This window comes from Watersipora subatra, chromosome 8 (assembly GCF_963576615.1).
Source record: "Watersipora subatra chromosome 8, tzWatSuba1.1, whole genome shotgun sequence".
In the NCBI taxonomy this organism is placed as follows: domain Eukaryota; kingdom Metazoa; phylum Bryozoa; class Gymnolaemata; order Cheilostomatida; family Watersiporidae; genus Watersipora; species Watersipora subatra.
Window position 1 is genome coordinate 51,738,770 of NC_088715.1, and position 288,358 is coordinate 52,027,127.

At 34.5% G+C, this 288,358-nt stretch overlaps 11 protein-coding genes across 13 annotated transcripts; 6 read left to right on the plus strand and 5 right to left on the minus strand.

The window, feature by feature from the left end:
- Positions 1-27,244: 27,244 nt before the first annotated feature.
- Positions 27,245-33,373, plus strand: LOC137402698 (uncharacterized). The gene has a single exon (XM_068089204.1). It carries the CDS (start codon positions 27,245-27,247, stop codon positions 33,371-33,373), a length of 6,129 nt encoding a protein of 2,042 aa, XP_067945305.1.
- A 12,520-nt stretch (positions 33,374-45,893) lies between these two features.
- On the minus strand, positions 45,894-49,533 carry LOC137402700 (uncharacterized). The gene is made up of 4 exons (XM_068089205.1): positions 49,453-49,533; positions 48,860-49,355; positions 48,123-48,206; positions 45,894-46,012 (listed from the first exon to the last, which is right to left on the minus strand). The coding sequence occupies exons 1-4, from the start codon at positions 49,531-49,533 to the stop codon at positions 45,894-45,896; spliced, it is 780 nt and encodes a 259-aa protein (XP_067945306.1).
- A 12,219-nt stretch (positions 49,534-61,752) lies between these two features.
- LOC137402701 (uncharacterized) lies at positions 61,753-62,151 on the minus strand. Its single transcript, XM_068089206.1, has one exon. The coding sequence runs from the start codon at positions 62,149-62,151 to the stop codon at positions 61,753-61,755; it is 399 nt and encodes a 132-aa protein (XP_067945307.1).
- Positions 62,152-63,953: 1,802 nt separating this feature from the next.
- Positions 63,954-102,356, minus strand: LOC137402139 (arginine--tRNA ligase, cytoplasmic-like). Its single transcript, XM_068088610.1, has 16 exons — positions 102,221-102,356; positions 100,066-100,215; positions 98,526-98,732; positions 90,343-90,432; positions 88,726-88,904; positions 84,065-84,248; positions 82,906-83,035; positions 79,806-79,910; positions 76,292-76,470; positions 73,302-73,411; positions 71,852-71,957; positions 70,615-70,728; positions 68,681-68,739; positions 66,319-66,442; positions 65,715-65,838; positions 63,954-64,162 (listed from the first exon to the last, which is right to left on the minus strand). The coding sequence occupies exons 1-16, from the start codon at positions 102,272-102,274 to the stop codon at positions 64,053-64,055; spliced, it is 2,025 nt and encodes a 674-aa protein (XP_067944711.1). The 5' UTR covers positions 102,275-102,356; the 3' UTR covers positions 63,954-64,052.
- A 4,967-nt stretch (positions 102,357-107,323) lies between these two features.
- On the plus strand, positions 107,324-168,491 carry LOC137402163 (zinc finger protein 358-like). 3 transcript variants are annotated; one of them, XM_068088643.1, is made up of 11 exons: positions 107,324-107,416; positions 118,115-118,262; positions 129,113-129,181; positions 139,184-139,243; positions 139,641-139,706; positions 143,987-144,058; positions 145,860-145,934; positions 150,084-150,128; positions 161,077-161,121; positions 165,371-165,430; positions 166,711-168,491. In XM_068088643.1, the coding sequence occupies exons 1-11, from the start codon at positions 107,351-107,353 to the stop codon at positions 167,361-167,363; spliced, it is 1,359 nt and encodes a 452-aa protein (XP_067944744.1). In that variant the 5' UTR covers positions 107,324-107,350; the 3' UTR covers positions 167,364-168,491. The 3 variants fall into 3 exon arrangements, with proteins under 3 accessions (XP_067944744.1, XP_067944745.1, XP_067944743.1); XM_068088644.1 differs by lacking the exons at positions 161,077-161,121; positions 165,371-165,430; positions 166,711-168,491 and adding an exon at positions 158,889-160,125; XM_068088642.1 differs by lacking the exons at positions 161,077-161,121; positions 165,371-165,430; positions 166,711-168,491 and adding an exon at positions 156,910-158,511.
- A 107-nt stretch (positions 168,492-168,598) lies between these two features.
- LOC137402702 (collagen alpha chain-like) lies at positions 168,599-174,447 on the minus strand. The gene is made up of 6 exons (XM_068089207.1): positions 174,301-174,447; positions 171,329-171,478; positions 170,788-170,856; positions 170,524-170,595; positions 168,895-170,433; positions 168,599-168,673 (listed from the first exon to the last, which is right to left on the minus strand). The coding sequence occupies exons 1-6, from the start codon at positions 174,445-174,447 to the stop codon at positions 168,599-168,601; spliced, it is 2,052 nt and encodes a 683-aa protein (XP_067945308.1).
- A 6,271-nt stretch (positions 174,448-180,718) lies between these two features.
- Positions 180,719-182,038, plus strand: LOC137402703 (intermembrane lipid transfer protein VPS13A-like). The gene is made up of 2 exons (XM_068089209.1): positions 180,719-180,992; positions 181,944-182,038. The coding sequence occupies exons 1-2, from the start codon at positions 180,719-180,721 to the stop codon at positions 182,036-182,038; spliced, it is 369 nt and encodes a 122-aa protein (XP_067945310.1).
- Positions 182,039-182,225: 187 nt separating this feature from the next.
- LOC137402704 (collagen alpha chain-like) lies at positions 182,226-187,263 on the minus strand. Its single transcript, XM_068089210.1, has 7 exons — positions 187,138-187,263; positions 186,809-186,871; positions 184,970-185,119; positions 184,420-184,488; positions 184,151-184,222; positions 182,522-184,060; positions 182,226-182,300 (listed from the first exon to the last, which is right to left on the minus strand). The coding sequence occupies exons 1-7, from the start codon at positions 187,261-187,263 to the stop codon at positions 182,226-182,228; spliced, it is 2,094 nt and encodes a 697-aa protein (XP_067945311.1).
- Positions 187,264-197,658: 10,395 nt separating this feature from the next.
- On the plus strand, positions 197,659-212,159 carry LOC137402705 (collagen alpha chain-like). Its single transcript, XM_068089211.1, has 6 exons — positions 197,659-197,817; positions 199,824-199,895; positions 201,157-201,219; positions 201,328-202,866; positions 203,091-203,146; positions 212,003-212,159. The coding sequence occupies exons 1-6, from the start codon at positions 197,659-197,661 to the stop codon at positions 212,157-212,159; spliced, it is 2,046 nt and encodes a 681-aa protein (XP_067945312.1).
- Positions 212,160-241,258: 29,099 nt separating this feature from the next.
- Positions 241,259-259,260, plus strand: LOC137402706 (metalloendopeptidase OMA1, mitochondrial-like). The gene is made up of 7 exons (XM_068089212.1): positions 241,259-241,360; positions 246,708-246,878; positions 249,507-249,611; positions 252,025-252,150; positions 254,081-254,152; positions 255,073-255,252; positions 259,120-259,260. Exons 1-7 carry the CDS (start codon positions 241,259-241,261, stop codon positions 259,258-259,260), a joined length of 897 nt encoding a protein of 298 aa, XP_067945313.1.
- Positions 259,261-262,869: 3,609 nt separating this feature from the next.
- Positions 262,870-278,195, plus strand: LOC137402707 (metalloendopeptidase OMA1, mitochondrial-like). Its single transcript, XM_068089213.1, has 8 exons — positions 262,870-263,054; positions 267,591-267,780; positions 269,535-269,708; positions 270,656-270,763; positions 270,900-271,025; positions 271,668-271,742; positions 275,708-275,851; positions 278,091-278,195. The coding sequence occupies exons 1-8, from the start codon at positions 262,870-262,872 to the stop codon at positions 278,193-278,195; spliced, it is 1,107 nt and encodes a 368-aa protein (XP_067945314.1).
- The last annotated feature ends 10,163 nt before the right edge of the window (positions 278,196-288,358 follow it).

Below are 288,358 nucleotides of genomic sequence, written 5' to 3' on the forward strand. Positions count from 1 at the left end.
ATTATCGAGAGTTATTCCCCTTTCTGCTGAATGTATGACACTTTATTCCAAGTCTGAAACTAAACATACTGTGACTATCCGCGTGTGGGATTTGGCACAGGAGCATTTGTGATTGGATGCCCATCCTAACACCAATGGTTCTTCTATGATTTGAACCACTAACCTACTGATTATATGCCAGCGCACTAACCACTAAACCACAGCTGCTTTGATATGTAACAATTATATTAAAAGTTATGATGTAACCTACTACTCATTCAGAATTAACATTTGATTAGAGCTGGTGTTTTCACACCCCTAAAAATAATACTGTTTCGGCTGCTTGTTTTTTTGTACAAGTAGACTCATACTAATATGCTTGAACTTTAGGAAGCACTTTTTGAGCAGTTTGTTTCTTTTCTAGCGGATGGTCAGTTTTCAAGTTATTAATAAAAAGGGCACAACTCTTAATTTCATACTCTATCAGTTTGTGGTAATCTGAGAGAGCGTCATGAGCTTCAAGGGTAGTTTGCGCATTGCATGGCACTAAATATTAATATTTATATATTATATCATAATATAGTATATTATAAAATTATTTATGTTATTATAGTATAAATAATATTATATATACTTATTATATCATAATTATAATATTTATATATTATTATATATCTATATATAAAATATTAACCTTTTTGCAGGTGATACGACATTAATGTCATTTTGCGATAGTGATCCTAGTGCGACATTAATGTCGATATCGTACGACTATGTATTAAGACTTACTATTGGTCTGTGTTCATTTTTCTATTCAATTAAATATTTTCTAAAGTAAAGGAACACACACGAGGACTTGAATAACTACATCTTAGACATGTATCTTTTTATTTCAACTTGTTTTGGGCAATCGTTATCGAACGCCCTTTCTATGTTTTTTTTTACTCAGTAAGATACTAAGCCTTTTTATCCCGAATTGATATTTATGCATTACGATCGTTGTCGATGCCCTTTCTATGTGCCTTTTTTACTTAGTAAGATCCAAGCATTGATTTGTTGTGAACACAAAAACATTTTATATATTAATCATGGCTTCATCTTCCCAACGACCTGCTAGATCAACTCAAAGGGCCCAGTTTGTTTTGGTAGATTATATAGCTGATGACTTAGACAATGACTCAAATTTTTCTGATGTCAATCTGATGATAGACAGTATGGACTATAGACCACAAATAGACTGTATGGACTATGGATATGTGCTATGGACTAAGTCCAAACTGTGGCTAATATACATAACAAAGTGTGGTTCTACTTGTAAAATGCTTTATTTGTAATATAAATACAGAATATATTTTATTCAACAATATAACATTATTGCAACAACAATCAAATTTTTCAATTTTTTTTAAAATTTACATGTGTAAGGGTAGTTTAAATAGCTCAAACAGGCACAAAGGGTGTAAAACTGTTTGTAAAATGCCTTGTTATATGATACAAACCTATCATACAACCATAGTGTAGCAAAAAAGTATCATTTCAATAAAATTTCAAAATTTTCATTTTTTTTTTCAAATTAATTTACCCAGGGCGATTAGAAATAGGCTAAAGAACTCACCTGCAAAAGGGTTAATATTTATATATTATTATATATTTATATATAAATTATTAATATTTCATTAGGAAACAGAAGTCAAACAGACTAGTGATATAGCTTAACCTAAGCTCTCCTATTAGTGTACAATGCCCCACATGTACATACTATACCCATTGTCGCTAATGTATAGCAGCTCTGTACAGATTTCACTCTATCTAGACATTGTTAGTCTAACTTTGGCTCCTCTAAAATCAATTAAACTTCTACTATCATTCAAAATTAGTGACCAACTAGCCGAGGATAATTTTAGCTAAAACTTGGGACAATTTACTAGACTGATTTCACTTAGTAAAAATTTCACTTCAGTAAAAAAAGATTTTTTATGATTAGATTACACAAAAATTTAATAATTTGATGTTTTATCTTGGCTTCCTTTTTGGTTCGGTTCTATACATAGAATATATACATATCTTGTTACTGTTTTGAATTAAGAATAAAATATTGTGCTCATTGACCTACAAATCAATGTTTTTTTTAAACCACAAAAAGTAAACAAACAAATAATACAAGTAAAGATTAAGTATTAATTAATAATAGAAAATTGTACGATGGCAAATGAAAAGCAGCAGCAGCAACTTGCAACTAACCATAACTTGGCAAAACAAGACAATTATAAAATAGTCTATATGTTGTATATATGTATCTCAGAAATAGTAGATTACTAACTTGAAGATTTTTCAAAGGGAAGATAAATTCTAAATACAAGCAAGAACTTCAAAAGGATATTCTCTTAGAAACAAAAAATCATTAAATTAAAGAAGACCAAATATATTTATATATTTTTAAATTTATTTAAATATATATTTTAATATAGTTAAATAACTTGCAAAGGATCAAAATTGGTTAAAAGTAAACAATTATTGGTACCTAAAAACTACAGATAATGGAAAATAAAAAAATAATAAACCATAAAGAACATAAAGAACTTCCTAAAAAACTGACAATAAAGTAACCTGCAAGAGCAGACAACTTAAAAAAAAAACAAATACAAATACAAAATATATTGCAAATAGTAAATGCATTTAAGAGCCCTTCATAAAAGGAATTGAGTCCTGGGTTCATGAAGATTGTAGATTAAAGTCAGAAAAACCAGTAAAAAAGTAGATAGTAGGCAAAGTAAGAGAGTGATGACAACATAAGACGCTGCCAAAGAAATATGGGAGTAGCTGACCCAGTGAGGTAACAAGACATACAGGATACAAAACTAGAACCGCGAGGAATGAGCATTTTTAGCTTGTTTACCAGATGATTCATTCAATTTACCCACAACTAGAAAGTATTGTTTTAACTATCCAACATTGTGATTTGTTTTGTCAAAAATGAGAATTTATTTTGACAGTAATTTGGCCTACTTGAATTACTTTGTAGCAGGAATTGTCTTCACATGCATTCCATTGAGTTGCTTTGGACAACTACAATCACTGCTTGACGTACTTATACTATGTTTATTTACTGATGAAGCAATTGTTGCTTTTCATCGCTAACAAGGTAACTTTAACTGGAACTTTGAGTGCTTCACAGGAAGACTTCTAGCTGTTTACAGGAAATGTGTAATACTTGAATTATCTTTACTCAAAATTAGAGCAGGAAGTTATACTTGCTTTTTGACAGACTGAACAAAGCTACCAGACATATTCAGCGTGTTATTTGTTATTAGAACTAGTAGTACTCTCTCAGTTCAGTGTGTTATGGGTGATTGTCAGGTATGTTGATAAAGCACAGATAATAAGTAGCTCCACGACTATTCTAGAAGTGGTTGATTGCAGCAGTTGTTGGAAAGCTGGTCTACCAAGCTGAATGTCGTGAGTTTAAATCCTGTGGGATGCCATATTTTTTCTTAACCTTTAGCAGCTTCTTCGGACAGATAGACAAGGCTCTTATTATAGTAATGATTATTGCATGCAATAATTAATGCATGTGGTATGCATTAATTATTGCATTCATTAATTATTGCATGTAATAATTAATGTATGCATCATTTATTGCATGCAATAATTAATGCATGTGGTATGCATTAATTATTGCATGCATTAATTAGTGCATACAATAATTAATGCATGCATTAATTATTGCATGCAATAATTAATGCATGTGGTATGCATTAAATCCTAAAAAAACTAAAAGTAAAGTAAGGTAAAAATTAAATCCTGTGGTATGCAATCCAACTACAATGCACTCCACTTATGCTACAGTTTGGTGCATTCCTTCCTACTCTTTCAGTTCCTCCATTGTGAGCTCTTGTTCGTGCTCCCAGAGTGATTCTTTGATGTCCTCATAATCCACCTTTACTTCGTTTTTTTCTAACAAAACATGTATTTCCGGGTCACCTTCACTTGCCGTCTTCTCATTGGTCAATACTTCATGTAGGCTCAGTACTCTTCAAGGTACCTGAAGTGTATGTCCAGTCATTTTTTTAGCCTTCCATATTTTGCATTTCTTTCATAATTAAAAATAAAAAACTTTTTAACAAAAAATTTTGTAACCTCAGAGTTGTGTATGAGGAAATCTTTATAAGTAGAAGCGTCACTGTTTCCCTCCAATCTTAGCACCCTTTCATCTTGTCTGTAAATAAGGCTTTTGGTTTGTTTACGCAATTAAAAATTGATCCTCACACCTATCACCATTTTGTTGAAATCTTGTATAAGAGTGAGCAAAAAAGTTGTTTCACATGGAACTTGAACTCGGACTCTCCGGGTTGCAGACCAGCATACTAATCACCATATTGCTCAGCTGCTCTACTTATTCATGGGATAAGTATACACATACTTATTACTCATGATGATCTCTCACAGCACATGGTGCACTGGACTGACAAAGATACTATTAATCATATATATATATACATATATATGAGCTATCGCTTAACCTGCAAAAGCTAACATTCATTAAGGTGGCACATACGAACTACGTTGATGCTTTAACAAGGAAACTTTAGTAGCACCTGCTGAACAGTGTCAAATATAATCTATTGATAACAGTTGTCATTGATCAAGATTCCTTACTACATATATAACTGGTCAACACTTAATCAGAGTTTTATGGCATCTACCTAAAAACCTGAACGGTTTAACTGTTTTAGTCACCTGAACGGTTTAACTGTTTTAGTCACCATACAATGATGAAGGGGACAAGACAAGAACATTTGGTGGTTACATAACCTTTGCAGTTTGGCATGGAGGGAGCTCCATGACGTGGGTGTGAGTATGGAAACTTTGTGCTCTTCTCTTTATTTTGTAATTAAGTCAATGTAGATTTAGGCCATGGAAACCAGCAGTGCAAATAAACTTGATGCCCCTGCCAGAAAGTTTAGCCACTGTTTACACAATCTTTTAACCTTTAACCAATCACAATTAACCGTGTAACCATTATCTTGGCTAACTGCTAGGAGAGACAATACCTCAACCCCTCCTGGTGTTTGGGATCTCAATAAGAAGTATATAGACCCATTGAAGCAGCGGAAGTAGTGAATGAAAGCTGTTCCAATTTCCAAGGTCTCACTGCTAGCATTCAGTACACCTCACAGTTATGTCACAGCATCAACGGGTACTTCACGGCACTGCTGTATATCTGGGTTTAGCAGAGTATTATCGATATTCAATGTAATTCTAATATCTAATTTTATAAATATCATGTTAGTTTGTTTATAGCTCTGTGTTGTAACATCTTATTAACACTTCATAACAACATTGATAAGTTACTTTAGGTATATTGGGTAAACTGGAATATACTTTGATATAGTTAGATTTAATACTCGCACAACTTACTGGAGCTCAGTTGTCTGTAAGATAGTCCAAAATGCATCAGAAGTGTTTGTTCAAGACTTGCTTTTTATACTTTTGGGGCATTAGAGGTACTCTCTGCTCAATCGCTCTATCTCTCTCCCTCTCTCTCACTCTCTCCCTCTTTCTCACTTTCTCTCCCTCTCTCTCCCTCTCTCTCCCTCTCTCTCCCTCTCTCTCCCTCTCTCTCTCTCCCTCTCTCTCCCTCTACCTCCCTCTCCCTCCTCTCCCTCCCTCTCCCTCCCTCTCCCTCTCCCTCCCTCCCTCTCCCTTCCTCTCCCTCCCTCTCCCTCCCTCCCTCTCCCTCTCCCTCCCTCTCCCTCCCTCTCCCTCCCTCTCTCTCTCCCTCCCTCTCCCTCCCTCTCCCTTCCTCTCCCTCTCCCTCTCTTTCCCTCCCTCTCCCTCTCCCTCTTCCTCCCTCTCCCTCCCTCTCCCTCCCTCTCCCTCTCCCTCTCCCTCTCCCTCTCCTTCTCCCTCTCCCTCTCCCTCTCTCCCTCTCTCCTTCCATCTCTCGCTCTTTGTAGCCGTTCTAATGATTTTTAGGAATTTATTTCCCGGCTAGAAAGAACTTATAAAACTGAAGTAAGTATTTTTAGCTATTGGTTGTACATTACAAGGCTTTCTACGTTTGAAGTTGTGCACCTGAATCAGTTAGAACTCATACCAAATGTGCAAAAACATTTTATAGATTTTTGAATGCTACTATTATGGCGTATCAAGGAAACATATTATAATGTTGTTAAAGTAGTAGAAGTCCATTTGGTTAATGTTCAATTTCAGTAGTTTTAAGACGTATTTGAAATTTTTAACAACCATTTTTGCTTCACCCTACGCTTGGATCTATTTGAATTAATTGAGCATTTCAATAATTCATTGCCTACAGGAAAAAGGTGCAGTTTCTAGTGAGACAGTCTTAAAAAATGTTTGCATGAAATATCATTATTCTGATACGTCCTCAAGTATATGGGTAATTCTGGAGAATATCTGTCTGCCTTGCAGTCTTAGTAGCATGTCACTGTTGTTTTTCAAAGCTCTGCATTTACGTCAATGTGTTATAGTTCATTACAAATGTCTTCAAACAGTGATGTTACATAATACTTATGACCTAGCAGATGGCAAAATCTAGTGAGAAATGTTGAGACACAGCAGCTGCTGCCAATTGGCAATTGCCCTTCTTTTCCCCATAACCACATGACACCATTTAATCACACAGCTTAGTGTAAGGGAGCAAAAACTAGTGAGGGTCACACAAATGTACTTTAGTCTAAATGTCTTACCCAATCTAGAATTACCTAATTTAGGCTCTCCTTGTTACCTGTTCATTTCCTTGTGCTTGAAGCATCATCTATCTCAAAGGGAATACGACGTGAAATATCGCTTCCATAATCTCAGAAACCATCGAGTATTTAAAACATTTAGGAAGAGTAAATTGAACAGTTCAATTGTTAGACCTTGAAATTAAAACTGTTACTTGTCAAAAAACTCTTATGTTAAAAAACATTTGCTAACCGGCGACATATAGAGATCAGGTGGCTCTTTGTGATCATGTACAGGCAATATGTTCAGACATGTAATCTAACATTGTTCAGTTTGAGACCCAGATATACAGTAGTTGTGTACTCCTTTGAAAGAAAAAAGTAAATAGCGTCATGAGTAAGTATTCACTATGTTTCCATGAAACACAAGTTTGAGCCGATCCGCAAAAGATCCGCATTATGGGCACGACAAAAATGATCAAGTTAAGCAAGATTTGCTATTCGCAAATCCTTATCAAATGTTCCATGCTTGAACATGATGGAAACGGCTGGAATGGAATGGATATAACATAGCATTTATACATACAATGTACATGTACATGTAGTTCAACTAAATAAGAGTGTCGCACAGTCCTGCGCTTTAGTATTATAATAAATAATATCGAACAAAAATATAATAGGAGAGACAAATTTAAATATTAAAGAGTGACTATAACAATTTATTGAGTACTACTACAGTTACATGTATGTAGCTATCTACTGTTACAGATACATGTATGTAGCTATCTACTGTTACAGTTACCATGCCATTTTGGCTGACCAACATTTTGGAAAAACTTTGTTGATGACCTAATATCTATATTTATTAGAAAATTCAATTTTGTCATTGATTATGTTTGTGGTGTGTGGTGCGTGGTATGTGACGTGTGGCATGTGGTGTTTGGTGGGTATGTGTGTGCGTGCGTGTGTGTGCGACTGTGCGTGAACTTATGCATGCACTTATGTGTGCGCATGCATTCGCGTACGTGTGCGTGTGTTAGAGAGAGCGTTCATGCGTGCGTGTGCGCGCCTGTGCATGTGCGCACCAGTGTGCGTGTGGGTGTGTGCATTAGTGTGTCTGCCAGTCTGTATAAAAATTTTGTCTTTCCACACATTTCCGCCAATTTTGTTCAAACTTTACAGACATGCTTTGTGTCTTTTACCCGGTCCAAAAGTATTTGGTTTTAGTTTTCATTTGGTTCCCGAGAATCAGCCTCTTAAGCACCTGCCTGCTGACGTTCTGATTAAACGTGAAAGAAATCTCGGGCAGCGTTTTGTTTACTGATAGTTTCAAATACAATATAATTATTGGCGTATTATTATTTGACCTGATTTACCAGATCTCATTCTTGTAAGAGACATTAACTCAAAAGGATTTTAGGCATAGCTTTTTAGCATAAGCAGTAGTGACCGACTGGTTAGCGTTTCTCTATTCTTGTTTAGTAGGCTTGTGTGTAGAGGTAAACAATTCCAGAGGCCAAAATAAACTTTTTAATGTGCTTCTTGCAATGGAAAGAGTACACAAATGCAAACATCGCTCAATCGCTTAATTGGAAAACATTTATCTTTCTATCTATACTATACTTTTTAAATCGGAATGCTCCAATGATCATAGATCAATCAGTTCGGTTATCAACTTGTGACAAGCCCATACAGAAGGATTAACATGCTTTGTACCACTACTAAAAAGGTTAAAACTGAGTTGCTATCATAAATGCTAAAAGGTTTTTTAAAAGCATGACATCATTAAAAGTTAGTTGCATTATAGTACAACCACTCTATATATATTTCTCAAAGTAAGTCGTATGTGTATTTGTAGGTTTGATTGTCTGGCTATAGCGATTATTTTAGCACTACGCCCACACGTTACAAACACCCGGTTAGGAAATTGCGATCTATGGCGTTATCATATTTGATATATCATAACCACACGCTAATTATTTTAGCAAAGCGACCACACATTACGAAGCTGCGAGGAAGAAATATTTTGGGACTTATGTATATGCAGCCCGATGCTTCTTCGTCTTTATTTCGTTAGGGCTAATTTGGTCAGCCGTACGATATCGACAATAACTTTTCTACGAACTTAAAATTTGGCGAATTGTGTACCGATTATATGTGTACGTTATTAAGAGATTCAGTTGCTCGCAATGGCGAGTTCAGCGTTATTTGTTGCGGTAAAACGGTTTCGCAAACATAAAATCATTCAATGATAAAATTTCAGTTAAATGACATATTTATTGATGCAATGCACCCACAGGTCATCACGCCCTCATAAAACACGATGCTTTTCGCCAAATGTATCAACAAAAATTTCTCTCTCGAAATAAATACTTGGCGACTGTTGTAGTGCTTTTCATTTGGTCAAAACGATTTTTGTTTTCGCACTTTGTATTAATTGTATCATTACCAAATAATATATTTCGTAGTTTACATACTTGCTATTTATTTCACATCTTCATTTAGTTCTCTACTTATTTATTCCAGCTGCTCAGAATACTTTTTTCCAGCTACAGTATGTTTTTTGGATTCTGATTTGGTACCTTGCGTTCCACAATCATCAAATAGAAATAAATATTTTGTTCGTTTAAACAATCTTTTTTTACGTTGTTTCTTTTATTTCAAATTAAAACGTCTTTTTTGTATGTTCCTATCAGGGCTCACTTTGTGTATTAGCTTTTACATCTTTCATTTTAAACCTAACCAATTAGTAATTCGTAATAAATTTCACATTTTACAACAAACATTTGGAAGATTACTGTAAGATTATCAGTTAGATTATCTGTGAGATTTGCTGTAAAACTTATCGTGTAAGATTACAAGTATCAGTTATTCCTCACTCTCTTATATTTACACAAATTTACATACATTGAGAAATGTATATATAGATAGATTTACATTCTCTTATTACATTTATAAACTTTGTATATTTTTTGAAGTTTATAATATAAGGCTTTAAAGTTTGTTGCATAATCTTTTTTATTTCAACTTGCATTTTTTAAACATAATTGGAGTATAACGTCGTATTTAAAGTTTAAACATTATACATTTTCCTATCACTGTTTTCTTATCATATTACTTAGTTTCCAATCTTTATTATTAATATTAATTTTTCATTCAACCATTTTTGGCAGACACTGTTCTAATAAAATTTCAACAACAAAATACTACCATATTCTGTCATATTTTTTATCAATCTGTTAAATACATGTATTCTCAGAAGTTACACATTGTCTAATGCATCCAAAGAAAAGAACCTTTTCTACACAAAATCATTTTCTTATGATATAAAGTTTGAAAGATACGGTTGTTTGAAAAAGTTTGAAATTAATTAATTAATCTATTAATTTATTTAGACTACACAAAACACTTCTCTCATGAAATGTAGTTTAAAAGTTAGGATGGCAAATGTTGTTATATATGTTAAATACGAATCAATTTTCTGTCCAATGACTTTTTTATTACCCGAGCAACGACGCGTAGCACAACTAGTTACACTATATAATAAATAATTCCTAACAACTTTAATATTTAGTAAAACGGTTCTAGTACAGTTTTTAAATAACAGACTGCCATAATGCTATTGTTAGTACAGACACTGTTTAAAGTAGTTATTTTTTACTTGAGCCAGCAAAGTTTCTTAAAAGTTATATTTTTATATTTGCCCTTTTCACTGCCATTTGCGAGTTTACGAAATTTGCTGTGGCTGCATAGTAACTGAATATTAAGGATTCGTAACAACCTAACCAATGACCATTAATATTTATAAGGCATTAAAGTGATGCCCCAATATTTCTCTAAAAAATAAGGCCATATTTGCGAAGCATGTTATAATCTTTGACCTGAAAATTTTGTGTCAAAAATGAACATTTTTTTCTGAAGATCAAACTTTTTAGTTGTAATATCGCTTCCGCGAGCAACTCAAGTAATAAAAACAGACTAGCTTTTGTTGATGATATTATAGCTAATTTAAACTCAGGCGTAATTAAATACTCAGATAATAAAAATGACAGCGCTGACTCTGACAGCGTCGAATGAAATCATTTGCAAGAGTAAGGAACATTGTAGAGGATCGTTATAGCTTCATAGCAATTGTAGCTTTACATAGCTTTAGAAACGCACATACTTAAAATACAATGAATTGTTTTGCATAGCTCTGTTTGTTAACATGTTGGAATCATATGTAAAAAATGTTCTATATACATGCAGGGTTGAAATTGAAAATTTGTATACATACCATGCAGTAAAATCAGCAATTTTCATTTTCAAAATGGCTGGCAGTAGGCCGAAAGCTAAAGCATCTCGAAATGTTGATAAATGCATGTTTTGAATGTCAAAGATATAATAGAAATAATAAAAAGAAAAGGAAAACAGCAAAGCAGGTAGCCTTTGGTTTATTTTTACCATCAAAATAAATAATAAAATAATAAAATGCGTAGCAATGTTTTTAAAAACTGCTAATTAGGAATGAAAAAAAGATTGAAAAAAAAAAAAAAAGTAGTTCTGGAAAAAAATCTGGAAAAAAGTTCAAAAACCCATCATAAAGTGACCTCACTTGTAACACAGTCAATTTATTTGAACTTTGTTGCCTTCACTATACTTGGCCTAGACTGAAAATAAAAAGTTATCTCGCCACACTATAGTAAACATAAAGTAAAATAAATAAATAAATAAAATAAAATAAACCTTTAGCTATTTGAATTCTGACAACATCAACTCTGTATTCTAAAAGTTCTGATTTACTATCATTGATGAATTGTTATATTTTCATACATGTACTAATATACTTGAAGGTTTAATGGTGTCCTAATAGTATCTTAAAATATTGTAATTTTATCGTAAATGATCACAAATTTTAATAAACATATGATAAATTTACAGCTTTCATAAAGGGTCATTTGCATGTTCATATCAAGTCAGCTGACGTCCTCCATTTGGTAGGTTCCTGCAGTAGAAGTTGATTTGGAAGAAAGCCCCAAGTCGCAACCATCTGTTCATAAATCTTGGCTCAAGCATTTAATGCAATCAGCAGAATTGTGCAGAAATTTTTTTGAAAATATGCAACGAATCTTGCAGTATCTTGAGGCAGTGTTATGATAGCTATTAGGTCAAGGCTGGCTTTACTCCACAAGCAATAAGATCTTAATGAGTCAATCTTTAAGGTTTTACCTAAAAATTTCATTGGTCCAATGTTTACCAATTTTTGTCACGCTATGATGATATTTTCACCAATTCTTCAACATGTTGATTTTTTGAAAAGTTGGTGTCATTGAAAATGGCTTATCTGTTCACAAAATTAGTAATTTTAACAGAACAAACCTTTATGATCAAATAGTTTACACTAGTTGGAAAATTGCCTTTAACAGCAACTAGTATTAAATGATCAGGTCTTAGGTCAGGCTATCTAAACCTGCTACCAGTAATACATGTGATCTGTTACCAACTATGCATCAGGCAACTAGACCTTTAACCACCATACAAAAGGGGCCGGTGATGTGGACACACTTACAAAACCATAAACAGCATCTATAAAAGCACTGCGCTATGCCAGTGATGCACGGTGGCAGCATTTAGAGAGAGAGAGAGAGAGAGGGGATAAACAAACTTAACTATCGGTCAGGATGGAAATGCTAGCATGTTTCGGTGCAGCAATTTGCATTAAACATTTGAAAAATCCCCAGTAACACCATTTTGCAGCTAGTTTATATTAAAAAATAATTAAATACAACTTTAGTTACAAGTAGAATTGGGCAAGATAGTTTTGCTGCAGAAAGGAAAGAGTTAGTTTTTTAATTCCTTTAAGCATTACTTATGACTAGCTGGTGTACTAAATGTTTATAAAAGGGAGCAAAGGTTAGGAAAATTCCATCATCTAATCTCTCAGTCAGCCTTGTAAGACATGAACATACGTGATTTCAAGGTAAACATATACATTGGTAAACAACAAAACTACGTAATGTCATTTTGATTTCCAAAGCTCATTTTACTCATAATTGCATAAGTGTCATCAACAAACTCAGCTACTCTGTTAATGGCTGTCAAATTCCCAAACAAACAATAAAGTTTGTCCAAAGTACAATGTCCCCCTCTGAAAACATCAATATCAATCAGCCTAGTGCGACTTCAAGGTACAGACTTCTAGCAGTGCAGTATCTGACAAAGTGATGATCTTATTGAAGGAACGAATGCCATTTTTGACCGATGAAAGCAAAAAAAAACTTCTTTCATGATAGCGACATAGGTTAATTAATTCTTTAGCCGGTTAAAAAAGTGGTTCTCCTTTAGCAAGTTTTACGGTGGCACACGCAAAAAGTAAAGCTTACTTATTGGTTGTTTTGTTTTATTATTTCCACTAACTAAGAGAATAAACAGAGAATAAAATGACAGGTATAATTGAGAGTCATTTTTACTATTTTTTAGTAAATTAGAGATTGGCCGGTGTAATAACTAACCGCACAAGTGTTCCATAGAGTGGCAAGATGATTGATTCATTCTGGTGTTTTAGTGTTGGCCTAGCAGCTAAAAGTTTTGAGTTCGAATCCCATTTAAAGCAAGTTTTTGAGTTAACCACTGATTGTGGTTTTGGATGCCCAGAGAAGACACTTATTATAGTAAATCCTAGTTTGGTGCGTAAGATCATGTGTAATAAGTATGCGCACAATTATTATTAGATGTAGAAAGGTGGGTGAGTGGTGTGGTGGTAGCTCGCTTGTCTTTGATTCTGAATATGAAGGTTCGATCCCCGTGTGGTGTAATCTTTTTTCCTAAAGCTCTTAGCATGCCTTTTAACAGAGGGATGAATGATTTTGACTCTTATTATAGTAACAATTGAGAGAACAACTCTTGATAGATAACCAATTTTACTATCAACTTCTTCTGACAAACAGCGTATGACTATCAAGTTTTTCTTTTGTATGTAAACAAACAAACCTTCTCTAAGCATCATTTCTAGAACTGCAGCTAATATTCAAAACTAAAGTCTACATCTGTACTCATTATTAATGAATTTACACAATATTTTGGTAGGTTTCATTAAGAAGTAATATTATTTTTCTATCATTTGCGATTATTTTTATTTTTGAGGTGATCTAAGGATTATTTCTAAAGGAAAATCATTAAAAATAGGTTTTATCAAGAAAGAGATGTATTTTTCTATCATTTACAATTGTTTTCATGCCTGAAGTGATTTGATTGCCAGGATTTTTCTAGAGTAAAATCGATAAAAGTTGATCACAATTAAAACGGTCAGAACAAAATACTTGCAATATGATGTCACTAGTTGTTATCGTTGGTTTAGCAACTAGTCTCGGTCTCAATTATAGGCACTTTATTAGCAATTATAGACATATTAATCACACTTTTGAGTGATCTGAGCATTTTATATGCCATGAAGTTATATTGATTTTAATCTTAAAACACCCTGGCAATCAGATATAGTTTTTTTTAAACAAAAACTTTCTGCACGAATTTTGAACAAAGTTAAATAAGTTTTGTAGTGTTATAAATTGTACTTGCACATGTTTTACATTTGCTCAGTGCTAATTTTTATACTTTTTACCCTACTTGCTGCTAGAATTAGCTCCTGCAACTACACGCTGTAGCAATTCTTTCTCTAGCAGTCTAAGGAAATGCTAATGTAAAAATTGAAATCACTGGGTTTATGATTTAGATGGTGCATATATATTTGTTAAAAAAGACGAAAAATTATGTGCTTGATTTGAGGATTCTGAAAAGTTTTTTAAGCAGTATTATAACAGTAAAGGGTATAGAATGAAAACTAATAAGCAATTTTATTAGAAGTGTATTAGAATAACAAAAGGTTTCTGTTAAATTTAATATGCTAGCCATATAACCTCATTAAACAAGTCTTGTGACATCTAAAAAACTTATTTAATTTTAATTCAAAGAAGAATTTGCTAGATAATATCTTTAATAATTTTCATACATACAATAAATGAACTTTTCGTTTTAATATTGATCGTCAATTTTTTAGTTTGAAACTGTTTTTAAAGCTCTGATAAAAAATTTTAAGGAACATTTAAAGTCAGCTCATCGCTGTGGCAGATGTTACTATCAGTTTTTAAATTCAGCAAAACTACTTTTCTGCTACAGGGTGCTGTAGTCAGAGTATGAATATGCAGATTTTGCCTTTGTAGCCTTTGGGCTGGTTAACCACAGAGTCTGTCTGCACTAAGGCAGACAGGGTATCTGGTACACAAAGTATAGAATTATTTTATGACTTGAAATTATTTTAAGGCATTGTAATGGTGACAGTAGAGGACACAGCCTTTTGGGATTTTCATTTGTCTGCCAGGAATTAGGCAGGGGTTTTGAATATTGATGCTTCGAAGTTTGAAGCACTGATCACTCATAGCCAACTGAATATGTTTAGTGTAACAAAATCAAAAATCTTGCAGAAAGTAAATATATAATTGGAAACAGAGAAATATAAAAAACAGAAATGAATGAATCATCAACACATTTACGCCCTATTAGTATGGAAAAATCCCTTAAGTTCCTAGCACTGAAAATACTGTAACTCAATAAAGATCAATGCTAAAGTCAAACTTTTTATTGATCGGTCTGCTTTAATATAGATAAGCCTAAATTAAATAAATTAGATTAAAATAAAATAAAAATAAATAAAATTACAAATAAAATAAATTACTTGGCTTCATCAAGAGTGATGCCCTTACATGATCCAAACATATTGATCATGTTTGCAGCAAGATTTTATCGCACACGTTTCTTGTGTGGCAATGCATACGATTCATAAACGGAAAGACAGCACTGTTGTTTTACTTTTAATTTGTGCATTGTCATTATATTTCCCCTTCTCATTATATTAACAGCAGATAATCATATTTCTCTTACAAACATCTATTCTAAGACTTGCCCACTACGGAAATAGTATTCTAGCTCACCACACTTCCACTAATCACATCACAAATTCTTTGAACATAGTATTGCCTTATCCAAAACTTACTCATTTCTGCATTTGTGATTTGTGATATATTTTCATCAACAAAATTAGTTAAACAAAAGAAAAAAAGCTGGAGGAGTGATGAAGCCCATAATGAGCAAAAGCATAGCTAGTCGCAATAGCATAGCTAGTCGTGGTGTTGGGCTTGTCGTCATCGGTTTTATTCACATGTTAAAAGATACAACCTGAGTTCTCTCTTGAAACTGGCCAACTTCTCTATGCTTTTAATAGACTTAGGGAGTTGATTCCAAAAAATAGCCTGTTGGAAATCCACCCTGCGATGGCCTGCACAAGAAGAAGATTGTGGGAGATTTAGACAGGAATTTGAGAATCGGGTTTGCTATATTGTGCGAAGGATGTAATTACAATAAAATTCTTGATGGGCTAAAAGTATAATGTGGTATGAATATAGTGAACTGAAAGGTAGTGTTGCAGGTTTTGATTACAGGTTACAGATTTGTGTTACAGGTTTCAAATTCTCGTAAACTATGCCTAGAATATTTGTGTTCACATTTCCACACATATGAAAAACACTGTTTTCTATTCTATAACACCAGCATACTACATTCACCATCGAACAAAACAGTATGTGAACTCTCTGTTACTACAACCTTTAATTCACTATCTCGGCTCTTCCGCAATAATATTAAATTACCAACCTTTAAAAATACGTTTGTTCAACTCACTCAGTAATTCCTGATTTTTATCATTTCATTTTCTTTTTCTTCCTTTTGGCATGTAATAAAAAACATAATTTTGTTGATGATTATCAATGCCAATAAAAAGTTATACATACATAGAGTTATATATACATAAAGTTATATATACATATAGTTATAAATACATAGAGTTATATATACATACAGTTATACATTAATAGAGTTATATATACATAGAGTTATACATACATAGAGTTATACATACATAGAGTTATATATACATATAGTTATACATTAATAGAGTTATACATACATAGAGTTATACATACATACATACATACATAAGTTATATATACATAGAGTTATACATACACAGAGTTATACATACATAGAGTTATACATTCATAGCGTTATACATACATAGAGTTATTCATACATAGAGTTATATATACCTAAAGTTATACATTCATAGAGTTATACATACATAGAGTTATACATACATAGAGTTATACATACATAGAGTTATAGATACATATAGTTATAAATACATAGGCTTATACATACATAGAGTTATACATACATAGAGTTATACATTCATAGAGTTATACATACATAGAGTTATACATACATAGAGTTATACATACATAGAGTTATAGATACATATAGTTATACATACATAGAGTTATACATACATAGAGTTATACATACATAGAGTTATATATACATATAGTTATACATTCATAGAGTTATACATACATAGAGTTATACATACATAGAGTTATAAATACAAGAAGTAAAGAAAAGCCAAATGTTTCAATATACTGTATAACTTAAGGAGAAACAATAAAAAGTAAAAAATACTGTACGTATGCATTGTCGAATGATTACAAAATGGCTAGTCCTATTTACATGTACTTTCGGTATTCTTGTCCAAACTATTTTCTTAAAATCTTGAAATTTGTCACTAAAATATTAAATAAGACTTCAATACCTACTACTAAAACAGTAAATAAGGCTTTAATTTGTAAAAGAGAAAAAAAATAAAAATACCATCCTGCTGAATGACGAGGAAATCGCTTGACCGATTCAACAAGTTCGTTCATTGACAGGCTTTTCGGAACAAATTACTATCATTACATAATGACCACCTGTACATCCCAGTTGTTTCAAGTCAACATTTTGTGATGATTACAAATCTTCCTATACATTTTGAAAATGTTCATGAAGTATGGTAGGCTATTTGATTGAACTTGAGCAAGTATAAAACAAACCCAATCTGTAGTGTTATCTGTTACCGTTAGAGCAATAATATTTGTGTCATTGTTTAACGTTAAAGTAATGAGTTGTGAAATGTCTAATATGAGCAGCTTGTAAGAAAATAGTCTGACAGAAAATCAAATCCATAACCGAACTTTATATTGCCTGAGTTCATATCAAGCAAAGAGTTCAGTTTTGTTATTGTCCCATTCTCTTTTACGTTTGGTTTAGGACTAAGAAAACACCAGGTTAGGCTGGTTTCCTGCCAACACATAGAAAATGGAGCCAGTTCTGCATAATCATCGCAGTGAACAGACTTAGTAGTACAAACAAACCTGTTTCCCGCTGCCAACAGCGGCAAAAAGGTTGAGCACTTGCCAATAACTACCAAAGGGCTAAAAGTTCAGCATTGACAGCAAAGAGAAAATATTACAACTATGAATTTTTATATCATTCATGTCTGTATGTATCTAGACGAGCTACCTTTTGTAAAACATTCTTAGAGCAGCTGACAATGTCTAGAGTTGTTTTTACTATAATAAGAGCCGTGTTCAATTGTCCATCCAGCTTATGGCTTAAAGTTAGGATAAAAGATTGCTTAGTATGGGGTTTGAACTCGTGACATTTAGCACCTTTACACCTCATAATATTCACAGCACACTCGGCTGTAAGCACACTAGTAATATATAACAGCAGTTAGAGATTAAATATAATGATGAACTTTTTTAGATAGATTCCCACTAATTCTTCAACTTAGTGTATCCATCTAACTAAAATTTGTATTGCACACTGAATAGCCTGACAAGACATCTTGATATATGACTAAGGGTTGTTTTATTCCAAGTTGATTGGTCAGGTCTGTTGTCACACTCTATGGCAAAGGCAATCCAAACCATTGGCCTCAGCTAAAAAATTTTATTTAGGTGCCCATCCATTCTGCTATTTTTAGATAAATATATAATATTGCATGCAGTTCCATAAAGCAATCAGTTATTTGTACAATGAACAATGCTGCTTCAATAGACTTTTAAAGAACAGCAAAAAAACTTCCAGTAGTTCAACTATTGTCTGCTGACACGGAGTAGAAAATTATAGTTTGCCAGAGACCATGAACTAGAACAACTAAAAATTTATAGAAGTCACTGACCTCTCTTGTTACGACGAACCACATATTTTTCAGCACCAAAATGTGTTTTTAATATACGAGAGGCTATTTGAAGTTTATTTTCTGAAGCTAATAGTTATTCAAATGTCTGTCAGAAGAGACTAGATATATGTGAATGTCTTCAACCACTCATTCTTATCATAACCACATAGATCAATGGAAGCTCTATAAACAAGCATGAAACTAACCACCTTAAATTCCTTGAGTTATTATTATGCCATGTTATTGGCATTCTGAAGGTTATATAAGCTAAGCATGGCAGCAGGTTTTAGTAGGCTTTTGCTATTGGTTCACCTCAAACTTTATTGTATAAACAAAGTGGTTGGTTACTTTTGCTCTTGTTGCAAGGTCTTACGGTTGAATGTATCTTAAGAACTTTACTTCTATGTAGTTCAAAGCTCACTTATTCAGTCACAATAAACTCAAACTGTACAATAACAAACTAAAAAGTTCAAACTGCTTTGTTGAAACTAAAGAAATAGATTCACTACAATTACATAAACATTTATTATTTGAGTAAAACTGTGAGTCAGGATTTTACAGCAATTTTTATATTACCTCAAAGTTGCAAATGTTTGCTGCCGTAAAAAAAATGTAGTGACATTAAGAGGTGGCAGAGCCACTCTGACGAACAAAATATTATTATGTTTTGTGTTGTTTTCTGATAATAATCTATTGCTAGTTTTGCGTATAGCCACAGAGCAAACCTCTCATCTAATTCATTGTTATATCATGTCAAATCGTATTTTACAAATTAGTCATAAACAATGGCTATGTGCAAACTGTTGCATGGTATCATTGCTGCATTTTTGTTTTCACTAACAAAAATATTAATAAATTCCTATTTTTTCTGCTATTTTTAGGTTCTGCTTTATCTCACATCATTTTGACTAGTTTTAAAAAAATAATTATAACCCAGCTTTTCAAAAGACGAAGATGATTCATATTATTTGATTCATTATTTAATTAATATAGTAAAGAGTTTATATGCAACGGGCGTTTTTATTTCTCTCCTGTAAAGGCTGTTAGAGGTTCATGCCTGGTGCTGCACAATTTTACATAAAAATCACATCTAAAAATATGTTATTTCATATCGTAGGCCTAACAAACTAATAGTGTCATTGTATTAATATTTTTGTGTTTTCATGAAAGAAATAAACCGTGCCTAAATTCATCTGTACAAAACGCTAATCAGGTAGTGCAACTACGTATATTATGTTATAAGATCTCACATTAAGTTACTTTGTATCAGCTTAAAATTGGCTAGACGAACTTTACACAAGCCCAGTGCTATGGATAATTATATTATAATTCATTATATTACATCATATAATATAACATTACAGAATTTTATATTATATATATGTTATTATATTATATATTATATTATAGAACATTATATCACAATCTATCAGATAGCAGCTACTGCTTGGATTGCTGGATGAAGAATTCTTCCGTGAGACAGACGCGCTGAAAACCAAACGATAAACTAATCAATTTTTGATTAACACTAATCACTAATGAGATTTTTATTATATTTAGGCCTACTCAAAATATTTTAACTTAATTTTTATGTCAATTTATTTATAATGTTTGTTTATATATTTAGCAATAATTCAATTTTTACTATAATAAGAGCCATGTTCATCCATCTTTCCAAAGCCATCTTAACAGCGCTAGGTAAAAAGATTGAACTACCCTAGAATCGAACTCTGATCTTCAGATTCCCAGCCAAGTTTTGCTACCAGATGCACCAATCAGTTACCTTCGTGCAGCACCGAACAATTATGCACATACTTATTACCCCTGATGGTCTCTCACAGTGCACCAGACTGTCAGTATACTAGTATATATAAACTTATAATGTTCACTTCAATGTTTATGTTTTAGCGCAGCCAATGCCTGCAACACTTATGTATTTCTAATGAAAAAGAGGTTCCTTATAGTTCTCTAGAAGAAATCTTGTCACATTTAGGTACTCGTTCGTTCATCCTTCAGCAACATAAATTTGACGATTCGAAGCCTTTCAACTTCTCTGCATCGCTTTGCTAGTCACTCACATTTGTTGGGCAATCGTGGTGCAGCTTTTCCCAAATTCAATGACTAACAAACATGAACTATCCTCCAGTTAAAGTTAAGGTAAGAATGGTTAATCTTAAACATTTTCTATCGCCTATAAAAACTTTACACAAGCCCAGTTCTATTTTCTATATCTTTTTCTCTACCAGCCCAGCTTTCTTGCTCCACATATTTCTACAAGCGTAAACATCTAGAGCGGAGTAAAAAGGTTACCACTATTTTCAAGGAACTTATTGGTGTTGAATTCCTTTACAGGTAGAGATGACAAGCTCAGCATGAAGTAGCAATAGAGGAAATAATTGGCAATTTTCCTGCTTTGGGTTGAGCAGTACCAAGATCAAAGAACCATAAAATGAGGCTATTTGGAAGCCTTTAGACTGCGTAGCATGGATGTGTAATAAATACCCTGGCATCATGGTTTGTTATCATAATAAACCATTTTCGCCTTCTTCCACCTTGGTTACGTTGGCTACATGTCAACCAAACTGTATTTCGTTTGGCAGGAGGCATTTTGGATTACGTGCACAGGATACTAAATGGGCTTATAGAATGCTAAAGCACTTTTGATGCATAAATGATCTTGAGTTTATCATTTGTAAAGTTTTTACCGATGCCTTTGAACCAAACATGCTGCCTGAGAATAGCACCTGCTATAACTGTCATCGGAGCAAAATTTGCAGCTAAATCTTGCTCTTCCAATTGAAAAATTCAGATCAACTAATCAAGATGCTCATTAGCATAATTCTAAGTTGGTTTATGACCAAATGATCTTATCAAATTTGTCCAACTCAAGCATGCGATGGATAGGATACACCAAAACTCGGTAATCCACTGGTTTTTCTAAAAGGTTTGTAAAGCATTAAAGCATATTGCAATTTAATGCATTGTAACATGGCTCTTATCATAGCAAAGATCACCATCATTATTACTATTGCTGTCAATGATAATATTACTATTACTATAACTATTGCTATTCATATTTCTATTCCTGTTGTTGTTTCTGCTGTTATCACAGTTTCTGTTGACTTCGTCATCCCCAACACCATCACTATTTTCCACCACCATTACTATATTATTATAAATGCTGACAATTATTAAGAAAACAGAAGAAAAGAGAAAGAGTAAAACAAAGAAGAAAAACACAAAACACAAAGACGCATTTAATACATTAAATTTTAATGCTCCTCCATAGTGACAGATTTCTGAGCGTTTTTTATGACTAAGATTTTAAATTAAATATAATCGCTGTATGAATTTGGGTCTCATTAACAATTTATTTTTTTCACCAAACAATATTAATTATTTTTATTACAAAAAACTAATAGCTTGTTGTATTTGAGATAAAAACATTTCTGCATGTGATTATTCTATGATATGGCTTATATATCACATAATTTTTGCTAAGTTATCTACTGGCCTGAGCAACAAACCTTTTGCTTTAGCCGGTTTTTTGGCTCGGGTTTAGTATAAAAGGAAGCTGTTGTGAGTATTTCAAAATAAAAAGGAAGGTATCTGTTTTGAAGTTGTCATTGCAGTGAAAGGACAACTACAAAATCTCTTATATACATGCCTGCAAAAACCTTTTTAATTATGTTGAGCATCTAATTTAAAATACCTTCATAAAACATCAAATATTATGTAAATTCAGTTTAATAAATCACGTAATTGAGGTTTGACTATTTAAGTTTGAAAGGAAACCCATGCATAACCGTATACATTAGTTATCTCATAGTTTTCTATACTAAAAATGAAAAAAATTAAAGGATTGTTTGGGTAAATTAGAGAAACATTATTAAATATAATTTTTGTTTATATTACTTGTTAATTTGTTTGTTTGTATTTTCATCAAAGAATAAAAAAAAACATAATAGAAAAATCAATCTATATTTAATGATGAAGGCTCACGTGCACAATAGCGTAGCTAGTCGAGGTGCAGAGCCCGGGTAGACAGTCAACAAAAACAAAAGTTCATTTACTGCAAAAAGCTATGTCTGAGAGTCAAGGAGCCATTGTTTCAGAGTAGTTCAAAAAACAGTGTGATTATCAATCCGACCGGCAGTTCGTTCCAGGCAGCCGCCAGCTGGTAAGCACAACGTCTGTGGCCAACAGCGGAGGTCGAAGGTGGCAAAGGAAGAGAAATAAGAATATCATGTGGTAAAAAAAGTCAAAATTTGCATTAATGTTTCTATTTTTCAGAACAGGTCTAAAGGTCACAATCTATAAAAAGTAATGCAACTCCAATACTCAGTTGTCTTTTCAGCTCTTCTGCATCTGAAAGGTTTAATAACACTTTAATATAACTAGATAAACTTTATTCCCTGAATTCATTTAAATTTTATTTCAAGAAAATATATTTTTTTCTTATGAACCTGACTGTTTGTTTTTGATGACCCGCAAAAACTCTGATGCACTCTTTTTTAGTACGAAATTTATATTTTCTTTTTTTGACTACTAGTTGAAATATACATAAGGTTTGACTATGTGATCTACTTCAAGAATCGTCTTTCTTTTTTTGAAGGTAGGTACTCCAAAAGTGAAATAGTTTGCACGTGACAGGGTTTGAAATTTTATTTGTTAGCCCACAGATTATGTGCTAACAAGTGCTTAATATTAGTCCTGTAAAAGACTTTGTATTAAAATATATTATAATTTTTTTATGATATTTTTGTTAACCTCTCATTGAGTTATATTTCAATAACTAGGCAAATATGTAAATAAACACAACTTATAATAATTACCAACTAAAAAACCGTATGAAGTAATGTTACTATTCATAGTTTATTTTATATATTTGGAAAGCATTTATTTTTTTGCAAGCAGCAACCATTTATTAAAACCTTCTTCTACTGTGTTTTGACCTATTTACACCATACAATAGAGCTTCATAGACACAAGAGCAAACAACTCTTACAAACTGTACCTGAGTTAAGCGGTTGTTGCTCTGTGTATGTGGTATTCACATTGGTTCTAGGAGACAACCCCTCAGACAACCCAAACAGTCTGGTGATAAGGATGTTTGTTCATTTTACTATATGTTCATTGACCTCGTTTTATGATGTCGGAAAATATATAGGCCATTTTCTCTGCTGCCCATTCTTTCTTAGGTAGTTGTAAAATTTAGCTTGTTTCATACCTTCTTTACTAAAGAATCCATTGGTCTTTACAATTTTCCCAAATAAAGAGTTTTAAAGATCAATGAAGAAAGCCAGTTATGTAGCCTTAGATTAATAGCAATATTAATTAGCCAATGGCTTAACCTACAATATACCCGTTTCTATTAATAGCACCTATTCAAACAAGAACAATGTCAACTATTAAATTTCAAGGTCTTTTTGTTCAGCCAAAAAGTTTTTTTTCTCAAAATCAAGGAAAAAATTAAGGATTTAGAAGTCTTTTTATAGTACCATTTTAGTAAAAAAAGTTTCGTTACATCCCCACTTGGTGTTTAGCTATTATCTGTTAGTATGTAAGAATAAACCAGTGAAACAAAAAGCATAAAACAAATAAAATTAAAATTTCTACTGTAATTTGTTACAAATTGATCGTTTAGCATATTTTTCCAGTTATGTAAAATATGAAGTTTGTTAGTTGAAACTAGATTGATATTTTTAAATTATGTTGAATAGCGCTGCTTCCAGTTTTAGACTATACCCCATTTAGCACTTTTATCCCCTTTTAATAAATCAACTCTCACCTCTATAAAAGGAAATTCAAAACAAAAATACTGAAGATACATATTCATGATAGTCTAACATTTGCATTCCATTTTTCAAAACCAAAATAATACAGTAAGGAAAGTTATTTTTATAAGTAAGCATGCCAAAATAGTCGAACATATTTTTGTGATTTGATGTCTTGAAGCATAAGCCAATTAACGCACAGTTGCCAAGTTTGATGATCATTGCGCAAGTTTTAGAAAAAGACTACTTAGAGACATCATTCCTTCAATAAATTATGGAAGTTTCCTGAATGTAAAAGAATGAGTGGGTACATACAGGTAGGTGTGACACACCAGATAGAGCAGAGCAAGCACTTGCTAACGCATTTCACCTAATTTTAGTGGCTCTTACTAGTTCAAGTACTGCACCGTTCTGGTTAATACATGTTGATGTATTATGTAATGTGCAATTTATGCATTAGTAACTTTGTTAAACTCCGTAAACACAATTACAAGGATTAGAAGTTTTAAATCCTTTTATTGGAAGATTGCTAGCTTAAGCCATAACTAAACCCACCAATTAGAGATGTTCTTTGTGTTGGCACCTCAGTCGGTTGGCGCCTCGGCTCTCTTCTGCCAATTAAGTAACTGACAGGGAAATGACATGTTGGTGCTAAACTAAAACTTTGGTTTTCATTGGTATAGAAGTCTAGCAAATCTGCAAGTAACAGTTTGGGGTTCAATTTTCGAAAATGCCACCGGTGTTGATGGGAATGGCACCCAACCTTAGGTTACTTTTTGCAACTAAACATGTATCTAGTCATCAAGAATTTTGGATTCAGACATTGTGAAGGAAATATTTGACCTGAGATGGCTCCACAGACGTCATGCCTTTGTCCTCATTTTTTATTGCTGCCAGTGGGTGGTCAAGCCAACCCCTGACCTTTGTGGCGTGGCGTGTCCGGTCCCAATTGATTCATAGATATGGCCGGATGTAACACACACCAATAAAATTTAGAGAAAACACCATGTCACAACACCGTACAACCAGATCAGCAGTTTTTGCTCTTTCTTAGTTAGTTTACTGTTTGCCTTCATGCAATCAACATATCAATATTTTGCTTCGATCATATTTCATTACTCTATATTCAGCTTATATTCAACAATGTGCCTGACATTGGAGGCAAAAGGTCAGTCAACTGCATATGCATATTTCTATACTTTCTTGAATATTATTGTTATTATTTGGCTTAAATCATACATTCATTCATGTTTTATTATTGTGCTAATTATATCATGTAATTGCATTTAATTCTATCAAGGTTAACTTGTAGTTTTATCTTAATATCGTCTATTACAGACTTCACGGCAGATGCTGAGGTTAGATACATATAGTAATAAAGTTACACAACTAAAGCATCACCAGTAGAAGCCTTATTCTCTTCTAGTCAGCACAGTTGTTGCCGCTTTTTATAAGTGAAGTTTTAAGAACTTCACAGTGAAGTCTTATCCAAAGAGAAGAGGACAACTTCGTCACCCAATATAGGACATCTTCGTCACCCACCAAAGGACAACTTCGTCACCCAACAAAGGACATCTTCGTCACCCACTATAGGACATCTTCGTCACCCACTATAGGACATCTTCGTCACCCACCAAAGGACAACTTCGTCACCCAACAAAGGACATCTCCGTCACCCACTATAGGACATCTTCGTCACCCACCAAAGGACAACTTCGTCACCCAACAAAGGACATCTTCGTCACCCACTATAGGACATCTTCGTCACCCACCATAGGACATCTCCGTCACCCACTATAGGACATCTTCGTCACCCACCAATTGACAACTTCGTCACCCAACAAAGGACATCTTCGTCACCCACTATAGGACATCTTCGTCACCCACCATAGGACATCTTCGTCACCCACCAAAGGACATCATCGTCACCCAAAGCAGGACATTGTCATTTAGCAATAGGACAATCTCTTCATTCACTAAACGAAATTACTCTTACCGTACGATACACACGTAGTCAATGAACCGTAACTATCGTTATTTACATGCAAGCAAGCTGGAATCGAGGACCACAGGATTGGAAGCTAAGTAATTGATTATTAGCATTCCTTTACAACAAAACAGTGTGAGTTGTCTAACCTTGCCTCATTACAGCATTTACATAAATACTTGCATGTTGACTTCATTTTGGAATTGGATATCTGCTTTGACCTTTTGTTATATCATTTGCTACTTATGTAAGCTGAGCTGGTTGTACAATTGTGACACTCTAGAAAAACGCTCACCTTTAGTCTTCGGTGTGTGCATACATTTTGTCATATCGGTGGTCCAGTTTGGGACTGGTTGGCTGCGCCGGTAAACGTTAGAAAGGTTCAGTTTGGCCCTTCTGCTGGCAGCAGTTTTTATAGAGACCCAGGGTCATCGCTCATGTACGTATACGCGTAGGTTAATTTTCCATTAAGTAGGATAGCTTTTAATCAGACGACAATAGTGCATTAGGCATTGTTCACTGGTCACTCATTAGCCCATCAGTTGGTTAAGATATGAGATATAGCTCTGTTTGACTAAAACAAGCTCACAATAGCGTGTATCATACACATTTGTTTACAACCACCTTTGCAGGAAGTAGACAGTGCTAGTTATTGAGTTATTGAAGTTTGGCTGTAATAGTACAGCATTCTTATCTAATAGCAATTAGGCAGTGCTAATCAGCTAAAATGTCTGGTAATGGTCTTGATTCAGATCAACTCAGTGAGCCAAGCCAAAACACTGAGCAAATTGATGACTCTGGTCAAAGTGAAATATTAGTTGCTGTCGTTAGTCAAAGCGAATTGTTAGATGAAAATCCAGAAAGCGCTAGTGATGCTGCAGATAGTATAGTAGGCGCTGACCAGCAACGACGCTCGCAGCGCGAAACAAAGCTGTCTTTAAAAGCCAGGGAAAATAGATGTTTAGAATTGTCGCACTCACTCCTTCAAAACATGAGTGAACAACTACACAAAAATGAAGAGTTTTTGAGACATGCTGACAGTCAGCTTTATCAAACTGTTGAAGCTTTTCTCACAGATTTAGATAAAAACACAGCAGTTATTCACTCCCAATTTAATGAACTACAGAAAGTATCAGAAGTTCAACCTGATGTAAATGTAACAGCGCTCTATGAACAGTACAGGGCTGATGTAAGCATTATGTTTGAGTACGGTGCTAGGAGAAGGGAGGAGGAAATGCACGATAGAGAGGAAGAAAGAAGAGTACAGGAATTAGAACAAGCCGTAGAAGAATCAAGAAGGAAGTTAGAAGAGGATATGAAGGTAATGACAGCCATGATGGAAGCCCGTAGAGCACGCATGCAAACCTTGTTGCAACAGCAGACAACTTCCCCAGTAGATATGCGACGCTTTAGCTCACCTAGCATCCACACTTCAACACAATCAGCACATGCAGTGACTGCACAAGTACAACAAGCAAGCACAGTGTCCACACATGCAGCGCCTGCACAAGTACAACAAGCAAGTACAGTGTCCACACTTGCAGCGCCCCCACATGTACGATCAACACTCGCAGCTTCTACACGAGAACTACAAACAAGTACAGTACCCACATCTGCAGCATCTCCACCGGTAGAATTAGCACATGCAGCACTCATGCCCACAGTATCAACACATGTACAGCAAACACATACATGGCCCACACACGTTCAACCAACACAGACAGTGTCTGCATATGCGGCACCTTTACATGCACCACAGGCAGGTGCACCTATAATCTCAACACCGAGTGCTCAGGCATTCATACCCAAAACACCATCACTTGTGACAAAACCATATCCTTATGTTCCCAACGGCTCACCTTATCAAAGTTCAATGACAGAATCACACCCGGCTGAAGTAGCCAAAGCAATAACAGATCACATGCACATATCACTGATTGCCCCACCTGAGCCTGGAGTATTCACAGGTGACCCACTACAATACGCGGACTGGCGTGTAGCCTACAATTATCTAATTGGTGCAAGGGCTGGATCGCCAATAGAGAAGCTCCATAGGCTCAGAAAATACGTCGACGGTGAAGCTAAAGAAACAATAAGTGGATACTTCCGCCTACAGACGGAAGATGCCTACCAAGAAGCCTTGCAAACCTTGGATGAGGAGTTTGGAAGGCCCGATCTTGTAGAAGACGGCTTTCGTGACAAACTAGAAAGCTGGCCTAAAATTGGCAAGTTCGACAAGGACGCTCTGAAAAAGTACTCTATATTTCTAAAACAGTGTGTAGCAGCACAGTCATCCCTCAACAATCTGAAGGTCTTGAGCGACAAAAGAGAAAACAAAAAGTTTATCAAATGCTTGCCCGAATGGGTTGCTAACCGTTGGCTGACAATCGTAACAGAAGAAGAAGAAAAGCAAGGCTTCCCGCCTTTCTCCAGATACGCATCCTTCGTAGCTTTTCAAGCCAAAGTAAGTAACAACTCCTTGCGAGAATCTGGAGAATCTGCAAACCACAAAGGAAAGAATGACTCGGCAGACGCCTATCACCATAAAACGCGACAAGGTCAGAGAAGCTCAGAAGGTGCCTCAAAAGGCAAAAGGCAATTCGGTGAAGCTCCAGCCAAAACAAGCCAAATCAACGCGCATCAAACTAGCACTCAAGCCGCCACAAATTGTTTGTATTGCAAAAAAGGAAGACACAAAACTACCGAGTGCCGATCACTTACCAAACTACCGTACAAGGATAAGTGTAGCTTTGTTACTGAAAATAAACTATGCTTCCGATGTTTAAACTCGGGTCACCACAAGAAAGAATGTAAAAGTAATGTGACATGTAACACATGCAACAACACTCATCCAACAGCCTTTCATTTCATTCCCCGAGACAAGTCCACAGCTGAAAATGACACAAAAGGTTCAAGCGCAGACAAGAAAGATGATTCGAATGAGAGAACTGATGGCAAACCCAAGGCACTAAATGCCAATGCAATAAAGCAACAGTCACAGAAGCTCCTTAGTATGATTGTGCCCGTCTTTGTTACACATAACAACAAACAAGAGCTAGTATACGCGCTGTTAGATAGCCAGTCAGATGCCAGTTTCATCAGCAAAGATATAGCCGAGAAAATAACTCCCACTTATACCCAAGAAGACGTGACGATTCGCACACTAAATGGAGAGACGACAAAAAAACTGAAGCGCTATAATTTACTGTTGAAAGGCTTTGGAGCTGCCAACCTTGAACAGCTAAAGATATCAGCTTATGAGCAGGATGATATACCATGCAATACGGCACAGATTCCAAACAGGAACCATGTACGAAATATGCCACACCTTCGGTCAATAGAAAGAAATCTACCTCCAAAGCTTGACATTCCTGTTGCACTACTTATTGGCACTGATTGCTCACAGGCACTCATGCCGAGAGAAACAATCTCAGGCGCCGATGGCCTACCCTTTGCAATCAAAACATTGTTCGGCTGGACGCTATGTGGTCAAGTCTCCGAGTGCAATCATGTTCAGCATGTGCACACCACAGCTCTCTGCAAAGAAGAACACAATCTGTCCAGGATGTCACAAAATGATATGAAGTTTTTAGAGTTGTTAAATGATGGCCTGACAAAATTGGAAAACGGATCTGTTAGTCTGCCATTGCCCTTTAAGGAAGAACCACAGCTTCCCAATAATAAGATACAAGCTGAAAGACGATTTGAACAGTTGCTAAAACGTTTCAGAAAGGACGAGGCATACAAAGCAGAATACTGCACCTTCATGAAAGAGTTGATCTCCAACAACCATGCTGAGTTAGCACCCAGCAACACCAAAGATAAGGAAACATGGTACATTCCTCATTTCGGAGTGTACCATCCCAAGAAGAAAAAACTGCGCATCGTTTTCGACGCTAGCGCAAAACATATGGGCAAGTCGCTTAATGAGTTATTGCTGACTGGTCCCGATCAGATGAACAACTTAGTTGGAATCTTACTAAGGTTTCGCCAGAATACCATAGCACTGTCATGTGACGTGCAGAAAATGTTCCATAACTTCATCGTAGCACCAGAACACCGCGATTTCTTGCGGTTTCTGTGGAGAGATGACGCTACAGAACAGATCGTGGAATATAGGATGACACGTCACTTGTTTGGAGCTACCTCTTCACCAGGAGTAGCTACCTTTGCACTCCGAAAAATTGCCTCTGAACACAAAGAAGACAAACCAGAAGCCTGGAAGTTTATTACTGAAAACTTCTATGTTGACGACGGCATCATGAGCACCGAAGCAATCGAAGACGCCATAAAGCTTGTAAAGGACACGATAGAGGTATGTAGCAGTGCCAACCTAAGACTACACAAATTTGTCAGCAACAGTCGAAAACTATTAAACACAATCCCTATTTCTGAGAGAGCAAGCGAGGTACAAGGATTAGACCTCCTGAAAGACAAGCTGCCAACAGAAAGGACACTAGGCCTTGAGTGGTGCTCCAACAGCGACACCATCATGTTTAAAAATAGCATGACCACTAAGCCTTTCACTAAAAGAGGAATACTTTCGGTCATTTCGCAACTATATGACCCACTTGGACTACTGGCTCCCTTCACATTGCTCGGCAAAAACATCATGCAAAAGGCCTGTCAAAGCTCAGTTGAGTGGGATGAAGAAGTTCCCTCTGATATTAAGACCGAGTGGATGACCTGGATGGAATCGCTCTCCGACTTGGAAAAGCTAAAGATTAGCAGGTGTATAAAACCACCTGAATTTGGTGAAATAGCTCGCACAGAACTCCATCACTTCTGCGATGGCAGTCTGTCTGGCTACGGAGCTTGTTCATATGTAAGGTTCACCAACAAACAACAACAGGTACATGTAGCATTGCTCATTGCAAAATCCAGAGTTGTGCCGCTGAAGTCTACAATGACTGTGCCTCGTCTAGAGCTGCAGGCCGCAGTTGAGGCAGCACACTTGAGCAATGTGCTCCGATCAGAGCTACAGATGGACGTTAATGCAGAGTTCTTCTGGTCAGATTCCCAAATCACACTAGGAAGAATAAAGAATAGCAATGCACGCTACCACATGTTCGTAGCCAACCGAGTAAAGGAGATACGCAGTCTGTCTCGCCCCGATCAATGGTTCTTCATCGCAGGATCAATGAACCCTGCTGACATAGTTTCTCGAGGATCCCGTGTGAAAGATTTACAGCAATTTAGGTGGTGGGAAGGTCCTGAGTTTCTGCAAACTTCGAACATTACACCCCTGTCTGGAGATCAAACAGATTATCAACAAGTTGCAGATGAAGACCCTGAACTAAAGCATGTCAAAACAGCTCTGCAATGCCAGTCTAAAGAAATGAAAGTTGCAGAAAACATCTTCAGCAAGTTCAGCTCCTGGAAAAGCCTCGTTCGAGCCATAGCAAACTGTAAAAAAATGATATCGAATAAATGTTGGAAGAAGCCTATACTCACTGTGGATGACCTAAAAGAAACCGAGAAAGTCATCATAAAAATGGCACAACTTGAAGCCTATGAGCAAGACATCAAACACATCAACAAAGGAACTACCTGGAAACAGAGCAGCATTGCCAAACTGAATCCATATCTAGACCCCGACCAACTACTGCGTATCGGTGGGAGGGTAAAAAATTCAACTGCCCTAAGTCTTCCAGAAAGACACCCACTCATAATACCCAAGAACACTCACATAGCCAAGCTTTTAGTAAGATATTACCATCAAAAAGTATATCATCAAGGGAGAACAACAACCCTCGGAGCTCTAAGAGGAGCTGGTTATTGGGTCATTCGAGGAAATAAGCTAGTCAAGGACGCCATATACGAATGCGTGGTCTGTAAGAGACTTAGAGGAAAGACCGCAGACCAGCAGATGGGTGACCTGCCCAAAGAAAGAACAGAACCTGGATACCCATTTACTCACGTTGGAATCGACTGCTTTGGGCCCTACACGGTGAAAGACAGGAGAACAGAAGCAAAACGATGGGGTCTTATTTTCGTTTGCCTATATTCTAAGGGCATACACATTGAGCTTCTAGAACAAATGTCCACCGACGCCTTCTTGAACGCTTTGAGGTGCTTTATGTGCATACGAGGTCCAGTGAGTACTATATACTGCGACCAAGGCACTAATTTCATAGGCGCCAGAAATGAACTAGAGAAACAGCTGGAATGTATCAGCCAAGAAGCTAGAAATAAGGTCAAAGATGACATGATCAAATTCAAGTTCAACGCTCCCTCTGCTAGTCACACAGGAGGCCTATGGGAGCGGAGCATTAAAACTGTCAAGGCTGTGCTAAATGGTATGACACAAACCTTCAAAGGAAGATTAGACACCCCCAGCCTTCGAACCGCCTTCTATGAAGCGATGTATACGGTCAATAGTCGACCACTGGCAACCGACAATTTAACCAACCCATCAGAAACATTTATCACTCCAAATCACCTTTTGACAGCCAAACCTCAAACCTTATCAACTGCGCCAGGAGACTTTGACAACCAAGAAATCTATGGCAGAAAACAATGGCGGAAGGTACAGCAATTCGCAAACATATTTTGGGAACAATGGAAGGTAGACTATCTTTGCACACTAGACACTCGCCAAAAATGGCAAAGCAAGTGCCAGAATTTAGTCGAAGGTGACATTGTTTTGCTGACCGATGACAACACTCCCAGGAATCAATGGCGGACAGGGGTGATCGAGGAAACTTTCCCAGGGAAAGATAATCTAGTGAGGCGTGTAAAGATTCGTCTCACGAATAGGATGCTAGATAGGAAGGGGAAACAAATGGAGGCAGCTTCTGTACTGGAAAGGCCAGTTCAAAAACTGGTGCTTCTCCTCCCTGCAAAACGTGACTAGTTGTGAGCAGTGGTGCACATGGTAATATAGATAGTCTATTATAGCATATAGTAGTAGTTTAGTAGCTATAATATTTCAACTGTAGCAGTAGTACAATATTCTTACAACTTTTCGATCTGGTTAATTTTGCCAAAATTAAGGTGGGAGTGTGAAGGAAATATTTGACCTGAGATGGCTCCACAGACGTCATGCCTTTGTCCTCATTTTTTATTGCTGCCAGTGGGTGGTCAAGCCAACCCCTGACCTTTGTGGCGTGGCGTGTCCGGTCCCAATTGATTCATAGATATGGCCGGATGTAACACACACCAATAAAATTTAGAGAAAACACCATGTCACAACACCGTACAACCAGATCAGCAGTTTTTGCTCTTTCTTAGTTAGTTTACTGTTTGCCTTCATGCAATCAACATATCAATATTTTGCTTCGATCATATTTCATTACTCTATATTCAGCTTATATTCAACAATGTGCCTGACATTGGAGGCAAAAGGTCAGTCAACTGCATATGCATATTTCTATACTTTCTTGAATATTATTGTTATTATTTGGCTTAAATCATACATTCATTCATGTTTTATTATTGTGCTAATTATATCATGTAATTGCATTTAATTCTATCAAGGTTAACTTGTAGTTTTATCTTAATATCGTCTATTACAGACTTCACGGCAGATGCTGAGGTTAGATACATATAGTAATAAAGTTACACAACTAAAGCATCACCAGTAGAAGCCTTATTCTCTTCTAGTCAGCACAGTTGTTGCCGCTTTTTATAAGTGAAGTTTTAAGAACTTCACAGACATGTCCAGCCAATATCGCAGATACAATCACTAATGCTGCATGCTACGAACTTTTGAGCTTGTACTGCCTGCATAACCCTGCATATCAGAATGCCATAAATTGTAGTTTTGATGGTAGGAATGAAGAGGACATATTTACATGATACGCAGGAGTGGTCGCACAACTCCTAAATGTTTGTAGCTGACGAGTTTACATGCTATAAAGAAATTGTCGCACAACTCAGCGTTTTTATATTAGCCTGTTGTGCTTTTAACCACGGCAGAGCCCATGTTTTATATCGTGGCTGATACGATAAAAATGCGTCTAAGATCAAATGTCAATTTGAAAATGCGTGAGCAATTTTTCTTTCAAATTCGGTATTAATATTTCTAAAACACTCGCGTTGAAAACATATCTGCGTGGGAATGCTGTAAGGATGTCACCAATGAAGATGATGAAAATCTAATCTTTGATCGCAAAGATTTATGCAATAATACGAATATTGATGTTTACATCATGCGCAGTACTTTGTTGTTAATATGTTTTCAAAAATATCCCCTTGAATCGGAGGTTTGAATCGACTCGAAGAATTAAATACGCAACGCTTGAAGCCATTTACAATCTTTGAAAAAGAAAAATACAACAACAAGTCATAGCATGTAACACTAGTGTATGCTGGTGCAACAATGCTCGTAAAAACACATGCAAACTCTCTGCTTGCGGTACGCTAAGCGGACATCATATTTGACCTTCGAGGGATTTGTCACTCACAAAAACTGATGCCTCAGGGAGAGAGTTGAGGTTGCAGAGGTCATACTCAACTAGTCCCTTTTGATATAAACACATTTCATACAGAAACACTCTTTAAATAACCACAGATAAAGCTTTAAACAAAGACTTACACATCTAAAATATATACTAACTTGTAACCTAGATGGTAAGACTTCTAGCATAATTGTAATGCTCAGAAACCCCTCAAGATCAGTTCTTTAGATAATTGAATTATCTATCAAGGTAGTTTATTCGCCTTGTTAGGACAGTTATTAGGCTGATACAATAATATATATTGTATTACATTATTATTTTTCATATAATATGTAACAAAAATATTACATCATATTACATCATTGCATAATAATATAATATATATATTATATTATAATGCAATGATGTAATATGATGTGTAGATATAGATATATATGTGTGATATAGATATGTAATATACATGTATATACATGTATACATGTACATTACATGTATATATATGTAATATACATGTATATAGTATAATGTGATATATATATATAAATATATATATAAATATATATATATATATATATATATATATATATATATATATATATATATATATATATATATATATATATATATATATTTGGCTGACATCTAAATAAAACATGAATAAGCAAAAAAGGCTGCAATAGTGCGTCATAACAAAGCCATTATTTTTCTTAATTCTTTGGATTTTTTGTATAATTTGCTTTGTAATATTTTATTTATAGCAGTAAAGAATTTATTTCATTATTTTAAAGAAATACTAGGAATTGTTGACAAGCAATGCATTTGTGAACTCAAAAATCTGCAAATTATTATTTTTGTTGATTTTTTCGCAAGTAAGTTGATTTAATTTTGTTCAACCAGATAAAGATTTTAAAGATCAAAGATGTGATCATTTGGAATTCTAATAGAATTTCATCAAAAATATAGATATTTTTCTACCATTTGAGATATTGTTTCTTGTTTAAGTGATCTGACAGCCAGGATGTTTCAAAATTAAAGTCAAAAAAACTTGGTAGCAGTTAAAAGCGCTTGAAGTCACAGCTTTTTATTATTGTGGTTTTTATTTAAATTACTTCGATAGTCCATGTTGTACTTTAACTAATGTACCTTCTCAATCTAGTCACAAACCACCTGACACTCTATAGAATTTGTACATACTTTATATTCTTTGGTAGCTACTTTAGTATCCAATTTGTAATTGATGAGTTACTATTACACTGAAATAAAATTAACTTTGGTTCTCAATATTTTTTCAATTATTTTTAACAAGTTTACAAACAATTGCATCTAATATCTTGCAGTGCTGGTATATTATGGCCAAAACATACTGTAACAAATTGTTAGGCCTTGCAAGACAACTCTGCTATGAACTTGTAGCAAACATCAATTGCTAGTGTAATATTTTGCCTGTGAATTATCCACAAATCAATTTTAATATAATAATATCAATATGTTGTCCTGTGTAATATAAATACATGTGTATATTTTTAGAATTTATTTTTAATAATTTCAGGTTTAAAACCATTATTATTCTAAGTGACGTGGTACTTTTTTAAAGCATTTGCGTTGTTATTACAAGTGAAGCCAATTTATTTTTTTAAATGTTAGCAATACACCGGATATAAACATTTATGCTGATCAACGTGAATTTGTCGAAACAGCATGACGAAGGCAGCAACAAACTTAATACAAAATGTTTCTAAGAAATGTTGGCTGTTCAAAATGTTGTAGATTATGTATCATCTTCAACCTCTTTTCCAAACAGGCTCATAGAATTATAGTGGTATTAATTTGTGCGCATTTCACTGTTTCCTACTTTTAATAGAATGTTGAATTGGTAATTAAAAGAGTGTATTATTTATATGTAATAGAATATGTTTTATTTACTAACCTTCTGCCAGATATAGATCATTTTATTGTTACATTTATGGATGTTAAAGTTTCATTGCAAAATGTGCTCGCTGCCGTCAACTAGCAAATCACAACGAAGCAACTAGTATAAACATCCAACTACTTTAATACATGTGAATTTATGAGCATTCAGTAATGAAATCAGCTCCAACATATTCACTCTTTATTTACTAGTGAGTTGTAAAATTTGTAATGTACATTTTCTGTTGTAGTGTTTCTAATGTACATACAGCTTTTGGGGAGTATGACACCTTTAGATTTGCAAATATTCAGTCAAAACAATTCCTTTATTCTAAATGCGAATGTTATGCAATGCTCTATTATCTATTTTGAGAAGTTAATGATGATACAGCTAACAGTGTTTACTCAAAGGTAATAAGTTTTAAAACCTAGAAAACATATTCTCTTATCATTAAGGCTAACGAGTGTGCGTTCTTGTAAAACTGTTTTTGATGTAAGTGGTTGCCATATAAAATACGTACAAGGATATTAACATGCAAATAACATGGTGCTAAACCGATCAGGTGGTAGTTTATGGAGTTTCCTTTCTCGGCTCAAAGAGCTAAACTTTATCTTAAAGTTACTTAAATATTTAGTATGGCCATAATGTATTAATAAATTAGTTCTGGTGTCAAACAATTGCTTTACTGTTTGTAAAACTATATATTTTGGCTAATAGTATAAACATTATAATTTTAATTGTAGCTAACCAAAGCAATGTCAACATTCGATTAGCTTTAGAAGATGTTGGTAATCTTAATTGTTTTATTTCCCTTCCTTTCCTTTCTTCCTTCTCTGCCTTCATTTTCTTTTCCCCCTTTTTGTTCTGTTTTGCAATATCTTTCTCTCTCTCTCTCTGACTCCTCTCCCTCCCTAAAAATTTATTAATTATGAAATAGAATTTTCCCGGTCAATAGTGCCGTATTTAATTCGTGTTGGTTTTTGAAAGTTCTGTTCTGGTATCTGTGGTAATCTGTAAGTTTATTTGCAAGCTACACTATAGTTAAGCTAGCTATATTGGCTAGACATCCCTTGACTATCTAATAACTGAGCAATTAGCAAAATTTTAAAATTGTAGTTAGGTTAAGCCTGGTTCCTATAGACACTGTCAGAACCGGTGGCCGGATCACATGGCTATCGGCAGTAAAACATGAACCTGCGTGCAGAGTACAGCCGGTAGTTGCAGCCATTAGTTGCCGGTAGAGTTTAACATTGTTCAACTTTTGCAAGGAGTTGCAAACAAAACCTTTACCGAAATACACTCTACGAGTGAAGGAAAGCACTTTTGAGCAGCCATTTTTATGTCATAATCAGCGACTCAGCTTTATGTGAACATAAGCCACATCGGCCACATAAGCCACACTTGCGCAAGGTTACTGCCGGGTTCTCGCAGCCAATATGGATACTGGGCTTTAGTTTTGTTTACAAAAAAAAAACTTCTGAAATATCAAAAAGGTTCAACTACGTGTAGGATTTAGCCATAATTACTTTTATTCTAAGTAAATCATGGAAACGAAATAAGCAAGGAAAAACACAAAAGCTATTAGCTTTGTCTAGAACATAATAATCTGCTTACAGCTTGAGTAACTATTACATAACAGAACTTTATATGGCAATATTATTGATTGCACGGGTTTATAATCTTCATAGAATCAAATAGTGCATAACCTCATTGGGTTATAATTTAGTGTTACAAAACCTCTTCCAACAAAAAGTGACTAGGACACAGGCTGGCTTTCAGAAGAAGATAAGGTTTTTCATAATATCATATAAGTGTTGCAAGATGTAAGGGCTATTGTTATTTTTACTGTTGCAATGATGGAATGGCCAATTAACAATATTCCAGACTGTCTATCTCTAAGCTTCCCAAGAGAGTTGTTTTTCATTGGTGGCAAGGCCTGAAATTATGTAATATGAGTGAAACGAGCAGACAAATTTTGATAATTTTTATTCTGAAAAGATCAGCAAGTATCAGTATATCCATACAAATAATATAATATAATGAAATAACAGTATTACTTGGCAAGAAAAAATCAGAGTTCAACAAGAAAATTTGTAAACATGTTTGCGGTTGAAAAATGTGTAAAAAGTGTATGATTTGGGTATACTCTTTTTCAATGTAATATTAAACATTGCCTTTTTAGCAGGATGATATTTATAATAAATTTTAAATTAAAAAAAGTTTAACTGAGTGGGGCAATTTATATTATCAGCAATGGAATTTCCTCTGATGAAAAAGCAATTTTTAGATTTGGTTAAAAACTAGGGATAAATTGCGATGTTCGAAATTTTTGTTAATTTTCAAACAGAGTGCCCACAGGTGGGTGCTTAAGAGGCTAGTTCTTACAAACCAGATCGATTTTCGAAACCAAATATTTTTGGCAGCCTACCAAAAGCCAAGAATCGCAGAAATGACCAAAAAATGTGAAAATTCATAGTGTTTATGCTGATAATACCCATACATAGGCAAAGTAGGATTTATTTTAGTTATTAGAATAGTTAATTACATTAATTAATTAATATAATTAATTAAAGTTTTGAAGTTTTTTATTTATTTGCAGATGAGTAGTTTTCCATGTAGTTTCAGTATAAAAAATTCTTACTGGAATGAGCAGACAAAACTAATACAAATCAAATAAATACTTGACAAATTAAAACTATATTCAAAATAAAATATATTTTATATATAAATAAACTAAATCAAAACAATTCAGATTAATTTAATTTTACAAGCTTACCAAATTGCTATAATCTCAAAGTTAATACATGCTGCATTGCTTGGACCATGACATTGCTTGATATGCATATGGAGAAACACAACAATCATTCTCGATTTGTAAAATTTGACCTGTCGAGGAAAGACAACTTTCGGTCAATAGAATTTTGCACAAAACATCCAGGAATTACATCAGATGTCTATAAAGCTTTAGTAACTGAGGTAACCAAATAATATAATAAATAGTTCACTGTTGTTACTATATTTAGCTCTCCCTACAAGTGAATAAACCTGGTTGATGGAATTTGAAGGAAAAGAGCCAATCAGCTTCTCCAAGAAACTAAGACAGTAAAAGGTTTAGAATATTATGTAATAAATACTGATTGAAGCTGTGCACAAATCCTTTTGTAGACTGGGGTAGTAAAGGAGTAATTATATAGGCCATTGTTTCCTTCTGATTCTATTATCAGTTGGGACTCCTATACTGATAACGCTGGTCCACGTGTCTGGGTTGGTGTTCTACTGCACCATTTATGTCCCTTGGACTCAAAGTGGCTGTGAGAATCTGACAGCAATCTTATGCATCAAAACCTTGTGACATAAGACTCATTGACTTGTGTTCACAAGTTGTCACTATTAGCTAGGTTTTTGCAGAATGCCTAAGTAGCTGTAATCAACTAAAACAGAGGTTGTTTTAGGACTTCTTATATCCTTGGTGATACCTTGGTGGCAATCTTGTGCCACTTTCACTTTTTCATTCAGTATATTATTTTTGAAAAGTATAGACTGTGGCTTGATTGCATGAGTTCAACAATTGTTTAACTTTTCCAAATTCTGAGAGTTGCAGCCACAGCCGGCTGTTAACGGCGGTACTCAAAGGGTGTATTGCCATTTCATGGTGATAGGCAGGCAAACCTGTTGCTGGGCCTAGTGCCTTTTTTGGAACCAGCTTTTATCACTGACCACACTTTTTTGTGCTGTGGCAAGTTATCAAAACCAACAAGCCTTTAATAAAATATTTTAAAATTACATTGAATAGAAAAGGGCAAACAATCAAAATGCGGCAATGTCATTTTTTTCAAAAATAGAGCTAAACCAAAACTTTACAAATATCTTTTTCTAAACTATTGGAAGGTCATTTTGTAAATAATAAAAACCTAACTAAAAAACACTTTATATTTCAGTGGCATACAGCAGCAGGTGATTAAAAGGCTGTTAAAAATCTAATAACTTTGCTGCAGCATTTTTCCATGTTTTCAAATGATTTGTAATATTGATTTTTACAGTTTTGTTTTCTTTAATATTTTTCCTGATGAACAAAATGAAATTTTTTTAATAATAACTGTTACTTCCTGGTAACATCAGCCATTTTACAGAAATTTTCTAGTTACAATAACAGCTTTCACTGTTTTCTGCTCTGATCTATATTTCTATAATATTTATGCCTTGCTTGACTATAATAAGTGAAGTTTGATGCTCTTAAACTTCTGGTACTCCTGGTACTCCTGGTACTCCTGGTAAAGATTTCTTATAGAGACCCCAATACAAAAATGTCAGCCTATTCATATATAGTTAGTAAATTTCTTAAATATTATGAGTGTCTAAGGAGGGCAATATTTATCAGTTTTTAAATTAGGCTATTATCAACATTTTCATAAGTGTTCAATTGAGCAATATTTATTCATCTCAAAGCATAAATATATCATTTTGTTCTTAAAGATTTTGCCAAGAAAAATGTACAAACCCAGCACTTCCTAACATATGAATATTATTATTATACTTGTTTACTTTAGCACTTTCTTTATTATGAAATAAACATTTTTAATGCAACAACATTCTTAATTTTAATTTTCAAGCCCAAGATTTAACATATAGAAAATTCATCTGTTTTGGCTGACTTGCCAGGCAAAACAAGCAAATATATTTTATGCTTCAATGAATCAAAAACCAAAAAATTCATACATCAAACAATTTTAATTTGTTTATTGAACTTTTTGAAAGCAATTTGTTTTAATTAAGCAACACAAATAACAAAAATAAATGAATAAAAATTTAAATAAATCTTCATTTACTTTAAAGATTATTCTTACAATTTTAAACATTTCATAAAATTCTGCAGAAAACAAAGAGCAACCTTGACATTGTCTCCCCTTAACGCGTGCAGAAAGCTTGCCATTGTGATGTAATCGCTTGTAGACATACCAAATATTTCACTAATTGTAACTCTTCCATTATTGTCACAATAATTGCTTTGGTTATGATAAGCTCATGTTTAAACATAGAGACTTCTACTTTAGGTGCAAGTTAGTAGACACTAAACTATTTAAGTCTCTCCTTTGACCAGAACAAAGCCAACACAGTTTCAAGTCCTGTCCAAAGCATATAAATACGGAGTTGAAGGCGAGGTTTGTCATTCGAGTTGGTTCATGCAGCAGAGAACATATCTTATCTAGTTATCAGTCAGTCTTGGTAGACGAAGAGATGTAAGTATATCTAATTTTATTTACGGAATATTATTTTATTGTTACTTGTTATTGAGATCTTTAATATGCAGAGTTCTCAAAATATTTTCAAAAGTAATTTTACTCACTGAAACATTAACTTTATTGTAGAAAAATAAAGCCTTTACGTAAAGCTCAAATTGTTTCATTTGCTTTGAAACCTGCTTTGAGTGTTAAATTTTAGTCAGTTATTTTGTTCTTGATTGTTCAATCAAGTTGTGTTAAAAACTTTAAACTATGTTTTCAGAATTGGTGTTAACTTTGCAATTAATTTTTTTTATTGAATCTTGTTATATTTGCACTTATAGCATTATACCATATGAGCTGATAAACTAATAACTAGTATATAACTATAACTATTAAATCTTGTTATATTCACATGAGATTCATTAGGTAAGCATTATACAATATGAGTTCATACCCTAGCAACTAGTTTTTGTACTAGTAAAATGGCTCTTGTCTTGTTTCTTTGGTTTAAAAAGACAAACAGCCTGATTGTTAAACAAAAGTTAACAACCTGTTCATAAAACAAAGTTCCTCACAATTCTAAGAAAACTTTGTTAGGCAGTTTCGAAGAGTTTGTTCTGAGAGTTTTTATTGTTACGTTATTTTACATGTCACCCTCTAAAATTAATCTTATTTAGCAAATAATAATATTATATTTTGGTCTCTTTTACAGAATGTTGCTATCTTTAAAATAAACCATAAATAATTTTAACTCGACTAAAAGGTAGTAGGCCTCTTTGCAGTTGTGGCATTGCAAAAAGCTGTTTTATGAAAATATTTTGTGGCATTTACTGGAAAAAACAACGCAAAAGAAATATTGACTTAGAACTTTATTGCTTGCTTATTTATAAGACAACTGAAAACACGAGTATTGGAAAATCTATAAAACAAATTAATAAAATGATTATCAGTATATAATAATATCATTATTGGCAATGGTCTGACTGTTGGCACAAAAATTTGCTCTTGCTTTGATGAGCTAAGCTTGAATTTCTGTTTTGAAACATGTTCATTGCTTAGATAGCCAACATCATCTTTATAGCTTACTTTATAAACTTTAAATATAATTTTGTAAACAATATTCTAGTTATTCTAACAACGGATACTTTTTATTGCATCGAGTAAATACTACAATTAATGTCATAATGACAACCACGCTGTATATTGAAGCTCAGTTACAACTTGGAAATGTTAAAATGCTTGTAATCCAACCAATAGCAAGTGAGTGTCGGGGTTCTTTATACAATTTAAAAACATTTTGATGAATAAATCGTCAGATTTAAAATTTATCATTAAAAATCACTATCTCTAATTTTTAATGTACATTTCCAAAGTATGACTCATAGTCAAAGCTAACTCATAAGTTTTATGTATATAGGGCCAAAGGTACAGAAGTCATGATGCTTCTTGTTGTTGGACTGCTGATGATAAAGATGAAGGCATGTCTTGGTGAAGAAAATACAACTACTGCAGTTGGTTCTCTTTCTAACCAAGTTTCAAATGCAACAACTACGGCAAGTATTATTGTGATGACCACAACCATGAGTCCCAGTCAAACAAGAATGGCAACTACCCAAAAAATGGATGATGCAATGGCTGCCCGTAAGAAACGGCACATTATTGCAATCACTCGAAGAGAAGAAAGGATGGCAACCATGCAAAATGCTGATGAAATAGCAACCGTACGAAAAGCAGATGATATGACAACTACCCACATTTATGTAGCAGATGACAAAACGACCACCCGGATGGCAGATAACAATCACTAAGACGGCAGATGACATGAAAACCACCCAAATGGCAGATGAAATGACAACAACCTTCTAAAAAGCAAATCAACTTACATCCACTCGAAAAGCAAGTAAAACAGTCGCAACCCAGAAGGCAAACCAGCGGTCCATGACTTTGAGTAAATGCATTATTTGCTATTCAAATAAAAAAAGGTTTTACCTGTACAGCAAAAATACTGACAGTAAGTTGGTCGGCAACTGCTAAAAAAAAAGTTGACATTAACTGACTAAAGAGGTGAACAAACCAATCATTTTTATGGCAACTTTCACAAATAGCATGTCTAAAATACTCAATGCAACAATAATCTTTAGGAAGCAGCTCGCTGAAAATTGTTTAAAAAGCAACTGTTTGAATTGTTCAAGTGTGTCACCTTTGTCTTTATGGCTTTTTGGTGCAACCATTGCTGTGTTTCGTATATCTCTGTGGTATTTCACTGTATGCTTTTACCTTTGCAGGGTTTTTATGATATGCTTTTTATCTCTGTGGTATTTTACCATATTTTGTGCATATCTGCGGTGTTTTATTGTACTTTGAATAATTCTGTGTTGTTACATTGTATGTTTTATATTTCTTTAGCAGTATCTTGTGTATCTGTGTGGTATTGCTCTGTGTGTTATATCAATTTGTGTTGCTGTATATTATACTGGCAAATGTGTGTGTTTCGATGTTTAGATAAAACAAATATAAGACCAAAGTATTCCCTAAGCTTCCTTCCAAATTGCTACAACAGTACAATTTAAATGAAAAACTTTTGGTAGAAAAACATCTCTTGTAGATATGAGCTATAGCTGTCAAAGTCTTGCTCCATTTGCAAAAAAATACACAGTACTTAATTCAGTCACTTGGTTATAGGTAACCATAAAGAGCCAGATACAACGGCAAAGTTTTCAAACTAAGCGAAAAACGGAAATTTTGCTTGCTCAAAACTTTAAAGCGATAAAATATGGCTTTTTAAAAACATTTTGCTGACAGTACGCACAAAATTGTTTTTCATAATTAGCAAGACTATACTATATAACCATTATTGTTATGCCCTTGAGTATTAGTCATTCCTAAAAATATTGAATACTTTCAAGCAATAATATTGCAACATTCACATAGTCCGGTGTTTAATGGAGCAAGAGAATTGCCTAACTGATTTTTCATTGGTAAATAAGCAATTCCTAATTTTTTTCCTGCCATTCTGTAAATTAAAAAGGGAGACTTTACCACAAAAAACAAGCAATCGGTAATAATATTGAACCATTATGTAATTTGTGAGAAATGCCAAAAATTTTGTTCATGGTTTTGCAGTCATACACTAATGAGCAGCTAATATGTGCCAGATTTTAGGTCATGCATAAACTTTCTGGCATTACCCATAAAAGTAGAACCATTTCACTGACTCATGAGTAAAAATTGAATTTTGAAGTTGGGCCCACGTGCTTTTACAGGAGCTAATAACTCTATGTAAGTACTGCAATCTATCAGACAAGTTCTTGTCAGACACTGTTTCTTGTTTGACACATGGTTAATACTCTTATTGACACTTTGCACTTGACCTCTTATCATAAATATCATGCAAAGCTAAGACTTCAACTTATAATGTCTTATGAGACACACACCTGTGGTATTAATACACATGAAACAGTTTCTAATGAGTCATTGTTTCAACAGCTTTTGAACAGTTTTACTGATTTGAGTTTTCTATTATTAGTAAAAGTAACAGTGATAAGATTTAAAAAAAAACAATTTAAATGTTTAACTTTGCTTGACTCTTCATGAGAAAAGCTAAAGAACAACACCGTATTGTAAACGTGATCATATGCATAAAGCTTGTATTACATAAAAAAGCACAACCACTTTAAATTAGTACACAATATTCTAAAAAAGTGCTGTCTATAATTTGGTAGTTTGGTGTTTTTTTTATTTGTCTTACGCTCGCTGCCTGTTTGACATCACGTGTTCTTTGCAAATGTAAAGAGTATGTGTTAGAATTAGGCTTAGGATAAAGCTTCAGAGAGACAGCCACATCTACCCTTCATGTTCTTGGTCAGTTACGGCTCCAACAGAGAAACACCTTTTGTTAAATGTATCCACCTCTTTCATCATCTTCTGCAAGTCTAACGCAATCTGTGTAAGTCTTTGTATGTCTGAAAAATTTCAGAACAATTGTCTCTCATAGTCAACTAATTAAATACTACCAACACGCGTCTGCATGTTGAAAGTATTTAATTAGATGACATCGGGAGTCAAAAACATCCATAAACCACAGAATTTTTATTTCTATTTTATTGCATTGTTGATAAGCATTTAGTTATTTTTGTTTAAACAAACATATTAAATTTAATCGCTTTACTTTTTTACATTGAAAAAATTTATTGATTAAATTAGCAATTTATGGTGAAAAATTAAAGTAGGAAAACATTTCAGTGAGTTTTTCAGAACAATAATCTTAAAGAATGGATGAAATTATTACTAAGCTTCCAAGTTATTCAGATGGAATGGCTATCATTGGAACACTAGCTTCAAATACCTTAAACAGAACGTAGAGTTCTCTAGTGGGATACAAGTGGCAAAATATTGAAAATATACATGCTTCTATTGTTGGAAGAGGTAAGCAATTTTTCAGTTTTAGGCATAAATATATAAATTGAAGTCATATTCCACATGCTGTTTTCAGTAATATTTCACCGATATGGTAATCACTTAATCGACTATCTGCAAAGAGAACAGTGAAAAGTTTTTCGCGAATCACAGAAAATGGTTAATCAGAAACAAATTTGGTTACTCCAGCCTAAAATATTACAACATTTAGAAAGATTTTAGTCCACGATTGTAGCTGTTGCATTATCGCAACTGTGTGTAAAAAAATATTGTGTGACCCTTCACTTATCGACACCAGAAATACCAGCACTCTCAAGTGTTATATATATGCAATAATATACATATATAATAATTACAATATGTACAATATTATACCAAATAGCCTAATCTATATTTCTCAAAGTATGTTTTATGTCTGTATGTCATATGTCTGCCTGCATTCCAGCTATAGATATTAAAATCTTGGAATAAAGAACCTGTACCGAAGAAGATTTGATGTCGGACCCTACCGTTCGTTTGCAGGTCCGACGCCTTACCCAATTGAGATTGAGTTGTCAGCTCCCCGATATAAGCTGCTATATGGGAGCACATACCCAACTGCTTTGCATACCACGCAGGGTGATTGCGTAAATAAGTGATTGTCATTTGACAACTTACAAAAAATTTTCCATTGGCAATCTGCTACTAATAGCAAGTGGCAGACAAATCAGCGTAGTCTGAGAGGTGTTCAATGCAAACCTTGACTCAGAAGTGGAACACGACTTTTGTGTCAGGACAGACAGGAAAGCATGGTGTAAGTGACTACCATATTGATGATGCACGACAGACAAAAGACTGCAGACATACAGAGACGGTTTATTATACCCTATTCTATTTTAGTTCTGAATGTGTCTAGTCTAAGGTATCGTCGTAAGGTCATAGGAAGTTTGTATAGGTTTTCATTCTCTTTGTTTTGTAAAAACTTTACTATATTTCGCTCACTTACAATGCATACCAACAAGATAGCTAAAATTTAAACTAACCAAAGACAAAGAAGATCTCATCAACAAACATTATTCAAGTAGGCAGATTTTCAGTGCTCAACAAAATATACTATCCCTTCGTACCATCATCATATTCTCACATACAAGCCATGCGTACTGATTAGTTAAAGTTGTCTTCCCTACTAGGGTGATAACTGTGAACTCGAGTTCTAAAACTGATGAACCCTGTGTATCGACTCTCCCTCCTGCCTAAATTGGTGTGACTGCACCACAAAAAATCTTGCCCACAAATTGCAAAATAGAATTATAAGTTCTATTAAGTATTGCTTAATGTTGTATTTATGTTTAAAGGACTCACTGTTGTAAATATTGTTTTACTTTATTTTGACATTGTAAATATTATGGATCAATTTATGTAATCATCCTAGCCGGTGCTACATATGCTTGTTCATTGACAATACAAACTATTAAATTCTCCACATCGCATTACACTCACTTGTTGGATACTACACTGATATTGTTGTTTACCTCCGTGAACATAGCACACACCTTTCATGGACTGTTATGACAAAGCTTTGAGGCAATTCCAATATTTTCTCACCACAAACTATAAACACAAACTTTAGAAATTTTATTCCTTTTTCAGCAGCATTTTTCACCCGCTAGGTTTTACCTTGGGCTTGCTGTGCCATAACAGTGTCTTGAACTCTGAGGTGTGTTTTCAGCTTGTCAATTTTCTGCTTTGACTTTGAAAGCTCTAAAATGTATACCAATTCGTTTAAGCCTAAGCTATCAGAAAGACCACTGTTGTTCAAGAGCTTTAATAGTTTCACAGCAATTGACCACGTTACTTTCACAATAACAAGTCATGAGCATGTTCGTTGAAGGCAAGTGTATTTAGTACATGCGAAGACGCATTCTTCTGCTTCCAATCAGATATATCATACCATATTTATATGAAAAAGCTAACGCAGCAGAAAAGCGCTCTAATTACAAAGGAGATTTTTCTATGAGTTCAAAGGTTAGATGATCAGAGCAGTTGGTAGAGTGTTGGGTTGCCCACACAAATGTCATGAGTTTGACACCTAATCAATATAATAATTTTTAAGTATTTTAATCACTGCCTATATTTTTTTTGAGGACATTCTTTCAAGCGAGATTGCAAGATCCGAGTTTAATAAACTCATAGATATACTTGGTCAGCTGATCTAGCAAAGTATTGGCAAGAAAAATATTGAAGCAGCAGAGACTTTGAAGGTTGCCATTAACACCTGCTACAAGCTGCCACACTTTCAACAAAGCACTTGTTTAGGGCTATTACTGAAATAACTCCTACAAGTTGGTTTTCATGAACTAAAGATACTTTAATGAAAGCTTTAAGTATTTAATTTCATTATTATTATTGCTCACCGTGGCTCATCCAAGCTTGATAGCCATAGCTGAGATCACATAGCAAAGATATAGCACCAAACTTTTCATTTTTCTTGTTTATAATTTTTAATAACTCCTCCTGCTGGTCTGTATCCACAGAGGCCAGCAATATCTGTAATGTGTTTTCATTTTTCCGGTTAGCCGCAACGTGCAGAGCGGTATCGCCATCAGAATCCTGAATCTTTAAAAGGCTAAACCTTTTAGATGATGGAAGATTACTTAGCAAAACCAAGGCGATGCCAGTATGACCTTTGTAAGCAGCATTATGCAGAGCAGTGCTGTCGTTGGCAGCTGACTTTTGCAGTATCTTATACTGCTGCATAAAGGTGAGTCCCGTCAGCATACGGGTCATGCTGTCAATATCTTTTCTTGTGGCAGCTCGGTGAATTGGAGTAAACCCATAATTTCCTTCACCGTTCATCAGCGCTTCGTATCTCACAGTAAGTGAGCTTTCGGCAAACGTTTTCTTGAGTTGCTAAACCTCATCAGTTAAAATGTACTCAACCAAAAGAGAAGAAAGTGATGTACTTTTCTCTTCCATTATGAAAACTCTGGTGCAAAAGTCTACTAACCGGAATGTCTTTTATGACCCACTTAGTGTTGTCTAAGCTGTTCAGCGAATGTGACCTATTGTCTTTTTTGGTTGAAGTCATTCGTTATGCATTATGGGATTGTTAAACGTTTTGGCCATTGAAGTGCGAATAGTGAATGAACAATATCCGAGCATAAAAGTTCTATTAATGTATTCCAGCCAATGAAAACAATAGGGATATCTATGGTATCAAAGCAATGGTACTACTAGACTACTAGAGAGCTAGACTACTAGACTGTAAGACCACTAGATTACTAGGCCACTAGTCCACTAGACCGCTAGATTACTAGACCACTAGACTACTAGACAACTAGACTACTAAATTATTAGACCACTAGGCCACTAGACTACTAGATCAATAGTCCACTACACCACTAGACTACTAGACCACTAGTCTACTTGACTCCTAGACTACTAGGCCACTAGACCGCTGGACTACTAGACCACTAGACAACTAACGTACTAGACCACTAGACTACTAGACCACTAGACTACTAGAATACTATACCACTACATTACTAGGCCACTAGTCCACTATTATACCACTAGATTACTAGACTACTAAACCACTAGATTACTAGATTACTAGACCACTAGACTACTAGACCACTAAACTACCAGACTACTAGAATACAAGACCACTACATTACTAGGCCACTAGTTCACTATACCGCTAGACTACTAGAAGCCTAGACTACTATACCACTAGATTATCAGGCCTGATACAGGCAGATTGACTCTCGTGGACTAATCATGTTGACGCTATTTGTAATACGGTCACGAAGCCATTGAATCTGCTCCAGTTTTGCGGACCATACATAAACTCAAAATCTGCCATTGCATTTTATTATCAGTTTATATTTGCCATATTATTTATGGTATACACATTTATTATAATCTAGCTCCTAGATATGTCACAGAGGACTTATTTTTGTTGCAAAAAAGAGCATTTCGACTAATTGCAAATCTGCATCATATTCCAGCATATATTGTTCCAACGAATGGTCTTTCAAAATCTTTGCGTCTTCTTACTCTGCCTATGCTAAATGTTTAGTTTAGTTCAAGGTTTCAAGATTTTTCATGGTTTGTGGCCTTGTTTCTAACATGACAATTACAGGTTCTCAACTCATTTCAACTAACGTGATATGAACAAATTGCATACAACCACTGTTAATTATGTTGAAAACATAATTGCCATCTGCTTTCCGATCAGCGATTGCAACGATCTTCCACCTAAGATCTGTTCTCTTAGCAGAGAAAGGCATTTTAAACACTCATTGTCAAACTATTCATTCCATTTTAGTGGCTAACTGTTTCCCTTGTTCTCCTTTTTTTGTTTTGTTATTGTTGAATGTCATAATTCAAAAACCTTTCTATTTGAAGTGAAGCTATTGCTAAAAATGTAATATATATATATATATCATAACAAAAAGCTACTAAACACGGAAAAGAAGAAAGACAACACCAGCGATAGAACCTGCAACTGCAGAAAGCCAGAAGAATGCCAACTAGAAGGAAGGTGTCTAACCAAAAACCTAATATACCAGGCAATAGTTACAGATGACCAGCAAAACAACCAAACATTTATTGGGCTGTGTGACACCACTTTCAAGGCTAGATTCACCAATCATAAGGCATCATTCAACAATGACAAAAAAAGACAGGCAACAATGCTCAGTAATTATATTTGGGAGCTGAAAAGGAGCAACACAGGGTACACCATCAAATGGAATGCAGTAAAGCAAGCGAAAGCATATGACAACACCTCAGAAATATGCAGACTATGTTTGTTAGAAAAATATTATATAATTATGCATCCAGATAAGGCCAGTCTAAATAAGAGACAAGATCTCATTTCTACATGTCGCGTGATAGAAAATTCTTATTATCCAGTAATATAACCTAGCCATATACTTAACAACATGGCTTTCATATAATTATGTTTTAATCCTATAGTGGGGTTGTTCAAGGTACATCTTACCTGCTTGTCACTAGTAAATGAGTTTTATCTGAGAATTGTACATTTTACTATGTATATGAAACTAATAGTAATAAAGTTTTTTTAGTCAACTATCACTTCGCTACATATATATATATATATATATATATATATATATATGTATGTATATATACAATACAGAGTCGCTAATCATGGCAGCCCAGGAGCAAGTGCTCCCAACAAGGCAACTCCAAATGAAAATCTATCACACTAGAGACGATCCTAGATGCAGACTGTGCAAACATGCACCTGAGACCATCCAACACATCATCAGTGGATGCAAGCAGCTAGCAGGGAACGCATACACTGAGCGGCATAATCATGTCGCAGGTGTTGTGTATAGAAGTCTATGTGATGAGTATGGCCTTAATAAACCACAACACTGGTGGGAAGCTCCTGGTAAAGTCAATGAAAATGACCGCGCTAAGATCCTCTGGGACTTCTACATCCAAACTGACAAGCATGTCCTAGCAAACCAACCAGATATAGTGGTGGTAGACAAGGAGAACAAGAGGGCTACTATAATAGATATAGCAGTACCCAATGACTACAATATAGCCAGCATAGAAAAAGAAAAGGTAGAGAAATATCTCCCTCTTAGAGAAGAAATTGAAAAATGCTGGAATGTAAGAACAACTGTAATCCCAGTAGTCATTGGGGCACTGGGCGCAATAACACCGGCGCATAAAATGTGGCTTGCCCAAATACCAACAACAATCAACTCAGGTGAGTTGCAGAAAAGTGCGCTATTGGGAACAGCTAAAATCTTGAGGCGAGTGCTCAAACTCCCAGGTCTCTGGTAGGAGACCCGAATTAGAGCAGAATTTACCACCCATACGGGGTATCCGGGGTGAGGAAACAATTTTATATATATATATATATATATATATATATATATATATATATATATTTAGCGATCTGCTGAGCCTTGGACTGAGCTGTCTTAAAAAAGGGTAGCTCCACTGCCTTGTCTTAAGGCCTTGATGGTTTTTTTTTGTGACTCTTTACACAAAATACAACTTTAATAGATACTGAAATATTGCCACCTTAATCAAGCTGTAGAAGAATCTTTCCATTTACAGTATTTCTGAGAAATCAACGGTTTCTGATTAAAAGTTCAGTTTAGTAACTTTCTGACCTGCAAGGTCAAGCTTAAGTTGTTTCATTTGTTACCAGGGTTTACTATCTCATAGCATTTAAAATATGGTGACTTAACTTCAATCAGAATACAAAAGGTAGAAATGAATTATGCTAAACAATAGCTGCAATAACAAATTTTAACTAATATAATAATTAACTACAGAATTAATTAAAGTTTGAAGTTTTTCACATAATTGCAGAGGAGGAATTTTATGTAGGTTTTCAGTATAAAAAGTTACCTATTAGTGTGAGAAGACAAAACTAAAATACATCAGATGAATACATGACAAACTAAAACTATATTTCAAAATAATATATTTTAATAATAATTTTAATAATAATTTTACAAATAAACTAAATTTGTATCTAGTCGCACCCATCAGGCCCAAAGACTTGGTGGTCAGGTTAGTCGCTGACTGCTCGACCCATGTGACAAGTTGTATCAGTTTTTATGGTTATCCGATAGCGGGCATAATCACCTGACCTGACCCAGTCAAGCCAGGTAATTATGCCTGCTACCGGATAACCCACCAGTGGCAGGTCTGTGGTGGGCCAGGCCATTCAGTGTGATGTGACACACACAGCCACAAGAGCGATATTAAACAAGAGGGATTAACAAACCTTTCTTCTCGTCAATAACCGCAACAGGAGAGCGATTCGGTATGTCTTGGCCTGTCCTTGCCACTGATAACCCTTACCACTGGCAAGTGTGTGTTACTAGTACAGCAAAAGCTAGTAGCACATTAAACCATTTTGTAAGCAGTTCTCATGAAATGGTCTATTGAAAATCTACTCTGAAATGAAATATGAAGAAGCTGGATATGGACAGGAGTGGTTGCCAAAAAAGAGCTATGAATGAAAATGGTCGAAGATGTTTGATCAGACCAAAATGCAAAATTCACTGTCGCATCGACAGGCTGCTATGATGATGAGGATGAAACTAAATTCAAAATAATTCAGATTAATCTAATTTTACAAGCCTACCAAACTGCTATAATTTCAAAGCTTATACATGTTGCATTGCTTGGACCATGTGCATTGTTTGCTATGCATCTGGAGAGACGTTGCAATCATTTACGAATTGTAAAATTTGACTTGTCAAGGAAAGACAACTTCTGGTCAATAGAAATTTGCACAAAGCATCCAGGAATTACATCAGATGTCTATAAAGCTTTAGTAACTGAGGTAACCAAATGATATAATAAATAGTTTCCTGTTGTTACTATATTTAGCTCTCCCTACAAGTGAATAAACCTGGTTGATAGAATTTGAAGGAAAAGAGCCAATCAGCTTCTCCAAGAAACTAAGACAGTAAAAGGTTTAGAATGTTATGTAATAGATAGTGATTGAAGCTGTGAACAAATCCTTTTGTAGACTGGTGTAGTAAAGGGATAATTATATAGGCCATTGTTTCCTTCTGATTCTATTATCAGTTGGGACACCTATACTGATAATGCTGGTCCACATAGTCCGGGTTGGTGTTCTACTGCACTATATATGTCTCTTTGACTCAAAGTGGCTATGAGAATCTGACAGCAATTTTGTACATCAAAACCTTAGGGCATAGGACTCATATATTTGTGTTCGCAGGGAGTTGTGTCATTATTAGCTAAGTTTCTGCGGTGTGTCCAAATAACTGTGCTCCATTAAAAACAGAAGTAGTTTGAGGACTTCTTATATCGGGGGTGATACCTTAGTGGCAATCTTGTGCCATTTTAACTTTTTCATTCATTATATCATTTTTGAAAAGTTTTTACTGCGGCTTGGTTGCAAGATTTCAATAATTGTTTAACTTTTGCAAGTCACGAGAGATGCAGACAAAGGTGGGTGTTCATGGCGGTACTCAAAAAATATGTTGCCATTTCATGGTGACAGACCAGAAAACCTGTCGCTGGTGCTAGTGCCATTTTTTGGAACCAGCTTTTAGCACTGACTACACTAATTGTGCTTTGGCAAGTTATCGAAATCAACAAGCCTTTTAATAATATATTTCAAAATTACATTGAATAGAAAATGGCAAACATTTAAAATGCAGCAGTTTCCTATTTTTTTCAAAGATTGAGTTTCAACCAGGACTTTACAAATATCTTTTCTAAACTATTTGAAAGTTTTTTTGTAAATGACCTAAACTTAACTAGAGAAAGCACTTTATAGCTCAGTGACATATTGCAGCACTTGATTAAAAGCCTGCTAAAAATTTAACAGGCTTACAGCAAATATCAAATGTTTTGCAAATGGTTTATATTTTATAACATTGATTTTTTTATTTATGAAGTATGCTTTGTAAGGTTGTTTTTTTAAATATTTATTCTGGTGAGTAGACAGTTTTTCTAATAGTAACTACTACTTACTTGAAGGATCAACCTCATTTACTTAATTTTACGAGTTACATTATCAGTTTTTACTGTTTTCTGCTCTGGTCTATATTTCCATACGCTTGTGCTTGACTATAATAAGTGAAGTTTGATGCTCTAAAACTCCTGGTACTCCTGGTAAAGATTTCTTATAGAGAAATACAGAAATGGCAGCCTATCCATATATAACTAATTATTTTCTTAAATTTTAGGCGTGTCTAAAGAGAGCAATAATTAACAGTTTTTTTTATAATATTATCAACATTTTTATAAGTTTCCAGTAGAGTAGTTTTTAATTTATTTAATTCGTCTCAAGGCAAAAGTATATCCTTTTATTCTTAGAGATTTTGCAAAGGAAAAAACGTACAAACGCAGCATTTCCTATCATATGAATATTATCATTATCTTCATTTAGTTTAGCGTGCACTTTGTTATGAAATAAAAATTTCTTATGAAAGCAACATTTTAAATTTTAATTCAAGCCCTAGATTTTAACATATATAAAATCTGTTTTGGCTGACTTGCCAGGCAAAACAAGCAAATATATTTTATGCTTCTAATAAATAAAAACCGAAAGATTTATACATAAAACAATTTTAATTTGTTTATTGGTAACAAAAATAAATGAATAAAAATTTAAATAAACCTTCATTTAGTTTAAAGATTATTCTTACAACTTTAAACATCTCATAAAATTCTGCAGAAAACAAAGAGCAACCTTGACATTGTCTCCCCTTAACGCGTGCAGAAAGCTTGCCATTGTGATGTAATCGCTTGTAGACATACCAAATATTTTACTAATTGTAACTCTTTCCTTATTGTCACAATAATTGCTTTGGTTATGATAAGCTCATGTTTAAACATAGAGACCTCTACTTTAGGTGCAAGTTAGTAATCACTGAAGTATTTAAGTCTCTCCTTTGACCAGAACAAAGCCAACATAGTTTCAAGTGCTGTCCAAAGCATATAAATACTGAGGTGAAAGTGAGGTTTTTCATTCGAGTCGGCTCATGCAGCAGAGAACATATCTCATTTATTTATCAGTTAGTCTTGGTAGACAAAGAGATGTAAGTATATCTAATATTATTTATGGCATTTGTTATCATTGAGCTTTTTAATAATATTTTCGTCAGAGTTAAGTTTGTTCTTGATAGTTAAATCAAGTTGTGTTAAAAACTTTAAAACATGTTTTTAGGTTTGATGTTCCTTTTGCAATTAGATTTGATTTTTATTAAATCTTGTAATATTGGCATTAAACTTATTAAGTAATTATCATATCATACGAGTTCATACCCCAGCAACTATTTTTTGTACTAATAAAATGACTCTTATCTTGTTTTTATGGTTTAAAAAGACAAACAGCCCGGTTGTTAAACAAAAATTAATAACCTGTTAATAAAACAAAGTTCATCACAGTATCAAAAAAAACTTTGTTTGACAGTTTCTGAAAGTTTTATTGTTACATTTTTTCTCATGTCCACTCCGAAGTTAATCTTATTTACAACATAATAATATTATATTTTATCTCTTTCATAGTAGAATGTTGCTAGTTCCTTGAAAAACCATAAAAAATTTGTTTAACTCAATAAAAAAGTGGTACACCTCGGTTTTATGACAATAATTAGCAGCATTTACTGGGAAAAAACAACGCAAAAGAAATATTGACTTAGAATTTTATTGCTTGTTTATTTATAAGACAATTGAAAACACAAGTATTTATTTATTTTATTGCTTGTTTTGATGAGCTAAGCTTGAATTTCTGTTCTGAATCATGTTCATTGCTTAGATAGCCAACATCATCTTTAGAGCTTACTTTATAAACTTTAAATATAATTTTGTAAACAATACTCTAGTTATTTTAACAACGGATTTTTTATTGCATAGAGTAAATACTACAATTCATAATGACAACCAAACTGTATATTGAAGTTTAGTTACAACTTAGAAATGCTAAAATGCTTGTAATCCAAAAAGTTGCAAATGATTGTCGGGGTTCTTTATACAATTTAAAAACATTTTGATGAAAAAGTTATCAGATTATGAAAATTCTATAAAAATTTTTAATGTACATTTCCAAGGTATGCCTCATAGTCAAAGCTAACCTGTTTTATGTTTATAGGGCCAAAGGTACAGAAATCATGATGCTTCTTGTTGTTGGACTGCTGATGATAAAGTTGAAGGCATGTCTTGGTGAAGAAAATACAACTGCTGCAGTTGGTACTCTTTCTACCCAAGTTTCCAATGCAACAACTACGGCAAGTCTTATTGTGATGACCACAACCATGAGTCCCAGTCAGGCAAGAATGGCAACTACCCAAAAAATGGATGATGCAATGGCTGCCCGTAAGAAACGGCACATAATCGCAATCACTCGGAGAGAAGAGAGGATGGCAACCATGCAAAATGCTGATGAAATATCAACCGTACGAAGAGCAGATGATATGACAACCACTCACATAGCAGATGACAAGACGACCACCCAGATGGCAGATGATAAGACAGCCACTCACATAGCGGATGACAGGACGACCACCTACATAGCAGATGACAAGACAACCACCCAAATGGCAGATCAAATGACAACAACCCTCTAAAAAGCAAATCAACTTACGTACATCCACTCGGAAAGCAAAAGAAAAGATCCCAGCTCACAAGGCAAGCCAGCGGTCAATGGACATTATTAAAGTAAATGCATTAATTGCTATTAAAATAGAAGTTTTGCAGCGACAATACTTAGACAGCAAGAATACTGACACTAAGTTGGTTGGCAATTGCTCAAAGAAAAGTTTTCAACTAACCTAAGAGGTGAACAAACCAGTCATTTTTATGGCAACTTTCACAAATAGCATGTCTAAAATACTCGGCACAACAATAAATTTTAGGAAGCAGCTCGCTGCAAAATGTTTAGGCGGTTGAGTTCTTCAAGCGTGTCGCCATTGTTTTTACGGCTTTTTAGTGCAACCAGTGCTGTGTTTTGTATACTTCTGTGGTAATTCGTTGTATGCTTTTACCTTTGCAGTGTTTTTATGATATGCTTTTATCTCTCTGGTATTTTACCAAATTTTATATAGGGCCTATATCGCTTTATTGTACTTTGAATATATCTGTGTTGTCATATTGTATGTTTTATACTTCTTTATCACTATCTTGTATATCTGTGTGGTATTGCTCTGTATGTTGTATTAATTTGTGTTGTTGTATATTATACCGGCACATGTTTGTGTTTGTTCCGATGTCTGGCTAGAATAAATATAAAACTAAACTGTAGGCATTCTCTATGCTTCCTTCCAAATTGCTACAAAATTTTAACTCAATGAAAAATTTCAATCCTGTATGTAGGCTATAACTTTTGCACCATTTGCAAAAAATGTGCTTAGTTCAGTCATTTGGTTATAGGTAATCGTAAAGAACCAGATGCAATAACAAAAAAGTGCTCAAAGATAAAGCGAAAAAAGGAAATCTTGCTAGCTCAAAACTTAACAAAAGGTAGAATAGAGCTTTTTAAAAAAATCTTTGCTGACAGTACACAAAAAATTATTTTTAATAATTAAAAAGGCTAGATCTAAAACCATTTTTTTTGCTCCTTTCTATTCATCCCTGAGAATTTGGAATACTTTCAAGTAATAATACTGCAACATTCACATAGCTCCGTGTTTAATGGAACAAAAAAGTTGCTTAAATAAGTTTTCATTGGTGAATAAGCAATCCAAAATTTATTTTCTCGCTATTCTGTAGATTAAAAAGGAAGACTTCACTGCAAAAAACATGCAAACAATAATAATATTGAGCCATTATGTAATTTGTGATAAATGTCAAAAATTTTGTACATTGCATTGCTGTCACACACCAATGAGCAGCTAATATGTGCCAGATTTTAGGTCGTACATAGATCTGCTGGCATTAGACATGCAAGTAGAACCATTTCATTGACCAGAAAATAAAAAGTAAATACTGAAGTTGTGCCCACGTGCTTTCACAGGAGCTAATAGCTCCATGTATGTAATGCAATGCATCGGTATGTGTAGCCTGTTCTTGTTAGATAGTCTGACACATAGTATATATACTCTCAGTGACTCACACACACTTTGCACATTGTCTCCTATCATGAACTGTCCTATCAGTTACTGACCAACATGTCTGCTTTAAAGCTCTGTCAAGGCTGAGAGGAGTTTAACTATGTTCCATGAAATTGAGTTGCACCACAAAGTGCTAAAGCATTGTTGCTGTCACGATGTGCTCCAGTTTTTCACTGCAGCAAAATGTTAAAACCGTGGTGAGGAATATTAAAAGAACATGAGCAAGCCAGTTAACTTTTCTATAAAATAAACTCCGACAATTTAGCAATTTAATATCTTCAAATCAAGTCTCAGGCAGCACTTACTTGATCAACTCGATAATCATTGTGACTTGCCGTAACCGATAATAATCATAATTGCCGTAACCATAAGCGTTGCCGCCATGACTAGCTATACTATTGCACACATAGTTCCTCATTGCACCTTCTTTGTCTTCCATTTCTAACTGTTAGGTCCTTTTTTTAATGACATAAAAAAGTAGTGACTGTTTTATTAATGAATGTTTTAGGTCAGCGTTTCTAAAAATCTTAGGGGTTTAAATAATCTATTAACTCTAATACCTGTCAGCAAGCGTGAAACTTTAACGTTGTGCCAAGTTTTTTATATTGGTGTTCAAAAGAAACTGTGCGTTGTTCTTTGTCGAAGAAACTTTGTTCGCTGAACCAATTTCCCAAACCTATTTATAATTTTTTGTTCTCACCTTTGTTACTAGTAAACAAACAGCTTATATGATTTATTACATGTAACCAAATTTAAAGTTTTGTCAAGATACAGATTATCCTATTAAATAATGTGTAGGAATTATTATTTGATAGAATATCGAGTCCTACACATTCAGATCAGATTAGATGCAGCTTCTTGAACCAATGCAATAAAACTAATTACGCATTACGTATCATCAGATTTCACAAGGTATTTTTTATTTCTAAACTCAGCGAGAGAAACTTCGATAAGCAACACAGAAGTCATAATCTGTTTTAATTGAAGAGTTATAGTTGATGAAGAATGGGCTGGAGTCTCATCAAAAGCTGTGTTTTATCTTAATATCTAACTTTGGTGAATGATAGATCATAGGACAGATACCGCTCTTATTATAGTGAAGATATGTTTTTTTTACTTTATTTCAGTACCATAAAATTTTTCTTGATTGATTTTTCTTTGCAAAATAATCCTTGCTGGCTATAAAAAAATGATGTGAATTGAAATTAAATGTGTGCGGTTTAGTTGACCTGTCGTAAAATTACTGTAATTATGGACCATAATCCGAGTAAAAGAGATAAGAATAAGGAGAAAAGTTGTTAATTCAAGTCAATAATACTAAGGTCATTAAATTATAACGCTAAGTCTAACTTTTTTCATTTTGAGAGGCCAAAGGAGTGAGTTGCGAAGATCTTAGAACAGTTCAAGCAACTTATATGCATTTTACTGCTCATACGACGTAAAATCCCTATAATGTAAATGTTCCCAGAATGGAATACTTAAGTTATAGGACTGTAATTGGTTGGCTGTAGATTGATATCGCATGGCAGTTCCTTGTGCTGTCTGTATCAAGCTGACAGCCTTCACTTCTAAACTGCTTCAGAACTGAAGAAGTTGGCAGCAAAGATGGTAAAGTGGACGCCTTCAACCAAAGGTCCTTCTCTATTGAGACAAATCTGATCATGAGCATGTAACCGATTATACAAATACGGAGCTTAAAACAAGAGAAGACAACTATGCAACTTAGCTGATGTGAGAGTTGAATATCTACAGTCGTGGCCAAAAGTATTAACACCCCCAACATTTTTTCATATTAATTTAGTTATTGCGCTATTACAAGGGCCCTGGCCCACATAAATCATATAATCTATATATGAAAATGGTCCGCAGAAGATTCTCCATCTCTCTAAAGCATGTTACAGAAGAATAGTTATTCATGGATGGGTACACAGGCTCTTATACATGACTGAGTCAAATCACAACAGTTTAGGACTTTATTTTATTTGTGGAATACAATTAGTGTATGTGATTAAACACTCTCAATTGGTCCCAGAAGTCTCAACAAACTCTATGTAATGAGTTGGCCCTGTAAAAAGGCTTCGGGGTTGATATTGCCATCCATTTTTTGTTTGCCATCCTTTACTCTCTATCACCACCCAGCATGCCTTGGCATGCTGTTGACCAAGTTCTCCATCCTCTCTGTAGTGACGAGTCCGTTCCATGCCTTGACAATACCTCTATCAATGTGGCTTTTGTGGTTGGCTTAGCTTTGGTACCCAGTAACTTTTTCTGATGCCATAAATTCTCTATGGGATTGAAATCGGAGCACTGTGCAGGCCAGCTCAACACCTTCACACTGTGGGTGTCGAACCACTCTTTACACCGTTTGGCAGTGTGACAAGGGTCATTGTCCTGCTGAAAAGTCCACTCTTCATCTTTGTACAGGTCCCTGGCAGATTTCAACAGCTTGTCTTCCATCACTTTGAGGTACTTTTCAGTGTTCATTCTTCCTTCACACGCGTGAATTTTTTCTGCACCACGAGCCGAAAAGCATCCCCAGATCATCACTGTCCGAGGGTGTTTCACTGTTGGCAACACACACACTGTGGTTTGTAGGCTTTTTCAACAGATCTCCTGACATATTGACATATTCCAGCAATATTTTGAAGCTCAAAATCAGACTCTTCACTGAATATAACATTGCTCCATTGCTCTAGACTCCACGATTTGTGCTACTTGGCCACCTCCAAACAATGTTTTTTGTGGACACTGGTGAGCATCGATTTTCTCCTTGGTGTCAATCCATACTTCTGTAAGATTCTTCTTGCCGTTCTTGGTGCAATAGATGTACCAGTTGACCCTTTAAGATCCTTTACCAGAGTTGTACTTCCTTTGAACCAGTCCTGGCGGTTCTTTCTGACCAATATGCGTTCATCTCGGGTAGCTGCAGCCTGTGGTCTCCCTGGCTTGCTGTGATCTATTAGTGTGTCATCCTCCTTATATCTTTTTATGGTGCACCTCACAGTTGAAATGTTATTCTCAGTCTGTTTTGCAATAGCTGTGTAGCCTAGTTCTCGCTCATGGAGGTGAATAATCACAGTTCGATCAGTCTCCTGAAGGTGTTTAGTCATTTTCGCATTTGAAAATTTGTATGAAAATATCCAAAATGCACGCTGGATTTTATACTATTCAAAACCTTTCAAATCTTTTAAAGATCCACTCAGTGATTACACTATGTCTAGGAATTTATGTAATGCATTGCTTTATTGCTTTGTGTAAAGCATAGCGCATTTGTCTGGAAACTGAACTTGGAGATAAAAGTCAAAATTTGAATGAAAATATAGGGCCCGTCTCCAAAAGTTTGAACAGGGTTAATCTTTACCCAATTAACAATATTTCATGTTCATCAGAAAGAGTAGACTTTAAGCTTTAATTTGATGTACACTTTTCATGTTTTAAGCTGATAATAGGATAAGTAACGATTAATTGAAGTTGAGCTAGTTTGGCATTTCACAGCCAAAGAACGGAAAGAGGGGTGTTAATACTTTTGGCCACGACTGTATATTAATAAATCCTACTTTGTCATTGTGTCTGTCTGTGTAAACACTTTTGTGAAAAAATGTGATCTTACGATTTGTGAATTTGTAAATAATTACAGACTTTTACAGCAAATAATGTAGAACACAAAAATGCAAGCCTTTTTGTTACAGTAGAGTTTAGTATGGTGGTATTGTGAGTAATCAACCATGACTATATACATGTATAACTATATGAATAATTATGAATATATATAGATATGCATAAAAATTTATATATATACATATACGATTATATACATAAATATATGCATACAAATATATATTAAATAAATATAAATAAGCATATACAAATATATATAGTTATATATAAATGCATACAAATTCATGTATGACTATACATAAATATATACAAATACGTATACAGTTACATGTATACACATAAATACATACAAATTTATATATGTAAATATATATTATATATATACAGTATATACAACTATACATATAAATGTATATCTATATCAATATAAGTGTTTGTTTGTTGGTTTGTCATATGTCCAGTTATGACGATAAAATACAGACAAAAAGCCGCTTCGCACTATTATTGAACTCAGAAACTCCGGTTTTGCATATAGGCACGTTAACCACTATGTCATCTTGCTATAGTATAGAACAATTGTGGGCATACTTATTACACCTGGCAGTCTTTAATGGCGATCGGTTGAAACACAAGCTCTTCAGCTAGCCCACTTGAACTAGAAAAAGGGAAATACGAGCCTAGACTTCCCCAAAATGCTAGAAATATTAAATATTTATAGCATAAACTCAATTAAACTTACAGCACACATAAAGAAATTAAAAACAAAGTTAGAATGATGAATTTTGTATATGTTGATTAAAAATGAGGCTTCTGTGCAAAAAACTTATTTTATTACCTGCGCAATGTCAGGCATTCAGCTAGTATCTCATATTTGATAGCCTGTCGTGATTAAGGAAGGCATGACTATAGCAAATGTGAGTAAAACTCACACTAGACATGTTAAAATTCTAAGCTCGGCAGCACAGTTTTGCTTATTTGCATATATGAGCAGAAATTGGATTTCTGAAAATTATAAACAAAAGACATTTAACTAACAGGTTTCCTGAGTGCTCCATTTCATTTATACAAGCTGATTATGGTGGCTGACCGCTTGTTAAAGGAACACTAAAACCACCAGTACCAAATATGTGGCAGCCAATTTTCATTCAACCAATGAACATTCCTGAAGCCTCACAATTCACTGATTTGTTAGTATCACAAATCTTCTGTTTCCTTTCTTATGCAGATAAATTCAACAAAGGAATGGCCTTGAGGTCAGGCTCATGTTAAACAAAAGAACTCATTTGATGCCCTCATGTTATGGTTTTTATTTCACCAGAGTATTCCACAATGTGTCAATCATGCAATTGATAATCCCCAAGCAAATGTTTCTGACCACTAAATAAGGGTGAGGCTACATCCTTGACACTGGCTGCAGTCCAAGTATACTGAATGATTTGGCCATTACATTGGCAGTGGCCTCACAAAGGAGTAATCTCCCTATGTTCAAACTCAATATCGCACCTACAATCAGATAAGAATTAGTAAACAACTATGTGAACTGAAATAATAAACAGTTTATTTTTCTACAGTGCTTTGAGTACATGTGCTTAGCTAAAAAGATTCATCGCAAGCCAGAACAGTAGAGAAAACGACTCCTTGTATAACCTATGTAAACATACTTTCAGACATCGTGGAGTGTACACATTACAAGATGAAGAAAAAATATTTATCAGTTTAGTCTAAAAAGTATTCATAAAATTGGAGTTATCTTACACATATCCCTTTCAACGACATGTGACCATATTGCAATTATTCCATCAAAGAGCCAAGATTGACTCCATTAGCACATTTGCACATTTGTAGCATACACCAAATGCATTTGGTATTATGCAAGCTTTATATTTCCATAGATTAACAGTTCAAAATATTTATAAAAATCTCCGGCTAAAGTCATGCTGAAGCCACAAACACGTCTATCCTCCGTCAATGGATTCGATCCGACTCCATTATTGCTTACTCTCGTGCACACCAATCAAAACCGATCACCATTCTCCAAAAATTTTGACAGAAATATAATAGGAATCTGAATGCCTCATGTGTACGTGATAACGTGACATCTACACTTACTCTGTCTGTAAGCATCATATTTACGGCCTTGAACCAAGCGTCTGTTAACCAAGCGTCCTTTATCAAAATTTTAAACCTTAGTCTAACGCTATTTATGATAGTTTACAACCACAAACACTTTTGCTTTTAAATGGAAGCCTCTGAATAAATCGCTGGTCTTTTACTCTCTGTCCCTGTCTACACATTTGATGGTTGAAAGAGTCTAAACTGTTTGTATACATGTGTGAAAAAATAAATGACAAAATGGCTAGCATGATCTGAAGAGACAAGATACTGATAGACAGAAAGGAGAGCATTAATACTACAGAACTCGCAGCCATTTGATTAATAGTGAGTAAAGTAACAAAAAATAGCACTAACATCTGGACTACTAGCTTGTTACGAGCAGATATCTTTTTGTTTTGCCATGCAATGTTACAGTAAGATTTCCCGCAATATTCTCAATAAATTAGCCAAATATCATTCTGAAGCTTAGAAAGAACAAGCACAGAAATTCTAGTAGATTTTATCAGAAAGTATCGGTAGTTTTTTTTATCATTTGTGATTGTTTTTAATGTTTGAGCTGATCTGACTGCCAGGATATTTCAAAATTAAAATCACAAAAACTTGATAGTAGTGAAAATGCTCAAAAGAAAAATATGTGCAAAATAACGCCACTCGTTGAAGCGTCTCTATTCTGTCCATCTCTTTGTGACAATAGACATTATAATCACACTTTTGCTTGATCCGAGCGATTTAACCATGATGAAGTCTTTTCAATTTTAATCTAGACACATCCTGGCTGTCAGACCACCTCGAACATCAAAGAAAATCACAAATGATAGAAAAATACCAATACTTTCTGATAAAATCTACGAGAATTTTGTGCAAGTTTGTCTTTGAAATACAATAGAGACATACAAAAGCTGTTCACACTGAAAGCTCCAACTTTGAGGCACTGACTCACCGGTAGTCCTATCCTTTTCCACGCAGTAGCAGTTGTCATAAAACTCTGTGTAGGCTCGTGACAGGTCATACAGGTACTCACACAGGTAGTGGATACACAAATCTGCTGTCATCTGAGAAATGACCTGTGAGACAAGGTGAGTACTTGTTGACTAGTAGAGGCCCAACCAGTATAAAAGCTCCCTATGAGCTCTGACGTTGCAATCCGGGATAAAAACCCTCAAAGGGTTTAGAGTACACAGAATATTCTTGTATTATAATTCCATGAACTAACCTCTTTCAAAAAACTTTTGTCAAATTGTGAATACTTTTACAAAAAGAAAAAAGCATCAAGAAAGACGAAAAACAAAACTTGTTCGCTGAAACTTAACCTAAATACTGTTCTTACCAACACAGCGAAGCCTCACTTATATCTCTCACCAGCTATTAACATTTCAATTTAAAACAAAACTTGTTCACTGAAACTTAACCTAAATACTGTTCTTACCAACACAGCGAAGCCTCACTTATATCTCTCACCAGCTATTAACATTTCAATTTGAAATGCAACATTGGCCACAGATTGTTGTAATGGTGTCAATGGAAAATTTATTTATTACGCTTACCTCAGGAAATCGAAGAATGAACTTGGCCAATTTCCACTCCGCGTCATGCGCTATCGAAGGGGTGGATGTTCTAGCAGCCTCTGCCATTGCCTCTTCACTTACGTTTGCCAATCGGGCTATTGATCTGCATATTAACAATATAAAAAATTGGATACATATATGACAGAATGATATTAGGAAGGGTGGATATAAATCAAATAGAGTGATACTAGAAAGGAAGGGATGTATATGGATCACATAGAGTGATACTAGGAAAGGATAGATACAGATAAGATAGAGTGATACTAGGAAGGGATAGATACAGATCACATAGAGTTATACTAGGAAGGGATAGATACAGATCACATAGAGTGATACTAAGAAGGGTGGATACAGATCACATAGAGTGATACTAGGAAGGGTGGATACAGATCACATAAAGTGATACTAGGAAGGGTGGATGCAGATCACATAGAGCGATACTAGAAAGGGTGGATACAGATCACATAGAGTGATACTAGGAAGGATAGATACAGATCCCATAGAGTGATACTAGGAAGGGATAAATACAGATCACATAGAGTGATACTAGGAAAGGATAGATACAGATCACATAGAGTGATACTAGGAAGGGATAAATACAGATCACAAAGAGTGATACTAGGAAAGGATAGATACAGATCACACAGAGTGATACTAGGAAAGGATAGATACAGATCACACAGAGTGATACTAGGAAAGGATAGATACAGATCACATAGAGTGATACTAGGAAGGGATAAATACAGATCACAAAGAGTGATACTAGGAAAGGATAGATACAGATCACACAGAGTGATACTAGGAAAGAATGGATACAGATGATATAGAGTGATACTAGGAAGGGTCGCTTACAGATACCAACAAAATATGCTAGACAAGCTAGAGGCAAGTGTATTACTATACAAGTACATATGTTCATGGAATGTTTCGACAGTAGTTATAACTCATAATTCCTTGAATAATTTTCAGTCGAAAGCTCTGAACACATGCGTTTATCTTAAAGATTTTTCTTGTCACAAAATGGCTTCTGTTTAAAGGTGTGTGATAGAAGCAGTGATCTGAATCATCAGTCTTTTTCTCCTGAAATAATACTCAAATTTCTTAACTCATTCAATTCCAGACCTAATTACTGCTAACTACACAGTTGCAGGCTTTAACACAACACTTAAAATATGTGTCTAAAAAGCTGGAAGCTACTATATTCATATGTTAACTAAACAAAAATATTTGACATTTTGATATTTCAGTAGATTTTTGAGATAATCGAGATGAACAACAATAAGTTCTGCTGACTTTAAAGGGTGAAGCAAAGGTGAGCCAAGACGGTAACCACAGCTGTAACAAACTGGGTCCTACGAGATAGTGTCAATCTTCACTGATTAGTATTGATTCGCTGATACATTCTTATCAAAAACAGCCATAAAGCACAACAGTCATGACTGAAACTACAAAACAAAACTTCAGCAAAACACTGTGAAAACCGAGTTCTGTCAATAGACATTACAACAATGTTCATGTGAGGTCAACAAAAGACCAATAACAAACATTTTTAGCTCATCAAATACCAGTTCACCAATTCAACTCTGTTCACCTTAGCTTAGCAAAACAATAGTAAAAACTAAATCATTTACATAAAAAAAAACTTTCCAAAATTCAAAAAACGTTATGCTAAACGCAGGGTTAAACTCTGGTGATTTGCCAGAACAATTGCACTTTATTTACACTAATGGTTAAGGGTACTATTTTACTTCAACTAAACAGCTGTTGGTTAAGTAGAGGTGGGTTGTTATTTGCATGTCGTGGCTAAAGAAACTCAGCAAGGAAAAATGAATTCCGATAATCGGATATGCGACAACAGGCAAAATTATATCAAAATATCAAATATGCAAAACAACAAAATATATCAATCACTGATTAAGTTAATTTATGGGTAAATGGCTCCGAATGAGCTGTCATCTGCCCTCAATTGTTTTGTAAATGTACAGCCTTTGCTTCATTAAGACGATGATAAAAGCAGTTTGCATCTTAATCCAACTGATTCATGAATTAGGGCCTTCATATTGGAACAAAGCATAAACGTTCATAACAATAGATGCTGCTACAGTGCTAGCTGCTGCGCCACTAGACTACTACCAATGTCAAGACTCCGCTGATACGAGTCACCTGAACCCATATGAGTATTAAAAATGTTTTGGAAACGACCGCCAAACCGCTATTTAATCCTGTAAATATACCTGTAGTAAACCACACAGTTAATATTCGCGCACCAGCATAGATACTCTCAGAGCTTGCAAAAGAGAACAACTCCTAACTATGTCAATAAAATAACTACGTAGCCCACCTAATCCGAGTATAAGTATAGAGAAGGTAAGCTGCTGTGTTTCCCTTGTCATCCAACATCTGAAACACACACAAGAACGTATAGTGGCAACTATAAGTGACAAAGATAACATGATTTTACTCAAATTTAAAAAGTGCCGTCTTAAAAAGGTTTTTGCAGGTAAGCAAGAGAAAACAGATGAGACAGAAGGAACTGGCACATCCTACCATTAAGATAACTTGTAAGGTTTCTATCTTACAAGGACTTACTTGTAAGTCCTTGTAAAATAAGAAACTTTTCACTCATTAAATATATCAAAAACATGTTCTAGAAGCTAACCTGACATTCCTTAGATATATGATTTATTTCACTGACAATGTATAGGTGTTTCATGTGGAAAGCACACCCATATTTCATTACATGTGTGTTACCCTTTAAGACATGATACACATAATGCCAAAAATGCTTAGATCAACCTAAGTTCTGAGTTCAGTCTAAGGAAGGCAGCAAGAGAACACGGAACTTTACGCAACCAAACAAAGTTTTTTTTTAAAATAATTCATAATAATGTTTAAACTGCTTTATATGGGAAGTCCTCATATTTTAGTATTAAGTACAATCAGCAAGTTTAACCTCAACTTGTCTATATTTGAGGCTGTTCACTCTTACACCTCATCTATACAGCACAATGTGTTACTTAGAGGTTGACTTGCAACAAAATTCACATTACAGTTATTTGATATGAAAAGATTCACCATGTCTTACTCTGTTTTGTTGTAGGTGCAAAATATGTGGAAAGGTGGTTACAAGCTCTTAAAAGCTCAAAAATGAACAAAAAATCGCAGCCACACGAGACCGCCGTAGTTTGGATTCTCTTTCCAAAACGGCTCAAATGTGACATAGTTGTGAGAGATGGTTTCTGTTTACACTTTCATGCAACCTTATTCGTCGAAATATTTTCACAAATATGCTTCACGCATTCAATAAAACCATGTCTATTGTTCTTACGCGTCTGTTTTATCATCATCGTAATGCTGTCACTTTTAGCAGTGATATCCTATAACTTACCGTAAAAATTCGTTTAATTTTTTAACCTTACCCCGAAGGAGTACATATCATTGTCTGATAATCATGACGAGCCTGTTGGTCACCTGTGATAATCGAAAAGTGCTGCAAAAATTATTTTCGAAGTATTGGGTCACATGATCAGATTACGACTTGCCGATTAGACCAAACCGAAACAAAACTGTAAAGTAGCGAGCATCTATATTTGATACGGGGTCTTCGGTAAAACCCGAAGTGTTTGTCATAAACTAGTGCTACGCTAAGTTCTATATTGAGCTTTTTATTGGCCTTTCAATTCACGTGAGAACATCACGTGACAAGACAATAACCAAATTTCATGGCTACGTCATCGAAATAAAAAGATTCCAATCTACAGCGGCTTTTCGTTTTTGAGCTTTTAAGAGCTTGTAATCACATTCCACATATTATGCACCTACAACACAGCAGAGTAAGACATGGTGAATCTTTTGATACCAAATAACTGTAATGTGAATGTTATTGCAAGTCAACCTTTAACTCTATAATTAGATATGTTTACAGGTTTGCATAGCTCTATAAACTTATGGATGACTGTACAATGATAGGATGAAAATCTATGTATGTATCTATGTATGTATCTATGTGCCTATATACGTATAAATTTTTACAGGCATTAGTGATCATCAGCGAAATGATGATTATTGTTACACACCAAAGGAAAAAGAGACTATGATATGTAAGTTTTCTCAAAGCTTCAGCTCCAAACCCAATAATATACAAATTCTTAGAAGTGTCCAGTAACTTGGTTCCATTGTAATAGCACTGTATTTTTGTTCATTAATAACAAGACCAATAACAAAGGCCCTGCTGCCTCGTAAGACACAGTTAACCAAACAGAGACAATAGCATACCTTGTCAAAAGAGAAAACATAGTCATTGGTTCGGTTGTGACTAAGGTCAGCGTACTTAATACATCCGTATGCGACAGCATCTCTGGCAGCAACAAGCTCCTCTGGTGTCAACTCCTGGAATGCAAGAAAAGATCGTGTGAACGACAAAGGTGAATTGCAAGACAGTCACCTTCACCAATCGCCCTAGTTGTGCAAACCATGTTTGTTAGTTTTACTTATTACTGTAATAATGCTCAATTGCAGTTGGCCGATTTAGAGCGACAACTTGATGCAGGTTGTTGACAGCTACTAACAAGTTGTAGAGATGAGTGTGCAGCAGAAACTGAAAATTGACAACATGTGAGATGCATATTTTAACTCTATTGCAACCAAATTATTTTTTATTACTGGAACATAATTAAATGTTCCATAAAACCTAATATTATATAATGGTGCACATAAGTTGTAACAACTTTTTAACCACAAAGTCTACGAAAAGAATTGAATACCAAAATGATCGGTGTGTTACATTGGATGATGCCATAAAAACATGTCTACAAATGTGTTGCAGAATGCATTTAGACTCTTTTTCAGCTCCTTCCCTTACTACCGTGAGTAACAGTTTGAGCGTGCTCCGAATTGAAAGAGTAATCACTACTATTATGGGTTATTACTATTATCATTAGAAGTAGAATAATCACTGTCACTAGTATTCTATAGATAATCATCACAAGTCTATTGACGCAAAATTTGTAAAACCTCGGCAGCTGTAATGCGTCTGACACGGCTGGTTATTGCGAAACGAAAATGGCGTTTCAAAAAGTGAAACCCAACTTAGTGTTAGCTATAAACATGTTTTCCATAGGCATAGCCAGCAGATTGTTTGCTTTCGTTCAAGTACAGACACAATAGGTTTATTAATTTTCTACTCTCCAGCCAGAAACGCTTTCTAAGCCATATGATAACACTGCCGAGCTGCACTATGCAGTTCGTGGTACGTAATGAGCTAAAATCGAGCATTGACCACAGAAGTTTTAAAAACCAAGCTTTCAAGCAGTATCACCATTCCAATTTTTTATAAAATAATTCTATTAAAATTATCAATATAACTATATAAATCATTAACTGTATCTGCTTGATTTTATCTCATTACAATTTACACACTTGCACACTAAACAAGAAAGTTACTGACCTCATATTGCTACAGAAACAAAGTACTGTCAGTTTTAAAAATAGCATTAATGAGTCAATAGCTGACCTTGTCGCGACCTTTGTCCTTTAACTTCTGTTCACTCCTTCTGCAGCCTTCATCCAGCAGGTCAACTAGTCTAACCGTCTCCCCTGAACGAGTCTTAAACTTCTTTCTATATAGCAGACAACAGAGCGGTTGCACTGCATATTCAAGAGAGTTCAGTAATAAAAAGCACCTGCATTGCACTTCACCAAACTTCCATAACAAGTGGCACCTGCACTGCACGGTCAAAAGTTAATAAGAACCTTTTGCACTACATAATTACAACACTTTTGAACAACGAATGTCAGCATCGCGTACTCGCAAGACTTGATCAGAAGACTGGTTACACACACTGCGGAAATGCAGAGCCAACGTGTAGTGTATATATTTGCTATACATATATCAGTGTAGATATTATATATACACACTGACGTTACTAAAGGATGAGTCATGTTGATGGGCCAATGAGAGTTCACCTTACTTGTAGGAAAAATTCGACATCCTTTACGGATTTTCCAATACCGTTGCTTAAGTACTGTCAAGATATTTGTATAGTAGCATGTATATTCAACAATTTGTGATAGGAATAGCTTTTTTGCAGTTACTTGCATTGCTATATTTTGCTCTAAAAACTAACATAATACATTAATAATAAAAACAACAAAATGCAAAAATACTCAAATTTTATTACGTGGATTAAACTATAACTAAAGATGATTTTAACATTTAATTACTAAAAAAATTATAAAATTCATCGTGAACAGTTCCAATTTATATTAGAGGCTTTTGTATGTTACAAAGAAAAATATTTATGTCAGCTTGTAGGTCGATGTTTCTGTGAAACCCTATTGTCATTCAAGAAAGAGTCAACCATTGATGTAAATAGTATTAATTGGGAATTAATAAAATTGAATCGAGATCAAAGTAATAAACTATTTTAGCCAATTACAGATGCGTTGGTTTTGTCTTTATGGACATACACCGCCATGATCATTTCAAAACGACCCATCAACAGTGGGCAAACAAAGCTTTGGCAAAGTATTCTCATTTCCAATGCATTGCCAACGCGTTGCCATTGGCTACGCAAACAACGTATTTCATATGTGTAGCCAGGCCTTTAAAAAAGAGTGCCTACACTATATATTCATAAGACCAGGATACTAAAATCGCATAAACTATTTAGTTGCAAGTGAGGAAAGAGTGCACCTGTTAGTCAGTTCTAAACCCTTGAGTGAGAAGAGAGAATGCATCTACAGTATATTGCCTGGTCAAAAATCTTAAACTAAGAGGAGCACCTGCATACATAGTCAAAATGAAACAAGAACCTGCACATGTAGTCAAAATACAACAAGCACCTGCACATGTAGTCAACTCAGCAATAATCTGACTTATCTTTGGCAAGACAACAGAATTAATGTAGAAATCCACACAGCATGGATGGTTAATAGTGACTCACTAAAGATTAGGTACTTACTTATCTTCTCCAAGGACAACTCCAAAGCCGACATGCTGCACACGTTTCTCTGCGGGTGAGTACCAGTTGACATGCCTCGCTGCAGCGTAGAGCAGCTCGAGGTGGGTAGCCTGTGAGATATACCACCAGCAAGTGTATATTACAGAGGACAGCCTTATCACACTACAGTGTATCAAGACCAATTATTTGATCTCTGAATCACATGTTCTATTATTTATGGATAAGTGTTACCAACCCTACAATCTGGTATGTTAGAGTGAACTTGCTTATAGCAGACATTTAAATAGGTTCATGTATAATAACAAACCAGCATGTATGGCTACCAAAACTGCTTCAGCTTTTAAGAGTGTACAAGTAAAGAAAGAGCCATCATTAACGCTTTTAATATAAAATTGTTTTTATCGCGGGTTCCTACAGAAGTGTTACCATAAATTCTCGTGTATAAGCCAAAGCCAAACCTGTGAATCTAAGATTTTTTTACACCATAACTGTCACGAACAACTTTCATTGTTTTCTGTGGGTAAATCAGACACGCTGATTCTGATTTTGTACTCAAAATAAAGATTGGTCCACTAACTTTCAAAGTCATGAAGGCTTTTTACAGCATTTCAATATCGGTCTCGCAAACGACACAATCGACACAACAAGCTCCACCCATAAATATGTGACGTAGCCTAGCTTTTTATGGGATGGAAGTTGGAGATGTTGAGTCCGATCTAAAATTATAGAGATGGATGTCTTACAACCAATTATTATCTAAATTCAGCCTTCAAAATAACATCAGTCTTTTCTGAAAGGTAAATAAGCTATTTACCATTGCTTGTAACAGGATGTTTAATAGGCTGATCGTCGAGAAAAATGAGCTCAAAAAAGTGCGATTTTATCACAAGCTAGCGTTGTTATCACGCTTTTTTGAGCTTATTTTTCTCGACGTTCAGCCTATTAAACATCCTGTAGCAAGCTATGAGCTGCATTATTTTGAAGGGCGAATTTAGCTAATAATAGGTTTTAAGACACCCATCTCTATTATTCTAAATCGGACTAAACATCCCCAAATTCCGTTCCTAAACAGCTAGCATACATCACATATTTATGGGCAAAGCTTGTTGTGCCGATTGTGTTGTTTGCGAGACCAATATTGAAACGCTGTAAAAAGCCTTCATGACTTTGAAAGTTAGTGGACTAATCTTTATTTTGAGTACAAAATCGGAATAAGCGTAGCGTGTCTGATTTACTCAGCAAAGAAAATGATGTAAAGCGTACATGGCAGCTATGGTTCAAGAATTTGGAGTGTGGCTCATACACACCGACTAAAAATTATACCTGCAAAGCTTTCACTACGTTCAGGGTCAAGGTAGCCACAAGAGAAACTTGACGCTACATATAATAAAATGATATAAATATATAAAAGAATTAAATAAAATATTAATAAATTTAGATAAGTTTTTTCCTAATAATAATAATCGTTATTACAAATTGAATTAACTGTAAAGATGCGCAAATGCCAAAAATAATTTATTCAACAGTAAGAAGCTAGGAAATATCGAGTACTTGTGCTTATGTAAGGTCATTAATGAGGTCATTACTGATGGTCATTGTCATGCAACGCCTCTAGAACTGGATTCCATTCGTTGGCTTGCTTTTCGTTGATGGAAAACTTCGGTTGATAATTTCCATAGCTAAATTCCCATCTTTAAATTTAAACGCGGCTTCGTAATTCGCCCTTCTCGATGACATGTGTTATAAAATGTGCTAATCGATTTGGTCATTTTCAACTGTAGAGTAATTTGCTTAAGACGTAACGTAAAGAACAGTGAGGTCACTAGGTCAATAGGGTGTATTCTGCAGCATGTTGTATTTCTGAGAACTCTGCATCCTAGCCTCAAAACGCTATAGAAAAGTGACCTGTCTACTATTTCAGTCCGCATAACTGTTGACTCGCTTATCTGATAGCAGGTGCGATATTGAATGTGAACATGGCAAAATCACTCCTTTGTGAGGCGCCTGCTAATGTAATGGCCAAATCATTCAGTATACTTGGACTGCAGCCAGTGTCAAGGATGTAGCCTTAACCCTATTTAGTAGTCAGAAACTGTCGTAACCTTTGCTTGGGGAATATCAATTGCATGATTGACACATTGTGGAATACTCAGGTGAAATAAAAACCATAACATGAGGGCATCAAATGAAGTCTTTTGTTTAACACGAGCCTGAGCTCAGGGCCATTCATTTGTTGAATTTAACTGCATGAGATGGGAAACAGAAACTGTGATACTAGCAAATCAGTGAATTTTGAGGCTTTAGATATGTTCATTGGTTGAATGGAACCCAGCTATCACTTATTTGATACTGGTGGTTGTAGTGTCCCTTTAACTAGTAGTCAGCAACCATAATCAGCTTTTGTAATTAAAATGGATCATCCAAGAAATAGATAGGATATCTTTTGTTTATTATTTGCTTGTATATGCAAATGAGCAAAACAGTGCTGCCGAAATTAGGATTTGAACATGTCTAGTGTCAAATACCGGTAAAACAGGTAGCTCACACTAGACATGTTCCAGGTTCAAATATGAGATACTAGGTGAATGCTTGGTGTTACACCGGTAATAAAATGGAATATAGGCAAATAAGCAAACTGCGCATCTGAAATTAGAATTTGAACATGTCTAGTGTCAAATACCGGTAAAACAGGTATCTCACACTAGACATGTTCCAGGTTCAAATATGAGATACTAGGTGGATGCCCGGTGTTGCACCGGTAATAAAATGGAATATAGGCAAATAAGCAAAACTGTGCATCTGAAATTAGAATTTGAACATGTCTCATATGAAATACTGGTTTTACCCACATTTGTTATATAGTCATGCCCTGGCCCTCATATAAGCTCGACATGTTATCAAATACAAGATACACGTATATAAACTTTTACTAAGATTACTAAGCTTGTCCAAATATATGACTCATCACCAAAGTCACAGTCATAACTTACTTGACCAGCATCGACTACGTATATCAGCCAATCACCCTTCTCCTCATCCAGCCTGTATTTGATGGCTGCCATATCCGACGTGTCATAGGTGAAACCTCCATCAGACTTCACCAATGTCATCGGTATAGGCTGACCAGGCACAAACATGAGTGTCCTTCCATCTTCTTCGGTCAGGTAGCCTATTACACAGATCTAATATGTAACAGATATATTAAAGATGGCTATTTTAAACACATGACCATATGATATATTTTTATCTAAACTCTGCAGACCATTTAACTATAAAGTTACCAAACTGTTGTAGAATATGCAAGCATACAATGATAGACAGATTAGATGGACTATTTTGTAGTGTTTCGAAATGTCTTAAAACGTAGAAAATAATAGAATGTATTGAAGATAAGCTTACACAAAATTTTAGTAGATTTTATCAGAAAGTATCAGTATTTTTCCATCATTTGCGAGTTTGTTTGATGTTTGAGGTGATCTGACTGCCAGGATGTTGTCAGTATAGAATCGACAAAACTTAACCACAGTTAAAATCCTCCGATCAAGCGAAAGTGTGATTATGACGTCTATAGTTGCAAAGAGACCAACAGAATAGAGACGCATAATGCTGCCACTTAGACGCAATACCCGATATCAACTATAGCAACGATAACAACTAGTGACATCATACTGCACTTATGTTCTTTCTGAGCATTTATACAGCGATCAAGTTTTGTCGATTTTAATCTTGAAGCATCCTGGCAGTCAGATCACCTCAAACACCAAAAGCAATCGCAAATTATAGAAAAATATCGATACTTTCTGATAAAATCTACTAAAATTTTGTGTAGGTTGATCATTGAACAAGAATCGCAGATGAGACATTTAAGGTGCAGAATGAAACCGAGCCACTTGGAGCAGCCGCTGCAACATTCACATTTTAAACTAACTTTTAAATTTTAAACTAACTAAATTTTAAACACTTTAGGTGAAACTGGGGATAAAAGATAACTCAAGACTGCAAGGTTATAACTAGAGATGACCCGATACTAACTAAATTCACTAGCCGATTCAGATACCGATCCAATATAGCAATTCTGATTTTGAAAAATAATGCGATTCAGATCTTTTGCGTTGCTGAATAATGCGATCTTTTGCGATATAATTGTTCACTTTATTATAAAAAATACAAATATTAATGTATTTAGTTGTTTGTATTTATTTATGGAAAAAAAGATTTTAAAGGCTATAGACAGGAATTAAATAGTGTGCCAGGTCCGAAGATCATTAGGTAAGAGTAAGGAACTTGCAGCTGATGATCTTTATTAGTGTAGCAGGCTAAAATACTGTTTCCTACTAAATAGTTGATCTGCAAAAAGTATCTGAAGTTTCCCGATTTTTTAAGAAAAGATCGGCCGATTCCGATACCAAAACCGAGGCAACTCTAGTTATAACTTTGGGGTTGGCCATGATTTCCTACCGCACTAAGTCGTACAACAAAATGGCCTAAACATTACATTTTCAGTATCCTTGTATCTTGTTATTCCGAAATCAGCATCACGAATTTAAAGGTTGATATAAGAAGTTGGAATAAGATCGAATAAACCCTAATCAATTAGGATTAATTTAATCTTAATTTAATTAAATCTAAGATATCAATTCGATCTCAAGTAATCCGTCACAATTAGAATTTCCGACCATTTTTTGTTCGAATCAATGTTCCTTGACTGTTGAAGTCCAATTTAACACAATCCATCAGCAGCATTTCTAGTAAAATTAGAGCGTCACCTCATTTATTATGGCCGCAGCTCTTTATAATCATTAGTTTTGGATCTTAAATGGCTAGGCATTTCCTTAATTTTGCTAGCACTAAGCGATTGAGTTGCTAAATGATTCCTTTCAGACGATTTCTTTACGAAGAGGTTGCCAAAGTTTATTCAAACAAAATGAGATATGAAAATGCACTAGTCTAAATTTGTAACCGCTACCTAAAAAACCAGTTAGTTGATACGTTAAATGCTATAAATAAATACGCACAGCGACTGTAAGCAAGAGTGTGGAGAAAATTTCTAAACTTTTTATATATTGAAATTTTACAATTTAAATGGGTGAACCACTAGGTCTGAATCATCAATGACAGGAACTGATGCCTATAATCAGTTAAGTACTGTAAAACCTCTAATTGAACGCCACCTCGATTTGAACACCACCTCTATTTGACCGCCACCATGAGAGAATGGTTAAAAAATAGAGCGCCACCCTCTGTTCGAACGCCACTTTGACAATCTTCCATCTTTATGAGCCCATATTATCGAAGGATCAGTAGAAAAGTGTCCACAAAATCGTATTGCTTATGAATCAATAATAATCAATTTTCTTGTTGTTTAACTCTAAAGCTTTCAGCTTTTTTTCGTTAAAACTTTGAAAGCGCCGCCATGAACACAATTAATAACTGTCTGAAGCTATTAGTAGTTCCTTGTTTAACGTAGTCTTGATATTTTGAAGTACATGTATATAAAAACAGTTTGCATTTACGATGGTACAAGGTTACGTTTAGCGAGCAAAACTTTTACACGTTGCATTTGTGCCAAGTGCAACGAGTAAAAGTTTTGCTCTGCCAAAAAATTTTTTGGACGCTAATATTGACTAGTTATGCAGTGCAGAAGAAGAATTGAGGTCAGAAGACATTGTGGAAGGTATTGGATAACCAGAAGATGTTCATTCCATCGAAAGCAACAATCAGAACGCAGCTATCTGAGCAAACAATGAAAATATTTGTTTTAAAAACGTCAATTTTTGTTTCTGCAGGTAATATAAGTGTGGTTCGCTTATGTCACTTGTCCAGGAATATATCTCTGTAACAATTGATAAATCATCATTATATAACTTACAAATATGCAAATTTATAGCATTTTATTTAATAGTATCATTGGTCTAATCTGATCTTACAATTGATTGACGCTCGTAACTCTTCTTCTATTGCACATGAAAAGCTAGTTTTAGCTGCAAACTGTAGCAAACATAACGATGAGTGCTATGATATTTTATGCAACATTGGTCAATGTAGATATAAAATAAAAATATGTCTAAATATGTAAAAGAATGATATAAAACAAAAATCTATAACAAAATAAAAATTGAAAGCTCGAACAAATTGTAAAGCAGGACACAGGCTATAAATAATATCATCGTGATTAATTGCAAGCAATAGGCATCAACTGGTAGAAATATTTATCAGTTTTTCAATGCATATTTATTAAGACATCTATAAAAAGTTGGAGGTAAGTTGGTAGATTAATCGCATCCAAATGGTGTCTGAAAAAAGAGGGCAAAGTTTCGCTACGCCCGTAAAAGGGCTAAATTTATCATCCCAAAAAATCTGATGAGCCATTTGAAAAATACGACGCCAACCTCTAATTGAACGCCGCCTTCAATTGACCGCCATTATAAAGGAAGGGTTGACAAATAGAGCGCCATGACATTCAATTAAAGGAATTACGGTAACTGAGCTAATAGCGGTTCTTACCTCCCCTTGTCAGCTCATCAACCACTGGCTGCATACGACTCTGGTAAAACGACTCCCCTTTCTCTTCCAAACTGATGTGCAGCCTGTCATATATCTTCTGAAACTCTGTGAACATACTATGCTATGTAAGAGGGGCAACTCCTTTTACAAAGGAAAACAACTTGCAAAAAGATTTGACAGCAAACTTGTTCATGCTGCAAATGCAATGAGTTGTGACAGGCTTGTCTATATTACACTTCTTCCGTTATATTATACTTTTATGTTATATATTATACAATATATATATATTACTATTTATATTACATTATATGTTATATAACATTATTATAAAATATATAATATACATTATTGTATATCATATGATATAATTCTTCCGTTATACTTCTTATATTTCCTTCGATCAAATAGCAGCTTCCTGATATTTAAGTACAAACAAAGATATGGTGTACGAGGTCTGATCCGAAAGTTCCCGAAGCGGGGTTGTATACACTTGCATATTCGCACGATGGAAAAACCCATGGCAGCGTTTGCTGGGAAACACCTCCGGAGTGTTGTCACAAAATTTCAGGTTGCTTTGACAATGCATTCTCATGTGAGCCGATGATATGTCAAGGTCTGTCAGGTGCTTCCGTCAATTTAAAAATTTTTTATCGTCATGTCTAATAAACCAGAACAGCGTATTTGAATTAAATTTTGTGTGAATCTAGGGAAAACAAGGATATTATGACCTTCAAAATAAAGTTTTGATCATTCCTGAAATCTTCCTTAAAATCATTGCAAGCGTGCATCCTGAGCTCTTTTTGGTCATCAGTTAGCAAGCGTGGCACGAACTTTGTTGTGACTCGTCTCATGTTTAAATCGTCAGTTAAAACAATTTTCAACAGTTCCAAAACCAAGTCCAGTCTCTCCAGATATCTCTTTAATGGTTAAACGTCAATCTGCCATGACTACTGATCTCACACAGTCGGATGATGAGCAGGTTCTTGCCAACACTGGTCTGCCAGACCTCTCGTCATCTTCAGTGCTGTCTTTACTTACACAAAATTGTTTGTACCACTCAAAAATTTGTGTTTTCTTTAAAGCAGCATCTCCAAAAGCAATAGTTAACATTTCAACTGTCTGAGTACTTGTTTTCCCTAATTTCACACAAAATTTAATGCAAATACGCTGTTTCGATTGATTAGACATGATAATAAATTTGTTGAAAAATCGACAGAAGCACCTGACAGACTTTGACATATCGTCGGCTCACATGAGAACGCGTTGTCATAACAACCTGAAATTTTGTGACGTCACTCCGGAGGCGCTTCCAGCAAACGCTGCAATGGGTTTTTCCATCGTGCGAATATGCAAGTGTATACAACTCCATTCCGGGAGCTTTTGGATCAGACCTGGTATATCCTGTCCTAAATTAGAGAAGTAATTAATTTTGTAGGCTACTAACCAGCAGCAGAATGATAACACACAATTTAATTTACGAATCACTCTACTACTTTACTTGCCACGAAGATGCTTTAGCAATTAGCTTAATGAGTTTATGAATAACAGCAGTTATGTCCTCTTGCAATCAGCTGACACAAAAACAGACTAAGTAGAAGTAACTTTCATAAGTGAATCACTCTACCACTTTATTTGCCACGAAGTTGCTCTGGCAATTAGCATAATGAGTTTATGAATAACAGCAGTTATGTCCTCTTGCAATCAGCTGACACAGAAGCAGACTGAGTGGAAGTAGCTTTCATAAGTGATATTTAAAAGCTTTTTTGTCGTTCAAATTTAGTAGATAGCTCTGGTATATCAAAAGGTCATCCCTAGAAATGAAGAGTCAACCACAGTGAGCTATACCATGTGCTACATCATTATTGCTATATATATAGCAGCAACTGAAAGACACATCCACCTCAAGTAAAATACGCTGCGTTTAAAGGTCTCAGACAGCCGACAAGAACAGCACATTTTATGATTGTACTTAGCCAGACACAGAATATATAGTTCTACCATGAAAGTAATCAGAAATACAGCTAGTCACCCATAGCATGCATAGACTAGTAGTGATATCGCCTTATAAACATCCACTTTCAACCAACATGGACTAGAGCAGAAAAGTAATCCTATACTCTAGCGTGTAACACACTGAAGTCTTTCTCCAACAATGGAGTGCTAATACAGGTTGTTCAAAAAGCCAAGAAAGACACTAGTAAATATTTGTACCCTTTAAATGGTGTTTGTAAAATATGTTGCAATGACCATAGTAACTGTAGCCGTAGTAACTGTAGCCGTAGTAACTGTAGCCGTAGTAACTGTAGCCGTAGTAACTGTAGCCGTAGTAACTGTAGCCGTAGTAACTGTAGCCGTAGTAACTGTAGCCGTAGTAACTGTAGCCATAGTAACTGTAGCCATAACAACTGTAGCCATAGTAACTGTAAGACAAGTAACTGATACAAAGCCAACAGAAATAACTTTCTATGTATCAGTAGAATTAGTGGCAGCGCAATAGGCTTAACTTTAAGATGAAAAATTTTTTTTGTAGATTTCATCGAAAATATTCTTATTTTTGTTAAAATTGAGCAAATTTTATTTCTGATTTTTTATTGGAAACTTTTTTAATTTTAGTAGATAGCTCTGCCAGGATGTTTTCAAGATTAAAATCGATAAAACTTGAACGAGATTAAAACGCTAAGTTCAGTGATTATATCGCCTTATAAACATCTGCTACCAACCAACGTCAACCAGATCAGAGAAGCCAACCTATACATAGCATGTTACACAACGAGGTCTTCTCCAATAGCGGAGCACTAATTCACGCTGTTCAAACGCCAACCAACATATTAGCAAAATATTTGTGTCCTTCAAACAGTGTTTTTTGAATATATAGCATCAGTCATAGTAACTGCAAAAAATACAAAATCCAGTAGCCAATAATCTTCTTGGCATCAGTAAAACGTCTGGCAGCACAATCAGATTAACTTTTTGCGTTGCTGCCTACACTTTATTCCCACAATTTTGCTTCATTAGGAACTGTTTACAATCGATAGCTTCATCATTACAATCGTCAACCATCGCTGAAATGGGAAAGAAATCTCTTAGAAACATTAATTACCTTGCCTTGAAACATCACAGATAAGCTGCCAGCCTTTGATGTGATCATTCTCTCCAGACTGGAGCTTCACAACTGCCTCATAAGCTCTAGCCTTGAACGCTTCATCTGCATCAAACCTTTTCTTCGACTCCTATGAACATAACAGAACCTTGCAATCTCTATTTTAAAAACCCATTTTGTCATTATGCGTCTGTTCGTCCGCACAAATGCTATGCGTTCCACAATTTTTAACTGATTTTCTCCAAACTTCACATGCATGTGCTACGTGCCTTCCACCAGGTCAACAAAAATATTTGATTTCAAACTCAGTCTGGTTCCTAAGAACCAGCCTCTCAAACACTTACCTGCTGTCTATCTGATCCAGGGGTTCCCAACCAAGGGGGAATTTCCACCTTGGGGGGAATTTTAAACATACAGGGGGAACAGAGAGGTGTTTTGACTTCTTAGATTTTTTGTTTCTATCCTGTAGTGTAAGTTTGAATGTCTTCCTTTAACAATTTCCATTTTCCGCCATAAGCAATGCTAGTCAACTGTATTAAGTCTAAAGCTTGTGATCAACTTATGGTACAAGATGATCTGCGCAGTGTCATGTCCAAAACAAACCTCGCATTGAAGTGCAGTGCCCGAATGAGCAGCAACAGAAATCTCAATAATTACCCAGTTACATGTTTTATAAAAATATTTTGTTATGTTGTTTGTACATGTACAATAAAGTCTGATCATAATTTGTATTGGCTGTTGTTTTTAGCCATGTAGTATATGTGGGGGAATTCAAATTTTTGAACAGATCTAGGGGGAACAGAGTAAAAAAGTTTGGGAACCTCTGATGTGATCGGAAATGAAAAAAATTTTCGGCATCACCGCGCTGAAGGCTAGTACACAAGGAAACTGCGATAAACACAGATCGCAAACCGTATCTTCTGATGATAACATCCTATGAGTATATTTCACAAACACCAATACTATTTTCCATCTCAGATGCTACCGTTAATTTTATTGACCAAAAAATAGATACATTTGAGTGAGAGTACTATCACCCCTACCTGTAGTTGGCAATGTTGCGAAGGCCTCTTCATCAATGTATCTATTTTTATTTAGGTCAATAAAAAGGAGCGACATCTGACATGCCTCACCTAACACATTAATGATAAAAGGCTACCTTATAGAATGCCTGAAGATCAGCTATCGGGGGAGAAACTGTCGTGTAGTCTGGGAACATGTCTTGGAGGTGAGCAATAAGCATTCCGAACTGTGTGCCCCAGTCGCCTACATGATTAACTCTCACTACCTCATGGCCTAAGAACTCACATAAGTTACACAAGCTGTCACCTATGATCGTTGACCTGAAAACCAAAGTAAATAACAGCACTAGTGAGTTAGATCATAAGAAATTTAGTAAAAACAGACTAAATTGATCCAAATGCCCATAAAAAGACTTCGAATATCAAAGAGGCAGCCACGCTACACGTGTTAAGGAAACTGCCCGGTCTCCTTTACCCTCCACAAGAGAGTCAGGCAATAACACAGAGTGTTTAACTCAAATGAAATATCTATTTAAATAAATAAATATATGTCAGCATACATGTAAGATTGGCAATAAACCAAATTCAGAGAGTGTGGGCATACATCTCTGCCTTAGCGATCGTTTCGTGCTGCTTTTATATCTTTCCTCTTTTAGGCTCCGCCCCTTTTTCTTTGTTCCGCGTTCAGTTTTCTATTACGGTCTTTTCGGTAGCCCTAGCGTGCCTCACAGTGGCCAAGCCTTCTTCTGTGTCCGGAGGAAGAAGGCTTGGCCCTGTAACCGTGGCGGCCAGGAGGTCAATCGCTACTACAGCCCTGGTCACGCCGCTTTGCCGTAACACATGTAAACCCAAATGTTATAATGCTGTACATTATGGTAGGAAAGAGTGAAGAGCTGTTTTTGTGCCAAAGAGAGATAGTTTAATTATCGATTAACTGGTTGACAGAAACAAGCCATGACTTACGATCGTCTTTACTAACAGTTTTTTTACTAACGATGCAAAAATCTACAAAAAGCAAATATATTTGTTTTATATTAAAAGTCGTTAAAATGAAATTAAATTTATCAAGACATTTCAATTTTGTAACGAGACGAAAAAATATACATGTATATCAGTTTTGAGAACGACTGCTTTTCACATTTTCTTCAACAAATGCCTCAAGCAGTTTGGTCAACTATAAAACTATTTACAAAGAATATTTATTTACAAAAGCTATATACCAAGAGATATATTATATGGAGTGAATATCCATCTACAATAATGACCATAAATGACATTGAGCGAGCAACTTCGAATTTGTTTTCTACTTTTTACGTTATTGAGTCAAGCTTATTGAGAAATATAGTTAAGAAGTAAATAACAAAGAATACTAAAACTAAGTATACAAAACTATATTTAAAGTAAGTTAAAGTAAGATACATCACCTATTCTACTACCAGACCAGTGTCATTAAACCTACACTTCCTTTCTCATGCCACTAAACCAAAGTAACAATGAAAATCTCTTTGCCGACTATTACTTTATTAACTAATTATTTTTACGTATGATTTAGGTCTTTTATATAGTTTAATATAATGAATTTGTTTTCATGTTACACGGTATAAATATAAAGATATTCACTTCAATGTTCAACGACTTTGGCATATAAAGTTAATATCAGAACTGATTAACATCGCATGTCGAGGTTTGACTGTAGTTGCTATCTATAGATCTCCATCATGTCAGATTTCAAGGAATCTTGGAATAGTACAGATTGAGGAATGTTATTAAGTTCATTTTTTATTGAACGTTTTATTGCATGAAAGGACATGGTGTCTAAACATGAATAATATTTTACTAAATGGGAATATAATATATTAATAAATATTATACTATAAAAACTAATCGCTAAAAAACCGTGCTTTAAAAAACTTGATTCAAATGTAATGTAAAAATCTCCTATACGAACGCTTGTAAAAAACCATCTACGCCTCGAAAAGATCTAAAATTAAGCTATAAGCTATAATAAAAACACTCTGCCAAGAATCACATTTGGTATATAAACATGCCTTGCAAAGTATAGACCTGCAAGTTTTGGAGTCGTTGTTTCTCATTGTAATTTCAAAATAATCTTTCTTTCAACGAAATCTGTTGTCTAATTGAATGCTCACAAGAATGCTGATCATTTGTCCTCAAAATTTATTTGGTTTCACAATGACCAAAATAAGTTGTTCACAAATTTTTGCGAATGTTTTTAGTTTCTAATGACAAACAAATTTATGATCGCTCCATTTGTTCAGCTATTTACAATATCTTATCTACATCGAAGACTATCTAATATATATGCACGAATTATAAGCTTTACTAAATGGGTCACTAAAAGATTAAGCATAAATCATAAGCCATCTAGTTATCCAAGAGTAACCTAAGGCTATAATAAATGGAGTTATCCAAGAGTAACCTAAGGCTATAATAAATGGAGTTATCCAAGAGTAACCTAAGGCTATAATAAATGGTAAGAAAAACACCGTGACCTCGATTGAGTGTCTACTAACAGTTCTGCCTGATTCACAAACAGACACAACTCATAGCCAATACTTGATGTATAAATCTGCTGCGGCTAAAAAGACTGATGCTACTAAATGACACCATGCATTGACAAATAAAATGATGAATAAAAAGTGGCGATGAATACGACGACAATCAGCACAGCATGAAAATAATTTGGGCTCCAAAAACTAAGTAAACTATGAAAAAAAATTGAATTTCAATAGATTTAATTACCTAAAGAATAATCTGAAAGGTTTCATGGCCAGTTTTAATTTACATGAGTGACCTTTGTATATCTATTACGAGTGACAATATATTTATATATACATGTATATATAAATATATACACATAAAATATATAAAAAAAAATACACATATTTATGTAAAGTTGTTTCATCATACTACCTAAAGAATTCCATATAACATAAAGCGCCATGTCAGGAAAAGTTCTCAATTTTGATGTGAATAACGAGCAATTCCCATAGCCTTGAAAATATAATTTTTGCACTTTGAAGAGAGAACAACGCACAATATGAAGACAATTGCAAGATACATTAAGAAAAAAATTGAAAAGAACTGTCAAAAGCAAATCGCATGGATAGTATTTTAAAGGCACCATCTACTTATGATGGTGCCGGCTGATCAGAAGTGGCGAAAAACGATGATCAATAAAAAATGGAAATAAAAAAAATTTGCAAAACATGGAATACAAAAATTGAAAATGTAAAAAAATATTTTAGTTTATGCGTTATCTGTTCTTAAAACTAAGTTTAGTTTTTTTTGAAGGGCTAAAGGGGTGAGCTTGGAACAATCTGGGAATGGAATAGGCAATTTACATGTATTTTATGCTTCATATAACATAAAAACTCTGTAACATAAACGTTCTTAAAACGAATTATTTTTTTTGTCATAGGGGTGTCGACTGTGTAAATCTTTGTGTATGTAGCTGCTGTGAAAAATAAATTTCAAATGAAATTAGCTGGCGCAGTAAAGGAATAAAAAAGAATGGAGATTATGCTCTTTCGAATAAACTATTTTGTCAAATTCAAAAGCGTTGGTTTCTACCAAAGTAGACCAACATGTTTGTTTTGATACGACACGCCAACAATTCGTCGCCTACTCGTTATTAGCGTGTTAGCTACGCGTATGATGTTTTTATTGCTGCTTCCTGCGACCCTTAAGGGCACATTCAGACTATGATTACAACACAGGGTTTTTGCAATTAAATATCATGTGAAATCACCGTACAAATGGGAGTTCAAAATAACCTATAGCTGAAACCACCTAGTTCTGATAAGAGATTGTCTTGATGTAAGCGTTAGCCAATAAAATTATTCTTAAAATTCCAATGATTACAACAAACAAAGTGCCAAATAAAAAAATATTGTCCATCTGCCATATGTTGATTTTTAAATATATGCACAAGTACAATAGCCAGCCCTGCAGCACTAACAAACAAACAATGACTAGCTACTGAGAAACCAAAACAGTCTGTTATCGGTTACAGGTTGGGGAAATCACTTCAACTCAGCGTGAATAGACAGCTTACAATCACCACAGACACAGTTGATACAAAGTGTGATCGGCTGACAGCACATTGAGTTTATGTCACATTATACCTACACAGTAGGCACCACAAGGTAAATATTCCAATCTGAGAAAGTTCACATATAGGGATTTTATATTAAACAATGCGTAAAATACATATAGACAACTTAATTCATTCCAAGATCTTCCCAAACTCCCCATTTTGGGCCTTCGAAAGGAAGAAAACTTGACCTAACTTTTTTAATTTAATGACTGAACAGTAACTGTAGTGTTATTGGTTTGTACTGACATTTCCCTTTTGTTCTTATAGTTTGTAGTCCAAGTTTACGGTAATTTTACGTTATGTAGAGGGAAGCTCACACCTTCAATGCCAGTTTAAAGTGATTTTTTCACTTTTACCCCATAGCAAGTTCTAGTCTGCAAAGAAAAAATTTGTATTTGGTTATAAAAAAAAGATACCAAAGAGAAACAACGATATTTTTCAGGCTAACTATGGGAGTCTCGTTATTCAAATCGAATTTAAAAACGTGCATCAACATGACGCTTTACGTTATATGGAATTTCTTTATGTAACTTGAAGCAAAAACTTTACATAAATTCTTTACATTCAGTTGAATTAACGTAAAAGGAGTTTTATGCTATAAGGGGCGCCCACTGTAATGAAAAACTACAGAGAAAATGCTCAACTGCCAAGGAATGCTTAGGCGACCATGACACCTACCTGAGATGCCCTACATGCATCTCTTTAGCAATGTTGGGAGATGAGAAATCAACTACTACTTTCTTTTTCCGACCCAAATACGGAGGCTTCACTCCTTCTACGAGTATCTTCTGAAGTTCGGCTGAGACAAAGTTCCTCTTGAGAAATATGTTGATGAAACCTGGGCCAGCAATCTCCATCTGTCACCATATAGAACAGACTACACAGTAAAATACCTTTCCCTGTAGGAGCTATTAAATGGGGAACTAGACTGATAAATATCTTGTAATACTATTTACTCGGCTGCCACGTCTAACAAACAATGTTTATCTTCTCTCATATACTTCATGGAAGGTAAACGAATTCAAAAAGGCTAGGGCTAATTAAAGTCACAAGAAAAGTTGCTTTCTCACGACAGAGTAAATAACTTGAAGTGAGCAGACAACTCTGATATGGGAGCAAAGTGACTACTATGAATTTGACTAAATGGTTGTTTTTAGGTTCAGGAAAATCAAAAAATAAGCCAATTGATTTTTATATAGCATCAACCTATAACAAATCGATGACAAACCATACATTCTATCTGTTTCAGAATGAACTAATGGAAGCCGCGTACATAGCCTCCAAAAAGTGTTTGAATGGACTATATTGACGCAGAGAACTGTAACACCTTCCACAAACAACACCTAAAGCATGAGCTCCTGACAGGTGGTATTATAAACCTCTGCTGAATACATAGCTTGAGCTCTCTCAATTGCCAGGCTTAGCAACACGCTATCATAAATGTATCACACTATTTATTTTCATGCATTTCCTGGTTTCAGCAGTAGCTAGTATTTAATCGTTACTTTTTCCACCTTTCCTTCAGAGAGATACAGTCAACCCTTGTTAAAACAGATCCTGTTAGTCTGGATATCAGATATAAGACGAGAAAATTTGGGCATAGCAGCTGCAATTAAGCGAAGTTAGGTTCAAACAATTGATAATTTGTTTGGTTTACAACTGGTTTATAATGAATTAAAAAAGATTTAAAGATTATTAAATGTAAGAAACATTTGTCTATTAAATACATTTACATAAATAATTCGCAAGAGTAAAATACGTTTTTCAATCATATCATTTGTGTGTTATTCAACTTTTATGATTATGAAATATAATTTTATATGACTTATAGATATGTTAGAAAACCACAACATAAGTTTGAAAGGTTAACTTAACTTCAGTAAAACAAACAAAGTCGCAATATTTTGCACGGATGAAAGTTTCTGCAAATAATTTGGTGTTACAGGAGTTGTCTCACCTTTACAGCCATTTTTAAAAATTCCGGCAACTTGGAAATTATTTTTTCTCAGGCTATATATTTTAAAGTATATGCAGTACAATATAGTGCACAGTATATAATGTAATATATATATATATATATATATATATATATATATATAGGCCTTATTAATGCTATTTTCTCTGTATAAATAAACTATATGTAGCCTCATCGATTAAACTGGACAATCAAGCTAAACCAAACCTATTAGCCTCTTTTTAATGAGGGTCGACTGTACATACCAAGAGGAAGTGACAATTTAAAAGAATATCCTTTTCACAATACTCTAAAATTCTCACCATGAGCCAGATACTCACCCGGTCAATCAACTGATTCTCAGGAGTGGCTTGAACGATGCGTGAGGCGATATCTCTCGGACTCGAAGCCTTTCCAATTGATTTCAAAAGCTAGAACATAACAAATATGAAAACACACATTAGGCAAGGACAGTCCACTACAACTTACTATAAGCTCTACATACACATTTTTGGAACGGGAGATAAAATTCAAGCAAATATTTGCCTCCACATAGAAAGTAATTTCCAAATTGTGAGCTGAAATTTGGCCAAAATATTAGTTTTATACATAAAAACATAGAAAAGCTGGTAGGAATGAAAGCAAAAGGTAAAACTTGGTGAAAACTAATTAAAGTTATATTCTGTGATGTATATTGTGTTCTATCATTATATATAATTTATATAATGATATAACACACATACAATCGTCAGTCAAACATGGATAACTCGCCCTCGGATAGCTCAAACACATGGTTAACTCGAACGGTTTCTTTGGTCCGTTCCCACGTAATGATAAATTGCTATAGATAACTCGACCTCAACTTTGTTAACTCGAACAGTTTTTTGCCCAACGGCTACCGAGACGATTGTTATCGCTTTAGAAAATCACTTTATTCCAAGTCATAGAGGTAAACCTCAACTTTTCGTAAATCATAGGCGTCGTTATTACCAACGTCGGCAAAATATTTTTGTCAACGACTTTTCTAAAGGTTTGGTGAATTTTGATTTTTACCAAACATCCGCTTAGCGATCGCCTTTCGGAAGCATGGAAATGTGCGGTGACCTTCGCATAAACTTCAAGAAAAATCAGCAAAATTGATTTCGGTTAAAACGCTCAAAAGAAAAATGTGTCTTTTCTTCTGAGCATTTAAACAACGATCAAGTTTTGCCAATTTTAATCTAAAAAACGTCCTGGCAATAACATCACCTTAAACAACAAAACAATCTCAAGTGATAGAAAAATCTTTATACTTTTTGATAAAATAGTTTTAAACTTTACATTAGAAGCATTTAATTTGAAGCAAGCCATTTATGCTTTTGATTTCTAATATAGTTTGTATAGGTGCATGTATCTACTAATAAATAAATAAATACATGGACTTGTGACAGTGCTCTGAGAACTTGAACGCTCTGATAACTCGAACACTTTCGCTAGGTCCCGTGAAGTTCAAGTTATCCATGTTTGACTGTATAAATGAATATCAATATATTTTATATATGATATTCATATAATCATATACAGTCAAACATGGATAACTCAAACTTCACGGGGCCCAGCCAAAGTGTTCGAGTTATCAGAGCGCTGCCACAAGTGCATGTATTTATCAGTAGATACATGCACATATACAACCTATTTATAAATCAAAAGCATAGAATGTTTGTTGCAAGTTAAAGGAACGGACCGAACAAATCCGTTCGAGTTAACAACGTGTTCGAGCTATCTGTGGGCGACTTATCCATGTTTGCCTGTATATATATATAATATATATTCATATATATTATATATGAAATATCATATATCTATATACATTGTATATGTACACCTCAAAGTTTGTCGTATGTATGTGTGTCCTTCGGTATGTTTGGCTACAGCTATTAAAAATTTTGGAATTAAAAGCTCACATTTTGCAGGATTTGAACTCAAGAAACACGCAACTAAAGGTTAGTTATCCAATTGTCTAACCACGAGTCTACGAAGACTCTTACGATTCATAGCTCTCACTATATACTGTAAACACCCTTTTCTCGATTGCGCGCGCTAAATAACACATTGATTAAAACTCTGTTAACTCTATAAAACGTGATGCCTTTTCGTGAACTTCTATTTCTGGTTTTTAGTAAGGTTCAATTGCTAAATCACGGTCAAGACATTTCATGCAGACAATTGTATTATTTCCGTAGGAAGAACCTCGACATTCTCTCTTCATTCGGTCAGACAAAGACAATATGATATACCATTTTTACATTTATATCAGTATTGAGAGGTACTAGTATCGTTGTACTCAAAGTTTTGATGGATAGCTAAAGATGGAACAGTAACGTTCTTTTATATACACACACACTTCTATGCACGAATTGTTATTATTAATTCAACATATTCAGGATTTTCATTTTGTTTTCTCAGTTCGTATTAATTGTATCATTCCCAAATCATATTTTATTGTAACCGTAGCAAAACAGACTCAATTTAGCTAATACTTGCTAATTATTTCACATTTACATTTAAATACCTTTATAGTTTTATTTTGTTTCTTAATTTATTTAAACTGCACAAAAACACTTTTCTCATGTTAGAGAGTTTGAAAGCTTGAGTGGTAGCTGTTGTTATACGTTAAATAAAAACAAATTTTCTGTGCAAATACTTTTATTACCCGGGCAGTCATCTAGGTATGATATATATATATGAATACCACATATATGTTATATTCATGCATACTATATATGAAATATCATATATATATATTATATGATATTCGTTATATCAATTATATCCCGTGCATGTCCATCATTCACTCAATCACTGAGCCTAAGCAATGCCAAGTCTACACACCTGGTCATGTATGTCGATGATAAAGCGACAACAAGCCTCATTTTACTTATCACTATTTTATTAATTTAGTTTTGAATAACTTGAGTTTTTAAACTTTTAGATTTTCACAGTTTTATATAATGTATTGGTTTTAATTGTTTCACGTATACATACATAAAAATCATCATAGTTTCAACATAAAACTGTTTCAACATACAAAGACGTTTCAACATGCAAAGACGTTTGAAGATGGATTAACCTCTTATTGAGGCTCAAGTGTATCAATGAGGCACATGATTATTAAAGAATGGTGTATTTTACTATAATAACATTTCCACGCCCTTTTTGTTTTATTCTTTTTTGTGTCAGTTCAAATCATCTTTTTATGTTGAAAACTTTGGTCTCACTATCACTGAAAAGTGCATAACACTTAATTTATGATGTCCAATCAAAGACTTAGAAATATACATTACACTAAATTACATTGTACAGCGTACAATGTAATGCTTTTTCTGCAACAACAAACAGATTGAATTTGGATGAAAATGAATGAAACAAAATATGCAACCAAAATGATTTTATATTAATATAACATAATAAATAGCAGCATTACAATTTATAATTAAGATAATGATTTACTGAACTAATTAATTCTCATTACAGGCTAACAAATAGCATCTACAGATGTTAAGCAGGCTAAATAATGGTGATAAAGATTTTGGTTTTTTGGTTTTGAAGATTCTTCATAGCAAATATCGCATATGATAAATATAACATTTCATGACAAGCACAGTGCACCCTCAGGATGCGATTTTGATCTGTTCCGGGATTGGCATTGCATGGTGAAAAAATACTATGTAAAGGTATAGAAACCATAGTAATTATATAGTGCAAACATCCTCTGGTAAACATCGTCAAAACTTTTTATAAGTGCCGTACATTAAAAATTAGTAACACAATAGTATGTCAACCTTATTAACTATAGTTACCTACTGTAACTTTATTGTATTTAGTGGTTATGATCTGCAATAAGATGTATCGTTATAACGTATCGCAGAGAGTTCTTACCTTCAAGACAGACATATTAGTAGAGCAGGAACATAAACTTATCTTTCAGCCTATTCCTTCGGAGGGTTTGCTACTCAAACTAAGATGTTTTATAGTCAGAAATTTATGCTGAATTCAATTATAATGTTTCTACACCTATGTGTTTGCCCATTTCTGAGCTAGAAAGCATTTTCGAAATGGGAGGGGGCAACTCCAAGTTTGGTTGGAAAACCTTACATATCAGACAAAGAAAACTATTTTATAATCTCAAAAATTAATAAATGCTTTTATTTGAGATTAAGTAAGTCAATTCTCAGCATTCCTTAACCCATGCCAAAGACGCAGCAAGACCGCTTGTTTCACTGTCTTGATTAGTCTGTGAATGAAACCCTAGTCAGAGTGGCTAAACTACAATATGAGACAGCCAAACAGTATTCAAACAGATGGTTGATATTGGAAGAAGAGAGCATTCAATGTGAAATTGCTCAAAAAGTGCTAATCATTGAGAACTTCGATGAGAGTTCAGACTTCTTGTCATTATGCCTGTTATAAAAAGTATTGTAACAAACTCGTTATGGAAAGAGCTGAGAAAAGACATGAGAAGAGACAGAAAGAATGTGATACAGCAGAAGAGGTGAGATCAGATATTTATAGCTTTACAAATTCATGATGATTACTCCATGATGATGGTACATTGGTGGGAGAAAAAGAAAACATTTTCATTTTGGTCTGCACATTTTGTGAGCAGCAAAACTAACTCTTTGCAGTTTACATGACTTATTATAGTCTACAATTTGGACATAAATTTATAGATAAATTACATGTATGATCTTGCCTTGGTTTTTTGCATATGACCACACAAACTGCGCTAGATACTGCATGCTGTACTATGCAGAGATGACTAATCTGAAAGTATGGCGTAGCAAGGTGTATGAGGCTCTTATGACAAAGGGGTATTTTACTTATCAATCACGACATCACTGTCCATTCAGCTCTATCGCTTGTGATCAATCTATTGAGCAAACAATTAAAAGAGACTCAAAGTATCATGGTGGAATCATAGAGTTTAACAGGAATCATTGGCCTCTCAATGCTGGACTCTATCTCACCCAGAATGAACAGCTGTACATACAGACATGAAGAAGATGCTAGTACCTGGTGATTCGGATGCAGCAAGTTATGAGATGCGTGAAAAGGCATGGAAGGCTGATGAGGAAATGAGGGAAATCGTGAAAGACTCATAACAGCAAGAATAAATCCGTTTGCGTTTCAAACCACCAAGCTAGTACATATTACCAGTGGTGAAAAAGTCTCCATTGAAGTGAAGCAGGATCTTGAAATGGCAAATGTGATAGGAGAGAAACAGCTTTCAGAATTTGTCCAGAGGAGGTTAAGCACCCAAGAGATTGATTTCAATGCATCCATCAAGTCAAACAAGCTCAAAACCTTCCCCACATTACCATCAGCTAAGAAAAATTCAAAAGAAAAAGTCCTAGCGTGTTCGCACAGACTGTTTGAGAATTTGTTAGTGATCAGCCAACAGCGTAACTTGGATTTGAGAAAAGTGTTATCGTTCTCTCTTGGCAACATCAGCTGGTCCCTGGCTAACTCTGATGGCTCTATATTGAAGACTGCCAAGTCAGCTCTGATGGCTGCTGTTGAGGAAGATGCTGATGATCAACCTTCAATCTATGTTAACCAGGATCAGCTACTAGTCTTTGACGCTGTTGTGATTAATGCTATGGTCGAAATTCAGACCCTGAAAGCTCCTCCAACTTTTGGCATGGTTGCAAGTCAGCTTTTGCAATGGATAGTAATATATATATATATTATATATATGTAGATATGCAAACGTATATCACACATGTCGTGTGGATTTTGTTTGTGACACATACCCTGATATCAGCATTAAAGGAGGTGAGAGAAGTCATAGAAGTGTGGAAGGAAGGCAGAAGGTTGCTGTGTTTAGTCCGAACTTCTGAATTTTCAGCAGATGGCTCAAACAAGACTGCTTTAGTGACATTTTTAAAGGATACATGGAGGAAGTCAACTGTGAAGCAGAAACTAGATCTTGTAACAGCTTTTTCTCAAGAATGCCACATGATCAGCTATGACCTTGATAGACCAATCGCTGTAAACCAAATAGATAGTTTGACACCAGACCACGAGGAAGCAGATACGCGCATGTTATCACATATCGCAAAGATAATGGAAGATAAATTGAGCTCAAAAGTTCTAGTCAAGTGCCAGGACACAGATGTTTTCCTAAGCTGTCTATTTCTAGTGAATGAGCTGCCATCACAAAAACTCATTTACTGCTATGGTAAGAAGCAGTTGAGATATGTAAACAGGCTGTCTGTCTACTGTCCTCACATCCGAACGATGCAAAGCACTGCATGCTCGGGCTCCATGCTCTAAGTGGATATGACAGTGTAAGCGCATTCTATTCCAACGGGAAAATAACTTTCTTCAAGCTGCTAAAGAACAACCTTGAATTCTGTAACACACTGAAATCATTGGGAACAGATTTTGAAGTTGATGGTGCAATAAGATAATCTATTGAGACATTCATATGCAGATTATATGGTGAAGAGACAAATTCATCAATGAAGCAAGGTATAAGATCTTCTGCTCACCGTCTCGCACATCACAACCAAACCTATCACCCACACTATATGAGTTAAATCTCCATATATCTAAGGCTGCCTATCAGGCCGCGATATGGAGAAGAGCCAAGCAAATCATCATCAATGTCCCATCCCCCAGCAACATGGATGGTTTATGGAAGATGGAGAGCTTAAAGCTAGATGGATAACACAACAACCAGCACCTCCTGATGTGCTCGTGGACATGTTTTGTCGATGCAAAACTGGGTGCCAGTCTCGTCGCTGTCAGTGCAACAATACAGATCTCAAGTGTACGGACATGTGCAGAAGCAGCTGCTGTAGCAACAGAAGTAATGAGGATGAAGATGAAAGTAGTGATGCAGAAGACTCAGATGACTGTGAAATAGAACGCTAGTATTTGAGTGGTATTGTAACATCATATCATATTTGATTAGAATACATATGTGTCACACCGTATAATAGACTGACTAATTGCGATTTCACTTGCATAATAAAGTAAACGGTTCAACATAATAAGCATTAATAATGAATATATGTATACTAAAATGTTATATATACATGGTCTGAGTATTTAAAAATATTTTTAATTTTGTTTTGCAGATCTGTAATGATATATAAGTTGCGGAATAACAAGGACAAACTGTAAAGCTGCCACAATATCAACCAAACTGAGAACACATAATATTATATAATACAATTCTAATATTATAATATTTGAAGGATAAATATTTTAATGTTATCAGAATTGATTCCAACTTAGGTTATTGCTAATTATTTAGTATTTATATGCCATTTTCATTACTACATTGTTGGTAGAAGCACATGAAACATTACAGATATTTATTTAATTTAAATAAATATAATATATATAATATAATATAAATACAATATATTTAACTTAAATTAATATAATATATTAATTAAATTGCTCAAAAATGAACAATCTGAGAGGTGTAGAAACCAGATATTTGAAATCAGCTCAAAATTCTGATCTACATGTAGATGCCACTCTTATCACATAGCCCACCTCCAAAAGGAATAAATCACTTTTTTTGACAGCTTTTTGATGCCCTCCTGCTCTACTATATGTATAACATAAACTTTGAATCCACCTTAAATAGATTTAGCTACCTAAACACACATACTTAAAGCTATGCTTCAGCACGTATTTTTAACTATTTTACTGAATTTTCCCTATTTATCGCTAAAATTTTGTCACTTATCAGTTTCTGTTTTTGATTTCACTATAAGTTTCAGAGAACCTGTTTAAAGCTCTTTTCAACCTAATTCGGCAAGAAAGCTCGAATATTATAGCTTTCGTAATGACCTATATTTTTGTTAGAATGTTAAGTGAAGTTGCCTGACCACCGACCTATTAAAAGAGATCGCAACTCCAACTTTTCCACTGGTTTCAAAGGAAAAATATTGTTTTACACACAAGAATTGCTTAACTCAAAGAAATTGGTCATAATGTCTCATTCAGGCGTTGTGAAAGTATTTTAGGCAAACAGCATTTTAGCGTCTTTGTTATTTTGACATATGTAATAAGCACATGTACTGCCAAAGTTGAACTCGGTCGAAAATTTTGTTGACTTCGTATGGTGAAAAAAAGTCGCACGGCGAGGTAAAAAATCGTCATGTTCCACTCTGTGAGGCGGAAAAAACTGTATATCAGGGTAAGCATATCCTAAGGGTGCACTGTATCACATTTCATGAAAAGTATCACACTTCATGAAAAATGTCACATCCCATGAAAAATACCAAATCATGCTAAAAATGTAAAACTAGCAGAATGTAAGCAAAATCTATTAATGAAAAATGTATTTATAACAGACACTCGGAACCAGCCATATCATTTCTATATGTTAATCCCGGGCTCGGTAAACACTGGCCAAGGATGGTTCAAGATGCTATCTCAACCGCATACCCAGATCTTTTAGGTTCATACTGATAAACTGATTCACACTCACTATATGCTGATTCTCGCAGATTCAACTTACCTGTGCGAGACTGAGAGCATTATTGCACTGATAGTCACCAAACTTTGGGTTAGTTGCTATGGAAACCAACGCTTTTGGTGACTTTCCTTCGAGCTCCGGAAAAGCTCTTGCTATAGCTTTGGTGAAGAGATCGGTGAATGTGCTAATAAAGTCAGTCATGAAATCATTGTGTAGTTTCTCCCCTTGTTTTTCAGCAGCCTCTATAGCCTGAATGTAATGAAATGCATATATATTAGTCAATATTCACATGTAACAGCATTGCTAGCAAATATTTTTCTGCTCAGGATAAAATCTTTGCGGAGACTAAATCTCACTATCGCTAATATAAATACAGTAAAAGTTCCTATAGTATAAACCTCCTATAACATATATTCCTCTTACTGTCATGCATTCATGTAGAGTTTTTGCTTTATACTACATAAAAAAACTCCTATAATGTGAAGCACTAAGTTGATGCAAGTTCTCAAATTTGATTTGAATAAGGAGAGTTCTACAGTTAGCCTTAAAATATCGTTTTCTTGCCACACTTGGGAGATAAAACGACGTATAGGGTATCTCTATTATATACACTGGTACCATCGTAGAATAGCGCTCCGTGAGAGATCGTCAGCTGTGCGGATGAAAGACAGTAGGTGCACAATTATTCAGAAATACTTGAAAGGGGTCGAATAGTGCAGTTGTGAGAGTGTCTACCATCTGAATGTCACAAATTAGAGTTTCATTGAAACCAATCTTTTATCATAACATCTAGCCCTAGCTTCGGAAAAGTGGACAGACATCTACGACAAAAGGATTGTTTTGTAGAAAACAATCCTTTTTCTTTTACTTAATAGTACGTTTTGGTGTTGTTTTGATACTATAATAAAAAAATTGCAAACAAAAGCATCTTTTTCAAAAATTCATAGCAAAAGTTTCGTGTTTATAATGATAAAATTGTCTATAAGAATGGCTGACAACGACAAAATGACGTCACGAAAAAAACGAAGGATAAAAACAGTTAAACTGGCAGCACAGAGACTGATCAATAAAGAAGATGTTGTTGTATTCCTCTGGCAACTAGATGCCCAATTCAGATGCTCCTACAAGTAAACCTTCGAAATAAACAGTGATGATTGTGAACAATCTATATGAATCTTGGTGTTTGTCTGTCGCCTGTCTAGTTATAAAAATGTTTTAGAAATGAAAAATCCGCTTCGCACTAGATTTGAACTTGGAACCTCCAGACAGACATACTATCCACTATGCCACACGACCTATTTGCGATACAATGGATTAAATATGCACATAATCATTACTTCAATTAAAATACACAACTTAGGAATGTACTATTGTCACTACTAGCCAAGCTTATTAGCTACTAGATGCATTAGAAATCATTACGGGATCATTATGTAATGATTATTAAGCTGACTTCAAACATGGCTTTTTTATAATAAAGATTTAGATTAGCTTAAGTTACTAGCTTAAGTTACTCAAATTCATTGTAGCTAGTTATCAGCTAGTTATTCCAAAACCAACAAAACGCAAGACCAAGTGATACCCTCGTCAGAATGTTGATTCTGTATTTGAGCTTAGCATTCTGAGTTCTCATTGCCTCCAGCTCAGCTGTCACCAGCTGGTTAGGAATCTCTGTTTCTCCGCCATTTTCAAGCAAAGTCAACTCCTCTTCGATGCGACGTATCTCAGCCTCCTGGAGAGATCAGTCAAAATGGGATAACATCAGAAGTTAAGAAGCTTTTAAAATCTTGAAAAAACAAGATATTCAACGCTTTTCTGCTCAAACATTTACATGATGAATGTGGCAAGATTAAGTTGTTACAAGCTGGTTAAGGAATAAAAGAATTTTGAATATAAAACAAATATTAAACTATAAATAAATAAAACCAATATAATATCCCAGCTGAAATTTTATCATATGTTAAATATGATGTGAGATCTGAGCATCAATAGCTGATACAATAATTGTTTATAATTTTATTTGTTTATATTTAATTTATTTGATTATATTTAATTTGTTTATCTTACAATAATAGTTTATATAATAGTTTAACTCGTGGTAGAAAAAAAACATGCAAACAAACTATCAAAAAGAAATTTGTTGTACTCATATAGCAAAACATTTAACCCTGCTCAGATAAGCAATCGCGTTGGACTGCAAATGCTGATTTAACAAACTTTAAGATCACATCCAACCTCCTCTGAAGAAATAATACTGCAGTGTGTTATGATGGTGTAAAGAAATGTTGCATAGAAAACTGAAACATGTTTTGATGGGAATGAATGTTGCATCATCTGCAGTGAATTGTAAAGCAAATCTTGATGTCATCGAAAAGAATATCTGCCGAGTAATTATTTTATTATTTTGCCAGCTACACTTAATCATGGTCTAGCTTGGCAATATTTCTTGTTGTAAAAAACTGATCATACGACGGCAAAATCAAAATTAGTTAAAGCTTACATTTGAACAATAACGTGTGAACGGCTGATGAGTACAAGAAGGGCCTACCATGAAAAAGCAAAACTTTACATGCTCAATTTACCCAATGAATATACATTTAGAAAAACGATGTAAAATAGCTATGTAAAAAAACGATGTAAAAAAATAGTAAAATAACTATGTTGACCTTGCACACATATGTGAATGGACCATTAAAATATCTATGGTAAAACCGGAAGGTATGAAAATACGTAAAACAGAAGGACAATGAGGATAGGGTGAAAAGGAATTTGCCTAATTGATCTGGAAACCCTGCATGATCGACAGCAATCTTGAACTACGATGCTTTGTAGCAGGTAACTGAGCAGTACCACCAGTTGTTAGGATAAAATAATTACAACCCGAGTACTAAGCCTAACTATGTTCAATTAAACACTAAATGCTGACAAAATGATGGACATATAAAATTCAATTATACTGAGAACTAAAGCATCTACATTTTTTCTTTTACATCTCGTTCTTTTTTGTCTGTAGCCAGTAAGTGAAAAAATAAAATTTTATTTTGAGCAAAAATGCACACTCCACAGTTAGTCCATCAAGCAGTGTTCTTATACATCAAAAATTCTAGTCAAATTTATAGCAGACTTGTAGAGTAGTATTCGTGATGGGATTAAAGAGAAAATGGTAATCAGATCGATGGCTGCTTTAGAAAATTTTAGAATTGTATTATTGGGCCACAATTTTTTCAATGTGCATTTATTCTAATCTGTTAGGTCAACTATTTTAGGCTAGACATTTTTGCCCCAGCTTCATTATATCAATGTTTTAACAATTTTGACAGACCTGATCACAGAGCAAGTCACCAACCCTAATACATAGCAACCCCAAAATCTGCAAAAGGTTCATAAACATTAACACTGGTATTCTATTAATAAAAACTCTCAAAACTTTAACCATTGCTAAATTCTAAAGCCTTTTTTATAAATACGAATACCAAATGACCAGTAACTGCAACTGAATTGGCGTAGCACAATCTTTCAGGTACTCCTAAACTAAAAATAAATACAGTAAGCAATAACCATATTTATGAAATCAAGGAGTGCAGACAAACGCCGGCGTACGATATTTGGTAACTAAACAAAATAAAAAATATATAGGCCTATAGTAAACTGCAAGATTTTTTCAAATAAATATTTGCAGAATGGGGAACTAATGGTGAACAGTCAGAACATGTTTTTGAACAACTGCTATTACATACAGCTTTGTCAGCCCGAGAAGAAAAGGCTTGAATTTCATCATCGGTGATATCCATTTTACAATTGCCAGTTAATTGAATTGACACGCGCACTCGATGGATCGACTCAATGTATTTGTAAATTTCCGGTTAAGTTAGCTTCAAAGCCGGAAAACTATTTTATAGTATATTTATTAATACTTAGCAAGCTACTAAACGTATGCGCTGCAGCTATAGTTTGACTCGCTGAGATTATGACTACTTTAGAAAAAGATTGTCCAATAAAATGATTCGACTATGTAAAACAACCAATAATAACTGACTATGCAATTTGTCACATCAAGTAGGTTTTGTCAGCGATAGTTTAGCTCCCAGAAACTCGCTAAATTGCTTTGACAGATTGTATTATACATGTACTGGTATTTTTCGACAATGTATCATAATGTATCAAATATTCTTGCTTATTCCAATATTCTTGGAAATATTTCTGCTAAGTTTGTCATTCGCTGGTTTGCGTAGTACATAGAAGTTGTAGTGTGTCGGTTTAATGTTAGCGATAGATGTCACGACAAAGACATTACGTTCGATCACATATTGTTTGAAAGTTTGTGATGTGTGCGCTTCAACCTCTATTCATATTTTTTATGCACTTTATCTACTTAATAGCGCCTAAAGTTTAAATTGCTAGCTTTCTTTCAATGATAACCATGACGCATAAAATGTTCCACTTAAGCAACGTTTATGCCCTGCGTTTTTCAAAAGGATTTGTTATTAGCTAAAAAATTGATAGGCCTAACATCAGCGTTTTGAGATGGTATGGCGGTAAGGATATTATAGGTTGGAAATTTAACTTCAGTTCTACACCTGCAGTGAATTTCAAAGTTTTTAAAAATTATCCTTCTACTTAATCAAATAAATTTTGCATTATATGTGTTTGATAATTCGAAAATCATAGCAAGAATATTGAACTGCTCAGTAAACTCTTTAAAATATGGCAGTTTTGAAAATAACCACCATACATTTTTATTCCTATTTACATATATCGGCGGATAATGTTTTTCAGATATTATGTTTGTATTGATTTAAGCTCAGTGAATATTAGTAAGTCATTAACTAGTTTTCTCACTTACTGCTTTTGCCACATTGACGATATGCACTGGTTTATAACAAGTCTTATAGGCTCCTTTTTAGATTTTAAGTTTTGTCAAGACATCTACAATTATTGTTCACTCGTATATACACTGCTGTTAAATAGTTTAAAACAATTTTTGGTTATGCATTTTTGGTGCATTTTGCTTTAGGTAGGCTAGTTAGCGGACAGTTTGCTTTTGTCATGTTGTTGCCATATTGGATTTGGAAACTTTTTGCAATATTTCATCTACTGTACTGAACTAATATGTGGAATATTTGAAAGTACAATTTTAACATTTATAATGGTCAAATTTTTAATTGTCATTTTCTGAATTGTTTACAACTTAGTAAATTGAATGAAGCACCAAAATGTTATAGTATACAATATTGCACACGTTCAATAACTGATAAATATCTAATCCAGCATGTTTTGCAAACTTCAGTGCTTTTAGGAAGATAAATATCTCAAAACAAATATTGTAGAGTATTATGTGCTTAGAGAGAATAGCTTATAAGTACAACATTTGACAAGAAAACTGTATTTAAAGGTTATTTAAAGGTTAAAGCCGAGCTATGTGAATAGACTGGTTAAAGCATAACTGCCAAGACCAGCTTTCGTTGTTTTTTAATAGGTAAATCAGACACGTTGATTCTGGCTGATTTTGTACTCAAAATAAAGCTTGGTCCACTAACTTTCAAAGTCATTTTTGTTTTTGAAGGATTTTGTACAGCGATTCACTATCGGTGTCGTAAACGACACAATCGACGCAATCGACACAACAATCCCCGCCATAAATATGTGACGTAGCCTAGTTTTTTAGGGACAGAAGTTGGGGATGTTTAGTGCGATTTAGAATTATAGAGATGGGTGTCTTAAAACCAATTATTCTCTAATTTCAGCTCTCAAAATAATCTCAGTTTTTTCTGAAAGGTAAATAAGCTATTTACTATTGTTTGTTACAGGATGTTTAATAGGCTGAACGCCGAGAAAAATGAGCTCGAAACAAGCGCGGTTTTATCACAAGCTGGCGTTGTTATCGCGCTTTTTTGAGCTCATTTTTTTGGCGTTCAGTTTATTAAACATCCTGTAACAAGCTACAAGCAATGTTAAATAGCTTATCTACTTTCCACAAAAGACTGAGATTGTTTTGACGGCTGAATTTAGAGAACAATGGGTTTTAAGACGCTCATCTCTATAATTATAGATTGGAATAAACATCTCCAACTGTCATCCCTAAAAAGCTAGGCTACATCACCTATTTGTGGACGGGGCTTTTTGTGTCAATCGTGTCGTTTGTGACAATGATATTGAATCGCTGTAAACTAAGCTTCAAAAACAAAAATGGAGTGGACCAATCAATGATTTACAAAACTAAAAACAATGAAAGCTGTTTGTGGCTGTTATTCTTTAAGTATATTTGTTTCGCATTAGAGTTTCTATAATAAAGCTTGCATTTATTGTGCATAGTCCATCCATATTTGAGTACAAAATATCACCTCTCAAGATTTTCAAGGCACGTAAAGAACTCCCTGCATGCTTTGCAAAATTTTATATTACAAAAACACAACGATTCGTTTTGACAAAAGCTGATGTCTCCTTCACCAACAACACTCACTACCTACTATCCTTTAATAACTTCCATATAAATAGAATGCTCGGCGATATTCATTTGGATTACACTAGTTGTTATCTATCATGAATTTTTTGTACTTTTTGATGACTGAATGACAAGTAACACTGAAATCTAGTGTCACAAATGAGAAACCTATTATCTTTTCTTTGTGAATAAATTGTTTTTATCAGTGGAATAACTATTTTAGCAGAAGCGCTTGTACACTGATTGTAGTATGACTTAGCAATTCCGGCGGGGTTCTCCTACCGTATACCTGGGAGCTTAGTACCCGCCTAAAGATCATAGCTTTTCATAGTAATGCGCATTACTGCGACTGGTTAGCATTGAACCCCTTGGGTATTTGTGCATGCTACCTTGTGCAGATGTTACTGCATCCATTACCTCTATTTTTTTATAATACTGTTGTTTTTACCTCTTAGCATTTTTTATCTCATTACTTATTCAGGTCTGCTTTTCCTAATGTTTTTTTTATGTGCTTTAGGCATCCAATTTCTGTCATCTATATCTTGCAGAATTCCATTTTTTTCTTACACTACAACAATATCTAGTCAAATTGCCAAGACATTCTAAAGTTTTAAAGCATGTGAGCATGATCATCCATGCTAACCCCATGATTGTTGTGGTTGTTTCATGCCATACTCATTTCACAAGACAGTATACGCGCCTCTGGGCGCATGAGTATATTGCTCCATGTTGTGAGTTACTGTTACCCTTTTGGATTTATCTATGAGCATTCACTTATTCAGATGGTTTCCAGAATTATTGTGTCATCTTTTAATTGCTTAGTTCAACTTGATGTTATTGGTTTGGCAGACAAATCACTATTAGCTATTAAATGGCAACTTCAAATAAGTATTGCTACTTGCAAAAGCCACAACAGAAAATTTTTATATTCCTTTAGACTTGCTCTAAAGTCAGTTTATGCATTTGCATTGAAATCCTAAAATCTGACTCATGTGAATGAATTCTTGCAAGATTGTCAAGAATACACTAACTTTTTGAATGTTCTTAGATTTCATGTGGCAATAAACTACTTTTTTCACCAAATACTATGAATTAATAGTAAGAAAAGATGAGATTTTTAGTCAGTTTTATTTACACGTTTTACATGTACATTGTAAGTCTTTGCACTGGTATTATTCAATTTTTCAATATACATGTATTTATTTTTATTCATGTATTTTTTCATATTTGGCGTTGTGTGAGGTAGTGGCTTGTTACGCCGTGGTGTTGGTGATTATCCCAGCTAGAGTCATTTTATCATTTACAGCACCGATACATAACCTTTTTTAAAGGTTGATTTGCAATAAAAATTTGCATTACAGTTATTTGATATCAAAAGGTTCGCCATGTCTTACTCTGCTGTGTTGTAGGTGCATAATATGTGGAAATGTGATTACTAGCTTTTAAAAGCTCAAAAACGAACAGTTAATCGCAACCATCACAAACTCTGCCGTTGGCTAGAATCCCTCTCAAAACGTCTCCAATTGGGCATAATTGAACATGATGCGCTTTTGTTTACACTTTCATGCAACCTAAATCGTCAATATATTTTCACAAATATACTTCACACATTCAATAAAACTATGTCTATTGTCCTTACGCCTCTATTTCATAATCATTGTAATGCTGTCACTTTGAGCATATATATCTCAAAACCTAGCCTAAAAGTCAGTTTAATTTTTTAACCATAGCTTGAGGGGGTGCATATCATCCTCTGATAAATATGAGGAGCCTGTTGGTCATCTGTGATGGTCGAAAAATGTTGCAGAAACTGTTCTCGCCATTTGGCGGGGAAGTATGGGTTACATGATCAGATTACGACAAGATAATTAGTTTAAGCTGAAACGAAATCATAAATTAGCGAGCATCTGTATTTGATAAGGGCTTTTCGGTGGAACTCGAAGTGTTTGTCAAAAAATTAGTGCTACAAAAAGTATTAAAATTGAGCCTTTTATTGGTCTTTCATTTCATGTTATCACATGTCAAAACAATAACCCTGACGAGTTGCCTACGTCATTAAACTAAAGGGATTCCAACCTGCGGCCATTTTTTTAACTGTTCATTTTTTAGCTTTTAAGAGCTTGTAATAACATTTCCACATATTTTGAACCTACAACACAGCAGAGTAGGACATGGTGAACTTTTGATACCAAATCACTGTAATGTAAATTTTCTTGTAAGTCAACCTTTAAAGATAATTTGACATGTTGTAGGCAAGACTTATTCATGTCTCCATGGTAAATTAGACTTTACATCATGCATCTCTTGTCTGTGTCCACCTCAGAAGCTATTCATTATTAGGGAGTATCGTGAGGTAGTGTATCAAAAAGCAGTGTATAAATGCTCCTGTCTGTTTCCAGAGAGCGAGTGACACACAGAGTTCACCATGTCTGCGAGGATGCCAACAAAAATGCAACCCAGGCGTAACCCTCTTCTCACCATGGCCAGATATGTATGTTTATAGCTTTAATATTTCGGTCATTTTTTACTTATTGGTGCTTTATAGCTACTGTTTTTAGTCTTTCAAAGCTGTATCATTTTTTGTATTTCTTTTTTACATTACTTCTTTATTAATCTTCTCTTCATTTGTTTCTCTGTGTTTTACCTCTCCTTTTTTCATTCCCTCCTCTCTTGTTATGCTTCCTTTTCTTATAGCTTCATCTTTGACTTGAAATCTTACCGGGCTAACCTTTTGCATTTTCCCGTTTTTCGGCCTTTCGCTTTGTCATTCTATTAGTATTATCGCATCATCTTGTTGTATCTACTGTTTGGAGAGGTTGCCCTTCACATACATGCCTGCACACACACATATGCACAACCCAGGGAATTTTATTTCTACCCTTCGTCACGGATGGCTGCCAGTGGGAATGTAGCCATCAGTATTATGGTTATGTCAATCGTACTGCTGGCTCACACTGTTCTCTACTACATACCTATCAAACCCAATAAAATTGATTCTCTTGATTTCCCCAAAAACCGATGCGCACTGGTGAAATAGCAAACAAATGTTTGTTATTGCAGCATGTTTATGGACATTAGGAGTGCTGGACATTCATGTCAGTCATTTTATTTATCCTGATGATTGCTAGCGAGAATGCATGAAAATGAAATACAAATTGGGGCTTAAGGGATGTAGTAGTATGCTTTTTTTAAGAAATGAACTCGCTCTAAAATGAATTCATAATTCAAATTCAGACTATACATGTCCAGAGTTTTTAATATAAGTTGTAATACCGCTATTTGAATGCCGCCTTTATTTGAATGCCACCTCTATTTGAATGCCACCGTTATTTGAATGCCACCTCTATTTAAATGCCATTATGGGAGAAAGGTTGAAGAATAGAGAGCCACCCTATAATTGAATGCAAATTCTATTCGACCGCCACTATTTGACATTCTTAATCTTTAGGAACCCATAATGGCAGGTGTTCAGTAGAAAAGTGTCCACCAAACCATACAAATAATGATTCCTGTATATCAATAACAATTAATCTGTTTATCGTTGCTGTTCGTATTTAAGTCCGTTTTTTTAATTCCAAATCGTCAAATTTTTTTCATTAAAACTTTGAATGCAAAGCCATAGAAATACTTAATAATTGTACCAGGCTAATAGTTCCTTGTTTAACGCGGTTTTGATACATTGATGATGAGAAGAAAGTTTTAGCATTCTCGAGGGAGTTTGTACTGCTGTCTTTTTGAGGCTAACTTTTTGAGGCTGTTTTGATTATAAGGGTTTCTCTTCAGTTTTGCTAGAGGTGTATATTCTAAATGGCATCATGTATGAGTTTTTGCTCTGCTAAAAAATTGTTTGGTTGCTAATATCGACTAGCTCAGCTGTGCAAAAGAGAAATTGAGGTAAGAAGACACTGTGAAAGGTATTCAACAGCCAGAAAAATATGGAATGCTTCTAAACGAAAACAACAATCAGAATACAACTGGTCGAGCAAATGATGCTAAAATTTTGGTTTCAAAATATTAATTTTTGTTTCCAAATGCATTATAAATATGGCTTATTTATGCCAGTTTCTCTTAAATGTATATTCGTAGCATTTGATAGATTAGTATTATATAACTTGGAAAATTGCAGATTTGTAGCATATTATTTGATAGCATCATTTCAGTTATTGGAACTCAGTTTACAATGGCTTACAATGATCAATCGTCGTAACTCCTTTTCTATGGCACATAAAAAACCAGTTTTGGCTGCAAACTATAGCCGACATATCAATGAGTGCAATGAGCTTTTATGCAACCTTGTTAAATATAGTTATAAAATGAAAATATGCCTTCAAATCTAAACTGACACTTACATAAAAAATTTGAAAGCTCCAACAAATTGCAATGCAGACTATAAGATCATTCTAGGTTAATTGCAAGCAGTATATATTAACTGATAGAGATATGTATAACCTTCCCCAGCATATTTATTTCAAGATCTACAACATGTTGAAAATAAGTTAGCAAATCTCTTGTATCCAAAAATGTTAATGTCGCTCCGCCAGAATAAGAGTGCAATCGCTCCGCCGGAATAAGAGTGCAAAATATAGGCGACATTCGATTCGCCCGTGAAATGGTTAATATTATCTTCTCAAAATTGTGATCAGGTGTTTGAAAAATACAATGCCACCCTGTATTTGAACGTCACCTCTAATGAAGCACTGCTATAGGGGAAGGGTTGAAAAATAGAGCTTCATGACGTTCAAATAAAAGTTTTACGGTACAATATTTTGAGATATCTCCTAAAACATACAATTTATATTGCAAATGTTTTAACAGATGTTCATAAATGTCAAGGACAAAATGTTTCTTAATTTTGTAAAACATTCTCATGTGGTAAAGCCTTCTCTTCAATTCGGATGCCCGCAGTAGAATTTCATTGTCTCTAATTTTGCTTTCAATATGCCTCTGCATTTAGGGGTAGCATCATTTTTCTGCTTGACTTTTGTTGTAATAGGTATCACCATGCGCAAGTTTGAGCTTAGCAGTTTTTAGATTAAAGTTGGGTAATAGTTGATGAAATTTGCCTGAGTTATTCTAGTTGGTTTAACAAAAAGCCACAACTTGCATTTTGTCCTGTGAGCCATGCTTCATTATTGTCATTCTAGTTTCATTTGCCTATTAACGGTAAGCAATATACAGTAGACGCTTCTACAACATAAATAATCTGTTCTGAGAATGTTTACGTTATAGAGATTTTATGCTATACGATTGCTAAAATACATAATAGCGGCATAATCCATTCCAAGATCGTCCCAAACTCACCTCTTTGACTCTTAAAAAAAAAACTCAAACTTAATTTAGTGATTGTGCAGTAACTGTGGTATTATTGGTTTATGTCAACACTGTTTCTGTTTTTTACATCACTTTCACTGGTTTAGGATGAAAGATTACGATAGTTTTACGTTAAGGGCAGCTCACACCTTTGACGTCAATTTAAATTATTTTTCCACTTTTTCTTAGGTGATGCTGTCTATCATGCAAAAAAAGTAAAAATTATTGTATGCCTAAAATAATGTAAAACAAAAATATATGTTTTCGCGTTGTAAGAGCAGTGTCTGTCCATCCATTTTCCAAAACAAGGGTTAGAGGTAAGGTTAAAAGATTGCTTTCAACACGACTCCCTAGACATGTCATTCAGCTTGGTAGACTGACACTCTAACATCTGCACCGATTGAAACCCTTGAGAGGTTTCTGAATGGTCTTGGACAATCGGTCTAACGACGATTGGTTTAATTCCAGTTAGTCCAAAGCTAGTTCGACTAAAATCAACTCGTCTAATGATAAGATTGGTCCAACGACGCGTTCGCTATGATATGATTGATCTAATAAACCAGCTACAGAAGGAACAAACATTTGTTGAAGAGCAGCTTGAATTCATTGAATCTAACACTATACTCAAGGCAAAATACATTGAACATAAGTAGAGAATCTTCACTGTCTTTAGCGAGAAACGCAATAGTGAGATTGTACTAGTATTTTATTAGTATAATATGCACCATTGTCTCTAGCAAATGTGGCAGCACAGAAAACGATGCTTCTAAAGCTAACTAACAGACTCATTATTCAAATAAATTTGAGAACCTGCTCTGACTTGACTATATATATGACTCATATTGACTTAGATATTGACTTACATTATATGGAATTTTTTTAAGTAATATGAAGCAAAAACTTGACAAAGATCCTTTACGTTAAGTAGAATTTATGTTAAAAAAGGTTCAAGTTATAGGGGCATATACCGCACAAAAGGAACGAAAGGAGGTTCTATGGTGTTTTTCATTGAGAGGAATGTTGGCGGATATTGTCATATTCGTTGATTGGCTCATAACCAGGAAAGATTTTTGCAGTCTGCTGGAAGTTTGTGCTGTAAACCAACCAGAAAAGGTTATAAACTAATTCACATTTTGGTCGTGAATTAATGCGATTTTCATTGTTCAAGCTTGTTAATATATTGGACTTGGATCAGCCAAAAATCTGGCACAAGGTTTGACCGATTTGATTTAGTCACAGTAGTAACCTAGCAACCAATGGTTAGCAAGCGATAATGCGACCAGTCGTTTGACATTTATTCTCTAGGCTTATGTCGTAGAGCTCGAGAAGTAGCTTATATCTTTAGATATTTAGGTCATTGTATCACATATTCTAATACTGCTGGCACATTTCATGTACCTCAATCCATTATTTCGGTTTAAAGGTCAAGTCTTATTATTATTATTATTATTATTATCAAGGTCAAGTCGTGCCCTTTCCAAGTAGTGGGTTACGACTTAACACTAAATTTGTGGATCACCAGCTCTCCACAAAATTAGTCAAACATATGGACTATGCGAAAAATCATTTATGCAACTTAATTCTCATTGTAAACAGCATAGGTTGGAGATAAGCATGCTTTAGTCTGATATTTGGATGCAAATCGAAAGGGCGAGTAGCAGTTTTATATTTAAAATTTATGGCACACACCGCACATGATCCTCAGATTAATTAAGATTGTTGAAGTTTTGCTTTGAGTGTAACTGTGGGCTCTCTCGTATGTCGGAGTGTTGTCCCAATTCTACAGAATACAATGTTCTGTTATATCAGTAGTTTCACACAAAGTTATTAAATTTTTTATATCATCATTCTGCATTACTTTGTGCCACTCACAACCTTTTATACTTATCTCTCAATTTGTTTAAGTCTTGCTATTTCATGCCTCGTTAGCCAATAGAAATTATCCTGAGCATTTTTTTAGTATTTTTAAGCTGCGAGTCTTGATCTTATATTTTATTTTATATTTTAGTTATTTGCGAATGCATCTTCAGTAGATTTTATTGTTTTATGCCAATTTTGTTACTCTGACCCTAACACTGATCAAATCATAACATTTTGTTTGAGCGTAACAGTAAATCATGTCAAGAACTGCCTCAATATTCTAGAAAAGAATACCAAATTGTAAGTTTTTGGATGGGGTTTCACCGAGTTAGCTAGTTTTTAGTCCGACATTAAATGGGAAATATAATTGCAGCATCAATAGCCATTCATAACAGGTTTCTACTCATCTTCAGTGTATATCATTGCCAATAACATAAAACCTGATGTAGCTCTCGCGAAATAATATAGGACATTGGAAAAAATAAGAGTTTCACCTGTTTTTACCAATGCTGTTTTACATTAGAGAAAACAATGATGTGCACCATTGGTTTTCTTACATGGATATATGTTTTGTTGGGTACTTGCTCAGGAGCAGTCTACCTGGTGACTCATTCATGGAGTGGCCCCGAAAAAAGTTTTCACATGGAGCTCCCCAATTTGGGGTGCGACAGAAGGAGGATTGCATATTTGTAGTCATTCTGTACTACAGCCGTATTCGTATTGTTCCTATGGGTCTCGTTTTTACCCATCGCAATAGCCTGCTGTCCCAGGCCAATCCTAGATACCATGAATTTGTTAGGATGGATTGACTTTAAATATCAATGCAGCTATAGGCTCGGTCATCTATTATTCTAATGAAATAACTATGATGACTAATGTCAAACTGAATAGTATACATGTAGGTTAAGTTTCGTGCTCTCTTACATTGGAATACTTATTAAAGTCTGAACTTCTGCTTCTAGCTATATAGGTCAACTTTTTTTAGACTTATAAATACTTAGAATACTTTGCATGTAGTTCATTTTTATGCCAGCCTCTGTGTGCTGATGGTGACTGCCGCAATGGCTTCAACATGCTAAACTTTTCCAATTTGTTAATATCACTCACGAGTCAGCCGAGGCACTCGTCTGTTTATTGAACTGTGACAGCTGGTCCAACCGTTTCGATATAAGCTACATGACAACCGTGTTTTGTATATTAATCAGTTCATTGTGAGAGTTAACCGAAGTGGTTGGTTATAATCATTTCGACCCATTTTCATTCATTTCCACAGCAAGCTAGTTACGTTCACAGTGGGTATTTAAATAAGAAAGACAACAGAGCTTCACACGGACAGCTATTGTGGACAACAAATATTCTCACTCGTAAAATGAATACAAAAGTCATTAAAGATAAATTGAAACAGTTTATGAAACAATTCAAATAACTTTTTTGGGACTTGAAGGTGCTACAGTAACTGATACAAGGCATACTCTAGGCACGTTAACTAGCAATTCTTGCAAGGTGTGAGTCAATAATAAATTTCGAGTGAGAAATTTGGATTGCCCGGAGCTGTGGTTATTATTGAGATGGCTTTAGTGCTTGCCTATTTTCTGGCGTAATGACATTGTATTATTATTTTTGTCTTATGATTTCTCTCATCGAAGTTTCGTTTGCCCGGTCAACAGGAATCGCAAACAAAATTACTGTTCACTTATCTGCTTTATAAACTAGAGAGCAAAAGTGTGTTATATTTTATTGCGTATACCCGTGTGCTTGGGTTACGCTGCTCAAGCGCAAGGCAGATGGAATTCACCTCAAAATAGACACAAAAAGTTTTTTACGTAGTATACTCCGATCTAACGCACATCGACCTCCTCCGCATCTATCCTCTATCCTGCCCTCTTTTAATTCTTGTTTTTACCACTTTTCCCATATCTCTCTCTGTCCCCCCCACCCCCCACTTTTTTCCACACTCACCCGCTTTTTTACCCTTTAGACATCTTTCATTGTTGTGACTACACACCATGGTTAATAAACGATACACTATGTTGATCAATGAGAATCACCTTCATTCGATTCGTGTGAAGCCCGCAATAGCCTTGCTGGATTTTTCCGATAAGTTTACTTCAATATCACCAGGATATTAGTTCTCTAGTCAACATTATCCAATATTTGTGATAGCTATAATGTGTGTAGAGCTATTTCTATTCCCATATTTTACTCAAAATTGCTACTCGCTAACAAAGAAAACAGCGAAGAGCAAGAATGTTCAAAACCGAATACCGAAAGAACTATCTGGATTTTTTCATGAACAATTTTAATTTGTAATAGTAATGGTCATGTAGCAGTTACAAAAAGAATATCATTATCGATTCTCATAGTCGTTTGTGTGAAGTCATAGTGGGGTCGTCGTTCCAAAGCCAATTGTGGACGCAGCTAGCACTAGTTAAAGTGAATAAAATTGACTCGACATTGCTAGGGTAAACTATTTCGGCCAATCATGGTTGTGTCGGTTCGATTTTTCCCAATGTGTTCATTTTCGACTGACGATTTGACAATATGTAACCAGGCTTTACAATGATATGAGGCTAAGTCTGTTAGTTATTGATTGCTCTGCATGCGCGGTCCATGAGCTGGTCTCTCTCTGTCTGTTGAGCCTTCACTAAGTAAGCGGCGTGTGATTCTTGTAGCAATTGGGTGCAACCTCTGTTTAACCGTGATTGTTACATAACATCACCGATGATTCACTACGTTTCCATGACGCCCTCAAGTTTGCGTCAGCCGCAAGATGGAAAGAGTAATGATCTGCAAATTAAGCAAATTTTGCTGAATTGTGAAAATGTTTCACGCTTGCGAAAGATGGAAACAGCTCTTGCAAACGATGTGCACAAAAATGCCACTCCAGCTATTCCATTTTAAACGTTTTCTACACTTCTGTCATTATTTCGATTTGAGCAATTTCGAATGTGTCGCTATGATCTGTAGCATATAATTCCTCTTTTTTTAAACAAAATGCTCATGGTAATCCGCATCATGCGAATGACCATTGAAATACCTATTGCCTGGTAACTCAGCATTAGCACACAACTCCAAATCTGCATTATCCGCGTCATGGAAAGGTAATAAATATAACATCAAACCGAAACTTCGATTTTTTTTGTTGGCTTACTAGGCAGTCAATGTTAAGCGGCGATGCTAACACTCACGTCTAGAGCCGATGCAGATACTGATGTCTAGTGTCAATGCGAACATCGATGTTTAGCGTCCATGTGGACACTGATGTATGGAGTCATTGCTGAAACTGAAATGTTTGCCCTGTGATCTTGATGCTGTTTGTTTGGGGACATTTTGCACTGTATATTTTTCTTTGGAAAATTCATAAGAAAAACCCAAAAACTAGCAAATAAATAGCTGCTCAAGCGCTATTGTTACCTAAAAATGTTGATGATCCATGTTACAATGTAAATATCCCGTCGATACTTCAACTACGGTACGTACAAATTCAGCAGTGATGCCATGACCTTGACACAACTGAAGCATATTCTCATTGGTCAAACCATTTGTCCATACAACGCGTCTTTAGCTGTATCGCCGTGTGTGACCACAGCAAATATGTGAACTACGCATCAACGATGGATCTTATCGGTGCGATTAGTCAGGTCTGTAGGCTTGTATTTGCTCACAAATACCCTGCATACATTCGAAGAAGCAGCTCAAGGCACAATCAATAAATTTCCATCTGGCGATTCCATAAAGCAACATACTTTATGTTCGCCGAGTGAGCTTATCATTGAAGCCTCTTTCTATGAAATGAAGTTTCCTGCAATGAACAGATAAAGATTCCCATTACAAGTACATACCGTAAAACCTTTGTTCGAATGACATGGCGCTATATTTTTCAAACCTTCCCTTATCGGGGTGCTTTATTAGAGGTGACGTTCTAATAAAGGGTGGCGTTGTATTTTCCAAACCCCCCATCAGTGTTGAGAAGATAATTTAACCCGTTCATGGGTGGATCGAATGTCGCCTACATTTTGCACTCTCCTTCGGGCGGAGCAACATTGCTTCCTTATTGTTGCTTATGTTTGGAACCATTTCATATTCTTCGAGCTGGTCAATACTTTTCATGATGTCTTCTGACCTTAACCCGTCTTCTGCATAGTGGAGCTAGTTGATATTAGCGTCCACACGATTTCTTAGCAGATCAAAAATTTTACGATATGCCACTTTTAATAGAAGCTTTTACCGCAAATAAATAGAAACAGCATGTAATCAAAAGTCTCAAAATGTTAGCCTCAGAATACGTAGTAGCACATTTTCTATCGTAAATGTGAAAACCTTTTCACATACATCAATGTATTAAAATCAGGTTAAACAGAGAACTGTTATTAGCCTGATACAATTACTAATTAATTCTATGGTGTTGCAATCAAAGTTTTTAACGGAAAAACTGAATAACTTGGAAACAAACAGAAACAACGAATGAATCAATTATTATTGATGTCATCCAGTCAATATTAATATGGGTTTATAGACACTTTTCTGCTTATCATTTGCCATTATGGATTTGTAAAGATTAAGACTGTCAAGTAGTATCAGTCAAATATAAGTGGCGTTTCAACCTCTCTCCCATAGTGGTGCTCAAATAGAGGTACCGTTCAAATACAGGTGGTTTTCAACTACCGGCTTTGCGGAATGGATGAGATAGAAATACTAATCACTAAACCACTTCGTAAGTTGCCAGTTAAGTCTAGCAGGGTTTCTTACTACCCTTTTACATGGATGTTTCTTCACGTGCATCTGACAAGTTAACTGACAGCCATTTTGCTAATCTATCTGCACAAATGGCAAACTTTCAGGAAAAAAAATCCGCTAGTTGTAATTTTTCACATGTACGCCAAGGTGCGTGGTGTGAAAAAGAGAGAAAAAGGGCGTTAGAAGTTGCATTACATATCCTGAGCTTTTCATATATTTCAGTAATAGCAATATCACACAGTTGCGGCTTTGAGTGAAAGTTACAATCATTACTAGCAACACTGCTAGATATATAAAAATATATTAGTCTCAAGGACCAATAACAATATTAACGAATGTGTCTCTCACAATGTGCTGAGATAACGCAGTGTTGATTGATTCATGTATCGAGGTAGCGAAGTGTTGGATAAATTCGTCTTTCAGTGTTCCAGGCTCGCGAAGTGCCGATAAATGCAAATAAACAAATGGCTTAAGATTGTCTCATGATGTCTTTGTCCTCGGCATGTAGAGCTGAAGGAGAAGAAAATATAGCTTTTGTGCTGGTATATCACACAGCATCGTGTCACTAATTTGTGTTCAGTAAAGCCTGGTTTCCATATGACGGCGCAAGGCGCGCAACAAGATGCACGACGTCGTGCGTGGGTCAGTTGTGATGTGGAAACGTCAACACACTACGATCGCGCAAAAGGCGTACGCTGATCGCAAGGATCCAACAGAATGGATCCTTGTGACTGGGGCGCGCGATGATGCATCCCACAATACACCGCTCGACTTTTTCAACCTATCCCACAATTCAAACGGAGAGCTGATTTCGGACGAAATCTGTCTCCCGTACGAAAGAGTAAGTCTGGTTTTCATATGACAGCGCAAGGTCGCAACGGAGGGCTGTTTTCCGAAGAAATCAGTATCTCAAAGTAAGGAAATTACTGACCCTGTCCAATGCAAGCATGGCGCCTACGCATGCTATGGAAACACTGCATCGCAGCCCAAGAAATGCATTGCGCACGATCATTGGGCCGCACATGATCATTGCGCTATCATATGGAAACCAGGCTTAAATGTGTGCTCATTAAGGCTGGTTCGCATTATACCGCTGTATGACGACGTTTTCTTTTCGGCGTTCATCGTTGATTATGTGAGTCGTAAACCGATGACATCGACGAAGCACCGCAGGTACGTCGGGAAAGTTTGCAGCTGTTAAACCTTCCAGATATTTCGCCGAGCATCGGCGACTGCCTTTTTAATGTGAACCATGTAAAGATTCATCAGATATTTCTTGTAGATGTCGGATGCTGGTGCTGACGGCTATACCGGTTTGACTCTTCTTTACCATCAGACGACCACACAACTCATCATCCAGTGGACTGGCACAGATATCAGCCAGTCGGAGAAGCTTGCCGCTGAACAGAATCTCTTAAAACTTCTCAAAGGTATAATAGTTGTGTATAGTTATCATTTTCAGTTTGAAAAATTGTTGCATTATACTTGCGAAAACAAATAGGATCATTTTCAATTTAATGTGATATTGTGTGTTTACATTATTTGCGTAGGTAGTAGTGCTATTATATTAGCATAAATAATTTATTTCGAGAATGTTTCCGCTGTAAGGATTTTACGTTATATGAGCTATAAAGTACATCTAAATTGCCTAATCTACGCTAAGATCGTCTCAAACTCGCCCCGTTGACCATTCAAGAAGGAAAAAAACTAAACAACTTTTGAATTTTAGTAACTGTACATTAACCATAGTATTATTGGTTTGTGTTAACTTTTCTTTTTTTACCACTTTGACTTGGTTTAGAGTCCACGGTTATAGCAATTTTAGCAATAGTACACATTTTCAATGTCAATTTAAATTGATTTTTTAATTTTTGTCTGTAAGGCGTATTCTATGGTGCTTCGAAAAAAAAAAAAAAGATATTGTGTATTTCCAAAATACAGTGAAACAATGCACCTTTAATAAAATAATCTCGGTGTTTGTTCGTTCATGCAATTGTCCGAAATCAAGGTTAGAAGTTAGGATACAAGATAGCGTTCAACGAGACTCCAACTCGTGACATTTCGCTTAATAGACTGATATTCTAACACCTGCACCAATCAATCACCTTTAGGTATTTCTGAATAATTGTATACATACTTATTATCTGTGCTTTATCGGCACACCTGACGATCTCTCATGACAAACTAGACTACCAGGGTACTAGTATATATAATAGAGATCTCTCATGGCAAACTAGACTACCAGGGTACTAGTATATATAATAGAGATCTCTCATAACAAACTAGACTATCGGGGTACTAGTATATATAATAGAGATCTCTCACCACAAACTAGACTACCGGGGTACTAGTATATATAATAGAGATCTCTCATGGCAAACTAGACTACCAGGGTACTAGTATATAGAGTATAGAGATCTCTCACGACAAACTAGTCTACCAGGGTACTAGTATATATAATAGAGATCTCTCATGACAAACTAGACTACCAGGGTACTAGTACATATAGTATAGAAAACACGATATATATCGTTTTCTCTCCCAAGTGCGGCAAAGAAGAAAATAATATTTGTTGGCAAGTTATTAGACTCTCATTCTTCAAATCGAGTTTGGGAACTTGTACAGACTTGACTGTTTACTTTATATGGAATTTCTTACGTAATACAAAGCAGAAACTACATGAATTCTTTTCGTTAAGTAGAATTTACGTTACGAGGAGGTTCAAGTTACTGAAGTGTCAAGCGTAATTATATCGCCGTAAATCTTGTTATGGCTTTCTGGCGTGGTATTTGTTATCGACTGTGAAACTCACACCGATACTAGTAGGGCTAATAAAACATCTGCTGTTGCACACACTCATCTGGTTGTCAACAGCAACCTCTTTATTTATAAGGCTTCACCCATTGCTGATAAGGGTCTATCACCAACGGATCAGTAGGGTTCCGCTGGTCGCTGCTGCCAAGATATATGAGATGTTGGTATGTAGGTAAATGGGAACAAGAGAAAAATTATGTCCTTTTCAGCTCATCATTATTTCAAAATCATTTTTAACAAAGTCGGAAAACCCTAATAAATGCATAGTTTTCATGCTAGTTTAATGTCGACATATTGCGTACTGCTTTCGGCATGCAATCATTTAGCTAGCTTGGCTTTGACAAGGCTTTAACATTGCCAGGTAATTTTAATATCGAATCATCATTATCCGCTTAAATACGACTATTCTGGTTCTGGTTTGTGCATTATTCTTGAAGCATTTTATTTTCCACCGAAAGTCGATTGCATACATCGTAGTGCTAGTTCCATGTTTAGGGTATACATGTATGTGCAGGACCGTTGTAGAACTAATTATTGTATTATCTTTTGCATCTCTTTGAATTGTCATCAATTCAATTTCTCTTATCGATGTGCTTTGTTTAGATAGTTTTTGGGTTAAGTTTGAAGGTTTTAGGCTTTATCTAACATTTCGTTGGGCAGGTAAACTAATTTTGGGAATTGCTACATTTCTGTTTTGATTTCTTTGGTTGGTACATGACAGTTACAGGTTTTCATCTTATTTTAACTTACATGATATGAACAAATTGCATACAACTACTACCAATTATTTTAAATATATCATCGCCAGCTGCCTTGACAATCTTCCACCTAATATACGTTCTCTTAGCAGAGAAAGGCATTTTAAACACTTTATGTCAGACTATTTATTCAATTTTAATGGCTAACTGTTGCTTTTTCCCCCTTTTTTTGTTTTACTATTGTTGCATGGCCTAATTTAAAAAAAAATTTCTATTTGAAATGAAATTATTGATATATATATATATATATATATAATGATGCCTTGATCTTTATCACATGATGGTAGCTGGCTCAAATCATCTGGCTTTCGAACGGACAGTCTCACTGTTGCCTACACGTCTGGTGGAAGTTTGGTTTTCGTGGCTTTAGGTAGCATCGGTTTGTTTTATTGAATTACTGCTTACGGAATTCTCGTTTTACGACAAATCTGTTCAGTGTGTGCTAACAGTGTTTTATTGGGTTCGTTCAAGAGTAATAACCAAGTCGGTCAGATATCGTAGAGAGGCGGGTTTAATTCTAGTTTATGGATAACCGTTGGATGAGTGAAAGCTGGTCATGTAACCTATTCCACGATAGACATTTGCGATATTTTTCAATGTATCCGTTTAGCGTATGCTTAGCGAATCCTAATACATTCTTAAGGCTGGTACATATTGTATCGCTGTATATCGGCATCCCACGCTGCATCGGTGACAACATCGTTCACCGCAACCCTATCTGCCCATACATTAGCTCATAGTACGCAGCATAGAGTTCTCATTAATTAAGGCGTGCCGTAATGTATCATGAAAGAAAATATGGATTAAGCGACCTGCGACAGCCAACCACATTTGCCAAAGTGGTACACATTGCGCAGAATTGCGAAATATTAGGAAAGTTTGATAGCCGCAATGTTTTCCAACATATCTGTATTGCCGCACTGATGCCATCGGTCTACGTACACGTAGTTCACGAATAATGAGGGGGGGGGACAACTCTGACACGCCGCAATACACTGTATACCAGTTTTTAGTTGCTTGGCAAGTAATTTTCTAGTTTACGCATTTGTCCAACATTCCTTGTAATAACTGTGATATTGTGTAAGGAGGCTGAACACAGTAACTGATGCTTGCATAGGGGATGTTAGTTTCTAGTTGGCTTAGTTTGACATCATTTTGGGACTTGCAAGTTAGATGAAGCAAAGAATCGTCTAATGGTCGGATTGAGTTTTAGTAGCTCAGCTGCAGCTATTTGTGTCATTTGGTCAACGATAGCCGTAAGTGGCCCGCAATTGGCATATGATTGGTTGAATATAGAGCGGTTGACCGTCGGTTGTTGTCAGAAAGGGGAGCAATGAAAACTAACATGTAAGTTCAACTGTCCCACGAGCTGCAGTAACATTTTCCTATTAACTCCCTGTAGGCTTTCCTAGTAATCAAAGGTTTCGCATCCATGAGTCGTAGTTGGTTGTTTGTATGTTCGGTTCAATCGCTAACCGCAGGAGATCTAATCAACCACTTTGTAATTAGCTCAGTCGCCTGCGTTTGAATCAAGATGGGGCAAAGCTATAGAGCCACAAGTCATCTTACCTAATATATCAGCCTTCTCTCCAAGTGCTTCAGTTATGCAAATCGTCTGTTTGACCCGCGACTCTCATATTCACCTGACTCGATGCTGTCAACACTGATCAGCCCCATGAATTGTGTTCAAAAGTACAGGTTACCCACTAGTTGTAAGAGCATGTTCATTATGAGCATAGCGCAAATGCTGTTTTGTAAGTTTACACACAAAAAATATAGTTCTCTCTTAGCAATAACTCACTGCAATTTTACTGTCAGATAATGTACTTAGCTCAGTTCTCACTCCACCGTGAACAGCCAGCGGTGTGCCTGTGGTCAGGTACCCGAGGAGGCTGTATGTTCTAAGACCCCACGATACCGGCGGTGATCAAGCAATCAAAAAATTGTCTGCTCCTAAACAACGTATCTTTTACTCATGGCGTTAGATACAACGTGTGTTTCCGGGTCAAGGGCGTATTAATTCCTTTACCATAGTCGTAAATAGGTATAAATCAGAAAAGCGAAATTACGGAAATCGTAAGCACGAAGCATTCTGGGTGCCCGGGCTGCTTGTGCACGGTTCTCACGATGCCTGGCGATATCCTGCAAACTATGCTGGGGACCGTAGAAAAGTTCAACTCGCTGAGCTTTGCCGACGGCCACCGCCAGCAGGAAAATTGCTGCCTACCAGCAAGTTCTCAGCAACCGGTGGTTGTGCTACAGGCACTCATTATGGTATGGTGAGAACTGGGCTAAATGCAAGGCCACTATTGCAAATGAAAATTATCTATGCTGTCTCAAGACTGGTCACACTGTATGACAGCATGTCGATATTAATCACACAATAGTTCAGTGGTTGTCTGTGATAACGTGGTTCACACTAGCATAAACCCACCAACACTTACATCAGTGAATACTCCCCGCCATAGCGTTCTCATTATATGATGTGATCGCGGATAACATGAAATACTAGTCTCGCAGCAAATGGCATGGAAGAAAATATAGATGAAGCAATCCGTGATACCAATCACCATCGCTGAAGTGGTACACACAGCACAGGCTGTTGTGGAGGCACGGCGAACTATCAGGAAAGTTGACAGCTGCAATCTTTCCCGACGTATTCACGTTGATCGACAATGGCTTCGGTTTATAGTGCACATAGTCGACGAATAATCGGCGAGAGAACAACTCCTACTTTCAGTGTACAAGAGGACAAAGCCAAAATACAGCGATCTAGTGTAAACCAGTCTTCAGTGTTGTTTGTGAAGTTGTTTTGCGACTCATTGCCTCTGAATTGTTTACAATGCACGATGTCATTAACTTGGTCTGCCTGAAGCCGGCAACTGTTTTGATACCGGAGACAGCTGGTTAAATGCTGCTCTAATAATGACATTTTAGGCACATGTTTGTATAAATATTCACTAGTGACTTGAACGAACTGTCAACCAACTTGTCAAACGCTAGGTATAGTTGTAAAATATAAAACAATGTAAATCATTAGCACATTAACAACGTTAACATGTTGTAACAATTATTAACAATATAAACCATAGTGCCAACTATTAACAATATAAACATCTTGTAACAATTATTAACAATAAATATAAACCATATTAACAATTATTAACAGTATCCACCATACTAGAAATTCCCCTGTCATACAGCCCACGGCCAAAGTGATATTGGAAAAAAGAAAGGGTACTGATGGTTGAGAAATGCAATATTAGCAGTCAAATGGCACTGCAGTGCAATAGGATAACTGCAATGGTAGCTGTAATGTACTGGGTGTGGGTGTTATTATATACAACAAACAGCAATAATGAAAGGAAAAGATTATATGTTTATATCTCTCCCCCAGCAATAGGAGAAATGCAATATTGGCCAATATTAGAAGTAAAATGCACTGATATTATTAGAATAACCAATATTATTAATATAGTAATAATATAAAACCAATGCACAATTTTGTTTACATTTCAAAACGTCATAGCTAACAACATCAAGAAATTGTGACATTTATATAGATTTTTAGAAAATCTATTTAAAAAAGTGTTTGGTCATGACAAACAGCAATAATGAAAGGAAAAGATTATATGTTTATACCTCTCCCCCTGCAATAGGAGAAATGCAATATTAGAAGTAAAATGCACTGACATTATTAGAATAACCCATATTATTAATACAGTAATAATAGAAAACCAATGCACAATTTTGTTTACATTTCAAAACGTCATAGCTAACATTATCAAGAAGTATCAAGAAGAATATCCAAACATATAATTAAATATTGTAATAATCTCATAAGAATCGTTAGAAAAAAATATCATCGTCATTTCCTTTACTTTCACTGTTTTGGACATCAGTTAGAATACCAAAGTACTCAAAAGTTTCCAAAATGTCAGTTACTTTGAAATTGGCAAAAATGAAACGATTTCTGTACTTCTACGTTAATTACAGAAACCGTCGCCAGTTCGACAATGCTATAGACTGGTAAAATGTGCACGTTATTTTTTTCGTAAAATGTGTAAGACTTAATTGTTCTCTTTTCTGTCGCTCTGCGTTTCGTTTGCCGGTCTTAATGTTGATAAAAGTAAGGCTTGGCCAGTTTTAATAGCCATTTTCTGCCAAATTAATCTGTCTATTTATGTATAATCCGATCAGATGGGTTAGTTTTAAAATTTTGTGGTAACCTTTCAAAGACTTGGTAACATGTTTAAATGGGTTTGTATGTGTTTTGTATCGTTATTATACTTTAACGAATCTGCAAAAAAATGGTTAAATTTGTTGATGAGATTTCGATGCAAGGGTTTCGACGTTGTTGATGAATAATTTTCGGAAGTTGTGTGCACATGCATTTATCATAAAAACTCTCAAACATTCGCTCTGCTCATTTGTTCGTGGGATTAACAATTATTAACAATATAAACCATATTAACAATTATTAACAGTATAAACCATATTAACAATTATGAGTAATATAAACCATATTGACAATTGTTAACAATATACACCATATTAACAATTATTAACAATAAAAACAAATGCCAAGTCCCAAGCTTCAACACAATTTGTTTAGTCCTTTTCTTTGTGCTGAATTAGATTCTACCCATGCTTCTGTTCTGTCTCATGTTTTGCCATCAACAATTTAGATCTTGGGCAACCACAAACAGTACCAAACAACTAGTACCAAATGTACCCTGGTCGCGGTCAATCAAAAACCTGATTTTTTTTCCCAATAAGCATTCCGCCACAAGCTTAAGGCCTGTGCGCACTATCGCTCAAATCAACTATAGCTCAAATCAACGTTTATCTGTGCGATGAACTGCAACGATTAGCTATTTTTCGTCATCACCAAAGATCAGGTGTACACACTATGAGTGATTAGCTGTAGGTGATCGCTAACCAACAGCCAATTAAAAATTACCAAATCGCATTGGTGATATCAGGGATCCTTTTGTTATCTTCCAATTATCTGATTATGCAATTCATCAGGAGCGTAGTTATTTGCCATGCTTGCGAATATGAATTGACATCAATTTTAACAACTGTTGAAATTAGATCCGATGTGGTCAACAAACAGCTAATCAAGAGGCTAACAGTTGGGATCATTGGTGTCAAAGTTCAACATTTTGAAAGTCCATCGCGTCGTCGCTAGCAACAATTACGTTGGCCGCTCATCGAAAAAGGACGTCGTAGTAGCCCATCGTTGCGATCAATCGCACAGCTAATAGTCAATTTGAGCAATAGTGTTCACGAGCCTTCAGACTTTGCCTAGCATATGTTTAACAACAAAATATAGCAATGTTCAGAGTTGGAATTTGTAACATGATTTTTTTTTTAATTGAATGAATAACCACTAGAATAAGGATAATGTTTCTTCATCTACAAAATAAGAAAAACTCATTTTATTATTTTTATTCTGATGGCATCTCATTGTAAAGTAGGTTTTTCAATCAACCTTTACTGTTGCTGTTTAACCTCACAGACATCATACTTATAGTTCTTACACATAATTTGAAAAACTCTCTGCTTGGTCACTGTAGGCCTCCGAAACTGCTACAATTAATTCATTCGCTACAGCACGCCACTTTAGTGTCATCGTATATTCTGTACGGGACACCACTTTAGAAGCCGTTTCATACGTCATTAGGAAAAATGTTATTGACGTATACTGGGAGTAGACCTATAATTTCTTTTTGTTACAAAAAATAAACACAACAGCATTTCATCTGACCAATTATTACACTCGTTTCAAAACTGGAAATACGACAAAAAACATTGTTTGATTCGTTATTTTTATTTTCAAGATAGTTGCCAATCGTGAATCAAGTGCATCTCAACTTTTTGCCGAAGACGTCGCAAATATTTTATCTCATCACAACTCGGGAGTCTTCATTTAGCAGTGAAAGTGGTATTCAGATGGTGGCCGTGATTTTGTTGTAACTAATGTTATTAGGGAAAGTAGAATGGAGAGAAATACATCACTGCAAATTTCTATTTTTTTAATCTCGATTTAAAAAAGTATGAAAATCTTGTTGCCACTTATTAATGCTAGTCTATCTTGTATGAATAAAATGAACTGATCAGTCTCACTTTCATTTCGTTGTACATGATGTAATTGGATCAATACTTTTCAACTCATGGTTAAAAAGTTGGCGCATGTTTGTACTAGTGAAGTTTCAACATTTGATTACGGCACGGCTAAAAAATACACAAAAAAAGCTACCTAAGTTTTTTGCTAAATGTACATATAAGTCTTTCGATGAAAAACCATGTTCATTTCATATGTTCAGCCACGCATGTCCAAATCGAGGCACGGAAGAATCGTACCATCATAATGCCACCAGCCTGATCATAGTTCAAGTAGTCCGCTAAATTCTGTGCACGCAGGAAATGTAGTGTTTAGATTAGGATGTGTGCGTAGATGTTCACCAGTTAAGGACTGGTGAGGAACCACATAGTTAGTTCAGCAGTAGCCTCATTGTTACACTTACGTGACGTTCTTCTTCCCTAACCTAGATTAATGGACCTGTCATGGGATTATTGCTGCAGTAATATTTCACTTTAAAATGAACCTTTCATGTCTGGTCTAGTGAATAATATTGAATATTGATGCTTAGAAGAATTCTATAAATATTATTTGGACAGCATCGCTGCTTATTTTTAACATTGAATCAATGCAATTATCTAAATGTTTTTAATTATGTGTAAATAAATTATGTGTTTATAATATTTGCTTACAGCAAGTCATTTTAAAGATATTTTCTGTAAAAGGGTTTTACCAATCATAAATAACTTCATTAATTTCAGTTCTCCACGACACTGTTTGAATCTCGTCAACAGTGCATACATAGGTTGGTACATACAATAGTGCCGTATGTCGGAGCTATTCTCTGGGCGATTATTCGTCGATTATGTGCACCGTAAACCAATATTATCGCTAAGGCAGCACAGATATGTTGGGAAAGATCGCAGCTATCAAACATTTTTGATAGTTTTATGAGCATCTACCACAACCTATGCAATGTGCACCACTTTGGTGATGTTGATTGGCCATTACAGATCGCTTGATTTATATTTTCATGACAGTTGCTGCGGGACTAGTATATCATTGTGAACTGCATTGCATAATGATGTTATGTCATGGACTATTTGCTGATATGAACGTGGATGGGTTTGTGATAATGCGAATATTGCTGTCAAGGTCGTCAAGGTCGATCACTAGAGTATCATGTGATGAATGCTGACGTATGGCAATTCACAGTCATACTTCGACTTACGAGCTTAATGCGTTCTGAGACTGAGCTCGTATGTCAATTTACTCTCATGTTGGTGCAATTTGTTTATATATAGAACAATTAAATATATATTGATTGGTTTCCATGCTCTAAAAAAATTTAAATAAAACACTCAAAACAAGATATTGTAACAGAAAGAACATGTTGGTTATTGTCCTAACCTACCACATACTTTCCAAAAGCAACAAATAAAAATAATGCAAGGAAATGTGATTAATTAAGCTGTAACATTAAATACATACAAGAGTAGCTAACGCTAGCATTTGCCAGGGAGGGAGAGATAAGTTGTCCTTCATTACAACAGTTGACTTTGATAAATTTGGATTTCATCAAAGTCTTTAAAAAAAGACAAACTTAGAAGCAAACCTAAAAGCAAACTTTCATTTTTAACTTACTGTAATTAAAATTTCTTTGGTGTTCATAGTTTTAAGTTTCTCGCTAGTTAGCTAATTTTTCCTTTGTTTCGCTCTCATGACCAGCCGGCCGTTTTAAGAGAAACCTATCTAAAGACGATTGCCTTTGTCGCACTTTCAACATGTTGCAATTAGGACGAACACAGGTGTCGTCACAAAGGGTTAATGCATGACCACTAGCCAACTTGTCCGAACGTCTATTTTTTATAGTCTTGATAGATAGCACCAGCCTTTTCACATAGCATCGCTTCAGTTATGCTGCCACTGTCCAATTGTTTGTCTTTTATCCAAAGCCTGAGCAGTCTCCCATCAGCGGTCGTGGAGATCGCCGCGCCGTTTAGAAACTATGGTTATTCCTTTTACAAACTGAATGCCCCGAATATAATCCTTGTGTTTGATAATTGTCGATGTATTTCTGTCATATTGCTGGGCTGGCTCAATCACGCATACACATTTCGCATATTTTTCAATATTTTTCCGTTTAATATTTATTGTTGTCATTCGCTCTTTCTTTGCATTATCTTTCATTTTACTGGCAAACTTTCGGTTGACGCACAGTACTTTTAATTCACGTAATTCTGCACTGTAAATCGTACACAAAAAACACTGTACAAAAGTATAACTTGAGCAGTTGAAAAATACAGAGTGATGCTGTTCTCATAAAACACCTTCGGCATACTTGGCGACTGACTCACGCGCTCTCATGCGTATCTCAAGCGTGGCTCGTATATTAGTGCTAAAACCTGCTTGAAAGTTGGCTCATATTTCAAGTTTCTCAAACGTTGAGGCACTCGTAAGTCCAAGTATGACTGTGGTGTGAACCACATAGAGTTCAATATATGGGCAATATAGGAGAGTTGATGCTCCGATGCAGACTTATTTTACAAAGCTCATCATAACACAGTTTATTTGTTAGGTGGTCTTGTAATTTTCTTTCCAAATATTGTCTTTTTTGTAGGTTGTGATGTGATTGACTCGAGTGAAGACATAGAGCCCCTCGAGTTTGAGGAAGGCGATCAAGAACCAGGTTTGTGTACGATTAACATTGTTATCTAGCTCGCTCGAGGACAAGTCTAACAGGCACAGAACACTTAGCATTTTGTTTGAGAAGAAAGTTTTTTCTGAGTTTTCACATGGGTCACCCCCCGAGTGGCTCTTAGCAAGGCTGTTCTATTTGAAACTAGGAAAATTTTAGCCATCGTCGTCTTTTATATAATATGACAGTTTTCTTTGGTGATCCCATGCCATCGGAGTTTACAACCTGAAAATTTGGTAGCCGAAGAACTCATTAAACAGTCAATCATAATGTCGTACGAGCTAAAAAATATCGAATTTTAAAGCCTAACACGAAGTCTGAAAATCTTCAAGGCTCACATAGCTCGCTTATAATTTATTAGTGGTTAACACCTCATATGATAGTTTGTGATTCAGCTAAAGATTTGCTAGCCTCATGCTTGTCTTGAGACAGTGATGAGTATTTAGAGATAGTACAATAGACGATTCCTTTAAATTAAGGCTAGCATTTTGGGTATCTGTTTATTTTCATTGATCAGTCGGATGCCAAATCTTTGTTTTCTAATGCGCCTGCTTTTTTACTTGTCAGAAATATCATCATTTATCGTCAATAACCTGAGCTGTGCGCTTTGCATAGACAAAGTTTTTTTTATAAGTTTATAGTAAGTAAAACCAGACATTCTTTCTATGAGTAGACGCTTCTACAACGTAAATAATCCATCCCAAGAACGTTTATGTTATATGGATTTCATGATATGCGAAGCCGAAAATACAGGTAAACTGCCCAATCCGTTCCAAGATCTTACTAAACTCAACCCTTTGACCCTTCAAAAACGAAAACAAAAACTGTTTAATTTAATGACTACAGTAACTGTAGCATTGTTGGTTTTTATCGGCAATTCTTCTGATCACTCTCACTTGGTTTAGGGTCTGTGGTTACGTTAACTTTATCACTATGTTTCCATGATGCGCAGTACTTCGGAGTTGCGCTCTTTACGAATCATGGAAACGGCGTCTTCGCACTGAAATCACTGCGCACTGATCGGTGCGAAGCCAGTGCAAATTCGCAGCAAGGAAACGGCAGTTGCGCAGTGGCTGCGCATAGCTCTCTTGCTGTGGAGGCAGATTCATCGAGGGCCATAAACTAGTACAAAAGTTATCCCGCTTATCTTGTTTTTTTCTATTCTTCCAATTTGTTTTCACTTAAATTTAATTATGGTCTGCACCCACGAGGATGATGAGGTGATTACATTCCTGGACTTTGTTATCGATGCCAGCACTTTTCGAAAAATAAATGGCAAGTCTTACAGCAACATTTAAATAATATATTACTTAAAAATACCTATTAAAATATATTACTTTGTAAAAAATGTGTTAAGGTTTGTAAAACCTTGTGAATGTGTATTGTAAATAAAAGTATTATGATGACAGAAGCATCAAAAGACCGTTCCTGACGTTCGGTATCCATGATCGATTCTATGTCTCCATCCGGCGATTCGATTTATACAATTTCTCTTCTCTGGCTAATTTGCTGAAAACCACTGCGCAGCATGTAAACGTACAATCCCCTCGACTTCGGAGGGGGGCTGCATCGAAGCACTGCGCATCATGGAAACGGAGTGAATGTTAGGCCTAAGTTAAATTTAGCACCCCTCTTCGATGTCAATTTATATTGTTTTTTTAATTTTTTCTGCACAACATGGTCTATGGCGTGAAGACAAAAATGGAACATGTCTAAAATAAAGTAAAATAAAAATATACTTTTACCTAAAACTTACTTTTACCTAATAAAAGTGGTGCGGTGTCTGTCTGTTTATCCATGAGTCCGAAGTCAGGGTTAGAGACTAGGACAAGATTGCTTTCAACAGCGACTCCAACGCTTGACATTCAGGCTGGTAGAGTGTTATTCTGTTACCCGCACCAGACGACCCCTTTAGGTATTTCTGAATTTACTAATTGTGCCTACGGCACACTAGACTGCCACGGTACTATTATATATAAACCCTTATACGTCGTTTGCTCTCCAAGTATGATAAGAGGAAAAACGATATTTTTTAAAGCTTGGACTTTTGTTATTCAAATCGATTTTGCGAACTTGCACCGATTTGACACTTTTTGTTATAGGGATTTTTTTACATAAGACGACACATCGATATTACGTAAGTTCTGTACGTTAAGTGGAATTTATGTAAAGGTAGGTTTAAGCTATAGGAGCGTCTTCTGTATTTAATTCTGTCAGCCAATCGTCTCACACCAGCATATTTAAATACTGTTCGGCGCAAAGTATTAAACCATCCGATTTTTAGGGCTCTGGATGCATACATGCATGCATACATACATACATACATACATACATACATACATACATACATACATACATACATACATACATACATACATACATACATACATACATACATGCATGCATGCATGCATGCATGCATGCATGCATGCATGCATGCATGCATGCATGCATGCATGCATGCATGCATGCATACATACATACATACATATATATACATACATGCATGCATGCATGCATGCATGCATACATACATACATGCATGCATGCATACATACATACATACATACATACATGCATGCATGCATGCATACATACATACATACATACATACATACATACATACATACAAGGAAAAATAGCATTAAGTTGAAGGTTAAACGCTGTAAAGCAAAAATGGTTGTATTGAATCATTAGAGTTCAAGTTCTTAAAGATTTGGTTTGAGTTTCTTTCACAGTGCATTAGCCCTCAGTCAAGCCTATGTTTATGACTAACGCTCCACACAGTGCATTAGCCCTCAGTCAAGCCTATGTTTATGACTAACGCTCCAATAGGCAAATAGAATAAATGTTTCTTGACTCACCAACTGAGAGCTTGAGCTAAGCTTTTACAAGCTATCAATTAGAAGAAATGCATTAAATGGACCATGACCAGGTACTCATCGAATTCAAAGGTGATCATACTAGACACTGGTGGAGAATGCATTTTAAGTGTAGTGTCATACGATAAAAACTTCATCAAATGAACATTGTGGTATAGAAGGGACTGGCTTTCTACCTGAATCTTAACTCACACCACAAATAAACAGTTTTTGCTCAAAAAGGTAGCTTTATGTGCAGCATCTTTTGCTGACTATTTCATAGTTAGTGAGAAGTCACTTTCCATGATGCTTTTTATATATGCCACATTAGTTTACCAGAACATCTTTCAACACCATTGTCTGTGCACACTCTATAAGACTCTATATTGTTCAAATTTTTCGTAAGCAGTCTTGTTGCTATGCTAGTGAGGTTCCGCATCCATTTCCCAGAAAAAAACATTGATACAGTTAAAATACGCATAAATAAAACAGCTAATTCCTCCTGGAATGTTAGTGCTTGTTAAAGTAGATATATTCCGGCTTGAAGCCATAAACAAATTATGTTAAAAAGCTATACATGAAGTTTAGATGGGTTTTGCACTGGGCTTTGCTTACAGATGTGCAGAATTTCTTAGAAAAAGTATACAATACGTTCAACATTTACATGTGGTTATACAAGTTGTTGGCATTCAATCGGGCTATAATTGTATCACATACTTGAACTATCAAAATCTAGCTATCATACCGTTGCATAACTATTGTACTGTATTATTATTTTCTAGTTGTTAACCCCCATCTTTAAGAAAGTTATAACATATTTGTTAGCATTGAAAATCTTCATGTATTAACAGTTTTTTGAAAGAACAGCCTAACAAAAATTGATTTTTCTCGTAGACACCAGAAGCAATGCGACATGCTTTGAAATGATTTTGTAACTGATTTGATGTTTTACACCAGTTAATACATTATATAATTAAGATGGCTAAAATGCAGCATACATTGTGTAGACAACAATCGCTGCTACCGAATGTGGTTCACCATAACCTGCAAGAGGAGATTTCAAAAGTCCTGCAAATAGACAAATCCTGTGTAGGAAAAATTTGATGCAATGACATAATCAGAAAATTCCACATTTGGAGAGTACATGTTTATAGTAACACTGGTCGACTAATAATGTCTCCTTTTTATATACCACGCCATTCGCTGCAAGTAGTTTTGTACCTAGTAATTAATCTTTCATCAGAGTAAATAGCACTAAGGCAGTCTAGCATGGCGTGAGACATCGTCAGGTGTGTCGATAAAGCACAGAGAATAAGTATTTACACAACTATTCTGATACGCCAGTAGACGGTCGATTAGCGCAGGTGTTAGAGTGCCGATCTACAAAGCTGGTTGTCATGGGTTAAGTCGTACACAAAACAACTTCTTATCCTAACCTCTCACCCCAGCTTCGGGCAGACACTGGTTTTACTATAGAACAGGTTACTTGATAACATCAAGCTTTAATCTACTAAGTTAATCCTTTGTAATATTTGCTCTATGCTTGGAGATTGTCAAGTTGAAGCGAATGTTCTTATAAGAATACATTGTGTTTTGTTCAATCCCTTGCAAAGTAAAAACTATCTCAAGTTATCACATATATTATTGAAAAATACAGTACATAAAACTATGCAAAAACTAAATGGAAAAGCTAATTTTTATATGTATGAATCTGAATAAAAAAGCAATGATCAAGAGAAAAGTGCTCATTATCAAATCACCTTTACATTAAAGTTAAAGACAGATAGGTTGAGACGCCGGAGACAGATGATGCATAGCTAGAGGCTGCGATAGAGACAATCGATTTTATACTAGTTTTATTACGCTGGTCACTTGACAAGTGTAAATAATGCCGGGGAAAAATTACATGGAAAATCCATAATACTTTAAAACTTATGGTATAAGCATATTCCAGATATAGCATGGGCAAGATAATCATCTCTGGTGTGCTCATTGTTTTTATTTGTGAGATGTAGCTATGAAGTTGGTAGTTAGAGTTAGTTGGCTGCAGGTATTTCCATTTAAATTGTGTGAACTTTAAATTAAAATAATTTGGGTATATTTTTGTTTTATTGCATAGTTTATACAGATACTGTATAGTTATAAAGACTAGCTTCGCAGCTGACACTAGTTTCAGTCAGTTTTTTTTGCTTCGTTTTTGATTTTTTCTCACAATAATTATGCATATGTAAATATGCATAATTACTGTACTTATGTACTGTGCATATGTGCTGTACATATGTACAGTACATATGTGCTGTACATATTAACATATGTGCTGTACATATGTACTGTACATATGTACAGAACATATGTACAGTACATATGTACTGTGCGTATGTACACATGTACAGTACATATGTTCTGTACATCTGTACATATGCACTGTACATACGTACATATGAAGGCCTCAAAGGAAAAGCAATCAATGTCACAGTTGTTCAAAATTGAGATATAGCCATTTTAAAGTTTACAAACTTTTTTTGGAAAGAATTACAACTTATATCATAGAAACCTTTTAGCTATTGATCAATAAAGATGTTACCTGGAAATGTGATCAACAAAGAAGCGGTAGACATAATTTGGGGTGGCACAACATATCCTAAGTTAAAACCACTACACGGACATTGATCGATTTACTTTGGAAATCATTGACAACTCTCTACGCATGATGTTTTATTAGGTGAAAATGTTAAAACGTTATAGTATTCCAATTTTAAACGCTATATTGCAGTAAAATATTGGGTTTCAACCATCCAAATTTCAACCAAACAAAAATGAACAGGTTACAATACTACAACAACATTTTTACTGTGTCCTAGAATAACTGCGATATGTTATTTTGCATTACACTAAACCCTTTTGCACAAACTTCTCTTTTTGCTTATCGGTACTCTTTGGATATTTTCCTTCACTCTCACTGCCTCTGTCCATTGTATCAAATTATTAACCCTTTCACTGCCATCCATGTCCAAATTTAGTTATCGTCTTACTACCAGGCATTTGCCGAAAATTGCGGATTTTGCTTCATGATATGTATACAAATTTTTACAACTTGAACCTTTATCTAGAAAATTTTTGTTATATTTTATTTTTGCACACTTATTAACAAATTTTGCTATAAAAAATGTAATGTATCTACACTTTGTGCATTGTTAAAGCTATGTGAAGCTACGATCGTCACGACGCTAAAGTGATGCTAAACAGTGTTCTTTATTCCTACACAACTATTTATTTCACCACCATTAATGTCAGTGTTGCTACTTGAATTGTCTGTGCAATCATGAAAATCTGAATCTGAATTAGCAATAATGTCATAAACATACGTAATTACCTGTTTTCGAACACGGGCGGCACTTACAAAAACTTACGCAAAAATTGTTGGTTTTCAGGTTGGAAATTCTCAAACAAAAATTTGAAATTGCTTCATTGTTTTAGGGTAATTTTATAGAGAGATCTGACATAATCAGCATAAGTAATTCTCTGTTTTTTAACTTGAGAGGTACTTATGAAAGCCATAATAACACTACATAGTTCGAACGTCCGAAAGAGAAAAACAATCGTTATAAGTTGGAAATTCCCAAACATGTATGTGTTGCTATTGGCTGAAAGTAATCACATGACCTGAAAATGATCATTACTGCTGTGTAGCCCTTGGACATGGATCATCCTTGCAAAGAGCTAGTTTATTTTAAGCAGGAATATCTCTGGACTTTGATCATTTTTTCTGAAAGTCCGAGCCTAAACTTTTTGGCCAGAACTATTTAAGAGAAGATAATTTCAGTATTTTGAGAAAATGGGACATTGATCGTTCTTCCGTTGAAGTCTTCATATGTACAGTGCCTATGTACATATGCACTGTATGTATGTACATATACACTGTACATATGTACATATGCACTGTGCATATGTACGAAAAATATACATACGTACTTGTGTGAATGCAGTGATTCATAGTACTGCAAACTTTCGAAAAACTGCAAAAGTCGAATTTTAAGCATTACTTAGTTTTTTTAACAAGCATTTGCTCAGATTTTGGTCATTTGTCGAAATAGTCATATGATCAGGTAGAAAAAATTCATGATTGACTGTATATATACATAAATTTTTTATGACTATCATAAGATTTAATGGTGGAAGAATAAGCATTCCTGACACATTGCAGTTATTATTATTTTTGCGGTGACATGGCGTATTATTGCAACTCAAAGTTTTTCTGTTGCCATTGTGGTTTTCCATTTTTCTCAGGTATGTTTATGTGAAAATGGTTGCTTACTATCAGTGGTGGTCTACAACCCTATACCAGAAATCAAATGGTAATAAAGTTTGTTGACAGTGGTTGATGGCTTTCCGCACATGACATGTTTGAGTCGCATGATTTTCGATAATTGTGGCTTTAACCACAAACTAAAACGGCTGTGCAGTATTACCATACACTGGTTAGCCTACATGTTCCTCGATGGACACGGGACACGCTAAATTTAAATGGATGATTCGGTTTGACGTGTCACAATAATAACCAAATAATAGTGCAAGCTGCTCATTTGAGATTCTCATCATCATCATTTCGCTCCCATGCTTTGTTGATTGATCTTTCCTAAGCATCCTTCTATGCTTAGAAGTTCGTCATTCTGGGAAGATTTGAACCTTCAAAGAAAGCTTTTCATTCATTATAAAAATAAAGTAGGTTTGCTAAAGGGTGGTTTAACAAATGGAAAAGGTAATTTTTCAAGATGATAACTTCTCCAAATTAAGTCTGGTTCCTAGTTCTCTAGCTTTTACAAAGAACCTGCATTAGTCATAAGTTACCTGCATTGATCATAATTTACCTGTACTAAGCATAATTTACCTGCATTGATTATAATTTACCTGCATTGATCATAATTGACCTGCATTTATTTTTGCTCATCTGCCAGAAGGCTGAACGATTTTAAACTGTTTCCTTAAGAAACTATCCCTGATTATAGTGTAACGGTCTATTCTGTAGCCATTTAATTAACTTACATTGTATCAATATACAGAAGTCAAATTGTACTATCACTGAGTGGTACACCTAACAATCTATAAAGTGGGTAGCTTATCTCCTTGTGGTCAAGTTTTCTTTCAAGCGTATTGATGCATCAGGGAGTTACGATGAGCCAGCAGCATTTGTCAAATATTAATTGATAGGCCTAAAATGAGCAGGGATAGTGTAGGTTATGTCTTCATATAATTTTACTCATGTTTGTTTAATCAAAATACAAACATAATTCGTAGTTTTTTTGTGGAAATGGCATTACAGTGCATCTTCGGGTTACGATGGCCCTGTTATATGATCTTTTCGCCCTACGATGCAGAACACTGTGATTTTTCGTCCTCTACATCTGCAAGGTTTTGTGCCCTAAAATATTATCAAAAATTTTGTATGAAATTCAAATTTGGCCATTGGTAGGCTGATTACATGGGAATAACAAATAAGCTGATATGTTATCCGCCGAAATCTCTTACATATGCATGAAATAGATAAGATGCTCAATCTCTCTCAGTTCACCGTTATTTGTTATTAGTTATTGGGAAAACGAAACTGAAAGCAGGTGACAAAATTTTAGCCGCTGAAAAAGGTGAAGTTCAATAAAATAGTTAATAATGCATATTAAAACTTAGCTTTAAGTATGTGTTTAGTAAGCAAAATTAATTTAAGTTGAATTCAACATTTATGTTATACGTCTGCCTCGAAGGTAAGAACTCTCTGCGGTATATACGGCACATAGTACATTGTAACGATACATTTTCCTGCAGATCATAACCACTATATACACTAAAGCTACTGTAGGTAACTATAGTTACTAAGTGTAACATATTATTTTGTCACTAGTTTTTAATATGTACAGTGCGTATATAAAATTTTGATGATTTTTACCAGGATGTGTTTGCATTAGATATTTACTATGGGTTTCTATAACCCTCTATCCGAAATTTCCGCCTCACGATGCCAACACTAGTATTAATTGAAATCGCATGGCGAGATCCAAGATCCACTGCATTTGATTGTAAGAACTGGGCTTTTTTATCTGTAGATTGTGGGCTTCCATTGCCATTCGGCTTGAAATTGAAGAAATCTTTGCATATAGTTATTTTGTAATCTATATTATTATATGTTGGTGCGGAAGTTTCTGTTTTTTTTTAAAACTTTTGAGACAGTAGATGTCCCTACAATGTAAGTAATTCGTTTTGAGAATGCTGAGGCTATAGGGATTTTACATTATGCAAACCACGAAATAGTTGTTAATTGCCTAATCCATTCCAAGATCTTTAAAAAAACTCACACCTCTGGTCCTTCAAAAAAAAAACTAAACTTTAATTTTTATTTTCTAAGCTGTACAATAACTGGTATTATCGGTTTGTATCGACAACCTTTTTTATGATTTTCACTTGGTTTAAGACTCATGATTTCGGCGAATTTACATCAAGTTATAGACACCTTGAATGTCAGTTTCAATTGATTTTTTCACTTTTTTTTAGATCGATGTCAAAGATAAAAGTATTAATTTGTCTAAAATAAAGTAAAACAAAAATAAGTCATTATTATAATAAGAGTGTGTCTGTCCGAAGCCAAGGTGAGACGGCAGAATAAAATATCGCTTTTAATGGGACTCCAACTCGTGAAATTCAGTTTGGTAGACCGACACTAACACCTGCACCAGTCGACCGCCTTTAGGTATTTATAAATAACTCGGCAGCTATCTATTGTTTGTTTATCAGCACACCTGACGAACTCTCACTGCGCACTAGACTACCAGGGTACTAGTATATATGTATAATTGAGATAACCTTATGCGTCGTTTTCTCTCTCTCTCAAATGAGGCATGAGAGAAAATGATATTTTAAGGCTAACTGTCAGACTCTTGCTATTCAAATCGATTTTGGGAACTTGCACCAACTTGTTGCTTTACATTATGTCGATATTGTTACGTATTATGAAGCAGAAACTACATAAATTATTTACATTAAAGATATGAAGACAACGTGTAATGAAAAATAGTATTTTACTTAAATTAAAGCTGGTGTTTTGTTCTTTGCAGTATGTATGTTTTTGTTATTTTTGCTTCAATAGAAATGACAGAGGATGCAACAGAGATGGAAGCTATCAATTTCACAGAACCAACTAGTCCAGGTAAAATGTCAGCTTGTGATATGAATTGTCTAAGCTATCTGATATTTAGATTTTATGTAATAGAAAATTATTAACCAGGATACTGAGCGTCTTAGACTGACAGTTTTAGCTGTCTTACACTGACAGTCTAAGGGTATAAAATCTGCTAGACCACTACTGCTGCTCAAGCCATAGCAATATATAGGAAAACTTCTCTAAAATTCTAGAAAGGTCTCCAATTGGTAGGAACCAGTCCTCAAATAACGAAAAAAAATTTATTATCAATCATTTGTTGAGCCTGTTTTGGTAGCATTTTCCTTTGAACAAAGTTAGGAGGAAGAAAAGAATAATATCTTTATAACTTTGCCATCTACGGCATCTATGTTTTCATTAGTTTACCATGAGTTGTTGATTACAGAGTTTGATGTGAAAAAAGAGCCTGCAGAGATAACTCTGAGCAGTTGTGGCAAATCTCACACATCTGGTAAGTAATGCCTTTGCTGACTTCAATCGATGCAGTTTCCCAGCCAGCACTCGCTGGTGTCGATGTAGCGAGTGAGACAGCGTGGAATGACACATCTCAAGGCTGGCTCATGCTATATCGCCATATGTCGGCATTTTCCTTTCGCCATTCATCGTTGAGTATGTGGGCACATAACCAACAGTAAGTATGTTGGTCGACAGCATCGATGAAGGAATGTGGATACGTCGGAAAGTTTGCAGTTGTCAAATTTTTTCGATATTTTGCCAAGCATCGACTATTTCGCCGATAGTAATTCGTGGTCGTGGATAGCGTGATATATTTATTTCCCTTATGATAGTTGCTGCGGGACAAGTATTTGAATTGAGTATGCGAAAACAAAGAGGCTTTTTTGCGAAAGATTTTTTTTCAGATTGAGAACCCGGAATCACAGAGTATTTCCTGATGCGATTAAGGATGGGTTTGTGATAATGTGAACATCGTTATCATCAACGATTATGAAAGTATTGTGTCATCAACACCGAGATATGCCGATATAGCGTGAACCAACCTTTAAAGTCGATCACGGGTAGAAACTAACCTGCTGTTTATTGTCATACAAATGCTAGCTCATGTTTGTACTTATTATCTAAACGAATAGAAAGCTTTGTTACTGACGTACTATCTACCGTATATAGTCAAAGTAGGCAAGTCTTTGCTATTGTTGTATGATTGTTTTTGACGTTTGAAATTATTTGATTTCCAGGATGTTTAAAGACTAAAATCGATAGAACTCGATCATGATTGAAACGCTTGAGGAAAAATATATGTAAATGGTGTCATTAGAGTTGATATCAGTTATTGCATTCGAGTTGAAGCCTTACGCGCTCCATCTCTAATCTGTCTGTCTCATTGGAATTATAGACGCTGTAATTGCACTGTCGTTTGATCTGATTGTTTTCATCGTGACCAAGTTTTATCAATTTCAAACTTGAAACATTCGGCAAAACATCAAAAACATCACAAATGACAGAAAAATACCACTAATTTCTGATAAACTTTACTGAAAATTCTGTTCAAATTTGTCATTAAACAGACAAAGTGATAGCATTTAGGATTGTGGTGAGTTTTGCAGGATTATCTCATCTCGCTCTTGATACTTTTGTTATTAAAAAGGAAATTGACTCTGTTATCATGATTTTGTCCGAGTTGTCTGCCTTTGCTGTAAATATAAGTTCACAGAGATTTGAGTGAATAGCTTTGTGTTCTAATATATACCTTCATTTGTTCATTACAAATGATGACACAAAATTTAAGGCAGCATGCTGACATGCGCAGAGAAAATCTGATCATGAAAAAAATGTGACGCCCTTCCTATGGTCTAGTCTCGCTCTCTAGCTGTAATGTGAGGTTAATAAAGGCTGAGGACGTGTTCAACACATTTATTTTGCTGCACCAGCAATCGGTCTAGCCGTTTGGCACTCGTTCAGTACCCCATTTGTCTCACTCGTATCTTATTGGTTAATTTACACTTTCACTGACCAAATTTCCCGGTTATCAAAGGTTTCCAAGAATTATAAAACTCGTAGTATGGCAATTTTTTGCGAGACAAAAAATAATTTTACAAACATTCATAACTCTTTCGTTGCCACACGCCTCGTATCACGAATTTGTTAGTTTTTTTTACGAGACGTTTTACATTGAGCCTTTTATTGGCCTTTCAATTCACATGAGAACATCACGCGTCCAAACAATAACCACGTCGAGTTGAGTACATCATTGAAATGAAGGGATTCCAACCTACAGCGTTTCCGTGATGGCTGCAATTAACTGTTCGTTTTTTAGCTTTTAAGAGCTTGTTATCGCATTTCTACATATTTTTCACCTACAACACAGCAGAGTAAGACTTGGTGAACCTTTTGATACCAAATAATTGTAATGTAAATTTTGTTGCAAGTCAACCTTTAAATGAAATGAAACAGTTTTTGCATGTGTTGAGCCAATAGAAAATATGTTGAGAGCCCATCCTGAACATAGTTTTGCTGTGTAAAACTTTATTTTTATCGCAATTTCTTCTTAGCGATGACCAGTCGTGTCACACGCATACCAACTACGAAGCTTTCACTAATTTTATATCTATGAACTTTGTGTGATTTTTATTAAATAGTGCTACTACTGAGAGTAATTATTTTAGCAGCAAAATAATGCCATAAGCTGTAATAATCTTTTTAAAAATCAAAATTTCAATTCAAATCCAATTAAAAAAAGCAAAATTTCAAAAAATCAAATTTTGTAGACCGTGTGGTTCTGTACCCTTGTGGTTCGCCCTTGTCAAATATCAGGTTTTTCCGGTTATGTAATTCTTTCTCCATAAAGAAATTGATTTCGTAGCGAAAGAGTGTATGACTTCATTTGAAAACATTTGAACAGCGTTGGGTATTATAGAAACGCTGTGTTCATCTAAGGCATTGAGAAGAAAGTGCCAACAGGCACCGTCAGCCTGCGTAGTGACAGGATGAGTTCTTGTGTATTTCACAGCTTCACTTAGAGTTTGCCTTACATCTCAGCTGTTTTATTGTTATTACAGTAATACTTCAACTTACGAGTGCTCCAACGTACGAGAAACTTGAGATACGAGCCAGCTTTTAAGCAAGTGTTAGCACTAACATACGAGCCATGTTTGAGATACGAGCACGTGAGTCAGTTGCCAAGTATGCCGGAGGTGTTTTATGAGAACAGCATCACTCTGTATTTTTCGTCTGCTCAGCTTATACCTTTGTACCGTGTTTTTTTGTGCGCGATTTTCAGGGCAGAATTATGTGAATTAAAAGTACTGTGCGTTGACCGAAAGTTTGCCAGTAAAATGAAAAATAATGCAAAGAAAAAGCGAATGATAACAGTTGATATTAAACGGAAAATTATTGAAAAATATGCGAAATGTGTATGCGTGATTGAGCTAGCTCAGCAATTTGACAGAAATACATCCGCAATTATCAAACAGAAGGATTATCTTCGGGGCATTTAGTTCGCAAAAGGACTAACCATAGTTTATAAGCGGCGCAGCGATCTTCACGACCGCTGATGGAGAGACTGCTCAGTCATTGGATAAAAGATAAACAATTGGCCAGTGACAGCGACCTGAAACGATGCTATGTGAAAAGGCCGGTGCTATCTATCAAAACTATAAAAATAGACATTCGGACAAGTTGGCTAGTGGTCGTGCATTAACCCTTTGTGACGACACCTGTGTTCGTCGTAATTGCAACATGTTGAAAGGGCGACAAAGGCAAACGTCCTTAGATAGGTTTATCTTAAAACGGCCGGCTGGTCGTGAAAGCGAAACAAAGGAAAAATTAGCTAACCCGCGAGAAACTTCAAACTATGAACACCGAAGAAATTTTAATTACGTTAAGTTGAAAATGAAAGTTTGCTTTTAGGTTTGCTTCTAAGTTTGTCTTTTAAGATATTGATAAAATCCAGATTTATCAAAGTCAACTGTCGTAATGAAGGATAACTTATATCTCCCTCCCTGGCAAATGCTAGTGTTAGCTGCTATTGTACGTATGTATTTAATTTTACATTTTAATTAATCACATTTCCTTGCATTATTTTTTATTTGTTGCTTTTTGAAACCATGTGGTAAGTTAGGACAATAACCAACATGTTCTTTCTGTTACAATATCTTGTTTTGAGTGTTTTATTTGCATTTTTTAGAGTATGGAAACCAATCAATATATATTTAATTGTTCTATATATAAATAAATTGCACCAACATGCGAGCAAATTAACATACGAGCTCAGCCTCGAAACGCATTAAGCTCGTAAGTTGAAGTATGACTGTATATTGCAATAGAACTTGTTGTTGTTAGGAGTTGGTAAGTAGTGCACATGCGCTAACACAACACAGCTCTCTCTCTCTCTCTGTCAAGTTCATATGAAACTTCAGTCTAAAACTAAGTCATCAGCAGCGACACTGTTTTGCTCTGCAATCGCACCATTAATCTGAACCGGCAGTAGCTCAGGTACTCTGCGCATCACTTCTGCGTCTCTCTTGTGCAGAGATGCGGAACAGAGCTTTTGCATCTATACGAGTCTCTACTATAAGTTAACGTGTAAACTAGCTGTCGAGGGGGGGCACGTTGTGGTTCATGGCTACTTATGTTAACTGTATAATTACATTAGTTAAACTGTATTTTAAGGTCGTTTGGTTTTTAATTCTTAGATTAGTCTATCTTTAGTTCTAGTTATGCTGCCATGTAACGTTTGTTGGTTCACTGGCAGCAACTAGTGTTTGAATTTTACAGGAGGTGTTACGGTTACATCATATTCTATGGCCCCTCTCGGTCTCCCAACTGTCTTGGCAGAAACATCTTCAGGTATGCCACTAGATGGTTTTTATGTTTTAGTTTGCATTCTAAAGCAGCATACATTTATTTTTCAATCCTAATAAAAAGAGTAAAAGAGACATTGTTGCTTCTCTTTCAAATTGTGCCAGATAGGTCGCAAAATATCATCACCTCGGTTACTGACCCTTCAGTCTGCAGTCTCATCTGTTGTGAATAATCATTATGGAAACATTTCGCAATGTTGAGGCGCAAGAACAGGAATGTCCAGCATGTAGCTTACCATTATTCTCGTGTTTGAGGTGGCATTGTTGAAGGAAATAACTCACACTTGACAATCAAACTTGTCCTGTTAGTGTTGGACACTGCGAGGAAGACAACAATATTATGAGTTTATCACACAAGTCATTAACCTTACGGGACTAAGGCGTGTTAAGCATACAAATCATTAACTTCAAGGGACTAAGGCGTGGTAAGGGATCTCTTTCCTCTTCAATCAGATGGGCCGCAGCACATTTGTAGATTTTTAGCCAAATTGCTGCACTGCTTTCATAACAACAGTCCAGAATGTGATTGTCTTGTGCCAACACTTGCATTGGCCATTCTTGAGTGTTTAATAGGCTAGTTATCCAGAACCAGACAGAGCTTGAAAACTAAATATTGGGCACAGCTTTCGAAAGAGACGGAGCATATGCGCACAAAGTTTGGATGAACTCAGCTAAAAACGTGTAAACGCATAGGGTTTACACATTTGTGGCCAAGTTCATCCAGACTGTAACTGACAGACAAGTTTGGATGAACTCGTTTGTCTGTAACAGACATACCAAAATGTCATTTTTGTATGTCTGTAACAGACACATTTCTGTTTGTAAAGCCTGGTTCCCATATACGTCGCTAATCACTGGCGACAGCGCCACAGGCTATCAGCGGTGAAATGTGAACCTACACGCCGGGTACCGCCGAGTACCGTTAGTAGTTGCTGGGCGGTCAGCGCAAGAGTTTAGTGCTGTTCAAATTTCGCGGAAAGCCGCAGGCAAAACCTTCCTGAAATGCACTGTACAGGTGAAGGTCATCATTATCGAAACGGCATGGCGAGCGAACATTTTATGTGATTATGCGATTATGTTTAGCGATGCAGCTTTATATGTGAACAGAAGCCGACGAGCCTAACATCGCAAGCGTTTTGCTGCGCAAGTTACCGCCGGAGTCTCGCCATCGATATGGGAATCAGGCCTTAGGCCCAACAGAAAGACACGCAATGACAAATTGGGACTTATTAATCACAAACAAGCAGCTTTTGTTTGTCTTCGCAAAAAATCAAAGGTCCGGAAATTTGTCAAACCTGTACTATTTATGAGATGTTTTAAGCCTGGTTTCCATATACGTCGCAGGGACCGGTGGCAGGATCGCTTTAGCTATCGACCGTGAAATGGGAACTTACACACCGAGTGCTGCCGGTAGTTGCCGGTGGTCAGCAGAAGAGCTCGGCGCTGTTCAACTTTCGCAAGGAGCCGCAGGCAAACATTCCTGAAACGGGCTGTGAAGGTCAGCACTTTGAGCGGCCATTTTTATGTGATAATCAGTGATGCAGCTTTATGAGTACATTAGTCGCCGAGCCTAACGCTGCAAGTGTTTTGGTCCGCTAGATTACTGCCGGGTCTCGCAGCTGATATGAGAACCAGGCTTTAGGCTAATGCTCATAGCTTCTTTTTAGCATGGTCTTATATCCTTTTTTAATGCCGGCATGTATATTTTTATTTCATAATTTTGTCAAAAGCTGCCATACATTCGCTTGTATATTGGTTTCAATGTTGTCGCATTATGTTGATTCCAGGCTCTGGACAGCTGTCTTCCCAGGAGCCAACAACCTCTTGCGGCAACTCTCTGGCTTCAATTAGCCAATCACCAGGTAAGCAACCTATGCGCTGCTCAGCTTTTAGCTGACCAGGTAATGAGGTTGAGGTCACCTTGTATATTCACTTTATTTATATGAAGCATTATAGTGAAAATCAGTTAAGTAGGGTTGTGTCAGAGCTAATAATTAGGAAAATTTTATCTTTTTTTAATTTTAATCAATTGTGATTGGAGAGAAACTGGCATACTCATTACAAATGTGAGGCTGGTTTGCCTCACATTCTATCGCAACAAAGCAGCTTCGCTATTTTTTCATCACCATCGCTGACATCAGCCATGATTGAGAATGGAAGTAGTCAAAAATCGGACTTGAATAGTAAATTTCTAAACTAGGTTTTCAATTATTATTGGCTAGTTATAGTAATTTTTAGATAACATGTTTTCTGCCATAAAGCTTTAATCTGCTTATTGCATTATGTTTTTATTATCTACGTTTAAATAAATGGTTTTTTAGTAATGGTTAATGGGCAAAGTAATTTGTTGGAAAATCTTCGATCAGCATCTGAATAACCCCAAAAATAATGTTATTTTTGCAATTAGCTGAGGTTTTATCTGCGCATCATTGTTTAACCCATTCAGGACTAATTAGTTATTGGTTGACTGCTCCCCCAGCCCAATTAATTTTTCACTAGCCTTACAATTAAAATAGAGCTACACAAAATTGAGTATAACTAGAGTTCTTTTCAAAATAATCTTGATTTGTTTTTTGCAGCTTAACAAAGACATTCCAGGCTACAATGTGATATAAATTTTTGTGCACCTTTACAAATTCTACTGACCACAATTTCTAATAATTCTGTGAACTTTTTTTTTATCAAAATTGTTTTTCATGTTTCGTAGCAGCTCACAAGCAGTTTTTTGATACTGACATTGTTGGACCTATGTTAGATTGATAGCAAACTTTATCAGCAGCAAATAAAAAAAAAGATTTCTCAATTCCGAGCAATAGAACAGGTGTTACTAGCTTCTAACCAACACTACGCCACTGACAGTTTTATCAATTATATAATCAAACAATTTGTTAATTTATATTGAAATGCATTGCAGAGGTTATTATGAATATATTATGCATAAAAATACTCAAGTTACCAGCTAACAGACAATCAATTACTAGCAAAAAAATAGGTGTAAAAATACAGTAAAATATATTGTAAAAAATACAGTAAAAATGAATATGCATGAAAACGAAACAATATATACATGTATAATAAGGGTGTGTTCATTAAAAAATTATGACACTGTGAGAGTTATTTGATGCCAACTACGCATGCATATTTGCTGCCATTATAAGTTAGTTGATGCAGTATTCATCAGCTATTGGTGTTGAAGCTCTAGGCTCATCAACAATGGCATCATCACTCACAAGCCCTTGACTGTCTTCACCTACATGTAGCAAATATGATCGGTAGTAAGCAACCTATTTGCTTTCAAACTTCTTGTACAGCCTAGAAAAAATTGTGCTTTAGTAGCTTTTCAGGGTAAATACCTGATAACAAATTGAAAATAAGTAGTCTACTGCAGCTAACAATTGGTAATACAAATTGCAAATATTTTTGATACTGTAAATATAAACACAAAAAGTCATGAAGATGATTACTGTGGTAAGTGTCCCCTATCGACCAATATTAGAGCCTAGTGGTTGGGGCTAGTTTATAGTAGATGTTGAGGTTGAGAACTATATGCTTGACTAATTGTGGGTTGAACAATTGGATATAAATGAAATAAGAAATTTTTATTATCTTGTAGTTCTACAAGGAAATCATAAAACTATTGTTTATCATGGGGTAATAGAGTGATGAGTTCATGCTGCAAAAAGATCTAAATTTTATTGGATTGAAAATGTTATAATCATGTGTATCATGAAAAAAATCCATATCTTACACTGTTAGAATAAAGTTTGTTAGAAATTCACAAGAAAAATTTCGGCTTTTTTCGTTTTTTTTTCGGTAAAATTCTATAAATAGTCACATAAAACTTACCTTCTTCCATCAGAAAATTCACATTTTCTTCTTGAACATTACTTTTGTTGCTATTTTATTCCCCTGAGCTGATAACCGCATCTAATTCACTTAAAAATTTTGCCATCGTTCGGATAAACCTTTTCCAAAATGGCGATCATCAAATTTCCAAAACAGTTGATATCTATCACATAATTTGTTGGTTAAAACTTTCTTGTCCTATCACATATTTGGTATCAAAATGATGCCCAGACTCTTAAACTTCGTTTGGTGAATGAATAAAACCGATGTACCTAAACAGCTAAGCAATAGAGCAAATCAAAGTTTAACCCGAGTACTTCGGGAATGGGCCCTGGAGAGCACAACTCTTCCCGAGGTATTCGGGAACAGTCCTGAGTGGGTTAATGATAGACTATGTTGCCATGGGGCGGTTAATTTGTAAGTTTGCGTCATCCACAAGATGAAAATGATAAAAAAAATCTACCGGTCTAGCGAGTTATGTTCCTCACAAATTTTTACTGAGTGTTTCATGCTTGTGAAAGGTGGAAACGACACTTGCAGATGATTCACAAAAAATAGCGTGTGGGCTATTCCATTTTAAACATTTTTCATACTTTCATCGTTCTTATTTCACTTTAAGCAGTTTCGAATGCATCACTATGACCTCTTGCATAGAATTCCTCATCTTTTTTTAATAAAGTGCCTGCATTAATCCACAACATCAGAATGTCCATGGAAACACATTGCATGGTAACTCGACGTGCGCACAACTCCAAATCTGCATCATCCGTGTCATGGAAACAGTGTTATTGCGTTGTCACGCTCTAAAACAAGTCATGTCTCAATATTGTTTATTAATAACATGCTAAATCACCAGACATACTTCTGTGATGGTTGGCACGCTGTTATCATTCATTAAAAGAGAAGAAAAGATTATATATTTATGCTTATTTTTTCTTTCTCCGTAAACACGCAGCATAACACAGGATTAAACACTCAATTTCATTGTATCCGTATCATATACATCAAAAACTTAACTTACGCTCACATTAGCTTAATATTTTTCCGCTATTTTTTATCATTAATACGTTTGCTATTTTGCTTTCCATATGACATTTTTGAAGTAACATCTGACAGCTTCAGTTTTTTTGAGGTTCGGAAATCAATATACGCACATTCATTATGAACTCAAAGTGAGCTTTTGCATGTTGTTTAGAGTACCTGCTGAGGGCTGTCGTACTCCGAGTTTAGTTTATAGCAGTTGTTATGGCAGTCTTGAAAGGTGGTTCTATCCTAAAGTATTAAGGACTGGCTACACACACAGACAACATGCATCTCAATGCATAGTACAGATATCTGTTGGCGCTACCAAACAATATGGCGTGTAGGCAAATCACTTGACCAATGAAAATTAGTCTCATTCGTGTGAAACCCTTGCTGGATTTTTTACACTTAAGCAAGTATTGTCGAGATGTTTATTATTTAAAATAGATTATCAAAGATTTGTGATAGCAATTATAGTGTTTATGCAACCATTTTTAGTGCTAGACTTTGCTCCGAGAAAAACACTATTAATAAAGTACAAAAATATTCAAGTTTATGACATACATTAAATAATATAGAAGGATTTTAAGTTTTTAACACATTTATTTACTGTAAGAATTATATGCGATAATTTATGAAGCATTTTAATTTCTAATAGTACATAGCTGTCATACAGCTGTAACGAAAAAAATTTTTTTTTAAATAACTTGAAAAATGAGTTTTTTAAAACTTGCAAAAAGTTTTTTAAAACTTGAAATGAGTTTTTTAAATAACTTAAAAAACTTATGAAAAACTTTTTTTTCATGTATAAATAGTCTGTTTGGCAAGCATTGTTTTGCTGTCATCATCATCATTCAAAAGTCGATCTTTTTGAAAACGGATAAACCAAAATCTAGATCACTTCAGTCAATCGTAGTTGCTAGGGTGCCTTGTAGACGAACATGTCGGTTGCTGAAACTTCACATCAACAACTCGTCAATGCGTTGCCGACACGTCGCTGTCTGTAGCCAGGCCTTCACACTGATTAGTGAAGGTGACTTGACTTGTCATTGTTATATTGAGGTTCTCCCATTTTTTTCAACTCAAAGGTTATGATAACAAGCAGCACTTTTTGTATGTTCAACCTTGACTGCACTTTGTAGGTCAAAATCTGCATGCTGGACAGTTTACACCACTCTCTGCAAAAGGTAGGATAAGTTCGTTGCTATTCCTTTCAACTTGTATTAGAGTTCAATCAGTACAACTGATTTGCTTGGGATAATCTTTTACCATGTATGAAATACGATGAAACTTTTAGCTGCATAGGTAGTTTATTGCGGAAGTCGTTTTGAAGGAAAATCTCCTAACTAAAAAGTTAGAAACCCATTTTACCATACAAATGCCATAATTCACTCCAATCCCTCACAAAACTTGGACATATATATTTATTATATTGATTATATATATTTATGTATAGGCTACTCATCTTGTATACTCTATATATATTTATGCATCTATGTATATTTATGGATATATTTGTATATCCTGTAAATATTTACGTATACTCATATATATATATATATATTTATGTATGCTTTGTACATATATTTATGTATACTCATCCTGTATAATTTTCAATATTTATTCATATACACTTTTGTATATTCATACAAAAGTTGTGTCAAACTATTTATTCAATTTTAGTGGCTAACTGTTGCCTTTTTTCATTGTTGTCGTCGTATAGCATAATTTGAAAATCATTTCTATTTGAAATGAATTTATTGCCAATAAAGTAGTATATATATATTATATACTTTATCACTTTATTGGCAATAATTTTGTTTCAAATCAAAATACTTTTCAAATTGTGCTATACAAAAATAATGAAAAAAGGCCAACAGTTAGTCACTGAAATCGAATAGTGTGACATGATTTTTGTATCAATTATATATACATTTAATGCTTAAAACCTGTAACAAATATATATTAGAATTATAGTACTTCACAATAAATAAAAAGGTATGCATGGAAACAAGGGAGAACAGCGAAGTAAGAAACAAAAACTACGAATGGTATGTTTGTTTACTGTTGGCATTGGCCGTTTATAAAAGGCTAAGAGAAGACCACAGGGAGGGAGGACAGTAGACAGAAGAGGCGAGTGTTGTATTGCCGTCTCGGTTGATTTTTTGCTCAGAACAAACATTTTCAAGAACGTAAGATTTATTTGCATCTGAGCGAACTAAAAAACTATCATACAAAAACACAGCACGTGAATTGTTGAAAACAAAGATTGTTTTACTTTGTATGTGATATATGGTCACTCCAAATTATACTAAAAATACAAAAACAAGTGGCTCTACATATGAAAATACAATAGGCCTGTCATATTTAGAAACATATTCCCTCCAAGCAAGATTTCTACCAAAATATGCTTCGTAACTCGAAAATTTTGAGAATGAATTCATTCGTGAGTGGAGGTTCTGTTGTACATCAATAAATTGTCAGTTCCCACCGATATTAAAGTGTGCATTACTTTATGTTAAGCCCCAAAGTGAAAATCCACTCTCCATTCTAGCTGTGTACTTTTTACAATCAAAATCACAAATAAAACATTAGTGATATTGATGATAAAAGCCTTATAATAATAGCATAATAATATGAGGATTATATTATAAAATAATGAAAGTGAAATGATATAATATACTACTTTACTTTTTATATATTATTTTATAATATAATACTTGCATTATAAAGTAGAAAAATAATATACAATCAAACATGGATAACTCGTCCACGGATAGCTCGAACACATGGTTAATTCGAACATTTCCTTTGGTTCGTTCCCACGTAATGATAAATTGCTATAGATAACTCGAACTCAACACTGTTAATTCGAACTGTTTTTTTGCCCAACGGTACCGAAACGGTTGTTATCGCTTTAGAAAATCACTTTATTCAAAGCCATAGAGGTAAACTTCATCTTTTCGTAATTCATAAGCGTCGTTATTACCACCATCGGCAAAATATTTTTGTCAACGACTTTTCTAAAAGTTTGGTGAAATTTGATTTATACTGCGATACGATGAATAGCACGGGCTAGCCGGGTCACGCGCGCAAGGATCTTCGCCACGCACATACAAAACAAAAATCGCATGTTGTTTTGTATGTGCGTGGCGAAAATCCTTGAGTGCGTGACCCGGCTAGCCCGTGATGAATAGTTTTCCGACGTTGATTCCGTGTTGAATCAACGTCGCAATGTTGAATGTTTAAAACGTCTTAAAAAATGTTGTAATTAAACGTATACGTTGTCTGAGCTACAAAAAACTATTCATCGTTTGACCTAAACACAGAATACGCGTGTACATTCAATAAGTATCTATTAAAAAAGTGTGAGTGATATAGAATGTATCGTAAAACCTCGTAAAACTTCTAATTGAACTGCCTCGGAGTGTTGCTCTTAACGAATCCCAGGTAAAGTAAGGTAATCTGCATAAACTTCAAGAAAAAACGGCAAAATTGATCGTGGGTAAAACCCCAAAAGAAAAAAATGTCTTTTCTTTTGAGCATTTCAACAACGATCAAGTTTTGCCAATGTCAATCTGAAAAACGTCCTGGCAATAACATCACCTCAAACAACAAACCAATCTCAAGTGATAGCAAAATCTCTATACTTTTCCATGAAAACGTTTTAAACTTTACATTAGAAGCATTTAATTTGAAACAAGCCATTTGTGCTTTTGATTTATATTATAGTTTGTATATGTACATGTATCTACTAATAAATAAGTAAATATATGGACTTGTGACAGTGCTCTGATAACTTGAACGCTCTGATAATTCGAACACTTTTGCTTGGTCCCTTGAAGTTCGAGTTATCCATGTTTGACTTTATTACAGTCAAACATGGATAACTCGAACTTCAAGGGACCGAGTGAAAGTGTTCGAATTATCAGAGCGTTCAAGTTGTCAGAGCACTGTCACAAGTCCATATATTTACTTATTTATTAGTAATACATGTACATATACAAACTATAATATAAATCAAAAGCACAAATGGCTTGTTTCAAATTAAATGCTTCTAATGTAAAGTTTAAAACGTTTTTATGAAAAAGTATAGAGATTTTTCTATCACTTGAGATTGGTTTGTTGTTTGAGGTGATGTTATTGCCAGGACGTTTTTCAGATTGACATTGGCAAAACTTGATCGTTGTTGAAATGCTCAAAAGAAAAGACATTTTTTCTTTTGGGGTTTTACCCACGATCAATTTTGCCGTTTTTTCTTGAAGTTTATGCAAAGATTGTCTTACTGTACCTGGGATTCGTTAAGAGCAACACTCCGAGGCAGTTCAATTAGAAGTTTTACGAGGTTTTACGTACATTCTATATCACTCACGTTTTTTTAATAGATACTTATTGAATGTACACACGTATTCTGTGTTTAGGTCAAACGATGAATAGTTTTTTGTAGCTCAGACAACGTTAAAGTATAATTACAACAATTTTTAAGACGTTTTAAACATTCAACATTCCGACGTTGATTCAACACGGAATCAACGTCGGAAAACTATTCATCACGGGCTAGCCGGGTCACGCACTCAAGGAATTTCGCCACGCACATACAAAACAAAAACAACATGCGATTTTTGTTTTGGATGTGCGTGGCGAAAATCCTTGCGTGCGAGACCCGGCTAGCCCGTGCTACTCATCGTATAGCAGTATAAATCAAATTTCACCAAACCTTTAGAAAAGTCGTTGACAAAAATATTTTGCCGATGGTGGTAATAACGACGCTTATGAATTACGAAAAGATGAAGTTTACCTCTATGGCTTTGAATAAAGTGATTTTCTAAAGCGATAACAACCGTTTCGGTAGCCGTTGGGCAAAAAAACAGTTCGAATTAACAGTGTTGAGTTCGAGTTATCTATAGCAATTTATCATTACGTGGGAACGGACCAAAGGAAATGTTCGAATTAACCATGTGTTCGAGCTATCCGTGGACGAGTTATCCATGTTTGACTGTATATTATTTTATTAAATAATATATAATATAATAAAATGATAAGTAAAATAATATATTATGTTCTTATAATATTATAAGAATGATAGCCTTGAAACCCTTCTTGAAACATAAAATATGTACCGCTGGCTAGTTCCTCGCTTATCGGTAGTCCAGGTATGAAGTTATTTAGGATCATCACTGCCACCAATCCATATTTCCCATGGTTCCTTGCTGTCTGTTATTGTTAAAGGAGCATTGCGTAATCTTTACATCTTAGTTTTAAGTTTGGTACCTGCTCCTTGGAACGATTGATGCCTTGGGTATTGATCTTTCTACAAACAGGTAGCTTTGTACTCAGTAGGTTCTTTCCCATGGTTGCTTCGTGTATAATTTCTATCAACGGGTTGAATTAACAGAAATTTTGGTTATTGTTTCTCTGTATTGCTAGTATTACTGAAAAATATTTTTAGCTTTTTCTAGCTTTATAACACTTTGGCTTTGGTAACCACAAAGAGGTATAGTTTGGTCCCACTTTTTACAAATGTGCTCAAATAGCCATTTGAAATTAGCCTAGGCCTCTGTACTAAATTATGTACAAATATATAAACTGGCTATAGTCCTGATGAAATAACAAAAAGACTAAAAATTAATTTCTCATTCGAAGTATTTTTTGTATCAATTCAGCAGGATTTTATTAAGAATTGTTTTCAACAAAATAAAAGTAACTCGCATATATACGACTTCCATTAACTTTTAGAAACTTGAATACGGCTGATAACCTTCTCAGACGCATGTAAATCTCAAAATGGTGTGGGTGTGTTCTTTTTGTCAAGGTCATCTGATCAGTTTTTGGCTTCCATAGTATTTCAAAAGTAGTCCAAAGTATTTCCATGGAGGCACAGACAAGTTTAAATCTCATCGCAGTAGTCACCATACTCATCTCATGAAGTATGTCTGCTTCTTTCCCTGGTAATAAGCTTTCCTTAGCAACGACCTTTCCTTAACAACGACCTCTCTATAAATAATAAAATCTACACTACTCATTAAAATTCCATTTCACCTTTTTCACCTCCCACTGAGCTTCAAGTTCTGATGCAACTGTATCTAACTAGCTTCTATTACCTGTATATTATATTTAAGCAGTTTTATTTTAAATATTACAACAATTTTCACTTGTCATTCATTTACGATAAGCTTATGTGATTGTCACATAAGCTTTCAGCTGGTCGTTTGTACAGGGTTTACAAGTATTTTCAATTATGCAAAGATAATATGAATTTGTTGTAGAAAACCACGTTAAAATACTGTAGAATAATTTAAAAGCGTTTTTTTCAGCAAGACATATTTGAGGTATTCATTTAGGCAAATTGATATCCATAATTTTCAAAAAATGAAAATTTAAGTTGAAAATCGGCTTGCGTGCCCATCCCAATGGTTTTGCAGCTAAAGACTCAAAAATCGACACCTGCTTGTTCAGTTCAAATGGACACCTGCTTGTACACTTCAAAAGAGATGTGACATAAGAGTTTTATTATTTTAACTTTATAAGAACATTTCTTGATATTTTGAACGGTGTTAAAGAATGCATGGTTTTTGTAGATTCTATAAGAAAGTATCGGTGTTTCGTTATCATCTTTTTGAGGTTTGAGGTGATCTGATTGCCAGGATGTTTCAAGATTAAAATTGATAAATCTTGACCGCGGTAAAAACACTGCGATCCATCGAAAGTGTGATTATGGCGTCAATAATGGCAAAGAGGCCATCACAATAGAGGCCCTTAACGCTTCAAATTGAGCGCACTAGCTTATATCAACTATCGTAGCGATAACTTGTGACATCATTACACACATATTTTTCTTCCGAGTGTTTTAATCGCGATCAAGTTTTATCGATTTTAATCTTGAAACAACCAGGCATTCTGATCACCTCAAACATCAAAAACAATCGCAAAGGATAGAAAAATGTCGATACAGTCTGATAAACTCTACTAAAACTAAAATTTTTGTAAGTTATTCTTTGAAGCCAATTTTAGATTTAAACAATATTTAATCTTAAAGCTTAGAATATTATCATAATACATGGAACCAAGTCTATAGTGAAGGAACTTAGTCAGGTCTCACAGTTACGATGCTATACTGTAGAATATGTAAGTTTGTGACAGGCCCTATAGCGTTGTTTATATAAGCTAACTGGTTTTATTATTATGATTATACAATTAATTTCAATTGTTCCACTATTATTAATTATTAATATATTTGCATATTAATGATACTTTATTGCCAATAAAGTAATATATATTTATTAATATAGATGTACTTATAATCTTTTATTTGCGTTGTAATTATCAATAGAACGTTTTTCGTTACATGCCAAAAAATGAAAATACAGAAAATCAAGAATTATTTGGTTAATTAGGTTTTTTTAAAGTGGCTGATCTAAAGTTGGTAATATCCCTTCTATTAACTTAGAAAGGTATTTTAAATGCTATATTTCAAATCATTTATTTGATTTTGATATTATTTATTGATATTTATTTATTTGATTGACTACCTGCTGCCCTCGTATAGCATAGTTTGCTAAACATTTCTGTTTGAAATTAAATTTCCACATATAAAGTAATACTTATAAAATATATATATATTAGCGTATTCAGATTTTATAATTTAATAACGCTCTATCATTCAGCCTGACAAGTTTAATTAACGTTAAAAAACGTCTTCCATAGAAGTTATTAATTCAAGGTTATTGGGTACTTCTCATTTCTTATATCATGCATCGTTCATTCACAGGCTCCACTTTTTCTCTCTTTCATTATTCTATCAAAACAAGCACCCTCATTATCGAAAGTTGGTTTAGCTTTTTTTCAACATCAGCCTAAACGACTTTCTCGATGCTAGCCGTTGCCATCAGATGGAATTGAGTGGTCTCATTGGAGGATATGCAAGCCTCGGTTGGTGTGAGTGCTCTCAACTGACTCTCTGGGTTTTAGAGAGATCTGACAACATGCAAGGACGTGAAGAACAGCCAGAGGAGCACCTGCCACCCGGACCGGACTCGGGATCACCAGGAACCAGTCAAGTCTCAGTCAAGCCTTTTCAATGTACCACTTGTGACTTTTCTACCAACTTCAACTGGGAGTTATCAAAACATGCCTCATCCTGTCCCGCTTCAGAGACACAGAGGACGTTTCGATGCTCACTGTGTTTCACCAACTTTTCAGATCGGAATATGTTTATTCGACATGTTTCTAGCCATCGTTTCAACCCTGCTGTAAATCCTTCCACAGCAACATCAAGAGCTATTCATAAAACACCTAGAAGGGTGCCGTTCAAAGGCTTCACGTCAAATTTTGCTAGGGCAGCTGCGACAGCTTCTTCATCGGATGGACGGCCTCGTTGCACAGTCTGCTTCACCGAGTTCACTTCAAGGTCAGCGCTGACAAGGCATATGCGCAGGCACATGGGCATTATGCCCTTCAGTTGCAGTTTCTGTGACCGAAAGTTCTCGAGAAAGGATTCAGCTACCGAACATCAGAAGAGTCACTTACTAAAAATACAAAAAGAGCAAATACGCTCGATGAAAGCATTAAGTGAGGATGGTGGACAAGGATCCTCAGAGCAAAAGCAGATGCCTACAGCTGATATAGATTCACCGTCAGAGTCGATTGGCTGGGAACTTAAGCAAGACCGATCCTTAAACCTGCAGACAGATATCGAATTGGCCGACAGCAGAGAAAAGCAACAATTACAGAGTCGAGAACCAAGTTTAGGGTTTCCAGTTTTTCCATCGTAATCTGCTATTGGCTTCCACATTCAGACAGCTTTCAACATCAGCAGTCTGCCACGGTCACAGCATTTATTTAAATTGATAAACTAACAGATCAGAAACAAAAATATTTGTAAATCACTGTCTGAGGAACAATAGTTGTTTTTAATAATTTCTGTTCAAAACCGAAGGCGCTCGAGTTGAGAAGTCCTTAAATATCATCGGCTCATGTAACATTTCAAAGTAGTGAATACATTTAAATAAATTTATCTGTTAATGCAGACGAGTCTTGATAGCATTGCATCATCCTTTTTTCAGCTGATTATCAAAAGTCATTATAGCATTTGTGAGTTTGGCTAAAAGGTAGACGACAAATCTGATTAATCCATTTAAGATTCAGTTGTTTCTGGCAGCTTGCTGCTTTGTATTTTTGTTTTATAGGTTGTTAACTCTCAACCATTTATTCATTTGCTGTTGCTATTTACCCTGCTGTTGTTTGTATGTGAGGGAGCTATAACTGTTCATTATTGTGTTATAAACTTATGTATTTTGTTTCACTACTATTTAGATAATATTGGTACTGATTAATTCTATCCAGTGAGGTCTGTCAATCATTTCAGTATTTTTGATCAGAATTGTTAGATTGTCTAAATATTTAAACAGTCATGTTATGGCTAGATGGTGTTCAATATGATTGCATTCTGTATTTACATGTAATAATGGTTTCAAGTATTTTTGTGGAATGATTATTTTGTCTAGTTTTTCTTTATTTTCGTCATTGTATCCATTATTAGCATCAACTGTTAATTTTATTTGATAATATAAATTTGTGCATGGAAGGTTTGAAGGACTGCATTTTTTCTGATTCCAGCAATGAAATAGGTTTCTTTTCATTTAGATCACTCATCACTCGTTAAGAATTCTTCTGATGTAAATGGAGATCTTTCTTTGCTAAATTCCTCTCAGCTTCTGACGTTCTAAATTACATTGTTCACTCCTCATCTCTAGCATGCCTCTCCTTTACTAGCAGAGCATAAGGCTTATTTTATATGCTTTGAAGTTTTACATTGAAATCATTTTCATTCTCAAAGGATTTCAACTGCTCCAATTGTACACTTCTGCAAAGCTGCAAGCTCCTCCATTTCAGCTGAGCATGCGAAGCAGGAGCTCGCAACTCCACCAATCGATCTCTTATTGTTCTAGATGAGACGAAGGAACCAAAGGTAACTTTCAAAAAGCCATCTGACTGGATATCATCGACGACTATAAATCGCATCAAAGAAGCGATAGGTGGAAAAGGAAGCACAGAATGCCAGATATGTGGGTATGACAGCGCTCATCCTCATACAATCAGGAAGCATGCCAATCAGCATTTTGTGGCCTGTTTTTGTGCGTGTGGTTACAGCAGTCGCAGTCGAGACGTAGTTTGGAGGCACACATTACGATGCGGCAATGGTACAACGTATCGAGTTGACATTGCTAACTTTGAAAGTTGGAAAAGCGCAATGGGATTGGGGCCTAATGTGCGATTTCCGGACTTGGATGCACCATTCGTCAGAAAGTCACACGCTCATAGATATCCTTCCTCTCAAAGCCAGAATTCATTCAGTGTGTCACCAGATGCTAGTTTTGCAGAAATTCATTCCACTTCCAGTTCTTTTTTGTTTGGCCAACCTACATTGAATGCCCAAGTCGACTGGATTGACGACAGCTTGGACTCTGATACGGATAAACAAGATTCGAGCGTTAGCAGTGTCACTGAGCAGTCATCAGAGGCTCAGCACAATGTTAGTTGTTCGTCAGAACCTTTGCTAAAAGTAGCAAAAGTCGATCAGAACTCGAATGGTGATTAGTCAGCCACTCTCTGATCATTAATCATATCTAATCCTATCTTTATTCAGCTCTTCAAGGTAGCGTATGTAGACAACTCCTATCACCTTTTCAAGTTAGCATGTGTAGACAACTCCTATCCTCATTCAGCTCTGCAGTGTAGCATGTGTAGAAAGTTCTTACCTCATTCAGCTTTTCAAGGTAGCATGTGTAGAAAATTCTTGTTGGAGTCTGTCCGATCTTGCGCAGTACTTACTTTTGTCCGTATGTTTCGTTATATCATTTTTCTGACCAGTTTCAGAATTACTATTAGGTGAAACTTTCTGGTAAATTTGTCGCTCTATGATAATCTCCTCTGTATTACCATCCGTGAGAACCCATAATGTACTTTATGTATGTATATCATTATTATATTCGTTATATTATCTTTACTAGTCATTACTGTTAATTGTTACACTTTATTATTATTCATTTTAATTATATTTGATGTAATATATCATAATCACCTTGATTGCTACTGGCATCACAGTAATTTTTTTGTTTACATAATTTTGTCAGTTGTCAAAAGAATATTACTCTTATTGTATGGATATGTTATTAAACTTTCATTATTGAAGTGGTCTTTTGAATTTTTCCATAATTGTGACTCAAAAGCATTGTTTAGAGGTGTGTTCACACTAAGCATTTTGAAAACCCAAAACTACCACAATCTTGGATGTTAACCGAAAATATTGGGTTAAGGTCACCTGTTGCATTTTACCCACAAATAACAAATATTGATTGTCGTTTGGTGATCAAATATTTTTAATTAAGTTGCAATACTGCATGAAAGAAATTCATCAAAATTGTCTAGTAACTTTGTTTTCAGGCACTCTTTGGAAAACATTTTTGCTTGAAAGGAAATTATTGCTAATGGAATAATATATATATATATTATTCTATTATATATATATATATATATTCAGTGAATTTAGCTGCTATGCTATAAGACAGCTTATTCCACTGAAGGTTAATCAGAGTGTTTTATCGAAACTGTTCTTAATTTACCACAACAATTACCTTTACCACGATAGACTGTGTGGACTGAAATGGGCGAGTCTTGCACCAATGCGATCCGTGGTTTTTTCAGGTGTAAGTACAGGTTATTCAGCGTCTGACATGATACGTAGTGTATATTGTCAACTTCACAAGTATCTATACAGTCTCCAGACTAGCCACATCAGCAGGCTTATTTCAATAGTAACTTGACATTCACCTCTCAACCCTGGTTAGAGCTTTCTATTCATCATCTTGCATAATCCAATTAAAATTTCTAGTTTTTCCAGTCTGATTATAATCTGCTCCTGAAACTCGAGGTGTTCACTACTCACTATGACACAAAGAGAGCAGATGACTCCCCTATTGAATTAGCTAATTGTCACTTATACATGTGTAGTCGACTACTAGTGTGCAACAATACAACTAGTAGATCGCTGATGGATATATGTAACAGTCGATGGGTGCAAATCCATACCAATACCGTGACAATAGCGCTCACCAAGCAAGCATGTTTTTGTTTTAGCTGATAATCCTCTATCTCAGAAAGAAAAGTCACTTGAGGCAGGAGGTAAGTAGACAATTGTTTTGGGAATGGTGTTTTTACTTTCCTTGGTAGATAGTGTTGTCTGTACTTTTTTAATAAAGCGGAGTAAGAAATTGAATGACAGAAATTTAAAGATTCACAATTCTCCGGTGATGATAGATGGAAATAATGACTTTTTATTGGCTGGCTTTCAGATTTCGTTTTGATCCAGAGAGAGCAGATAACTCTTATATCATTAAACTTAAATCAGAATAGGACGTTGAAATTATTCACCCTTAACATAGGGGTGGATAGTTTCAATGACCCATTCTACATGTGGGTGTTTAAACCTTTATCAAGCATTCCATGTCTGCTCATTTTCGTTATGAAACAGTCTAATACAACATGACCAGCTGCTATTTACTTAATGGAAGTACATAAAACTGGGCTACACAATCTTCCTGCTTTGTATTGTACTGCACTACTAGTTACTGACAGCATTCGTCTCTTCTGGCCGAGGAGTTCGGCAAAAACCAAAAACAAATCTTATGAAAATAGTGATTAGTGCATCGTTAGCCCATCCGATTGCTAAGACTAGTTTGGTGAGTATCACTCTTTAGTAATACCAACAATCAGGGTTGGCAACCCTGGTTTAAACCAGATTTTCAACTGGTTTAAACCAGTCGAAAAAACCAGTTTTTATGGTTTTTTCGTTATTTTTTGGTGAAAACATGATATTTTAAGTTCGTAGTGTTTCATGTGCGGTGGAAATGCAATTATATGTAATTATCAGCTGTGAAACTTTATTTAGGATACAGCGGTAAAGTGATGGCAGAGCTCAAGTTGAAACTACATGAAATCCTAGCACAACAATGAATTAGTGAATTTCATTTTCAATTGGTTTTGTTAAGTGATATGATGATCCCTTTACTGATGAAATTTAAAAACCATGTGAAATATACTAATCCCTTCATCGTCTCTAATAATGAAGGAATACTTTCTCAAGTCTGGCCAGTGAGAAAGGATTGCTTATAATTAGAAATAAAAACAAAATCTTTTTAGGCGAAATCTTTAGATTTTCGAACTAATATTTCATTTATTGGGCACAAGCCAAAGCAGTTGGATTGTTAGAATTACGTTTATCAAGTTTTTTGTGTTTTGGAAAGTTAAAGCCGTGTCTCAAATTTCCAACATGCCTCCCAAACAGGATCCCGCTCGGCAGTTCTTCACTCAAACTGCAAAAGGCAAAGGTTCTAAGGCAAAATGTAATAGGTGTGCTGTCGCAAGGTAATGCAAGTTCATGCAGATAGGCTTAAAGCACATGTAGCAAAATGTCAAGCTAACAACACCAATTTAGACAGTGATGCTAGTATTCAGGTGATAGTTGAGTCAGCTGCCACTGCTTCAAAAACTAGCAATTTGCATCTGCATTATGCTCTGCTCTACACTATCACACAACTAATCACTTGGATTAAAATTTCTTCTTATACATAGAGCTGTATGTAAAATATTCACTATATGTGATAAGATTTCTGCTCTGTGTTTCATCAATCATGTTTGATTAAAGACTCATTCAGAAATTTCCATACGTTTTCTCTCTTTTTTCCCAGAACAACTCCCACAGTGCTATTTTTAACAGATGATTTCTCATATGTATGGTCAATACTCAATCATGCAGCTATAGTAAGTGGTGTTAATTAGACAAAACTGCAAAAAACCTTGATAAAATTATAAAAACCGGTTTAAACCATAAAAACCGGTTTAAACCTAAAAAACCTGGTTTTGCATTAAAAACCATGATTTTTTCCAACTCTGCCAACAATATTAGATCTTTAAAAATGAAAAAGATTTCAATTTAAAACTTCAGAGGCTATAAAATAAGCCTTATGCTCTGCTAGTAAAGGAGAGGCATGCTAGAGATGAGGAGTGAACAATGTAATTTAGACCGTCAGAAGTTGAGAGGAATTTAGCAAAGAAAGATCTCCATTTACATCAGAAGAATTTTTAATGAGTGATGAGTGATCTAAATGAAAAGAAACCTATTTCATTGCTGGAATCAGAAAAAATGCAGTCCTTCAAACCTTCCATGCACAAATTTATATTATTATCAAAGAAAATTAACAATTGATGCCCATAATAGATACAATGACGAAAATAAAGAAAAACTAGACAAAACAACCATTCCACAAAAATACTTGAAACCGTTACTAAAGATAGATGCAATCATAGACTGTGTGGACTAAAATGGGCGATTTGTGCACCAATGCGATCTGTGATTTTCTCAGATGTAAGTACAAGTTATTCAGCATCTGACATGATATGTTGTGTATATTGTCAACTTCACAAGTATCTATACTTCCTCTAGACTAGCCACGTCAGCAGGCTTATTTCAATAGTAACCAGACATTTACCTCTCAACTCTGATTAGAGCTTTCTATTCATCATCCTGCATTCTAGTTTTTCTAATCTGATTATTATCTGACCCTGAAACTGTAGGTGTGTACTACTCGACAGAAGGTTACTACACTATGTAGACATAACTTGACTGCTTTAACTATTTAGACAATCTAAAGTTAACAATTCTGATCAAACATACTGAAATTATTGACAGACATCACTGGATAGAAGGAATCCGTATCACTATTACCTAAATAGTAGTAAAACAAACTACATCAAAAACAATCGCAAATGATAGAAATATACCGATACTTTCGGATAGAATCTACTAAATTTTGTGTAAGTTCATTTTGAAGAGGATCTGATATTTGATCATCTTTTGCTAATGAATCCATGAATCAAAAGAAACATGGTTTTCTTCACATATTCAATGTACGATGAATGGCATCTCTAAATACCAAGTACCTCAAGTGGTCATTATTTAACATTGTTTCACTGCAGATATTCGGTCATCATAAGTGATGCTGCTACAATATTGTGTGACTTAGTATTCTATCCATATGTAGATAAATAAATAGATAGATAGTTGGATAGACAGACAGATAGATTGATAGATAAACAGACAAACAGGTAGATGGATGGATAGATGGATAAATAGACAGACAAACAGACAGCTACATAAATGGATGGATAGATGGATGGATAGACAGACAGACAAACAGATAGATAGATGAATAAATAGACAAACAAACAGATAGATGGATAAATGGATGGATAGATGGATAGATGGATAGATAGACAGACATACAGACAGACAAAAAGATGGATGGATGGATGGATGGATAGATGACAGACAAACAGACAGATAGATGGATGGATAGATGGATAAATAGACAGACAAACAGACAGATAGATAGAAAAATAGACAGATAGATAGATGGATAGACAGACAGATAGATGGATAGATGGATGGATAGATAGATAGATAGATAGATAGATAGATAGATAGATAGATAGATAGATAGATAGATAGATAGATAGATAGATAGATAGACAGACAGATAGATGGATGGATGGATAGATAGACAGACAGATGGATGGTTGGATCGATAGATAGATAGATAGATAGACAGATAGATGGATGGATGGATAGATAGATAGACAGATAGATATAAACATTATTTACACCAGTCAATGCTGTTAAGAACTAATAAGACCATGAGACAAGAACAAAAAATAGAGAAGTAAATTAGGTGTATTGAAAAAAAAGGCTCTTATCACATAATGCTGTTCCGCGATGTAAATTGGCACGATGTTGGTGTCTGGTATAAGGTATTGTGGCTTTTTTGGAGAAATAGCAATATAGTGGATGGTCAGGCAGATTGAAGATTCGATTAGAGTATTTTAAACAGCAAATATTTAAAAACACATTTTGCTCCTCAGCAATAAGGGCAATTACATGCTGATCATATCGTAATTGCCCATATCAGGTAGCATAACCCTGAAGCATAATTTTTGAAATCGTTCCAACTTTTCTTTATCAGTTTTTGATACAGAGGGATACCAGCTTGGAGCGGCGTAAGACAAAATGGACGATATATGATTCTGGTAAATGAGTGATAGGCCTTTTTGTTTTACACCTATCTTTTTATGTACATGTGTAACTATTGCACCAATAGTATTATAAATAGTTTGCAAAAATCTGTTTAATTTTTATGACGGTTCCAAACACGCTGGAAAGGATTTAATAGAAAACTAAAAATTTGGTTATTTTCTGATGCTCTTATAATAACAATAATAACAATGAACTTACTTAATAAAGTAATTAACTCTCATCACCCTAGCATCAGCTCTCAGGTTTAGCCTGGTTTTAATTGTTAGGTTTGCTCTGTTATAGACATGGAGAGAGAAGTGCAAAGAGCTGTGCATTTTGCTGAGTACACGAGTCTCATGTCTGGTAAGTGAGCTTTTTGTATTTAAAGCCTTTCGGTAATTTATTATCGTATCATTTTCATGGATTCAACCTCATCTCTGTTTCATAACTCATTGTTTATATACTTTTTATCGTCATGGATATTGCCAGATTTCAACCTTTCAGGCATTTCAACCAACCATTCTGAGATCTTCATCATTTGTCTAAATTGCTGTATCCTGGAGCTTGTATTTGTATAAACTTATATTGCATATATTATAATATATGAAATGTATTATAGTATATTGTAATATATGTAATATATTGTATATTGCATATATTATAATATATATTATATATATACAACATGGGCAATATAATAATATATATAATATAAAATTATAATATTATTTAAATTATATATAAAATTCATTCCACAGCTATTTCTACTCGTAATAAATGATCAAATATATTTTTTCACATTTTTTTTATATGATTTTTTGCGGAATTTTAAGAGAAACATTGCCTTTTTTAATAACGGTTACCACTTGTACTGGTCCACTCAGGATTCATGGTGTACATATATAGTGATTTACAAACCTCAAGAAACTTTGGATATCAGTTACTGTGAGCGTAAGTCGAGTTTTAGATGTATATTATAGGGATACAATGAAATTGAGTGCTTAATCCTGTGTTATACTGTGTGTTTATAAAGAACGAAACAATAAGCATAAACATATAATATTTTCTTTCTCTATTATTGAATGATAACAGCGTTCCAACCATCAACAGAATTATGTTTGGTGATTTAACATGTTATTAATAAGAAATATTGAGACATGACTTGTTTTAGAGCATGCCAGGTTAATAACACTGTTTCCGTGACACGGATGATGCAGATTTGGAGTTGTGCGCACATCGAGTTGCCATGCAATGTGTTTCCATGGACATTCTGATGTTGTGGATTAATGCGGGTGCTTTGTTAAAATAAGGATGAGGAGTTCTATGCAAGAAGTCATAGCAGCACATTCGGAACTGCTCAATTTAAAATAAGAACGATGAAAGTATGAAAAATGTTTAAAATGGATTAGCCCACACGCTATTTTTTGTGAATCATCTGCAAGTGTCGTTTCCACCTCTCACAAGCATTAAACACTCGGTAAAAATTTGTGAGGAACATAACTCGCTGAACTGGTAGATGTTTATCATTTTCATCTTTTGGATGACGCAAACTTACAAATTAACTCTCTCATGGCAACATAGTCTATCATTAATCAATGATGTGCAGATAAAACCTCAGCTAATTGCTGTCTATTGTTTGTTAGCCTCCGCAACACCATATATGACAGCCTCTAGCCATACACCCACAATGATGAGTGAAGCCAGCTTCCAGCAGTGTAACAGATGCGATTTCACTTCTTTTACCAAAGTAGAGCTGGACAGGCACAAACACTGGGCACACTCCGGAAGTAAACCTCACAAATGCCCTTTCTGCGATTTTGCTTGCGCCTATCCTCATGTGTTGAAGCGTCATATCCTCACCCATACCGGAGAGAAACCCCATGAGTGCAAGCTCTGCCATAAGAGGTTCGCTCGTAACGACTCGGTATTGAAGCACATGGAGACGCATAGCATTCGCCGACCTCAAATGAATACGCTACCTCAGCCTCAGCACCAACCAGTCAGTCTACCCGGCCCATTGGATAGTCAATTTTTTCAAACGAGTAGAACTGCTCCACTCTTCACACTACCTATTCAGTACGCTCAACCGGGTCAAACATTTCAACTTCAGTCAAGGTCGTCTTTGGCAGGTTTCAATATTGCTGATGTCAGCCCACATCCGTCGACTAGTATCGGCGCAGATCATAATCATCGTCGTCTGTCACCTCCTCCACTTTCAGACAGCCGACCAGTTTTTCCTCAAGGACGAGAAAAATTTGGGAAAGATCCGAATGCAGAAGAAAATGTTAATCAGTAGCAGTTAAGGGTATAGTTAAGGGTATAGTTAAGGCCGTGAAGTGGCAATATGCTGTATATGTTAGTTTGGTGCTAGCAGCATTTCGCTCTATCTGCTTTTTAACTGTCGAAGTTCGAAAAAACAGTAGTGTTCCAACAAGTGGAAATATTTAATGCTATCGTGGTTTGTTCCCATGTGTATTGAATGCGTTCAAAGAGCAAGTGTGTAACCTTGCTGTTTCGGCATCATCACTTAGCCAGAAAGAGAGATCTATCTATTGAGTCTTGTTGCCTCGATGTCTTCCTAACTCATCCGACTGGCCAGAAAGTTGATTGAATTATTGCATTCTTGTGTTTATATTTAAATTTTAAGAGAATTTTGAGTGCTCGTTTTTGATTTTATCATCTTCTATGATAATGCTTCGTATAATGTAGAGATTTGTCTTGATTCTAATGTTTTTAAACACTGGAATCAAGACAACTACCTAATTTAAATTTTGGCTTGAAATTTGTTTTGGACCTTTCAGTTATCCCTGACTTGTTTAAAACTTTGCTATCATGCAAAGTTATGTAGAACAATTTGTTGCAAGTTATTTTAAAAGTCTATTAATAGCTTTATTGATATTTTCTGTTTATATCCTCGGATTACATGTGCATGTTTTTTTAATTGACAATCTTACAGTTATCCGTTGAACTTTTCTGCAGTTTTTTTGACTATTTTTAGTTGCTCGAAACTGCATTCAGAAAAACAGAGTTTGTTTTACTGCAGATTAGCTTAAATAACTATTATTTTATTTAGCAAAACTACCGCTATTATGTTAAAAAAATTTACACTAATTGTTTTGGCACTAATAATTTTTACCCATGTCGCTGCTTCGAATTAGCCAATCATGCATCTAGTCTGCCTCAGTATTTTTTAACCTTTGATTGGCCAATCATCTTGATTTTGATGATTCGCTCTCTCTCTCTCTTAGGTTCATTCGCTAAAGTCATCAACCATGAACTTGATTTATTTCATGCTGCCTACAAGCTTAATGATTATCCCCTTTTTATGCTCTATCACCTGTGAGTATGTCTTATCGTCTAATGAGCTCTTTTGGCTGCGCTTGTTTGACTAAGGATGTCAACTTGTTTTCAGATTCATATAATATATTCCCTAGATGCTAAATATAACATGTGTTTGAATTCAAAAACGATAAATGCAACAAGAGTTTACATTGTGAAACATAAATTGCATTATGGTCTGTCATTTTTTAGTTAGTAGCCTGGCTCTCCCTTCTCGGTGAACTTGTAACCGCCGCCGTATGACTTTCCCTTTGGTCCTGGCTCTCCCTGTAATCATACGTTTACATCATTATAAACTGTTTGATGTATTTTGACTAGACATTGCTGTCACTTGTTGATCAGCTCGGCTTGTTCAAGGCTAGAAGAGTGTTGGAAACTTTTCTTGAAAACTGCTCAAGTTTATTATTGTACCAGCAACTTGGTGTGGTTTAACCGCTTTACACCTAATAACTACTACACTCCTAATATATAATGGAATATAAAACTACCTTTTGTCCAGTCATTCCCTTGGGACCTGGTGCACCATCCTTTCCATCTTTACCATCCTTTCCTTTGTCTCCTTTAGCTCCATCTTTGCCATTCTTTCCATCTTTACCATCATCGCCATCGGCGCCTGGCATGCCAGCTGGTCCCTTCATTCCCTTAGCTCCTGTGGCTCCGTCCTTGCCATCTTTACCGGGCAATCCTCTTGGTCCAGTGTCACCTTGCTTGCCTTGAGCACCAGGTTTACCATCTTGTCCATCTTTACCATCTTTGCCAGGTGCACCACGCATTCCTTTAGCTCCTGGTGCTCCATCTTTACCATCTTCGCCATCCTTTCCATCATTGCCAGGAGCGCCAGTGTTTCCCTTCATTCCAGGTGCACCGGCCTTTCCATCTTTTCCATCTTTGCCGGCTGCTCCGGTATCTCCCTGTGGTCCACGTTTACCATCCTTTCCAGGGTTTCCATCTTTTCCATCATTGCCTGGAGCCCCATCCTTTCCTTTCATACCAGGAGCACCAGCCTTGCCATCTTTACCCTTTGGTCCTTGAGCTCCAGTATTTCCCTTATCACCCGGTGCACCATCCTTTCCATCTTTTCCATCGTTTCCTTTGTCTCCTTTAGCCCCTGTATTTCCTTTCATTCCCTTTTCACCATTTTTGCCGTCTTTGCCATCTTTACCATTAGTTCCTGGGGTTCCTGGACGTCCCTTCTCTCCTTGTTGGCCAACTTTACCATCTTTGCCATCTTGACCGTCATTGCCAGGAGCTCCGGTGTCACCCTTCTCGCCCTGTTTGCCATCCTTTCCATCTTTGCCATCTTTTCCATCATCGCCATTAGCACCCGTTACTCCTTTCATTCCTCGATCACCCTTTTGGCCATCAGCACCATCCTTTCCATCCATTCCCTTTTGGCCGGTAAGGCCCTTCATGCCTTTCTGTCCCTTAGCGCCATTAGCGCCAGTATTGCCCTTGGCTCCGGTGTTGCCTTTCATTCCTGGTGCGCCATCCTTTCCGTCTTTGCCATCTTTACCATCCTTTCCTTTAGCGCCAGTCACGCCCTTCATTCCTTGTGCTCCCTTTTCTCCATCAGCACCATCCTTTCCATCTTTTCCATCATTTCCCTTGTCTCCCTTCTTTCCAGGTGCTCCAGTAGCTCCATCTTTACCATCCTTACCAGGTGCACCGGTGTTTCCTTTCATACCTGTGGCACCAGTTTCACCATCATCACCATCACCTCCCTTCATTCCTGTTGCTCCAGTTTGGCCTTTCATGCCCTTCTCGCCTTGGTTTCCCATTTTGCCTGTCGCTCCTGTAGCTCCGGTCTCTCCCTCATCTCCTGGTTTTCCTTTTACTCCAGTTGCACCAGTTTCTCCTGGATTACCCATCTTTCCATCTTTGCCAGGATTACCCTTATCACCCTTCATACCTGGTGCTCCGGTATCTCCCTTCATTCCAGGTTTGCCATCTTTTCCATCTTTACCTGGTTGTCCTGGTTTTCCGTTTTTGCCATCTTGTCCATCCTTACCATCTTTTCCATCGTCTCCCTGCGCATAAACATTGACTGATATACTCTAACAGCTCAACATCACAGCAATAGACAACTCCACAATTTGTAGTTATTACAAAATGTGTACCTTTGGTCCAATAGGTCCCTTGGGGCAGTCACACTTCTTGACTGGTTTTGTGGCGTAAGTTCTCTTTGCTCTCTGCAAAGAGTTAACAATGCACATTAAATAATCATGAAATGTGCGGGTTTCACAAGCATCAACCAAGCGCATATCCATTATATTGCATAAAATAAATAAAATACATAAAGCATAAAATATGTACACAGTTTATGCTAGCTGTTTATTGACTATTCTTGTTTCAGTAGTTGAATTCCGTTGCGGGTTACTCACCAACATATCTGCATCTTCCGATGTAAGCTTAGCAACTTCTATTTGGAGTTGTCCTATTTCTCGGTTCTCCTGTTAGAAAAAATTAAACATTTTTTCAAATGAAAGGATACAAAAGCTATATTTGTAACCAACACAGTTAAATTCAAATTGTATGCAAGAGTGAATAACTCACTAAAAGGTCTGCAGGAAGTATTTTTTTAATATGGAAAAGTTTTGCAGGACAAATCTAAGAACTTAACTCATTTACTGTAACTCGTTACTGCGATTTCCCACGTGCTTGCAGCAATTTGTAAAGTTCCGAACAAAGTTCGAACGAAGTTCGAACAAAAGGCATTTTGTTCGAAGCTACATAGTTCTGAATGCAACTGAAAATTGTTACGAAGAGTGACTTTTTTCAAGATTTAATAATCATTTACATAACATTTTCAGTAAATATTAATTACAAATAACACAAATTCAATGCCCAAAATTCTGCATGTATTATATATTGAAAACTTTACAATTATGATTGTTTCGTGCAAGCAAAAAAGATTTTGGTTACCTGATCGACTCTCTGGTAGATAAAATTGTAGACCATCACGTTTGCTACAATGCTTCCCACGAGTAGAATAGCCAAGATTCCTGTGCTATAACCATAGATCTTAAGCTTGGCCTTGTTGGCAGCTGCTAGGGAATAATCACAGTTCTCCATCTAAAATAATAAGTTTGTAATTCAGTAATATGCATTTGGTTGCATTCAATTATTTTTAATTGTTTTTATCTAAGAGATTCATTTCCACAATGCCATTTTGGCTAGAATAACAGTTTTTTTTGGAATCCAACACAAGTTATTTCAAACAAACTATTTGATTTGAACCATACTTTTCTGAAATTTTTGTCAAAGTTATTGCTGTTTATTTGCATTTTCTCTCTGAAGTTCAATGTATGCACTTACACTCTACATGTATTTTCATTCAGAGGCATGCTAGTTGATTGATATATAGATTCAAAGATGTTTATATAAATAATTTTATACACAAATTCACTTACCTTTTTGTAGGTAGGTATCAAACAGTGCTCTTTCTATAGAATTCTCCAAGACTGCTCTTCTTGAAGCCCTGAAGCTGTTCTGCTTTTTCATGTTTCTCTCCAGGTTTTTATACAAATGGCTCACACTAATCTCACCCATCTCATCCAATCAAATTTGTTCTTGAAATACCTAGCATGAAATGACACTCACATTGATGAACGAGTTTTTGGTTAAAGTTTAAGAAGATGTAACAGATTGTTCTTTGATGTCTTCCTCTGGTGATAAGCCTCTGATGGCACGAGCCAAACCTAGCTTAATACATCCAAGTTTCACGACTATGGAAGTGCATTCATTAGTCTTTCAGTTTTGCCTGCCAATGTCAAATTAGCTTTCTCCAGAGATTACCAAGTTTTTCTACGTGTAAGTGTAACTACACTTTGGCACTGTGGCCTCTTCACCGATTTGGCAATGGCCGCCTGTATCAATGCATACAAGATTATTGTTGTTGAAAGACAAATTACCATGCTGATAGAATTTTAATACTCTGAATAAACATAGATGTGTTATAACTAAACTTGCCAAGTTAGGGCTTGAAGATAAATCAATCTATTTGAAAATAGCAAATATCATGATATAGCATTTGGAAGAAATATAAAGTTTATGTCTCAGTCAGAAAATGTAGTTGCCCGGTTGATACACTGATTTAATGTTTTGTCAAGTTTTTCTTAACTACATTGTGTAAATATGCCATCCAGGGATAAAAGAAGGCCTGTCTGGCAAGACCAGACTTACTTGTACTTACTCGTATATATGGTATTCTGTACTTAATTGTAAGTACAGAATACAGACAATCCTTGTCTGTTCAGACCAATACAGACTGAGCCATGTCCAGACATTGAAAATTAAATACTGTACATTGAACAGCCTACATTGTCTCACACGCGTACTTTAATGCTATAATATAGTACAATATACATATACAGTATACACAAGAGAATAAAATATGGTTATACCAGCAACAGAGTACACTATAATGTTAATAGAAGTAATCCTTCCTTTTTTCGTGGCGTCATTCTATCGTTGTCTGCCATCTTTATGGACAACTTTTATCATTAAAAACACGAAGCTTCTGCAATTAATTTTTGCAAACAATGCTTTTGTTTGCAAATTTTTATTTTAGTATCAAAACAACACCAAAATATACTAATAATCAAGAGAATGATGATCGTTTTCTACAAAGATGGCGGCTTTTTGTCTGTTGTCAATCTTTTGAAGCCCATCTGTTGTCAAGATAATTAAAAGTTCAGGAAGTGAAGTCTAAAGAAGCTGACTGTACTTTGAAGTTTCATCTTTTTTCATTTATTTCACATACCTTTTGGTGTGAAACCATTAGGCTTTGGGTCTTTTAGGTATTTCAATTTGAAATCGGAAACATAATCAATATTTTTCTATTTTATATCTTTGAGAGGTTTGCGAGTCGATGTATATCGAGTAAGTCCTCAGTAGTGTTTCAACGTACTTTTATTTCTTACTAACCGGTTCTCTCCTCCTTTTGGATTGCATAAACATTGGACCTATCGTGAATATTGCTCACCAAATTGCTTCGCAATACATGAGTGTATCTATGAGCCGGCAGCTAGTGGTTGAGAGGAATGTTCAGTCACCATCATTATAATTATTGAAAGCAATTCATATTATAACCAATCAAAAAAGGTCAAAGTTTAAGCATCTTGTCTTGGCCTGGAGTAACCCAAAAAAGTGTAAGTGTAGGTGTTTTGTATTTTTCAGAAGGCTTCTAGAAACGGAATATTTTAAAAAATAGCTTTAAAGTTACAAGGATAAATGCTATGTGTATATCAATTTAGCTTTGGTATCTGTTCATATACAAAGCTGCCTTATGCAGGCTGACTCTCTGCTGCCTATTTATTTTCGTCTGTACAAATCCTATTCGTAGGAAGTCAGGAACTGGTTGTCCTGACTGCAGCAAAATACGCAGCACTCCTTGGATTGTTAAAAGTGTTGTTATGTATGGTTTCTGTATAGAACAACTACACTCACTAATTTCAAATTTGTGGCTAGGCAGGATTTTCAAAAATATCAATTTTCTCTTCTTGTTGTTTTATTCACACTTGTGCTGATTACTAACACTGTTAGCGGCAGCGAAGTCAAGTAACTGTCAAGGTTAATGTCAGCAATATTTTTTTTACTTTATTATTTGCAAAGATAACTCTTGCAAATAAGGGCTTCTCTTAGACTAAGCTTCCAAAAAATTAAAAGTGTGCTCATGACCCACAGTAATATCTAACAAACTCTTAGCAAGACAAACAAACCCTAAACTGATGCCAACTTGATTGATCTAGTACTGAGGCTATTGGAAGCATCTATCAAAGGCATTGTTGCCTGATATTGTCTGTGCACTCCTACATGAGAGCATTTTTCAATCAAATGACCTATTAAAAGTTATATCAATCACTGGCTTGCTGTCTGTCGCTTTCGACAATTACTTGCATCTTAGCGATGCATGCTTGGGTCGAGCAGTATGGTAGAGAAGAGGTGACCCAGTTCTCAGTATCTACCACTTCCGGAACTGCCAGATTAACCTGAAGGAATGCCAGTGCAACACGTCCAGTCTGACAGAACCAGATAGCCATTTCACTTGCCCAGTGTGTGAAAGACAGAGGTGGATCTTTAACATGCCCACATTGTCAGTGTGGTACACGGGGCCTCCAAGTTATGGTCTAGATCCAAAAGACTTTTTTAGGCAAAAGGCAATTTTATGGTTAAAAGCTTGTTGTCAGATCGGCATTAACCAGGACTCAAACTACCAACCTCATGGTTGAAAGCCAAAGACACTACCACTAAGCCACCCTGACCATTATGTAGTATCAATCATTAATCTATATATTTCTCAAAGTATGTCATATGTCGTGTGTCTGCATTCTGGCTATTGATATAGCTATAGCGCATGCTGATTATTTTACCGATGTGGCCACGCATTATGACGCCCCTGTTGAGAAATCTTTTTCATAAGGTTCAATTACTATATCTGGGTTCGCCAATTTTTCCCGCACGGACAAGTATTCTCTCTCATCTTTCGGTCAAACAAAGTATGATATCTCATTTTGCATTTGTACCAGTATCGAGAGATAATAGTATCGTTGTATTCAAAGTTTTGATGGATATCTTCTGGTGGAACAGTAACCTTTTTAACCCTTTCACTATCGTAGACGCATTTATGCGTTTTCTATGGTCGACTGACGTAGATGCATTTTTGCGAATTTTCCAGCAGTTGCGTAGTAACTTAATTTTATTATTCGTTGATAACATTACCAACAATCTTAGGACTTTTATAGTATTGACTGTGTTGTCTGAATATTTCTCTATAAAATTAGCCTAAAATAACGAAGCAGTTTTAAATTTACTTTGGGAAGTACTTCCCGAGTTAGAAAACAGATAATTACTTATGTTGATGACATTATAGCCAATTCAGATTCAGATTTTTGTGATTACACAGATAATTAAAGTAGCAGCACTGACTCTGATGGCGATGAAAGTAATAGTTTGGTAAGAGTAAAGAACATTGAAGAGGATCGTTCTAGCTTTGTAGCGATCGTAGCTTTACATAGCTTTAGCAATGCACAAAGTATAGATACATTGAATTTTTGGCATAGCACTATTTGTTAATATGTTAGAAAAATAAAATATATAACAAAAGTTTTCTAGGTAGAGTTTGAAGTTGAAAAAATTATATATGCATCATGAAGCAAAATCGGAAATTTTCGGTAAAATGGCTGGCATTAGGCCGATAGCTAAATTTGTACATGGATGGTAGTGAAAAGGTTTAACACACACTTCTATGCAAAAATTGTTATTATCAATTCAACACATTCAGGATTTTTATTTGGTTTTTTCAGTTCGTAATAATTGTATCATTACCAAATCATCCTTTATTGTCGCAAAACCGACTCAATTTAGCTATTAATTGCTAATTATTTCACATTTATATCTTAACCTTTTATAGTTGTTTTATTTTTTGTAATTTATTAGACCTGCACAAAACATTTTTTTCATGATATGAAGTTGGAAAGTTACAGTTGTTTGACAAAGTTTTAAAATTTTTACAGTTGTTTTCATTTTCTCTGTTAATTTATTTCAATTACACAAAACACTTTTCTCATGATATGTAGTTTAAAAGTTAGAATGCCGATGTTGTTATGTTTTAAATACAATTCAATTTTCTGTGCAAATACCTTTTTATTACCCGAGCAACGCCGGGTGGTGCAGCTAGTATATATATATATATATATATATATATATGTATATACATATACATATATGTGTATATATTTATATATATATTATATTATATATATTATATATAATAGATTTTATATATATATATATGTATATATGGCTGATATTGTCTGAGGATTGTTGCTTTGTAATGTGTAACTACCAATAAAAAATTATTTTAAACTTGACTGGAAATTTTATTTTATGTATAAAATCTATTTGATAGAATAGAAATATATTTCTATATTTACAGTCTATGTGTTCTATATATAGTCTTCTGGCTCTAAAACCTCAGAGAAGAAAGTGGCAAACAAAAGTGACGGTGCTTATCAACACGCACAAGCAGAAGAGGCACGAAAGAAGAACAATGACTTCCATTTTAATCAATCTTGCGTTCCTAGAAAATTCTTAGAATTAGTGATGTATTCAGAGGCTAACACAGTAATGGGCTAAAGATCTTTACAATTTCCTGTGTCAAAGAGAATAATCCACTAATCCTTGAGTATTGCTAGTACAAGTTAAAAAATCACACTGTTGGAAATTCAGATGCAATTGCGTTTAGACTTTGAGCATAAGATGAGAAAGAAAAAAAAGTGTGTAGACCAGATGTGACAGTTGAAAATAACAAGACATTGGTCAAAATAATAAATTTGGCTTGCTGAAAGAACAGGAACATATACCAAGTTTCCATACAGTGATAGCGTAGTGATACACTCCTCATGTGACGCTGCAATGCCATCATGGAAACATCCGCGTTTCTCTCATTTTGTATTGATTCAATATCGCTGTTGTGAAGTAAAACGCCTGTCTGGTGTGCCATCTTTGTGCATGGTAACGCCCTTAATGACCATCAGCCGTGTTGATTCACTAGTATCATGTGCATAATGAATCCTGCCATAAGAAGTAGCCTTTTTTCTTTTGATCATCTATGGTTTGCTTTATCCTTAGCTCCTTAGATATACAGCTATGACATAAAGCATCACACAACCATCGCTTTATAGCGCTCTATGGAAGCATGATCTGCTTGTCGGTCCAGCGTATAGCCTTGACACCCGGTAGAATCTACAAAAATTTTGTGTAAGTTCATGTTTAAGAGGATCTGATATTTGATCATCTTTGCTAATGAATCCATGAATCAAAAGAAATATGGATTTCTTCACTGAGTCAGCATATGATGAATGGCATCTCTAAATACTAAATATCTCAAGTGGTCATTATTTAACATTGCTTTACTGCAGTTTACAATCATCATCAGTGATGCTGCTACAATATTGTGAGACGTAGTATTTTATCTATATGATGATAGGTAGAAAGGTAGATAGCTGGATAGATAGACAGACAAACAGACAGATAGATAGGTAGACAGATAGATAGATAAATAGACAGATGGATAAATAGACAGACAAACAGACAGATAGACAGGCAGACAAACAGACAGATAGATGGACAGGCAGACAAACAGACAGATAGATGGACAGGCAGACAAACAGACAGATAGATAGACAGGCAGACAAACAGACAGATAGATGGATAAATAGACAGACAGATGGATAAATAGACAGACAAACAGACAGATAGATAGACAGGCAGACAAACAGACAGATAGATGGACAGGCAGACAAACAGACAGATAGATGGACAGGCAGACAAACAGACAGATAGACAGGCAGACAAACAGACAGATAGATGGACAGGCAGACAAACAGACAGATAGACAGGCAGACAAACAGACAGATAGATGGACAGACAAACAGACAGACAGATGGATAGACAGATATAAACTTTATTTACACAGGTCAAGGCTGTTTAAAGCAAACAAGACTATGAAACAAAACAGTAAAATAAAGTGAATTATGTGTATTGAAAGAAAAAGCGATCATTATTTATATACATATGTATATATATCTTATTATATATTTACTGTAATATACATAATATACTATATATTGCGTATATTATAATATGCACTATATGGATAATTTTATGCATAATATAAAATTGTATTATGCATATATAAGATTCCTTCCACAACTCTTAGTACTAGCAATAAAGGATAAAAGATATTTTCTCACATGTTTTATTCTTTTTTGCATAATTTCAAGAGAAACATTGCCTTTTTATCATTTGTTACCACGCGCACTGGTCCACACAGGACTCGTGGCGTACTTATATATTGATTTAAAAACCTCAAAAACTGTGAATATCAGTTACTGTGAGCGTAAGTCGAGTTTTAGCTGTATATGATATAGATACAATGAAATTGAGTGCTTAATCCTGTGTTATGCTGTGTGTTTACAAAGAACAAAAAAAGAAGTATAAATATATAATATTTTCTTTCTCTATTATTGAATGATAACAGTGTGCCAACCATCAAAAGAAGTATGTCCGATGATTTAACACGGTATTAATAAACCATATTGAGGCGACTTGTTTTCGAGCATCACAACGCAATAACACTATGTTTCCGTGACACAGATGATGCAGATTTGGAGTTGTGCGCACGTCGAGTTGCCATGCAATGTGTTTCCATGGACATTCTGATGTTGTAGATTAATGCAGGCACTTTGTTAAATAAAATAAGGAATTCTATGCAAGAGGTCATAGTGATGCATTCGGAACTGCTTAAAGTGAAATAAGAATGATGGAAGTATGAAAAATGTTTAAAATGGAATAGCCCACATGGTATTTTTTTGTGCATCATCTGCAAGTGTCGTTGCCATCTTTCACAAGCATTAAATTTGTGAGGAACATAACTCGCTGAACTGGTAGATTTTTATCATTTTCATCTAGCGAATGACGCAAACTTACAAATTAACTCTCTCATGGTAACATTAGCCTAGGCATGGCTCTAGTGGGGATTGGGAGAGAGAGCCTGGGACACATAGCGAAAAAAGGTAAGATAACTTCTGCAAAACGAGCGACATATGTTACATATGACGCTCAGACTAATACTAATGAAAGCGTGCCGATAGATTCAGATCTCACGATGTATTAGATGTGGCGCGTTTAAAAGCCTATCGTCACGGTAACGTGACTTGATCTAGTGAAAGGCCCTATGTTTTTGATAGGGTAGGTAGTTATGTAATACCCCGTTTGACAACAAAACGATAAGAACCATAGGTTACTATTCTCTTGCGTTTTCACGTTTGCAGTTTCATTTCATATACTGATAAAAAATGGAGCGATTCAAAATTCATCTATCAAAGCTAGGCATAGTCACGCTGAGACCAAAACAGTCTCAAGCTTTACAACATATTATCGCAGGGTTTGACTAATTTATAGTTCTTCCTACTGGCTTCGGAAAGAGTATATGTTTTCAGATGGCACCGTTTTGCAATGGTAGGTCCGAGTTGTTCATAATAACTGTCGCGAGTAATCACATTACTCGCGAGTAAAATAAAACTGAGATTACCTTTTACTAGATAAACTTTTCTTTATTAGCAGCGTGCGATTCATTTTTGTTGTTCTATTGCTATTCGTTTGTATTGTTATTGAGAAAATATTTTATTCCATTGATTTAATTTTTGATTATAATTAAATCAAAACCTAATTAATTAAGTAATGAACTTAAACATATGAAATAATATAACCCCCGTGATTGATTTATTATGCAACCAACATTTCATACTTACCAACCAGCGTTTGTTTGCTGCCAATTCAGATTAAAAACAATACATAATACTCGCGAAGATCATAAAAATGACTGCCACATGGTACTCCTTCGGAAATAACGATTTTGATATTAGCGACTGCAGAAGTCGACTTTTAGAGTTGTCTTCCTCGCGTGTTGCAATGTGTCCCAGGCTCTCTCTCCCAATCCCCCACGAGAGCCATGCCCAGGCTATGGTAACATAGTCTATCATTAATCAATGATGTGCAGATAAAACCTCAGCTAATTGCTGTCTATTGTTTGTTAGCCTCCACAACACCGTATATGACAGCCTCTAGCCATACACCCACAATGATGAGTGAAGCCAGATTTTAGCAGTGCAACAGATGTGACTTCACTTCTTTTACCAAAGTAGAGTTAGACAGGCACAAACACTGGGCACACTCCGGAAGTAAACCTCACAAATGCCCTTTCTGCGATTTTGCTTGCGCCTATCCTCATGTGCTAAAGCGTCATATCCTCACCCATACCGGAGAGAAACCCCATGAGTGCAAGCTCTGCCATAAGAGGTTTGCTCGTAACAGCTCGGTATTGAAGCATATGGAGACGCATAGCATTCGCCGACCTTAAATGAATGCGCTACCTCAGCCTCAGCACCAACCAGTCAGTCTACCCGGCCCGTTGGATAGTCAATTTCTTCAAACAAGTAGGACTGCTCCACTCTTCACATTACCTATTCAGTACGCTCAACCGGGTCAGACATTTCAACTTCAGTCGAGGTCGTCTTTGGCAGGTTTCAATATTTCTGATGTCAGCCCACACCCGTCTACTAGTATCGGTGCAGATCACAATCACCGTCGTCTGTCACCTCCTCCACTTTCAGACAGCCGACCAGTTTTTCCTCAAGGACGAGAAAAATTTGGGAAAGATTCGAATGCAGAAGAAAATGTTAATCAGTAGCAGTTAAGGGTATAGTTAAGGGTATAGTTGAGGGTATAGTTAAGGGTATAGTTAAGGGTATGGTTAAGGGTATAGTTAAGGGTATAGTTAAGGGTATGGTTAAGGGTATAGTTAAGGGTATAGTTAAGGGTATGGTTAAGGGTATAGTTAAGGGTATGGTTAAGGGTATGGTTAAGGGTATAGTTAAGGGTATAGTTAAGGGTATAGTTAAGGGTATAGTTAAGGGTATGGTTAAGGGTATAGTTAAGGGTATAGTTAAGGATATAGTTAAGGGTATAGTTAAGGGTATAGTTAAGGGTATGGTTAAGGGTATAGTTAAGGGTATAGTTAAAGGTATATTTAAGGGTATAGTTAAGGGTATAGTCCGTGAAGTGGTTATATGTTGTACATGTTAGTTTGGTGCTAGCAGCATTTCGCTCTATCTGCTTTTTAACTGTCGAAGTTCGAAAAAGCAGTAGTGTCCCAACAAGTGGAAATATATAATGCTGTCATGATTTACTCTTATGTGTACTGAATGCGTTCAAAGAACAAGTGCGTAACTTTGCTGCCTCAACGTCATCGCTTAGCTGGAAGGAGAGATCTATCTATTGAGTCTCGTTGCCATCATGTCTCCCTAACTCATCCGACTGGCCAGAAAGTTGATTGAATTATTGCATTTTTGTGTTTATATTTTAATTTTAAGAGAATTTTGAGTGCTCGTTTTTTATTTTATCATCTTCTATGATAATGCTTCGTATAATGTAGAGATTTGTCTTGATTCTAATGTTTTTAAACACTGGAATCAAGACAACTACCTAATTTAAATTTTGGCTTGAAATTTGTTTTGGACCTTTCAGTTATCCCTGACTTGTTTAAAACTCTGCTATCATGCAAAGTAATGTAGAACAATTTGTTGCAAATTATTCTAAAAGTCTATTAATAGCTTTATTAATATTTTTCTGTTTATAACCTTGGATTACATGTGCATGTTTTTCTAATTGACAATCATACAGTTATCCGTTGAACTCTTCTGCAGTTCTTTTGTGGCTATTTTTAGTTGTTCGAAACTGCATTCAGAAAAACAGAGTTTGTTTTACTGCAGATTAGCTTAAATAACTATTATTTTATTTAGCAAAACTACCGCTATTATGTTAAAAAAATTTACACTAATTATTTTGGCACTAATAATTTTTACCCATGTCGCTGCTTCGAATTAGCCAATCATGCATCTAGTCTGCCTCAGTATTTTTTAACCTTTGATTGGCCAATCATCTTGATTTTGATGATTCGCTCTCTCTCTCTTAGGTTCATTCGCTAAAGTCATCAACCATCAACTTGATTTATTTCATGCTGCCTACACGCTTAATGATTATCCCCTTTTTATGCTCTATCACCTGTGAGTATGTCTTATCGTCTAATGAGCTCTTTTGGCTGCGCTTGTTTGACTAAGGATATAAACTTGTTTTCAGATTCATATAATATATTCCCTAGATGCTAAATATAACATGTGTTTGAATTCAAAAACGATAAATGCAACAAGAGTTTACATTGTGAAAGATAAGTTGCATTATGGTCTGTCATTCTCGGTTAGTAGCCTGGTTCTCCTTTCTCGGTGAACTTGTAACCGCCGCCGTATGACTTTCCCTTTGGTCCTGGCTCTCCCTGTAATCATACGTGTACATCATTATAAACTGTTTGATGTATTTTGACTAGACATTGCTGTCACTTGTTGATCAGCTCCGCTTGTTCAAGGCTAGAAGAGTGTTGGAAACTTTTCTTGATAACTGCTAGAGTTTATTATTGTACCAGCAACTTGGTGTGGTTTAACCGCTTTACACCTAATAGCTACTACACTCCTAATATATAATGGAATATAAAACTACCTTTTGTCCAGTCATTCCCTTGGGACCTGGTGCACCATCCTTTCCATCTTTACCATCCTTTCCTTTGTCTCCTTTAGCTCCATCTTTGCCATCCTTTCCATCTTTACCATCATCGCCATCGGCGCCTGGCATGCCAGCTGGTCCCTTCATTCCCTTAGCTCCTGTGGCTCCGTCCTTGCCATCTTTACCGGGCAATCCTCTTGGTCCAGTGTCACCTTGCTTGCCTTGAGCACCAGGTTTACCATCTTGTCCATCTTTACCATCTTTGCCAGGTGCACCACGCATTCCTTTAGCTCCTGGTGCTCCATCTTTACCATCTTCGCCATCCTTTCCATCATTGCCAGGAGCGCCAGTGTTTCCCTTCATTCCAGGTGCACCGGCCTTTCCATCTTTTCCATCTTTGCCAGCTGCTCCGGTATCTCCCTGTGGTCCACGTTTACCATCCTTTCCAGGGTTTCCATCTTTTCCATCGTTGCCTGGAGCCCCATCCTTTCCTTTCATACCAGGAGCACCAGCCTTGCCATCTTTACCCTTTGGTCCTTGAGCTCCAGTATTTCCCTTATCACCCGGTGCACCATCCTTTCCATCTTTTCCATCGTTTCCTTTGTCTCCTTTAGCCCCTGTATTTCCTTTCATTCCCTTTTCACCATTTTTGCCGTCTTTGCCATCTTTACCATTAGTTCCTGGGGTTCCTGGACGTCCCTTCTCTCCTTGTTGGCCAACTTTACCGTCTTTGCCATCTTGACCGTCATTGCCAGGAGCTCCGGTGTCACCCTTCTCGCCCTGTTTGCCATCCTTTCCATCTTTGCCATCTTTTCCATCATCGCCATTAGCACCTGTTACTCCTTTCATTCCTCGATCACCCTTTTGGCCATCAGCACCATCCTTTCCATCCATTCCCTTTTGGCCGGTAAGGCCCTTCATGCCTTTCTGTCCCTTAGCGCCATCAGCACCAGTATTGCCCTTGGCTCCGGTGTTGCCTTTCATTCCTGGTGCGCCATCCTTTCCGTCTTTGCCATCTTTACCATCCTTTCCTTTAGCGCCAGTCACGCCCTTCATTCCTTGTGCTCCCTTTTCTCCATCAGCACCATCCTTTCCATCTTTTCCATCGTTTCCTTTGTCTCCCTTCTTTCCAGGTGCTCCAGTAGCTCCATCTTTACCATCCTTACCAGGTGCACCGGTGTTTCCTTTCATACCTGTAGCACCAGTTTCACCATCATCACCATCACCTCCCTTCATTCCTGTTGCTCCAGTTTGGCCTTTCATGCCCTTCTCGCCTTGGTTTCCCATTTTGCCTGTCGCTCCTGTAGCTCCGGTCTCTCCCTCATCTCCGGGTTTCCCTTTTACTCCAGTTGCACCAGTTTCTCCTGGATTACCCATCTTTCCATCTTTGCCAGGATTACCCTTATCACCCTTCATACCTGGTGCTCCGGTATCTCCCTTCATTCCAGGTTTGCCATCCTTTCCATCTTTACCTGGTTGTCCTGGTTTTCCGTTTTTGCCATCTTGTCCATCCTTACCATCTTTTCCATCGTCTCCCTGCGCATAAACATTGACTGATATACTTTAACAGCCCAACATCACAGCGATAGACAACTCCACAATTTGTAGTTATTACAAAATGTGTACCTTTGGTCCAATAGGTCCCTTGGGGCAGTCACACTTCTTGACTGGTTTTGTGGCGTAAGTTCTCTTGGCTCTCTGCAAAGAGTTAACAATGCACATTAAATAATCATGAAATGTGCGGGTTTCACAAGCATCAACCAAGCGCATATCCATAATATTGCATAAAATAAATAAAATAAAATACATTAAGCATAAAATATGTACACAGTTTATGCTAGCTGTTTATTGACTATTCTTGTTTCAAGAGTTGAATTCCGTTGTGGGGTACTCACCAACATATCTGCATCTTCCGATGTAAGCTTTGCAACTTCTATCTGGAGTTGTCCTATTTCTTGGTTCTCCTGTAAGAAAAAATTAAACATTTTTCAAACGAAAGAATACAAAAGCTATATTTGTAACCAACACAGTTAAATTCAATTTTATGCAAAAGAGAATAACTCACTAAAAAAGTTTGCATAAAGTATATAAAAAATTTTTGGAATCGCATAACTTTTAAGTCATTTACTGTAACTCGTTACTATGAGTTCTCACATGCTTGTAGCAGCTTGTAATTATAAAGTTCCTAAAAGGTGTTTTGTTCGAATCTACATAGTTCTGAAAGTAACTGAAAAAGTGTTACAAAGAGTGACTTTTTCAAGATTTAGTAATCATTTACATAGCATTTGAGCTTTAAAATATGAATATTTCTTATTATTTTATAACATTTTCAGTAAATATTAATTACAAATAACACAAATTCAATGCCCAAAATTCTGCATGTATTATATATTAAAAACTTTACTATTATAATTATTTCGTGCAAGCAAAAAAGATTTTGGTTACCTGGTCGACTCTCTGGTAGATAAAATTGTAGACCATAACGTTTGCTACAATGCTTCCCACGAGTAGAATAGCCAAGATTCCTGTGCTATAACCATAGATCTTAAGCTTGGCCTTGTTGGCAGCCGCTAGGGAATAATCACAGTTCTCCATCTAAAATAATAAGTTTGTAATTCAGTAATATGCATTTGGTTGCATTCAATTATTTTTAATTGTTTTTATCTTAGCGATTCATGTTCCACAATGCCATTTTGGCTAGAATAACAGTTTTCATAGATCCAACAGAAGTTATCTCAAACGAATCATTTGATTTGAACCACACTTTTCTGAAATTTTTTTTCGAAGTAATTGCTGTTTATTTGCATTTTCTCTCTAAGGTTCAAGGTATGCACTTACACTCTACATGTATTTTCATTCAGAAGCATGTTAGTTGATTGATATATAGATTCAACGATGTTTATATAAATAATTTTATACACAAATTCACTTACCTTTTTGTAGGTATCAAACAGTGTTCTTTCTATAGAATTCTCCAAGACTGCTTTTCTTGAAGCCTCTGAAGCTGTTCTGAATTTTTATGTTTCTCTCCAGGTTTTTATACAAATGGCTCACTCTAATCTCACCCATCTCATCCAATCAAATTTGTTCTTGAAATGCCTAGCATGAAATGACACTCATATTGATGAACGAGTGTTTGATTAAAGTTGCAGAAGATGTAACAGATTGTTCTTTGATGTCTTCCTCTGGCGATAAGCCTCTGATGGCACGAGCCAAACCTAGCTTAATACATCCAAGTTTCACGACTATGGAAGTTCATTCATTAGTCTTTCAGTTTTTCCTGCCAATGTCAAATTAGCTTTCTCCAGAGATTATCAAGTTTTTCTACGTGTAAGTGTAACTACACTTTGGCACTGTGGCCTCTTCACCAATTTGGCAATGGCCACCTGTATCAATGCGTACAAGACTATTGTTGTTGAAAGACAAATTACCGTGCTGATAGACTTTTAGTACCCTAAATAAACATAGATGTGTTATAACTAAACTTGCCAAGTTAGGGCTTGAAGATCAAACAATCTATTTGAAAATAGCAAATATCATGATATAGCATTTGGAAGAAACTGGGCAACTAAATTTTCTGACTGAGACATAAACTTTAGTTGCCCGGTTGATAAACTGATTTAATGTTTTGTCAAGTTTTTCTTAAATACATCTTGTAAATATGCCATCCGGGAATAAAAGAAGGACTGTCTGGCAAGACCAGATTTGCTTGTGCTTACTCATATATGCTGTATTCTGTGCTTAATTGTACGTACAGAATACAGACAATCCTCATCTGTTCAGACCAATACAAACTGAGCCCTGTCCAGACATTGAAAATTAAATACTGTACATTAATTTCTGTAAATTAAGTACTGTACATTGAACAGCCTATATTTTCTCACACGCGTACTTCTATGCTAAATAATATTGTACAATATACATATACAGTATACACAAGAGAATAAAATATGGTTATACCAGCAACAGAGTACACTATAATGTTAATAGAAGTAATCCTTCCTTTTTTCGTGGCGTCATTCTATCGTTGTCTGCCATCTTTATGGACAACTTTTATCGTTAAAAACACGAAGCTTCCGCAATTAAATACTGCAAACAATGCTTTTGTTTGCAAATTTTTATTTTAGTATCAAAACAACACCAAAAAATACTATTAATGAAGAGAATGACGATTGTTTTCTACAAAGATGGTGGCTTTGTTGTGGACGAGCGCATGTGCAAACAGGGCGATGACGTAAAAAAACGATGGATAGTAACAAATGAAAATTGCAGTGCAACACTCACGCGCATTAGTCGTTTGCATCGTCTCTTGTGAGAGTCAAAGTTGTCAAACTTTTTGAGGTCAATCTGTTGTCAAGATAATTGAAAGTTTAAGAAGTGAAGTCTAAAGAAGCTGACTGTACTTTGCAGTTTCATCTTTTTCATTTCTTTCACATCCCTTTTGGTGTGAAATCATGTAGGCTCTGGGTCTTTTAGGTATTTGAACCTGAAACCAAAAACATAATCAATATTTTTCTATTTCATATAATTGAGAGGTTTATGAGTGAAAGTATACTGATCAGGTCCTCAGCAGCGTTTCAACGTACTTTTATTTCCTACTAATCGGTTCTCACCTCTTTTTGGTTTGCATAAATGTTGGACCTTTCGTGGATATTGCTCACCAAATTGCTTCGCTGTACATGGGTGTATCTCTGAGCCGAGCCGGCAGCTAGTGATTGAGAGGAATGTTTAGTCACCATCATATAATTATTGAAAGCAATTCATGTTATTACCAATAAAAAAAGTCAAAGTTTAAGCATCTTGCCTTGGAGTAACCCAAAAAAGTGTAAGTGTAAATGATTTGTATTTTTCAGAAGGCTTCTAGAGACGGAATATTTTTGAAAATAGCTTTAAAGTTACAAGGATAAATGCTATGTGTATATCAATTTAGCTTTGGTATCTGTTCATATATAAAACTGCTTTCTGCAGGCTGAATTTCTGCTGCCTATTTATTTCTGTCTGTAAAATCTTGTAGGAAGTCAGTGACTGGTTGTCCTGACTTTGCATTAAATCACGCAGCTATCCTTGGCTTATTAAAAGTGTTGTTATGTATGGTTTCTGTATAGAACAACTACACTCACTAATTTAAACTTTGTGGTAGGCAGGATTTTCAAAGATATTAAATTTCTTTTCTTGTTGTTTTATTCACACTTGTGCTGATTACTAACACTGTTAGCGGCAGCGAAGTCAAGTAACTCAATCAAGGTTATTGTCAGCAATATTTTTTTTACTTTATCATTTGCAAAGATAATTCTTGCTAATAAGGGCTTCTTACTTACCATATATTTAAACTTCCAAAAAATTAAAAGTGCGCTCATTATTATATAACAAACTTTTAGCAAGACAAACAAACCTTAAACAGATGGCAACGCGATTGATCTACATATAGCACTGAGGCTATTGGAAGCATCTATCAAAGGCATTGTTATCTGATATTGTCTGTGCATCCTACATGAAAGCGTTTTTTAATCAAATGACCTTGATAACAGGTTATCAATCATCAATACTACATAATGGTCAACTCTACTTGCTTAAAAACTATTTTTTATGAAGTTAAAAATTTACATAAATCTGCCAAATATCAATCTTCATTTTTATTAGTAACTGGCAGCAAGCCCAACCAATGCCCAATAATTCTTTCATTTGCAATCAGATAGTCCGATGGTAGGTGTTAAGAAGGCTGGTTCTCAGCAACCAGACAGGTTTTTGAGACTAAATCTTTTAGTGACCAGACAGAAGGCATCGAGCACATGCGTGTGAAGTTTGGACGGAATTAGCCAAAAAAATGTGGAAAGGCAGAGCATTTTTGCGGACTAACAAACATAGATAAAATGACAAAATTGGGTTCATTGATATAGTTTCATTATATTATTACACTAGTCCAAGTCAGCAAATAGACTCTCATTGACAATTCTTGTACCTGATTCAACCTTGTTCCAAGGTTACAGCTAGATTTGCAAAAGATTTGGCTATGAAATTCCTACTTCCAAATCTCAGAATTTAAACCATAACTGCCACGAACAACTTTTATCGTATTTACTAGGTAAATCAGACACGCTAATTCCGATTTTGTAATCAAAATAAAGATTAGGCCACTAACTTTCAGAGTAATGAAGGATTTTTTATAGCGTTTTAATATCGGTCTCGAAAACAACACGATCGGCATAACAAGCTCTGCCCATAAATACGTGACGTAACCTAGCTTTTTAGGAACAGAAGTTACGTAGGGATGTTTAGACCGATTTAGAATAATAGAGATGGGTGTTTTAAAATCCATTAATATCTAAATTCAGCCTTAAAAATAATATCAGTCTTTTTTGAAAAGTAGATAAGCTATTTAGCATTGCATATTTAAAAAGCGCGATAACAACGCTAACTTGTGATAAAACCGCGCTTTTTGAGCTCATTTTTCTTGGCGTCCAGCCCATTTAAACGTCATGTAACAAGCTGCAAGCAATTTAAATTAGTTTATATCCCTTTCATAAAAAACTGAAATTATTTTACATGCTGAATTTAGATAATAATGGGTTCCAAGACACCCATCTCTATTATTCTAAATCGAACTAAACACTCCTAACTTCCGTTTCTGAAAAAGCTAGGTTTCGTCACATATTTATGGGCGGAGCTTGTAATGCCGATTGTGTTGTTTTCGAAACGGATATTGAAATGATTTAAAAAAGCCTAAATGACTTTGATAAAAGTCTACGATAAGTCGAAAAGATCTTTGACTACGATAAAAGTTGTTTGTGATAGTTATGGTTTAACTAACGAAAAGTGCACAAAGCTTACTTTAACTTTTTTATCATAATAGTCAGCATCACATATACTAGTATTTGTAAATAAGTACCAAGACTCAAGTAACAATAATAATAATAGTAATAAGACTCAAGGAAACTGTAACAGATAAGGAACAGGTAAATTATATATTTTTAATATTTTAAATATTGTATGAAGTTTAGAGTTTCAAAACATGTAAGCTAAGGTGACATTTTCAATAGATTGATACATGTAGTTTGAGAATTTTGAATCACCTTCTTCGTCTTTTAGTTATATATATAATTTTATAATGCATAATAAATAAATATATATACATACATATATGCATACATACATATATATATATATATATATATATATATATATATATATATATATATATATATATATATATATATATATGCCTCAGAGAAGAAAGTGGCAAACAAAGGTGGCGTCGCTTATCAACACGCACGAGCAGAAGAGGCATGAAAGAAGAACAATGACTTCCATCCTAATCAACCTTGAATTCCTAGAAAACTCCTAGAAGTATAGGGATGTATTTAACCTCAGGGGTCAAAGGCTCTGAAGAGAAGACACAATAATGGGCTAAAGATCTTTACAATTTCCTGTATCAAAGAGAATAATCCACTAATCCTTGGGTATTGCTGGTACAAGTTAAAAAATCACACTGTTTGAAATTCAGATGCAATTGCGTTTGGACTTAGAGCATAAGATAAGAAAGAAAAAAAACAGTGTGTAGACCAGATGTGACAGTTGAAAACAACAAGACATTGGTCAAAATAATAAATTTGGCTTGCTGAAAGAACAGGAACATATATCAAGTTTCCATACAGTGATAGCGTAGTGATACACTCCTCATGTGACGCTGCAATGCCATCATGGAAATATCCGCGTTTCGCTCATTTTGTATTGATTCAATATCGCTGTTGTGAAGTGAAACATCCGTCTGGTGTGCCATCTTTGTGCCATGGAAATGGCTTTAGTGACCATCAGTGGTGTTGATTCACTAGTATCATGTGCATAACGAATCCTGCCATAAGAAGTAGCCATTTTTCTTTTGATCATCTACGGTCTGTTTTGTCCTTGGCTCCTTAGATATACAGCAATGACATTAGGCATCACACAACTATCGCTTTATAGCGCCCTATGGAAGCGTGATCTGCTTGTCGGTCCAGCTGTATAGCCTTGGCTCCAGGTGCCCAGATGTCATTTACTATTGCTTAAATGAAGCTAAGTATTAGATGAAATGCTCAACAAGCAGTTTTAGAAACACTAACAAATAGCTTATATTATATTTGTGTGTGAAGGTCAGGTTGCAAGATAGAATTCAGAGAGATATGCTGAAAACTAGTTTTGGGCACGAGTATTTCTAAGTCAAAGGGTTGTATGTCTAAAATTTCTAAACATCGGACATATCTTAAAATTTACAATGCAATTATAATTCTATTCAATTTATTTATTATTTTTTACTACTTTCTACCGACCAATATTTGTGCGCGCAATGTTAACAGGCGGGTTGTTAAACAGTGCTCATTGTGCAAGGCGCAATAGACCGAGTTTTTGTCTACTTTACTCAACAAATTCATGTACCGAAACCCGAACTCGCAAGTAAAAACCCGAACCCGCAAGATCGAAGTGCTCAAAATTTCTTTTACTTGAGACTCAAGAGAGGATAACCCCACGAGTTCAACGAGTTTTACTACCCATGCCCAGTACTACTGAAAACTGTGCTGGTAGATCAGATCAAGCAGATAATGAAGAAGGTACTATAGAGCATCGTAACAGCACACTAAAGAAACATCAAAACTGCAACAAACTCTAGTGGCACCTCATAGCAAACTAAATTACTATCACTATCATTACTGTTATCATCAATTAATAGTAATAATATTGTTCAGTGTTACAATAATAATAACAATAATAATATAAGTAGCCCACTTTTGTAATGTTGATGTGAGTTTTACAGAGCTGTGGTAGACATATTCTCAAGTTGTATATTTGACTTGTACATGTATTTATTGTAATAATTGCTTCATACATAGCGAGCTGGAATCAGCAAACAAAAGTTATCATGTTGGGATAACTTCAAATATTAAATTGCTAGCGAGAGTTCATTTCTGTGTGTAACTGTTTTAGCTTCATGTCATCAGTATGAGTGACATTTTTATGCAGCTAATAGCCGTATGCATGGCCACAAGCGACATTCAATATGGCGTTAGAGTGATTTGATGGACCGCTGACAATCGAGTGAAGGTCTATCGTGGTAAAGCAATGAGCGAGGGTTTTCACTATGTTACTTTCATTTGTGAAAAACCACTTTATTGAAATTTAAAATAAGTCCATTTGTAGTGTCGGCGTGATAGAATACTGCTGAATAATATGCCAAAAAATCACAGCGCATAGAAAAATATATTTTACAGATTAAAAACAACTAAACAAATATAAACCACAATCACCAAATATGCCTATTGTAGTTATGCCAATTAAAATAGGAATGTAGATTTCCAACATCTTTTTTAACATTGTGCAAGTTACCTACGTCAGGTGTATTAAAATAATTAATTGACCTTTGCTATTGCATTTAGCCTTAGCTCTTTTCCTATCTCTATATTAATAAATCCCATTCTGTCAGTGTGTGTCTGTCTGTGTGTCTGTTTGTCTTTTTGTCTGTCTTTTGCTCTGCATACACTCTATGCTTTTTCACTTTTTTGCTCATTTCATATCAACTTCACACACATCTGCTCTGCGTTTTAAGCCAGATTGCTAAAAATGTTTGGCTTTTAAAGTTTATTTGACTCCTGAGAACCAGTTTCTTGAACACCCACCTTCGGGCTATCTGTATGAAAATGAAAAAATCAACACGCATTGCCGGGCTAGCTGCTAATACATTATATGACATAATTAACATACCAACTAATTACTTAATTAGTTATTTATTAATTAACAAACATAAATTATTCCTTAAAAACTAAAAGTAAAAATAGTTTTACCCTCAGCGGTTGAACTTTTGCCCATCACTATGTTGTTCACAAATTTGGTGTCAGTCATGGTTGAAATTTCTTTTCTATCAAATGAACTTGTTTAAAAATAAATCTTTTTTTTAAAATCGGAATATTTTTAAATTGGTAATGGTATGTATGGTAAAGCGGTTGCAAAATCTTTTGGCACACGTTTTTAGCTATAAGCACTTAAAGATTCCCAGCTTCTGTGAATATTTTTAAACCTTTCACTAAGTATTTTCTAGTGAATATTCTATTTATTTAACTAGTAGTGAGCCTGGCATCGACCAGGGTTTCTTTTATTTTTTATCAGATAGTACGGAATCCAATAGTATGGAGCTCTGAGCACACAAGTAAGTTTTCAACACTAATTAATACATGGCTACCACACAAATCTATTGACAAGTTTATTGGGGGTAACTGTCTTAACTCGTGTGTAAGAACAATATTGAGTGTCTGATCAGGTGGGTGTTTAAAAGGCTGGCTGTCGGAAACTAGAAAAAGTTTTGAAATCAAATATTTTAGAGATCCGGTGGAAGACACGAGGTATACGCTTGTAAAGGTTAGAAAAAAAATTGATCAAAAAATGTGGAAACGCATAGGGCAGACAAACAGACACGTGCACAATGACAAAGTCGAACTTATTAATACAAATTTTGAACTTCTTAAGATTCATAATTCAATTTTTAAAGCTCTATCAAACACTTAAACACACCACTGGTCTGTCTAAAACCCTAAAAAAGTGTTTACATCAAATTACGATGACACATTCAATAAAATCCTAATCACTCATCATTCTATTGTAGGAAACTATGCTACATGCTTTTTTGATATCTTAATACCTTATTCTGATTTGACAGAGTGTCGGAAAAAATCGCTTCGGTTTAGGACAAACGTTTACAGCAATAACCTCTCGTGCCAGCACGTATATTAGCAGATAATGCTTTCATGAGGAAATGTGACCAGGTTGTGCTACACAGGTCTATCATTATAAACCCTTGATGGTTATTGAGTAGAGTTTGATACTAATAGTTTACAGAGTGTCAGAATGTTCTAAGAAGAACTTATAAGCTCTCCGGTAACCCATTAGCATGCAACTTTGATTGATTGCTTTTAAATGTTTCTTTATCCTAAAATCATAGTAGGCTAGACTAGACACACAAAACAGCTAAAAATACGAACTTTTGGCTATTCTGTATGTGACAGGTTCTCAATAGAATTAAAAAGTTTTGGCCTGATCGGAGTAATAATTCTGGAAACATCATTAAAATAATTATGAAGCCTTTCAAACTGACTGAGAAATTTAAAATGGCTGCCGATACGACAATAATTTCTAGTGACACATTGTGGGAAGTTTGTAGTATTGAAGGTTTAAAAGCAGACAAAGCTAGAAAGCTTCTTCTCCTTAGCAACAAGAGCCTGACACTAAAAGTAGTTGTTTTTTATTCATAAAAACGTGCACCATTTATCAGACTCTGTGAACTGCAATAAATGTTTTTCTTTATTTAACTCTTGAAAATCACTTTTTTGAAAGAGTTTGAAATAAGAACTATCCACTCTATTTTATTTCAACTTCTTCTAACGCTTTTCACATGTTTATAGTTTTAAAATGATATTCATTGCAAAAATATTATGCTGTTCTAGGTTCTTGTGAAGTTGTTGGAATACAGTCTACGTGTTGTATAAATGAAAGTGCTCGCATGAGTTTGAGCAAAGAAAGAACTGCTCTTGTCTTGCACTCGTCTTTATACTTTTACCTCGACCGCATCACTACTACATCACCAAGTTCTCGTCTAACTTTTCGTCTCTATTTGTAACTGCCGTGAGCTCAGACATTAGTGTAACCTGGGGGCCTTTAAAAGAATTGTTAAAAGAATTTTATTACCAAGCTAGGTTTTCCTTAAATTTAGTATTGTGACTCGCTGGTGTTTATTAATCACAAGGCAGCAGACTTTCTGAAGCTTCAATGATTGAAAGCAATAATTATTATTAATATATTATTAATACCCTTCTAATTTGCCATAGTTACTAAATGACAGCCTAGACTTGCTTGTGGTTAATAAAGTCACCTAGTCCTAGCATTTCTTAGTAATATGTTGGATAAGCAAAACTAACAACCTCATCATTGTATCTTTATATTTTTAAGCTGTTTTGTTTGTGCTGTCAGTTAAATTAACTAAATTAAGTAATACTTCCTTACAATTGTTTTGTCTGCTTTTCCTGAATTGTGTAGTAGGGGCAGACAATCTCTGTTAAAAACTTCCACCTTGTCTGTCAGTCTGTTGTTCTACGTAAATTCTAAGCATTTCCACATTTCTTAGCCGGTTTTATCCAAATTGTACAGAAATATGCTTTGTTTCTTCTACAAGGTTGCTACAATAATTGCTTTCAAAAGACCATCTGGTTTTTTAAAACCAGCTTCTTAAACACCCACCTTTTTCAAATATCTATAGCTACAAAAATGGGAAATGTTGGCAGTTTGATAAACACTACATAACTGTTGATAAATTGCAATATGGAAAGAGATAAATCACAAAGCAACCAAGTGTGTAATTTAACTATATTTACGTTCAATTTAGTTTTTCTCTTTTTATTATTAGTAAAGTCGACAGAGTTTTGTATTCTCATGCTAACCACAATAAATATTATATGCGTACAAGAGTCTAAAACCTAAATTGTGCAGAAGGAGATGAGTGCAAAGGCTAAAGTCAAAGTCAAAATTTGTGCAACATTCTTTAGAAGCAGAGTTTTCCAAGCTAAGTTATACACGTATAAGGAATACTTAAAGATATTAGGGAACTTATTTTAACTTGAGCTTGTAGTGGTGACACCAGAAAGTCTTCAATGATATTTATGTCTGCTTCTCCGAATGTTTGAAATGTTTGTAACTTGAAGGAGTTACCCTTGGCAATCTTAACAGTGTTGTTCTTAAAATTTGTGGTCTCTTTTTAAGAAGGCCACTAATCTATTATATGACATTCTGTTCAAAAAACTAGCTTTAGAAGTTAAACATAATTTTTGCCAACAGAAAACAAAGTTTTTGTTAACTCAAAAAATTAATTATAACAAAAAATTAACTAGCATTAACTATAGTTTAGTTTAAAAAGCTATAATTTGAATGTGGAGCTGCACTTGTAGTGCCAGCTTTGTCAACTTTATCAAGCAATATACAGTGATATGTTTTATAAGCTACAAGAAGTCATAACTGTACTGGAACTCCATAGTGAAATAAAGTTAAAAGTAGTGTTTTGTCTTTAATACAACAGCCTATGACATAGTTTTTTTAGAGCACTTGACCTGTGTACAACAGATTAGTGCTCAGTTCCACGAAAAGCTATCGGTGGTGACAGGAAGGACATTCATACCTATATTGCTCTCTCTCTACCAATCAATAATCCAGATTAATCTCTATTCTGACAGAAAATCATAAAACTAGAGTTTGTAGATATATTTTTGTATTCAACTAATGCTAGTTTCATATTTTTTGTGATCTTTTAGACTAGACTGGTTGTAGAGCCCTAAAGGTGGTTTTTGAGACAACGCCAAAACTACTTGAGCACAAATTGGGATATATACAGGTTTGCAGCCATTTAAAATAAAAAATTACTAGGCTTGCAGCAGCTTTATTTGGGCTTTTATAAACTGATAATAGGATCATAATGACGTTCAACATGATGATAACACAGCGCAACTATTAGAATTTTTAGATTTAAAACAGCTAAATTTAGAGCATCAGAAAGCAATTTGATCGAAACTGAGAATTGTGAAATACTCCAGTGGTTAACTTTAAGGCTTGTTTACAATTAACCTATCTACATAGTTTGTACAGACTACCTCCAATTGGCTCTGACAGTAACCAATTTTTCTATCATAAAAAATCGAAGGGTTTAATATCTTTAGTAGTGATTCAATGATTTATCCGAGAATGAGGGTGTCCTTGATTATTATCTACCAATAGTTTTATGTCTGCCGTGATGGCACGAGCCAGGTCTGTTCACCGAAATCGCCTCCAATGGCATGTTATTAAAACATGTCATATCAGCCAAGGATTATCTTTCTATAAGGGAAAAGGAAGTGAGACGCCATCTCAACTCTCATTAATAAAGATTTCCAGCAAAGTCAAAAGAGACATAGTAGTATTTAATAGAGGGAATTGTTGAAGAGAAGGCAGTCGATATTTGACGAGCAAGAAGCGAGGTTCACTTTGGGCATCAAATATTTAACAGCGGTGAGTGTTAACAATGTGTTAGGCAGGTTAAATCTGTAGTGAGATGAACGAGCTCAGAGTTTAATGTTTTTTTTTTAATTTAGGTTCAATTAGCTGTCTATGTCATGACAGTAAGAATAATCAAATTGTAAATTCACCGATCATCTTCCATATTTGTCAATATTCGTTGCTCAGCAAACCAAACTGAAAAGAACTTTACGTAAAATGATTGAGCATTTAAATTTTTATTTGATGGTTAGTGTATGAAACTATAGCCATGTGTGTTTTTTTTTAAACAAAATAGAGCAGAATGTAACAAATCTTTCATCATAAATCTTACTTTATTGTCGATTTGTCTTCAAATTTTGTGAGAGAAAATTGATGAAAGCTTTTAAAGAAGACATACATGTATGTATAGCACTTTCAAGATAAGTATTGTCTCTGGGATCTTAGCTTTTCAAAAATAAGGGCTTTAATTTAAATTTTGCATATGAAGTTGAATTGTTCTAATAGTTACTTGTATGTCAAAACAACTGTATGCTAGAGCAAAGATTTTTATAAAACTATATAAAATGAAGTTTAATTTGTTATAAATAAACTAACGTAAACACTTCAAGGAATTACTTACAGATAGAATTATCATGGATGAATTATGTAATACTATAAAACAAAGTAATACAATAAAACAACCAAATATTTGAAATTGATTTACATTTTCTGAAGTAAACGAACAAAAAAGAAGCTGTAAACAGGTATTTTGATTTTCATATTGTATTGATGTTAAGGACTAGCAACTGACCAGTAGCCTGCACAAAAGCAGGAGATAGAAGGGCATAAGTAGAGTTCGCCATAAATAAGGAAACTAGTCTAATGTAGACTAAAGGAACTTAATAAATTATCATAACTTACATATCATAGCATAAAAATCAGATTGTACCTAGCAGTTTGGAATCCGATTTCTTTTCAATTCTTTCAACTCTTTTTAGTAGCCAAAAGTTTCTTGCCTCCGTCTCAAGAGTGACAGAAATTTTTATATTACTAGCTAACTTAACAGCAATTGTAAAATGTAAATGACTATCATAAACCACTGTTGTATTCAGCAGGTAGAAATGGAGAAGAAAGAATTAATGGAAAATGGTATGTCGCAAGACACCAAGGCCAAGCTGAAGGTCTACGGATTTGGCACAGCGCTGCTAGCCGTGTTTATGATGACAAGCATTTTAGCAAATGTCATGGTTGTAAACTCTCTCTACCAGAAAGTCGACCAAGTAAGAAATATTTTTTTAATTAAACTGATCTCAATGTGGGATGTATGTCTAAGGCTATGAGCAAGGATTCAAATCTAATTTTTCATAGCTGTTGCTGATTTCTAGTAGCCACCATAATGATTGGATGACGCAGTGATATGCACTAACCTAGTCGTAAAGACTTCAGCTTAGGAAGGCATGCTCACGCCTCTGTGGCACATTATTGAATTATGTCCAACAGCTTTGTCAATATTTACCGTTTATAGGGCGTGATAACTAACTTGCCATATAACTATAAGATCACACAGCCATTTTTTGTGCGACTCTTCTCTTTAAAACTCAAACAGCCTCTATTTCCAGCAAGCTAAGCAGACATCATATTTGACAAATTGCCCACACATATCAGTAAAATACCGTACATGTCACACTATGATGTTTTTCAAATTTTCAGCAAGGTGATATCCTTTGGAAACAGCTCAAATATTTTAATAATTCTGTTTGCAGTTTGTTTGCTAAATGAAAGAGGAATTATGTAGACGGTATTACAATATTCTCCAAATTTATTGGTACACAGCAATCTAAACAATTGATTAAAATATATCTCTAGGTTTCTAGGCATAGATATTTAGACACAGATTTACAAAAGTACCCGATAAGAATTCAACTATAATTGAAAGAAGTCTTTTTAGCCGCTTTATAATTGTTGGACGATTAAGTATTGTTTACCTCTTTGTAAGAGATCAGCTGTGGACTAGTGGTCTAGTGCGCTTGATTGTGAATAACAGGTTGGGAGTTCGAACCCCAGAAAGATCACTGGTTATAATAGGAGCAACATCCAATTTTAAATTACTCTCTGCAACTGAGCATGTCCCCAGTGATCGAGGTTTTTTGCCCCTAGGCTCAGACACGTCTTGGCAAGATCTCAGTTCTATTAAAAACATTCGAAACCTTTGCTCAAGTTTTGTAAAGTACTGTCAAAGTCTATGTTGTTTTTGAATTTTCAACTGACGGTTTTAGTTTTTGAATTTCAAAATTATTTCGGGAACTAAAACTGTCAGTTGATTTTTGAAAAAAATCAATAGTCTTTTGAAAAAATCAACTGAGTTCCAGTTTTAGCACTTGAGAATTTATAATTCATAGAAAACAACAGCTCTAAAGATTCTGTTATTTTTAAATCCAATAAACAAATTTTTATTCACACCTTCAATTAGTTTGCTGGAGAAAATAGTGAAGGGTATATACTTGAGATTTTCTCAAAACAACCAAAGACAGAATATTTTAGTTTTCAATAAAATGGTTTTCCTGCATTTCTTTAAATCCTTCAGTAAGGTTAAAAATTGTAGAATTTCTATGCAATAATATTAAATCATCATAAAATATTTTACAGATGAGCTGAGCTTAGATAACCTATGATCTTATCTTGTTTTACCCCTTACTTTACACACTCTATCTATTACCTGCCAGCAATTATTTGGATAATGTTATCATAACAATTTTATCTAAATGTTCTGTATTATTTGTCCTCAAGATTATTTTGTTAATCATAGTGTGAATTTTTGGAAATAATGTTAAAATTACATTTTTTGCTTTCTTGAAAAGTGGTTCAGCTTTAAATGTCATTTGAAGGTCATTTAAAGGTCAGGTCTCTTAACGCCGCAGTAGTTTGGACCACATGTCATTTGGTTGAATAATTTATAGCATTTTGGCTAAAATGCCATTTTGTAACAATATTCTCTTGCCATCTGCTTATTTCAAAACAGTTACACAGTTAGGCCGTCATTGCCTTCATTTAAGTTTATAATTTTTATAAATTTATAAAATTTATTCATTTTCTTATTCTGATAATCTAGATTCATAAGAAAAAAATGTATGTGTCATCAAGTGCTTTTTATCTACCACTTTCATTGTTCATAGAAGTAAATCTATGCAGATGCACAAAACAGGCTGCCATAAAGTTATTTTTGCATCAGAGTTTAAACGGAGACTGATCAAGTTGTTCTAACATTATCTTTGCTGTTTGCTTGCAGAAGAGTTCTCAAGTGATCGCTATTAAGGCAGCCTTAGCCTCATTGGACAGCTCGCCAGGGAATGACCTTGAGGTTTGTTGTCTCTTTTTAGTCTAACTAGTGATTGCACCATGTCTTATCTTAGCAGAAATGAATAAACATAGCGATATTTTAGGGCGTCAATATTACTCCAAAGCTACACCCGCTGCCAGTTTTTATTGGGAATATTTTATATTTAATAACTATTTTTACATTAAATTCTCAGAAATTACAAGATAACTTTCTCTTTCTTGTAACTATTTAAAATTATTGCAATCGCAAAACTACAGTATTCTAGCAAATTTACAAAATAGAAATATACTTGATGCTAATAATATAGTGAGAATCCACTAATATATTTCTATATGGCCTTCTACTTGAAGGTGAACTTCCATAAGTTTTTTGTAGATTTTATCATAAAGTGTCAGCATTTTTACATCATTTGCGATTGTTTTTGATGTTTGAGATGATTTGATTGATAACCAGGGTGTTTTAGGAATAAAATCAAAAAGCTTGATTGTGATCAAAATGCTCAGATCAAGCAAAAGTGTGATCATGATGTCTATAGTTGCAAAGAGACTGACAGAATAGAGACGCTTCAACTTGATATGAACCGATATTCATGATTCAACTTGATTATATATAACTTGTTATATATAATTATTTATATATATATATATATAATATATATTATAATTATATTATAATATATATATTATAGATAATAATATAAATATAACTTGATTCAACCGATATGAACTATCGCAATGATAACAAATAATGGTGTCATTTTGCATGTAATTTCTGATCGCTTCAACCATGATCTAGTTTTATTAATGTTAATCTATAAGCATCTTGGGAATAAGATCACCTTAAATATAAAAAACAATTACAAATGATAAAAAATGCCGATACTTTCTGATAAAATCTACAAAAAGGAGGGTAAGCTCATGTTTAAAACTTATGAATAGATCAAGGTATGCTTTTTCATTTATCTATTTGCACATTTATCTATTTGTGCGTCTGTGTCTATTTTGATCTGTAGGTTTATAGGTGAATATTCATATTCTACAATTAATATCTCTTATAACACACTTACGTGTTAATTATCTCTAGTTAGTAAGCTTGTTGTTATATCTTGACACTGATTCAAATTTATGGGTAAACGAGAATATGTATCAGCAATAAGAGTAAAGCAGAAGATGCTTTATTAACAAACCTTTCAAGCTTTGTTCAAAGTTCTCATCTCAAACAGAACACATTCAGGCACTTGTGTTTGCTCAATTGTATCATCCTTTTGTGTTATCTGTTACAGAGGCAAAAGAGAACTTACTTTGACAGCAAAAATTGCTACTGTAAAGCAAAACCAGGACCAAAGGTATGTGTACACAGAGTAGGGAGGAATCGTATATGTAAAATGAGCTTACACTAAAATTTACCCTCAATAATTCATGTGACTAGATAAGTACTCCTCCAACTGTTGCAGGGTCCTCCTGGTGATGATGGAGCTGATGGCAAGGATGGCGCTAATGGAAAGAATGGAGCTCCTGGTACTGATGGTAAGGATGGAAAAGATGGTCCTAAAGGTATGGCTGGTCACCCTGGACCAAAGGGACCAAAAGGAGCTCCTGGACAGAATGGAAAAATGGGAAGTGATGGCAAAGCTGGTGAAACAGGAGCTACTGGTATGACAGGAAAAGATGGAAAAGATGGTGAAGTTGGTGCCACAGGAGTAATGGGCAAAATAGGCATTAAGGGATTGAAAGGAATGTTAGGAAGTAAAGGAATGCCAGGTATGAAAGGTTCAGATGGTAAAAAAGGAGATCGTGGCGCTAAAGGAATGGTGGGCAAACCTGGTACTGATGGCAAGGATGGTAAAGATGGCAAACCAGGCCCTAAAGGTATGAAAGGAGCTCCTGGCACAGATGGAACAGATGGAGCTGATGGAAAGGATGGAGTCAAAGGAGATAAGGGAATGACAGGAGCTCGTGGTCCTAATGGATCAGATGGAAAGAATGGAGCTGATGGTAAAGATGGTGCAAAGGGCATGAGCGGAAACACTGGTGCACCAGGAGACAATGGAAAAGACGGTGCACCTGGAGATAAGGGGGATGATGGCAGACCTGGAGCTAAAGGAAAAGATGGTAAAGATGGAAGCAAAGGAGAGAGAGGAGACAAAGGAATGGTAGGCGACAAAGGTAAAGATGGAAAGGATGGCACAGACGGTAAAGATGGAAAGAAAGGTCCAAAGGGAATGAAAGGAAACAAAGGGCCAAATGGCCAAGATGGTGCCGATGGAGTAGATGGACAAAAGGGCAGCAGAGGCATGCCTGGAACCAATGGCAAAGATGGTAAAGATGGTGAAGACGGTAAGAATGGAAACAAAGGAGAGAAGGGTATGACCGGAGCTAAAGGTGCCAAGGGTCCAAATGGCAAAGATGGATCTGATGGTGCAAAGGGTGAGACAGGAATGACAGGTGCAACAGGACCTAGAGGACAGAATGGAAATGATGGTCCAAAAGGAGCTAAGGGTATGATGGGAAACAAAGGTGCCCAAGGCAAGGATGGAAAAGATGGAGAAGATGGAGCACCTGGACCAAAAGGAACAGTGGGTGAGACAGGTAAACCTGGAAAAGATGGTGCAGATGGACCTAAGGGCTCGAAAGGAATGAGAGGTAATCCTGGACCCAATGGCAAAGACGGTAAAGATGGCAATGATGGAAAGGACGGAAAAGACGGTGCCAAGGGTAATCCTGGAGTTGATGGTGAGGATGGCAAAGATGGAAAAATGGGCCCACAAGGGCCAAAGGGTCAGCGTGGACCAAGGGGACCTAAAGGCACAGATGGTAAAGATGGAAAGCCGGGAGCTAAGGGACCTGATGGCATGAGAGGAAACAAAGGCCCAGATGGTAAAGATGGAAAAGACGGCAAAGATGGAAAGAACGGACAAAAGGGAGCAAACGGTGAACCAGGAAAGGATGGAAATGATGGAAAACCTGGCAAACCTGGACCCAAGGGTCACAAGGTACTTTTAAATTTAGTAACTCACTTTAAAATATTTCAAGGTCAAGTTAGATAGCCTACAAACATGTGACTTTTGTACATATATAATTTGTAATGCATTTGTGGCTATGGTAGGTTTAATTAAGGTTTATAAATTGGTTTATAATATCTTTTTAAACAAGTCAATATTTCAGTTTACTGCTTAGTTTATCGTGCTTCAGAAATGGGCTTTCATTTTATTTTTAGGGAGAGAGAGGTGAGCCAGGAAAGACTGGCCTTCACAAAGGAGACCAAAAGGGAAAGTACTAATGACCTCTGCAAAACATGAACTGGCATATTTTCAACCTGGAATATTGAGTCGGGAAATGCTCATACGCTTAATATAGTTTGTTTTGAATAAATAAAAGTATATACTGGCTTGAAAAATATTTGTTGTGGGAGGAAAATTCTCACCCTAAACACAGAGAATCACATAGTAAGAGGTGACCAATTGAAATCTGCACTTGAAAGTGATATATGAGTTGACTTGATACACGAAGTTATCAACAAAGTGAAAGCTTTGCGTACTGTTTGTAATTTGAGAATCTATTGGCTAATTTATTGTTGCAGTGATGTCAAATTTACCTCTATTACAAAGTTTCTATTATTGGAAGTGGGTTCGCACTTCACTACACCTTAAAACAGTAGTCTGCAACAAAGTGAGAACTTGCAAGCATGCTGATAACTTAATACCATCATTGTAGAGATACACTTTCGGTGACTCAGACTAATGTCTGTTGGTTAAGACAATCAAAAACTGGAGTTGTTGAAACAGCACAATCGTTATAATACAGCGGTACAAAGATTACAGTAGAAAACAAACATACAGACTAAAATTTTCTGCTTTAATTCATAAAAAAGAAGTTTTATTTCACAAAGTATGATCTCTTACAAATCTTAATGAAAAAGTTAATTATTTTAAACTCACACTTTACGGCAAAAAACTGTTCAACGCAAAGTCAGCCTAGAATAAGTGAATCGGCTCAAAATGAACTATCTGGCCGACATGATTGCCTTTTACAAGATACTGACTAGGCAATACTGTGGCGTAAAATAACAATGTGCAAGTGTGCCATATATAACAAGGCTTTACATCATACAAAGATGTTACCTGTATACCTATTGGTTGCTAGGGTTACACCTCGCTTAAATTTATGGATAGCATTACAAAATGACAAAATCTCATGATTTTAAGTCTATAGTAGATTGTCAGCAAAAATTCTTATTAAAACAATAATGAAAGAGTGATTCAACATGTTACAATACACATTTAGCATTTTGAAAATGGGACCACTTTACCAAAACCTGTTAGTCTTTTTATTTTGATTAGTGCTAACATATTTTATGGTATAATATTTGCAAGCCAAGGCTACTTTGATATCTCTGCTACCAACACTTTCTCACCATAAAACAATACAAGTCTAAAGGCAAAGTTAGCATATTATAGCATCAACACTCTATTTAAAGTAACAAGTTTTGTTGATCAGACAACTATCAACTAGTTTCCTAGTTAGTTGGTTAGTTATTAGTTGGTTGGTTAGTTGGCTAGATACTTGTTTCGACACCAACTTCAACACATGTGGCATGTTACGCTAAAGCTTTCTGAAGCCAAATTCAGTTCATTTTTATATAAATAAGTAACCGCACTGTAGCAAACTTTAGTATTAAGCAATCAATGTTTTAATTACAATTTGCAACTACCAGGGTCTATCAAAAATACACTTTTGATATAAATTATTTGTAGCTTTAATTAAGTATTGATTCTGGCAGCATTAGGTTTTGAATTCATAGAATCAGAGTGTCTGTACAATTCAATTATTTTTTATTGTAGAGACTTGCAATCAGTTTTTCATACATCTATTATAGACCAAACTTTTTCACCCATCAGGGAAGAGTAACTCCAACTCAGTCATTTAACATTCATCTTTATCGCGCTACTGATACTTTACTACTAACAAAACAAGTTAATCATATTAAACTAAATGCAGCAATGTAAATTAACTTCATCAAGTTGAATTAAGCTGAACAAATTAAACCTAATTAGCCAAATTAAAGTTTACCAATGTAAAAAAGATCACCAAGTTAAACAACGATTAAATTCGCGTTAACATTAAGTGCATCAAATTAAGCAAAATGTATTTAGTTAATTAAATCTTTCAGCACCAACCTCAATGCATTTGAGCTGTCATACCGAAGCTTTCTCAAATCAACTTTAGTTCATTTTCATCATAAATTAAATTCATTTATAAATTATCACTTTATAAAAAACAAGTTAATAAAATTAAGCTAAACGCCCAAAAATAAATTAACTTCACTAAATTAAACTAAATGTAACAAGTTAAACTAGGTTCATATAGTTGAACAAAGCTGGCCCATTTAAACAAATCTCACCAAATTAGTCAAAGATCACCATGTTCATTTACGTTCATCAAGTTGAACTTAGTGCATCAAGATAGTTATTTTGCTTCCATTCTTTATTTTTCATTTAATTTCCAGCGTTCATGTTGGAAAATAATGCGCAAGTTAATTTTTTCCTATACAAAGAACCATAACATATAATGAAATTTACATTTTGGTTAATTATTAATATAGGAATAAGATTGAATACTCATAACTACCTTTTCCTGAAAGAAGATCTACATGTATTTGATACTTCCTCAATTAGGAAGGCGTGCTCATGCCTTCTTAAGTGTGGGAGGCATATTTCAATAAAGTGCCTCTGTGGCCCATTATTGAATTACGCTCAACAGCTTTGTCAATATTTGATGTTCGTAGGATGTGATAACTAACTTGCCATATAACTAACTATAAGATCACACAACCATTGTTTGTGCAGCTCTTCTCTTTAAAATGCGAACAGCCTCTACTTCCAGCAGGCTAAGCAGACATCATATTTGACAAATTGCCCACAAATATCATTAAAATATCATACATTTCACACTATGCTGTTTTTAAAATTTACTTCAAACTTTGTTTATATTATACTCATAACTAGAAAAGGAATATGCTTCCCTTACAACATAATAATAGAAATTAGCATAATTAAAGTGTTAAGCTCTAATTTAGGATGCTTTTGACAACCAAATCAAACAGATACAGTAACCACACATGACCACCTTAACTAATATTTTGAAACAAGCTTAAAATTGTGAAATGTAGTGATCAATGATAGTTCCCAACTTCTCATTTTCCAGAAGAATTTATATCTACAGTTTTTACCACAAAAAAACTAACTGGCTGAGCTTAGATTCAAAATTTTTTGTCTTTACATAGCATGCAAGAAAAAACTATATAGCTTTTGTAGCCCTACTATTTAGATTTCTCAAAAATGGTCGTATGTGTATTCCTGTATTCGTGTATTCCTGTATTTGTGTATTCGCCGTTTTGATTGTTCAGCTATAGCTATTATTTCAGCATTGCGCACACACATTATGATGTCTCTGCTAGAAGATTTCGATCCAAGGCGCTGTCATAATTGATATACCATAGCCACATGCTCAATATTTTAACAATGCGCCCACACGTTACGATGCCACTGTTAAGAATTTTTTTTTCGAAAGGTTCAATTACTATATATGGGGTCAAGGCCGATTCTTCTAATTTATTCTTTTAACTTTCTTCTAATTTATAAGAAGAGCTTCGACATTCTCTGTCCGTTCGGTCAGACAAAGACAGTACGATGTCTCCTTTTTACATCTGCACCAGTATCGATTGTGTAGTTTTTGTAACATTTTGTGTAGTTGAAATAAAGTAAGAGAAAAAATCAAAACAGCTGTAAAGGTTTTCAATCTTTGTCAAACAACTGTAACTTTCAAACTTCATATCATGAGGAAAATGTTTTGAGCAGGTAAAATAAATTTAAAAAAGTCGAACAACTATAAAAGGGTTTAGATATAAATGTGAAATAATTGGCAAGTAATAGCTAAATTAAGTCGGTTTTGCTACAATTACAATAAAAGATAATTTGATAATTCGGTAATGATACAATTAATACGAACTGAGAAAACAATATAAAAATCCTGAATATGTTGATGAATTAATAATACCAATTCTTGCATAGAAGTGTGTGTATAAAAAGGTTACTGTTCTATCAGAAGCCATCCATCAAAACTTTTCTCATGATATGCAGTTTGAAAGCTAAAATGGGAAATGTTGTTATATGTTAAATACAAATCAATTTTCTGACCAAAGACTTTTTTATTACCTGGGCAATGCCGGGTAGCATAGCTAGTCCTAATACATATTTGTATTTAAAGGTATTCCAAACTCTTGACAATCAGTCTTTATAAAAAAGTGTGGATGGAAAGGGTTACATCTAGTAGTGGCAGTTTTTACATTTTCAAGGTAGTCAATAATTAGATGCATGAATGTTTTCATATCCCCAATACTACTTCATATTTTCAAGCGAATGTTGTATGTAGTAAACTAAGATTTAGGCGCATACTAAATCGATTTTGAGCAAGTAACTGTCAGTCTAAGTAAATATGGGAGTCTTTGAAATGTTGAACAAGCAACTAAGTACAACGATCCACGACCAAACACGAGCAAAGCAATTGTTTGGGAGATTTATGATAAATGCATATGTGCACACAACTCACGAAAATTATTCATCAACACCGTCGCAAACCCTTGTACCGAAATCTCATCAACAAATTTAACCATTTTTCAATTGAGTCGATTAAGTATAATAGCGATACAAAACACATATAAACCTATTTAAATATGTTACCAAGTCTTTGAAATTTGTAGACAATATCTTAAACCTTACCCATCTGATCGGATAATACATAACTAGACAGATTAATTTGGTTAAAAATCCCTGATCAAACCTGACGAGCTTTTTTTAATCAAAATTAAGACTGGCCAATGAAACGCTAATAAAGCTGTGCGACCGAGAGTAGAACCATTAAGTCGTTCGTATTTCACAAAAAACGTGCACACTTTACCAGTTTATGGCATTGTCTAAGGTTTTTAATATTTTTCCGTTTTTAATATTGTGCAAAAATATTTAATTATAAGAATAATTATTCAAATTAATCTATTCAAAGGTTTCTGTAATAAACGTAGACCGTTTGAGGCATAGACTGATTTGCAGGTACGAAATTGTGGTACACAGTTTATCAGCCTATGTTTTTTTTGTCCAATTACCGAAGGTTTCATTAAATTATTTAGAACCTTAGCCAAAGTTCTTTACATCTTATGTACAAGATAGGGCTGAACTACAATGCCCCTTTATGACGAGAACATTTTTTTATTTTGCCCAGTTTGCAGAAAACTTCCAGACGTCTGAATGCTGATACTCGCTTTCTGTTACAGATCGCTATCAAAACCATTTTACATTTTACACAACCAACTTTCAAACTGTGTATATTACACAGCAGCTTGCCATTTTACTTCTAATATTGCATTTCAGAGATATAATAAACACATTTCCTTATTACTGTTGTTAAATTACATACAGTACAGTAGGTTAGGCCTACAGCTTTAATTAATATTTATTTTATTGTTGTAAAACATAGGTTTGAGATAGTAGTAGATTAGATGTGATTTTTATACAACCTTTTGTTTTGCATAATTGACCTTTTTGAATTTACTTTCAAAACAACTTGACAACCACCATGGACATACAACTTCCCAGAACACCACGTCGTGGCCATCCACGTGTCTCTCAATTATTACAGCTCAATAAAAGGATAAATAGAAGGTCCTCACAGCAACCATCAACATCAAATACTAGTGTTCAACAACACGCTACTGAAATTAATAACAACAACTCATCTGATTCAGAGAATTATTTAGTAGATGTTGTAGGCGATGTAAATGACATGGACTTGGCAGCCCATTTGTTTCCAGATAATGATGATGCTCCCTCAAATTTATTTTATATCATCTCGAACAACTCTCATTTACACTATACTCTGTCAATTCCTGCTGACAACTACTTTCTCAACAACCAGCAGTACCCTATCTTTTTTTCATTTTCACTTTGGTCGTGGGCTGTATGACAGGGGAATTTCTAGTAATAAGGATAGAAAGGAGAAAGTATATCAGTTATTACATGAGTAAACTGGTCAATGAGTGTATTTCAAGTGTTTATACACTTCAAATATGTGCTGCTGGGTACTTATACGTACTGTTTGGAGCTTATACCAAACAGAACTAATTTACAGTTTGGTACAGTAAGTCAGCAGATACATGAAAGTGTTACAGTAGGTAGATGGCTGAAGAAATTGGAAGTTCAGCCGGATAAACTATATCCATCTAATATAAATGAAGTCTTCATGCAAAACTAAAAGATTTAATTTTTGTCTGCCTTTCCATTGGACCCCTCAAAGTTTTTCACTGTAACACTTTTTCGTAGCTCTATATCCTTATTGAAACGCATTCATACCAACTTTATTGTAAACACTCTATCTTCTGCATGCCATTTTGTTTGCAGCTTCCCTCTACTTTATTAACTTTTACGACAAGATTTATGCTTTAAGAAAAGCTCATCAGCGACCTTCATTGATAATGGAAATGACTTGATAGAACCAAGCTCGAAAGAGCCCTCAATATGTCACTGAATTTTTTAATCATAGATGGTGTGAAAAGAAGCGATCTTCAAAAGTTGCTATGCCTGTCGTTGAAAGCTTAAAGTCACAGAAATCACTTACTAAAACAATATGAGCAGTTTATATATAAAAGATTTTAAAAAGATCACAAGCAAAATACAACCTTTGAGACATCATAGACCTTACTGAATGTTTTGCTGCTGTACCATTATTAAATTTAAGAGCCCGGTGCTAAAAGTTCTCAAGTCACAAAATGGCCAACTGCAGAAAAGAAAAGTTAAAGTTAGAAACTTGTTGTGAAATCAGGAACAGGTTACTAGGCACCTTTTACCTACATTATCAGGTTCATAACTGTCACTACATTCATATTGTGAGTTTCTGAAATTTCTCCGTACTATTGGATTGCAAAAAGCTGAAATGTTCTTTTATCGACTTGAGTACTTATAGTGCAATGACTTGGGTTTTTCAAAGGATTAACATACTGTTATTCATATACAATGACAATGAGAATGATAAGGTGAACATCAGATGTAAAGAACAGCATTGTCAGATTAAAAGCCTGCATAAGAAAACATTTGTCTAGCCCATTCAGATGAGTTTCTAACCCTTTTTTAGCACTTGAAGTTAGAAGTTCAGGAATAGCAGTTTAATCTACTCGCTCAGCGATTGTTGGATGCTCTGAACAGAGCCGTGTGATCCCATGACCTAATAGCCATAAATGATGGGCTGCTCGTGGACTTAGGTACTTTTATTGCATCAGTAAAAAGATTTTCGTTTACCTTTGTAATTTATACGACTTGGCTATTTTTTCATGCTACTTTTGGTTTTGTTGGATTTGGGTGTGTATGCTTTAACATTCTACAGTGAAAACTGCAGTTGGCCAAAATTGTGACTCAAGTACTTTTAACACTAGGCTCTTCAACTGTTTTGTTGCAGGATTATATATCAATGATAAGAAGCGATAAGTTATGGCTGGTTCTCTTTCACACTGTTTTATCAATCCACCCCTTGACTCAACTTCAAGTCAATAACTTGGAAGTATATCAGAAGTTTTTTTTCTCAGACTATATTCAGGCTCTTACTTGCGCGCGTCTTTGTTTCTCTATTGAGTCGCTGACAAGAATTTTAACCTGAAGTCACATGTTTTTGTTTTGCTGTTTGTAACTTTGGTTTCTAAGTTGGCTGTTCAGGTTGGTCTTTTAATGTTGTACCTCTAATAATTGGTTAGTTTTTTAACCACTTTATGTTACGCATCTATTTAACTTGTTTTAGCTGAAATGTTTGTTCAATGATTGCTGCTGTTCCAGATTAATGTGCATGTACATGTAAAAAGTGAGTAGCAGTACGTGAGAAGATTCTGTCAACCAAGCTCTGATGCTATCAATTAGCACAAGGTAGCTTCTTGGATGATGTTCTCTGCTTTGTGTATGACATCACATGGTGATATTTGTGCAGCCTTCGAGTTTGACAAAGAAGAATATGTCTGGTGTTTATATGGCTCCCCTTTGGTTGCAGCTCAAGGTCGCTCTCCGTCATTTGGGCTTCTCTAAGAAGGTTGGGAAATGTTTGGCAGCCATTCAAAAGATCTTCATACTCATATACCTTTTCTATGAAGGATAGGAAGTGGTTGTTAGTCATTTTAAAAGCATATAATTGTACACTCACAAGTTAACGAATAGTTTTAAGCAAATAGGAGAGGCAGCTTCATAATCCTGCAAGATACAAAATATGAGATTATCTCAAGATTTTGCTTGACTGAAGCTTTAGCTTTTGCGGTTTGATCAATTTTACTGATAAATCATTGGCTTTATTTTATTTTGCTTTAGCCTACAGTTATTGCCCTCCAGGACATTTTTAACCCACATTCAGAAACCTGTGTAAAGTTGGTCAAAGAGCGGTAACTCTGGGAGGGTGCTAAGAATGACTGCCTAGCGAAGGGAGATGAACTGCTGACCCTAGATAGCCTGAGTTCAGCTCATTGGATAACCAGCCTCCTTCTGACCACTCTAGGTTATTTATATCTTTCTACCTAATGAATGAATTCTGAAATATCTCTCTAAAAACTTTAGGGAAATTATTTAGCATTTCGTTCATTATTCTTGATAAAACAAAAGCATAATATTTTGCTGACCCATTTTAACCCTTTTCCTGTTCCATCATAACCTAAAATACATTATTCAATCAACACTCCCTTATTGACGCTCTGTAGCTGTTTGAGGTGGCAGATAAATATTTACGCTATACTTTTAAATTACTTTGAAATATGGATATTTCCGTAATAAAGTGTTTATGTCGGTCTCTTATGTTATTGAATAAATATTTAAGGTTCTACTAGTTCCTTGACTAAACAAACTCAAAGTTGTCTCATTTTTTGAGAAGCTTTCAGATAAATGTTTATCATTGTAAGTTATAATTCTTACCAGCAATTTAACTGCTAATTAAATGTTTGATTTAATATTTTAGTGTTTTAAAGAGTCTTAAAGTCCATCAGAAGCGAGTCTACTTTTATTGATAATATATTTTTCATAGTTTCAGATGTTTCTATGTACAGAGTTTGGATTGAAGAAAAGAAAGGGAAGTGAATAACCGTTGGAAGCGGGAAGGAAAACAGAAGGACCCTATTAACTTAGACTACTGGGGATATAGAGAACCAAGTGGAGATGGTGACAGCCTGTCCTTGCGAGGCGCAACTGGCTTTACAATGAATGATACAAACTGCTGAAAGAAATATTCATTTTTTGGTGAAAAAGTCAGCTGTGATCACATTCAAGACAGTCATTTGTGTCCACAGTGAAAATGTAGGGTTGATAACAATACTTCTCTTCTAATATTTGAGTATTGTTTACAAGAATATACACATAGTAGCGCTATACAGAATGAAATTCTTATTTTCAACAAGTCTATGGTTAGTAAAATTTGAGTTCTGAAGATATGCAAATCATTACTTTTAGCATTTCCATCAACGCTATATATCAAGTGAGATATTAGAAAAACTTAAAAACTTATTTTATGCTAAGGTGAATATCTTAAGCAAGTTTAAAAACTGGGTGTGAACTTTGTAAACTTGTAATTTTGGCTTCCGTATGCGATGTCTTTAGATAAAGATTTTAATTTGTTAAATCACTCTTGTTTTGCCAGACTGCCTTGAGGAAACTGCAATGTAAAAGTACTCAATTTTGCAAAGCAAACAATAATGTGCAGAAAATCCAAGGTTACTACAACTCGAAAACAACCTTCACTTCTTTAAAAAAGAATTTTTCTGACAGGAGCATATTTTGGTATGTACAAAAAAGTCCATAGTTTTTCAATGTCGGTCTGGATTAATAAAGAAATAAGGTAGATGCGTAGCTTGGCTGGATTTGTACAGCATTGATGGTGCTGAGAGGTTATCAGCTGAGAGTTTATTCTGGTATTCGGTAAATTTATTCCACAGGAATTCCATTTTCTTGTTGGGTGTTTCTGTAGTTTAGAATGACTAGGTAAAGATCACTTGCTTACCCAGTATTTTCTTTATGATGTGTACAGTGCCTTCTGATTGACCTTTCAATTGTGGATAATGTGAGCTGACGCAATAACTCAGTTGTATAAACCTTCAGCTATTTGCCAACATTTAGAAGTTTTGGCTATTGAAGCACCGTTATTGGCACTAATGACCTTTAAAGAAATTCCATGTCTGGCAAAAAATGGAGTTGCAATGAATAATAGCTTTTTTGGCAGTTTTGTGGCAGTTAGTTAAACATGTTCTATCTTCAGACTTGTTTATGCAATAATGTTTTACTTATATATTTACTAATGGGCTAAATTTTACTCTATTGAGGCTAAGGAACAGTCACTGCTACTGCTATTAATCTTTTAGACTTTTGCAATAAAGATGTCCACCCACCAAACAGTTTTTAGATGTTAAAGGGCTGAGTCAGAGTTACTCCTCATTGATGCTGAAAAAGTAACTTGGTCTTTAATAAATATACAGCAAACTTATTGCAAGCTTGTATGGTCAAAACTTTGTACCTGCACTCTAGTTACACAAATTGTCAGACTCTGGCTGTCGGAATAACTGTTTAATCTATATATTTATAAATCATAACGTTTGTCTGTATTTCGTTTGTTCGTATTTCCACATGTCCAGTTATAGCAATGAACTTTTAGGAATAAAAAATTTGCTGCGCACTGAAGTTCAACTCAGAACCTTTACTTCTACAGACAGGCATTTATCCAATACACTGGCTATACTATAGAATAAATTGGCCACATACTTATTACACATGCCAATTTTTCATGGCTTCACGCTTAACATGGCAGCTAGCTTAATGCGTGAAACCATATCAAAAGAAAAATGCGTGCCTATCCGTGAAGAAACATGCTAAAACTCACCTGGTCAACAAGACTATTGCAATCGGTGTTATAGAGCTGTAGTAAGCACTGCAGCCCCTGCAGTATGAATTACACAGAAATAAACACACTACACAGAAATAAACACGGTACACAAAAATGAACACAACACCTTCATTTAAAGGTTAGAATGGTAAATGTTGTATAAGTACATTAAACATAAGTTTTCTGTGCCAAAACGTTTTTATTACCCGTGCAGCCATAGACATTCAACTGGTCTAAACTCTAAGTAAGTTATCACGCTAATGCATTTGTGATACTCGCCAGTATTTCGAACTTTTAATAAAACATTGATGATTGAGCACTAAAGTTTACTGAAGCTTACGTAAATAAACTAAAATATTCTGAACATTTACTCCTAAAAATAGCTATTCATCAACAGTTTCACAAGCAAAGCTTATCCTTGCAGAACAGATTGAGTAATTAGCATTTAGTGCTATGATTAGCATTATGATAGTCATAAACACACGTAATACTGGCACATATTTCTAACAGTTTGGTATCTCAAGCGTTTTCTCTTTAATTTTACTTGCTGTATTCTGACTATTGTAACCATTGTTATCTACAGTTGGCCTATAAGCTGATTAGCCTTCGTACATTGAATGTACGACAGATACTTACCGTCACCGGTTTATCTATTTCTCAAAGTTTGTGTATAGGTATGTATGTGTGTACCTCCAGTTATAGATATTGTGGAGGACCGGGACATACATGTATACTATTTACTGCACTTACATATATATATATATCCGCACTATCATTTAACCGAACCTCTCGAACTTCCTTTATTGCATACTTGAACTGCCTTTTTATTATTATATAACTGTATTACTGAACTGCCTTTTTATTATATAACTGTATTACTGAACTGCCTTTTTGTTACATAACCATACCAATCCTGTTATATCTTGCTTATCCTTTGTGATATAAATAGATCGGTAGGCGGAGTTAAACTATAGGCGCTGGCTATATAAGCCAGCGCGGTAGATAGGCAGGGTGTGCTTGATTCCACTCATACTTGTGCATACTTGTATTGAAGATATCGTTAATAAACTGCTATATACTCATACGAACTGATTCTATTGACGCCTGCCTGGTTGGCTCACCGATTGTACAAGCAGGCTCAGTGCAACCATCAGACGGAACTGCCAGGGTGACTCTAAGAAGGCTAGGAGGCGATCCACGGCCTTGTCTAGACTCGATCGGGTGTGCCATGGCACAAGAGATCCAGTCTTAAGACCAGCCATTAGTGGATCCAGACTAGCCTGAGATAGAGATCCAGAGGCAGGCCGGGGGTTTGGTTTCGGAGCAGGCCTGACTACTAGGTTCTTGTCTTGGACTGACTTGACCGCCACGGGCAGGTCAATCAGGCCTCGGACAAGGCCGGCCAGTAGCCCAGGTTGCGACTCCCTTGTTAGGAAGTAAAGCTGACTCAGCTACCGGAGTCAGATCCTTTACAATATTAAAATCTTACAGTAAAGAATCTGTACTGAAAAAGATTTGATCTCATACCCTTTCGTTCACCAGTCCGATACCATACCAATTAGGCCACAGAGATTGATTTGTTTGCTAGCCGATATATGTCGCTATCGTATATGAGAGCAAATAACCAACGGCTTTGTGTACTACGCAGGGTGATTGCGTGATTACATAACATCACGGAGATGAATAGCTCTCATTAGTAAGCTCACTCAAATCTTCCATTGGCAATGTGCCAGGCTAATAGCAAGTGGCAGGCAACTCTCATTACTTCTCATTGCTTATAAGCTGATTTTAATACCCGGGCAACGCCGGGAAGCCCAGCTAGTTCATATATATAGAGACTGGACTACTGAAGGTACTCCAACTTAAACTAGACATACTAAATAGTTAGTCATTAAGTTGTGAGTGCTCTGTTTATGGTCTGCTTCTAAAGCTGTGAGTTAAAATAACACAGTGAAGCTTTTGCACAATGGTGAACAGCAGGGAGCGCACCAAGCTAATTTCGTAAACTAGTTGACTGCTGGCAAACTACTTGGGTGGTGAATGCTTGCTAGGATAGAGAGGTTCAAAGCTGTACTTTTTACTGTTATTTGATGGATGTCAGATGTGGTAAATAAAATATTTTTTTAAGTTGGATTACTGCTGCCTACTAATAACTTTTTACAAAATTCAAAATACAAAGTTCACCACTTACCTCATGATGTGAGAGGACAAACTAAGAGCGACAAACGAGTGAAACTTTTCCAGCCTTAATAAACAAGCTTTTTTAATACCTTGAAAACTCTATGAGCTGTTGATTGTTAAATGACTTGCAAGAAAATAAGAATATTTTCTAGAGATCAATATTGAAATAAGTGTGTAGGTCTTTGATTCAAACCTTTGCAGCTAATCAATGTCACCAGTATAATTTACTTTTATTGGTCTGCCTTCTTGTTCTTATGCATTATTTGAATAAACTTGTCAATGACTTACAAATTGTTAATTTGTGCTAACTGTTCAACAATTTTTAATTTATTGTTAACAGATAACATAAAAAATAATTCATCTAGATGCTGTATCTACACAGTCTAAACTTGCATGACTGTTTGCGTTCTGCTGCTAATTCTTTTCACTCTTTATGCTGATTATAACTAGTTCTTTGAGCAGCACTTTTTATGTTTCAAAAATAGAATTTTATTGAGTAGGAACTAAACTTTCAAGTACAAAAAGTTTACAGACAGTTGTTTAACTTGGTTAGAATATTTACCATGGCAAAAAATAAGTGTTACCAGCATGTAATATGATAATGTTGTTGAACCAGCTTACACTTGCGGTGAATTGGTGTAGAGTGATTTGCATATCTTCAGAGTATAATCTTGCTGACTGCGGAGATGCTGAAAGCAAAAGTTCTTGTCGGCATGGCACTGCTACAGTTGGTTCTAGTGAACAATTGTAAAATATCTAGGACATAACAAAATACAACAAGAAGTAATGTTTTCAATCCCATCCTCTCACTGCGGACACGGATGTCAAATTTTAAATGTAATCACAACTGACTTTTTCGCAAAAGAACCAAGCTGTTGATTGGCAACTTTTATCATTCATTGTAAAGCCAGCTTCTCGTCGCAATGATAGGCAGTCACCATCTCCACTTGGTTGTTCATCTCCCCAGTAATTTAAATTCATAGAGCCTTTTTGTTTTCCTTCCCAGGTCCATGTATTATATTTTTTCTTCCCTCCAATCCAAACTTTATTTCTATTAACATCTGAAAGTATTAAAAATAGGTCATAGCTAGAAGAAGGTATAGCATTTTAAGACGCTAAAAATTTAAACCAAGCTAATAATTAAGAGTTTTATTACTGGTAGAAACCATGGCTTACAATAATAAACCATCATCAGAAAAATTTTGAAAAAAAAAACATGACACAATTCCGAGTTTCTCCAGACATTAGAGCATTATAATTTTTAGTATTCTTTTTACCAACAAGTGGCACGGCTAATAGCCCTTTTTTACAAAGGCCTCCATACTCTTAAGTAATTCAAAATGATTGTGTAAGTATATAACTGTGATCTCAAGTGGCTGCGCTACATGCATAATGAAGTTTTTGTTGATGTTATTGTATAATGCACTTATATTATGATGGAAGAGCAAATAGGTTGCAACAGGCCAACAAAGTATTATTGTATTGTTTAACCAAGATTAATAATCGTAATCCTACATAGTTGTTCCAAAACTTTTCAGAGTTCAATAGAATTCATTAGGTAGAAAGATATAAATAACTAGGAGTGGTCAGAAGGAGGCTGGTTATCCAATGAGCTGAACTCAGGCTATCTAGGGTCAGCAGGTCATCTCCCATCGCTAGGCAGTCATTCTTAGCATCCTCCCAGACTTTCCGTACCTTGACCAACTTCACACAGGTATCTGAGTGTGGGTTAAAAAAATACTCTGGAGGGCAATAACTGTAGGCTAAAACAAAATGAAATAAAGTCAATGATTTATCAGTAAAAACGACTAAACTGCAAAAGCTGAGGCTTCAGTCAGGCGGAATACTTAAGATAATCTCATATTTTGTATCTCGCATGTTTATGAAGCTGCCTCTTCTATTTGATAAGGCTATTCGCTAATCTGTGAGTGTGCAATTATATGCGTTTTAAATGACTAACAATCATTTCCCAACCTTCATAAAGAAGGCTATGAGTATATGAGTATAAAAACCTTTTGAATAGCTGCTAAACATTTCCCAACCTTCATAGAAAATTCCAGAAGAAAAAAAGCCATCTTGAGCGGCAACCAAAGGTGAGTCATATAACCGACAGACACGTTCTTCTTTGTCAAACTCGAAGGCTGCACAAATATCACCTTGCGATGTCATACACAGAGCAGAGCACATCATCCAAGAAGTTACCTTGTGCTGATTGATAGCATCAGAGCTCGGTTGGCAGAATCTTCTCACATACTGCTTCTCACTTGTTACATAAATCTGAAACAGCGGCAAGTATTGAATAAATATTTCAGTGAAAACAAGTTAAATAGATGTGTAACCTAAGGTAGTTAAAAAAACTAACCAATTATTAGAAGTAAAACATTAAAAAACTAACCTGAATAGCAAACTTGGAAACCAAAGTTGCGAACAGCAAAACAAAGACATGTGACTTCATGCTAAAATTCTTGTCAGCAACTCAATAGAGAAACACAGACGCTCGCAAGTAACAGTCTGAATAATGTCTGAGAAAAAGAACTTCTTATATACTTCCAAGTTATTGATTTAAAAACGAGATAAGGGGTGGATTGATAAAACAGTGTTAAAAGGAGCTAGTCATAGCTCATCACTTCTTATCATGGATACATAGTCCTGCAACAAAACAATTTAATAATGGTACAGTAGCAAAACATCCACAAAGGTCAATGATGTCTCACAAGTTATATTTTGCTTGTGATTATATATATTATATGTATATTTGTTTTTAAATCTACTTCTTTTATACAAAAAGATTATTTTCTTCTAGTAAGCGAGCATTGTGCCTTCAAACTCCCAACAACAGACATAGCAACTTTTGAAGATCGCTTCTTTTCACACCATCTATGATTGGAAAAGTCGGTAGCATATTGATAGCTGTTTCAAGCTCAGCTCCATTAAGTTGTTTCTATTGTCAAGGAAAGTCGTTGATGAGCTTCGCTCAAAGTATAAACAATAGATCAAACAGTTATGAAGGTTTGAAGAGGCTTATTGTAGAGGTCAAAGAACTGGCGGAAAGCTTTACAGTAGATATAATGGAGCGTAGAAGATCAATTGCTTTATGATAGAGTTGGTATGGTTGCATTTGAAAACAATATAGAAGGTTTAGAAAGCACTACGGGAGAAATGGCTGGGTGTAAAGTGGAAAAACAGATGAAAGTTAAATATCTTTACTCTGCATAACAAATGCAGATTCAATCATTTTTGCTTCACTCATAGTAGAAAAATATAACTGAATCTATTAAACTCTCCATTTCTTCAGTTATGTACCAACTCTAACACTCACCTACAAACTGACTTACAGTACCTAACTACACCTCAAGTAGCCTCAACTCACAGAGCTATTTATAAGTGTAATAACTGATTTACTTACTCCTTTCTGCTCTCATCATCATCGTACTTTACAAGTGCTGCTTGTTACTTGCTTGTGGTAAGTTGGTATATGCCTAAAGCCTGGTTCCCATATCGATTGTGAGACTCCGGCGGTAACATGCGCAGCAAAACGCTTGCGACGCTAGGCTCGGCGGGATCAGTGCACATAAAAGCCACATCGTTAATAATATGTAAACATAATTGCGTAATCAAATAAAATGTTCGCTCGTCATGCCGTTCTTATAATGGTGATCTTTACCCGTACAGTGCATTTCGGGAAGGTTTTGCCTGCGTCGTTTGCGAAATTTGAACAGCGTTAAACTATTGCGATGCCGCCGGCAACTACCGGCGGTACCCGGTGCACACGTTCCCATTTCATCGCTAATAGCCTGCGGTGTGTCGCCGGTGCTTTGCGACGTATATGGGAACCAGGCTTTATAAGCTCACTCTCACCACATTCAGTAGTAGGTTGACTTGCAACAAAATTCACATTACCATTATTTGATATGAAAAGATTTACCATGTCTTACTTTGTTGTGTTGTAGGTGCCAAATATGTGGAAATCTGATTACAAGCTCTTAAAAGCTCAAAAACGAACAGTTTTTGAGCTTTTAAGAGCTATTATTGTTCTTAACCGTCTGTTTTATCGTCATTGTAATGCTGTCACTTTTAGCACTGATATCTTATAACTTACTGTAAAAAATTGTTAAACTTTTTAACCTTAGCTTGAAGGAGTACATATCATTGTCTGATAATCATAACAAGCCTGTTGGTCACTTGTGATAACCGAAAAGTGCAGCAAAAATTATTTGCAAAGTATTGGGTCACACGATCAAATTACGACTTGACGATTGAACAATGCTGAAACAAAACTGTAAAGTAGCGAGCATCTATATTTGATACGGGGTCTTCGGTAAAACCCGAAGTGTTTGTCATAGACTAGTACAATGCACCCTCGAGATGCGATTACCCTGATATACGATTTTTTTTCACCTTACAAAGTCAAACATTGTGATATCTTCACCTCGCTATACGAATTTTATTTCACCATACAAATTTGAGAAAAGTTTCGCCCGAGTTAAAATTTGGCCGTTGGTGTGCTCATAACACACGTCGAAATAAAAAAGACACCGAAATATAGTTTGCCGAAAACATTTTTAGAGCGTTTAGAAGAGACACGATGATCGACTTGTCTCATATCCGCGTGGAAAATTTCGTGTAAAATGCACAAGCGAGAGCAAATATTCATTTGTAGCGTTATTATAGCTTTTACTATAAACTTTTAAGTCAGCATACGTATATAACTACAAGTATCTACATTTAATATGTTATCTATAAAATCTGAGACCGATACAAACGTTACAAAATGAAGGAAAATTGATTTCTATGTCAACAAAGTTGGATGTCGTAAATAAGAAGAAGGGACCCGTATTATCAACATTGTCAAGGAATATGATCACAACCAATCAGCATTTGCAATTATTATTAAAACAAGAACTCCATTAAAGCAAGCACAAGAAAGAGCTTCCGACTGAAGATTTGAATGAGCTAGGTCATGCACGCGATCAGCATTCAAAAGGAGCAACCATTTAGTAAAGGCGAGGATGTAGAAGATACAGAAAACCCCACATTCGCAGAAATATTTTAAGTGTTTAATTTACTAATGTGGACTGGTACATTAAAACAATGCATGTATAATATATATTATTTATCTCTTGTGTGGCATGTTTTTCATATTTTATTCGTTTTATTTGTTTCCTTTTGATTTTCTTATTCTCTTGTTTAACCATGTCTTTGCATATGGGCTTGTTATCTTCTGCGTGAATGCAATTCATCGTATGTATGTATGTAACTCATATAACTAGCTACTCAGGATAGTTGAGGCATCTACATTACTTTCTGAAACTTGCTAAAGCCCTGTCCCCCCTAGGGTATAAATACATACAAACTTTGTATGTATGGTTACATTGATTCTTGTGCACATTTCATACAAGACAAACTACTGTACCACATTCTCTGGATTCTTTTACAAGCGCTAGCTAGCAATTTTCTGCATTGCACCATCAATTTTTTTGTAGAAAAGGTAGAAGAACTGGACAGGAATGGACAACTTCTTTTAGCCTGCTAAAAAATTCCAATTCATTACGTTTTAAATTTATTTTCAAGTGTACAGCACCATAATTAGCATTGATACGCTTTTGCCTCATCTCTGCTTTACTCGCTACATGTACCAGCTAAAGCCACGTTACTCCAAAGGTATGTACATCCTGTATAGAAAATAAAATTTTATTTTTCTTTTCGGTAGCCATTAAATGGTCAAGTGTGCGAGGGGCCGCTTTCTATAACTGCATCGTTCGGCCTTATTGATTTAGGTGGAAAAAGGTTTCAAACAGATAGGCTAAAGTTTATAGTGAAAGTGAAGATAGGAACTGCAGAAGGATAAAATTTCGTGATAGAAAGTTGATACATGTATACTAAAACTTAGTTTTAAGTGTAGGTTTAGCAAGCTAAACTTACTTGAAGTGAATTCAAAGTTTATGTTATGCGTACCTTTTGAAGGCAAGAACTCCTTACCATACGCACTGCATTTGGTACACACATTATAATTTGGCGTTTTATTGCAGATCATAACCATTAAAATACACTAAATACAATACAGTTACTGTAGGTAACTATAATTACTAAAGTTAACATACTATTTTGTTGCTAATTGTCAATATGTATACATTTTTATAAAAAAAATTGACGATTTTTACCAGGGGGTGTTTGCATTGTTTAATTACAATGGTCTCTATACCCCGATATACGAATTTTTCACCATACGATGCCAACCCTGGAATGAATTAACATCGTATCTCGAGGGTGCACTGTACTACGATAAGTTTTATATTGAGCTTTGTATTGACTTTTCAATTCACGTGAGAACATACGTGACAAGACGATAACCAAATTTCGTGGTTACGTCATCGAAATAAAGAGATTCCAATCTTCGGCGGCTTTTCCTTTTTGAGCTTTTAAGAGCTTGTAATTACATTTCCACACATTTGGCACTTACAACACAACAGAGTAAGACATGGTGACTCTTTTGATACCAAATAATTGTAATGTGAATTTTGTTGCAAGTCAACCTTTAAGAATATTCGGTAGCATATATGGAAATATATGCTACCGAATGGAAATATATGCTATATATATGAAAATATACATGTGTTGTGTTCTTAACCACCTTAAAATGGAAAAGCTCTCCTAGATGTAATCTTTTCTAACCAAACAAACTAAAGCAACTGTATCATTATCGGTATTTAGCATTTGTGGTAGAAGCTAGAGTGATGAGCCGCCGGGCTTACTAGCAATTAGCCAGTCGGCTCGGCCATCACTAACCAGCTGCATGTGCAGTCAGCCAAGCGAGAAGCAGCTAACCAGCTAGCTAAGCGCGGCTAAAGCCGAAGTCGTCACGCCAAAAGTCGGCGCGACCAAGCCAGCGCGGCCAAAGCCGGCACTGCCAACGCCAGCTTATCACATTGCGTACACATCGTACACATATATATACATATATATAATATATATTATATACATACGCATATACCCTAGGACACTTATGTATTCACGGCATCTAACTTTCGCATTTTCGCTGAGTCATCCTCTCGCGAAAATTTCATGCGCGAAACTAAACTATCATAACGAACGAGCGAAAATGCGAAATTAAATAGCTTTGTTCATTAATATTCAAAATAAAATCGTCATATTAGAAATGCAGGCAATTTTCGTGTAGTTGACTCATTGGGCAATTTCTGCTAAACTCATTATAGCTAATACACCAGCTGAGCAGCATGGCAAAGCAAATTATGATAATAAATTTTTTTGAAAAATCCTATACAAATGAGGAAGATGATGATATTAGTTTAATCACTGAATTTGTAACTGATGAGGATGAAAGTCTGGTAGGGAAAGTCATAAAATTGATGAATAATAATTATTGTAGTGATGAATTTTATTACCAACCAAAAACAATAACAACCCGGAGCCATGGCCACCACGTGCTATAAATACTTGAGATCTAATATTGGTACTACATCAGTCACGGCGGCGGGGGACCTTGACGTCAATGATAGTCTAAGAAACAAATGTCAGCAAGCGATCGAATTACATTATCGATCTCGCCCACACATTTCTACCTGCGGTTCACAAATACAAACTAGTCCCAAATTGAAAAATATTTCGTACCTGTGAACTGGACCTGAGGAATCTAATGATGTTTATTCCGCTGCATTTATTTTCACATCACTAGATTTTCGCACTCATCAGAGCTGCGAAATTAAGTTGCAGCGAAATTTTACTCTGTAGGTTACTCACGAAACTAAATACTAGCGAAATATAAGTGTCCTAGGGTATATATATATACATATATATATATATATACATATATAATTATGTATATATACGCAAATACGTATACGTATATATAGCGCAAATACTAAAAGTTTACTTTTTTCGCAATAATTTTTCAAATATTTCATACTCCACTAATTATCTTTTAGGTTTTTAGTGTAGAGTTCTCTTTTTATATGCTTTTGCACTTGCTTTTAGTTAATATATATATACATATATATATATATGTATATATATTAATATATGTATATATATATATTATATTCAATAACAGAGACACTATTAAAAAAAGCATTAGATTTTGCAAGCAACATAACAAATATCACGGAAGACGAAAAGGCAATCATACTACATGCAAAAAGATCGCTTGTATTTCACAACGACACGGCCTGGTCAAAGAAGAACTCTAATAAATTGTTTGACGTGACTATGGGTAGCTACGACGGAGCGGAGACTTGTGAATTAGTAGAGACTTACTTACTGACCCAAATACCCAAAGAATTGACTTGCAGCATTGGACTATACAGAGACGACGGACTTGCAGTTTGCAAGGGTACACCACAAGCTATAGAGAGAACAAAGAAACTAATATGCAACAGATTTAATAAGAACAACTTGAAAATTACTATTGAGGCGAACAAACGATCAGTGAATTTTCTTGACGTAACTTTAAATCTACAAGATGGCAGCTTCAAGCCTTTCCAAAAATCCGGCAACACAATACTATATGTGCACAAACAAAGCAACCATTCACCTTCCATATTGAAAAACTTACCAGACAACATAAACAAACGATTAAACGCACTTTCATCAGATGAACAACAATTTAACAGCACAGTGCAACCATACCAAGAAGCACTCCACAAGAGTGGATACAACAACAAACTACAATATGAAACCAACATGAATAAACCTAAAAAACGTAACAGACAAAGAAAAATTACATGGTACAACCCACCATTCAGCGCCAATGTTGCAACCAATATTGGACAAAAATTCTTCAACATAGTTACAACATGTTTTCCAAAGAAACACCCACTCCAAGCATTATTTAATAGACAAACCTTAAAACTGAGCTACTCAGTAATGCCAAACATGAAAACAATCATTGATGGGAGCAACAAAACCCTTAATAAAACCAGTACACTACAAAAAGAAGACAATGAAAAAAGTTGCAATTGCAGACAAAAGAACAACTGCCCTTTGGAAGGAAAATGCAGAGCCAAAAATGTGATATATCAAGCAACAGTCAGCAACAATACAAACAACCACGTAGCGACCTACATAGGACTTTGCTCAACCGAATTCAAAACTAGATACAGCAACCATAAAGCCTCGTTTAATCACAAAAACAAACAACACCACACAGAATTGAGCAAACACATTTGGAGGTTGAAAGAAAACAACTCAACATACAACATAACATGGAAAATATTAGCTCAAGCACAACCATATACAAACAAGACAAAATGATGCAAATTATGTTTACTTGAAAAATACTTCATAATATGCAAACCACACTTAGGCACATTAAATAAAAGAAATGAATTGACTTCTAATTGCAGACATGCTAGGAGTTATCTTCTCGGTTACACTTAGCACTGAATTGCATTATTAACACAGCGAGCCCATTTCTGATATTTTGGCACATTCGGTAAAGCTTTTCATTTTAGTACAATTGCGTCTGAGGAGTGCTTCGCACGAAACAGATTTGTAACGCAAATACTAAAAGTTTACTTTTTTCGCAATAATTTTTCAAATATATATATATATATATATATATATATATATATATATATATATATATATATATATATATATATATATATATATATATATATATATATATATATATATGTATATATATATTAACTAAAAGCAAGTGCAAAAGCATATAAAAAGAGAACTCTACACTAAAAACCTAAAAGATAATTAGTGGAGTATGAAATATTTGAAAAATTATTGCGAAAAAAGTAAACTTTTAGTATTTGCGCTATATATACGTATACGTATTTGCGGTGTATATATATACGTATATACGTATTACGTATATATATATATATATATATATATATATATATATATATATATATATATATATATATATAAACTATATTAAGAACTGAAAACTTTTAAAACATTTTACAACTTAAAGTTTCATGGTTGCTACCATTCATCAGGTAAAATTAAAATGATTTGAAGCTCATATGACTGTACGTAAAAACACATCGAGTAGCTTAACGATAAAGGCCAGCTACATATATGGTAATACAACAATTTAATTGGTTCATGTCACAGCATTGCAAATTAAGTGCTTATTTGAATGTCTGCACTTTGACACAAGCTCGTTTCTTGAGTTTAAGCTTGCAAGATCAGGTTTGTATAAAATGAAGTATTTCTCCCAAATACACAAATTACAGGGTTTACTGGTCTTATTGTAACTACTCGCTTTTTTCAATACTCTTCACTTGATGTCGTACTGGATGGATCGATCTTTAAGCTGCCATATATAATTACTTAGTTCTGTTGAAGTTCGTTTTGATGGATTGTGGAAGCTGCTACGATGGTTGTAATATCTTTTCTTGAATGAGCCCTCTGTCAAGCCAACATATGTCTGTTTGGTAGCATTAGGTTCTTTGGTCATAACTGTAGCCTGATAGATGACAGAACTGGACAAACATGCATTTGGCAGTGGACACATACTTTTATCTCAACAGTTGCATGTTGCTGTTGGCTTTTCATTTGATAGCTGCGCTTTGTTGTTATTTGTAATAATCTGTCCAATATTCTTCATGCAGCTATAGCTAAGTTTTAAATTGTTTCTATTAAATATCGAATCAAGTTTGTGATCTTTGGGAAATTCTTCACTCAGAGCTCTGAAGAAAAGTGTATATATATATATATGCTCGAATGCCCGGCGCTGCATGGGTAATAAAATAATTATCCAATGAATTTTAGTATCTTGTCTAGCAAATGATACTTTAGTCTAAATCTTGACTAAAATGATAACGTTGTTTGAAGCCAGATTATTAATCGCTATGTTTCTCGTAATGATCAACTGTGCTGGTTATAACTCCAAGCGCTTTATGGTGCAAGTATTTCAATGCGTGTAATGAATGTCATCACAATCATTCTTTGCTATGGTCAATCGAACATTGTAGTGTAGTGAACTAGGTCGCTGGTCTGCAGACATAAATGTGCTTAGTTTAAATCCAATGTTAAACGATTTATCATTTGTAGATTTTGTCATTTGTAGATTTTGGTTCAATTGTTGGTTTGTGTTGACCTTGCCTTTGCAAGCCCAACACAAACCAACAATCTTTTTCATTGTTTTGCATTGGCCTTCTCTCAAATATGGCTAGCAAAGTATTTTACATTACCATACCAGAGTACTGGGCTCCTTTGAAATAGACTGCTGGCACCTTAACCTGCCATCATCATTGGTCACTTCAGGCTTCTGATCAGGCGGTATGTGCTTGGGTCCGCATTTGTAGCACATCAGAGAGCAAGCGGTGAAGTCTGGTTTGCTCAAAGAGGTTAGAGCCCAATCACAAAAACACTAAAAACCAGATCCTTGTCCGTGCATTAGCAAGTTCTCTGAGCTCTAATGCAGACTTTTCCAATTTGTTTGGGTTTCCTTCTGACTGATATTTTTAAAGCAGTATAGACTGGTCTATCTATATACTACTGGAGTCGGTGAGCCAATATCTAGATAACTCAATGCTTTGACTAGCGTTAAAAAACCTAGACTTGTGCCAGACGAGCTACTCAGCTTTGCTGAAATCCAGATGCTTTACTAATGACACCAACTATTGCAAGGCTTCATTAATAGCAAGTGTTTATAATGCAATAATATATTTATAGCATAGATATATTATACAAAAATAGAACAATTAATAGTATATACCACAGGTTTCCCTGGTCTGTTTCTTTTTTGAAATAACTTTCCTGATATACTGCTTTTTTGCGACAGGCTCTACCTCCATGCCTAGGGTTGTCTTGCTTAGTTAATCCCATAGATATAGTAAACCCTAGATTGGTGAATAGCTATCATTACAATCGAGCCAAAGTGAGGCATATAAATGGCTGTTTTTTTCATGACGTTACGGTGTGGTGTGGTACAATGCTAAAGCTTTGTCGCTAGAAAAATCTAATAATATTTTATAAATATATAAATAACTATTTAAACTAAATCATTGTTTAAAAAATTAATAACATGTAACTTATAAATGCAATCGATGTTTTTGTGTGGTTGTATATAATGTTGTGTTAGATAGCACTCCTGACTCATTTTCCCACGTAACAAATTAATTTTTTGAACTGGCAAAGTGGCTCCTCTTGCCAGGCATAGAAATATTCTCTATATCAATCAACTGTCAAATCAATCCTATGAACTTGTGTATGATCCGTTATACATTATTATACCGTATTTACAAATCTGACACAAGTTGTCTTCTCCTGAATGTTTTATACTTTCTGCCAGTTCAGTAGTTGTCTTGCCTCGCTTGGGCACCAATGTTTGTTCCTCTGTAGTATGAGTGTTAGCTACTGTTGTGTTATCGGTATATAGCCTCTCTCGAGCGTCAATTACAAATCTTGTTGCAAACTCAAATATCGTATGTATTGTTTTATTATCGGGTTTTGGAAAATAAAGCAGATGCGGCTTATATAGGGGTGCGGTTTATAGTCCGAAAAGTACGGTATTCGCATATCTAGAGTTTACTATATCTATGGTTAATTGAGAGGATATACAGTAAAAGTTAGTAGAGCAAAGTCAGTTTTTTTATAATAACATGACTATTGCTACCGAAAGACCATTTAGTATCCACGAAAAATGAACTCAAAGGTTTAGAGCCTTTCTCCTAATAATCGTGATACAGTTTTTTCAAAAGAGGGAACACAACTCTTGCTTTGATTCTTTACTGCAGTAGGGTGTAACTTACAGTAGCGCTCTCTCTTTGCTAGACTTCTCACTTTCCAAAAAACTTGCCCTCAGGCTAGTAAAGTTGCTACAATGATTGTTGATCAGCAAGACAGTGTGAGATAGCTTGATCTAAATAGATGTTAACTGAATCTGGCTGTTAACCAGATGAATGACTCACTAACCCCTGCTTATTAAGGCAAGTCCAACAGTTGCTAAAAGCTGGTTCATATTATATCGCCATTTGTCAGCGTTTTCTTTTTGGCGTTCATCGTCGATTATGTGAACCGTGAACTGATGGCATCGATGAAGCATCGCGGACATGTCGGGAAAGTTTGCAGCTGTCAAACTTTCCCAGCATTTCGCCAAGCATCGACGACCGCCTTTCAAATGTGAAGCATTTTGGTGATAGTAAATCGCAGTTGCGAAAAGCGTGATTTATTCATGCCTGTTTATGATGGTCACTGCAAAACTAGTATTTAATTCCAGCACGCAAAAACAAAAAGATTTCTTCTCAAAAATTTAAAAAGAGAAATGGGAACACTACGTCATGGAGTATTTGCTGATGCAAACGGAATAGGTTTGGGATAGTGTGAAGGTTGTTATCATCGGCGATCTCCGAAGTATCACCAAAGATACGGCGATACAGTGTGAACCAGCCTTAAGCCAGCAATACAACTCAACTTGATGAACATTTGAGAATGTTTACGATGACCAGATTAGAACTCGCTCAAATATCAGTTTACACCACTGCTAATTTCTGACCAACAGAGCTCGATGTATTATTGAAAACAAAGAAAGAGGTGCAAATAGCCATGTACTACAAAATACACTGATTGCTTTGCATGCACAAAATGGCACACGTCTATAAGTCATGCAATTTTTGCTTCAAACTAACAGGACGACATTTTACTGTGTACAAAGACGCATGATTTAATCATAAAAAATGTGCAATAGATTAGTAGCTCCAAGTTCCAAAAACTGAAATTGCGTCGACCACAACCCTTGTTAAACTGATCTAATGGGTGGTGGTCCAGTTTAATCGACTGTCCGATTTAACTGAAGTAGCTATATATAAGCCTATACATACTAAGAAACTAAGCGGATATGAATAAAGCCTATATATATGGTGCTATATACAGTACGCTATACTAAATATACTGCCAAATATTTATACAGCGAGAAAAAATATTTCAGCGCTGCGGAGTGTTCTAAAAATACCAACAAAGGTTAGACAACTCCTTTAACAGCAAATTGTTTTTGCTGAATATTTATTAATATATTTATATATGTAACAGAATTTTATTGTTTTATTGAATATTAAATAAGTTATTATTTCAAACTTATGTTGTGGTTTTCTAACATAATTATTTGTTACATGTAAGTAAATGGTGCAAATAGATGAGTGTATCTTACATTTTTAAATCTTTACTAATAATCATATAGCTGCATTTTAGTTGCAGCTGATAAGATCAACCTGTGACATCTCATCCAATATCTGAATTAATCAAGTAATTATTAATGATAAATGTAATAGATGGCAATATTAGCATCGCATTTCTATTAAAAACTAAATAGAGGTTCCTGGTTTACATTATAGACAAAGTTTTCATCTCTCTAACAATTATTGTTAAAGAGATGAAAACTTATTCTAAGTTATTCACATTTAAAATATTGATGTGTTATTAGAATACATCGATTGTATAAATGTGTTCTTCTCTTTTCCTTACAAAGAATTGTGGGTGAAGATTAGTATTTTGAGCTTGAATGAGTTGTGAGAACTATGTCGGTGTCTGCTTTACCTTTTGATAATAGCTCTTATTTTAGGGCCGTGACAAAACTGGACATAATGTTCCATTCTTAATCAAACATAATGCGTCCAGTTCAGTTGCATGGGTACTTAACCTTTTGACAATAGTGATCATTTTGTTGCTGTGAAAAAACTGAACATATTTCTGATTATCTACCTATGAACTAATTTTTTGCACTAGCGATCATTTTAGAGTTAACACAAAACAGAACATAAGCCTATGTACAGCTCAGTTACATGACTACTTGGCAATTTGAAAATAGCTATCATTTTAGGCCTAGAAAAAAACTGAATATAATTTTATAGTCTTAACCAGACCCATCGTCTCTTGTTCAGTTACATCTTCTAACACTAGTGCTCATTTTTATGCTGAGACAAAACAAAATATATCTGTGGTTCAGATAAATGTACTGAATTCTGGACTTCCATATCTGTACTAAATAGAATAATAATCCCACGAGCAAACACGAGCAAAGCAATTGTTTGGGAGATTTATGATAAATGCATATGTGCACACAACTCACGAACATTATTCATAAGCGGCCGTCGCAAACCCTTGTACCGAAATCATATCAACAAATTTAACCATTTTTCAAAGGAGTTGTTTAAGTATAATAACGATACAAAACACATACCGGTATAAACCTATTTAAATATGTTACCAAGTCTTTATTATTTGTAGAAAATTTCCTAAACCTTACCCATCTGATCGGATTATACATAAATAGGCAGATTAATACGGCCTAAAATCATTATTAAAACTTGCCAAGCCTTATCTTTATTAAAATTAAGACCGGCAAACAAAACGCTGAGCGACAGAGAATAGAGCCATTAAGTCGTGCTCAATTCACAAAAAAAAGTGTGCATTTCACTAGTCTATAGCATTGTCGAATTGCCGAAGGTTTCTGTAATTAACGTAGAAGTACAGAAATCATTTCTTTTTTGCCGATTTCAAAGTAACTGACATTTTGGACACTTATGAATACTTTGGTATTCCAACTGATGTCCAAAGCAGTGAAAGTAAAGAAAATGACGATGATTTTTTTAACGGTTTTTATGAGATTATTACAATATTTAATTATAAAAATAATTATTCGATTTCATAAGATTTAATTATAAGAATAAGCATTCGAATTTACAATATCGAGATATGTAGTGATCAATGTTGGGCAATATGTTACTGTTACTATTTTTCCTAACTAGTTTGGTTAAATAAATTTTCTAAAAATCTATATAAATATCCTAATTTCTTGATATTGTTAGCTATGATGTTTTGAAATGTAAACAAAATTGTGCATTGGTTTTCTATTATTACTGTATTACTATATTAATAATATTAGTTATTCTAATAATATCAGTGCATTTTACTTCTAATATTGCATTTCTTCTTTGGTGGGGAGAGATATAAACATATAATCTTTTCCTTTAATTATAGCTGTTTGTTGTACATAATAACACCCACACCCAGTACATTACAGCTACCATTGCAGTTATCCTATTGCACTACAGTGCCATTTGAATGCTAGCATTGCATTTCTCAACCATCAGTACCCTTTCTTTTTTTCAATATTACCTTGGTCGTGGGCTGTATGACGGGGAACTTCTAGTCCCACGATCAAACACGAGCGAAGCGATTGTTTTGGAGATTTATGATAAATGCATATGTGCACACAACTCACGAAAACTATTCATCAACACCGTCACAAACCCTTGTACCAAAATCTTATCAACAAATTTAACTATTTTTCGGTAGAGTCGTTTAAGTGTAATAACAATACAAAGCACATATAAACTTATTTAAATATGTTACCAAGTCTTTATTATTTGTAGACAATATCCTAAACCTTACCTATCTGATCAGATTATACACAAATAGACAGATTAATTTGGCCTGAATTTGCAATAAAACTCTTGAAAAGCTTTTTTTAATCATAATTAAGACCGGCCAACGATACGCCAATAAAGCCGTGCGACAGATAGTAGAACTATATTAACCAGTGCATATTTCACGAGAAAAACGTGCTCATTTCACTAGTCTATGGCATTGTTTAATTGCCGAAGGTTTCGAATTTTTTTCCGTTTTTAATATCTTGCAAAAATATTTAATTATAAGAATAATTATTCAATTTTATAAAATTATTATAAGATTTAATTATAAGAATAATTATTCGAGTTTATCCTAAGGTTTATGTAATATACGTAGACCATTTGAGGCGTAGACCAATTTACAGGTACAAAATTGTGGTACACAGTTTATCAGCCTATGTTTTTGTGTCCAATTACTGAAGGTTTCATTAAATTATTTCAAACTTTAGCCAAAATTCGTTACATCTTATGTACAAGCTAGGGCCGAACTACAATGCCCCTTTATGATGAGAACATTTTTTTATTTTGCTCCAGTTCGCAGAAAACTTCCAGACGCGTGAACGCTCATACTTGCTTTCTGTTAAAGATTGCTATCAACACCATTCTACATTCAACACAACCAACTTTCAAACTGTGAATATTACACAGCAGCTTGACATTTTACTTCTAATATTGTATTTCAGAGTTATAATAAACATATAGCTGTTTCCCGCTAGGTTCAGTAGAATGCGAGTAGGATGGTTTTGATGCACTGATTTGTAGGTAATTAAGTTTATTAACCATCAAACCAAACCGTGAAATCTACAAAGTATCAAAAGCAACAATAGTTTAAAATCAAAAGAAATACACTAATTCACAAATGCACATGATAATAATAATACAAAATTCCCAGAATGCATAAGAAATTATTGTAATAACAATGTATTAAAAAAGGCAAGAAAATAATATTAATAAAAACATACCTTTTGCCATCTGCAAACTCGCAGTACTAATGTTCTTAGAAAAAATGGGATAAAATTATTGCAATTCAAAGATTATTAATGTAGCTCGCTGTAAAGTCAGCTGTGAACTGATAGCTATTGCTGGGTGGTGGATTGCTAAACACTAAAGAAAACACTGCTAAATAACACAGGACTGGTCAACCCAATTTGAACAGATCTCTCCATCCAATCACAAACCAGGCAATGCTGCTCAAGCAGAGACAGTTCCATTGCTTAAACCTAGTGCTGGATAACGATTCGAGTGCATTCGGTTTTTCGATAGTTGTTCTCTCTTGGTTCATCGATTCAGAAGGAAAAGACAACTGCGTATGAACTGAATTTTACATCACGATTTGATTCAGTGTTTGTTCATGCCCACGCAGCAGTTTCCTAAGCAAATTTTTGTGAGCGCATCGATCGGTCAGCAAATTAGTTTAGAGTTTTGTTTCATCCAAATTGCAGCAATAGTCTTGACTCTTGCTAAATAAACTCATGTGATGTTTTGTAGTTAAGAGACTTATATTTGTAATATCTTATTATGGTATTAATCTTCATTGATTGTATTTGTCCTGAGTATATTGTAATTTTTTTATTTATATTTATTCAATTGTTTTTAAATTGCGTAATCAATTTGATGATGACTCGTTAAATTTTAAAGAGGACAAAATTTTTCAAATTGTGTTGGTTAATTAATATTAATATAATTAAAATTTTCACCATTACTTAAACATTTTTTGCAAATATTAATTATTAGTTTACTATTTATTAATAAATATACAAATCGCGGTTCGATGCGGTTCATAATGCCAATATGAGTAAACTCGAAGTAAGAATTGAAGATTCGGTTTCATTCAGTTTTCTTCTGAAAACTGAATAAAACCGAATGCATAGTGCAGGTAGACATCGAACAGCTCTAGCTAAACCTGCCCAATCCAAAATTTGTCTAAGCTAAACCGATTCGCGCGTTGGCAACAAGCCAATTTATTAGTGGAGTAAGAATTGGGTTCACTGAGTCTACAAATGAAACCGTTGGGCTGTTGAAAGTGCATAACACGCATGGGATACGTGTATGTAATCTTTTACAAAACATATTTCCTTATTGCTGTTGTTAAATTACATGCATTACGGTAGGTTAGGCCTACAGCTTGAATTAATATTTATTTTATTGTTGTAAAACATAGGTTTGAGATACATTAGTAGTAGTAGATTAGGTGGAATTTTTTTACAAACTTTTGTTTTGCATAATTGACTTTTTGAATTTAATTTCAAAACAACTTCGACAACTACCATGGATATACAACTTCCCAAAACACCACCTTGTGGCCAACGCAGTGGCCGTCCACGTGTCTCTCAAATTATAACAGCTCAATAGTAGGATAAATAGAAGGTCCTCACAGCAACCACTAACATCAAATGCTAACGTTCAACAACACGCTACTCAAATTAATAGCAACAACTCATCTGATTCAGAGAATTCTTTAGTAGATGTTGTAGGCGATGTAAATGACATGGACTTGGCAGCCCCTTTGTTTCCAGATGATGATCATGATTTTATGGACATCATGACCATAAAAATATAGCACAAAACAATATTGCTCCTCCCAATGCTGCTCCCCTTCATCACATCGGTAGATACAAAAAGCCAAACGCACTGAATAACTGAACAGACCGAATATCTTTTGGGAGTTGCCCTCCCTCAACTATTATCTATAAATCAATTATTATCTATAAATAATATTGATTGCATGTTTTATATGATTGTAATAAATATTACTATATATAGAAATAAATATATTCATTTCCAATTGAATAAAGAAACATTTTTGGCTAGTTATTTAGCTACTAGTTCACCAATGGTTAACGATACTACTGAACAAATAAAACCTTTTACTTCTTTTAGGCATTCCCCTTATATCTGCAAAAGGTAAGGCAAGTACTAGTTGGACTATAGTGACAGCAAAAATACTTTGATTGAATATGTATGTAATATTTTTATTCACAGCGTGCTTCACTGGCGCGAAAATAAACACAGCCTCTAAAATGTTTCTACGGAATTCATTGAGCTCTTTATTTATAGAAGTTTGAGTTACGCACCCTTATCCTTAATTAGTCACACGAGAGGGCAACTCCCAAAATATTCGGTCTGTTCGGTCATTCAATGTGTTTGGCTTTTCGTATCTACCGTTCATCACATTCTAGAGGTGGAACGAGACAGGTTTTTTAAGTTCGAAACGAAACTCGAGACACTGTCTTGTAAAAATTCGAAACTCGAGACAGTAAAATAATGAGCATTTGGTGATGATTTCCCTACACAAGTACTAGCTACTTGGTATATATAAAATTATTAAAACTATTTTTAAATTGAATTTTCACCTGGTGTAAACGATTTAAATACAACATTTTAATAGTCATATGCATGTAGTTTTTGTAAACAAAAGTGACACAAACAGCTCTAAAATACCGAAGTTATATATTCTAAGAATTTTGAGCTTGATTGATCATAATTATTATAAACATATTGCTTTGTACATGTATATTTTTACCATCTATTGAATAGTTCTTACTTTTTAATGTATTGTGTAATGAAACCGATAGCCGTCGCTCTACAAAGAAATACCGCGACTAAAAGAACACACGATAACACTTTCATTCTTATCGTTTCATTAATGTTAAGTTTTGTTTGTGTATTAACTGTAGTATGTGAATTATATTTAAATTGTAATCATGAAATTATATTAATTACTGTATACATGTATATTCTTATATTGAGCTAACAAAACGTCATTGTTAACCGAACACGGACTATGGTCGACACGGCCTTTCGTTCGTTTCTCCGTGTCCTGCAGGTTTTACCCGCGATTGGTAGTATATACGTAAAAGATGCCCGAATTTTATGAAGGGCAGTTGGTGTTTAGATACGATACGATAAAATACAGACATTTTACCCACAAAAGTCTTATTTATTAAATTGGATTATCCGAAGAGTAATTAGATACGACCCGGTATCTGTTTTAAGGACACAGAACCGAACTAAAATATATCAGGGCCGTTGTCCGGACTACATGATTAGACTCAGTGGCCAACATAATCAATAGCAACAGATAGTAACGGACCGGGTATAACTTTAAAGGCAGTTGCTCACAATCCATTACAATATATGGAGTTGTTGCTACCGCAAGAAGCCATGTTTTAACAACCGTGCGCAGGTGCTTTAGTTCTATTTCCTGTCTCGAGTTTGGCAATAGTTAAGTCGAGACGAGACCGATACGAGACGAGACAGGTCGATACTCGAGACGTCTCGTGTGTCGTTCCATCTCTATCACATTCCTCATTTTCAATCTTTAGATTGTCCTGATTTTCAAGAATTGCATAACAACTTTCTAGGCAGACTTGACAACAACATATCACAGCTCACCTGTACTGGATGTAATGAGAAACATTTACACTATACTCTGTCAATTCCTGCTGACAACTACTTTTTCAAAAACCAGCACTACCATTTCTTTTTTCCATTATCACTTATTCTACTATCAGTTCGTGCGCTGTATGACAGGAGAATTATTGCTGTTTGTTGTACGTAATAACACCCAGTACATTACAGCTACCATTGCCATTATCCTATTGCACTGCAGTGCCATTTGACCGCTAATATTGCATTTCTCAACCATCAGTACCCTTCCTTTTTCCAATACCACTTTGGTTGTGGGCTGTATGACAGGGGAATTTCTAGTATAATAATAGTAATAATAATAGTACTAATATAATATTAGTACTAATATAATAATAATTAAAATAAATGGTTGACTAGTAGGAAGTAAGCATATCTTTGACTAGTTAACAAATATGTACCAAAGTATGATGACGTTGGGTAAAGAATTATTTAATTAAATCCCAGGTAAATAAGACAGTAGCTTAGAGCTGGCTTACCACGGCTACTCACCGCATAACATCTATTTTCTCAAAACTGTGCAACTGCTGACAACCTTGGTAAGTAGAGTAGAATCACTGACAATATTCTCCAAAATTGTCTATAACTAAAATTTGTAAAATTAGACTTTTCGCTTCTGTCTATATCTAAAATGATTTTAATAATAATCTCCATGCCTGTGTCATACAGTACTATTAATATTTAAACAAGTCCAAACACTTGTGTAAAAATATATGCAGTCTACCCCAGCTATACAACTTTAGTTTGCTCTAGTGTTGGAATCATGAAGTGAAAAATTCATATGGAGGAGCATAGGAATCTATAGTAATTAGCTAATGCAAACATAATGCGGCAAAAAACATTAAAATTTTATATACTGTACACTTTAATACATCATTTTATCGTACGTTTGTACATCTTCTAAATCTTTGTACATGTACTGTACATCTTAACATCCTGTAAATCTTACATTGTAACAAAATACACTAGTAGTAGTATAGTAACTTTAGTGATTATAGTTACCTACTCAGTGGTTATGCTCTGCAATAAAATGTAACATTATTTTGAACAGGACTGTAGAGTTTTTACTTTTGAGACAGACATATGCTAGCAGTGAGAGAGACTACAGCACCTCATTTGGTACACAAAACGTTTGTGACGGAAACTCTGAATCAAACTTTAATAAATTTAGCTTGCTAAACACACACTTGAAGCTGAGTTTTAATATTTACGAAACTTTCTTAAATTTTGTTGTCTTTATTTTTATATCTGTTTCCAGTTTGGCGCTTTTATTGCTTTAACCTCACTATAATCATTAGCTGATCGTACACAAAATTAGCTTTATATTTTGTAAAAGATTATAAAATATTTAATAATATGTAATTTATTTAATATAATATTAATATATTAAAATATTAAAATGTTTTGTGAAAGATTATAAAATATTTAATAATATTTAATTTATTTATTCACTATAGTATTAAAATATTAAAATGTTTTGTAAAAGATTATAAAATATTTAATAATATTTAATTTATTTATTTATTTAATATAACATTAATATATTAAAATATTAAACTGTTTTGTAAAATATTAAGCTTTGGCTTTAAGCGTGTTTTTAGTAAGCTAAATTTATTTAAGTTAAGTCAAAGTTTATGCTATGTTCTATAGCATCAGAAAAGTCTGGTGTACTAAATGTGTTGCTGTAAAGTCTCTCTCACACCAGCATTAGCCACTATGTCTGTCTAAAAGGTAAAACTTCATGCAGTACACAGTGATGTTATATTTTATTGCAGATCTTGACCACTAAATATATATTTGTTAATCTGTGAGTGCAGGTACTGAATTACAACAATTAAGAACAAGTTTTGTCATTTTAATTTCTTGTTTTTCAGGTGGTTTTTCATAGTGTGGGAACTATTTGATTTGTATTTAGTCATTTTGTATAGTAACTATTGCATTGAGATACGAGAGCGTTGACATGCAAGCTCAGTCCCAGGGCATCAGTCCCAGGGCATCAGTCCCAGGGCACAATAAGCTCGTATTTCAAGGTATGATTGCACAAATTAAACCTTTTAGCTCTCGGCGCTTACTGCATTCAACCAATCAAATAATATACTTTTACATACATAGTAACAATTGCTTTTCATAATATTTAATCGTTTTCGAAACATTTTCTGTTTTCAGACATCAAATTTTCAAAATGAAGTTACAGAGAAACAAAAACATTTTATTTAGGTCTATTTTTGTTCTTTTCAACTATTAAAATTGTCAAAAATTTAAATCTGTTTACTTCAAAATAGTTTAAAGTAAATTTTGTTTGCAGCCAGAAGTACAGTTAAACTAATCCGTACAGAGACCTGAAGCAATATGCTACCAAAAATTACTCTGCTGGCTCCGATACTACCAAAGCGCATTTTCCAAAAAAGTTTTTATACAACTCGCTCTATCCAATTACCTCCAAAAACTAAAAACTGGAGTTGTCTCATCAGGTTTTGTAGAAGAAAGCCACTCATAAATTTCGTACGAAGCTTTAGCACTTCTTTAAGGAAACGTCAATGGTTCAACACTGCTGGTATTTACGAAAGCAATAACCTGGGCATATTCACCGGACCTTTTTGGAAGATCAGTTTGAGTGTTCTTTTTACAGCATTCTTGATGTAAGTAGCTTTTTCCAAAAAAAAATTTTCAGTAGTTTTTGAGACTAATTTATGACAACTGAGCTCATATAATTGGTGAACAAATGAATGATCTTTTTTGTAGACCGTAAAACCTTTATTTGAATGCCGTGGCGCTCTATTTTTCAATCCTTTCTTTAGAGTGGCGGTTTGTTAGAGGTGGCTCTCAAATACAGGTTTTATGGTATATGTAGCTGATGCAAAGAGCCTAACCAAGTTCCTCTTTTTGCTTCACAAAGAAACAAACCACTTGTGTGCAAGATAATAAACCTATACATTTCTCAAATATATAATACAGTCAAGAGTAGGGCGCATACAACTAACTGCATGGTACTAGACTTCCAGGTGCTCTGGTTTTCATCACTTTTGTGCCTCTTGTTATACTTAATGCTCCTTGATTGGCTTCCCCCTCGGTAGCATGGTCGACCTGGCAGCTGACCTTTGACCGACGGGAAGTATTTCCAGCAGTCGTGTTGCCTGCTGAATCGGTGCTCAGCCAGGTCATGGTGACAGTTGCTTCCTCGGTGTTGGCTCTGACCCAAACGATTTTCCACCACACTGATTATCATATCAGAAGCATCAAACTCCCAATTATTAAGTTGTAAGAAATCCAATAGGCTCATTACACAAGTTCATACACAATTATATTATAATATAGTTATAATTACAGTATAATTGTATTGTAGTATAGCTATAATTACAATATCGTTCTATTATAATTACAACTATATTATAATTATAATATAATTATAACTATATTATAATTGCAATATAATTATTATAATTATATTGTAATTATAATACAGTTATAATGATTATACAGCAATTATAATTAAAATATAATTATGATGATTATATTATAATGTAATATTGTATTATTATAAAATCATATAATACTGTATTATTATATTATAACATATAATATTATAATATAACATTATATTGTGATTGTATTATAATATAATTATAACTACATTATAGGTACTATAATATAATTATTGTAACCATATGATAGTATAATAAAAATATTATTATGAATATGTTATAATTATCATAATTATATAATAATTTACTAGTTATAGTAAATGAGTTTTAGTTATAGTTACATTATAATATAATATAATTATATTATAGTATATTACACTAATATCTTGGCAGTTTAATGCATCAATCAAGTGTACTAACCATAATATGGTTAGTACACTTGATGGTCTCTTACTGTGCATTAAACTGCCAAGATATTAGTGTAATATACTATAATATAATTATTATAATATAATTATAATAATTATAATGTAACTATTAACATTAACATATTATGTACAATTATTCTTGAGTACAAGTTGGCAGTTGACACAGTTGTTAGAGTGTCGATATACCATGCTGATCTGAGCGTTTTAACTGCGATAATTTTTAATCTTAAAAAATTCTGGCAGTTGGATCACCTCAAACATCAAAAACGAACTCAAATGAAAGAAAAAGTTTTATATTTTTTGATAAACTCTTCTAAATTTTTGAACAAGTTCATCTTTAGCAGCCTCCAGGCTACTCACGTAATGTGATAATACCTAACTTTACTTGTAGTACAGGATATGCCTATTGGACTCACGTAACGTGATAATACCTAACTTTACTCGTAGTACAGGATATGCCTATTGTACTCACGTAATGTGATAATACCTAACTTTACTTGTAGTACAGGATATTCCTATTGGTTTCGCCTTGGTAACGCAGACGTCAGATTTGTACCACTACTATGGGCACTTTTGATGTTGACGACCCTCATAACTATGAGATGGTTTGGAGTGTCAGTAAATCCTGTCACTGGAGAAATATCAGTTCCAGTGAAAGAGAGCTTCATGGAAAATATTGATAATGCATATGACTCATTTGTAAGCAGAATTATATGTTACTTTGAGATCAGCAGGCATATTCTGCAAACTTCATTATATACTATTGGTGTTGCTAACTGCAGTCTGTTAGCTTTTATGGTATAGTCTTAACAGTTTTTATGGCAACAGCATGCATATATGCAAATTGCAATGCAAAAATGTTCCTGTCCACTATAGATAGATGTTAACTATATGTAAACCGGTCCATGCCTTTTAAACAAATTAAACCATGAGACAAAAACAAAAAACAGTAAAGTAAATTATGTGTTCAAAAGAAAAATCTCTTTTGCTTAACGTTGTTATATAATGTAAATTGATAAGGTGTTGGTGCCTGGTATAAGGTGTAGGCCTATCCATTTTTTGGTAAAGTAAGAATGTATTGCATGGTCAGAACGATTAGAGATACAATTTGAGTATTTTAAACAGCAAATATCTAAAAACACAGTTAGTACCTCTAAATTAAGGGCATTTAGACCTTGAGTGTAACTATCCATGTCGTATAGCATAATCCTAATGCACAATTTTAAAAAATTTTCTTTATCAGTTTTCGACACAAGGGGATACAAACTTGTTGGTTGTTGATACCTAACAATGTTGAAACTATCACAATCCCACTTGCGTTTACATCAGCAAATTGTCCGCAAAAGGTATAGGGTACTCTTTATACAGCGCGATCAAAGAAACAATAAAATACTAGACCGGCAGCAAATGGCATGAAAGAAAATATACAATAGATCAAGCAATACCCGACGACCAATCAGCATCACCAAAGTGGTGCAAGTTGTACTGGCTATAGTAGATGCTTGACAAACTATCAAAAAAATTTGACAGCTACAAACTTTCCCAATGCAATTGCGTTGTTTTGATGATGTCATAGACGATGTCATGGACATTGCAGACATGACAATATAGCAACAACCGGCTTTAATAAGTTTTTCATTTGTCAGGAAGCTTGCGAAAAGAATCCTATAATGATATGTGGGATGATTGTTCAAACATTCCAACTTCGGACTTCCATTTATTTTCCCACAACCAAACAAGAGTGAAACGATTGATTGGGAGAATTATGATAAATGCACATGTGCACACAACTCCCGAAAAATTATCAGTTAACGGCCGTCACCAAACCCTTGCAACGAAATCCTATCAACAAATTTAACTGTTTTTCAGTAAAGTCGTTTAAGTATAATAATGATACAAAACGCATATAAACCTATTTAAATATGTTACCAAGCCTTTGAAAGGTTATCGCAAATTCCTAAAACTAACCCATCTGATCGGATTATACACAAATAGACAGATATTTTGGACGAAAGTCGCACAAAACGCTTGAAAAGCTTGGATTAATAAAAGTTAAGACCGGAAATTGAAACGTCGGGCGACAAAGAATAGAATGATAAAGTCTTGCGTATTTCACGAAAAAAACGTGCACTTTTCACCAGTCTATAGCATTGTCGAATTGCCGAAGGTTTCGGCAATTAACATAGGAGTACAGAAATCGTTTCATTCTTGCCGATTTCAATTTTTTTATTTTCACTTTCATTTGCCGACATATTTGAATACTTTCGCATTCTAACTGATGTCCAACGCAGTGTCAGTAAAACAAATGACGATGATATTTTTTTAACGTTTCTTATGAGATTATTACAATAATTAATTATAAGTTTGGATGACTACGGAACAATGACTACGTAGTACAGATTTTCTAAAAATCTATATAAATATCACAACTTCGTGATATTGTTAGCTATGCCATTTTGAAATGTAAAAAAATTGTGCTTTGGTTTTATATTATTACTTTATAAATAATATTGGTTATTCTAATAATATCAGTGCATTTTACTTCTAATATTGGGCAATATTGCATTTCTCTTTTTGCAGGAGGAGAGATATAAACATATAATCTTTTCCTTTCATTATTGCCATTTGTTGTATATAATAACACCTACACCCAGTACATTACAGCTACCATTGCAGTTATCCTATTTGACTGCTAATATTGCATTTCTCAACCATCAGTACCCTTTCTTTTTTCCAATATCACTTTGGTCGTGGGCTGTATGACAGTGGAATTTCTATTTAATATAATAAATACTTATAATAGCTTATTCAAACACTAAAGATTGTTTTGTTTTAAGTAAGTATAGGGTAACTTGCAAAGGTAAATAATACAGTATTTACCAAGGTTAAGAGGTTAAAAATCTTAAATAGAAGTTCATATAAAAACAGCTAAACTTGAATAGCTAACATAACTTTAAGCGGTTGATAAGTTATATTTTACTAGCAATAATTAGGTTTTTTAGAACTAATTATACAATAATAATAAATTTTTGAATTTATTATTGTTTGTTCAACTCTTGAATATTGAATATTCAACTCTTGTTCCAGCAACTCAATTGTTGTTAAAACTTGTACACTCAGCAGAACTATGCACCATGAGAGATCGTAATGAGTGATCATTACATCAATAATTAATAATTAGCATTGCAAGGTGACTAATTGGTGTAGTGGTTAGAGTACTGGACAGTAAAATGGAAAACTGGAGTTCAATTCTTGTGTGAGGCACCTTTGTTTCTTAATGCTTGCTTGTGTTGTTTGACAGATGGACACTGCTCTTATTATAGTAAAGATCGGTAGGTCAACTTATTCACTGCCCACAAAATACTCTGAAAATAATATTCTTGCTACCCCTAATAATAAGTATATCGTGTGATATAGTAAAAGCGTGGTGTGTACAAAATTTAACCTACAATAAAATATCTGGTTCACCTTCACCTTTGGCTAAAAATTAGCAAAAACGCTTGCAATTCGATCATGTGACTATAGCAGCTTCTATAATTTCTCTTTGTCTCTGTTTTCTTTTAGCAACAACAGAAAAATTCATCAACGCTTGTTTCCTGACTCTAGTTTTAGCCTAAAACCTCGTAGGTTAACAGCTTGTTTTTAATGTTTGAAACACTCTATATTTCTTCCATTTTCTTTGCCCTAGTCAACAAAGCTTCATTGAAGGAGCAAAATGTAAGATAAAAAGGGTTATGTGATTACGTTGTGGAAGAACGGTCAAGCCTTGAAATTAAAAAGTGATTTAGTTTTCTATCACCTTTATATGTCATAAATATTGTATTTTTAGCAGTCTAAAACAAACTAATAAATGCATTGAGGATAACATTGAAACAAATGCATTAAATAAAGTTTTGTACCAAATTAAATAAAAAATATAAAAATGAATTTTTGCGTCAAGATTTCTTTATCGCTCTTTAAATCTCCTAATACAACGAGCTTCTCCTGCAACAGTAACTTTGTTTATACACACATTTCCATGTACTCATTGTTTATTTTTCCTCCTAATTTATTTAAACTGCACAAACACACTTTTCTCTTGATATGAAGTTTAAAAGTTAAAATGGCAAACGTTGTATAGGCCTACATTAGATAAAAATATATTTTTGTACAAAACTCTTTTATTTTTTAGGCAGTATTATTCATCTAGTAGCAATATAAAGTTAAGACATTAGGCTTCAAACACTTGCAAGTTTTGTCTTAGTATGCCTTCCTGTCTAAAGATACAATAGTTTGAATGAGATTCTTTCTCGGAACTCTCAGATTCAAGCAAAAATGTCGTTATGACATCTGTAGTTGCACTTCAGCACAGACACCAACAGAATAGGGACGTGTAACTCTGCAACTTGAAGGCAATAGCCAAATGCAGTAGTGAGAAAGACAGGCAGTCACGCAACTAGTGATGTGTTTGGCCCGTGTGTTTCTTCTGAGCATTTCAGGCGGATTAATTTGTGCCGATTTCAATATTGAAACATCCTGGCAGTCAGATCACTTCAACGTAAAAAACAATCTCAATTGATAAAAGCTACTATAACTTTTTCATAAAATCTATTAAAAATTTGTGTAAGTTTGTTTTTATGTTGGTCGTATTACTTTTTGTTGGGACTTTTAATAAAATGTATGATAGGTATGGATAAGCCGCCATCAATTTTAGGCAACCATAAAATATTTAAATAACCTCAAGTCTATTTAAAACAATCATATAAAGTAATTTGTCAAAAAAGAATATTGTAGCAAATAGTTTAGATAGTCATTTAATAAACAGAGAATCGATGTCACAAGCACGTGCCAAGAAAAGGAGCAGACAACCCTTTGTATGGAAGTTTGATATTTCATTGCTATTTACCAAGCTTAAGTATGCCTTTGTCTATGAGTGTAAAAGTTGTTTTATTTTAAGGTTTACTAAATAGTTGGTAAATTTTAATTTCAAATTAAATATTAAATTGAAATATGTATATTAAAAATTTAAGTTTTTAAATTGCATTGGTATGCAAATTGGCATTGCTCCATTATTAGCTTATTGTATAATTTTTTTCCTTTCAATATTGTTTGAACGTAAAAACGGTCTTTTATTTTAAACTGTTGCATTATTTTAGAAGCTATAATTTAATATAACTTTAGAACAATATCTCAAACCAGCCAACGGTATGAAGAACAGCTCTGAAGAAACTGTCTTTAATGCTGTTAAATGCAAATGTAAATTATACGCTGTATTGTAATGTATCTATTTTACACATCAAAGAAACAAACAAGGTGTTCTTTATCAAATTCAGCCTTGTTAAAATTGCTAAAATCTAGCTTGACGCAAACCAATGTTGTTACCTCTATTTTAATAACTTGGCAAAACTAATTTAATTTTATTTAGTTGCTGGAAATTGGCATCAGTTCAACACAAGTGTAATCTCAGTGATAACTTGATCATCATTCAAAGTGGATTCTATAGCAAGAGTCTGTGTTTCAATTATATTTTTACTAAAATAAACAGTCATAAACAAGTTTACAAACTATAAAAGTCATAAAATAATGTTGTTAAATATCTAGGAGTGTGCGAATACACAAACATCACTATTTACTATAATTATAGCAACCAAAATAGATATATACTTTTAATATATAAAAAGCTTCAGAATGTGCTAAAAATTAAATTAGGTGAACTATGGTGAAAGACAAAACTTTAGCATCTGAACAGAATTCTGAACAATTTGGTAAAAAAACCAAACAGACAGGATTTAACTAGACAGCATCAGCTGTGTTAAAAAGCTGCCTATCACCTGTTAGAATATAAAATCAGTTCTTTAGATTTTGGTTCCTAGTTTCTGCTTTCCGTGTCACAACGTGATCTTTACTGCTCATACATTGAGCTCTTTCTTAGCTTGTCTTTTTTAGCTTGTCTTTGATAAAAGCATAATATGCTTCTATCAAAGGCTTCTATATATATTATATACTGGTATACTGTGTTTCAAAAGTTCTACTGCATAAAACTGTATTTTATTATTTGTTGCACCAGATAAGGAACTCGTATAAAGTTATTAACTCGGATGACGAAAGCAATCAAAGAGTTAAAGAAACATTGACTAAGATTATTAATAGCAACAGGGCAGTAATGCTGACAACCATCAACAAGGCTTGGAGAATCATCATAATTGAGAAGGACAGACCATACAGTAACGTGTTCGATGTGAGTTTACCATTTCATTTTTTTTACTTTGGCGGTAATTTAATCACCAGGAGCAGACAATCTATATACTTCTCAAAGTTTGTGTATATGTTTCTATCTAGCTACAACTATTAATATTTTGGAATAAAGACTTGTATCACAGAAGATTTGATCTTGGACCCTCCAGTCCACCAGTCCGACGCCTAACCAATTCAACCACACGAGCTTGATGGAGTAATTAGGCTATATATGTGAGCAAATATGCTACCGCTCTGTGTTACAATGCAACGGGATGGTGTAACATTCTGATAAGCGGTAGCTCTTATTAGTAAGCTTAATCAAATTACCCATTGGCACTGTTCCAGGCTAATAACAAGTGGCAGGCAACTCTCATTACCTCTCATTGTTTATAAGCTAATTTTTCATACTCAGGCAACGCTGGGTAGCACAGCTAGTCTATGTATAAGATAAAATTCTCAAAGTCTGCTTTGTGTATGTCCAGCTATAGCGATTAAAATCTAGGTATGAAATATCAACATCTCAGAGGATTTGATCTCAGAGCCTCCCAATCTGCAGACTGGTGAGCTAAGCCATTACACTACAATACCCAAGCAATGAATGATTGCGATGGCATTCATTACACTACAACACCCAAGCAATGAATGATTGCGATGGCATTCATTACATTGGTTAAAATACTCATGCTTAGACGCTTGTGATTATTAACTAGCACAGTTGATCATTACGCGTAACATAACAATTACTAAGCTGGCTTCAAACACGGCTATTGTTTTAGTAAAGATTTAGACTACTAGCTTACCAAATAAGTTACTCAAAGTCATTGAATAATTACTTTATTATTAGTTATTATTAATAAATTAATTTATTAATTTATTTATTAATATTATTTATTAATTTAATTTATTTATTAATAAATTATTATTATTATTTTATTACCCGTGCAATGCTGGCTATTTGTCTAGTAAATAAGAAGTCACGCTCTATTCCACATTATATCTGCATTTACGAAGGCACCAATAGATGTTGCCACAGGTTGCAGAAGGCTGATCAACTGAAAATATCTAGTTTTTGTATGATGGTAAAATGTGTTATCAAAATGCTCTTACTTGGCAGGTGTAATAGACACTTTCATTGCAATAAAAACAATTTTACAAAATAGGAACATAAAATAAAAAGTGTTTTAGTTAAGTCATGTAAAATGCAGCAGCCTCTTAAAACTCACTTTTAGAGCTTTACAGCAATAACTACAGCCAAAAATATGGTATGTCAGATAATAAAATGTGATCATGATTAAAAATAGTAGCCTATTGAGGCTAGGCAAGTTTACTCACACCTAACATGAGAAGATTCATATAGAAACCAATGCTTGTCTAGGGACAGACAGAATAGTTGCGCTCGTGTGTTATAGTTGTGTTTGTTCTATGATATTATTTTCATACAAAGATATAACCCATAGCACGAAGAGAGTTGGTGTCAGTGAGTAAGCGCTTAGAATTTCAACCGGGCCGAATTACTGACTGCCACGAATCTAGATTTTGTTACACTTTTACAATTGTGACAGCGCGTATCATTTTTAATACAAACGCGGCATTTCATATAGCACACAATAGGCTCTCAAAGTGAAACTGGTCCACGCGACTTAGACTTTTGGAATTTGAGCTCATGACTTTTGAGGTCATGACAGGGCGAATCATATGTCAGGAATCAGTTTCTGAGGCGTATGATTAGCTAGGATGTTTTATTAGACTGTTTTGCAGACTTTGAAGTGGTTGCTAAGGACGACAAAAATGGCGATATTTCATTTCCGGTTATTCAGTCTATGTATCGCGTTTTAAAATGTCTTACTGCGATATTGTTGGTGGTGACTTTTGGAAAGAATTTGAGGAGTTCGATGTGGATTATTTAGATTTACAGGGTAGAGAAGCAAGTAAAAATGATTTTCGAAACAAGATCGATTTAGATCTTGAGGATGATGGATTAGATGGAAATTTTCCGCCAGGTTTTACTGATAACGGCCGTAGTTTATAGAGATCCTGTCGTCACGACAAAATATCTAACAGAAGGTTCGAAGCTTGGTACCAACACTCCTTTGACTGGACCTCATGTTTCTCACTATAGATTTGATTATTATTATTACAACTAATTATTAGTTGAATCAATATACAGTGTTGATGTCTATTTTACTTTATTTAAAGTCATAAATAAATAATTTCCATAAATATATAATATTTATGGAAATTATAATTTATAAAAATTATTACAGAATTCTTAATATTGTTACATTATTTATCTTTATTGAACAAATATATAATTTCATAAACTTTATAGCAGAAATAATGACAACCAGTATTCAATATATAGAGTTAAAATATTATCATTTATAATATAAACAACCATTATAATAATTTATTATCATTATGTTATGAAGAGTTTTTTCAGGTCAGCTAACTACAGCTGTGCTTCATAGCCAATAAAATATTTAGACTGAGAACTGATTTACAATATTGTGATGGGCTTGTCATTAAATATCGAGCACTCTACTTTTAAGCAGTTGGGGAATTAAGATGAAGCAGCTAAAATAAATGCTTTAGACGTATTGCTCTAAACCTGACTGCGTTTTATGTTTAGAATGGATCCATCTACATGTCAACTACACTCATCAAAAACTTATCAGATGATGAACTTGGATTCTTCATAGCGAGAGCAGTTGCCGTAACCACTTTACAACAACAAGTAAGTGTGTCACCGATCTCATTGAAGTCCATCCATCTCTTCAGACCCGCACATGGATTTGAATTGAGTTTTTGAATCAAAGTTAGTTTTATATTTTTACCAAAAAAGCAATTGCTAAAAATTTTTAGGTGTTGTTGATAAAGGCTTCCGTGTGAATAATAGTTTAGCTAATTGCGGTGCAGAGCCTAGTTGGCTGGTAGGCAGCAGGCTGGGGCTAAAATGGATAAAAAATGGCTGCCATTTAGAGGAAAAGCAAAAAGGACAGCCCATAAACATCTTAAATAGATTAGTATTTTTGATTATTTGGATATCAGCACGAAATCCTATCTTTTACAAAAAGCAAACGCTATTCAGCTATATATTCATTTAGCCATATATTTCATAATTCACCTACTATTGGAAATATTGTTACTTGTAAACTACGGTTGCGTAAATACAGAATATGCAATATGTGGATACATTGTTTAATTTTGAAAAAAGAAAATTTTAAATAAACAATATTATTACAATTTTTCAAATAGTAAGTTTAAACTAACATCTTTATGTAGCTTTTTGTGGGATTTTTCAGAAGAAATGGCCATTTTTCAATTTGAAAATTTTATAAATATTGCCTGGGTTTTATAGAAAAATAACTTAACAAATTCTTACTTGTTTGAAGCATCAAAATTACATCGTGTAATGAAAATAAAAATGGTGCACACCAGCATTATTAGTTTTTTCTCAAGAGCAGGCTGTCTTAAATGGCAACAAACGTGTAAGCCGACAGTAGGTCAAGGTAAAATTACCCTGCTGATAATCCATTGTGGAAACTTAGCAAATACTTAATATCAAGAACACCTTTTGCAGTTAGCTTGCCTTTTATCCTTAAAATACCCAGCCAGAAAACATGCATAATATATTTACTAAAATTTGCCATTTAAAAAAAAAAATTCCATTTGCCATTCATCATCTAGCATCTTGCATGCTAAGGTGTGTTTGCATTAACAAAAAAATTGTGATCCAATTTTGATCAATGCGGAAAAGGTAAACCAGTTTTTGTTGCTCAACCAATGAGAATGACACATGAAAAAGTTTATCATCCACAAACTAGGAGTGATCTAAAAGTAGAATATACAGCTTTTTTGCGTGGTTTACGCTTTTGGGAGAGAATGCCGCATTATGTTTTTGCAATGCTATAAATCTCTCTGATGTATTGTTATAAAAATCATCATATCAGCTTCTGACTCTGAGGTGGTTTCTTATTAACTGAATTGAACAAGATAGGGCACTCTGATAGGAATCATAACTCGGTCTCAACTAAATGTTCAAAGCATTTATTACACTAAAATGTATTAAACCAGTTCATAAGTTCATCTAGGTTATAATAACACATTTATCATATTGGAATGTTTTCCACAAATGGCGTAGGAGGTATCTTCAACTTTGCATTTAGTTGATTTTATTGATCTGTTTAAAATTGACTTAACATACCTTTTTCGCTGTTTATTTCTCTGCTCTTCTGCTAATTGTTCTGTCATATTCTGCGATTTAGACTTCTCTTTAAGACTGGCTACAAGTTCTTTTCCTCTACAGTTTCCTCCTCATATTAAATCTCTACTAGTACCCTGCTTTGTAGCTGCAAAAGTCAAAAACTTGTAAGTCAGCTTCTACCTCTGGCAAGTTAATAAATGAATGAAAAATTAGTTTTTGTACCATATCATGGTTTTACAAGCAGCATTATGATCATGCAAATAATGATCAGATGTGCCAACTCTCTCCATGTATTTATTAAAATCTCAAATAGCAGCTGGCTATCAAACTTTATCTCCTTTATAATTTACTTTGCCTGTATCTTTGACTTCCAAATTACAGAAATAGACTTTTTATCTATTTTCTATTACCTATTCTTATCGACCTATGGTAGGTTGTTGGACAGATAAAAACTATTGGAGAATTATGTTTTTCATATTTCTAGCAATGCCATTAGAAAAGTATGTTGTCTCACCTTTTTAAATAGTTTTTCCATCGCACACTTTCAAATCTTTAAACACAACTTTTCTGTTTGCATGCGAAGCTTCGAGTGCAAGTATATACTATTGTTTATGATCAGTTTCTACCTCAGATGAATTATAAAAGTTATCCATAAATAAACCCTGAGCTACATTTAGTAAACCATTCATTAGTGTTATGACTAGGTTGACAACTACTCTGTTGTCATGGATTTCATTCTGATCTCGCTCATCGCCGGTGCAAGCAGTTAACTTTCAGACATAGCCTCACTTGAAGCAAATAGATTTGCTCCAATCATAATCTTTTAGACATTGTTTATTTTCTAGACTGTGATTTTCGGTAGTTAGTTTTGCGTCTCAAGAAAGAAAAAAACTAAATTTCCCTTTACATCATGCTTACATTGATTATATGTTTTTGGTTTTAGAGACAAGAAACTGGGCGATTTATACTAAATGCAGGTGCTAATTCTATCATCTTTGGACTGATGTACGCTCTCACAAACTTCAAAGCAGCAATGATGGCTGTAGCAATAAGCAGCGTTTTTGAGTTGGTAAACATATTCATTACACTATTTGGTAACGGTGCATCTTAGGTCGGTAAAACGCACAAAAGACGCATGTGCAATGCGCATACAAGGCACTAGCAACGCGCATACAAGGCATTAGCAATGCACAAACATTGCGGATATAACGCACATACACTAGCGTCACAACAAAAAAACGCACTAAAGAGCTCAGGGTTGCCATAAACAAAGGAGTTGTAATGTTTTAGACTTGTTTTATAACAGATAATAAATAGAATAGTTTGCGTAATGTTTTTGACCTGTTTTATTAACAGACTATAAATATAAATATTTTGTTGTTAATGCGTTGTTAATTACTTGTGTCGGCATTGTACCCACAATGTATGTGCATTGCAAGTGCCCTGTATGCGCGTGGCGCATGCGTTGTACATGTGTTGTAGTTGCGTTGTATGTGCATTTTACCAACCTAAGATGCACTGTTACCCACTATTTTGTATAATCATTTGTAAAAAAAAGAATATATCATCTTTTATTGTTCATGATAAATAATATTCAATTGTATTAGCAAAAGATGTTATCAAGATTTAAACAACTTAATGAGTGGTCTAACTAATATAATGTTGGAATTAAAGCATAAAATATGTAAAAAGCAAGCTTGAGGATTGATATGAGTGTTTAAACAAAAAGTGGACAAATAAAAGATCTGTGAAAATAGTTATGCCTACCTATGACAACAAATTTCTAGTTATGAAAACAACGTATAATATAAAAATGTTAAAATAGGTAAGGCTAAACGGTGAATGGTATTATTGGTCAGAGGATAGGTGTAGTTTGAGCTTTGTTTTAAAAGATTGCAGAGGAAGAGTTCTTAAATGAGTGCAGAGGTTATTAAATAAACTTAGTAGGTTACTGTTGAGTTTGTTGGGCTTTATGGCACCAGGTAATTCAAATCTGGTCGTGGTTTTGTAATAATGGTTTATGGTTTGATAATCGTAGCTGAGATAATATCTTGTTAATCTACTTTGTAACAATGAATGTGATTGGCTGTTGCTTGTTTACTCAATCACTTTATGTTCACCTGATTAGCGCTAATAAATTTTTTTATGCTAAATACAAAAACAAACAAATCACTGCTTGTCAAACTTTATAATTTTTTAAAATTTATTTACAATGCTTAAATTATTGCCTGTGGCTGTTTACTTATTCTCAGATTTCCTCAAAGATCTTTGTGAGAGACCAATATAAGACTAAACTACATTTGATGTACATGGACATGTTTGTTCTGTCTCTGATAAGAAGTCACATAGGAGCCTATAAAATGTTTGGGTTCATAAGCATGAAAAGAAATAATTATAAATATCCAAGTGTCTCAAGAAAAAAGTTAATATTTGTTAGCTTATATGTTTGAACACTAATAGCTGCCTTTATTTATAATGCAAAACTGATTCTTTGTATCTGAATATTGTATTCTTTTCCATAAACAATAGTATATTCGATTAAAATAAGTCATCAGGCTATAACAAGTATAGAAATATAAAGTGTGAGTGACTGTTCTAGCTCATCAAGTGTATAAGATGTGTAAGTTGCTTTTATTAGTTCGCCTGAGAAATAAGGAAAAAAAAGCTTTTTGTCTGACTGAATGAAAGGAAAATGTAGGCCTACAAGCCAATTTTACTAACACAATCAATACCGTATGTTATATCATATTATTATATGTATACAAATGTATATTATTATTTCTTGTGTTTTATATTAGGCCTTACATTATTTTACTTTATAATTTTTTTAAATACTTGAAATGGTATGAAATTATCATATCAAATTTTATTATGGTTTGAATTTTATTAAATTTCATTTATGCATCGTGTTGATTAAAATCTAAAAAAGAATTTATTTGTTTAACAAGGTGTCTTTAAGACATTCTAATTTAAATATGTAGACCTTACCTCTATTTTAGGAGGAAAACATCAGCTATTCTAAATCCGACATTTTGACTGCAGATGACTACGGAATGGAATTTGCTGCAAGGGTTTGTTTTCTCTTAAGCATTTTACAATTTTCTTTTCTTTTTATGGACATGACTGCAATTAAATTATTTAAAGTGACTATAATTTTAAATTTAATAGGAATTTACATTGTTTCATTAATTTTACAAGCTTCAACCTCAACTGTTATTTTATAAGATTCTCCATTTTCGATTACTGTTGTTTTAATAAGTACCAAAAGGTTCTTTAAATATTAAAAAGAAAGGTTATTTGGAGTCTAGGGTTCACAATGATACAAGTATTTTGACCTGTGTTTTTTATTTTGCTTAATTAAAGATTAACTTACGCAAAATTGGAGCAGATTTTATCAGAAAGCAGCGGTATTTTTATCATTTTCAATTGTTTTTGATGTTTGAGGTAATCTGCCAGCCAGGATGTTTCTAGATGAAAATCACAAAGACTAAGACTCTTGGTTAAAACTTTCAAAACAAAATTCCATGCAAAATGATGTCACTAATTGTTATCATTGCAATAGCTTATATCAGCTATTGTGTTCTTGTTGCAGTGTTATTCTATTCTTTTGATCTTTTTGCTGAAGTGTAACTATAAATGTCATAATGGTACTTTTGCTTGAATTCAGCATTTAAACCGTGATCACGTTTTGTAGATTTCAATTTTTGTAAACTTTAATCTTTAAACATCCTGGCAGCCAGATCACCTCAAAATCAAAAACAACTGCAAATGATAAAAAATACTCACAATTTTTGATGAACTCTACTCCAATTTTATGGAAATTCATAATAATTTCCTTGTTCTGCGTGCACTTTTGACTGTATAGCGCGTATGATTTTATAAAAGCGCCAATCAATTGCAACTTTCAACAACAAGTCTAGAGCGTATCACAGGTTCCTATATGTTTAACTTTCAAAATCCTCTTAGCTTAAAGTTCCGGTATTAATTTTAGGCTTGTTTTGATATTCGGGCTGTCCCAATCTACTTTGCCAAAATTGGAGAGAAGAATTTGGAGCAACACTCAAAACTGGCTCGTTTCTTTTTCCGATCACGAACTGGGACAGAATTGGCTAGTATAATCGAACCCTCTCCAGCCTTCAGAAGGCAAAATGCAATGAAGAAATTGGGGCAGGTAGTTTGCATGCTTTAATATTATGTCATAATTTTTGGATTATATTAAAGTACATTCTGTTGCCTCATACTAGATAATAACAAATTACAGTAAATAAATTTAGACTATGCAAGATAATGTGATAACATTTTAATATGCTGTATTATCCTTTATTATGTTACAATAATTTTTTTTATCTATGAAAAATTATGGCTTATCATACTATATTGTATCATATTTTACACTATAATTATTATTACACCGCGCTACATTGCATTATTTCCTAAAAATGTCTCCTATGAACATTGCGTAACTTCATGCTTGTTTACATCAAATTATTTTGCATTATGCCACAGCCTGTTGCAGTACCTTACAACGCACTGCAATAAATATCATTACTTCATAAAATATTGCATTACATGACATAACTTCATAATGCATTGCGTTACATGACATTAGCTCACAGTACATTGCATTAAATGGTTTTATCTCACAATGCATTGCATTACGTAATACTATCTCACAATACATTGAGTACACGACTTTACTTTACAATGCATTGCATTACCTGGCATTTACTTACAATATATTTCATTGCATGCATTACTTCAACATGCATCATATTACATCCTTTTAATTCCAATACCTTACATTATATTACCACACAATGCTTTGCATTACTTGGCATGACCTCTCAATACATCACATTACACGGCATTATCTCATAATACATTGCACTAAATGGCATTATCTCACAATACATTGCACTACATGGCATAACCTCGCAATGCATTGCATCACATGACTTCAAATCATAGTACTCTTCTTAAACCTGATTGTATTGTTTTATTTGTGTAACATCAGGTACCACTACTTTATGTTGTTTTGCAATACATTCCATTACTTCATGTTAAACAACAATATGTCTTTTAGACAATGTTGTGTCACGGCATGCCACATTCTCTCACATTGAGACGTGTTACATTATGTTAGATCACACCACATGGTGTCACATCATGCCACATGTCATGACATCATGTTAAACCATGTCATGCTATGCAACATTATCTGATATTACATCATGCCAAGTATATACATAGTTTACCAAGTTATAGGTAAACTATAGTAAACCATAATATAAAGTGATTTATCAAATAGCATAGTATTATGTCATTCGTATTAGGATATAATATGATGTGTTACACCAAGTTACATTACCTCATGTTGGGCTACATATTTTTGCATTACACAATGTAATATTACATCATAGTATATTATAGCATACCACACTATATTTTGTTTCACGTTATTATATTACTTTACATTATAATCTAAAACATTATACTGTATTATATGCAAAATATTATATTCCCGCAACCAAACAAGAGCGAAGCGATTGATTGGGAGATTTATGATAAATGCACATGTGCACACAACTGCCGAAAAATAATCCGTTAACGGCCGTTACCAAACCCTTGCAACGAAATCCTATCAACAAATTTAACTATTTTTCAGTAAAGTCGTTTAAGTATAATAATGATACAAAACACATATAAACCTATTTAAATATGTTACCAAGCCTTTGAAAGGTTACCGCAAATTCCTAAAACTAACCCATCTGATCGGACTATACACAAATAGACAGATTAATTTGGACGAAAATCGCCACAAAACGCTTGAAAAGCTTGGTTTAATAAAAGTTAAGACCGGAAATTGAAACGCCGAGCGACAGAGATTAGAACGATAAAGTCGTGCGCATTTCACGAAAAAATAACGTGCATATTTCACCAGTCTATAGGATTGTCGAAGATTTCTGTAATTAACGTAAGAGTACTGAAATCATTTCATTTTTGCCGATTTCAAAGTAACTGACATTTTAGACTCTTGAGTACTTCGGTATTCTAACTGGTGTACAACCCAGTGTAAGTAAAAGAAATGACGATGATATTTTTTTCTAACGATTCTTAAGAGATTTTAAGATTATGAGATTATACTTATGAGATTATAAAAACTATGACGTTTTTAAATGTAAACAAAATTGTGTATTGGTTTTATATTATTACTATATTAATAATATTGGTTATTCTAATAATATCAGTGCATTTTACTTCTAATATTGGCCAATATTGCATTTCTCCTATTGCAGGGGGGGGAGATATAAACATATAATCTTTTCCTTTCATTATTGCTATTTGTTGTATATAATAACACCTACACCCAGTACATTACACCTACCATTGCAGTTATCCTATTGCACTGCAGTGCCATTTGACTGCTAATATTGCCTTTCTCAACCATCACTACCCTTTCTTTTTTTCCAATATCTCTTTGGTCGTGGGCTGTATGACAGTGGAATTTCTAGTGTATATAAAATATTATATTATTATATATTTGATTATGTTTCCTTATGTTTAATATTAGACCAAGTATTATTTTACACTATATTTTATTATGTTTGATGAAGTTGTTTAAAATTATTCTATATTGTATTAAATTTCATTATATCATATTGCACTTTAATATTTTGCATTATTTTGTACTGTAGTAGGTAGTACTGTCCATGTAGTATTTTCCATTATATTTTATTAGCATGCCATACTATGTTATAGTACATTATATTTAATTCCATTCAATGGTATTTTATTTTAATATGTTAAATTATATAATACTGTAAAGGGACCTGCTGGTTTCTTTTATTTTCCTCAAGGCAGTCAAACAACAACACCGAGTGTTAAGTGCCAATGAGATATTTATTTAATGAATAAATATCTCATTGCCACTTAACACTTGGTGTTGTTGTTGTTTGACTGCCTTGCGGAAATTAAAGGAAACCGGCAAGAAAAGGGTCAGAGACTAGACCATAAATAAAAAATATTCACACACACGCTTTCTTCATGCATGCTTTTAGTTGCCTGTCATTTATGTATAATCATATATATTTATTTAGTAAATATATAATTATACATAAACGACAAGCAACAAAAAACATGCATGCGGAAAGTGTGTGCGTGTATATTTTTATTTACGGTCTAGTCTCTGCCTCTTTTCTTTGGTTCTACACACGATTTCTTCTCGATCTTTTTTTATTGCACCAGTGTCTAGGCCTTTCTCAGTATTTTCGAAGCTCAGTCCTGACCGTGATGGCCAGAAGGTCTATTGCTACGGCTCTGATCATAGTGCTCTGCTGTTACACTAGTGTGTTTATTATTTGTTTTATTGTATATTATTATATCGTTTTATATAATTTAATATTTTAACAATATCTTATACTAAAACATATTATATCAAACTCTCATATTATGATAAATTAAATTATAATGTGTTATTTTATTTTATAGTACAATAAAATATATTATGTATACTTTCCTGCGTTGGAATAAATTATATCATTACATATTTGAATATATCGTATTGTTTTGTAATTGAATATTTCATATCATATTTTATTATATTCTATTATGATTTTTTGTTGTACTTTATTGTACTTTAAAATACTGTTTTAAGTTGAATTACAGTGCAATTAATATTTTATTATCTTATTGTCTTAAAGTTGCCTCAACAATGAACAAGTTTTAGAGTCTGTTCTCTTTATATTATAGTAATATTACGGAAAATTATTTTAAAGTTGAGCACATCAAGATGTTGTATTTTAAGCAGGCTTTATTTTTAAGGAATTTTGGTTAAAATGTTTGATAATTCTTCATTTGAATTTGGAAAATTGTAATGTTGTTATTTTAACTGGTATTTGAACTGAACTAACTGAATCAAATAATTTAAGAGTATAAAATTTTTGAAAATATTAACTAACAAAACAATCTTTTAATTAAATACAAAGAAAGGTTAGCTAGCAGCTGCATTGACTCAGACTTTTTATGTTTTGATTGGCAGCTGATGGATAAAGGAGAAGCTGTCGGCTGTCCACCATTAGACCCATCTAATGACCCTATTGTTGATTATGAGTTGGAAGAATTTAAGAAGAACAGAGAAGCCTATAAAAATTCAATTAGATATAAATTGAATTTAGGCTAGCACTCTCTCATCTAGCCACCAGCAGCAGCAGCAGCTAGCACCACATTCAATTTAAAAAACATTTAGTAGTCAAAGATAGTAATGAAGATAATAATTTTCTGTTTAAAAATTTATTTCAAGGCTAAAAGTTTGTTAAATATAATTTATTACTAAATCGAAACCTTGCAACTCTTCTAATAAACCTACAGTTCCTGAAGTATTTGAATTTAGTTTTTCAGTTTCACAGAAAATACAAAATCTGTGAATATAGATGAGCAATCCCTTAAAGATCCTACAAATATAAACAGTACTGCAATCAGAAGTTGTGCATGTTTTTAGGAGCAGTTGTTACACATACAATAGCTCTGTGATTTTAACAAGACATGTCCGAGTACAGTGGCAAGGAGAGCTCAGCGACTAAAAACATACCTAGCTGTAGAGAGCTCTTGACAATTGGATGTCACGCCTGTCACGCCTGTCACTTTTATTGGCTTTTTTGGGAATTAAACCCAAACCTGGTGTTGAACTTGGACGACATCTAAGACCAATTTTCGTTAGTGGATTAGTCAATTATTTATTACCTGTAAGTCAGGCAACGCCAAGAATTTCTTTCATTTTCAAACAGATAGCCTGCTGGTAAGCGTTTAAAAGGCTGGTTCTCTGGAACTAGACAAAAATTAAAACCAAATATTTTTAGATTGGTCAAAAGACACAAAACAAATGTCTGTAAAGTTTGAACCAAATCAGCAAGCAAAGCGCTGCTTGAGATTTCTTTTATTTTAATCAAAAAGTCAGCAGGTCAGCATGTTTAAAAAGCTGATTTTCCGGAACCGAATGGAGTTTTGAAGCCAAACATTTTTATCGTTTTGGTGGAAAGCAAAAATCACGACTGGGAAGTTTATATGACACAAAGAGACACAAAGACAAAGTGGGGTACATTGTCAGAAAATCTAGGTAGAAAATTGAGCATGTTTGTAGAAAATCTAAGTGTTTGTCTATATTTTGTCAGTTGTTTGAATGTCCAGTTATACCTATTAAAATCTAGGAATAAAAGAGCAACTTTGCCCTATAAATGTCCTATAATTTAACTTGGGAACAACAGTTTGACAGACAGGCTTGCTATACACTACTCTAAGCGGCCACCTTGTCATACTATGAGATAACTGTGGACATGTTATTACACCTACCAATTTTTATTGGTGATTGGTTAACATACGCAGGCTTTACGCTTCAGCGAGCACGCTTGAACTAATCAGAGGAAAATATGTACCAAGACTTTTCCTTAAAATGCTATAAGTATATTGATATATATATAGCGTAAACTTAACTAAACTTATACATGTAGCACATACAGAAATAAACAAACATCTTCATTTATAATGGTAAATGTTGTACATGTCGATTAAAAATATATTTTCTGTGCAAAAACTTCTTTATTACTAGTATAACGCAAAAAATTTAGCTAGTACTAATATAAGTTTGAGTAAGGACTTCAAATCTCTTTCACAGAAGGATATTGTCACATTGACTCAGAAGTGCAGTTTGCTTATATATAACATCGACACTGAATCAATGCCTGCCTCTGGTGAATCTTTTCTATATTCTAAAGAGTAATAGAACAACCTTTTTATTGGAAGCTGCAACCATGAGGCCATTTTGAACGAGATGTTTGCTGCTAAGATACCCAGTTTAACTTTTAAATTCTCTAGGGATGCTCTATTAGCCTAAGTTCTAAAGCATTTTAAATAATAAAATAAAATTTTAATAAATAAAAAATAATGAATCCTAAATTTTTTTGTATTCAGAAAAAAATATTTTGTTAGTAAACAACTGCATTCATCACAAATATTTTTATGCACTTTGTTTGTTACCAGAAAAGGGGCATTTAAGGCATCACGACTAGATATATAAGATTTGTCTGCTCTTTCAATAGTGACAGTTTATATACTATCCAAGAATATAATCACACTTGTAATGGAGGTGTCTGAAATTCTGAATGGTCAAGGTAATGTATCACAAGTAGTTGTATGTGTTTAAACTCTTAAATGTCTGACGATGTTTTTCACGACGTACGCTAGCCGTCTGTTAGAATGAAAAGAAAGCAAATAGAGCAATAGCTAGCACTGGATTCCATTTTAGCGAGATAAATTTATTAGCACAATTACACTATCAGTGTTGTGCGACGAGACAGATAGTCATATGTAACAACTATGTGCACAGTTATTCATAGAAAAGGAAAGATTATTAAATGGCTATGTGGTAGAGCGTTTGCCTGGGGATTCAAACATCTGCATTGTTTTCAATCCTTTTTTCTGCGTCTTTTTTTTTCCTCGTATTTTTGTCGCTATTCTCATAGGTGAGAATAAACTAATACAAAGCTTTTAAGTATTTTAATCTTTATTAACAAAAATTATTTTTTGTTCAAATGCAAACAATAGATTTTTGATTGCATTTTATTGTTTATGTACAAACCTGTTCCAGAACATATTTCGGTAATTAAATTTTTTTCTCATTTTAGCAAAAAAAGCGGAGAATACTCAAAAGATTATGTACATATTTGTAAAATAGTTCAAATTCTTTTCAGATGTTTTGCTGTTAGTGCAAAGTACTGAATAGGATGAATATTGAAGTCCATCAAGGCCATAGCTTCTAGTGAGTCCTTTTAAAATATTTGTGTTTGATTAGCTAGCGAACTGCCATTTTTCGTCAAAAGCAATTTCTGCAACTGAAACTTGAAAAAATTATTGCCAAAAATGAACTTTACATCAATTAGTACACATGTTTAAAATAAAAAACATTTAGAAATTTCACCGTGTTATCATTTAACATTTCTTGATAGCATTTCTTTTTTGTGCCATCGATAATTATGTAAGCGATTTAACTTCTATTATTATTATTCCATTTTTGTTAATTTAATTTCATTAAATAACCGTCAAGTTTGATTGACTTGATGTCTATTTTTAAAATTTAGAATAAGGATTATACAACAATTAACTCAAAATAAAAAATATTGATTTACTTGAAATCTATCATTTTTAAAATGATCATTTGTATGATCAAAAAATTAATTTCCACAAAAATACATTTGAAAAAATTATTATAGGGAAAGTTTATGCTCCTTACTTTCACAATCTAGAGAGTTATCCAGAGAGTTATCCAGAGAGTTTTAAACAATTTTAAACAGCTTTAATAAAAACTTTACAAAAATTAGCTGTTGATTTTTTACTAACAGTCAGTAATTTGATGCAAGTCAAAACCTTTATGGCATTTTATGTGTAAAAGTGTAAATTTATAATTTAACTCTCATAGATAATATCTACTGCTTTGTTAATTTAATACAGTCTGTAAGCTTTTTTCATTAGCAGAACTGTAAATAAAATACAACACAATAAAAATTTCTTAAATATAAATACATGTACATACGTGTACAGTATATACATATACTTTATAATAGAAACTTGCACAAGTACAAAATACATTAAGTTAAAATGTATAAAAAACTTAAATACTTATTTATATATATTTATGTCATTTTGTCTTCGATATATTTTATATCTTTGTTTATAAACAAGTGAATTGTTAGTAAATTGGAATAATTTTGTAGAAAATTTGAAAAAGTGAATCATTGACATGGCTGCTTGGCAGACAGCAGCTCAGGCAGCAAGGCAATCTTTAGCCATCCTGCTGAAGTCACGTTTGCCTCGGAACAGCTTTACTAAGGAAATTTTTTGTAAGCGGGCATTTCAAGGAGGAGTGGTTTTGAAGGCCCAACCTCCAAATACCATGCTCAAAGCCAATTCTTTTCCTAAACCAAAGTAAGTACATTGTGTCTGAGCTAAAGTAAGTACATTGCTCCAAAACCAAAGTAAGTATACTGTGTCTGAGCTAAAGTAAGTACATTGCTCTAAAGCCAAAGTGAGTACATTGTGCCTGAGCTAAATTAAGTATATTATATGGGAGCCAAAGTAAGTACACTGTATATTACCACCACATGTATTGTCTTTAGTTTAACAATATTTTGGATTACTTCATGATTGTATAAATTACATCATTTATATAGAATGGTTTAACAAATTATTGAACAATGTCACAGTTTTAGCCACTTTCTTAACAGCAATAAAACACTTGAGTCATAAGTAACGAAAATATTTATATATTTATAATAAATTTATATGTTTATACATTTATCTACTATATAAACAGCAATCGTTGTCTGTCTGCGTGTGTGGGTGTGTTTGATTGAGTGTCTTATAGAGTACCGTACTTTTCGGACTATTAGCCGCTACTAGGTATCTAGGACACATTAACGGGAATCTCCGGTTAGTACACGCCTCTATACACAACCTATCCATCGTTTGCCGTTTTCCCACAAAAATGGCGTAATAATTACCAACTCTATGGCCTTCTTTTAACTTCATGACACGCGATGCTTTTGTCCTCGATGTATTAGGGCTGATTCGGCGTATTAGGGCTGATTCATTTTCGGCAAAACGATATCGACAACAGACTCTTTCGATATTAGAATTAAGCGATTAAATTTTATTAACTCTATGAAACACGATGCCGTTTTTGTAAACCTCTATTTCTGGCTTTTCATAAGGTTCAATTGCTAAATTGCTATCATGGTCACCCCTTTTCACGCGGACAATTGTATTATCTCGAGTAGGAATAGCATCTAGATTCTCTCACCTTCAATCAGACAAAGACACTAATATATTTTATTTTTACATAACATATCGTCGTATTCAGAGTTTTGATGGATAGCTGTTGGTGGAACAGTAACTTTTTTATACACACACTTCTATGCAAGAATTGTTATTATTAATTCAACATATTCACAAATTTTCTTTTGTTTTCTCAGTTCGTATTAATTGTATCATTACCGAATCATCTCATAATTGTAATCGTAGCAAAACAGACTCAATTTAGCTATTACTTGCTAACTATTTCACTGTTACATCTAAACCCTTTTATAGTAATTTTATTTTTAAAATTTATTTGACCTGTACGAAACATTTTTCTCATGATATGAAGTTTAAAAGTTGTTTGACAAAGTAAGTTTGAAAACCTTTACAGTTGTTTCATTTTCTCTCTTAATCTATTTCAACTACACAAAACATTTCTTTCATGATATGTAGTTTGAAAGTTGAAATGCCAAATGTTGTTATATGTTAAATACAAATCAATTTTCTGTGCGAAGACTTTTTTTACTACCCGGGCAACGCTGGGCAGCACAGCTAGGCTTGGGGCCGTGGCGTCACTCGGGGAGACCTTTTTCGCCCCGAGTACAGCGAGAGTCTCTAGGCGCGGCTTTCCGGATGAATGAGTTGGCGAGTGCGAGGCGATTGATTGCAAAGCGATTGAGTGCTAGGCGATTGATTGCGAGGCGTTGGTTGCGAGACGATTGGTTGCGAGTGCAAGGTGATTGATTGCAAGGCGAGTGCGAGGTGATTGATTGCGAGGGGAGTGCAAGGCGATTGATTGCGAGGCGATTGATTGCGAGGAGAGTGCAAGGTGATTGATTGCGAGACGAGTGCGGGCCGATTGATTGCAAGGCGATTGATTGCAAGTGCGAAGCGATTGATTGCGAGGTGAGTGCAAAAGCGCGATTATCAACTGCTTGGCGGGTAAAGGCTGGTCAGCCGAGGCGGGGGCTCAGCGGCGGAAGTGTGCGATCGTCAACTGCAAATATAGACGGAGTATGAACAGATACATCAATCTAGACACATGAATCTAGAATATTTATTAGATTTTACTCGCATCTAGCTGTAAAACACATTGCAAATTTCCATTGTTCTCCCCAACATTGACATGTATATGTGCATGCATACTCTGAGCAGGAACACAATTTTAGTAGACTGCATATTTAGAGTTGTTTTATAGTATGAAAGACAACTCTCAATAAACCTTATGCTATGCGTGAATCTGTTCCTGTAGGTAAAGCAGCTAGTGTATTTATATATTTACATAAACACATAAAAATAGGTGTAATTTTCCACAACAAAAAACTTCACCATACTTTTATTTAGCGCGTAAATCTAATTTCAGATCGTTGTAGTCATTTTTTATGATAGTTCTAAAAAGCTTTAAATTTCTTCCAAATCAATCATAGAAAACTCTTTTGATAAATGAAATGTTGGAAACCTTTCTGATAATACGTTATAACTTTCAGTCAAATTGTCTAGAACTATAAATATCAAGAGCCTATAGACCCCTAATGCGAGTAAAAAAAGTACATTTTGTTAAAATAAATAACTTTAAAGCTATGGCAAGCCATGCAAATTTCGCCACATTCTAGGTAAAAAATTACGAGATTTAAATCATATAAAGTTTGCACTCATGGCTATCGAAGCATCGCCTGCAACCAATATAATCTCATAATAATGGGCGGTGTCATGCAGTTGGTCAAACCGAGATATATAAATTTCATTGTTTGTGTGTCTTTCAGTTTGTTCAGCTATTATAGTTTGTTCAGCTATAGCTATTAAACTATTGGAACGAAAAGTCCGTACTGCAGAAGATTTGATCTCGGAACCTCCCATTCACCAGGCAAATATTTTACCAATTATGCTACACGAGATGGAGGGTTTCATTGGGTGATGATGTATGTCACTATCCGAGTAAAAATACGCATACCGCTCTCAATTATGGGGCAATGTTGTTTTTTGCTAGCTATCACGGCTCTTACCAGTAAGTTCCATAGCTTTCTCAAATTAGCTTTTGGCAATGTGCCAGGCTAATGGTAAGTGGAAACTACATCAACTGTCACTGTTTATGAGCTGATTTTTAATACTCTTGCAATGCCGGACATTCCATTAGTTCATCAATAAAGGAAGCATGGCTGTCATCGGGCAAAAGCCTTTGCATCAAAGACACGCTAGTATTTTTGCGGCTCAACTCCAAAAGATCGATTTTTAAAATCATTCCTGCTTCTATAATGCTCTGCCTACCCTGATCCCATGCTAACATAATTATCACTTGATGTTAACACAACATTCCGTCATGTTAACATAGCATTCCATAATGTTAACATAACATCTCATAATGGTAACATAACACCCCAGGATATTAACATAACATCCCATGAAGTTACCATAATTATTACTTGCACTATTGTGTTAACCGAACACTTACCTTTGACTACCCCATCTGGCATATAAATGATGATTTTAGTGTCAAAAATTACCAAATTTTGTTTCTATTATTTCCATTATACAAATATTTTTGAGTAGCTTTAGTTCCAGTGTTTTTAGTAGCAGTGATCAAGTCCATATTATAAATTCATCATATTGTAGGTGAGAACTTTTTGTATTGTTCACATCTATAAACTAACTTGGAAAAAATTAGCTCTTTAATTTTTATGGTTTGGTCAAAATTTTATGCTACCTTGAAAACATTGCGGTAAAACTTGTGAATGCGAAAATTGAGACAAAAACACATTTTTGATACTTCTAAATGTTTCACACAATTTATTAAAAAGACAGTCTTGACACCAGTAAAACATTAGAGTCATAAGTTACAAAAATATTTTTATATTTGTGAATTTATATATTTATGTATTTACATATTTATACATTTATGTGTTTATGCGTTTATACACTGCTGTATTTATTAGTTAAATGCCCATGGTTGCACAAGTAATAAAAAAGCTTTTTTGGACAAAAAACTGTACTTGCCACAATTTAAAAGCTTGTGCTCATAATTATGCCTATGTCTGTTATGCTATGTCATGATCTCTCATACAATCATGATCTTCAAACGTGCTTGTAGTATCCGTTAGTATTATCGTATTTGCTGCATAAGTATGTGCGCAATTATCCCATAGCATGGCAAGAAAAACATAGCGTAGTGGTTAGTTTTCCTGCCTGCAGAACTGATGGTTTTGAATTCAGCTCCAGTGTGCAGCGGATTTTTCTTTCCTATAATCTTATTGCCATAACTGGACATACAGCAAACAAACCAACAAACACTTACATTCATTTATATAGATGCATTTATGCTTTTATGCATTTGTTAACTTATTTATTTATATATTTATGTATTTATATATTTACACATTTATGTATCTATATATTTGCATATTTGTGTATTTATATGTGTTTGCATTTCAAATATGTATAATATGTATATAATATAATATGTATAATATGTATGGTCTGAGATTATAGGGAAAGGGAGTTTGTGCCATAAATAAAAAAGATTATTATGAAATTACCAGGCGGTCTCATTATTATGATATATTTATGTGTTCATGTTTTCACATAATTATATATATATTTATTTACCTATTTATATATTCGTGTAGTTATATATTTATTGAAGTTAAGTATAAAACTACTTGTGTTCTACAGGTGGCCTAATCCTAGCAACTTCTCTTTTGCAAAAGTAAAGACACCGTTGCTGCGAATAATTGTCGGGACAGCATTTGGATGTGTTTTTATTGTACCTGCAGCAGTTGCATGGCTGGTTTATCTGGCCATGGTTTCAGGCAAAAATGGAGAAATAGAAGATGTTAGAAGAAGCTGGTTTATAGAAGATAAGGTTGGAAATAAAATTGTAAATCAGTTTTCCTGTGTCTCTTGTAACAATTGCTCTTTTAACATTGTTTTATAAGAACCGGTTCTTTTTTTACAGATGAACTCGCGCAGAAATTTTAGCAAACCTTATCAAAAAGTTTTTGTCTTTTTCTCCCATCTGTGATTATTTTTGATGTTTGAGGTGATTTGATTGCCAGCAAGTTTCAAGGTTAAAATCGATAAAACCGGATAACGACTAAAACAATTAGAAGACAAAAAACGTAACAAAATGACATCACCAATCGTTATCGCCGTGATAGTAGGTATCAGCTTTTGCATTCAAGTTAAAGCATCACACGTCTCTATTCTGATGGTCTTCAGTCTCGGGTTTTAATTGCGATCAATTTTTATTAATTTTAATCTTGAAACATCCTGATAATCATACTAATTTGCATAAAAAAACTGTTGCAAATGATGAAAAATACTGATACGTTTTGATAAAATTTACCAAAAGTTTTGTGCTGTTCTTTAAATATATGTTACTCTCCATTTTTATTAGCAGGTTGTTTATCTCTTAAATTTTGATTTTTTTATGTTTTTTTGTTTGCTCATCGGCATATCCCACTTTATTTGCAGTTCATATTTTGAGACATTTTGTTCTTAGATCCACTCACATGTTCAGACTGTAGGTTGACAAAGCATAAATTTTATATGGAAACATTTTAATTTGTTATACAACTTAAAACTTACAACAAATTTGATAAATATTGCATTAAGAAAGATGTGGTATAAAACGTATAAAAACTAATTAATGATATAATGTATTACAATATAATATTTTGTGGCTGATAATCTCTAAAAAAAATTTTTGTTTTTAGTATAAAAATAAAAATAGCTTTTAGTACTCTAGCTAGAAGGTAGAGGTAGTGCTAGAGGAACATGGCGTGATTTACTTTAACATAAACAAAAAGCAGTCATGTTCCAACTAAGTTTTTTGCAATGTTCTGTTATGCTCAATAAAGTTCGAGTTAACGAAGTCAGTCGCTTATTGAAAAATAGAGACCTATTTAGCTTGAAACTCAAGTAATAGGTTGGTAACATTGTACATAATCAGTAATTCAAGGTGGATTACATGCACTCTAAGACAGGGAGAAATTCACATCTGCATACACAAGTGTTATGAACCAGTAAATGAACAGTTTCAACAGCATTAGATAATTGTCAGAATTTCAGCTAGCACAACACACTATTAAGGTTTCACTTTTGAAAAGTCTTTTGTTCATAAATTAATAGTTCCATCCAAGAGGTTATCTACCATAGTTAGTTTTAGGCAGCAAGAATAGCATTCTAAAGTTGTGCCTAAATTCTTTCAACTTCATCATTTCATAGCAAGTTTATTTATTGAAATTGTTATAAAACTGCCCATTATTGTGAGAACTGTCAACCTTTTATATATCATGCTAAAGTTTTCAAATTAAGCATCAAGAACAAGTTAAGTTGGTTACAAATGCTTAATTTGTGATTGATCAAGTTTTGAAAACAATGTTTGGATGCAACTATTAATAACGAGCTGGCACTAGCGTTTTACTCTAGATAGGTTTGTATTTAACAATACAGAACTGAGTGTGATTGTTTTTTAATAATTTCAATTCAATTCAAAAACTTTGTAGCAATATCACAATAAAAATTTAGATTCAACCAATCACATGCAATCAGCATAATCATACAATATGATTCGTCAAATCTATTTCTTTCAATATACTGTTGATGTGTTTTTAGATATGTTTTCAAAATAAGTGTCTGAGTGAAGATTCAGTTCAATGGAAACGGGTTGATGGAATTCTGAAAAAGCTTATTTTAGCCAATCAGCATGACCATGATGGGCTCGTCAACTTTGATTGGACAGTGACTATAATTTGTTCAGAGAGTGAAGAAGCAGCCTATGCTTTTCCTGTAAGCTGTTTGACCATGGTAGCGTTGAGCTTCTACAGAAGTGTATATTTTATACCTTTTAGAGATTAGATAATGTTTAATTGTACCAAATAACACTTAGAAAAAAAACACATGCGTCTGATACGTTTAGTTCAGGTTTAAAATTGCTAGCGAGATTCCATCCATCTTGCGCTTTGTCAGAAATACTCTAGTAATGCATTAATATATTGTAACAATTTTGTCACATAGTATTAATAGTTTCAAATTTATACTAACAACTGTATCAGTTAGTACAAATAGTGTCAAATACTAACAGCTGTATCTATATTAGTACAAATAGTATCAAATACTAACAGCTATATCAATTAGTGCAAATAGTGTCAAATACTAACAACTGTGTCAAATAGTACTAATAGTGTCAAATACTAACAGCTATATCAAATAGTACTAATAGTATCAAATACTAACAACTGTATCAATTAGTACAAATAGTATCAAATACTAACCACTGTATCTATTAGTACAATTAGTGTCAAATACTAACAGCTGTATCAATTAGTACAAATAGTGTCAAGTACTAACAAATGTGTCAAATAGTACTAATAGTGTCAAATACTAACAGCTATATTAATTAGTACAAATAGTATCAAACACTAACAACTGTATCAATTAGTACAAATAGTGTCATATTGTAATAACTGTGTCATGTAATAATATATAAAAATAAGTTAAAACAAACACAATTCATATACTGTTAATCACGCTTACTGTAAGACCCTATTTGAACGCTATGGCATAGTGGTGTTCTATTAGAGGTGGCAGTCTAATAGAGGTTTTACAGTAACTACGAATGTACATGTAAGTTATTTACATGTTGTCTAACAATAAAACCTAAATAGGGTATTGACTAATTGATAATCTGCTAGTAAATATGGTAACTACTAACTAAAGTATGTAATGTTTTACAGAATGGCCATTTTTATATCACAACTAAGTTTCTCTCAGCTCTCGATACTGATAGCAAGCTAGCAAACACCGTCGCTCATGAAATGGCACATGTCTACCATGGTCACGCAGTGAGTATCTTGAATTTTACATATTATTATCATAAAACATGTGTTCACTTTGGCAATACGACAATCTAAACTATTTCCACAATAAAGACTTTTGACCAACAAAAAATATAAGTTAAAATTTTATTGTTTTCTTCAGCGAGATAAGTTGTATTATTCTGACAAGCTGGGTAAAGCGTTGGCATTCTTTGCCCTACTTCCGCTATCTAAAAAGGAGGAGCGCCTGATGGCTATTGTACCTATTGCAAAGTTCTTGGCTACTGAGGTGAAAAATATACAATAGCTATGTTATATCAACTTATTCTTTTTGAAGCAATTAACAAACTTGGCACTCGAAAAGCTGTATTGTTGGAATCAGCAACTAACATCTTCGTTTGTGTAAAGTTATGACTGCCTCAATAGAGCAAAGATTTAGTAACAGTTATGTGAAAGCTAGGAAAAAGCATACCTTAGATAGCACATCATATTTGAGCTATAAATTGTGATATTTGCTGAATAATGACAGCAAAAGATCATTTTGTTTCTATTAACAATTAAAAAGAATGTATACAATTTTCAATGAAGCTTAAAATGCTAATGCGGTTTCTATGACAACATGTCATGGAAATAAAAATAAGTTTATTGCCATGTCAAATTTTGTTTCGATCATTTTGAAAAATGATCGAAACATGAAAAATCGCATCGCATCATGAAAAATAAGTATTTTGCTAAATTATTGAACTTTAGACATTTTATCAGATAATCCAATCTAAGTATTTAATCTATGTAAACAAAGTGCAGCAATTTTTCAAAAAGCGTTTCACTCCTTCAAGACCAAGTTAACTTTAGAAAAGTCATAGAATGAATATATGCTGCATGCATACTGTCTATAAAATATGAAGCTAAATCTTAGTGATGCCTGTTTCAGTCTTTACAGCGAACACCTTACACTCGGTGTCAAGAGTTTGAGGCTGATGAGACCGCGGCTTTCATGGTGTCAAAAGTGAGTTATTTGTTCTGTTTGGTTCACATTGGCGGAGTAACAGTTCACAAAAGAAATATTGAGTCAACTTGCAATCAAGGCATCAGAAAGGGCATAGTGCAAATCTTTATTTAGTTTCCAACTCAAATAGTTGGAAAAAGGTGTTTCCGCAGAGTTTCAACTTTTATACCAAAGGTTTTTGATGCGTAAGATTTAAAACTTTATGTCCAAGGTTTTAGGTAGACAAGATTCAAATTTTTATAACAAAGATTTCGGGTACACAAGGTTTAAACCTTTATATCTGTAGTTTTGGATATGCATCTCTTCTTTGTAAATGCTCAACTAACTTGCACCTTTATAATATTAGAAATTCCACTGTCATACAGCCCACGACCAAAGTGATATTGGAAAAAAGAAAGGGTACTGATGGTTGAGAAATGCAATATTAGCAGTCAAATGGCACTGCAGTGCAATAGGATAACTGCAATGGTAACTGTAATGTACTGGGTGTGGGTGTTATTATATACAACAAACAGCAATAATGAAAGGAAAAGATTATATGTTTATATCTCTCCCCTGCAATAAGAGAAATGCGATATTAACCAATATTAGAAGTAAAATGCACTGATATTATTAGAACAACCAATTGATATTATCAATATAGTAATAATATAAGACCAATGCACTATTTTGTTTACATTTCAAAACGTCATAGCTAACAATATTAAGAAGTGTTTTTTATATAGAATTTTAGAAAATCTATTTAAAAAAGTGTTTGGTCATGACAAACAGCAATAATGAAAGGAAAATATTATATGTTAATGTCTCTCTCCCTGCAATAGGAGAAATGCAATATTAGAAATAAAATGCACTGATATTATTAGAATAACCTATATTATTAACATAGTAATACAGTAATAGTAGAAAATCAATGCACAATTTTGTTTACATTTAAAAATGTCATAGCTAACAATATCAAGAAGTATCAAAAAGAATATCCAAACTTAGTAATAGTAATACAGAAATAATAAAAAACCAATGCACAATTTTGTTTACATTTCAAAACGTCATTGCTAACAATACCAATAAGTACCAAGAAAAATATCCAAACTTATAATTAAATATCGTAATCTCATAAGAATCGTTAAAAAAAATCATTGTCATGTCCTTTACTTACACTGCGTTAGACATCAGTTAGAATACCAAAGTACTCAAATGTGTCTAAAATGTCATTTACTTTGAAATAGGCAAAAATGAAACGATTTCTGTACTCCTACGTTAATTACAGAAACCTTTGGCAATTTGACAATGCTATTGACTGGTGAAATGTGCACTTTTTTTTTGGTGAAATGCGCACGACTTAATCGTTCTATTCTCTGTCACTCGACGTTTTAATTTCCAGTTTTAACTTTGATAAAAGTGAGGCTTAGCAAGTTTTAATAACGATTTTTGTCTAAATAAATCTGTCTATTAGTGTATAATCCGATCAGATGGGTAAATTTTAAGATAATGTCGACGGTTTATAAAGACTTGGTAACATATTTAAATAGGTTTGAATATGTTTTGTATCATTATTACACTTTAACGACTCTACAAAAGGATAGTTAAATTTGTTGATGAAATTTTGAGACAAGGGTTCGTTTCATTGTTGATGAACAATATTCTGAAGTTGTGTGCACATGTGCATTTATCATAAATCTCCCAACCAATCGCTTTGCTTGTGTTTGGTCGTGGGAATAGTGGGAGCATTTTTAAAAGTGAGGACATAATGTGTTTAACTGCGTTAGCTTTACGAATGTTGCTAGACATCTTTTCGTGCCAAGTTAGCTCTTATCAATCTCATGAGACATCTGCCTCTAAACAGAATTTTGGGTCACCAGTAAGTCTGACCAATAAACAGTTTAATCATTGATTTTTTAAATTTAAAACATTTAACTTAGAGGTAATTTCATTGTAGCTCAAAGACTCGTTATATTTGCTGTAATACATTTAACTTACTCGTACAAAAATGACTTGGATGTTAACTCTGTTTTACATACCTTGAACGATATAAAAACCTTTAAGCTCAAATATCATTTTATTGAGTTTAAGTTGCTCAAGATTATAAATAAATATATACATACAGTCCATATGTACTCTCACTCTTGTATTTACAGTCTAATGATTTTTTATGCCATGGCTCCCCAGAGTTGTTTACACTAGTTTTCCTTTCAATATCTTTATATTTAGCGAGGTTTGTGTTGTGTTGAATATAATATGCGAGTATTGAGACTGTCATTGTCTGAGATTTTTTTCGCTATCAATTAGATATTCTACAGGTAATGTGTAAGAGGCTGGTTTTGGGAAACCAGATGAAGTTCTAAAGTCAAATATTTTAGCAACACATCAGAAGGCACTGAGTATTTACATGTGAAGTTTAGAGGAAGATTGCCAAAAAAGTATAAAAACGCTCATCGTCCACGCAGGTTAACAGACAGACACACACCCACCACATACACACAATGACACACATACACACAACGACACACATACACACAATGACACACATACACACAACGACACACATACACACAACGACACACATACACACAATGACACGCATACACACAACGACACACATACACACAACAACACACATACACACACGACACACACACACACAATGATACACATACACACAATGACACACATACACACAATGACACACATACACACAATGACACGCATACACACAACGACACACATACACACAACGACACACATACACACAACGACACACATACGCACAACGACACACATACACACAGCGACACACATACACACAACAACACGCATACGCACAACAACACACATACACACAACGACACACATACACACAATGACACACATACACACAACGACACACATACAAACAACGACACACATACACACAATGACACACATACACACAACGACACACATACACACAACGACACACATACACACAATGACATGCATACACACAACGACACACATACACACAACAACATTTCTTATTATTAGTTATTTTCTTTTGAAGTAAATCGCAGATGTAGCCGTGTCCTAGTGGTTTAGAGCCCTTGTGCAGTGAACAACAGTTTGGCGTTTTGATTTGCGAAAGATAGTGACAAGAAGTGCATTCCCTTCCAAATTCTCAGTCTGTTAAATTAATTGTACAGATTAATCCTCTGTGGTCACCCTAAAAAAAATCTTACAAAAAGAGCTTGAAATATTTTAGACGTAAGCTAAAATTTGATTCAGCTTTACGGAGCATCCTATATACATTGCTTTTAAATAGAAGATACGCATTCTAGTGAGGCGGGAGATTCGAAATACTTGTCTGTAAATTATTTCACCTTGTTGCTATGGCAGGTTGCCTGGTTGCTATGACAGGTTGCTTGGTTGCTATGGCAGGTTGCTTTGTTGCTATGGCAGGTTGCTTGGTTGCTATGGCAGGTTGCTTGGTTGCTATGGCAGGCTGCTTGGTTGCTATGGCAGGTTTAATCTACAATTTGACATCATCCACAAGATGAAAATGGCAAACTTTGTTACTCACAGATTTCAACCGAATGTTTCATGCATTTGAAAGATGGAAGCGGCACTTGCGAAAGATGTGCAAGAAAGTGCCATGCGAGCTATTCCATTTTAAACATTTTCCACATTTCAGTCATTCTTATTTTGACTTGAACAGTTCCAAATGCCCTACTTTGATCTCTAGCATAGAAATCCTTATCTCTTTTAACAAAGGACCTGCGTTAATCCAAATCATGCAAATGTCCTTTGAAACAATTATCGTTTTGTAACTCAACGGGTAGACAACTCCAAATCCTCATTATCCATGTCATAGAAACATATTGTATGACAGTTGTTGCTTGTTGACAAGTTCAAATATTAATTAAATTTTTAAATTTACACTCACTTATTTTTATGGTCCAATCCCTTTATGATATCACATCTATACACTTTAGGCTTCGTATGACCCAAGAGAAGGAGCAGCAACTCTCATAATGAGAGATGCTAAGGAGAAATACGGAGATGGAATAATTTTCAGTCAATACTATGAAGTGCATCCTTATGTTCATGAAAGAGCTCCTAAAATCATTGACTCATTGGTAAGTTTACAGAACAGCTCATTCTAATTGTCTTGCAAGCACGGTTCAACTGATGAATGTCAACAAAAGTGTGACCTTAATCAAAAGGTTTTTGCGAATATAGTAGTAAAAAGGCTTTGCAACATTGCAAAATTTCTCCAATGATATAGCTGTTCTTTTAACAAAGGCTGATTGGTTGCTTTGCATAGTGATAAAAGAGCCAGTGTTTTAATCTTAATTGTAAGTCACAATTTCTGTTTTTGAGTTTAGTAATAGTGTCATTCTTTTAGGTAGCAAATTCAGTCACTGGTTTTATATTATAGGCTAGTGATATGAGAAGGTTTGATACAAAGTCTTGTATCATTTTTGACACATATCATCAGTGATATATGTCATCTCTGATATATATTATTTGTGGTACATATTACCTGTGGTATATATAACCTGTGGTATATATCATTTGCGGTACATATTACTTGTGGTATATATCACTTGCGTTGCATGTCATTTGTAATATATAACATCATTAGTATACATGTATATCATTTGTGGTATGTATCATTTGTGGTATGTGTATCCTCCCTGGTATGTGTCATTTCGGGTATACAGTATATCATCAATAAATAAGCTGGGATGCTAGTAACCTCTCAGCGTAACAGAGATTTTGCTGCGCTAAAAACTATAATAAGAATCATTGGTGTTTAATCATTTAAATATAATAATTATATTGCAAAACTATGTCACTGCTAGAGGGATAGAAACTGTTGGCAATAAGGTGGTAAGCTGAAGTAACTCTGTATCAAACTAGCTGTACTAGTTTATTTACCTTCATCAGTACCGGTTTAAAATCTTTTAGAAAACCTTCACAACTTCTTTTGTACCTGAAACTTTTGCTGATTTGAATTACATTGTAGACTAAAATAAGTTGGGTTTGTTTTCTCTTGCTCATCATTTTACCAACGATGTAATCAAATGACCCAAACATGCAATTTCCAATCATACCTACCAAATACTATTTGGTCGCAAATGGCTCAACAACTGTACAGTGATGATGGTATTTATAGAACTGCTTATAATATGCAGAGTATTTGTTATTCATAGCCTGTTATGTATCTGTTAGATGAATCATGGCCATATGCACATTATTATAAAGCTAAGAATGTTTTTAACGTAACGCTGTTTCCCCTTTTTACTGCTAATTTGCTGGCACGCATAATATAGTGAGCCCTCGCCATACAACATTTATTCGTTTCAGTTTTGGCATCGCAAGGCGAAAATGTCAACTATAGGGAAATAAAAACCCATAGTAATGATCTAATGCAAACAGGTTTTGGTAAAATTCATTAAAATCTTATATACGTACTGTATATATTAAAAATTAGTATTAAAACGCTATGTTAACTTTGGTAGCTATAATTACCTACAGTAATTTTAATGTAATTAGTGGTTATGATCTGCAATAAAATGTAATGTTAATATGTACTATGTGCAGTACATACCATAGGAAGTTCTTACCTTTGAGGAAAAAATATAACATAAATGTTGAATTTAATTCTAGTGAGTTTAGCTTACTAAACACATACCTGAAAAACATTTTTATTTGAAATGAAGCTATCAACAATAAATTGATATATCTGCATATATACTTAAAGTTAAGTTTTAGAATGTATTTTACTCAACTTGAGCTTCTTCGTCGGCTAAAATTTGATGTCATTAAATGTCAACTGATATTTGCATTATTAGCATATTTTTGGTGCAATTTATCTGCAAATTATAGCAAAAACCACAATATAAACTAAGCTTACATTTGTAGATAAAATTGGCTAAGTTCTACATGTTTTGTGAACATACATAGACATGTAGCAATCTGAAAATAAATTGGTGACCTTTAGACTTTTAGCAGCAATTTAATATCTCGTTGGTCAGCTTTTACTGTTAAATCCAAAATATGATAAAATGGTTGCCCAATTAATAAATCATGTTTCTTGAAAATACTTTAGGTGCCAGACAGAGTGTCGTCAAATCCAGAATAGGATAAAATGGTTGCCCAATTAATAAATCATGTTTCTTGAAAATACTTTAGGTGCCAGACAGAATGTCTGCAAAACTTGCTTCTCTAGTATGTGCAATATGTATGGTCTGATGCAGTATGTATTTTGAAAACAGCATTGCCAGCTACTTTAACAATCTTCCACCTAATTTTCGTTTTCTTAGCAAAGAAAGGCATTTTAAACTCTTTGGCATCTGTTTATCGTTGCAGGCTAAAAAAGGCGAGGTATACCCACCGGAAGATGGTATTAATCCTATTGATGTAGCGTGCAAGCACTTCGAGAAAATGGAAAACAGTCAAAATATTTGCCTGTGACCAAGCAGTCTTATAACCAATCCTCTCATTTGATTACTTTAGTGTCTCTGTGACTTGATAACATTTCTCCTGCTTGACCATTTTTATCTGTCATAGTTTACCTTCTGCAGTTTCATCATACTTGTCCTGCCTCATTGTTAGCAATTGGTTCACTTCATACAACTCTAGGAAATACACACCAGTTTACTCTATGCAACTCTTGTGACATGATGACAACAGCAACGTATCTATAATATTAAGCAATCTTTAGCCCACATTCCTTATTCATTCATGTAGGTAACTCTATGAATTTATCAATCAATAAAGTGAAACTTTTACGTGTCATAAGTAAATATTTGTGGGTTATTACTTAAACAATAACCAACTAAAGCTTTGTAGACTATAGCTAAACAAAGCTTTTTAGAGTAAAGCTAAACATAGTGTTTTATGCTTCAGCTAATACATCTCTTCAACTTCAGCCAGATATGACTGAGTTACAACTGAATACAGCTTTGCAGAATGGAGCAAAATCTAATTGTTAGTCTACAGCCAAATATATAGCTTTTTAGGCTAAAATCAAATATAGCCTTTTAGGCTGCATTCAAGTGTAGCAGTTTAAAGTGCAGTCTGTTGTAGCTTATTAGCCCTTAGATTATTGTTGTTTATTATGTATTAAACAATTCCAGCTTTTAATATTAAAAAAAGAAAAGGTTACTTGTCATTCAAAGTTCCAAAGGTTACAAGAATTAATTCTTTCATCAAAATTAACTTGGACAAAATTTTAGTAGATTTTATCACAAAATATTGGTGTGTTCCTATTATTGGCAATTGGTGTTGATGTTTTATGTGATTTCAATGCCAGGAGGCTTCAAGATTAAAATTGACCAAGCTTAATTGCAGCTAAAATGCTCAGCCAAAAAGCACGTGCAAAATTACCTCACTGGTTGTTATCATTGCGATAGTTGGTATCGATATTTTGTTCAAGTTACATTGTTATTGGTCTCTATTCTGTCGGTATCAATAATAATAACAAATAATAATAATAATAAATAATAATAATAAACCTCATAATGACATTTGTATTTTATCTAAGTGTTTTAACTGCAATCAGGTTTTGAGTCAGGCAACCTCAAGCATCAAAAACAATCGCAAAGGATAAAAAAATACTGGTACTTTCTCATAAAATCAACTAAAATGTTGGTGTAAGTTCATATATAATCTGTCAACAAATATAGCTTATTGAGGTATAGCCAAATATAGTTCTGTGAACGGCAGCTAAATACAATTTATCAAAGTACACATGAACACCAAATATGAAGTTAGTAAGTTCTAATTTTGCTATAATAAGAACATTGTTTGTCCGAAGCCACACTGTGAGCATTAGGAAAAAAGATTGCCATGCACCGGAATTGAACTTGGGGGATCAGATTCAAAGACAAGCATGCTACCATCATTGAGGAACATTCACACTTCCTGGGACAGTTCTCCATGTTGTGACTACTCGTGAGGATCTCTCACAGCGCACGGGTCTGGCACTCATAAAATATAAATTTAACCTTAAAATTCATGAATTTTAAATGTTGAAAAGGTGTGATCATTTGTTTATTTTTAGTAGCAGTGGTCTTTTAGTTACTTCTTACTGATAATCACAGCTTGAAAAAAAATCAGTTTAGCACCAATTCAGCCAGGTTGAGTGTTGCTGCATGTATAGCCTCAAAAATTTTTTTTAGTACGACAAAGAGAATTTTGTGCAGAAACCTTTTAGTATATCTAAGACGTTTAACAGTAGTTGATTTTCTCAGTATAGACTTTTACAAATATAACTGTGCAACTTAATCTACTCAAAGAAGTAGGCAGAACTTGGGTTAAAACTGATACATTATGAACACTTAGCAAGCAAAAAAATCAACGCTGTGCATTAATTTTGGTTTAGTTTTGGAGACAAAGGTCAAGTTAAAGTTTATACACATATTTGGTGAATGCCCGGCGTCCCTCGGGTAATAAAATGTTTTTACAAAGAAAATTTATTTAACATAAACAACATTTTCTATTCTAATTTGTACACTTCATATCATGAGTAAAGTTTTTTGTTCAGTTAAAATCAATTAAACAAAAAATCGATTAGAAGAAAAAATAAAACAACTGTAAAGGTGTTTGAATGTGAAATAATTAGGAAGTAATGACTAGATAGTCTGTTTTACTACAATGGTTACAACGAAAAATGATTTGATACTGATACAATTAATACAGACTAAGAAAACAAAATAAAATCTTGAATACGTTGAATTAATAATAACGGTATTTAGAAGTGTGTGTATAAAAAAGGTTACTGTTGCAGCAAAAGTTATCCTTCAAAACTTTCAACAGGATGATACTGGTTTTTCTCGATATCTGTTTATACATAAAATAAGATATCGAAACTAAATACATCAGTGAAGCGCATGAAGGTACTTTGTCTGACTGAATGTAGCAAGAATGTAGGGGCAAATCCTACTCAAGAGTTTTTATGTGAACAGTTTTTAGTTTTGCTATTTCCAGCGAATGCCCTGTGAAAAAACCAGAGAAATTGAAGTTTGAAGTAGTAACACATTTAAAATTGAAACGACACATTTAAAATATACAAATTTAAAAAAGTAATGGTTATAATTTTTAAAAAACTTGTAAAAAAAAACAAATGCAAAAGGTAATCTATATAAAGAAAAGAAACAGATTTTGTTCGTATTTAATGATTGTGCATTGCACCAAAAAATTCCTACAAATTAATCTATAATGTGCTGTAATCAAAATCAAGGAAAACATGGGATAACTGGAAAAAAAATCTTCTAAGCAAATAATATAAATTAGAAGAGCAAATAAATGTAAATGTGAAGTAAATAGCAAATAGCAAATATGTAATCTACAAAACAGATGATTTTGTAATGATACATATAATACAAAGTGCAAAAAATCAAATAAAAATTGTTATTTTGTCATAATCAGTACAAAAAGCACCAAATTTGAAAGAAGTTTCAAGAGAAGTTTTTTTTACATCATATGGCAAAAAACAAATTCACCCTAGTATGGCAAGGACAAACAAGTCGAGTTTTATAGATTTAGGCAAACACATTTTATAACAGGGCATCATAAACTGTAGGCGCAATGTATCAATTGGTACCTCATGTAGTGTGTTAAATCGTGAAAATGGTATACAGTACATGTATATAGTAGGAGCTATAGACTTGTGGTTAAATGATTGTCGACAAACTTGTGTTTGCACTCTTCATGAGTTCACACCCAGCTGGAGATTAATTCAGCTCAAATACAACTGGGGTTCAAATCTTGCGCTCCAGGTAGATTTGAACTTTGATAACGTATAAATTTTCAGATTTATAGCATATTGTTTGATAACAACATTGCAGGAATCTGGTCAGAAAATTAATTGACGCTCATAACTTTTTTTCTATTACACAGAACAAGCTAGTTTTGGCTGCAAACTGCAACAAACATATCAATGAGTGCAATGAAATTTTATACAACATTAATAAATATAGATATAAAATAACAATACGTTTTAAATTTAGAATGAATTAAAAATTGAAAGCTCCAACAAATTGCAAGGCAGGACACATGGTATAATAGCATCGCAGGTTAATTGCAAGCCACAGATATCAACTGGTAGAGATATTTCTCGGTTTCACAATGCTACTCATTTATTGAGAGATCTTTGACAAGTTAGAGATAAGTTAGTATATTTATTGCAACCAACAGGTTTAATATCGCTCCATCGAAAAAAAAGGGCAAATTAAAGGCGACATTCTCTTCACCCGTAATAAGGCTAAACGTATCTTTCCAAAATTCTGATGAGCCATTTCAAAATACAATGCCAGTCTCTATTTGAACACCTACTCCAATTGATCGCCACTATTATAAAGGAAGTGTTGAAAAATGGAGTGTCAGCCAACAATTAGACGTTTTACAGCATTTGTATAAATCTCAGTGTCTCTGTAATCTGGTCTGTGATTCGATCTGTCCAAGTATAGCTATTCAAATTTTAGAATAAAGAATCGGTATTGCAGAAGATTTGATCTAAGAACTTCCCATTCTCTAAATGACTAACTAACCAATTAAGCTACGCGAGATGCATGAACTCTTTGGGCAATCTAGTCGCTATCTAGGTTAAAACACGCATAGTGATTGCATTGTGCCGCAACATCACTAAAGCTTGCTCTCACCTCTTTTATTAGTAAGTTTAACAGTATGGATACTAGCCTGCTCAAATTAGTCATTGGAAATGTGCTAGGCTAATGGCAACTGGCAGGCAACTACATTATCTGCCACCGTTTATAAGTGTTTTTTAATACCTGCGCAACGCCGAGAATTTTGCTGGTTGAGATATATGAAGAATGCAGCGGCTAAATTTGCGTATGATTTTTTCATACACAAAGTATTATTATTAGGGCCAGGCCAAGTTAAGGGCTGCATATAGAACTATGTAATTATGGTATATAAACCTAATAAAATATCAGCTATGATCTTCCGAAAACCTTTTGATGTGCATTTTTGTTTTTTAATGTTGTGGGGATTTTTTGCCTTGCTACAACAAACTAATTTTTTTTGCTCAATAAGCATGTTTTCTTTCAAAACTATGTTTTGATTACCTGTTGTTTTGAGATTTTTATGATAAAATATTTAAAATTAGTAAAAAATTCCAATAATTACTCGTTCTGAATTTAGAGTATCTCACAAGGTAAAATATATGAACACAATTCTAAGTTAGTTATAGCAAGTAATGACAAATTGAAAAGACCTGGTGTTATCAGTGTGACAGTTGTTTAAATACTACTGAAAATTTACTTCTTTACTAAAAGTTACAGCATTTTCAAATCTTGTAAACATGATTAACCAAAAAGGTACTATCGCCATTTTTCAGCTTTGGTTAATTTTTTTCTCCAAATCTTCAAGCTTTTTTAAGTATAATCTAATCTTTTTAAAGTCTCATTGTGATTTTGCACCAATTATCTTTCATAATTTGTTTTATTATTTTTGCACATATCTCTAAAACATTTTTCTTATCTCAGATTTGTTCTAATAGCATTACTATATCCGATCAAACATTGTTAAAAATATACCGCTTGCCTAAGAAAAGGTTTTTATCTGATTGCAAACTTTTGGGTTTTTGTCCATTTACTTGGAACTAGTCCAGCATTGCACAGGTAATAGAATAATTACCTGATAAATTTGAGTAACTCACCTAAAAAGCTAGATTTTTATTAAAATTTTTATTAAAACAAGACCAGCATTTTTAGCCAGCTTAACAATCGTTACACGTAACGGTCACCATTGCTAATTATTAACCCGTAACAAGCGTTTTAAGAGTTAGTATCTTAACCAATGCAATGACTATTTTTCTAGTGACTTCATTTTATTCTGTATAGCTTAACGGCTAAGTTTGCTGCTTCGGGATCTGGAGATCCTAAGATCAAATCCAGTGTCATGCGAATTTTCATCGCTACTTCTTAATTGCTGTAACTGGACACAAGGCTTAACAAAAAGACAAACACTGATATTTACATGAAATTTGCGTAATTGATAAATAAGCATTGATTTCTTATTATAAGTTTTCTTGAAAACAAAAACTAAAACTACTCAATTTTTACATATAAAAATTTATGTGCAAAAATTAATAATAATTAATTATTAATTAATCAATTAATAATTAAATACGTGAAAAAGTCATTAATAAAAAAATGAGCAAACCTCATGTTCATCTCACTAAAATTGTAACCTGCTCAGCTCTATAAAGACAGTTACGTGAGGAAACATTCTCCAAACTTTGTTGATACAAAATTATAGTGCAACTCTCTCTCTTTTGTACCGTTTTGTTTGTTTAGTTTTCTGTAACAAAACTGCACAAAGTTTTTTGCAAACACTAAACTGGCATATCTTTTGAATTGTACGGTAATTTTTTTGATAAACCCAAAGAGTTTATGTATATTTACATATATATATGAGCTTGCTAGTTTTAGAAGAAATGAAATTAGTGGGTAAAGAAAATATCTGTAAATTTTATCACATCAATATTCCGCAGATATATGTCTCAAAACCACTAAACAACTATTATATCAATATTATTAATATATAGTAAATTGGTATAATAATATTCTTGATGCTATTATATTAATATTATTAATATATAATATATTAATGTAATAATATTCTTGACATTATTATGTCAAAATATTAAAAAAATTAATTAATATAAGTAATTTTATTAATATATATATATATATTTAAAATATATTGATGAAGTATATATCAAATATATATTGATACTGTATATCAATATATTTATTTATATATATATTAATATTTGATAATATATTATCAATGATTAATACAATTGATTGATAATATATTATCAACTATTCTATCAATATATTTATTTATTGTATCAACAATTGATGCACGTTTAGTATTTATCTTTGATCAATGTCTTTTTTTATTGGCAGCAAAGTGTAGTTCAGAACATCATAAATAATGGCTCTTTAATATGGCGGCAGCTAAAATAGCAAAAATCGACCATGTTCAATGAATTTATTTATATTTTTATGTTGTCATTACTTTCTTGAAATATGGCACTAAATTCCTAAGTAATGCTGTTGGTATTCACAGTTGAACATGGCCAAAATCTTGTTTTGTGAATGGCAGACATTTCAAATATTTATGGCAGCAAATTTTGAATGCGACAAACTTGAGTCATAATTTGAAAGTTAGATGAAGTTTTATTATTTTTAGGCACCTTAACTTGCTTGCAACAATATTCATTTATTGTTTTGTTACCTTTGTCAGGTTGAAAAAGGAAGATGACTTCACACCCAATACAAGTTTTAGATTAATTCAAATCTTGCAATATTCATCTTGCGTCAGGTTTGCATCATTTGCGTAAGCATCTCATAGTATGGCTCTCATGAGAGTATGCCTTTCCCACGGAAGATGTCTGGCAAGATTTCCTACCTCTTTACATAAAGTTCAGTTGTCTGCACACCGCAACATCAGTTACCTTGAAGCTGCATTAATTGATCCAGTATTTTGGTTCACAGGCCAAGGAGTAGCCATAACGGTAACCAGGTAAGCCAGCCACTGTTTCCCCCTTTGCTGCCAATTTACTAGCATGCATAATGCAGTGAACCCTCGCCATTTGACATTTATCCGTTTCAGTTTTGGCATCGGAAAGGTGAAAATGTCAAATAAAGGGTTATAGAAACCCATAATAATGATCTAATATAAATTCCTTTTGGTAGAAATCATCAAAATTTTATATACGGACTGTATATATTAAAAGTTAGTAATAAAACGCTATGTTAACCTTAGTAGCTATAGTTACCTACAGTAACTTTGATGTAATTAGTGGTTATGATCTGCAATAAAATGTAGCATTACAATGTACTATATGCTGTATGTACCGTAGGGAGTTGTTACCTTCAAGACAGATGTATAACATAAACTGTGAAATTAACTTTAATGAATTCAACTTACTAAACACATATTTGAAAATTTTTTTATTTGAAATGAAGTTATTGACAATAAAAAAGTATATCTATAAATACTTGAAGCTAAGTTTTAGTACGTATTTTACTAAATTTAAACTTTTTCGTCAGCTAAAATTTCATCACTTATCTGTTTCCAGCTTCGTTTTCACTGTAACTTATAACGAATGACTTTGAACTGAGAGAGTGAGCATCGCATTTCTTTCAGGCATTGTGGGAGAGATTTCGTCATTAAGCATATTAGTATTTATGTTATTTTGATTTTGATATATTCAGCAGACCGACTGCCAAATTTGAGCGTCGAGAGCACTTTTTGTTGTATGGCAGGGTGAAAAAACACATCGTAAGGCAAAAAAGTATAACAAGGTAATCGTAACCCAAGGCTGCACTGCATATGTCGTCTTATATTAAAACAAATACAGTAGACAGTTCTATTCTGAAAACGTTTATGTTATAAGGATTATACGTTAAACAAACAGCAAAATATGATCTGTTCCAAGATCATTCCAAACTTACCTCTTTGACCTCTCAAATGGGTGAAAAACTAGAGTTAATTTTTTATTTGCTGACTGCGCAATAATTGTGGTATTATTGGTTTGTATCCACAACTTTCCAGTTTTTTCTTCTCACTTTCACTTGTTTCAAGGTCCATGACTATGGTAATTTCACAATGAGTTGATTGATAGCATCTGCTATCAACTAAACTGTATTAATCGTTACTCTAATGAAAGTCATATCTATCAGTCTGTTCGATGCCAGGCTAAGAGTGTTAGGAAAAAAGATTGCACCACACAAGAACTGAACCTTCATATTCAGAATCAAAGGCAAGCGTGCTACCACTGCACCACAGGACTACCTTTACACAACCAAAAATTATTATCCACATACTTATTACACACGCTGATCTCTCATGGCTCACAAGATTGCCAGCACTCTACATGTAGTGTATTAGAATCTTATGAACTTATCAAAGCAGTCGTTATAGCAGTCTGTCGATGCAACGCTGTCCTCATTTTGGTTTGATCAAACATCTCCAACCATTTGTATTCTTAGGTCTTTTTTGCCAACCATTCCTGTCCATATCTAGCTTGTTCATATTCTCCTTCATGGTGTCCTTGAATTGCAACCTGAGCCTCCCTGGTTTCGCTTTCCTTCACAAAGCTGAGAGTAGAGAAGTTCGATAGACAATTTTATGAAAACTGCTTGCAAAAGGGTTTAAGGTGCTACTAGTTTAGCTGGACTAGTAACACACATTTGCCAGTGATAAGGGTTATCAGTGGCAAGGACAAGCCATGACAGACTGAACCCCTCTCCTGTTGCAGTGACCGACCAGATGAAAGGTTTGTTAATCCCTGCTAATGTGGCTGGGCGTGTCACATCATAATGACTGGCATGGCCTGTGACGAGTGTCGAGGTGTCCAGTCTCACCCACCAGACTTGAGGGCCTGATGGTCAGTTTAGTCGCTGACCGCTCAACCCATGTGACAGGCTGTCCTTGTTTTCATGGTGATCTGATAGCGGACATAATCACCTGACCTGACCTGGTATCAAAACGGTAGTACCTCTAAAAAGAACACTTAGCTAAGCAATGGTAGAACAGCAACTCAGATTGACGAGATATACATATAACCATTTATAAAATAACAACATATTTGCTATATATATTTAGTCAGTAGAAGTAAGATAGAAAATTACTAAAATATATTTATATTTAAAAAGAGTTATTTGTCATTCTTTGATTAACAACCCGTGTCACTCGTGCAAACTAATGAAACAAAACAATTGGTAAAGATCCAAGGAAATTAAACATACACATTTGGTGCCGATCAATTGGTGTTTCAGCCTTCAGAACTAATAGCATTATAGATGGACTTTAATAACGCTCCTCACTATGTGCATCTTACTCATCACCAATATCAATTTAAGCTAGCATGTATCAATACTAAATCTTATTCATTCAATATCTACATACAACAGGGCTTAAGCAGACCTCTCACAAAATGATTCAATATTTTAGTTTAGTTTGATTCTGGATCATATTTTACTGTTCAGTTTTTAGCCTAAAGCTTTTTATTCAGCAGGCTGCATTTTTTATTCAGGTTAGTGTGTTAATATTTTTTAAGTTGTCCTCTCCTTAAGTCCACAACTAAGTTTACACAGCATCATAAAACTAAAATCGGTATAACAAATAACTTTATGCTTTTTGCAGTATCACCTCAAGCTACTCAAGTCAGTTTGGTTTTTGAGTAAGAGTGCTGTGATCCAAAATGCTCAGACATGTGTTTAGTTTAGACATAAATAAGTTTTACAGCAAGCTATAATCTTTACTAATATAATAAAGGCACTATTAGTCTGTCCATCTGTTTGAAGCCACGCTAAGAGCATTGGGAAAAAATTATTTAATTGTATATGTTATCTGACACCTCTATTGTCAAAGTAAATTAAACATTGAGTAAATTTAGAACAGTGTCTTAAACAATTTCAGTTTTTTCCATTCAACTATCCACAAAAGGAAAACCTTCAAACTGTCTGATTTTATAAAGAGTTCGTTGGGAGTTTTGTGATCTACTTATAAGTTTATAATGAAAGTAGAGAGTATTTTTGTAAGTAAGTCTAGATACCATTTGACTATTATGAATAAGTTTTAATACAGACATA

Coding starts and splice junctions, on each gene's coding strand:
- LOC137402698 (XM_068089204.1), top strand. CDS start 27,245: ATGTCTGGTAATGGTCTTGATTCAGATCAACTCAGTGAGCCAAGCCAA.
- LOC137402707 (XM_068089213.1), top strand. CDS start 262,870: ATGGCTGCTTGGCAGACAGCAGCTCAGGCAGCAAGGCAATCTTTAGCC. Junction 263,055..267,590: donor AATTCTTTTCCTAAACCAAA/GTAAGTACATTG, acceptor TGTGTTCTACAG/GTGGCCTAATCCTAGCAACT. Junction 271,026..271,667: donor CAAAGTTCTTGGCTACTGAG/GTGAAAAATATA, acceptor TGCCTGTTTCAG/TCTTTACAGCGAACACCTTA.
- LOC137402705 (XM_068089211.1), top strand. CDS start 197,659: ATGGAGAAGAAAGAATTAATGGAAAATGGTATGTCGCAAGACACCAAG. Junction 199,896..201,156: donor CGCCAGGGAATGACCTTGAG/GTTTGTTGTCTC, acceptor TATCTGTTACAG/AGGCAAAAGAGAACTTACTT. Junction 203,147..212,002: donor AAAGGAGACCAAAAGGGAAA/GTACTAATGACC, acceptor TTTGGATTGAAG/AAAAGAAAGGGAAGTGAATA.
- LOC137402163 (XM_068088642.1), top strand. CDS start 107,351: ATGTCTGCGAGGATGCCAACAAAAATGCAACCCAGGCGTAACCCTCTT. Junction 118,263..129,112: donor TCTCTTAAAACTTCTCAAAG/GTATAATAGTTG, acceptor TCTTTTTTGTAG/GTTGTGATGTGATTGACTCG. Junction 129,182..139,183: donor GGAAGGCGATCAAGAACCAG/GTTTGTGTACGA, acceptor TTGCTTCAATAG/AAATGACAGAGGATGCAACA.
- LOC137402706 (XM_068089212.1), top strand. CDS start 241,259: ATGAGATGGTTTGGAGTGTCAGTAAATCCTGTCACTGGAGAAATATCA. Junction 241,361..246,707: donor ATAATGCATATGACTCATTT/GTAAGCAGAATT, acceptor TTGTTGCACCAG/ATAAGGAACTCGTATAAAGT. Junction 254,153..255,072: donor GAATGGAATTTGCTGCAAGG/GTTTGTTTTCTC, acceptor TATTAATTTTAG/GCTTGTTTTGATATTCGGGC.
- LOC137402139 (XM_068088610.1), bottom strand. CDS start 102,274: ATGGATATCACCGATGATGAAATTCAAGCCTTTTCTTCTCGGGCTGAC. Junction 88,905..90,342: donor AGAATCAGTTGATTGACCGG/GTGAGTATCTGG, acceptor ATATGGTGACAG/ATGGAGATTGCTGGCCCAGG. Junction 68,740..70,614: donor ATGTTTTCTCTTTTGACAAG/GTATGCTATTGT, acceptor TGTGTGTTTCAG/ATGTTGGATGACAAGGGAAA.
- LOC137402702 (XM_068089207.1), bottom strand. CDS start 174,447: ATGGCTATCTGGTTCTGTCAGACTGGACGTGTTGCACTGGCATTCCTT. Junction 170,857..171,328: donor TCTACCAGAGAGTCGATCAG/GTAACCAAAATC, acceptor TTTTTCTAACAG/GAGAACCGAGAAATAGGACA. Junction 170,434..170,523: donor AGGGACCTATTGGACCAAAG/GTACACATTTTG, acceptor GTTTATGCGCAG/GGAGACGATGGAAAAGATGG.
- LOC137402701 (XM_068089206.1), bottom strand. CDS start 62,151: ATGACTAAACACCTTCAGGAGACTGATCGAACTGTGATTATTCACCTC.
- LOC137402704 (XM_068089210.1), bottom strand. CDS start 187,263: ATGGTGACTAAACATTCCTCTCAATCACTAGCTGCCGGCTCGGCTCAG. Junction 184,489..184,969: donor TCTACCAGAGAGTCGACCAG/GTAACCAAAATC, acceptor TTTTTCTTACAG/GAGAACCAAGAAATAGGACA. Junction 184,223..184,419: donor CGGAAGATGCAGATATGTTG/GTGAGTACCCCA, acceptor AACTCTTTGCAG/AGAGCCAAGAGAACTTACGC.
- LOC137402703 (XM_068089209.1), top strand. CDS start 180,719: ATGGTTAAGGGTATAGTTAAGGGTATAGTTAAGGGTATGGTTAAGGGT. Junction 180,993..181,943: donor AGTTAAGGGTATAGTTAAAG/GTATATTTAAGG, acceptor TCTCTCTCTTAG/GTTCATTCGCTAAAGTCATC.
- LOC137402700 (XM_068089205.1), bottom strand. CDS start 49,533: ATGACTTCAACCAAAAAAGACAATAGGTCACATTCGCTGAACAGCTTA. Junction 48,207..48,859: donor TCAAGCTTGGATGAGCCACG/GTGAGCAATAAT, acceptor TATACATTTTAG/AGCTTTCAAAGTCAAAGCAG. Junction 46,013..48,122: donor TATGGCACAGCAAGCCCAAG/GTAAAACCTAGC, acceptor GAAATTTTTCAG/ACATACAAAGACTTACACAG.